Source organism: Phascolarctos cinereus, unplaced genomic scaffold (assembly GCF_003287225.1).
Source record: "Phascolarctos cinereus isolate Bilbo 61053 unplaced genomic scaffold, phaCin_HiC Scaffold_3;HRSCAF=262, whole genome shotgun sequence".
In the NCBI taxonomy this organism is placed as follows: Eukaryota; Metazoa; Chordata; class Mammalia; order Diprotodontia; family Phascolarctidae; genus Phascolarctos; species Phascolarctos cinereus.
The window spans coordinates 161,253,993-161,499,178 of NW_027555736.1; the positions used below are offsets into that span (position 1 = coordinate 161,253,993).

At 36.6% G+C, this 245,186-nt stretch overlaps 2 protein-coding genes across 5 annotated transcripts in view; both read left to right on the forward strand.

Annotated features, from left to right (window-relative positions):
* The window catches only part of ARPP19 (cAMP regulated phosphoprotein 19), a 16,624-nt gene extending 12,556 nt beyond the window's left edge, over nt 1–4,068 (forward strand). Inside the window, exon 3 of the mRNA XM_020981007.2 lies at nt 1–4,068. This exon is cut by the window's left edge and continues 275 nt beyond it. The gene's annotated coding sequence lies outside the window, so the exon portion shown is untranslated.
* An 11,746-nt stretch (nt 4,069–15,814) lies between these two features.
* On the forward strand, nt 15,815–236,414 carry MYO5A (myosin VA). 4 transcript variants are annotated; one of them, XM_020980968.2, is made up of 41 exons: nt 15,815–16,119; nt 81,528–81,638; nt 82,677–82,848; nt 94,603–94,747; nt 108,587–108,743; nt 114,196–114,339; nt 118,695–118,776; nt 124,449–124,556; nt 125,981–126,087; nt 130,450–130,715; nt 132,212–132,293; nt 134,031–134,171; nt 138,763–138,888; nt 140,280–140,363; nt 150,537–150,698; nt 153,529–153,626; nt 154,525–154,611; nt 154,705–154,813; nt 158,016–158,227; nt 159,718–159,874; nt 167,740–167,979; nt 171,385–171,633; nt 177,094–177,187; nt 183,650–183,798; nt 186,999–187,112; nt 190,095–190,238; nt 190,522–190,575; nt 197,313–197,540; nt 200,699–200,799; nt 202,483–202,563; nt 204,406–204,604; nt 206,956–207,030; nt 209,293–209,386; nt 215,115–215,261; nt 216,054–216,208; nt 223,161–223,250; nt 225,349–225,499; nt 231,135–231,417; nt 233,200–233,374; nt 235,332–235,412; nt 235,741–236,414. In XM_020980968.2, exons 1-41 carry the CDS (start codon nt 16,093–16,095, stop codon nt 235,891–235,893), a joined length of 5,634 nt encoding a protein of 1,877 aa, XP_020836627.1. In that variant the 5' UTR covers nt 15,815–16,092; the 3' UTR covers nt 235,894–236,414. The 4 variants fall into 4 exon arrangements, with proteins under 4 accessions (XP_020836627.1, XP_020836645.1, XP_078007379.1 ...); XM_020980986.2 differs by lacking the exon at nt 206,956–207,030; XM_078151253.1 differs by lacking the exon at nt 202,483–202,563.
* The last annotated feature ends 8,772 nt before the right edge of the window (nt 236,415–245,186 follow it).

Sequence of the window (245,186 nt, forward strand, 5' to 3'; positions counted from 1 at the left end):
TGACAGCTTTGCAGGTAGCGGTAGTGTGTGCTGCTATTGTTAAGGGAGTAAACTTTTAAGAATAAACTGTAGTACTTTGGACTAGTTGAACAATGCACTGATGAAAAAAGGACACATGTTAGAGCAATGTAAAGTAATCTACTTGAAAATAAATGTATATATTGCCTATTCCTTAGTGTAGGACTGGTTCCAGCAAATAACAAGCAAGTTTTACAGTTCACTGTTTTGGCTTTCCTTATTCCTCTTAATTACAGCTTTATATGTTTGTGTTATTTAATATAATCTATTGTGTTGCTTTTTTCTGTATTTTTCTGTTTGGTTTTGTAAAACAGGGGTTTAAGACCACAGGTTGTTAGATCATGTATTTAAAATGAAACACACACACACACAAGGTGGGATTCTATATGATTTCTATCTTTGCTCTTAAACTTGAATGGCCTTAAACCTGTTTCAGCTTTAACAATAGAATTTTACTTGGGCAATATTTGCCTATCCTGATGTAACCTTTTGTGAATTTAGTGCTTATTAACAGCTGCCCATTGAAGCTGGGTTTTGTTTGTTTTGGGGTTTTTGGTTTTTTTTTTCAAGTTCTTAGTGTTAGAATACCTTTTCTTTTGAAGATGTGAATGAAGTGTGCATGTGCATAGACTGTTGAATTCACTTTTGTGCCATTTTTGTAAATATAATAGTTTTGCACAACCTCTCGCAAATGTCTGTATTAATTTCACACTTTTAAACTGTTAACAGATCATGTGCCAACCAGAAGCACAAGAGTTCCCACCTCAAACTCTACAGTTAGAACTTTTGTATAGGTAAGAGTAGTTTACAGTCTTGAATTTAGAAAATACCAAACTGAATACTTTACTCATTTCGGTATAGACTTATGTGTTTTCATCTGTTACTAATGCCCATGACATGCAGTGGCCTTGTGTGCATATACAATATGTTGCTTAGGCATAACTTTTGTCCTATGCAGAACATTTCATTGTAACTTACGAAATTACAAGTCATGTAATTTTGTAAGATTTTTAAAAATGGAGAATATTTTTACTTTCACACTCAACTTTCTGAAAGCTCTAGAATAAAAAGCCTTCAGGGCTTAACCCCATTTCTTGCTATTAATTTGACATGTTTTAAGAGCAGGAGTTGAGGCCATTTTGTGCATTTGGAAGTAGAAGCATATGCTTAATTTATAATTGTTCTGCTGAATTCTGTACTTAAGACACACTAGGATGATATTTTCTTATTGTTTAGTAGCTATTAAATCCTGATCCTGTGTAATTAATATTTGACAATTCTAAATGTACAAATAAAAGGGAATTTTGAACAAGTAAATACTTGAAGACCGACATCCCAAAGATATAAGTCAATATGTATGGACCTGTAACATTTTAGTAAATATTTTTAGTGTTAAATTAGAAAGAGGAAACTAAATGAGTTGACCCTTGCTCCAGTTAGACCATCTCATTTAAAGAGGGATGAATGTATCCCAGTTAAACATTTAAGCCTTAGATATTCGGCTTTTATAAATACCATCTTTTTTTTTTTAAGATTTGAAGTGATTTCCATTTAATTTTTTTCCCCTGTAGCACTGTTTCTTTATCTCATTCATAAACAAGAACAAGTTGAGGCAGGCAGTCTTACCAAGAAGTTAAAAATCTTTGTTGTGACTAATTTGCCGATTCTAGTTTTGTACACTTCCCCCAATTTTATGCAATTATACATTATGACAATATTAGCCCGAAATATGCCAGTAGTAATGTTTTTCTGTCTATAAATTCCCTTTTGGTGTGTGTGTGGGGAATGGAGAAAGAAGGGTCAGAGGAGGAAAGGGATCCAGGCTAATTTTAGGCCCTGAACACATGGTAATTGCCATTATTGCATTCCTGTAAACAAAAATATTAGGTGCCCATAAGTAGATTTAATCATCTCTATTGGCATTAACAAAAACTTTTAGCAAGTTACCATTTTAAGAAAAGTTATACAGTTACCTTTCTGCCCTCAAAAACAGAAAAACAAAATGAAAATGATATTAAGTAAAAAAACAAACCATAGATGTGTTTGGAAAAGGATACCAGATTTGTTCAAGTAAAATCTTCACCTGTAAATTAGTTGTTGTAAGAATCACTTCAACATTACAAAAACAACCCAAAATGGAATTTTATGGATTTTTGTCAATTCTCGTTTAATATGTTCATGAAAGACTTAAGTACTACAGCAATGAAATCCCCATTCATCTGAGGGGAGTGATCTAATAAGCACTGCACTGAAAGATTAAGAACACAGTGCTAATCCTGACCATGAAAGAAGAATGTTGCTGTTAGCCTCTGGCAGGTGACTCAAGTGCTGCCTGTTTCAGTTTTTTAACACAGGATGCTAATACTTAATCTACCTCAAAACATGTTGAGGATCTGTGAAATGCTATTTTAAGTGCCCAATTTAAAATAATTGTGGTTGTCTTTAATAAAGATAAAATTTTCCTCATAAAGCCAACCTGCCTTCTACAGAGTCATAGTGCTTCAGATCTCAGGATTTTCCTAAGGAAAGACCTGTTAATGATTTAATGTTCATTGTATATCTCCATTAGTGGTGCTCTCAGAGCTGGTTGCTGTACCCCAAACCTCCCTGTTCATTTATAAAAAGTGAGGTTTTACTAAATGGTGTGTTAGTTTTGAGTTTATGGATTTGAAAATGTTTGCGTTTTAGAAAGTGTGGATAATAGGAAAACTGGCAGAATATTGAAGGAAATTTTCCAATAACTAAATTTGGTGAGCCAATCATAAAAAAAATTAGCATTTAGTTGAAAACATAACTAGCCATTAAAAAAAAATTTTAAATTCAGTGTTGCCCAGGATGCTTAGTTGTTTTGAGGTAAATAAGCATAGTATAACTTGTTAGAATGGAATTCTTGATGTAGAAATTTACCTTAATACTCAATGTTCTAAGCCAGTTAGTATAAAATAGCATTGTAAAAAGCATGTTCATTTCATTCTTTGGTGCTGCTGATTTTTAAATGAGTTATCTTTTTATTAAAGCAGACTCAAAAGGGCTTCTACTTGGGCCTCCTTTTTTAACAATTGGAGTTGACATTATATGTGCTTAAAGTAATAAAGCTACTGAGTATTATGATGGTGACTTTTCACTAAATTAAAAATTAATATTATTTGATTTAGTTTAAATTACAGGTTTTTCTGTAGCTAACTCAGGTATTATCTAATTTAAGGGTAAGTAGCCTGTAGTAAGGGCACTGCTGAGTTTAGCATTCTTATATTCCATAACATATTCATATATTTTATTTTCCCCCTCTTTAATTTTTTCCCTTTTGTCCCTCGCCCTCTTTTTCTTTGCTTTGTATACCTTAAGTCTCAGAATGGCACCAATCACCTTACTTAGCTCTTAATGTTTCTCAGGATTTGATGAGATCAGATATCTCCATCTGTCCCCAAAGTTTGCTGAAAGTATACATTAATTATCTTTAATATTTGGGAAGTCACTAATTTGAACCACTGACCATTTTACACCTCAGCATGCACTGCCAACCAAATTCTACTTGTCATTAAGACCTTTGTTTTTGTATTAGAAAGTTTCTTTTCCCACCTTTGTAAATAGAGGATCAAATTGGAAGTATCTACAGAAACCTCACTAGATTAGATAACCCTAAGGATGTGTGAACACCTCATATATTTCTTTCATAAGTTTTGACATCCCAAATAGGTAGTAATCCTCGATCTTTTTTCCCCTGGAAATTCTTTTATTTTGTGGCTTGTCGGGTAAGCCATGATTAGTCATTAATGTAATATGTTTATATAATGTCACTTATCACCTAGGTAGAAGTTTGAAGTAAAAAGTTAATTCCTCCAGTGCTTTGCCCTCAAATCTTGTTTTGCATCTCTCATTGATGATGCAATAGAACATCTAGCATGTATAAAAGAACCAGACTAATACCTCTTCTGTTTCATGTGAGTTGGGAACTAATGATGAAACTTGTGAATTGCCAATCCCTTCTAAAATTATACTTGTAAGAGATATAGGAAAATAAACTGTTCTACTCAATTTTTATTGTTGGAACTTGCAGTTTTGACTTTTTTTTTAACTCACTTTGTTCTTAGTTTTCAGATTGTGTTGAAGTATATTCATAAAGCATATAATGAATACTCTTTAAATTTTAGCTTCTGTAGGGTGCTGATTATCATTTATGTGATGACCCTCTTTTCGGGTTTTATCTTAAAAACTAAAAGTTTACCATGGTAGGAAAAGATCAACAAGTGGCTAATGCCGATAAAGAATTCATTTTCAGTTTTCTGTATCAGGATAAGAATAATTGCACAGTTGGTCAAAATGTACAGATTAGTTTTTCCTCTGATTGGGGTAAAGAAGATCACAAGAAGCTGAAAAGTCACTCTTAAATAGATTATGTGAAAAGGAACAACAAAATTGTCAATGGAACACTGCCCTCTAGCAGCTGTGATACTTACATTGGTTTCATTACCTACAGTGATAGAACAACTAGTTGACAATTTTAAGGAGACCCAGGAAATTATTAGTTATTTTGGTGCCCTGACACCCTGTGCAAGTTTTCTTGCAAATGATGCTGAGCTGAGCCATAACTGCCAAAGACTGGGTAGCTTGTCAACTGGACGGCAGCCAAAGTGCATGGGTAATTGACAGTATGGATAATTGAGATCTAGCTGCAATCAGCTAAAAATGAATACTGTTTGATGTCTAAATAAGCTAGCACTACAAACTGTTTAATTTTTTTCTTTGTAATTTAGTCTTCCAGTAAGTGTTCATTAAGTATATAGATGTGCCAGGTGTTGGAGGTAAGACAAAAAACACCGTGACTTCAAGAAGTCCATGTCCTCTGGGAGGGAGAAAAGGGGAAAGTGACTTTATGTATTGAGATATAAATATATATGGAGAGTATTTTTTTGGTAAGGGGCAAGGACAGAAGGCACTAGCAATTGGAGGGATGGTGTCTCTTGCAGCCAGACATCATTCTTGGGATATAGGGGATGCGTTCCAGGCATGGAGACAAGACATGGAAGATGGAATGCTAAGGAACAGCAAGTAAGCCAGTTTGGCCACGCTTACTGCGTATTGGACATAGAGGTTGAAATTTTAGCCATGGACCACAGAGCATAGAAAACTATGCCTTCCTTGTTGACGCAATGATTTCTTAACTGCAAAGCCTTCAAACCATTAAAATGAAGACTTTGGAGTATTACAGTAGTATTGTGTATGGAGTTATTAGTCCATATTTCCCCAATAATTGCTGTAACAAAGCAAGTTTCATCTAGCTTCTCTATGCAGGAGCACATATATGATCAGCCCATGTTAATGGCACTTTGGGGGTTACAAACAATGAAATATTCTCGACCACAAAAAACTCAGAATGACAGGAAGGACCAATGATTTGGCAAGTAATAGGCTGCCAAGGGCCTTTGAAAACAGTGGGTAGTGAAGAAATACAGGTAGTGGAGCAAAGACCACTATTTTCAGAAATTGTGATAGGAAGAATGAGAAAGGACAGTACCTTGGAGGAACAGAGTGAGTGAAGGTTTCAAGATGAGTGAGAGCTAAGCACGTGTACACATAGGGAAAGAAGTTAGTGGAATGAGTGAAGAAAGGATAAGGATGGAATCAACAGTACAGAGTTATTCTTGGAAGGAGATGAGTAACTCAGAGACGAGAGGATATAAAAGATGGTGAAGAAAGAAGGAAACATTGGATGTAAAGCAGGGAAGTGAAAGAGCACTGGGGATGCAAAGAAAGGTAAAAACAGTCTTTGCTCTCAAGCAGCTCACAGTCAAATGAAGGAGGGCAGAGCAGTGAAGGTAGAGTTTGAGTAAAATACTTGGGGAATGTGGAAAAGGCTTGAACAGCCAAGAGAAGGTGAAACATCGAGGAGAGAATTAAAATGTAGCCAAGAAGATGTGCGTTATTTGAAGGTTGTACCAGCTGGGTTAATAGTTGAGATTTATCGTCCTGTACAATTAAAATGAAGAAAACGTTAGGTTTATATTGGAGTTGGGTGAAGTGGTGGGTAGCATGCTTATTAGATTTGCAGATTATACGAAGCTAGAAAAGACAGTTACCACTAGTTGACATTCAAAATTCAAAAATATCTCAGCAGGCTAGAACATTGGGCTAAATTTAACAAGATGAAATGTAAGAGAATAAATGTAAAAGTCTTACATATTTAAAAGAATTTTGCAAGCACAAGAAGAGGGATATGTAACTAGATGGCAGTTTTTCTGAAAAAGATCTGGGGGGTGTAGGGGATTGCTAGGTCAATATGAGTCAATAGTGGTATATAGCAGCCAGATTAGCTAATGAAAGCTTTGTTTGCATCAATTTTGCCATGCTCTGCCTAGGTGAGACCACATCTCCTGCGTGTTCCTAGTTCTGTGTACCATATCTTAGGAATGACATTAATAAGCTGGAGGGCATCTAGAAGGGTCTCTAAGAGGGTAAAGACCTTGAGTTTATGCTATGCTAGTAGTTGAAGGAACTGGAAATGTTTTTTGAAGAGACGATTAGGAGGCATAATTGTCTTCAAGTATTTAATGGATTGTCTTATGGAAAAGAGATTATACTTGGGTTCTGACTGGCCCCACAGGGCTGAAGTAAGATTTGTGGTTGGAAATAGGCAGATTTTGGCTTGATATAAGGAAAAATTTTCTAACAATTAGAACTGTCCAAAAGTGGAATGGGCTAGTGGGTTTCCCCTCAACCAATCAGAGGATGAGAAAATAGGTCCCATACCACCCTCTTTGACAGCCAGTCATCTCTAGCACAACCACACCTATCCTTAGTCCCAGTATGTCCTTATTCAGCCCAATTCCTCTGATGAACAAGTTCCCTACCTTTTCTTACAGCAGATGGCTAAATTAACTGCAATCCATAGCACCTGGGTGGATGCCTTTGCGAAAACCCAAATTCTACAGTGTCATCATCATCTTTTGGGGCAATGACCAATGAGTAAGAGCTCTACCTCCCCCTCTGCTAAGCACCAGGGATAAAAAGTAAAACAAACCCAGTTCCTTGCTTGTAAAAAATCTTATATTCTAATGGGGGAAATGGAAATAATTAGGCATGTATCAGATGTATGCAGAGTAGTTAGAAAAAGAATCTGACAAGAGGAAGGCCCTACCAGCTAGGAGTTATGGGGGGCAGGGACCAGGGAAGGTCTTGCAAAATGTAAGACTTGAATTGTCTTAAAGCCAAAGGAACTAAGACATGGAGGTGAGGGGGCAGAACATTCAAGGAACAGATTTGAGGGATGTGTCATATTCAAGGAAGAGCAAGTAAGCCAGTATGAATCTTGTAGGGCGTGTGAGAGAGAATAGTGTAAGAACTGTAGAAGTAGGAAGGGGCCAGGTTATGAAGAGCTTTGAATGTCAGTTATATTTGATCCTGGAGGTAATAGTGAGTCATTGGGGCTCACTGAGGGGAGAAGGGAAAGTGACAATTCCAGAGTACCCATAATAAAGTATACTACACTCACTACCCTCTGGAATTGTGCGGAATGAAATATATTTCTGAACATAGCCAATGTAGAAATTTGTGTTGTTTGACCATGTATATTTGTTATAAGGGTTTTCTTTTTGTTGAATTGGGTATGGAGGAGAGAAGGGAGGAAGATAAAAATAAATGCTTATTAATTGAAAATAACTAAATTTTTTTTTTAAATCTATTTTGATAGTCCAGGTGAGAGTCTGAATCAGGAGAGTGGATATGTATGTGAGTGGAGAAAAGGGGATGTATGTATAAAAGAGATGAAGGTAGAAATAAATGATAAGATTTGTTGAGTGATTGGATATATAGAGTGAGTGATAGCGAGGATTTTTAGGATTAGGGTTAGGGTTACTGAAGAGTTAGGTATGACACTAAATTTGTGAGCTTGGGAAACTGGGAGGCAGTTTCAGTTAAATGATGAGGTTGAAGTCAGATTGGAGAGAGTTTAGAACAGAACTAGAGGAAAGTTAATGTAAACAGTTTTCTCAAGAAGTTTAGTCCTGAAGGAAAAGAGAGATCATAGGATAGACTTTGGAAGAGATCCCAGATATTATTACATTTCTCTTCCCCCAAATCCACTCTTCTTCCAAATGTCCCTATTTCTGTCAAAGGCATCACCATTCTTCCAGTCTCCCAGGTTTGTAACCTTAGCGTCATTCTCAATTCCTTATTTTCCCTCACTATGTATTTAATTAGTCACTAAATCTTGCCTTTTGTATCTGCATATCTCTCATATCCTATCTATTTGCTCATACAGTCGACACCTTATTTCAGGCTCTCATTGTTCAATTAGTCCAATGCCTAGATTATTGTAAGGCCTCCTAACTGGTCTCGCTACCTCAACTTTCTCCTTTCCAAAGCATATAGCTACCAAAGTGATTTTCCTAAAGCACAACTCTGACCGTGTCATTCCCTTACTTGGTAAACTCCAGTGGTTCCCTCTTGAATCTAGGATCAAATATTATTTCATTAAATTTTTTTTGCCAATTAGTAAGCATTTATTTTCTCTTTTTCCTCTTCTCCCCAATCGAACCACAAAAAAGTAAAATAAAACCTTCATAACAAATAAACATTCTAAAATGTATATCTCAACGCAAATTTTAAGTCTATCATCTTGGCATCTTTAGTCCTCTGGAATTATGGTTTGTCATTGCATTGATTAGAGTTCTTTATAAGGTTATTATTGTACAAATTTTTCTACTAGTTCTCCTCACTTTACTCTATCAGTTCATAGTAGTCTTCCTAGTTTCCTCTGAAGCTGTCCATTTTGCCATTTGCACACTAATATTCCATTCCATTCATATGTCATTTAGCCATTCTCCAATAATGCTTTAGTTTCCAGACTTTTTTTGCTTCTATAAAAAAGAGCCACCACAAATGTTTCTGTACATATGGGTCCTTTTCCTCTTTATTTGAGCTCTTTGAGGTATATGTCTAGAAGTAGAGGTATGGATGGGTCAAAGGGTATGCATAGTTTAGTGATTTGGGGGTCATGATTCCAAATTGCTTTCCGTAGTGTCTGGACCAATTCACAGCTCTGAGAACAGTGCATTGGTGTGTCCATTTCCCCAAAGCCCCTCTAACATTTGTCATTTTCCTTGTTTGTTTTCTTTTGTCTGATGGGCATGAGGCGGACTCTCAGGTTTGCTTTTTTTACATTTCTCTAATTATTAGTGAGTTGGGGAATTTTTTTTATCTAGTTGATGGCTTAAATTTCTTTTTTTAAAAAATTTTATATTAATTTATTTTGATTTAGCAACAATCACTTCCAAAAGCTTTTGAGTTTTAAATTTTTCTCTCCTTTCCTTTCCTTCCTCCCCAAGATGGCTCAAAATCTGATATAGGCTATACATATACATTCCTATTAAACATATTTTCCCATTAGTGATGTTGTAAGGAAGAATTAGAACCAATAAGAGGAACCACAAGAAAGAGGAAATAAAACAAAACAGAAGAAAAAAATAGCAAATAGTATGCTTCTATCTGCATTCAAACTCCATAGTTCTTTCTTTGGATGTGGATAGCATTTTCCATCATGTAGCTTAAATTTCTTGCTTTGGAAACTGTTTATATCCTTTGATCATTTATTGAGGAATGGGTATTAGTCTCAAACATTTGAATCAGTTCCTTATATATCATGGATATGAGACTATTTTTTAATTTCTCATCTTTAAAATTTTTTTTTATAAATTCATAATATAGATAATTAATAGAGTAATACATGTAAGTAACTTATAATCAAGTAATTATATACATTGAAGGTGTGAGCTCTTTTTTTTTCTGATAAGAGTGTGTGATTTTGTTTTGTTTGTTTAGTTGTTGGTTTTGGTTTTGTTTTTTGTTTTTTGTGAGGCAATCGGGGTTAAGTGACTTGCCCAGGGAAACATAGCTAGTTAAGTCTCATGTCTGAAGTCGGATTTGAACTCAGGTCCTCCTGGAGCACTATCCACTCCCCAAGAGTGTGTAATTAAAAAAGGCATGGGACTATTGTACCAAGCCATGTTGTTTCTCACCAGGCATTAGTAAATGGCTATCGAATGAATAAAAAGGTGCAGGGCATCCTCCAAACAGAAGGTCCCATGGAACATTTTCATTGCTTCAGTAACTTCGTATTGCCATGGTCCAGAATATAGGGTTTTTTTCCTACAGAAACTGTGGTCTTGGGATCATGGTCTTCCCTCTTTATATCTCCTACACTTCTTCCCTACTATCTCTCTTCAACACAACATAGTCACACTGAAATATAAGATTACTGCAGAGTATGGAATTTGCGGGGTGGGGTGTTTGGGAGGGGATGCAAACTAGAAACAAATTAGATAACTTGGAAGTTCAAAGTCCCTTCTTAAACTGTTCTACTTGACTTAATCCAGTTCATTAAAAAGGCTCCTTAACTATTGCTATAGTTTTATCCTAGGTCAGCTGATACATTCTTGTGGTCCTTATCCTTTTTTTTTCTTGGATCCAAAGTCCATCACTACGTTCTAGGAAAAAAAAATGCACTTTCTAAAGCCAGTCAAGCCTCAATTCAATGATTCTAGTCTTCATCGTATCCTAAAGAAGCAAAGTTATTTCCATTTAGGTTTTTGAGACTTGAATATCTCATTCAGACTAAAATTTAACAGAAGCAGTTGTTTATATCCTAAGTAGTAATACTTTCTTGATCCTCCATTCCTAATGTGACAGTCTGGTGTGGGCTAAGTGTTCCCTTGATGATGATGCAGAATGTACCTAGCTCATTATCCTGCTTTCTGATACCTACATAAAATCAGCAGGGCTTAGGAGTGTAGCATATATTTTGGCTAACACATAGTACTGCTTTTAAGCTACCAGACCAGTAGCTTCATTAGGGGGGTATTTAATGTTTATTTGCTGCCTTTCCTGAAGGCTTCAGGATCTCTATTGCTCACCATAGAGTGCTTTGCCTACTAGCTTAAACTGCTTTCCATCCCACCACTCTGACAACTCATTGAGCTTATGGTGGCTGGGATGCTTGCCCCAGGTTAAAAATAGATTTAGGAGTGTGACATCCATATGCTGTGAAATTACTGAGATAGGAAATCTCTCATCTTTGCTCTAGAGCCCCTAACCAGAATTTGGAAACCAGGCTCTCAACTGACTAGTTTCATTCATATACTCAAACAATTCACTTTTAAATTTAAAAGGCCTCATGATCTGTGAAAATATAGTTAAGTAGCTGAATTAAGAAAGCTAGCACATGGTAAAATGTAGAAAAGTTCACCTTATTATCTTTCCTTCTGATGATTCCAGTGTCTGCTCAGAGCATGAGAAGGAGCAGGAGGAAATAAATGCATGCTTGAGACTTGTTCAGATTGATTCATAAACAATTTTTAAAAAGAGAATAGTGTTTGGGAATGACCTCCCACTTGGTCTAATCATGGCTAGAGATTTTGCAGCAGTAACTGTTAGTTCCGTTCAGTCCATCCAATCTAATCTCAAGATGCTGGTCTGTTTTATGTTCTAAGTGCTTTGGTCCCAGTCTCCACTCTGGTTCTCCACTGGGACCACGATAGTTCTCCAGGACATGTCCCAGATCAACAACAGAGTCCCCAACTTGGGCTGCAACTGTAGCAGCTTATTGGTAGTAGGAGTCAAAATCAGGAAGGAATTTGGGCCATCTGTCCCACCTGCCCCAGTAAGTGTACCCATACTCACAAATCTGTCTGCTCCTGAACATATGGAAAAGAATGGCGTGGTGTGACAGACCAGAAATTTCTTCAAAAGCAAAGAAGAAACTTGAAGATGTTGGCAAAAGTATGACTGATTTCATCTCTTCCTACCTTTCCATTGCCAACTTTATTCTCCCTAGCCAGCTTTCAAGGGGCATTAGAAGTACATTTCTCTAAAACAGCCTTTTCCCTTCTCTATTCTCTCTTATGGAGTCTTTTCTCCTTTCCTGTTGCCATACAATTAGTAAGGTAGACTTGGAACTCATGGGCAAACCAAACATTTAACTTAACAAGAAGAGGGTTGGTGTGTAATCAGGTCTAGGCAAATAGGAGGTGGAGTGGGCTGGGGTGAGGCATAGGTAAAATTCATGAAGTCAGCTAACTCAGGGAAGAGCAATCAAATACTGTGAGTACAGAAAGGAAGAGCACCAAAGCCTAAGGAAGTCAGTTAAAAGGCAGGAAGAAATGGGAAGAAGAGATTCAAAGCCCAAGTAAGTTGAGAGGTGGGAATTAGAAACCCAGGCTAGGAGATTCAGTGGCCTGAGCTACTAAGTATATCCAAAATGCTGCTGATACAAATACAAGCAGATCCAAGAAAGTCTTTGCTCTCAAGGTGTTTACACTCTAATGGGGGAAGACAATACTCAAAAGGGAGCTGAAAAGCTGGGGTTGAGAAGCAAGGCATACAGATGGAAAGAGAGGGGGTGTTTTTAACGGCTAGACACTAGGAATGGGGCCTGGAGGGACATTACCTTGAATCATATCGCCAATCTCACCAATGGATCTTACTGAGGGATTTTCCATTCAAGAAGGCATCTGGGCTGGGTGGACTTTCCAGGGCCAGCTGGCCCTAGGCTCTGAGGGAAGTTCCAGGATGAGATAGCTTTGGAAGTTCCAGAACTTGGAAGTGGGTGGGGAGGGACATTAAATTGAATAATATTGCCATCCCCCTTAGCCTTTCTTTGGTGGGGGAGCTGAGCCTCAAACATGTGAATTGATAATAACTGTTTCACACTAGTTCTGATATGCATAATTGAATGTTGGTCATTTACAACTAATAAGGTATGTAAATATATCTGTCTGAATACCCATGGGTTTCTTTTGGAGGGGAGGGGAAACTGTTCTAGTTATGTTAGTAGCTTTAATTCTGATGTACTACTTGTGAATGAATGCAGTGTTTTCTGCTTTCCTTTTTTTTTTATCTATCCTTCTTCTCTCCTTTTTTCTTCTTCCCATTCCCATGTCCTTCCTCTTACTCAAAACATTTGCTTAGCATTTGGGGGTGTATTTAGGGTTGGTGAGAAAAGATATTGTGCAATTTGTTCCCCACCTTTAAAATATCCCATATATCTGTATAGTATTTGAAACTTTTTCGAGGCAAATTCACATGATTTCATTTGCTCCCCAAGGCAATCCTAGAAGATAGGTATGTTTTGACAGATCAGGAAAATAAGGCACAGAGTAGGTTAAGTTCTTCAAAAGCAAAGAAGAAACTGGAGATGTTAGGTGTAGAGAAAAAAACCACTAGATTTTAAGCCAAAGCACCTGGGTTTCATTTTCAGATCTTCCACCAGCTAGTAGGGTGAATTTGTGCAAGTCAAAACCTTGGTGGGACTTAGTTTCCTCATTTATAAAATGCAGGTGCTGGACTTTTGTTCAGTAGTTTCAGTCATGTCCAACTCTTCCTGACCCCATCTGGAGTTTTCTTGGCAAAGAAACTGGAGTGGTTTGCCATTTCCTTCTCCAGCTCTTTTTACAGATGACCACAACTGAGGCAAACAAGGTTAAGTGAGTTGCTCAAGGTCAGATAGCTAATAAGCATTGGAGGCCAGATTTGAGCCTAGGAAAGTGAGTCTTCCTAACTCCAACACAGGGTTACTCTATCTACCATGCCACTAGCCTTGGTGTTGGAGTAGAGAGCTCTAAAATCACAGAATCTAAAGGATGAAAAGGACTTCATAGGCTCCCACTCTAACTGGAACCAAAACAAGAATCCTTTCTACAACAGTTTCAGCTGAACTAACCTGGTAACTTTAATAATCTATGACTGGCCCATTTCTTGGTCAATTGTAACTCCATGCTAGATTTTTCTCCTCAGCTTTCCTACCCCATGAGGACAGAGAGTGGAAGAACAGAACCAGGATCAAGCTTTTCATGATGAGAAAGGATTGGGAAGCTGTATTGTATAGCGAGGAGAGTACTTATTTGTAGTTTCAAGGACTTGAGTTTAAGCTTCAGATTTATCATTTACTGGATACATGAAGTTGGACACACATTCTCCCTCTGAGTTTTAAACAATGTTGGACAATAGTGGGTCTTGCAGGGCTTTGGAAAACAATAGTCTTTACTGCCACCAGGCTTACGGTTACTCAGTGAACAAAAGTGGAATCATAGAATTTTGGAGTTGAATGGTCTTTGTGAGATCATCCAATCTAAACTTCTCATTTTACAAGTATGGAGAATGAGGCATAGAGAGTTGAAGCCAAGGTTACAATTGCTAATTGGCAGCAGACGCAAGATTATTCTGAGATCTCCTGAGAAACAGGAGCTGGTCTTGAGTTAAGAAAGATGGAGTTCAAATCTCAACTCTGAAACCTACTGCCTGTGAACTTGGGTAAGTCACTTGACCTCTTAGGTAGCTCTCTAAGAAGATAAGAAGTAGAGAAGATGCTGACCTTAACTGAAAGAGGAAGCTTCTCACACTATGCTCCATATATAGTGAAAGGTAAGTTCCTTTCTCTATTCCACACATACACTATTACCTTCTCCCACCCCATTTCTTAAAAATACCAATTGTCCTACTGGCCTAAAGTACAAGCATGGCAGTCTCTGGGCCCCCATTATGAGTCACACTCCTTATTCCTTATCCTCCATACACAAGCTGAGCTTCTGATCTCTGAGTGTTAGCAACGACCCCTACCACACACCTTGGGCAAGTGTTTCACCTTTTGGGGCCTTAGTTTCCTTGTGTGTCAAATAAATGGGGTGGGCTACATGATCTAAATATATGATCCTATGAAAAATAATTACACAAATTTAAAAATAAGTAAAGAAAAGAAAAAAGTAGTAAAAAAATGAGGTTTTAGAAGAAAGGACGGCCATGAATTAGGGAAAAATTTATCCACTATTGGAGTGTATATGAAGAGTGCTGTAGTGTTTGTAGAGAAGTCACACTAATGTGCTCAATATGCAACCATAACAGTTGAGAAGGATAGACATTTTAAGTTGGTTTCCCTTAATTTTTGACCCTTGAAAGTTAAATATAGATAGGGAGGCACTTCAGGAATTCTGCTTGGATTCAAGCAGAAAATAATCATGTGGCCAGGGCTGTGAGGGAGAGTCTTGTTGAAAAGTGCATTTAATTTTTGAAGTTCCCAATAGGTCACCTAGTACCCTGTTATCAGGAACATTTGCCTGATTTGCTCCCTAAAGCTCCTATCTGGAGTATCAAGGCAAAGCCTTATCTCATTTTCAGAATTCTCCTGCTACTAACCCCCTCCTCCTTCCTCATTCATTCATTCATTCATTCAACTAGCATTTATTATGTGCCTATTAGAAGCTGAAGACACAAAACCAAAAAAGGACAGTGTCTGCCCTCAAGAAGCCCCTGTATGATCTCCCTTTTAGATACTTCTTGCTTTCTAAGAAGTTTAAGTAAGATATAACCCTCTACAAGGTGGAAGAGGATGGGAGATTCTTTTATCTTCCCGCGTCCAAGGTGTACCGAGATTGAAAATATCTGCTATTGAAATTCCTGGGAGACTAGGTTCATATTGCATTACCCAAGGCCTGCCACACTGTGGTGGCTTACAAAAAAAAGTGGCCCCAAATGTGCTGGGGGCTCACATAGCTCTCCAGGTGGAGGTAAGAACGGGCGCGCGGGAGCGCGGGAGGGGCTGTGGCCCGGGGAGGGGGGTATGGAGCCGGGCTGCTGGGCCCCCGGCCCCCGCCTTAGCCTCGGGCTGCCTGGCTGGGGAGGATGTTCTGGCCGCACCCGCAGCCGATGGGCGGCAGCGTGAGCCCAGGAGTTACTGGAGCAGCGGCTGAAGCAGCGCTGAAGCGCTGCCTCCTCCCGCTCCCACAATGCACAGGGCGGCGGCGGCGGCGGCGGCGGCGGCGACGGCGGCGGCGGCAGCGGCGGCAGCAGCTGTGGCGGCATCCCGAGGCGTGGGGACAGCTCCCGACCCGCGAGTGATGGCCAAGCGCCTGCGGCCGGCCGCCTAAATCCCCGCCCTGCCCGGCGGCTGCCCGCGCTTCCTCGGCTTCGGGCAGCGGCGGCGGCCCATGCGGGATCCGGCCTCCGCAGAGGCGACAGAGGCACGGGCGGCCGGGGGGGCGTTAGGGGTATCGGCTGGGGGACGAGGCCCGAGCGGGCGGCGCCGGCACCATGGCCGCGTCGGAGCTCTACACAAAGGTAACGGCCCGGCCCGGGGGCAGCATCCTGGGGAGGGGCATGGCTGGGGGGGGGAGACGGGGAGGATGATGGACCCGCCCCGGCCAGCTGATGTCGCCTCCTCCCTCATCCGTCCAGCTGTCAGCGTCTCCTCAGGCAGGAGCGGGATGCCCAGCTGTCTGCCTGTCTGTCTGCCCAAAACTGAAGAACTGTCATGACTTGGGGTGGGGGTGGAGGGGGGATCGGAGAAGCACCACCCTTCCGGTACCCAGGGCCTGGCGTCCTCCTGAGAGGGCCGAGAGCATCCCTTTCGCTGGAGGTCAGGACCTCTGCTCCTCCCTACCTGGCATGAAACCTTCCCCTTTAGCGGTGAAGATTTTCAATTCAATTCAATCAACATTTACTAAGCCTACTATGTGCCAGGCATTGGGGACAAAGAAGAGGCAAAAGACAGCCCCTTCCCTCAAGGAGCTTATAATCTAACTGGGTATACAACATGCAAACAAATATATACACAGCAAGATGATGATGGAGACAGGGGTGCCTATTTCCATGGGGCAGTGCTTTGGCCTCTGCAGTTCCTTTCAGCTTGATTTTCTTTAGGCTTGTGAAGAAGTGCCTTCATATTCACTAAGAGACCTTTCAAAGTCCTGAAAAAAATCCGGAATAGGAGTTAATCAGATGACCTTATAATGAATGATGGTGTACATTTTATCCTTGGAGAGGGCAGGAGAGGGGCACCTGCTTAAAATAATTCTTTTTGTTTTTTGTTTTTTTATTTCCTCTGCCACTTCTTTTTTAACTCAGGTATTTCTTTTCTTTTCTTTTCTTTTCTTTTTTTTTGTTTGTTCTTCTAAGACACTTGGGATCAAATGTTTGCCAAACTTTTCACCTTTTGGCTTACCAGTAGCAGACTGGGCTAGATTTGGGCATTAAATTTTAGTTTCTGCTCAATCCATGTACTAGGATGATCACTTGTCAGGGCTATTTGCAGATTCCTGCATTGGGTTGAACTATATAACCTTTAAGGATTTTCCTAGCTCTTAAGATTCTATGATTCCAAGATTCCTGACTGAGATAATTGTTTCTCCTATTTTTATTAAAGGGTCTCTTTTGCTACTGAAGTTTGCAACCTTGTTATGTATTCCCTGAACTCCTATATGTCTATTTTCATGACCATTCACTGGGGGCCATTCCTTTTGAGCTTACTAAATGTGTGAATATTCATTCTTTTTCTCTGTGACAGACTTTTCGGTTTTGTAACCTTTGGTTTTTCAGAATAATACATTACTTTCTTGAAGACTCTTCTAAAAGTGAGTGCTTTATTTGTTGTCATTCTTGATTGAATGTGGTTGCTGCTTTTCCAGTTGTATTTTGCTGGCTACTAGTTATAATACAAAGGATCCCATTTCTTTTTAAGTTTGTTTACAACAAAATCTTTGATGACAGCCCAAACAAATTTGTAGATGTAGAGATGTGAGGCCAGCATCTAGAAAGGTGAGGTGGAAAGCATTCTCTAACCTATGTTGTTGTCCTGCCACTACTATCATTTATCTCTATAACCTTGGGATAGTCAATAGAATTCAATGATTTTATTACTCTAAGTTTATATCTTTCTTCTCTACTTCAGTAAATACTTCCAGGTTCTGTGATTTCATTGGTATGAGTATATCCCCTAACCAAAGAAGATCACAAATGTTCTTTCTTCTTCATGTGTTGTTCTGGTTGAAATAAATGGATCACTGTGGCCAAACTTCTGGTGATGAGCCTTTCCTCACTTAGCTAGGCAGGTCCTTAGACATCAGACATTCAGTCTGTTGACTCCACCCTGACAAAAAGCTTTCCAGCTTGGGTCAGACCCCCATTTATTACTGGCCCACCCTCTAAGAGTTCACTGTCACTTTTCTGCTATGAGAGAACATTGGTGTAGAGCTTTAGTGAAGGATATTTCACAAAACTGACATTATCTTCACCCATCTGTATGAATTCAGATTTTAAAAGTTCTAGGACTCATTTCAGAATAGCTCTGACATAAATAAATTCCATTTATAAGTTTGTCTTGGTTACTCAGTGCATGTCCTACAACTGTTCATTACAATTGAAATGGAATTCTCCAACAAGAAATCAACTGTGTAAGTAAGGCATGTCATAGAGACTCTGGTTGTGTCAATTTCTCTGATCTACCGCAGTAATTTGTGTGAGAGAAAATCTTACTGGTATCATTGAAATTTTGAATGTTCCTAGTTCTTACATCCATTCTCATGATTTTCAAGTTTAGATTGTGAATTCAAAAGCCTTCTAATATGTGCATTATCATAATTCTAGATTTGAGCACCAGCTTTTAGCCTACATAAACTTCATTTGAAACTCAAAATCCTCATTGACTACCTTCTCCTAAATACCTTTGTGTTAAAATAAATTTAACTATTTGGCTATATTTTTGGGATTGGGCCTTAGCTGGTGATTTAACTTTATGGCTGGTATTCACTTCTGTTATGCTTTTGACCCTCTTTGAGTCTCTAGTGTTATAAATAGACCACTGTGTCTTCAACTGCAGGCAGACAGTTGGAAAAGAAGTGTATTAGTGATAGTGTGTAACTGTGGAAATATTAGGGATATTTCCAGAAATAAAGGCTTAATGAGTAGCAATTTTTTGGGGGGGCACAGGAATTCAGCAGAAATAGGAAATATTAGAGAAATAGGAAATGATAGGGATAGGCCCAAAGAAAAGGATAGGGATTACAGGACAGGAAGCAATACACTATTACAAGAAATTGAGGGAAAAAAAAAGAAATTGAGATGATGGTAATATGTCATTTTTGGCATTGTACTATTTAAGTTATTTTTTTAAAAATCTCTTTAGATTTATGTAGGACTTAGTAGAGAGAAACCTTTCCTTGATAGATGGAAACCATCAAATGCAGAAAGGGTAGTTTTTATTTTCTAGGATTTGCGATTTATGCATGGGTCAAGTCATAATACAGTAGAACACTATCCAGTTTCTCCTGGTGAACCAGGATGCTGTTTGACTAAAATAGTCAAAACAAACATTTTCTGTTTTTGGAAACCTTTTCTCCTGCAAAGAAAATTACTGGTGAAATAAATATTTGGGTTGGTAGTATGCACACAACTCAAACTTATGTCAAAACATTTTATTTGGAAAAAAATGTTTTCCAGTGTAAACTGTCAAGTTGGAGAATTTCTCACCTTTTTTCAAGTGCCAATCCCCTCTACTTATGCATTTCATTTCAACCCTTTCAATTTTATGATGGATTTTTCTTGATAGTTTACAAAAAAAACTTTCATATATATTATCACATTTGGTTCTTACGACAACTCCTTGAGTTAGAAATAGGATGAGTATTACTATTCCCATTTTACGGATGAAGAAGTTGAGACCCAGTGATTAAATGACTTGTATGGCTTAGGTCAATGTGCTTTTGACTGTACCTTCATCCTCTTCTGTAATCTCTCCCTCACCAACAGGTTCCTTTGCTTTTGTTTTTTAAACATGAACAGGTATCAACAATATTGAAAGAATCTATTCAAGTACCCTATCATTTTTTTTTTCAGTTGCCATCTGATTTTTCTTTTAGTCTTCTATGGCTGAACTTCTGAATGGGTAGCTAATCTCTCTTTCCAATTGCTCACCCCTCCTCTCTAACCCCCTGTGGTTTCTATTGAAACTACTCTTTGAAGTCATCAGTGGCTTCCTCTAGCCCAATTTGATACAGGTTGACATTCCTGTTTAAGTGTCTAAATCGTTCAAAGCAATGGGGATACAAAGTCAAAAGTTAAACAGTCCAAGCTTGCCCTTAAGGAACTGACATTCTGTTAGGAAAGAAGATATGTGTGTGTATGTATCTATATATATATGTGTATATATGTGTATACTTTAGAAAGATAGGGTCATGTTGTGGGGGTGGGGAAGGCACAAACAGCTGGGGGGAATCAAGAAAGACTCTATGTAGGAAGTGGCAGTTGAGCTAAAAACTATTGATTCTGAGAGGTGGAGGTGAGGAGGTAGTACATTCTAGGCCTGAGAGACAGGCAATGCTAAGGCATAGAAATGAGGGAAGGAGAATCATCAAGTAGAGTGAGGAACAAGAACACCATAGAGTGAATAAAGGATTTGTTGTTCAATTGCGGCCAGCTCTTCATGGTGCTTTTTGGGGGGGGTTTCTTGGCAGAGATATTAGAGTAGTTTGCCATTTCCTTCTCCAGTTCATTTTACAGATGAGGAACTGAGGCAGATAGGGTTAAGTGACTTGCCCAGGGTCACCCAGCTATTAAGTATGCACTTACTGGGGCCAGATTTGAACTCATGAAGATAAATCTTCCTGATTCCAAGTCCAGTGCTCTATCTACTGCATAATATAATATACCACCTAGCTGCCCTGCATAAAAGAGAGTAATGCATAATAAAGCTGTGAGGGTAGGTTAGAGCTGGGTTGTGAAGGGCTTTAAATATTGAAACAGTGCAGTTTGTATTTGGTCCTAGAAGTAATAGGAAACCTCAGAAGTTTGAGCAGAGCAGTGATATGATAAGATCTAAATTTTAGGAAATTCTCTTTGGAAAATCTCTATATGGAAGTTATGTTGGAGAGGGGAGAGACTTGAAACAAGGAGATCCGTTGGGAGACTATTGAAATAGTCCCAGTGAGAGGGGATGAAGGCCTGAACTAGGGTGGTGACTGTGTGAGTGGAGAGAAAAAGACATATAGTCTTTTAATCATATAGAATTTATAAAATTTGGCAACTGGTTGGGTATGGTGTTTCCTAGCTTATGAGACAAGGTAATTGGAAGGATGATGGTGCTCTTGACAGAAACAGGGAAGTTTGGAAAAGGCATGGACTGGGGAGAGATCATGAGTTCTGTTTTGGGACATGTTGAGCCTTAGATGCTTAGGAGGCATCCAGTTTGGAAACTGCCAATAAGAAGTTGGTAATGCAAGATGGGATTGAAAGAGAGACTAGGGTGGGATATATAGATATGGGGGTCATCTATATAGACGATAATAACTAAACCCATGTTGGAGCTGAAGTCACCAAGGGAGAGAACATGAAAGAGAAGAGATGTTCCAGGCCAGAACCTTGGATTGTACCCACTGTTAGGGGATAGGATATGGCCAATGAATCAACAAAGAGACTGAGAAGAACTAAGATTAATTATGAGTTCCTGAATAGTTTTACCCATTGAATATTTTTAAACATTATTTTGTATTGACTTTCATTATAATTTTGTATGTGTTCTGGCTCATATACATAAAGTTATATTTAGGAATCTTAGCCAAAGAACATTCCAATCTTACCTTGTATATGCACTTAATTCTCCAGCATAACTTTCAAAAGCTTAGTCAAGTTAATTCATTGAGCAACCACCAACTGTAAGCAATGCAGTATACTAGAAAGATACAAAGATTAATAAAATATGGTCCCTAAGCTCATGGAGCTCAAGTGAGATGGGACATCTATACAGATATAAAAGCAATTAGACCAAAACTAGAGCAAAAGGGGAATACAATGTGCTGTGAACTCAGATGAGTGAGTCATTTTAGTCTAGGCTGATCAGGATGAACTTCCTAGAGGTAGTAGCATTTGAAATGATCCTTGAAGTAGAATCAGCAGGAACTGGAGAGGCCATTTCAGGCATAGGAAACTGCATGAACAAAGACAAAGGTGGTGGGATGTGTTTTTGTACAGCAAGTATTCCACTTTGACTTCAGCACAAGGATAGTATATTGTGGGAGTAGTATGATATGTCTGGAATGGTAGGTTCAAATTGGATTGTAGAGGGTCATAACTACCATGTTAAGGAGTTTGTACTTAGGCAGTGGGAACTGCTGATGGTCATCTTCCTTCCTTCCTTCCTTCCTTCCTTCCTTCCTTCCTTCCTTCCTTCCTTCCTTCCTTCCTTCCTTCCTTCTTTTCTTTCTTCCTTTCTGTAATTCAATCTATGGTTTAAAAGACTAATCTGGCAGCAATATATAAAATGGAGTGGGAAGAGAATAGACACAATAATGCTCATTAAAATACTACTGCAGAATTTTAAGGCAAGAGTTAATGAGGCTTTGAACTAGGGTACTGGCATAGATTACTGTGGTAATGATAATTACAAGAACAAAAGAGAGATGTTGCTGATCCTAACTCCAACCTCACTTTTACACAATACCACTCCTCTCCATTAAAAACCAAGAGAAAGAAGGATAGAAACCTTGTAGCAAATGGGTGTAGTCAAGCAAAAGTAAATGCACAGTGGCCATGTCCAAAAGTGTCTGTCTCTTACTGCACCATGTCTCCATCACCTTTGTCAGACATAAGAACTTTGATCACTGCAATGACCAACCAAGTTTCCAGCAGACAGATGAAAAATGTAAACATTCTCTTCTAATCTACTTTTACTCCTTCAGATTCTTTCCTCAAAAGCTTTTAGTTCTTTTTTTTTTAATCTCTTGAATTATTTCTTATAGGAATTCATGCCCTCGTAGGGGGAAAAACCATCTTTTTCTTTGAGCCTTTGTTTGCATTTGTTACAGAGTTATTCCTTTTGGGGGAATCTCTAGATTTGCAATGATTTTTTCTTTATCCTAGTCGCTGTTTTATTTACTCGTATTTCCAGCTTTAGTTCTTGAATTGAGGCTTTGTGCCAAGACCAGATGCTTTTGAGTGGGATAGTGACTTTATTTGGCCTTGCCCTAGGTCCCCTGGGTTCATGGGACTGACCTCTACCTCCTGGAGGTAGGTTCCTCTAAATCTTTGAAGCTCAGAGTGCTGGATATTTAGGGCCCTCTCAGGTGTCTCAAGACAGAGTAATAGGAACTTCAGCGCCTTTTTGCACCTGGGGTGTCACAATTTGAGCACCGTAGTACCACTTTAATTGCTTTCTACTGTTGTTCTTAGGCACTTTCAAGGTCCCAACTCTAAGGCTTTCTGACTATCTTACTGCTTTCTCAGAAGAGGTCTCCTCTCATGTTTCCTCTGGACAAAGATCATAGACCTTTGCAAGCTATGCTTTTGTCTGGTTTGTCTCTGTTCAGGCTAGGAGGCCTTCTACTATTGATGCTGCTTCTTCTGGAGGGCCCCTTTTCCTATTGTCCATGAGCTTCTTCTGGCTGACATTTTGTTCATTTATAGGATGGAAGAAATTGTTTACTACTGGACTCCTTATTATTTGATCTGGTGTGAACTTCAGGATTTTTCTGGAGTAGTTAGGTACTTGAGCTGACAGGTCTGCCTCTGTTCATGCAGCCATATTGGCCAGAAGTTCCCAGGTGTGTTGTAGGGGGAATTTATGTTCAGGTATAGGTTGTGCATGCCCTGTGAGGTCCCTTCACATGAAAATTTTGTGATTCAGTACATTGTGGTACTGACTATGAATGCAAAAGAAATTTAGAAAAGTGAGAGATCAATGTGGTCTAAAATAATATAAAGGATATGTGGAAAACAATGAGTCTCTTAAAAGAAGGTAACTGCCTGGCTAAAGTTATATGACAGGGAAATAAAATTGTGTGTAATGTAGACAGGGAAGAGCTTGACCTGCCTGAACAGTTGTATGTTCAGAAGTAGTGGGAAATGAGGCTTCACTAAGCAGAATGAAGTCATATATGAAGGGTCATGAAAGAAGAGTTTGAGACTGTGGGAGTCAGTGAAGAGTCAACATAGAACCTTGTGTATTAGAATGCTATGAAGAAAATAATGTTTGAGGAAGATTGACTTTGCAACCTAGAGCAGGAAAGGTTGGAGAAAAGATTTCTGAGAGTGAGGCTATTGCATTTATACAGGTGTGAGGTCAGTCAGGAAGGGCTGGTCTAATATGATAACAGTAGCAATGGAGAAGAAGAGACCAAGTATTCTCGGATAACTCCAGGGTTTCTGATATGGGAAACTGGAATTTAAGTCCTCTTTCATTGGGAGCATATTCACTGGGAGCAGGCTTGGAAATTTAAACAGCTATGCTGATTATGCCATTGCTTTGTGAATTTTGAAGCTGGAAGAGAAACATCAAAATAGTCTTTCAGATTGCTTTTCAGACTGCTTAAACAAGCAGAAGGTACTTTGTATTCTGAATGCTATTCCTGTCTCCTTTCAGTGTGATAGTTCGGTTTATTCACCTAATGACTAATTTATAGAGGTTCTAATTGATTGTTAGGGTCAGCTTTTTATCCCAGGTAAACTTTGAAACACTCTCTGAATTTTGTGATTGAGTGTTATTGGAAAGGAGAAAGAGAGAAGAGACTTTGTCTTTTATTTTATTGATCTTAAAGTTTCTTTTTCTAATCTCTATTATGCCATTTTGGGGACACATGACCCTATTAGAGAAATCTTGGATTTACATGTCTTTTTTCCAGCCAGTTCCAGATATAAGTATTAAATAAGTAATTCATATTTATGTGATTATAAAATGCTTTACATATATTATCTTATTTGATCCTTAATCTTGTGTTACCCTCATTTTATGGATAAAGCAACTGATGCTCAATAAAGTTTGATGTTTGCCCAAGACCTAGGAGAGTTGGACTGAAACCAAGGCCTTTGATTTTAGCCCAGTATGCTTTCCATTATATTATTAGCACAATAGGTATTATTATTAATATAAACACAAACAAAAACAAGGAAGTGGGTGGAACAGGAATAAAAAATTTTTGCTGCTTCGGGTAACACCACTCTTCCTGTAGCCATTATTGTTAGAGAAATTTACCCCTATTTATGCTCCATATTGCTTATCCCTCATCCAAGAACTTGTCTTCTGACTTGATACTCCACCTGGCCTCTTCCAGGTCAGTCCAAAAACTTAATGCCCTGGTAAGTGGCTACTTGTAGTAACAAATGGATACAGGTAAAAGAACTGCCTCTTTGAAAATGTGTTTGAATGTTGAATTTTGTCCCACTAATGTAATGGTTTCTTATGGCTGCTAGTAGGGTTAGCCTTGGGGATGAGCATGAAGTCTCTTATTAAAATTTAATTCACCTTTCTTTGGGGAATGTTGAGCTATGGGACTATCTGGGCTGCTAAAGGACTAATCCTTTGAGTGGGTAAAATAAAAATATCTGGATAGTTATTGTTATTTTACCCATTTCCTTCTTGATGTCCTTGGTAGATGATCACAAAGCTTATGAATTTTATTTCCTTAGATTCTTGGAGAGCTAAAGCTGCTCTATGATCCATTTTACCATTTACTATTCCCTTCCCCCAATCTGCATTGTGTGTGATGTCAGCCTCTTAGCTGCTGAGAGCCCTGCCTTGGTTTGTGCTGAGACAGGTTAAACTTTGCAGAAACTCATCCCTGGTGTTTCTGTGCCCCTGGCAATCTTTACTCTCTATTCCAAACTCTTCCCCTTGTAATTCTTAAGTAGCAACCATTAGCATTAAACTTCTCCTCATAAATTAAGCACTCTTCAGTCATGCTAAACTGGCCTTCCTTCTGTTCCTCACACATGTGGTTCCATCTCCCATCTCTTTGCCTTTGCCCTGGCTCCCCCTTCACCCTTTCATCTTGCAAGGAACCATCTCCTTACCTTTGGCTCTAGAATTTCTGGTTTCCTTCAAAGCTCAATTCAAGTATCACCATCTTCTTGGGAGCTTTCCTGATTCTCCTCCCCACCTACTAATGCCCCCCCCATTACCTTGTATGTGTTATGTATATACTTATATGTGTATATGTCGTCTCTCCCTATGGAGTGTAAACTCCTTGAGGGTAGGGACTATTTGATTTTTTAGCTTTATAACCCTAGTGCCTACCATAAAGTGCTTAAGCATAAAGGCACTTAATAAATGCTTGTGGATCAGTCTCTAAAAGTCATGCTTCCACCCCCACGCCTACTTTTTGGCAATTGGAAAGAACTGCAATTAGAGGAGCTGGGTTCAACTCCAACCTCTGACACCACCTATGTAACCTTGGGCAAGTCACTTAAGCTCCTTGGCCTCCTTTGTAAAATGAGAAGAGGTCAGGCTAGATGGCCTTCTAGATCCCTTCTAGCTCTAGATTTATTATTCTGTAATTGTAGGTGATGTAATTTTGTTTTGCTTTTCAAACAGTGGTCACAAACCATACTTCTTATATCATATCTTCTGAGGGAAATAAGAATGTAACACATACCCAAACTTGCTTGAGTACCATGGACTTTAAAGGGTGTTACAAAAGTCCAATATGTTGCTCTGGTCGTTAAGATCGACAAATATGCTTTTACTAGACATGGTATACAGTTCCTATTAGAAACTGAAGGCAATGGAGAATCCAGAGAACTGTACTTTCTTCAGTTGTTACTTTTTTCACAATAATTACACAAAAGATTCCCTTGCTTAGAGAAATTCTCTAACCATATAAGTGACTTTCCCATATATCTGCTTGGAGACCCAAAGAAGGTGTCAGAATTGTAACAAGTTCTTGGTTTTTGAAGGCTGCTATTTTAAAAAAAAATTATGTTATGAGAGGTCAGTTTGTCTTTGATCCATTTTGGACATATTATCTGTGATTTGTCCAACTCTTCTTTGTCCCCAGCCTTTACTATCTTGAATCACTACTAGAATAGTTTATTCATCTTCAGAGAATTTTTTGATTCAGTTTTAGTGAATTAAATAGCTATGTACCTCATTACTGTCTATGAGCTATCCCTTCCCTTCACTTTCCCTAGCTTTCTATGGTTTTCTCCTCATTTACACCCCTCCCCTCGCATCCTCTACTCATATACTTATATACTCATACTTACACATAAATACACACACAATTATATAAAATAATACTGACTCTCTTCTCATCTGACCTCCTTTCCTCATCTATTCCATATATTTCACCTTTTACCTATCTATATACTCCATTTTGCTGTATCCACCCTTATTTTCTTTCCTTTACCTGCCCATTCTGTCCACATTCAACTCCCAAGTCCCATTTTTCCTTGTACCCTTCTATTCTTGATTCATTGCTATTTGTTCTGGTGTGCCTCTCTATAACCAAACATAAACTACTGGAGAAATTTAAAAAAACACCTCTGAAATTAAATAGTAACAAATACATAAGTATTACAGTCAAGAAAATGCACTAATAGAGTAGTTTTTTTAACTAAAGAAATTTTAGGGTAAAGACAGTACAAAATAGATATGGGGAAAGGATATTCTTTCAAATTGAATTTAGCATTGTCATATCTCCAAGATAGCTTGGAGATATCTACTAATATGTGAACTCATTTAATAAGCTGATTTACTTGAGAGTAGGGACAATTCATTTCCCAATATCCATGCATTGTTGCTTTAGCTGCTTGTATTCAACCACTCCCTGGATCTGACAGTCATAGCAGGAAGAAACATTGCATGATATAGCATTACTCAGGATTTGGTCAAGCAGTCAGACTGAAGCTGAAAAATTGTGTCATCACAAAATGTCAGATGGCCAGTCCTTCCTTTTTTAGCTGCTGTTTTCCGTTTTGTCCCAATAGCCCAAGTGTTCTTGAGAGTAAATAGTCTTCCCTTGGCTTAGGGTATATTTGTACTTTATTTGGCTAAAACACCTCTTAGGGTTGGAGCAGAACTTTCTTAAGTAGGCCTACAAGATCAGAAATTCTGTCTCAAAGACTTTGGTGCAAATTTGGATATAATTTTCTCGGCATGAATTGCATCTCTCTTCTTATACTGCCTTTAAAAATAGAGCCCACTGGATTTTATATCACAGTTTTTACTTACTTATAAGCTTTTCTCCTGTCTTGTGTGTGTGTGTGTCTGTGTGTGTGTGTGTGTGTGTGTGTGTGTATAGAAGGGGAATTAGAAAGACTTTTTAAAAAGTATTGGATAAGTGAGCTATAAGTTTCATTGTTGTTGTAGTCCCTTTTTATTCAGAAAATCCCTTGTCAGTTTTGGTATTTATGTGTGCTGAAGAGTGTTGGCATTTATTCTGTTCTTTAAAAAAAAATCATACTCTATATGGACTCTATCAGCACGAATATGACCAGATGTTCTACTTTTCTGAGATTGTGTCTACTGCTCAGTGCTTTTTCTGATGTTTTAAGAAATCCTCCACCAGCGTGCTCCAATATGATCACCTTTCATACTCTGAAAATGTGAAGCATTTACTAGTTCCTTTAGGACAGTATTTTCCAGTGGTGGTCATTGCTTTCCACCTTCCACCCTCACTTAGATGTGAGAGAATCTGTGCCAATCATAATGAATGAATGATGAGGAATAAAAAGATAAAATAATTCTTAAAACTACTTTCTTGAATCTAGATAATATAATTTTAGTTGAAAATTTCCTGAAAATAAATTATTTCTAAATAAATAACAATTATATACAAATATTCTTATAGTTAGAATTAGGTGCTATTTATTCAGAATGCTTAGGGAATGTAGGTCCTGTCCTGCCCAAGTAAGTATTCTGAGAGTTATCATCTAGGAATTTTCTTTTCTCAGGCTGAGTTTTTATAGTATGTAGCATGCTTCTCTTTACTGTCTGTCTGTTCCTTTTTTTGCTGGATCATCATGCATGCCCTATTCTCTATACTGTATGATTACCTCAGAGGTCTGTTCTGGGCTCCCTCCCTTTTATTTTCCCTTTCTTTTATTTGAATTGTCTTTCTTAATGATCTCAATTCTCATGAGTTCAATTATCATCTCTGTGCAGATGGCTTTTCAAATATGGAAGCACAATAATACTTAGCACAGTGCCTGGCACATAGTAGGTGTTTAATAAATACTTGTTCCCCTTATGATTTTGAAAGTTACTTTATTTTTTCTCCTTGTAAGAACTCAGACTATATAAATGTGTGACTCCCTGAGCATTATGTCATGAATGCATTTCTGTAATTTAGTTATTACCTTATACGGCTAAAACATTTCCCCTAAATTATTTATGTCTATTTTTTGAAAATAACCTTTATCTTTTTTATCAGTTTTTTTGGTAGTTTTTTACTTGTCATCATTCAAAACACTTTTCTATAATATAGACTCTTTTTGGGGGCAACATTCACCCACTCTTATTAGTTTACTTTTATTATGTTTATTTGATATGAAAAAATATATGTCTTTGTGTATATATGTGCTCAGGAAATTAGAATACTCTATCTAGAACCCTGAGTATTTGGGGGATGCCATAAAATCCATAGATTTATGATATTTGAGCAAGGGTGGCGGATGAATCACAGAATCATAGTATTTGAGATTTGAAAGAGACCTCACTGGACATATAATTCAACCCATAAATGAAAGAAATGCCTACTATAACATATTCTACAATAAATTTGACTTTAATGAATAAAATTGACTTTAGGAATGAGAAAGAGGAATATATGTTAATGTCATGGGAAAGTTAGTGCACATGTGGTGAGCATTAAATTATTTGGTATGAGAAAGTCATGAGAAGAGCACTTGATGAGAAGAGATTCCAAGAAGAGGAGGCTGTGTGGGATGGAACAGTGCCATGTTTTCTTGACCTCAGGTCTTTCCTTCTTGGATAGTTATCGTGATGTCTGTATGGGAAGTGTTCTTTACATTATTGGTGTAAGTCTGGGTTGTGAGTCTATACATATGTAGACTATAACAGTATAGGAGTAAATAATTATTATACTATACTGATAATAGTTCATATTTATATAGTGCCTTAAGGTTGTCAAAGTGCTTTATAAATATGCTCCTTTGATCCTCACATCACTCTTTAAGAGTTAGGTGATATTCTTTCTATTTTTCAGATGAAGAAATTAAAGGCCTAAAAGATTAGGTACCTTGCCGGGGTCAGATAGCCAGTAAATGCCTGAGATGGGATTGTTAGGGTGAGATTATTGTTGCTTGTTGAATTATAGCATTTTAACTTGTTTCTGTTTATTATCCTTGGAAACTGGTGTGGTGTGGGAGTGAGGATGGGGTTGTATGACTTTACACTTATTCTTATTTATTTTAAAGATCCATAATTTCATTGATGTGTGCTTTCCTTCTGTTCATATGAATTATCACCCTGTTGCATGCACCCTTAGATGTGAGGGAATGTGTGCTAATCATAATGAGTGAATGATGAGGAATAAAAAGATGAAATGATTCTTGAAACTACTTTCTTGAATATAGATAATAAAATTTTAATTGAAAATTTCCTGAAAATAACATATTTCTAAATAAATAACAATTATATACAAATATTCTTACAGCCATCTAGTTAGAATTAGATGCTATTTATCCAGAATGATTAGGGAATCTAGATGTCTAAGGCCAGGAGGACCTTAATAGATGTGGCTTAATGAATTACTATGACTAGAAAAGTTGATCGCTTGGTGGTTTATCTGACAAGCCTTTCCAAATTTAGCTAGGTCAGAGTCTGGACAGCTATAGTCATTTCCAAACCCCACCTGTGACTCTTTTTCAGCTTGTTAAAGCCTGCAGAACTTTTGCTCCACTGATATAGCCTTTGAGAAACTAGGATCATCTCCATGCTGTGATAGAGATATATGCCTATGGATATAATCTCTCCTTTACATGCTTATTTTTAGAGAGAGGCATGTAAGACATGCAGGAAATGCACAATTAGAAAGGGAAGTGGGCAAGGCATGTAGTGAGAGAACCCACAGAATGTTAAAAGACCTATAGAATGCCTCCAGAATATTGACTTGTTTTTTTATGGAGAATGGAGATTTAGAATTGTATAAGATGAGAAACTTTGGATGGATTCATCCCATTCTGCTATGTCAGAAGGACAGAGATCATCTGTCACTGATCACTGATTTACTGAAGTATGTATAAATACGTATCTCTCCTTAATCTTATTAAGTCCTAGGAGAATTAGAATATTTGGAAATGACAAAATTCACTCAAGAATAAGTTCTCTAGATCTAATGACTCTAGATCAGGGGTGGGGAACCTGCAGCCTTGAGGCCCTTTGACTGAATCCAAACTTCACAGAGCAAATCCCCTTAATAAAGGATTTATTCTGTAAAACTTGGACTCAGTCAAAAGGCAGCACCCAAGGACCTAGAAGGCCACATGTGTCCTCAAGGCTGCAGGTTCCCCACCCCTGATCTAGAGCCATTAGATCTAGATATATAGAGAGTTCTTAAATCAATTTGTTCTCAGACAGGTTAAGCATCCTTTTATTCCCTTCCTGTCCCTCCTTGTTCATGCTATTAGTCTGCTTAATCTTTTTTGTTTGTTAAAAGTAGGAGAGGTGAACTTCAATGTTGGCAATATTAAAACGTTATAGATTTGCGATGAGTGAAGTTCAAATTAATGAGTTTTCACTGTATTTACAGTAGATGTATTGGCATTAGAGGTCATTCTGTAGGATGCACTCCAGTTTAAAACTTGCTTCAATTTGAAGTTTTAAGTTTCTATTTAGTTCCATCCTTTAATTGATTTGTAAGTTTGAAACTACATTTTGAACTTGTTTAGAATGTAAGGTATCTATATTAATATAATCTGATGTCCCAGGGCCAGCATGACGAATGGATGTTTTCCCCTTTTAGCTAGTTTATTTCCTTAAGTTGCCAGTTGTCTTTTTGTTTTCCTTCTTTGCTATATCAAAATGACATTAGCTGCAGCTGGAGCTTGAAGTAAAAGTGCCATGTCAATTAATTCCAGTGAAACAAAAGCTGCCTCAAATAATTAATGGAATAATTGTCTTTCTAAGAGATTTTAGGGTTTTTTTTTAAAAGAAACCAGAGAAAGAAAATGGCACAGACTGTTCAGTTGAGATCCTCTGAGTTATTTATCTATCTTACTGTCCTGTTCAGATGGTCCCGTTTGCAGAATGAATCACTCAGCAGATGTGATTTCTTTCCTTCATCTTGAAGCTATCCATTTGTCTACTGTGGAATAGTCTGACAGCAATCAATGTATGACATGGTTTCATACAGTTTGACCTACAACACTCCTTGTTTTTTTGTTTTAGTTTTAGTTCAGGTAGGATTCCAGATAATTTTGTTTGGTTCACAATATGGAGAGCTGAAACTTAACATTTTCCTTAGAAGTAGCTTGGTGAATTGGGTTAGAACATCTGGATTCAAATTCTGGCTCTACCAGCTATTAAGTTATATGACCTTGTGCATATGTGACCATAGCTTCTCTGGGCCTGTTTCTGATTTGTTAGATGAAGGCATGACCTAAATGACCTTTGAAGGTTTTTTCTATTCCTTAGTCTATGTTCTTGTGTCCAAAACCTGTCCCTGATTATTAAGCCTATTCCCTACCATTAAGAGAGGAGACAGAGGAGTTTAATGTTAACACTCATAGTTATTTGTTTAACATTTTATTTCTTTAGAACTTATAAGTCATTTGAAGGCAGGGAAGACTTGTCTTGTAGACACTTTATTAATGTGAGGTGAATTGATTATTTGTATTTCTCTTGACCTCACCCAGTGCTTTAGGCTGTAGTAAGGAGCTATACATTTTGAAAAATTGGATAAACTTGCCTGAATGACTAGAGTTGGGCCTTGAAAGTAGGTTTTCTGAGCCCTAGTTCATGCCATACAGTTGTAAGCCCCAATGCAGGCCCTTGTACTTACTTATATATTAGTATGTTTATATGTCGTATAGCATCTTAAACATAATCCAATCCACTTAAGTTTTCAAATAAGACAGTTTAAACACAATTTTGGTTTTTTAACAGTTGTACACTGCTTTCTTCATGAAAAGGGGAAGCAGAGAATATGGGAGTAATTACTGTAACAGACCACAAGGCACACAGCTTGGATTCTACTCATTTTTTTTTAACTTCGTATTTCTGCAAGTGTTTTACAGTTTGCCTCAGCACTGCTTTCTAACTTCCCTTGGCTTCTTTTCTAATCTTTCTCTTGGCTCTTCCAGGTCCTTGCTATTATTGATCCTAGAAGCCCAAGTAAGCATTGTAATGGTTTCAATAGTCAGGAGTACTAGAAAATTAGGCGTTAGGAAGTTAGGAAACAGAGTGGAAGAGTGAGAGACGGCAATTTTTTTTTTAAAGGCATACATAAAGGTCAAATCTTCTAGCCATAGCTGTGTCTGAGTAGGTTTGAATTTCTCACAGGAATATATCTCAAACCTTACATGTAGCTATCCTAGTTGGGGCAGGAAGAAGGGAGGAGGAAGGTGATGCATTTAAAAATAAGTAATTGAGCGTTTAAAATAATTACTGGCAAAATTTTTAAAAACCTCCAACCTCAGGCCTAATTTTCTAATTTCATCTTTTACCTTTTAATTTAATCTATTATCTTGGCCACACTTTTTGTACATACCTGCTTATGATGGCCAGTCTTTGAGATTATTGGTACCTGAATGTTTAGTAAATTTGCCCATAAAATGTCCTGTTGGGGAGACAAGGATAGAGGGAGGTGGGCATTCACAAGCACCTTTTGAAAAAAAGGAATGAAAGATATTTTTATAAATCACAAGTTTAACAAGACAGTTATATTTCATACTGAGGCATTATTCTTATTTGAAATCTATCATTTGATGAGAATCATAAGGCATTATTACATCTTGCCTTTTTTTAAAATGTTTTAAAAAACACTAAAACTCTTTGTGTGAATGAAGAAATTAAATAGTAGTTGTCAGATGACACCATGAGAGAACTGAGAGCTTTAGGGGAGACTGTCACATGTAAATCTCTATAAATGTTCTCATACTATTCGTTTTGACTAAGAAGGTGACCCTCTCACTCTTCTCCCTGAGTGACTGGAAGTGGCTTTTAATATTACATAGATATTTTTGTAAATGAAGCATTTCTAGTATTTAAATGATGCCTGGAAGAAGTTATCATGGTGAGAGAGATTTAGCACGTCTGTAATGTCTGTAAAAGAAACTAGGATCTTTCCAGGCTCAATGCTACTAGAAGATGGAGAACATTTAGGTACTTACTTCATGTATATTCTGTTTCTTTCCCAGCTATTGTTGCTTACTATTAGATACTGAGGTAATTTGAATGATACAGATTTTTTTTCTTTTTTTAGCTAATTTCTTTTTGAAAAGTTTAGTTTTAGCTTATTTCCCAATAATTGATGTAGATATTCTCCTAGTACTATTAAAAAGTTAATTCAAAATGAAGCTTTTATGTCATCCCCCCCCCCAAGTCTCTGACCTTTTAATTTATGTATGTGTATGGAGTTGGGACCATGGACACATTGGAATAAATATCATTAAGGATCCCTGCTCAAAAATATCCCATGAAAAATATCTACAAGTAGAAATTATTTGGGTTAACAAGCTGTTCTTTTAAATTTGAACTCCCTGTGAGAAGGTTGACCTATTTATTAGTTGTTCACACTTCAGTGTGAATAACTTCAATGCTATTGCTTCCCCCCAGCTTCTGTCTGAAACCAGCTTCAGTGAAGGAATGGAAATTTTTATTTCAGGACGGAGAGGTAATTTTAGAGTTTAGTACTCTATGAAGAGCAGATCTAGGTGAGGTACCACAGGGGACTTTTAGACAGGCAAAGGGGTAATATCAGGCTCTAGACTGACCAGAGAAGTTTCCAGAAGGTGGGTATGGGGCACATAAAAGAAAGTAGGAAAATACCAAAGAGAAGTTTGAGTATTTTGTTATTTTGCATAAGGCTTCTGTGACAAATACTGCTGCTATTGAAAATCATCTTATAGCTGCTCCCTTATTAGTACATGTGGATTGTTAATGGTGAACACATAATGAACTGTTTTAGAAACATAGTAGAGAAAATGTAGGGAGAACATTAGAAAAATTTTAAATTTTCTGGTTTTAAAATGATATTGAATTGTTGAATCTTTGTCAAAGAGAAACAAAGCAATGTCCTTTGTAATGTAATTTTAGTATAATTCATTGCTATTAAGATAATTTCTGGTAATATTGTATAGTTTTTGCAAAGAAAAAAATTAACCATTTAGTCAATGTGAAATTTGCTACATTATGTATTTTGTTGAATCTGGAATTTCATCTTCATTACCTCTCAAGTGGAATGGATCACAACCTATGCATGCTTTTTGCTTCCTGTGCAGCCCTTGTCTGTGTCCTCATAGTTATCCACAGGAGAAATATCAAATATGGTTGTGATAATAAATCTCATTGACTTTCTGTGTTAAAGTATATGTTACTTGATTCATTCAACAGACATTCATTAAGGAATTCACAATGTGCAAGGCACTGTTAGAAGGTGGGGATACAGAGATAAAAATGAAACTGTTTTTACTGTAAAGGAATTTGTATTCTATTGGGGAAAACAAAATATATATATACACATAGTAAAGACAGTAAATAAAAATAATTGAGAGGGGGGACTTTGAAACAATTTGAGAATTCTTTAGAAGTAGGTGTAAGGAGGAAGTAAGTTATAGGCATGGGAGGGAAGGCTGTGTAAAATCAAGGAGGTGGGAGAAAGAATACTGTGTGTGGGAAATAGCAAATATTCTAGTTTGGCCAGACAACAAAGTGCAAGAAGGAGAATAATATATTAATAAACCTGGAGCCAGATTGTGAAAGGTTCTAATTGCCTAGCATAGGAATTTGTGTAAGGAACTCCTGAAACTTCTTGAGCAGTAGAGTAATAATATCATCAGACTTTAGGAATATCAATTTGGCTGCTGTGTAGAGGATGGATAGGGGAGGAGAGAAAGTAGAAGCAGAGAGGCCAATTGGGGAGGCTATTAAAGTAGTTCAGGCGACAAGTGATAAGGAACTGCATAATGGTGGTATACAAGTGAATGGAGAAAAGAAATTGGATCATGAAAAGCAGGTGATTGGAAGGATTGTGGTGTTACCAACAGAAATAACATTTGGAAGAAGGGTGGGTTGTAGGGTTGGCACAAAAATATTAATTTAGATATTTCTACTGGGTATTCAGGTTGAAATGTCCAATAAACAGTTGATAATATGGAACTGGCACTCCTTGTCTCCATATGGAAACATGTCTGCTCAGTAGGACAGGGTACAGTGACTCATGTGGTTTTCAGAAATCACCGAGTTGGAGGGAACCTGACTCCATGTGAATGGGTTTTTATGCCATTAGGTGCCTGAGAAAGCTGCTTCAGGGGAGGCAGGGATCCATCAAGTCCCAGTGACAGCTTTGTTGCCTTTTGGGGAAAACTAATTTATTGCAGGAAAATGTGAACCCTGGTCCTATCACATGTTCTATGGGAGAGCCCCTATTTTATTTGTTTAGTGGTTACTTAGGTAGGTGATATCACTGTTCAGTCTAAGTGACCCCAATTACCTTTGCCTTCAGTACTATTCTACTACAGAAAGGAGGAAATGCTGAGAATGGTCTGCACAGTCAGGTGCAGTTGCACTAAGGGAGGGGTGGCTTGTGTCTTGGGTGTGTACCCAATAGCACTTAAGACCTCTCAAACAGTACACAGCAGGGGACCGGGCAGTGGGAAAAGGTATGGTGACAGTAAGCTCATTCAACACAAAGTTGCAGCTAGATTATGTCAGACACAGCTCATGGTGTCACAGTCAGCTGTACAAAACTGAATGACTAAAATAACAAGCCCAGGCAAGTGAATGGGTGTGGCAATTGCACAAATAGAGGGAGCTACAAGATGGCTTGATGGAGGATAACCAGGCCTGCCGCAAGAAGGGATGAAGTCCCCTAGATGTTGGTTGCTCACTTAACTTATCACTTGTTTCTATTTACTGAAGGGGGATAAGTTCTGTCAGTACCTTGGGAGCAAAGCCTTGGTTACTATGCTTTTGTTCTAAGTTCTCTACTGTATCTTTTGTGGATTAGATAACTTCTAAGGTTCCTTTTAACTCTAATACTTCCGAGACACTATTTGGCCAGAATTTTGCTGTGAGGTAATTGATTCCCTGACTAAAGAGTTTTAAGTATTTTATAACCTACAACTAAATAAATACCTGTAATTTTTTATGAGAAATGGGTTGATAATCTAGAATCTCTGGCTCATTATCTTTGTGGGTCAGAGTACAGTAATGAGGAGGTCAAAATCATAGGTCTGATTCCACTGTAAACCAGTTTTACACAGACTACATCGCTGGCTCTTAGTCACTGTGAACAAAGGGTAAGAATTTGTTTGTGGATCAGTGAATCTATTCTCACTGTTGCAAAAAGAATTCAAAGCTCATGATATATTGATGATGAGTAAATAATGCCCTATTTTGTGAACAGAGTTATTTTTTTCAAGATGCTGCTAGTGACCTGGTTCTCTGTGTACCAACAGTACCAGTCATGAATAAAATGCTATACAGTGGCATGATGGGACCAGATGCAGGATCACTTATTGTGCTGACTTTTGTTGATCTCTTATATAATACAATGAAGCTAGATTTCATCATATTTGTATTTCAGATAATTTATTATTAAATTTAACTTGCTTAGAAGGATCAGGAAAAAAAAGTTTCAATCCATATTTTTATTTTCCTTTTGTATGTATTTATAACCGAATAGCGTATATAGGAAGACACAGCATGAAACCTGAATTACTGAATCACTCAGACCTTTCAGTTTGTTAGTGTTTGGGCTTTGTTCAAGGTTGTAAGCACTCTAGTCCATCAGTACATATATCTTAGACAAATTCTGCCAAAGGACTTGAATAAATATAGCAGGTTAGATTGCCTTTGAGCTTTTAATGAGTGAATGAAAAAGTATTAAGTTCCCACTATGTGCCAATTGAAGTGTTAAGCACTAGAGATACAAATACAAAAACAAAGACAGTTCTTGCTCTCAAGGAACTTGTTCTAATTGGGAGAGAAAATACATGTTGCAGAATTGTGGCCAGAGAAGCAAATTGTGGTCTCGAAAAGTTACAGGCATGGGGTGAATGGGGCCACTGAAGGACTGGTTAACAATTCCTTTCTAGAAGCAATGGGAGAGTTGATCTAAATACGGTTCTAGGGCTAGAGAGTAGTGATAGAAAGGATGCTGTAAGATTATAGAAGGTGTGTGCTTCCTGGTAAGGCAGTTCATCAGTATAACTGAAGCATGGCTGGGGCCTACCTGAAAGAGTGGGACAGGTGGGACAGTCACCACTTAAGACAGTGAGGCCCCAGACCAGAAGTTTCAGAGATGAAAGGATTAAAACCAACAAAGAATGGTCTCTGGTCTGTGGGCTAGGCAGTTGATGAGATGAGTAGGCATCGAGGTAATGCAGTAGATAGTATGCTGGACTTGGAGGCAGGAAGAATGTAAGAAAGATTTTAGGGGGCTAGGCTTCCACAGCAGGATAAGAAATTCCGAGATCTTGTGGATAGTCCCTCAGCCAATCAGAAAGTGCTCCACACTTTGCTATAAACAACTAGTTCTTAAGAAAACCCTAGAAGCCAAACCGGGTGCATTCAGCCGGGTTCAAGGACAGTGCTTCTACCTGGCAAAGGCTTTTCTCCACCATGCTTCTAACACACCCCAAGGGGGGAGATAGCTGCCATTTTTGAACATGGGACCCATGGAGTGGGCGGAGTTAATAGAACAAGGACGAACATGTGATAGGCTGTCCAGGAAGAGTGTAACTCAGATGAACTAGATCCATAGGAACCCTGATGGGGTAGAGTATGGATCTTACCAACGGTTTAAAAGTTGATTCTATCACTGAACTAGTGCCCACGTGCTACTAAGGTGCCTTGTGCCCGCTTCTCTCTTAAGAAGTGTAATAAAGATTCTTCACTCACTCCCAGCTTAGTTTCGTTTTTTTTTTTTTTTACTAGAAGGCTTTATTTCTCTTAGGCCTTATTTCTACAAAGACCTTACCTCAACTCTGGCCTCAGGCACTTACTAGCTCTTTGACCCTGGGCAAGTAACTTAACTTTTGTCAGCCTCAGTTTCTTCATCTATAAAAAGAGGATGATAATAGCACTTCTGTTACATTTGAAAATTCATATAAGCTGAGGTACAGTGGTCCAAGCATCATCAGTTTATTAGTTAGGCTAGCCATAACCAATAAATAGGGTCAATGTCCTCTCTAAAAGACCAAAGACCCTCAGTGAGGGTTGACAAGGTCTTTTAAACCTAGATATGTCTTCCTTTTGATTGGCCTGACAGTATATCATTTGGACCTCCTCTTACAAAAGTAAAACAATCCTGATTGGTAGACATTTTAATGAGGAGATAAATTAAGAGTCACCTCAGCTCCTCTCCCTTACTTCCTTGGGATATGGGAGTAATCCTCAGGTGATAGGATTAGTCTGCAGATTTAGGCGTAATCTGCTTCTACTTTGAAGGAATCAACTTGAATTTGAGTTAAGTGGATGGTGGGTGAGGTTACAAAGGTGTACAATACCTGTGTGGAGATACCAATTGAAATAATAGAATTGAGACTCAAAGGACTGGAGGCTACCTGAGTAAAGGGTAAAGGTAATTACAAGACAAAAGCTTGACCTTTAGGCAATTTTCTCTAGAATGTAAGTGAAGCGTGAATTTAAAAGTGTGAGGATTTAGAGTTACACCCACAAGGAGAGTATTAAATCTGTGCCAGTTTAATTAAGTCTTTAAAATCAGTTTTCAATTTTACACTTTCCAGGGTTGTCATGATAACAAAATGAGATATTGTTTGCAAACCTTAAAGTGCTATATAAATTTAGCTGCTGCTGTTGTTAATATTATTATTGTTATTATTATATGGGTGAGGATTAGTGAGTAACCAACTTTTAATGGCTCTCACCTTCTCCCTGAAATGAGGTCCATCTTTTTAAACAAACAAAAAAATTTGTCAGTGATGCCAATTATTATGAATCTCTGAATATCACAATTTTTGAAGAATTAAATGATGGCTCACCCAAAGTGCAATGGAAAGACTCATGGTGGCATGAGTAAATTATAACACATTAAGAACAACCAGTTGTGTAGTGTTAAAGCAGTGCAAAAGATGTCATCAGTAGATGTTTTGAAAAGGTAGCAGGCTGATTATATATGCAGTGACAACTTGTGTCCTTCATTGGTATCCATGAAACATCAGGAGATCTAGCAGAAAATCCCAAGCACATTGAATGGGTCTCCTTTGGAGGAGTTACAGGAATATCAGTACAAAGATTTCACAGATGAGAAGGTATGGATGAGTTTTTATCTACAGTGTTAGAAAGAATATCCACAGATATGCAGATGTTGTCACTTTAGGGCTATGTTATTTTTCAGGAAACAAAAGATTTATGTGGACAGTATTTGGTCATACTTCTTTTTTTTAATCTAAAGAAATTTGGTCCATTCCCTGTTAACATGATGTAATCTGTGGAGATGAAGTTGCTAAATGTTTTTTGTATCTCAGCACTTATTGCCTCAGAAGATAACAAATCAATTTTGTGAAATACTACACAGGTAGTTAAAGAGCATTTGCTAGTCATTTAATCCGTTGTTATAATCAAATACTTTTAAACTTTAAACTTCTGCAAGGCATAATTTTCTTGTTCTATAGGCTTATATAGTTTCTACCTTCTGTTTCCCAGTTCTATTACAGCCCTATTCTCATTGCCTTAACTGGCTGGGAATGAGAATGAGTGATGGGAATTAAAACAAACAAACAAAAACAAAAATGCATTCCTGTATGGCTCCAGGCAACATGTTGCTTAAACTGGGCCTTCACAGCTGTCCCTTACTAAGCCAGGAACTTTGGCTTGCATAGCTCTACTATCCTACAGTACAATTAACATAAGCACTAATTATTTTCCCCATTGTATCACTACAAGTCAGCCTTTAAGAATATAAAAACCCATCTCACATGATGAAGCTGTATTCTGATTTTTATGTGGTCAGTGTTTACAGAACACTTTGAGATGTTTGAATGAAAAGTGCTCTAGAAGCATGAAATATTCTTGTTTTCACTACCATGAAATTGAATATTCTGACTCAAGCATGCTTTAGGTAGCCCAATCAAAGCATAAAGCTTAGTTTTTATTACCTGTCTTTCAGTCATGGTAGCACTGACAAAGCTCCACAGGCTAAAATTAGCTTATAATTAACTGGTTGTGACCAGGTTTACTAACTATAAACTGTAAGATAAAATTTAGTGTATCATTCTATTTCCTTTGAAAAGTAATTCAATAGAAGACATCTTATCAAACTCCTTCTGTAAGATAAATATGATCCCAAACTAGGGAAGAAGAAAGCAGAGAAAGAAAAGAAAGCAAGAGAAAGCAGAGGAATTATAAAAAACTCTTCAGTAAAATTCTAAAATACTTGGTAAAGAATTATTAGAGGTTACAGTAATATGTTCACAAGTACTAGGTTGGATTTATATCAGGAAAGTGGGGTGGGCTAAGAATATTAGGAAAACTGTAAACAAAATAGATGATATTTATATAAAAATAAAATTATAACAACAGACTCAGAAACCGTATTTGACAAAATGTACCACTTATTTATGTTGAAAACATTAAAAAAGTTTAGGAATAAATACACATTTCCTTAATATAAATGCTATATACATAGAACTAAGAGACAGGATTATTTAAAATATGGAAACATGAGGGGCCTTTCCAATAAGATCAGAGGTAAAGCAAGGATGTTCATTGTCATTGATATTTTTATATAGTTCCAAAAATGTTTGTTATAGGAAAACAAGAAAAAAAATGGAGGGAATAAACATAGGTAAATCAGAAATGAAGTTATCTCTTTGTAAATGATATGGTGGTTTGCTTAGATCAGGAATTCTTAATCAAGTGGTCACGGACCACTTTGGCAGTCTGGTGAAACCTATGAATCCCTTCTTAGAATGTTTTAAAATACATAACAACAATAACAACTAGCATTTATATAACACTTCAGAGTTTGCAAGGTGCTTTACGTGTTAGCTGATTTGGTCCCCATAAGGTAGATGCTATTATTATACCCATTTTTCATATAAGGAAACTGAGGCAGACAAAGGTTAAGTCACTTGTCCAGAATCACACAGCTGGTAAATGTCTGATGTAGTATATGAACTCAGTTCTTTCTAATTCTAAGTCCCATGGTCTGTCTACTATACCACCTAACTGTCTACAGGTATGAAGTATGCGTGGAATATACTAAACAGGATTACAAAAGAAACTAGTTATATTTAAATATAGTGTGTATATATATATGTGTGTGTGTGTGTGTGTGTGTGTATGTATGTGTATACACACATATACATATATTATATATTAAAACGTTCATGCATACCAAGTTAAGAACCCTGACGGAGAACTGTAGATATTCAATGAAAAAATTAAAACAATGACTTAACAGTAAAAGTAGCATAATAAATACATATAAATCATCAGCTTTTCTTGATGTTACTTTTAAAAAAAGCATGAGGAGACAAAAAGTAAATTACATTAAGAATAAGTATAAAATTTATAAAATGCTTGGAGTCAGTTTACCAAGAAATATTTAGGAATTATATGACTATAAATCCAAAGTATTCTTTACAGAAATATAGGAAGGAAATTGATTGAAACACTAGCTTCAGTAAAGAAGCAAGATACCAAGTAAACCACAAAAATCTTCAGTCATTTCTATTAGTAATAATAAAATATAGATAAAAATAAATTAAAAAAAATAATAAAAACTAGGAGGGAATAATAGAGAAATCCCAAATGCAAAAAAAAAATCTCTTAGTCATTACCAAGACATACCCATGACTTATAAGCATAATTGTGAATACAATTATAAAACACTCCTTAAAGAAATAAAGAATAACAAATAATTAGACGGATATTTATTGCTCATGGTTGGGCCATACTAATAAAATAAAAATGAAAATATTACCTAAATAAATTAAAAGATTCTGTTGTGCCAAACTACCAAAGGGGTACTTTATAGTCCTAGACAAAATAATAACACATTTCATTTGGAGGAACAAAAGTTTATAATGTAGAGGGGGGGGAAAGTAGCAATGAAGAGGGAATACTACTTCTAGATATCAAACTATATTATAAAGTAGTGATTATCAAAACTATTTGGTTCTGATTAAAAGAATAAAAAGTGAGATCAGACTAAATAAGGAAGAATCAGAAACAATTAAACTAAGAAAACTCAGTGTTCAAACAACTCAAGAACATAAATTACTTGGAGATGAATCCCCTACATATTCCTTAAGAATTCCTTGTATAAAAAAAAATCCTGGGAAAACTGGAAAATAGTTGGTAAAAGAAAAGCCTATCTAGACAAGCATCTTACACTATATACCACAGTAAATATTCCTAATGGATATCCCAAAGGTGATCAGAAGCAAAAAGAAAGGTCCTATATGTACCCAAATACTGATAGAAACATTTTTTTTATAATAGCAAAGAACTAGAAACAAAGTAGGTGCTATTAATTGGTGAGTAGCTAAAATTGTGATATATGAATGTAATGAAATATTGTTGCACTGTATAAAATGATGAATAATGAGAAATTCAGAGAAACTTGGAAAGACTTATGTGAACTAATGCATAGTGAAGTAAGCAGATAATATATACAATAACTACAACTATGTAAGTAAATGAAATGGAATAGTCTGTAATTATGTTGACCAAGTTTGAATCTAAAGTAGAGAAAAAATAAGCCTATCTCCTCTTTGTGAAGAGTTAAAATACTGTGAGTATGAAATATTTATGTGTTTTGAGGCACACTTGATATGTTGGTTGATTTTGCTGAATTCTATTTTCTTTTATTTTTGTTACAAGGGAAAGCTCCCTGGGTAGTGATATGGGGGTAAATTCAGAAGTGAATGTGATATAAAAACAAAAGGCATCAGTTCAACTTTTTTAAAAAATAAAAGGAGGTAGATAATTGGAAAGGAATTCCTTATGCATGGTTGGGCTGCACCAATGTAATCACAATGTACAATTTTAATTTACAAATTTATTGCTATACCAATCAAACTACCAAGGGATAGTCTATAGAACTTTATGGAACTAGATAAAATAATAATGGAATTTATTTGGAAGGATACAATTTTTAGACTCGTAAGGAAAATAATGAAAAAAAAATAAGAATGAAGGACCTAGCATGACCAGATTATAAACTACATGATAATGCATTAGTCATCAAAAACTAGGTGGCGTAGTGGATAGAGTACCGGCCCTGGATTCAGAAGCACCTGAGTTCAAATCTGGCCTCAGACACATAACACTTAGTAGCTGTGTGACCCTGGGCAAGTCACTTAACCCCATTGCCTAACCAAAAAAAACACAAAAAACTGTTTGGTATTGGTTAAAAAATAGAAAATTGATCAGTGGACCAGACTAAGTAAATAAAACCTAAAGGCAGTAGAAAATCTTGGTCTAGTGTTTGATAAACCCAAGCACACCAACCACTGAGGTAAAGACTCCATATTTGGGGGGGGGTGGGAAATAAGCTGACAAAACTGGAAAGCAGTATGGTAGAAATTAGGTTTAGGCCAATACCTTACACCATATAATGCAATAAGCTCCGAATGGTTATACAACCAAAATACAAAAAAAAAATTGCGTCATAAAAAATTTAGAAGAAAATGAAAGGAGGTATCTTACATGTGGCTAGGGGAGTAATTCTTATCTAAAAAGAGAAGAAATCATAAAATATAAATATATAATTTTGGTTGTATAAACACAACATAGCTAGAATAGAGATAATTGGGAAAAATTTTGATGTAAATATATCTCTGATAAATGTCTGATATTCAAGAGATAATTAAATACACACGTGTGTGTGTGTGTGTGTGTGTATGGACTTGATATGAATAAGAGCATTCCCCAACAGATTAGTCATCAAAAATTATGAAAAGGCTGTTTTTAAAAGAAAATATACTATCAGTAACTGCATGAAGGAATACAAAAACCACTAACGATGAACATAAAACAATTCTGATAGAAATTAGATAGACACACATAACAAAAAACAAAAAATGGTAAATATTGGAGGAATTATGGCACAGTAATATAGTTTGTGGATACATTAATTGGTTCAATTGTTGTGGAAGTACATAAGTACTTCCCTTCCCCCCCCATTATATTTGCATTAGTTTTGCCTGGGCAAAAAGATTAGTAAGGAAATCAGATGGGGGAAAGGTCCCATATGAGACAACAGTACTTATAGTGACAATTTTTGTCGTTATAAGAACTAGAGAGGAAGTGAGTGCCCATCAATTGGAGAGTGGCTGAACAAGTTATGCTATATTAATGTAATAAAATGTTACTGCATCTTAAAAATGATGAATATTAAAAAGTCAGAGAAACTTGAGAAGACTTATGAATTGATGTAGAATGAATGAAGCAGAATCAAAAGAACGATTTACACAGTGACCACAATAATGTAAAGTCATATTAACTACCATTTATTAAGTGCCTACTTGTGTGCCAGATAGTCCTAAGCACTAGGGATATAGAGGGCAAAAAACAGTGCCTGCTCTCAGGAGCTGTGTCACAGTTTAAAGGGAGAGATAATATGCAAACAACTATGTGCAAACAAGATAGGATAAATTGGGGATAGTTTCAGAGGGAAGGCACTAAGATTGAGGACTAGGAAAGGCTTCTTGTATAAGGTGAAACCTTAGCTGAGAACTAATGGAAACCAGGAGACAGAGTTGAGTAAGGAGAGCTTTCCAAATTTGGGGTAGCAATGAAAATGTAGGAGATAGTGCTGTGTCCATGGAATAGCAAGGAAGCCAGTGCCACTGGATCAAAGATTATGTAGAGGAGAGGACTGAAAAGGTAGGAAGGGGCGAGATTATGAACTCTGACCAAGACAGTGATCAGTTATGACATCAGAGGAATGATGTGTGAAACATGCCTCTTGGCAGAGAGATGGTGGATTGTATGTGTGGAATGAGGCATATGCTTTCAGACATGACCAGTGTGATGATTTATTTAGGTTGATTGTATTTATTTGTGTAAAGAGAAGGTTCTTTTGAAGTGAGAGGAAACATTAGGATTAGTGATATAGAAGACAACATCAATAAAACATCTAAAAAGAAATCTAATGCAATCAGTTCTACTCTAATGCTTGTTTTCAAAACACAAATTTCTTCCAACACAATTGATATATAAAGGAAAAATTTGAGCATAAGTTGAATTTCAAATTTGCTTATGCACCATTTCCTCTTTGAGAAACAGCAAGAATGCAGAAAATTGCACTACTTCACAATAACTCACAAGTTGCAACCCTTCTAATGCCCATTTCTACAAGCAAACTTCAGATCTTTGTTAAGGTAAAGTGCCATATTTATTGTATACCTTCTGGTATGGTAAGTGCTATAGGAAGAAGAAGTTTGGAGCTCAGCCATGAACTTCATCCTTCCCCCATCCGCTAACTTTCAGCTGTCTCACTTTTCTAACTTGGGTAGTTACGGATATCTGTAAACTTTGCCAGTCTAGGCCCAGTAGAAGCTAGATCCTGGGTAAAGCAGCATAAAGCCTCAAATGCAACCACTATTAATTATAGTATTTATGTATTTTTTTAAAAAAAAACACTTAACATATATAAAACTGAGCCACCATTTTTAAGGTTCCTATCTTTTTTAAAATGTGTTACTGATGAAGTTTTTGAGGTGTTCCCTTCACTCCATTTTTCCTCTAAGACCTCACGGGTTTTTTAGTGTGTGCAATTTTGTATAGTGCTGTGATTTTTAGTAATGTGTATTAAGTTATAGTAGAAATGACTTACTTGAAATGGAAAGTACTGGAATTCTACTTTAACGTCCTTAGGGAGCCATTCTTTGAATTGCTTTATAACATAATCCATTTGGTACTTTAGATTTTAATTCCTTTGAGATGCATTCCCAAGAAGACCATTTTTGAGGGACCAACAGAACAAGACCTTATAGCTGTCCAAATACATTGGGACTCCTGTTTTTCAGGTCTTCACATCTTGTATTTACACATCATCCTTCAGGCAGCATATATTATATAAAGCATCATTTCCCAGCAGCCTTTTAACCAAGAATCATAGAACATTATTTGCTAAAATTGGACAAATCATTTTTGTTAATAATCCCATAGTAAATACTAAATGGTTTTTGATTGATTAAGCCTTTCAAAAGTTATCCATAACTTTTTAAGGATTGTTTTCCACAAATAATAATTATCTATTTTATGTGCCTGAATGGGACAAGGACTACTTTTTGGTTTTTATATCAAAAGTCCCTAGCACAATGTCTAGCATTTAATGGATGCTTCAATGCCTTTTGGATTGGGGATGAAGGTTGCTCCTCCAAAGTGTACCAACAAATGGGAAGGAAAGTGCTGTGAGGAAATTCTGTTATATAGGTTGACAACTGGGGTACGCTGTGAATTTGAATCAGAAGTTTAAAAATTATAATTAATTATAACTTTCAGCACTTTATTATTATTATTATTAATTATTCATATTCAGTTTTTGTGAATTGTCACTTATACAATGCAAAATTGTTATACTGTGAAATATTTCTAAGGTTGAAAATAATTATGAGATAGGTAAACATTGAGATTGGAAAGGATTGGAAAAAATCTTTTGAATCTATATGAGGGGCAGCTGGTATGATGGAAAGATTCCTGGGTTTGTAGTCAGAGATCCTAGGTTCAAATTCCGGCTCCGTCACTGACAACCCTTTGTGATCTTGGACATTTAATCTCTCTGGAACTTAGTTTCCTTATCTGGAATATGGGATTAGATGAAGTATTCTCTAAGGTAGTCCCTTCCAGTTCCAAATCTATGACCCTATGATAAATATGTCCAGGCTTCAGCTGGTTTCTCACTAATAATGAGAAACAATCAATTGAAAAATTCTAATTTGTGAAACTATGTTTTTATCACCTGACCCATAGTGTTCTTGTAAGAAAAGCCCTTTGTAAACTGAAGCATTATATAATTTGATATATTATCAATAAAAATAATGATAATTGCTATTAAAAATATAGAATGACATTTTCTGACAGTTAATTCCATAAGCTTTTATTAAGCACTTTACTATGTGTTGGGTATAAGCTTACCAGTGACTATTTTCCTAGTGATATGTAGGAAAAAAAGCAATAAAGGAAACTATAGTATTAAGTACAAGAAACAAAATCTCTATTTGCTAACTGGATAAGAAAAATACTATTTCAGTTACTTTAGTGATAGGCCAGAAGTGGTTAAGCCCGGTGAATCATTCATAGATGATGAATACATAAAAACAATGAATATGTTTTAAGTGATTTAAAAAAAGAAATAGCTTTTAAAAATGCAGTCACATGTGAATCATTAAAATGTGCACGTCTAGAACTAGTTAGAATATTTTTTATCAAATCACAAATATTAATTCACCTGATGAGTTATGTGGATGGTACCATATAGTTTTGACTCTCTGGGCGATTTTTTTTTTTTGTCCTTCGTACTTAAAGAGGACCAAAGACATCACAGTGTTGGAGTCAAGGAACAGTGTGTTTGTGGCAGATCAATCCAATATGAACTCAGAAGGTTCTACCACAGATCAGGCTCAAATAGTCCATTTTAATATTTGGAGTGGGGATGTCTCTAGATTTGCCTTGCTGGGTGGTCCTGTGCCAGTGTCTTCCATGTCTCACAATTGATACTACAGTTCTTCAGAGATACGTTGAGAGGGTCCTTGTACGTTTCTTCTGACCTTCATGTGAACACTTACCTTGTGTGAGTACTCTGTAAAATAGTCTTTTAGGTTAAAGCACATGGACATTCAGGCTATGTGGTGAGCTCATCAGAGTTGTACTCTCTGCAGTAGAGTTTCAATGCTTAGCAGTTCAGCTTGAGAGAGGATCTCAGTGTTGGGTACCTTATCTTGCCAAGTAATCTTCAAAATGGAAGTGGTTCAATTTTCTGGAATGATGCCGATAGACTGTCCAGGTTTCATAGGCATACAACAATGAAATCAGCGCTGCATACCACACTAAACTGATGTTATGTTATATTAATTTTAAAGCCCTTACGAAGAATAAACAGCAATCAGGCTAAATGTGTGGAGAAATTATTTTGTATTATTGCAGAATTCTTGGAACAAAAATAAATTGACATTAAAAAGCTAATTTTTGTTGGTACCTCAGGGCTATGAAGTGAATAAATAAAGGTTTTGACTCTATTTTAAAAAAATTTTGGAGCATGCAATCTTTTTGCTTCACTGCATAATCTACCAAGAGGTACTATATGTACCAGTACTGCCTGAGGAGATAGAGAAAATAATGAATTTTTTTCTGGAAGATTGTCAACAAAATAATGATAAAAGCTCTCAGTTATTGACAACTTTGCAAATTTCTTTGGGAAGTTTTGTCTTGCATGGTGAAACAATTTTCTTCTAATCTTAAAGAAGTCAAAGTATTCCTGGTAGAAGAATACTTTGTACAGAACTGACAGATTATCAATAGTTAAGAAATTCCTTTTCATGTTGAATGCAGCCTCTCACTTAAGCTTGGTAAATTGGAAACTACAAAGAAAGGAAAATGCAGCAATTTTGCTTTTGGAAGAAGTGTTTTCATTTGAACAAAAGCCTTCTCACTTTGTAAGAAATCTTGAGAAAGGAACACTGGTGCATTTTCAGACCTTGAGGCAAATTAACAATTAAATAACTATGCCATCACTTTCTGATTCCTTGTAATAGCATTTTGATACAAGATGCATTTGTGGAAACATTCAGTTCAGAAAGGAAAAAATATAACTTTAACATTTTTTTATTAAATCCCTTAATGCAGACATTTAGGAATTATGTATGTGTGTGTATGTGCTCAAGTTGAACTTGAGTTATAGTATTTAAAAGGAAAAAAGTATTTAAAAGGAAAAGATTTGTGGAATTGAACATTTCAATATATTTACTTCATTTGAGAATCTGGAAAGGAAGAAATGCGTACTGCAAGATAAGTAGTCTAAAATTTACAGTCTGAGAGACAAGACCAGAGTAGATGGTAGGAAATATCTATCAGAAACCCATAGTCAATTAAAGATTATGCAACTTGATTTCCTAATTTTTGGCTCAAACAAGAATTTTTTAATATGGATTTTATAAAGAGCAGATTGAAAAGCCAATGTACAGGTGAAGGTCTTAAGTCATATTTGAAAATCCAAATTAGTGTGTTCACTTAACATTGAGTGTCTTGTAAAAAAAAAGCATGGACAGGAATAGCATGTAGAGTTAGGTTTAATCAGTACACATTTATTAAATGCCTACTGTATGCCAGGCACTGTGCTAAGCTCTGGGCTTAAGGCAAAAGACAGTCCTTGCTCTCAAGAACTTCACAATCTGATGGGGAGTGGGGAGAGACATCAAGCAAACATGTGTACAAACAAGCTATATACAGGTTAAAAAAGAAATAATTAATAGAAGGAAGACATTTGAATTGAAAGGGATTTGGGAAGGCTTCCTATAGCAGATGAGATTTTAGAAGCCATTTGAAGGAAACCAGGGAAGCCAGGAGGTGGAGATGAGAAGGGAGAGCATTCCAGGCATGGGGAATAACCAGAAAAAAAATTGCCACAGATGAAACTAATTCGTGGAATCTTGTTGGAGAGTCAAGATGGAATCTTATTCATGGATTAGCCAGGAAGCTAATGACACTGATGGAAGAATGAATCACAAACCATAGTGGTCCTGCTTGGATTGAGTTTGGAGAAGCATAGCAGAGGGGGAAGACAAGATTGGAGTTTCCTTTACTTGATAAGTTCTGGCTATGAATAGAGAAAATGGATTAAAAAAAGAGGCAAATGTGATGAGATTCTGATCACATCACTAATTTTTTTTTAAGATGAGTCTTCTCTTTAATGGATCTTGGATGTGGGGTTCCCAGAAAGTGAACTTTGTTTCCTGTTATTTTGTGTGCTTTGGGAATAGTCTATGTTTAACAGATCTTTTTAACTGAGAGTGCCAGGTAATTCAGCAATGACTTCCAGATGCCATAGCTTCTTCCCTGTGCACTGGCTCAGCACAGACTTGTCCTTCCTACCAGAAAAACAAGTTGTTTCAATAATGTCACCTTCCATACTCTGCCACCTGCCCCCATCATTTAGTTATCACTTAGTAACAACTATATATAATGGATTTAGATTTGGAAGGAGCCCTAGAGATCATCTAATCCAACTGACTCATTTTGATTATGACGAGACTGAGGCCCAAAGTCACACAAGGACTAAGTGGAAAAGTTAGGAATTGAATCCAGGTCTTCTGACTTCAAGTCCATTACTTTTCCTGCTATACCATGTTATTCCAATGGGTCTGTAAGTTTTCTTCATACTTAATTTTGGTTGAGAAACCAAATTTCAGAAGTCTTTTTTCCCCCCTAGCAAGATACCGAAACTAGTTGTTTCTGTCTTGAATTCATTATATTAGACCATGTTCCTTTCCCTAAACTACTAGTGCCCCACCTCCCTTTCTCCTTCATTCATAGTGTTTCTCTTAGAGATGAAGTAGGCTTTCTTTTTTTGCATAATCAGAAATCTCTTAGAAAAGTAGAAATAGACTGATATGAGTTCCTTTTCCTCTGTTCACTCTGTTGTAGATGTCTTTAGAGTTCTATTTACTTCTCCTTTTCACTAGAAATAGAATTTAATTAAAACAACGTGAAATTCTGTTTCCATGATTACTATTTTGGATAATGTTATTGGAGTATTTAACATGAATAAGAATTATAAAACACTGAATTTTTGAAAGCTAAGAAATGACTTTCCATTTTTCAAAGACAATGTTGTCCTGATAATTTAGAATTATATCAAGCCTGACAAGTTTTAAAATTGGACTTCGTTTATCTTTCTCTAAATAGTGGCAATCTTAGATGATAGTCCTATGTACCTACTTTAAAACAATATCAACAACAAACTTGTATTCCCAATAGCAAATGGCTTTTGGAAGATCTGATCATTCTAACATTATGCCTCACATATTTTCTAGTAATGTGACCTTTGGTATGTCATGGCACTTAACTGAATCTCAGTTTTCTCACCTGTAAAATGAGGGTAATAGTACTTGCATTCTCTTTTTCAAAGGTTATTGTAAGGGAGGGGCTACGTAGATCTTAAAGCACTTTAGAATTGTGAACTCTTATTAGTAAATTGCTAGAGGGACATCAGTCCATTAATATTTAAATTATGAAATATTTTCATCCTTGTAATTTGTTTGAAAATATTCCACCCTTCTCCATTTTCTTCTGTTTTGTACATAAACAAATCACAGTACTACAAAGTTTTTCTACAATGATTGTGGGATTGTTTCTGTAATGAAATGTTTTATAAAATCCTACATGATTTGCCTAAATTCTATTACTCCTCAGATATGTGTTGTCAAAAATTATATAGTGATAGTAATAATATATATGGAAGTTGTACTAATGTATGAAAGTATGGAAAAGGTACTGAAGTCCATAAAAACTATGAAATCAAGATCATATTGGATTTAAAAAGAAAAAATAAACTCCTTTCAGTAATCCTCAGTACCACTTGGGGTAAGAATTTATAAACAGAAACCTTATTAGTCTTTTAGAATCTAGTATCTTATGATCTAATTAGCAGTCACATGTAATGATCAGCAGACCTCTTTTCTACATAAACTACTTAGCTCATATGATAGAAATCTTTAGTAGCTCTTTTAGTTTCCAGCTGCCAACTATCTCATTAAGCTAAGTAATGTTTAGTTGTGGTCTCTTTTAAGAAAATCCAGTATATAGAAATTCAAATTACAGAACATGTACATTTGGAGTGATAACTCATATTGTAAAAAAATATATATTTTGCAAAGGATTCTTTTCAAATAGTACACTCCTCCAACCTATTTCTTCAAATAGAAAGTTCCTCTTGTTTATTATTTTAAATATCAATTCTCTTTGAGAAGAAATGTAGCATAGTAGATAGCTGGTTTCAGAGTCAGGAAGACCTGGTTTCAGTCCCATACCTCCCTATTGTCTGGAATAGCTGGGCAGACCACTTCTCCATTTAGTACATCCAGCAATCACTGAAATGCTGATTCTCTTGGTAGAAATTCCTCCCTAAGAACTCCCCATACCAACAAAATCACCACAGAAGTCAGAAAAAAAAATGAAGCCCCTTTAAGTGACAAATCAGTAGCTCTTTCATCCTCCATTGAAATCCTCCCATCACAGGGAAGAAGTAGCCTCTATTCTCAAAGGTTATACTGGCAGAAGGGAAACTCTGGCAGACCTACCAAACTGAAAAAAGCCTACAGTGAATTGTATCTTTCTGAGGATTAGCCTAGCTAAATTCAGAAAGGTTCATCACCAGGAGATGATTTTTTTTTTTTAGGCCACAGAAACTCCTGAATACAGTTATCTCATTCTCAGTCATGGAAAAAGGAACTGGAAGGAGCACCTAAAATCAATGAAACATCTAATCCCTGAAGCATTGGAATATAATAATTAATTGACAAAAATAGAGAAGAAAAATTTCACACTAAAGCTTTAAAAGCTAAGCTTTATTGAAGATCAAGTGGGAAAACATGATTGATTTTAAGAATTGATATCATAGAGATAAAGTTTCTATAAATATTAAAGTTATGAAAAACCTTACCTTTGAAGGTTTACAGAGCACTTTTCTCACCTGCAATACTGTTCCTATTACCCTTTATACAACTATTCAGGAGTAGATATTGTGTTTAGTTTTCTACTCCTCATAACTGACAGTCTTAAAATTCTGTTTGCTTTCCCTGGGTAGTTATTTTAGTGAATAGCCCTATTCACTTTTTAATATTACTTACTAACTGAAAGGTTTATTTTCCCCACTGCATACTTTATCTTTTCATCTAAAGAGTTTTTCAGATTTTCCCAGCAGCTTTACAGTTTTTAACTCTAGCATAGATGCTGGAAAACATGGTGTACTTTGCCCCAACATTGACCTCTGACATCCTACCAAAGAGTTTGGATGATTCCAATTTGGGTGGACACAGCTGCCAACAGTACTAGAAAGAAGCTAATGTTGCTAAAGAGAAGTCATGCAGAATATACTAATTTTTTTCTTATGTTACTTTACCAATGGTATTGATTTCCCAAGCTACATGCAATATATATTTATAGTTGCCGAGACAAAAAGGTTTTTGCTAATGAAAGACAAGTTAGTCAATACAGAATTTCATAGTTTCTTTTGTCTTTAACGTTTGAAAGATGGCCAGAAGGAAGCACCTAAGGGAATGAAGAGGTGGTTGTGGCAGCAAGTGAAGGTAGTAAGGTATTCTGCAGTTCCCCTCTCCCATCACATACACATACATATGCCAGGTGTGACACTTCCAAAGCATTACTGGGGAAGATAAGGGATATAATCAAAGATGAGAAACAGAGATAGTGCTAGTAAGTGGCTCTCAGGCACTATGATTGTCTTCAGGCCATGACAGGAGAAGGAAATCTATGACCAAGATCTTGCTAAGATTCCTGGGGTTCAGGCCAGTTATTTGTTTATAGGGAGGGGGAAGGGTCCTGTTTAAGCTTGTCTGATTGGTTTCTTACTCCTGATATTACAAACTAGAATTCTAACTTGAACGTTTTCAGGCATCAAAGATTCTAGATAAAAAGTGACAGGGCAGGAGGAAGGGGCTACCAATCGGGGAGGGGCATTGTTAGTTCAGAGACAGCTTGTTAAACAGCCTGTTGAGACTAGGTCTGAAAAACCCTAGAATATCTTTTGTCAGTGGTGTATTCCAGATTTTCTGGGATGTTCTTAATTTCAAGGAAAAGATTGTATGTTTAATGTAGCTTTGCACAAAGAATATCTCAGCACCTAGGACAGTGCTTTTTTCAGAGTAGACACTGAAATGTTTGTTGAATCGAATTTTTTTTTTTTGCTAAACTTTGTGTTTCAAATTTTGGTTCAGAAAATGTGGCTACTATATTAATTGATTTAAAATTTCAAGAGCTGTAACTCAGATTATCTTGAGGTATGATATAGTAGTGATGGGACTTTAGCTTTCCAGACATTTACTGGAGCTTTCTTTTTGCTGAGAAATTATTGACTTAATCTTAATGGAGAGTTTATTCTTCAAAAAGTAAAGAAAGTAATAAGGGGAACTATTATTCAGGATCTGGTTCCCATCATTAGTAAGGAGTTGGTTGCCTTCCAATTCTAGGAAGGAATTGATAGGAGGCTTGTAGAGAAGTGACTGCTTCATCTCAGAATTTATGATAAAGAAGAGAGAAGTGGAACATAGTCTGACATGCACACTAGATTTTGAGTCTGTGGATTTCAAGAGGTTCAGTGAAAGGTTAGGTAGGATCTCACAGACTAAACTTTTGTAGAGGATGTTGGCAGGGACTGCTTTTGTATTTTGCCTTTCTTTCTATCCCCAGTATTTAGTACAATGGCTAGGCATACAGTAGGTGCTTACTATATGCTTGTTGGAATTGAGTTGATTGTGGACAGTGGGGAACTCATCAACCAACTCTTTCTAAATAGACATATTTAGAAGAAGGAAGAAAAGATGTAGCACTATCTCCTATGAATGGTGTCTAGAGCAGTAAAGCTAAGAGACTGGCTAAGTACAACAAAAAATCCTAGGATGAAGGCAAGGGCTAAGTAATAAAAACGAGTGGTGGAGAGAGTGGGAGAAGGACTATGTTTAGGGAATAGATGAATGAGGAATATCTAGGTGTGGTCCTGGCCACAAGATGTCCCCTCCTTATACTTTAAAAAAAGTATAAATTATTTCTATTGCCTACTTTTTCACTGCTTCTAAAATCAGTGCCACTTCAATCCTTACACTTTTGAGGATTTGTAGGATAATGAATTTCAACAAACAAGCACTTATTACACTACACTTCCTTCTAGTCCTCTATGGCTAAACTTCTCAAATGAGTAGCTTGTGTCTGTTAAACTGATTTTTTATTACTCCTTACCTCCCCCACACTGCAATCTAGCTTCTGTTTTTTTCATTCCATAGAAACTACTTTCTGATGTCTCCAGTGGCTTCTAGCTAAATATGATACAAGTTGACATTATATTATTGATCAAGAGGCATTTATTAAGCATTTACAATTGCCAAGCACTTTGCTAAATGCTGGGGAATTGCATTCACCTGTCAAAAGGACTAGACCTCTAAGAGCTTGTCCAGCTCATAAAATTTTGGGGTCTTAAATTTCAGAATACTGATACTGGGGACATGAAAAGGATACATTCTGTCGCATTCTTTTTTCTTCTGACTTTGGGTATGTTGTAAAGTCTTTGGGATTTTTAGATTAGTAGTTTTAAAAATCATCTCATTAGCTACCTCTGTATTCCTACTACCTTGCCAAGGCCTCTCAATGTTGATTGCTTTTTTCTTTTAACTATGCAGATAATTTTTAAAAACTAAAATATTAATCTCTATTATTATCTCTCATTCCTAATTGACTTATGCCCTTTCCCCCCTCATGCTTATTGGTCTCTGTTATTTAGTTTAGCACTGCACATGTAGGACTATGACTCATAAACTATGAAGGCAGCTTTTAGTGATTTGAGGTAGAAAAAATGAAAAGAACATTGGTTACTACAGAAACAAAGGAAAATCTCTAAGAGCTTTCAGATATAATCTATAATATAGCAATTCCAACAAGGAAGCTATCAAGCTATGGAAGAAAAGTGACAATTCAGCTAGCAACATCTGCTGAACCCCTGCAATAACAGTACTGGAAAATCTTGAAACCTTTTAGATACACTCAAGATTCTAAAAAATAAATGTTAAATTTTTAAAAATGCAGTTGGGAAATGTTTAATAAAATAAATAAAAATAAAAAACCTTAAAGTACTTTAAAAATGTGAGTTATGATTAATAAGTATTCATGGTGTAATGGCACACAGAAAATATTATAGAAACAATGTTATTTTGCTAAATTAATTGATCTTTTATGTAATATATGCTGATGGATACACCAGCTTTAGGTAGTTTCTTGATGTGCTCAAATGCTGACTGGTTGTTGTCTACTACTGCTACCACCACCACCACCACCACCACCACTATTAATCCTTCTTCTGGGTAGCTAGTATTTCTATAAGGCTATTTAAGGTTTACAAAGTGCTTTACAAATATTATCTCATTATATCCTCACAACAACCCTAGGAGGATAGGGACTGTTATAATCCCCATTTTACAGATGAGGAAATCTAGCTAATGGAGGTTTAGCCCAGGGTTAAACAAAAGACTTTCTCAGGGCCACCATTAATTACTGAAGCTAGGGAATAAAGATTAAAGGAAATGAAAGTCCTTGCCAGGAATTGCCAGATCATCAGAAGTCCCAGACACCCTGCTACACTTTCCCTGGTCTGCCTCACCAACACTTCAGCTGCCTTGCCATCATGAGGACAACTTCACCCTTGAGTTGATTAGATGATTGCTTAATCCTTTTCTGGAAATATCACATCATCAGAAGTTCCCACCATTATGCTTACTCTGCCCTCTCCTTCCTCTTTTAAATTTCCCCTTTTATGTGTTGTCTTCCACCATCAAAATGAAAGCTTCTTAGGAGGAGGGGGACTGTCTTTTTGTTTGTTTGTTTATCTTGTTATCTCTAGCATTTTGCATAGTGCCTGACACATAATAAATGCACTTTCTGTGTATCTCTCTCAATCTTAGGCTTGGTTGAAGGAGGATGATTTCTAAAGTCTTTTCCAATTCTAAAATTTCATGATTCCCTGATATTTAGTCATCGATAATATCCAAAAGTTAGAATTTTTCTTAATTTCACTAATGTTTTATGAGTGAAATTTAAAAATATAAACAGATCAAATTGTAGATGCGATCGCTGAAACTGAGTTTTAGCCAAAGACTACCGGATGATATCCAGGTTTCCATAGTGATTAGAATTCGATTTTCATGTGTGAAGGAAGGAATATGAGAATTTAACTAGAAATGACACAGAATATTAAAGGTAACATTTTCTTATCTTTTCAGAATCACTGCTCATTTTTGACAACAGCTCTGTGATTGATATAGAAATGCCGAATAATATTTATTCAATACATTTTAAAGTCAGTATAGTTTATTGTAGAATTTGACATTTATATTTGTATGCATGTATGTATGCTACATATTGCTGTGGCAAAATGCTAGAGGCAGAATCAAGCAAAAGGATCAATAAATGCTTGTTAAATTAAAGGATCCTAGAGTTCACAACTAGTCATTTTTCAAATTAAAAAATTTGATTGACCACAAAGAGTCTTCTCTCCTTTAAATTTTGGTCATCGAATTCAAACCTTGCTTCCCTATTCCTATTCAGTGCACTTTCTCTTAGTGAGTAATCTGCGTTGATCTTATCTATTTACAGTGAAAGAACCACTTGATTATGGTGTGAGGAATTTGTCCCCTTATATGAACTATTTGTGGGTAGACAAATTATAAACACATAGCTTAGTTAATGAAACTTTATTTGCATTTAAATCTTGTCTGAATCCTTATTCTATTCAATTTCATCCATAGCTGACTCTTTCTGGCAGGTATTGGGTATAAACCTTAGATACTGTCCAAAATTATCCTGAGGACATCCCTAACTGATTGTTCTGTCCTCTAACCATACTCTTTGCTTCATAGGCCTAAAATCTTTGATTCACTTTCCTTTCCTAGGCATTGATACAAAATTAACTCCGCAAGCTACTGCACTCTGTCCCTCTTAATTCTAGTACATATTTTCTTCACTTCTTTTTTTTTTCTTCCAGTTTTTGGGAAGCCACCTTTGCGTTTAAGCAAAAATCAAATATTATACCTCAGTTTCTTCCTTCCTCACCTTGGAACAACTTCTTACCCAAAATAAATTTTATGTTTATAGGGCAACTCTATTTACTTAAGATAGAGCCTACTAAAAAAAAAATTTAATGTATTCATACACTTTTAGACATAATAGGCACTGTCCAACAACACCAAACAATACTCTCTACAAAGTATTTTTATCCAAAACAGGCAAAATCACCTGGCATTTTCTACTTTAGTAGCTTACTGATTTCTTTACAGAAAGGATGTTATTTTAACTTCATTATTATTGTACCAACATTGCCTATAATGTATGACCTGAGATTTCTGGCCTGAGTGCTGTTTCTGTTTGTATTGTTGTAGCCTATGTATACACATACAACATACGTTGTTTTGGGCACTGCTTTCTTTACTTTGATTTTTTTTTTTTTAGTTTTGCTAGGCAGTGGGGTTAAGTGACTTGCTCAGGGTCACACAGCTAGTAAGCGTCAAGTGTATGAGGCCAGATTTGAAATCACATCCTCCTAATTGCAGGGCCAGTGCTCTGTCCACTATGCCACCTAGTTGACCCATTTTGTATCACTTCATGTAAGTCTTACCATGTTTCATTTCTTAAGGTATAATCTTCCATTATATGAACATGGCCTAGTTTATACAACCATTTCCCCTATCATTTCACGTGTATTTTATTTCTAGAATTCTGTTATCACAAATAATGCCACTAAGATTTTTTTTTTAACATATGTCTTTTCTTGTGGTCAGCAACATCCTTGGTCCAGCAACATTCCAGTTGTGGAATCTCTGGGTCGAATGATATTCAGCTTACTTTTTTCATATAAATCCAATTTTGTTTCCCAGTAAAAGAACTAGTCCAACATTAAGAAAGTTCTAGGGAGATATGTTGTTGAAATATGATTCATAGAAGTACAATAAAGTTTCAAAGAGGGATTGCTAATTGTGATATACATACAGACTCCAATGAATTGAACTGTTTATCACTACCAAATTGTTCTTAAAGTAAATGGGAACTCAGTTGGAAAGATCAGTGTATAGTTTCAGTGAGAACCATTTCATCAGTGTTTTGTTGGTGTGTTATAAAAATTTTTTCCTCTGGCAGGTGATGTTATCAGTGCCTTAAGTTATGTTTAACACAAATGATTGAGTTGAGAAATTCTGTACCATAAGAATTCATATGTCCTCTTGACCTACTAGTTTTCTGCTTGCGGTCTCCATGGATAACATGGTTTATAAAACTCATCATTTATAGAAAAAAACCTAAAATTTTAATGACTTCTTTTTATGAAAAAGCAAGGTGTTTTGTAATCTTTGTATTTAGCTTAAAGAAAACATTTGCTCTTTGGTTCAGACTAATGAGTTAACCTAGCAATTAGTTGCTATGTTTTAGGTCCAATCATTCAATCAGTCATAAATACACCTATTGCATTGTCTAGCCAGAACCTCTTTACTTATAGAGCAAGAAAGACCCCTTAGGCGGGGAAAAATGGAATGTTTCCAAGTCTCTTCCTAAATTGCTCTAGATTGTCATTCCCTTTTTTAAAGTATCCTATTATAACCCATAGCCAAGCAATCCATGCTTACATAAATTGAGCTCAGTCTTGGTGGAAACCTCAAATTCCATACAAATGCATGACATTAGGTTCAAGATAACCTTTATCCAACCCTACAGAAAATACAGGAAACAAATATGACTCACAGTAGCCCATAAACAAGCAATCCAGTTCTCTCTGCCTCCAGTGAAACACACTTTGGGCTATTAGACATCTACTTAGTTTTTGTAGTGTGGATAGGCTATTTTAATGCAATAAAAGTCGAAGAGGAATAGAAGAGACATTATATGAGAAAAACATTACTCTTGGTCTTAATCATGGGAAGAATGACATATTGATGATATAGTTTAATGCAAATATATTTGCTAATTTTTCCCCTCAATTATTCTGTCACTACAGTCCATTAGATTCTAAGTTCTTTGAGGGCAAGGACTATCTTTTGCCTCAGTGTCTGACACATAGCAGGTATTTAACAAATGTTTATTGATTGACTGATTGATTGTAATACTTCCTCTTGACAGACATGTGGAAGTTTTGAATATTACAGCTTATCTTGTGTTTGTTTCCTTTTACATGAATACCTTCCTTTCACAGAATACTAGGTCTGTGATTCAGGAAGGGCTCTCATGGAACTAACAGTATATTAAGCAGCTAAGAAACACATAGGTAGTATATAATGATATCTCAGTGAATTAGAGAAGTGCAAAGCTAAAGTAGTATGTATAAACTGAGCAAGGAAGGTCATTATTGACAAGGAGAATCTGAAAAGGCTTCATGGAGATATTAGAATTTTAGTTGAGGAGAGATAAGAATTCAGCAGGCAAAGGAGCTATCTGGGCTAGCTATCTGGGACCAAGAAGAGTGGAGGCGGAAAATTATTGTTGCTGGAGCACATTGTATATGGTAAAGGGTTGGAAAGGTTCAGTGAGGCTGCCAGATAATGAAGAACTTCAGATGTGAGGAATCTGAACTTGATTTGGTAGGTGATAGGGAGCCATTGAAGGGTTTTGAATGGAAGAGTGACCTGACCAGATTTTTGAATAAGGTAGATTAGTCTGGTAGTAGTATAAAGACTAGATTGGAACAGGGAGAGAGTGGAACATATTAGAAAGACTCATTATGAAGCTATTCTGATAGTTTAGACGGGTAATAAGGAAGGTCTTACTTAGAGCTGGCAGTGGGAAAAAAGTAAAAAGGATGGTTAGAAGAGTTATTCAGAAGGTAGAGTCAAAAGGACTTGGCATAAGTTATTGTATATGATAGATGACAGGAAGATGAAAGAGTCAAAGAGAGTACTGGATTTGTTATCACGGGACTTGGAATGAAACCCTGAATTTACTATTTACTGCCTTGTCTGTTGAACAAATTACTTGTCCTCTTTGGGCCCCAGTATCCTCAAATATTATATAGGGTGGGCTCAGGAGGAACCTAATGAGGCCCTCTGGAATCTCCTTTCTTTGTCCTTAACCTTGTCAAAAAAATCTCACACCCAATCAATAAGGTATGAACTTGCCTTGTCCTGGGTACTTATTGACTCAGTGATGTTGCTCACAGCATAGCATCATATAGATATACTCTGCCCTTGGACTTGGTCTTTAAAAGAAGTAATAGAGAACTAGACAAAGAGATTCAAAAAGGAGAGGAACTACACAGATTTAGACTTGTGGAGGATGCGCAGATGTACATCTATGAGAACTCTCCTTAGGGAGTCACATGGTCCCAGATACAGCACTCAATGGAGGCTATGGTAGAGTGGGAAAGACTTTTTGGACCAAAACAGGCCAAACCAGCAGCAGTGGCAGGGTGATGGGAGAGTTCTTAGGCCAAAGGGAGCTGGAGAAGGGACAAGATCCATAATGTGAAGCAGCAAACCTACATTTTGTCCTTTACAATATTGTTGGTTCTATGGACTCTGTAGGTCTGGAAAACATTTTTGTCAGTGACTTAAATAAAAACATAGATGTCATGTGTATAAAATTTTCAGATAACACCAAGTTGGGAAGGACAGCTAATATGCTAGATGATATTATTCAAAGATCTTGACAGACTAGACCAGTAAGCTAAATTTAATAAGATGATACTCAGGGATAAAGTCTTATGCTTGGGTGTGAAAATCACCTTTTCAAGTACAGAATTAGAGATTTGGTTAGATAGGAGTTTGTCTGAAAAAGAGGTGAAGGTTTTGGTAGGCTGCAATTTCAATTTGTTTTAATAATGTTGGTATGGCAACTAAGAGTTAGCAGGGTCTTAAGCTGCATTAAGAGGACCAGACTGTCCAGGTCTAGGGAAATGATAGTCGCAAGGTACTTTCTCCTACTTAGACCACAGGTAGAATATTGTATTTTGTTATGAGCATAACATTTTTCAAAATATGTTTTACTAATGCATCTTGTTTTTATAACATAGTTATTTCTTAGAGGGAGAGGCTATCTCCTCTACTCTCCCCCTCCAGAATGAACCCTCCCTAGTGTGATGAATTTGTACAGAAGAATATTTGTAAAGCAATTAACACAGTGCCTAGCACATAGTAGGTGCTTAATAAATGTTTATTCCCTTTCCATCCTTTCCTTCCTTTTTTTTTTTTTTTAGCTAGGCAGTAGGGTTAAGTGACTTGCCCAGGGTCCATACAGCTAGTAAGTGTTATGTGTCTGAGGCTGGATTTGAATTCAGGTCCTCCTGACTCCAGGGCCTGTGCTCTATCCACTGTGCCATCTAGTTGTCCTCTTTCCCTTACCTTTTGGAGAGAACAACAATTAAGCAAAAACATGTGTTATAGTGACCAACCACATATGAGCACAATATTTTAGGAAAAGTATTGATATGCTAGAATGTCCAGAGGAGGGCAACCAGGATGGTAGAGGTCTTCGAATTTTTGCCACATAAAGATGAATTGAAGGGAAAGAAGATTTAATAGCTATGTTTAAATTGGGTAATTTGTAAGAAGTCTAGAAGTATTCTGCTTTGTCCTGGAGGACAGGACTATGTGCAATGGACAGAAGGTGCAAAGAGACCAATTTAGGCTAAATATTAGGAAAATTTCCTGACAAGGCTATCTAAAAGTGGAATGAATTTCTTGGGAAGAAAGGAAGTTTGATTTCCTCTCACTGCAGGTCTTGTAGTAAAGGCTAGATAACGGCTTTTCAGCACCTTTGGTGTCCACCTTTCACCCAGCTCTTACCTGTGGCTCCAAGAAGCTGTAGCATGTGCAGTGGCCACATCACAGTAAAACTGTCTCTGGAGAGAGGTTGAGAGTAACCAACAGGCCTCAAACCTGTCAATGAACTAAGGGGATGTCTGTTCCAAATATGTGAAGACTTCTTTCAGCAGAGTGGATGGAGGAGAAAAATTTTTCCAGTAGCCATGAAGGTTGCTGCAGCAGGTGCCAAGGTCATCCACTGAATCCCAGGCCATTGCTGGTTGTCTTGATTTTTGTCCTGCCACTAGACTTCAGTAACACTGGAAGAGAGAGTGAGGCTGGCAATTTTGTGTAATTCTGCCTCACTTAAATACAATTCATGCACAAGTCAAGACATTAGGACAAATGACAGAGGGAATTCTTATTTAAGTATGAATTAGACTAATGGCTTCTGAGTCCCTTCCACCTCTGTGATTCTATGATTTTGTCAACATCACAGGAGCCATCAAGTCCAAATTCCTCATTTTATAGATGAGGAAACTGAGTCTCAGAGGTGAAGTGACTTTCCCAGAGTCATACAGGAAGTTAATTGGCAGAAACAGAATTTGATGCTTTTTTCTTTAAATTCGGAGTACTTTTCACTATACTGTGTTTCCTCTAAGTAGATGACAAGCTTACTAGAGAAAATTGAAGTATCTGCCTTCCGCTTTTTGAAAATTGAGGTAAGATTGCCAACTGCTTTACATCTTTCTGATTTTCAAGATTCTTCAAATGTTATTGACAAGTTGTTCAAGAATCTTAACCACAGATTTTCATTTCAGATCCTGAAGTGTAGTTCATTGGACCAGATGACTTGAACTCATTGAGAGTAGTTAGGTGCTCTCTTGACATCATTTCACTTATTTTGGGTTTCAATTTCCTGTGGATTACTTTCATTCCGTCTTGCCTAGTGTGAAGTTAATTTTCCTTGATAGAAAACCAAAAGTAAAATAGGAACCTTTGCTCATGTGGTCATTTAGGCATTTCATTCAACCCAAGAAGAAGCCTTGTTCTTTCCTTGCTCTTGTTCTGGCTGCCGACATGGCCAGAAACAAAAAGCTTTTCTCTTGTCCTTAGGATTTATTGCGAATCTTAGTTCACACTGAACATTAGCTTTGTGGACACTATCATCCATTATAGGCTATTAGCAACACAGGATATTAGAAGCGTTATATAAAGAAAAATTATAAATTCTCTTTATTCTAGTCATCCAACAGAAATTTCTGAAGGGGAAGATTATTTTAGCTACTTTAATGCCAGCTTTGGCAGCAGTTCTGAAGACATCTGCAAAGGTGTTAAGCACTTATTAACACCTTGTCAGTGGCACTAGATAAAAAAAGTTATTCACTTCTATCTGGGCATGTAGGCATTTAATCTATAGGAAAATTTCCTTTTCAGAACAAATTTCAAGGTGGTCATTATAAGGAATTACTGAGACATAAATAAAATTGTAATTTAATTTTAAATTGAAAATTTTAATTTAGTTTTGAGTAATGAACATTTATAAGAACTGAGCATATAAACAACTTGGGATATATAATATACTTGGGTATGAAAGATAAAAGTTGTAGGAAAATGTAAATTTTAGTAAGAATTTGGTTGGATAGTCAAACCCTGAGTTACGTAGGGCTTAGTTTTTCTGAAAAACAAGCTGCAATGCGAAACTATGCAACTGGAGGCATTTACATATATGGTGTTTGGAACATTGGATTTGGAATCAGAAGCATTAAATTTAGATCACAGCTCTGCTAATTATGAATGTGTGATTTTGGGCAGCTCACTGAACCTCTCTGGACCTTTGTTTCTTCATCTGTAAAATGAAGGGCTAAGCTTGGATGACCTCTAAGTCTTCTTCAAGCTCTAAATCTATGGTCCTTCAATCCTCTTCTAGAATTAAAACCACATAATGTTATGTGCCCTCCATGACATAAAGTCTTCCTAGTAAGGACCTGGGCAGTAAAGCATACATATAATCAGCACCTTTAGCAAACATGTGTCCATTCTAGCAAGTGCTTTGTCATTTGTGCGTCTAAGAATAAGACAGAGGATGAGGACCGTTAGCCCCCAAATTCCTTCCATGTCCTGAATGAATGCAACTTACTTTGTGTATACTTGTCTGTATATGTGTTATTTTCCCTCAATAGACTGAAAGCATCTTGAAGGTAAGGACCATTTTTTTGTTTTTGTACCTCTAATCCCAGACCTAGCACAGTATCTGGCACCTAGTAAATGCTTAGTAAATGTTGGATGAATTGGTTTGAACCTTAGTATCTTATCTTGTCAGAAAAGGTATCAATCCCCAGCTGCTTTTTCAGCCATAGTTAGGAAATGTTTTAAAAGAACTTTCAGTGGAAGTAGGCCTTTTTACCCATGTTCAGGTTGAAGCTTTGTGCCTATTGAATGAGACCTAGTTCCAAAAATAGTCTTTATAGGAATATTAAGGAACCACAGTGTCTAAAAATAAGCTCTGCTGCCTCACATAAAGCTCTTGAAAAAGAAATAGTTATTGCTACTTTATGGTGATATAACACTTCCATCAGTTAATTTGTAGGCTGTTTTCTCCATAAGTTAAAAATAACTGCAGTATCAGATTGAAGATTTGAACTCTGTTTACTTTTAAACCTATTCAGCGCACAGTATATGCAAGCATTATTTGGGTTCCTAAAAACTTATCCTTTAAATTTTTTTCCTCTGTCTCTGGGCAAATTTCCTATTACTAGGGCATAGAAGGGGCTTATCATTTTTCATGTTATGTGAAAGGCTTTTTCATCTTTAAAGCCTTTTTGAAGCAGATCCTCATTCTGAAATTAGAACAACTTGCTATGTTGAAGGACTAGCACAGAGCCTGGCACATAGCAGGTGCTTAATAATGCTTATTGATTGATTGATTGATTGATTGCCTAAGAACATGATGCACATAACCAGGTGAGACATAATTGAGTTTCTCCAGAATAGATGCATTTAGGCTCTTAAATGATTTCTTATTGATATCTGCTTCATTTTTCAGCAGTGCCTTGATAAATGAATCCTCTCAGAATAAATCTTCATGAAAAAATTGTATGTTTTTTTCATAAATTATGTGAAACAATATTGGCCTGAATTTTAGGATTCAATGGCATTGTTCTTATTAAGATGAATGTAAGTGCAAGACAAAATTATCTCTGCTTTCACTGGTTCTCACAGAAAAGAAGTGAAGTGGCTGAAATTTGCTCTTCAAATTTTTATCCTTTGTGTCTTTTATGCCTTTTTTCTTAATTTGTTGCCCTTCCCAATTCTCCAAGTGCTGTTACCTCCTGTCCCATACCTCTCACCCCAATTAAAACATGAAATTATGTAATATGACTACATACTTTATATTTACTGATTGATTGTTGAATGAGTTTTGTTACTAAATGGTCCCAGGTTATGTGATTCTACGCTATTTCAGCCAGAGGGATTCGCCAAAATTTAACTGTTTTACATTCAAGATGTTCCATGAATAATTCTATGTGTAAGAGTCTTTAGGAATTTGAGAATGAATGTCTAGAAGACCCTCAGTGACCCTACCTAACAGTTCTGTGACTCCAGAAACAGTGCTTCAATCACTAACCATATCTCAAAGTTACCTAGGTTTAACATACTAATCTCAGTACAAACATATCTCAGAGCTTTCTGACTATTTTCTGGAGTTAGCTATCTTGTTCTCTTGGAAGCAGGCGTGGAGAATCAGTATGAAGCTAATTTTTATGAAAACAAACAAAAGGATAATAAGCATTAATTGTTACTATACAATGCTAACATTTTATGGTAGATTTTCTTTAGCAGTTTGTAAAATCAAAGCCCACAAGTACTTCAGAAGATCATGTGGTCCAGGTTTTCAGCCAGGTTAATGGCCCAACCACTTAGGCCATATAGTTGGTTATTGTTTTCCTGAAAATATCCAAGGAATGGAGACTCTTCAACCTTCCCTGATAACTAATTGTATTTTTGTTGTTGTTAAGTTTTCCCTTCTAAGTACAAATAAGGATTCCCTTCATTTCAAGTACATTTCTTTAAAATAAAACACCTTGATGTATGCCTTTTCATAGCACATTTATTTTTTAATATACTTCTCCTTCCTTTAACTGCCCAGGGAGACTTACCTTGGAAAAAATATTTTAAAAGCAAGCCACACTTCCATAAACCAGTATGTTGATGATGTTTACAGTATTCCACACTCAATAGCCCTCCCTCCCCATGCCCTCCCCCTCCTCCATTTCCTGTGAAAGGAGGGAGATGCATTTTCTCATCTTTTCTCTGGGGCCCAGCTTGGTCATTATAATCATACAAAATTTAATTTTGTTTTATTGGTTTTTCCATTTACATTGTTGTAATCATTATGTATATTGTTTTTCTGGCTGCTTACTTCATCCTACATGAGTTCATAACTTTTCTCATGTTTCTCTCAATTATTTGTGGTTTCTTATAGCACAGTAATATTCCATTACAGTCATGTACAACAATTTGTTTAGCCATTCCCCAATTAATGCAAATCTATTTCTTGTTTAGTTTTCTATGGACAAAATGAACAACTGTTTATCTTCTTCATAAAATTTTTTTTCACACACTTGAAGATAGTATTTGTTGTTGTTCAGTTATGTTCGACTCTATGTGACCCCATGGACTTTGTTTTTTGTTGTTGTTGTTTTGGTGAGGCAATTGAGGTTAAGTGACTTGCCATGGGTCACATAGCTAATGAGTGTTATGTGTATGAGGCTGGATTTGAACTCAAGTCCTTCTGACTTGAGGCCTGGTGCTCTATCTACTGCATCACCTAGCTGCCCTGAAGATAGCATTACTGCCTGTATAACCTTCAGCAAGTTACTTAAATTTTCTTCTCATCATTTCTAAAATGAGTGCTGTGAAATCAAATTAGAATAGATGATCACTAACGTTTCTTTTACCTCTCAATCCTATGATCCAAGCCCTCCAGTCCCTTAATGTAGAAGCTGCTAAATGTTGTCTTATTCTGATTGTTTCTTACTGGCTGCTTGCAATATTTTCTCCTTGATCTGGGAACTCTGGAATTTGGCCATAATATTCCTAAGAGTTTTCCTTTTGGGATCTCTTTCAGGGGGTGATCAGTGGATTCTTTCAATTTCTCTTTTAACCTTTGGTTCTAGAAGGCAGTTTTTCTTGATAATTTCTTGAAAGATGATGGCTACGCTCTCTTTTTGATCATGGCTTTCAGGGAGTCCAATAATTTTTTAATTCTCTCTCCTGGATCTATTTTCCAGGTCAGTTGTTTTTCCAATGAGATATTTCATGTTGTCTTCTATTTTATCATTCTTTTGGTTTTGTTTTATATTTTTTTTATTTCTCATGGTGTCATTAGCTTCCATTTGCTCTATTCTAATTTTTAAGGAATTATTTTCTTCAGTGAGCTTTTGGACCTCCTTTTCCATTTGGCCAATTCTGCTTTTTAAGGCATTCTTCTTCTCATTGGCTTTTTGGACTTCTTTTGCCATTTGGTCTAGTCTATTTTTAAGGTGTTATTTTCTTCAGTATTTTTTGGGGGGGTCTCTTTTTTCAAGCTGTTGACTCATTTTTCATGATTTTCTTGTATCACTCTCATTTCTTTTCCTAGCTTTTCTTCTGCTTCTCTTACTTGCTTTTCAAAATCCTTTTTGAGCTCTTCCTTGGCTTGAGACCAGTTCATGTTTTTCTTGGAGGCTTTAGATGTAGGACCTTTGACTTTGTTGTTTTATGATTGTATGTTTAGATCTTTCTTGTCACCAAAATATGATTCTATATGAGTTTTTTCCACTGTTTTTCCCATGTTCCCAGCCAATTACTTGACTTTTTAACTCTTTGTTAAGGTAGGGCTGTGCTTCCAGTGTGGAGGGCGAACTGTCCCAAGCTTCAGGGGTTTTCAGAGATACTTCTAGAGACCTGTAAATTTTCAGTTCCTGGCTTGTGCTTTGGTCTAGGAGTGACCACAAGCACTGTTTTCTGTCCTGGGACTGTGAGGAGGGTTCCCTGTCCGCTGCTGCCACAAGCTCTGCTATGCCAGTGCCCCTTCTTGCCCCAGACCTACCACCTAGGACTGTGACCTAGATCCAGGTACAGGCAAAGCAACAGAATCCTGTCTCAGTGCCAGCAAAGGGATCCCTGTAATCTCCTTCTGATCAGTTGTTCCATCCCCTTACCGTCTGTGGGCTGAGAGCACTGGAAGCAGCCATTGCCTCCATTGCTGTTGCCATCGCCACGCTGCTGCCTACAGCCACCACCACCGCCACCACCCTACAGCTGCGCTGGATTTGGGGCTGGACTGAGTTCCTCTCTTCCCCAAGTTTGGCAGACCTTTCAAGTTGTCTTTGGCATTTGTGGGTTGAGAAGTCTGGAAATCACCACAGTTGCCAGTGATTCAGTCCCCTGAGTCCTGCTCTGCTGGTGGGGCCCAGTCTGTGCCAGTGAGGCCTGCTCCGGACTGTGCTCCTCTCCCAGCCTGGTGCAATAGGCCTTTTCTGTTGGCCATCCAGATTGTCTTGGGCTGAAAATTTGTTTCACTCTGTCCTCTTGTGGAGGACAGAGGTTGGGGAAAGGGCTTCTCATATCTCTTCTTTGAGGCCAATCTCCATCATCATAATTTTGATTTTTTCTTGTTGTTCCTTTAGTTTACATCGTCATATATAATAAGCATATTAGCTTCTCATTTCTGCTTATTTCATTCCAATCAGTTCATATAAGTCTTCTCATGTTTCTCTGTATTCATCATATTCATTGTTTCTTTCCGCACAATAATATTCCGTTATATTCTTGTGCCACATTTTTTTTAGCCATTCCCTTTTGGAGGGCTGTCTCATTTATTTACACTTCTTTGGTTCCACAAAAGTGCTAGAATAAATAGTTTGGTATGTTTGTATTCTATCTGTCTTTGACCTCCTTGGGGTTTATGCCTAGCAATGGGATCTCTAGGTCAGTGACTATGGACATTTTAGTCACTTTCTTATAATTATTTCAAATTATTTTTCTGAGTGCTTGAACCAATTCATTGCTGTGCCAACAGTATTATTATGTTTGTCTTTTGCTAGCCTCTTCAAATTCCCCTAATTTATCATTTTTCCCCCCAATTTCCTGGGTATGAGGTGAAACCTCAGAGTTATTTTGATTTGCATTTCTCTTATTTTTGTGATCTGAGTAAATATTTATATATTTGTCGATTGTTCGCCATTCTTTTGAGAACTTTTGGTTCACAAGATCATAGTCTGAAGTTGGAAAACCAATAATATTAGTTTTAATTGGCTAAGTACCTATCCTGGGGCCCCTGGCAAAATTGTAAATTAGAGAATCTTTGTCTCTTCAGCAACTATTTTTTAAAATCCTCTTTTCATTTATTTTCTCCTGTTGCCCTGTGGATGTCAAAAATCAATCTGTGTTGCTTACTTCTTACTTTCTTCCCTCTTCCTACCATCCAGTAAGAACTACCATTCAGATCTGAGTTCTTCCTGCCTTAGCTAGGTGTTGATTTGATTTTCTTATTAATATTATTCACACTTAGGTGTGAATGAGGTTTAACATCCCCAGAAGAATGTGGAAGAGGAGTCTTCAACCCCACAAAATATCTGATTGGTGGAATATATTGTGGAAGATATTTTGGGTTGGAGGCTTTCTCTGTAATTCTTACCTATTCTGCACCTTGTCTCTCTTCTCAATGACTCCTACAGGGCTCAGAAAATGAAAGATTTTGACTATCTGGAAATATTTTAAACCCAAATATAAGTCTTAGGATATAGGGGGATCTCCTGAGGGTTGACATTGAAGTAAGATAAACTGATAGGTTCTCTCTACTGTGTAGCTCCAACAACTCAATCCAATGTATCAGACATTTAAGTATCTGCTGTGTGTGTAGATATATTGTGTATTAGGGATACATGGATAAAATGAAATTGTCCCTACTCTCAAGGCGCTTGCATTCTCTTTGAGGTGGAGGAACAGATGAAAAGTCATACATAAACAAGTAAGCATGAGGTAATGTGAGAATAGCAAAGGCATTTATAACTGGAACCTTATAAAAGGCAACTTATAACTTATAAGGGAGATCTCAAAAGTTTAACAAAGGAGGTGTGAGGTGAACCGAACCTTAAAGAAAGAGAAAGTAGGTGTTGAAGGAATTTATTTGAAGCTTAGGATTTTGTGAGATGATGGCTTGATTTAATGCTTGGGGGTGGGGGTGGAGCTAGAATGTTGAATTTGAAGGATGGCAGGAATAGAATATGTGAAAGGTAATATTGTGAAAGTTTGTGAAAAGGCAGGAAAAATGAATTGGAGTCAGATTATGGTGGGTCTTAATGCTAGGCAGAGAAATTTGCATTTCACACCTAGAGGCAATAGGGACTCAATGAAGGTTTTTGAGGTGAGGAACTACATGTTCATACCTATGACTTAACAATATTATTTTGGCAGCTGTGTTGAAACTGGATTGGGGAAGAGGGAGATTGAAAACAGGGAAATCAAGTATTCCAGGAAAAAAGTGATGAAAGACTTAGGGTAGTGGCCATGTGAATGGAGAGAAGAGAACATGCAGGAGAGAAGAGATATTGTGGAAATAGAATCGATAGGACTTTTAGCAACTGATTAGGTATGAGGGTTCAAGGAGAGGGAAGAGTCAAAGATGGCTCTTAGGTTACAAATGTGGGAGACTAGAAGGATAATGGTGTGCTGAATCAAAATTAGCCAAGCTTTGAGGAAAAGAAGATTTAAGGAGAATGATTACTTCTGTCTTGAATATATTGAATTTAGGATTCTAATAGGACACTCAGATGGAAATGTCCAGCAGATGATGTGGGGCTTGATTTAAAGAATCAGGGCCATATGTGTAGATTTGTAAATCATTGATGAGATCATGAAGGGAAAAACTATAAAGAGAGAAGGGAGCTTGGGATAGAGTATTTGAAAGCAGACTTGGGGTCAACAAAATAATGTTTCTTAAACCTAGGGAGGAGGAGGGATTGGCCAAATAGTGTCATAATCAGCACAGAGGTCCACCAGGTTGAGGATTGTGAAAACATTATTGGATTTAGTTGTTAACCTACTTACAGTTACTTTCTGTGCAGGAACAGCTACTGTAGTCTGCTGAGCTAAACAATTGTAAGCCAAGCTAGATGGAGAATGCCTGAATGCTTACCAAGATGGTCTGTCTGCTCTACTTCCTGGTCATAGTCCTAGAGCAGTATGAAAACAAAGGGCTTAGAACAGTTGCTTTTTAATCCATTTTCTCTATTCAAATATTTATGTTTTTTTTTAGATTTCCACTCTAATTGTCCATTCACCAAGAGACGTAATTGATTATAACAATGCTAGAACATAGACTTTTTACACAGGTTGATACTAGATTGTATTGGGTCTTAGGAATCATTTATTCAGCTCTTCCCACCCACCCACCCCCAATGTGGCCACATTAACACTATTTATTTGCATTTTGCCATAGCCACTGTGAATGACTAGCAGAGGCCTTACTGGGAATTAGTGCAAATTGAAAAGGCTGTACCAATCTCCTTTGCCCTTGCTCACACATCATGCCTTGTGCTATTGTCCGGAATTAGAACCAAACCATGCAGCGATGAACTCTTTGCCTTCTTAAAGATAGACTAAAAATCACCAAAGCTGTATAATACAGTGGAAAGAACACTGATTCAAAAGGGCAAAGGACAAGGGTCTAAATCCTACTTTTGTCACTCACCGTCTCTATGACTGTGGACAAAGCACTTACCTTCCCTGGAGCTCAATCTTCTCATCTATAAAACGAAGGTGTTGGATTATTGACTTGGGTAGTTCCCTTGCAGCTCTAGAGCTATGGTTTTATCTTTCCAGCTGTCAAATGTACTAATCAACTTGTAGGACTCCATCTTTCTGTTGCAATACCAGAGAAATAGGAGGCAACTGAGAGGCTCAGTAGATAGAGCACTCAGCCTAGAATCAGGAAGACCTGAGTTCAAATCCAGCCTCAGACACTAGCTGTGTGAACCTGAGCAAGTCAGTTAACCTCTGTTTGCCTTAATCCTCTGGAGGAGGAAATGGCAAACCACTCTAATATCTGTGCCAACAAAACCCCATGGAGTGTATGGTCCATGGGGTTATGAAGAGTCAGACATAATTGAACAACTTATTTGTATGTGTCAGTCTCAGTTTATTATATTTTGTGAGGAATACCCACACAATACTGCTAGAACTACTAAATTAAACTACTATTCAGGGGCAGATGATTTATTTCATTTGCAAGATAATTTGTATTTATACTAGCATTATTTCCAGATTATGAATTTTAGCATTTAGCATGGCAAATCACTTTATTCTCATCCTTCAATTTTATATACTTTTCTAATCAGGTGAGTCCTTTGCACTGTCGAAGTTTGTGTGTGTGTGTGTGTGTGTGTGTGTGTGTGTGTTAATCTGTTTATATTTTACTCTTTAATTTTTTAAAAGTCTTTATAGATAATTTGTATATTTTTTATATATTTGGTCTTTATAATTTTTATAATTGTCGTCTTTTGTAACTTATGGTCTTTTCTTTTTTCCAGTCATAGTATCCTCAAACCTTATTTTTATTCTCTTTTAAAATTATACTGTGTTATTCTTCCTTATCAATTACTTGCACCTTCACTTTCTGAGGCCCTGTGTCCTCTTTTCCCTTCTTCCTCACCAGCATCATTTTGTTTTAAGAGCCCTCGTAGACTCCTAGGTGAAATCCTGGCCTGTGCCAGCATTTATTACAATGTCCCAAGGAAAGTAAAGCTATTCCTTGTATTGTACCATTCCCATTCCTTCTCATCTTTCTTCTTCCTTATTTCTATTGTAAATCAAGTGAAAAATATTTATTCAGTGATGACTATGTTTCAGGCATTATATTTAAGGAAAGATTAATGTAAAATATTTTAACATAATTTATTTATATATAACTATCTTTTGTCTTTGTCTTACTTAAGAAGCTCCAAAGGCTCTCTTGCTTATAAGGTAAAATACAAACTCCTCCGTCTGCCATTTAAAGCCTTTCACAGTCTGGCTTCAGCCTACATTTCAAGGCTGATTATATATTATTCCCCTTCCCACATTCTAAACTCCAGCCAAACTGGTCTGCTTGCCATTCCCCATGAGTGGCATTACATCTCTTACCTCTGTACTTTAGTACAAGCTGTTTTCCATGCTATGCTATGAATGTTCTTCCTCCTCATCTCTGCCTCTTAGAATTCATAACCCCCTTAAAGGCTTAGCTCAAGTGCTACCTTCTTTGTAAGACTCTTTTTAAATTCTCTCAGTTGTTAGTTTTTCTCCCCCCAGTCACCTCATATTTATTATGTTCTTTATTCAGTAGTCTGTGAACATATTGTATCCCCCAGGTAGAATGGAAACTTCTTAAGGTAAGGACTGTCTTATTTTTGTTTTTGTATCCCTAGTCCTTAGCAAATAGTAGAGACCTAAGGCATTCTTGTCACTTGATTGATATATTTTATAAGTCCAACTCCTATGTCTCATCTTGTCATGGAGGCAATCTAGGATTCTTGAGCACTTTCCAGTGGAGCACAAGTCCTGCCAGGTCCTAGCAAACGAGAAGGATCTCAGATGGGGACCTGCTGATGAACTGCATGTGAGTTGTCTGAGGACCACCTTAACTAAATTCAGAGAATCTCATTACTGGGTTGACCTAAGATTTACAAATTTTTTGACCACAGAAACTCTTTCCTGATTATCTACTAAAATTTGTAGGAATTACAACCTCCATTCATTGAGAGAATACCTGCAATAATGAAATCATTGATCCTTGAAGTGTATGTATGATAATCACAGAATTTAGAGTTGGATAGGATTTGAGTGGCCATATAGTTGCAGCCCAGACCCAAAAGAAATCTTAACTATAACATATCCGCTAAGTGGTCATCTAGCCTTTGCTTGAAGTTGGTAGTTAGAGAGAACACCCCTTGTAGGTAAGGGAACCAAGGCACCCTATTCTAATTTTGGACAGCTCTAATTGGTAGGAAATTTTTCTTGCCACCAAACCTAAATTTCCCACTTCATAAATTTTACCTAATGTTGTTAGTTTTGCCCTCTGATAATAGCAGAAAAAGCCTAATCCCTCTTCCACATGGTGGACTTTCTTCTCCACTTTTTTGAAGAAACCTAACATGTCTCCACTGAATATTATCTTATTCAGGCTAAACATTCCCACTTCTTAAAACTGATCTCCATATGGCATGAACCCAAGGCTTTGTCCTTCCAAGTTGTCCTCCTATGGACAGCTCATCAATATCAACCAAAGGACCTGGAAATGAACACATTACTCCAAATGTGGCCCTGACTAATGCATGAGTACTATTCTGACGCTCGATCATGAAATGGAGGTAACCTTGGGTTCTTAAAGGCCATATCAGCAGAATAAATAAATGCAAGCTGACTTATGCACTTGTTTCCTCCAAAACTAGAAAGGCTTCAGGTATGGGCCAGTGTCAGATGTAGGCTTATCACCTGGCAACTTAACCAAGTTTAAAGAGGATTTGTCACTGGCTTGGTCAAAAGGTGATTTTTTAAAAAATGGTAATTCATAAAGACAGTGCACTAAGATAAGGAGGTTTGTGATCTGCACTCACTGAGACAGTGCTTACACCTATGAAGTCATCAATACTTGAAGCATTATAATAATGAGGCATACTTTTAAAGCACATTAAGTTTTATGAAGCACTTTTTTCTTTAAAAAATTGTTTTTTCATTAAATATTTCCCAGTTACATGCAAAAAAATTAACAATCATCATTTAACAATTTTGAGCTCCAAATTCTCTCCTCCCTTCCATCTCTTCCCTCTCCTTAAGAAGGCAAGCACTTGACTTTGGTTATATATGTGAGGTCATGCCAAAGATATTATTTTGTTGCAAAACAAAACAAAAATAAAGAAAGTAAAAAATATGCTTTAATCTGCAATTATAGTTCATCAGTTCCCTCTCTGGAAATGTACAGCATTTTTCATCATGAGTTCTTTGGAATTATCTTGTATCATTGTCTTGATCAGGCTAGCTAAGTCTTTCACAGTTGATCATCCTTACAATATTGCTATTACTGTGTATAATGTCTTCCTGGTTCTGCTTACTTTGTATCAGTTTGTACATGTCTTCCCAGGTTTCTCTGAAATCATCCTGCTTGTCATTTCTTATAGTACAATATTATTCCGTCACAATCATATACTACAACTTGTTTAGCCATCCCTCAATTGATAGGCGTCTCCTTAATCTCTTTGCTACCACAAAAAGAGCTGCTACAAATATTTTTGTAAAAATAGGTCCTTTTCTTTTTAAAAACAATCTCTTTGTGATACAAATCTAGTTGTGCTATTGCTGAATCAAAGGGTATTATGCACAGTTTTATAGTCTTGTGGGAGTAGTTTCAAATTGTTCTCCAGTACTTGGACTAGTCCACAACTCTTCAAACAGTGTGTTAGTGTCCCAATTTTTCACATCACCTCCAGCATTTTCATTTTCCTTTTGTGTCATATTACCCAAAATGACTGGGATGAGGTGTTATCTCAAAGTTGTTTTAATTTGCATTTCTCTAATCAGTAGTGATTTAGAGCATTTTTTCCAAGTGACAATTGATAGCTTTGATTTCTTCTTCTGAAAACTGCCTGTTCATATTCTTTGACCATTTATCAATTGGGGAATGACTTGTATTCTTATAAATTTGATTTAGTTCTCTATGTATTTGAGAAATGAGTCCTTTATCAGAGAAGGTTGCTGCAAATTCCCCCTACCCCTCACTTTCCTGTTTTTCTTCTAATTTTGGCTGTATTAATTTTGTTTGTGAAAAAGGTATTAAATTTCATGGAGTCAAAATTATCTATTTTACTTCCCATGATCTCCTTTATCTCTTCTTTGGTCATGAACTCTTCCATTATCCATAGAGTTGACAGGTATATTTTCCTATGCTCTCCTAGTTTACTTATGATATCACCCTGTATGTCTAAATCATATATCCATTTTGACCTTATATTGGTATAGAGTGTGAATTGTTGGTCTGTGTCTAGTTTCTGCCAAACTGCTTTCTAGTTTTCCTAGCAATTTTTGTCAGATGTTGAGTTATTATCCCAAAGGCTTGGATCTTTGGGTTTGTCAAACACTAGATTGCTATGATCATTTGCTACTATGTATTGTGTACATAATCTAATCTATTCCAGTGATTTACCACTATATTTCTTAGACAGTACTGGATTGTTTTGATGATTACCACTTTGTATTGTAGTTTGAAATGTGGAACTGCTAGTCTGCTTTCCTTAACATTTTTTTTCATTGATTCCTTTGATAGTGTTGACCTTTTGTTTTCCCAGATGAATTTTGCTACTATATTTTCTAGCTTTATAAAATGATTCTTTGGTAGTTTGATTGGCATGGCACTGAATACGTAAATTAGCCTTGGTATAATTGTCCTTTTTATTATATTGGCTCGGTCTACTTATGAACAATTAATATTTCTCCAATTGTTTAGATCCGTCCTTATTTGTGTGAAGTGTTTCATAATTGTATTCCTATAACCCCTGGGTTTGTCTTGGTAGGTAGTCTCCCAAGTGTTTTGTATTGTCTACAGTTATTTAAATGGGATTTCTCTATCTCTTCCTGGTGGGTTTTGTTGGTGGTATATAAAAATTCTGATGACTTATATAGGCTTATTTTATATCCTGCAACTTTGCTAAAGTTGTTGTTTCAATTAGTTTTTTAGTTGATTCCCTAAGGTTCTCTAAGAATACCGTCATATCATGTGCAAAGAGTGATAGTTTTGTTTCCTTATTGCTTGTTTTTATTCCTTCAATTTCTTTTTCTTGTCTTATTACTATAGCTAGCATTCCTAGTATATTATTGAATAATAGTGGTGATAATGGGCATGCTTTCTTCATTCCTGATCTTATTGGGAAGGCTTCTAGCTTGTCCCCATTACAGATAATGCTTGCTGGTGGTTTTAGATTGATACTACTTATGATTGTAAGAAAGATTCCATTGATTCTTATGCTTTCTAGAGTTTTTAATAGGAAAGGATATTGTGTTTCCCCAAAGGTTTTCCTTCCTTCCTTCCTTCCTTCCTTCCTTCCTTCCTTCCTTCCTTCCTTCCTTCCTTCCTTCCTTCCTTCCTTCCTTTCTTTCTTTCTTCCCAAGAATTTTTTATTGTTTTTATTTTACAGCCTTTTATGCCATGAATTCATAGGGGATTGGTTCCAACAGCTCAGGTTCCTTGCCATTGGTTCTCGCAAAGTGTACTTCTCTGGGTGGAGCAGGCTGGTGTTTCAGTTGAACTCAAGTGCCTTTTTCTTTGGCTTCCTTCTTGTTCTGATCATTTTCCTGAAGCTCTTAGGATGCTTAATATGCTCAATACGCATATTAATTCTCTTGGCTAGAATCTTGCCCTTAACTTGTTTGTTTACAACAGTGCCTACAGCATGTTGAGAAATATTATAGACCTGTCCAGTCTTGCCATGGTAACATTTGTGGGGCATTCCTTGCTGAACCGTGCCCATACCTTGGTATCTACAATATCACCTTTCTTGTATGTTTGCATATACATATCCAGAAGGACAACACCGTGCTTTCCAAAGGGCCTAGAAAACATGTATGGTATCCCTCTCCTTTTTCCTTTTGTGTTCATCATTTTGGCAACTCACTGGAAAATGGTGGAGCCGGTGGGAAAGCTCCCAAAAGTTTTCCTGCATTTATTGCTATAATCATTTGATTTTTGTTGTTATTATTATTGATGTGGTCAATTATGCTGATAGTTTTCCTAATATTGAACCAGCCTTCAATTTCTGGTATTAATCCCATCTGATCATAGTGTATGATCTTTGTGATATATTGCTGTAATCTCCTTGTTGTATTTTATTTAACATTTTTATGTTGACATTCATTAAGGAAATTGGTCTGTAGTTTTCTTTCTCTGTGTTTGCTCTCCCTGGTTTATGTATCAAAACTCTATTTGTGTCATAAAAGAAATTTGTTAGGACTTCTTCTTTACCTGTTTTTTCAGATAGTTCATATAGTGTTGGGATTAATTGTCCCTTAAATATGTGGTAGAATTCACTTGTGATTCCATCTGGTCTTTGGGATTTTTTCTTAGGGAGCTCATTGACATAAAAAAAAAAACCCATGAAATGTTTTTTTTTTTTCTAAGATAGGGTTATTTATAGGGTAGATTGTTGATTTTACTAGCACATAACTGGGCAAAATAATAACTCCTAATAATTGATGAGGCACTTTTTTTTTGCAGCATCACTTTGAGGTAGACAGTGAAAATATTATTGTCCCTATTTTACTGCTAAGGAAATAAGCTCAGAAAGGTTGTTTGCCTAGGGTTACACAGCTAGTAAGTGTTGAAACTGGAACTCTGATTCCAAATCTAGTGTTATTCCAACAGAATTTTGTCATAATTAAATTTTTGCTTATTTGTACCTGTGTTGCTAAAAAAATAACCCCAAAAAACATTATTACAACATGCTAAGAAGACAGTATAAGGAGGAAAGGGCAAAAGGGGAGTGGTGATGCTTTGTCACTTTACTTGGATAATCCCACCCCAGCAGAGTTCTACAAGATATTTTTGACACTAAGCAGAATTTTAAAATTCTACCTTTCTTCCCTCTCCCTTCACAATTTGGAGGGTTTCTGCCTATGAGAGGCTTTGAGACTTTATTGTAACACATGCAGTTTGATTTAGTATAAGATAAATACCAAAGTGAAATGAAAAGCAAAATATGTGGCCAATAAAAATTCACTAATGCAAAGGAATTGTAAAAGTACCTTCACATCACAGCATTGAGTGTTTCATTCAGAGTGGCTTCATACCTTGTCAATGCTTAATCTCATCTCTACAACATAGCCATCCATATTCTTTTCCATTTCTGTACCTAGAAATGTATTGTATAGAATTTTTGTCCAGTCCTCCTAACTGCTACTGTCTTTGGCTTGGGCCAATTTTACTGGTTATATGGTCTCCACTTGCCAGGTAGATCTGGCATGCTATGAATGCCCCTGAATTTGCACAATGGGCCACGTGTCATATTTACTTACCTTATCCTGCCAACTTCCATCCTCATGAATAAAACTCTGTCTCGATTCTGTTTGGCTTTTACTGCCAACTCTCACTTCTGCTATTAGCATCTTCTTATCTTGGATAATTATTTTAATGATTTCTTTCACACAGTCCTACTGGTAGACATAAGTGGAAGAGAGAAATTCTATCCTTCAGGGTTGTCTTGGTATGGTAGCAGGGGTGGGGAACCTGTAACCTTGAGGCAACATGTAGCTTCTATGTCTTTGGGTGCAGCCTTTTGATTGAGTCCAAGTTTCACAGAACAAATCCTTTTTTAAAGTTGATTTGTTCTGTGAAGTTTGGATTCAGGCTAATAAGACAGTTGAAGGCAGGTATATTTGTATTACAGGGTTGGGTTAGCAGGGTAATATGAGATGGATACTATATGTAATGTTCTTTGCAAACCTTAAAACAGTATGTATAATGATCCATTTTAGTCTTTGTAATTTTAGTTTTGGTGGTGGGGTTTGTGAACTTTTTTAAAAAAATATTTTGATAACTATTTCAATCAAATTGGCTTCCTTTGTAATTCCATGTATTTGATTTTATGCATTTAAAACATTTTGAGAAGGGGTCCACAGGCTGCACTTGACTGGTAAAAGGGTCCATGATACAAAAAAGGTTAAGAACCTATTCCTAGAATGGAATAAAAAATGTTATATATTATTATTCAGAGGACTTTTAAAATCAATTTTTGTTAAATTTTAAGTCATAGGTATTTTTTATTTTATATAAACATTTTATGGTTCTCAAATTTATGTAATTACATATCACTTATTTTAAGAACTTGTAGTTTCAAACTTAAATATTTAGATTTATTTTTATTGTGAGGCATCCATTAATAAAGTACAGAACATTTTGGCATAACTAGCTAGATTAGACATTGTAAATACCCAGACAATATGATTTAATGTGCCAATTTTTATTTTACATGCAATATTTTAGTAATACATGTAATGGATGAAATAAAGTCAAACTATTTAATCTTAGAGTTGACAAATCTAACGGATAAAGTAAGATCAAACTAATTTTAAATGTTACTATTATGTGAAAGCACCATTTTAATAACATTTGTGAAGGATGGTACCACCATTAGAGGTAAAAATTTAATTCCAGCACTTGAAAAATTAAAGTTGATATTGACTGGATCTCAAATATTAGTTGTAAATTATATTCTAGTTATATTACCTTTTTTAAAAATTAGCTTAATTATTTTTTCTTATAGTTTGCCAGGGTTTGGATACCTGATCCTGAGGAAGTCTGGAAATCAGCAGAGTTGCTCAAAGACTATAAACCAGGAGATAAAGTGCTTCAGCTACGCCTTGAGGGAGGCAAGGTAACGTTTTCTGTCTTCACTAGTTTGCAGGCTTTGGGTGCTCTGATGTTTACTACTTGTGTTACATTGTACAAGTCATTTTCTCTGCATCATTCTTCTTCCTCACCTGTGAAATGAGTGGGTTGGACTACTACAGATGATCTTAAAAGACCCTTTTAGTTATAAATTCCAAGATACATTGAAGAAGAGAAATATCAAAAACTAAAGGTTGCCATTAAGCTTGGCGAGACTATAGTGTGCTTAGCTTAGGTTTGGAGTTTCACTTTTTGTTCCAATGTTATTTTTTTTTCCTTCTAGGTTGATACATAGTTAGCAAATTATCCATGCAAATAAAGTACACATGTAGTATGAATAACCCCTTGTGTTATTTTCACCATCTCCCATCCCAAATTTGTCTATTTGATTTTTGTTTAAGCTAATGTTAAAATTAATATATAGTATACACTACCTAAAGCTGAATGACTGGAGGAAACCAGCCCAGAATTGGATATTTATGTCAAAAAACCTACAAATATTTATTGAGGATTTGCTATGTGAAAGGCATTGTAGAAAATAACAAACCATTTAATGTCATGATTCCTGCATTCAAAGAACATGTAGTCTTGGGGAAATAAAACACTGGAAAAAATAACTAATGGTACAAGAGATTTAAAAAAGCAGAAGTATATGGTTAATTGCCCATTGAACTTTATAAAGCTAATTAGCACTATGGAAATTCATGGGGAGGAAAAAGCTGTGGACATAAGTGGTCTGAAAAGGTCTGAGTCTTAGATAAAGAGGGCAATGTTCTTGGCAGATAGAATGATTTGAATAAAAACATGGAAGGCAGGAAACCACAAGATGCATTTGGCTTCATGGCTTACCAGTTCTACCAACTTTCTTTCATGTCAGAAGGTGCCAGGAATTGTCAATTTCATGTTAGAAGTAAATAAAAATTTGAAACAGGAGGTGAAATCCATCAATAGTAATGAGTTAGAAATAACATATTTTGTTTTGTTTTATTAAATAATTCATACAAGTATTTTTTTCATTTTTTAGGATTTGGAATATTGCTTAGATCCAAAGACAAAGGAGCTGCCTCACTTACGAAACCCTGATATCCTTGTGGGTGAAAATGACCTCACAGCTCTTAGCTATCTTCATGAACCTGCTGTGCTCCATAATCTCAGAGTCCGTTTTATTGATTCCAAACTTATTTATACCTATTGTGGTGAGTGTATATCCTAGATTGTCTCACAGTGAAATACCTCCTTTGTTGTCATAAAACCATGGAACATGTTAGGCATAAGAAGATAGGTTAGAGATTATTTGTAGGGAGGGAAATAAAATGACATACAGCATTAGCAGGCAGTCTTAATGGTTTTCTTTAGTCACGTTGCATCTTAGGTGAATGGCTTCTTGATCATTTGTACAGAATAATACAAGGTTTCCCAAAGGTCTTAGTGCAGTTTTAAGCTTTAGTAGTTTAAATCAACTATTGCTAGATGGGGGGTGGAGCGGGGCAGGAATGGCATTATGAAATAGCTTAAATAAAGTAAGAAAATGGAAAGTTTAAATTAAGCTTTAATAGCTAAAACTGCACTAAGACTTTTGGGACAACCTGTACAGAAGTGGGGAAATATGACATTGTCTTCAAAGAAGTCGTAGGCCAACTAAATGCCAACCCTCTGCTGTAAGAAGCATCTCTTGCATTAGACAACATAACCTATATATGTACTAAAGGTTCTAGTGCCTAACCTTTGAGATTCATAGGTGCTGGTAGTGTTCTTTTTCTCAATGGTTTTTAACCATAACTGAAACAACTGTAGGGCTAAATGTTTTCCTTGTTCCTTAATTTGTTCAGTTCCTTATTATTGCTGTGACTCTTTCCATTCTCTTCCTTTACTGTGAACATGAATACCTACTTGCTCCTTTGTCATTCTGATCTATAATATCTAACCCTGATTATCTCTTTTGCATCTCTCTTCAGGTACTATGTATGTATTATTTTTGTCTGTTGCTAGTTTTTTGTCTACTACCTTCTTATGGCCTCTCCCCTATTACTCTTCATAGACCCTTAAAATACAGTTGTAGAATCTCCATTCGCTTCTTTCTGTATCCACTGCCTTAGTGTACTTTTTTCAGCATTCATCCTTAAGAAAGGAGATTAATAATCTCCCTGTACCATCTGGTACTTTGAGCCACCCAGAGCTTTAGCTAGACATGTTCATGCCAGGTAAAGGCAGAAATGAAACATGTCCACAAACGAGTTTTTTTTTTTTTTGCTTTTAGGCAATTGGGGTTAAGTGACTTGCCCAGGGTCACACAGCTAGGAAGTGTCAAGTGTTTGGTCTGAGGCCGGATTTGAACTCAGGTCCTCCTGACTTCAGGGCCGGTGCTCTATCCACTGTGCCACCTAGCTGCCCCCACAAATGAACTTTTTGCGATGCATTCTGTGAAAGTAATACAAGGAGTAATTAAGATAAATTCAGTTGTACAGAAGAGGGAATTAGTTATTGTAGTGGATGGGGATTAATAATATACTCTATCTAGTTTCTTCCTATTTTAAATAATTATTCCTGCTAATCAGGTGCTACCCTTGGTTGTTTCTGGTGGTTGGAGTGGTGCAGGATGCATTTTGATGGTCAGGGTCCAAAACCTAGTCATCCCATCCTAGTTATGACTCTGGGCTACCCTTTCTTCCTCATTTTCTTTACACCCTTGGATTTCATGATGCCATTTCCCCCCCGTTTATCAACCACTAAAAGTATGGGAATGAAGGCCTATATTGAGATGGTCACAATGGAAATAGAGAAGAGGTGTTGAATTTAGGGTATTGAGGTAGAATTGACTTACCTGATTGTTGATTAGATATGAGAAGACAGAGAAGAGGAAGAATCAAAGATGGAATGATATTGTATAAACCATACCTGAGCAAGAATAGATCTTGTCTACAATGTTCCTGTTATACAGTCATCAGGGTCTATATGAAGACCTCCAATGAAGGGAAACTCACTGACTAATACTCAAGCAATTGAAGAACAACATTTTATTATGTGACTGTCATGTGCCAAGTACCGTCCTTGAAGATAGGAATACAAATATAAAATTAAGACAGGCCCTGCCCACAAGGAGCTTACATTCTATTAGGTAGATAGGACACATTCACACAGGCAAGATACAAAATATATCGGTTGATGAGTGACAGGTTGAGGGAAGGGAGATATGGGAGGAGTAACAACTCACAGAAATCAGTAAAATGCCTTTGATTGTAGGTAAAATTGTTGAGCCTTCATGGGAGCTTTGAAGAGAACTTGGAGTTTCAAGAGTCAGAGGCAATGAAGGAGAATGCATTCTATGCCTCTGCAAAGGCCTAGAGGCAATCAATAGAATGTCACATATGGGAAACTTTGAGTAGGTCAGTTTGGCTGGAATGTAGAATGAATGAAGAAGAGTAATATGTAATCACTTTGAAAAGATGGGCTGGGGTTAGATTGTGAAGGGCTTTAAATGCCAAACAGAGGAGGAAATGAGGAGTCACTGGAGCTTCTTAAGCAGAGCAGTTACATGGTCAGACTTGCACTGTAGAAATGTCAGTTTAGTAGCTTTGTAAAAGACAGATTGGTGACAGAAAAGTCTGTCTGGATGGAGACCAATTAAGGAACTACTGCAATAGTCCAGATCAGACACATGGTGAGTGCATAAACCAGGGGGGTTAGGTGTGAAGAGAGAAAAGGCGGTATATTTGAGGGGTGTTCAGGAGGTGGAATATTCAACAGGATTTCACAACAGATTGGACATAAGATATGAGTGAAAGAGAGGTGTCAAGCCTGGCTGCTAGAATGGTGATATCCTTGATAGAAATAAGGAAGTTAGGAGGAAGAGTGGCTGCCCATTTTACCTTTGGATAGTGCTCATTATTAGGAAATTTGCCTTCTATCACAACAAACTTTACTTCTCTCCTTTTTCTACCCATTACTCCTAGTTTTGCCTTTTGGTAACAAGCAGATTGTCTAATTCTCATCTGTATCGTAGGCCTTCAAGTACTGAAAGATAGCTAGCTTGTCTCCCCATTAAGTCTTCTCTTTTCCTAGATAAACATCTCTATTCCTTCAAGCAATTTACATATGACATATTTTTCAGTCTTCTATCCTTTTCTGCACATAACTTGTCAGTAGACATAATAAATACATATGGTTCTCAAAACTGGACAAAATACTCCATCTGTGTTCTGATCAGGGAATTTTACAGCGGGACTGTAATCTTCTTTGGTTTTTACATGGCTTCTATAAATACAACTTTAGGTCGCATAATTTTTTGGCTGTCATGTCACATGATTGACACATACTGAGTATGTAGAACATTCGGTACCCCAGGTTTTTTTTTTTAATGTGAAGTTTTATCTGCCAGGTCTCTCTCTGTCATAATGTACCAATACTCTGTATTTGGGCAATTCATATTCTTTATTCTTTTGAGCTTACTCTCTGTATCACACAATCAGCACTCTGTTATATCAGCATATAATACTATCTTAATCTTTAATTTTTTTCATATGTGTATGCCTTATTTTGTCACCGTGGTGTATTATAAATTCCCTGGGGCCAAGGATAGTATTTTATCCTTTTTTTTTTTAAAGGAGGAAGCTGTGTGGTATAGTAGAAAGGGTGCTGAGGTTGGGATAAGGAGTAACCCAAGTTTGAATCCTATCTCTGACTCTTACTAGTTATATGACTGTAGACAAGTCCCATAACCTCTGTGGGCTTCAATTTTCTCATCTTTAAAATTGAATTAATAATACCTGTAGTACTTAACTCATAAGTTGTTGAAAGGATCAGATGAGGTGATGTGTGTGTGTGTGTGTGTGTGTGTGTGTGTGTGTAGTGCTTTTCAAACCTTAAAATGCTTATGTCAGATACTGTTATTATTATAATGACCCCTTTAGCCTAGGACAGGTCTCTGGGCACATAGTAGTGGTCACCATAAACTTGTTGGTTAATTACTATCCCTTTATCTTCTATGTAGTAAGAAAAACTTGGTATAAGAATATGTTGTGGAGAAATAGTGAGTGGGAGGAAGAACTCCTGGAAATTATTTTCATCCCAGGTGTCTGTAATATCCTAGTATCTAAGAGAGGGAAGGAAGTTACTTAGGGAATCTCAGAGTAACTGTAGCCCCAATACTGCCAACCCCTAAGAACCCTGATCAAACTAGTGCAGGGGTGAGGAACCTGTGGCCTTGAGGCCACGTGTGGCCCTCTAGGTCTTCAAGTACGGCCCTTTGACTGAATCCAAACTCCACAGAACAAGTCTCCTTCTGTGGAGTTTGGATTCAGTCAAAGGGCCACACTTGAGGACCTAGAGGGCCACATGTGACCTCGAGGCCACAGGTTCCCTTTCCCTGCAGTGGATACTTTCTCTTAACTCTGTTGTCTGTGCATCAGTGACTCAATCAACAAGCATTTATTACGTTCTTACTATGTATTAGGTACTGTGCTAAGCACTAGGAATAGAAATACAAAGAATAAAACGATTACTACTCGTATCCTGGAGAGGCTACAAGTACATACATACATACATACATACATACATATATACACACACAATAAATATAAAGAGAACAAAAACAAATTAATAGAAAGTAATTAAAGTAGTTTTGGAAAAGGCCCTGATCAGTAGGGGAGATCAGAAATGACTTTGTGTGAAAGGTTGTGCTTGAGCTGAATCTTGGAGTAAGAGAGATTCTCTAAGGCAGAAGTGAGGAGAGAATACACTCCAGACATTGAGTGACATACATGACAGACAATGTAAAGACACAGTGACAGAAGGTTGAGTGTTGTGTGTGAGGAACATACAGAAGGCCAGTTTGGATAAATCAGAACACAGGAGGAGAGTAATGTATGACATAGCAGGAAAGGAAGGTTGGGGCTAGGGTTATAACTGGGGATACAAAGAAAGGTAAACTATGATCCTTGCCCTCACGGAGTTTACATTCTAACGGGTGAGACAACATGCAAATAACTTTGTACTTACAGTGTGTATGTGTGTGTGTATATACATATACATATATATGCATATACATATATACACACACCATATATACATACATATGCTGTATACACACTCAGACTATATACATTGTAAATGAAAGTCAATATCAGAGGGAAGGCACTGGGGTGTGTGTGTGTGTGTGTGTGTGTAACAGGAACAGCTTCTTATAGAAGATAGGTTTTGAGCTGAATCTTGAAGGATATTAGGGGAAGCCAGAAGGTGGAGGTGAAAAAGAAAATTATAGTTATGGGGGAAACGTCCAGTAAAAGTGCAGAGTTGGGAGAAAAAGTATTATGTGAGCAACAGAAAGCAGGTCAATATAGACAGATTGTAGAATATGTGGGTGTAAGGTATAATAAAGACTGGAAAGGTAGGGAAGGACCAGGTTGTGAAGGGCTTTAAATGACAAACAGAAGATTTTATATTGATTCTAGAGGTAATAGGGAACTATTGGGATTGACTGAATAAGGGAGAGTGGGAGTGGTGTGATATAGTGACACAGTCAGACCTGCACTTTGGCAGCTAAGTAGAGGGTGTATTATAGTGGGTAGACTTGAGGCAGAGAAACAACCAAATAGCTATTGCAATAATCTAGGGGAGATGTGATGACCCACACTGAGGTGGTGGCTATATGCATAGACAGAAGGGGAAGTTTGTGAGACTTGTTGTGAAGGTAGAAATGTCAAGAGTTGACAATAGATTGGATATATAGAGTCAATGTAAGTGAAGAATTAAGATAGATAACACTAAATTTGTGAGTTTGGGTGATTGGGAATATGATGCTGCCTATAACAGAAATAGGAAAGTTGGGGAGAGGAGAGGGTTTGGGTAGGGCAAAGATATAGCAAGTTCTGTGTTGGACATGTTGACTTGCTTTTGGGACGCCTAGTTTGAGATGTCCAAAAGGCAGTTGGTGATATGGAGCTGGGGGTTAGGAGAGAGAGATGGTATAGAAGGAAATGAGAAGAAGGCCCAGTATAAATTCTTGGGGAAAACCAATAGTTAGTAGACATGCCCCAGATAAAGATCTAGCAAAAAAGGACAAGTAGGAGGAGACAGATGAGGGAGAACCAGGAGAGAACATTATCAAGAAAACCTAGAGAGGAGAGACTATTTAGAAGGATAGGGTGATTGATAGTGCCCCATGCTTTAGATAGGAGAAGAATTATGAGGACTGAGAAAAGGTTACTGTATTTTGGTAATTAAGAGATCAATGTTAACTTTGGAGAGAACATTTTCACTTGAATGATGAGATCAGAAATCAGATTACAAAAGTTTAGAAGTGAGAACAGAGTGTTAGGCACCTTTCTTAATGAGTTTAACTGAGAAGGGGAAGAGATATAGGATGGTATCTAGTAGGGATGGCCAGATCAAATGATGGTTTTTTTAAAGATAGGGCAGCAGGCAATGAACCACTTAAGGGAGATAATGAAGATTAGAGAGAAATTAGAGATGGTAGTGGGGGGCAATCTGCTGGAGAATACATGAGGGGATGGAATCAAGGGTGCATGTTTAGGGATTTGCCTTGGCAAGGAGAAGGGCTACCTCTTAGTGTGAGACAGAATAAAGGAGGAGAGAGTGAAGGAAGATGTCTGAGTGATATGAGATGAAGAGGAGGGAAGAAGAAAGAGCCTCAGCAAATGTCCTCAATTTTTTTCTCTGGAATATGAAGTAAGGTTCTCAGCTGAGAGGATGGGAAATGAGGAGTGGCATGGAGGGCAGCACTAGAGATTTTAATGTTAGAGATAGCTACTGTGGTGAAGGGCTTTAAAAGCTAAAGAGAGGAATTGATATTTTGTTTTCCCTGGAGGCAATAGGGAATCACTGGAGTTTGAATGAAGATGAATGAATGAATTTATTGAATGAGGAGTGACGTTGTTAATCTGGGCTTAAATGCAATCACTTTGGCAGTTATGTGTAGGATAGACTAGAGTGGTGTTATATAGAACCAGTTTCTATCAGGGTGCAAGATTGTGCAGCTAGTTCTGTGGGGTGAGGGAGAATGAGGAGTCAAGGATGACACCAAGGTTATGAACTTGGAAGACCGAAGAATGGTGGTTGGTATCTTCAATAGAAATAGAGAAATTTGGAAGAGGGATCAGGTTTTTTTTTTTGAGGGTGGGAGGGAAGAGGATGAATTTTGTTTTAGTATTAAACATGCTGAATTTGAGATGTCTATAGGATACCCAGTTGGAAATGTACAATAAATAGTTTATGATGCAGGACTCAGGAGAGTCAGTAGAACTGGATATATAGCAAAAAAATCATCTGCATAGTGATAATTAAACACATAGGAGCTAATAAGCTCACCAAAGGAGAGAATATAATGGAAGAATGAAAGAAGCCCCAGGCCAGAGCTTTGAGGGGTGCACTCACAGTTAGGGGTCATGATTTTACTGATGAACTAGCAGAAGAGACTCAGAACATTTGGATAGATTATCGGATAATGAGAAGAGTATAGTATCAGGAAAAACCAGGAAAAAGAGAATATTTAGGAGGAGAGGAGAATTAACAGTTTCAAATGTAACTAAGAGATTTAGGATGAGAAGAGACCATCAGATTTGGCAGTTAAGAGATTACAGGTAACTTTGGAAAGAGCATTCTCGAGGGAGGAGCCAAGATGGCAGAGTGAAAGCAGTGACTTCCTTAAGCTCTCCCTGAAACCCCTCCAAATACCTGTAAAAAATGGCTCTAAACAAATTCTAAAGCAGCAGGACCCACAAAAAGACAGAGGGAAGCAAATTTCCAGCCCAAGACAACCTGGATGGTTGATCAGAAAGGTATATTGCGCTTGGCTTGTAGAGGAGCGCAGTGTGGCGTGGGGGGCATAGGCCACAGTGAACCTGGAGTAGACCTCAGAGGACTGAATCGCAGGCAGTTGTCGTGGTTTCCAGAAATCTCAACCCATGAACGCCAAAGACAACTGAGAAGGTCAGTGGGAAAAGTCCGTTTCTGCGGTGCTGAGAGAGAAGCGAGGTCAGAGCCAGTTCCAGAGTACAGAGCGCAGGCTCCGGGGCAGTGGCTGCATCCTGTGCTTCTGGCCCACAGATTGAGGGGGAATTGGTGGCTGATCAAAGGGGGATTTCAGGGACCTCTTTGCCAGTGCTGAGGCAGGAATCTCTTGCTTTGCCGGTGCTTGGATCTGGGTCATGGTTCTGGGTGGCAGTCCTGGGGCAAGGAGGAGCGCTGGTATGGTGGACCTTGTAGTGGCTGTGGAGAGGAAACCTTCCTCACAGTTCCAGGACAGAAAGGAGTGCTTGTGGTAGACCAGAGCACAGGCCAGGAAAGGAGTAAACACCTCGCCCCTTATCATTCCACCTTGCAAGAATTGAAAATTTACAGGTCCCTACAAGTATCTCTGAAAACAGCTGTATAAACCCCTGAAGCTTGGGACAGTACATTCTCCACATTAGAAGCAGACCCTTACCTTAACAAAGAGTTTAAAACTCAAGTAATTGGCCAGGATCATGAGCAAGCAGTGCAAAAAGAGTCAGACTATATTATCTTACTTTGGTGACAAAGAAGATCAAAAATATACAACCAGAAGAAGACAACAAAGTCAAAGCTCCCACATCCAAAGCCTCCAAGAAAAATATGAATCAGTCCCAGGCCTTGGAAGAGCTCAAAAGGGATTTTGAGAAGTAAGTAAGAGAAGTAGAGGAAAAACTGAGAAGAGAAATGAGAGTGATGCAAGAAAATCATGAAAAACAAGTCAACAGCCTGCTAAAGGAGACCCAAAAAATACTGAAGAAAATAACACCTTAAAAAATAGCCTAACCAAATGGAAAAGAGGAAGCCAATGAAGAGAATGCCTAAAAAAAAATTGGCCAAATGGAAAGGAAGTCCAAAGATTACTGAAGAAAATACTTCCTTAAAAATTAGAATAGAGCAATTAGAAGCTAGTGACTTTATGAGAAATCAAGGTACTGTAAAACAAATCCAAAAGAATGAAAAATTAGAAAACAATGTGAAATATCTCATTGGAAAAACAACTGACCTGGAAAATAGATCCAGGAGAGAGAATTTAAAAATTATTGGACTATCTGAAAGCCATGATCAAAAAAAGAGCCTAGACATCATCTTTCAAGAAATTATCAAGGAAAACTGCCCTGATATTTAGAACCGGAGGGCCAAATAGAAATTGAAAGAATCCACCGATCTCTTCCTGAAAGAGATCCCCAAAAGAAAACCCCTAGGAATATTGTAGCCAAATTCCAGAGTTCCCAGGTCAAGGAGAAAATATTATAAGCTGCCAGAAAGAAACAATTCAAGTACTGTGGAAACACAATCAGGATAACACAAGATTTAGCAGCTTCTACATTAAAGGACTGCAGGGCATGGAATATAATATTCCAGAGGGCAAAGGAGATAGGATTACAACCAAGAATCACCTACCCAGCAAAACTGAGTATAATCCTTCAGGGGAAAAGATGGTCATTCAGTGAAATAGAGGAATTTCAAGCATTCTTGATGAAAAGACCAGAGCTGAATAGAAAATTTGACTTTCAAATACAGGACTCAAGTGGAACATGAAGAGGTAAACGGGAAAGAAAAGTCATAAGAGACTTATTAAGGTTCAACTGTTTACATTCCTGCATGGAAAGATGATATTTATAACTCATGAGAGTTATTTGTCATTATTATGGTAGTTGGAGGGGAAAAATTATATGTATGTAGATAGATAGATAGATAGAGGGCACAGGGTGAGTTGAAGATTAAGGGGTCATATCTGGAGAATAAAATTAAGGGGTGAGAAAGGAGTATACTAGGAGAAGAAGAAAGGGAGAGGTAGAATGGGGTAAATTATCTCACAAAAAAACAGAAAAGAAAAGGCTCTTACAGTGGAGGGGAAATGGGGGAAGGTGAGAGGGAATGAGTAATTCTTATTCTCATAGGATTTGGCTTAAGGAGGGAATAACATACACATTCAGTTGGGTATGGAAATCTGTCTTATCCTACAGGAAAATAGGGGGGAAAGGGGACAAGAGAGCAGGGGGATGATAGAGAGGAGGGCAGATTGGGAAAGGGGGTAATCAGAAGCAAATACTTCTGAGGAGGGACAGGGTCAAAAGAAAGAATAGAATAAATGGGGGGGCAGGATAGGATTAAGGCAAATAGAGTTAGTTTTTCACAACATGTCTATTATGGAAGTGTTTTGCATAACTGCACATGTATAACTTATATTGAGTTGCTTGCCTCTTCAGTGAGGGTGGGTGGAGAGGAGGAAGTAAGAAAATTTGGAACCCAAATTTTAAAAAATACATGTTTAAAAAAAATGTTTTCACCTGCAACTGGGAAATAAGAAATATGGGAAATGGGGTACAGAAGTCTATCCTGCCCTACAGGAAATAGAAGGGGAAGGGGATAAGAGAAAGGGGGAGAGATAGAAGAGAGGGCAGACTAGGGGAAGGGGTATTCAGAATTCATGCCACCTTGGGGTGGGGGGAGGGGTGAGATGGGGTGAAAATTTGAAACTCAAAATCTTGTGGAAGTAAATGTTGAAAACTAAAAATAAATGAATTTATATTTTAAAAAAAGAGCATTCTCAATTGAGTCAGATGTCATATTGCACTTCCATTCAACAGCCAATGAGTAGGAAATGAAAAGGAGAATTAATTAATAGTTGGAATAATCCAGAGCTGAGGTTCGGAAAAAGGTGGATGGTATTAGTGAAGAGGACAAAGGATTCAAGAGTAGAGGATGATGTAGAATTGAATTGGCTGACTAAAGGATTGGGAAAGAAAGAAAGTGAAGTTAGAGCAAGGTTTATGGTCTGAGAAGGTATTAGAAACTGACTGGAAGGCTCAGAGCTAAGAATAGATTTAACAAGAGTGAGACATAAAGAGAAGTGAATGATAGGAGTTTGTGATCTAGCCATTTCAGAGTTTTTCTTCAGGGAAGTAGAATACTTGGAGGAATGATGAGGTTCAGATTGTGGCCATCCTTATGTATGGCTGAGTTATGTATGGCTGAAGTGGAGTGAAGGAATAGGTCATGGCATTTAAGGAAATTGAGGAATTGAGAAATTAAGGAATTTGAGAGAGCATCAATATAGCTGCTGAAGTGCTCTAATATCAAGGCAGAATTTGGGGAATAAAGGAAGACAGTAAACCATGTACTGAACTTCTTGAGCAAGGAGGAGTAGACCTGGGAGTTATCATGATCTAGATTGGGTGGAAAATTTTAATTGATTAAACTTCAAAGGAGGAAAGGTTGCTGAGTGGTGATGGTAAAGGAGAATTTGAAAGGCAGTACAGAGCAAGGAGTATTTACATGAATATAGAGTTTTGTTATAAACTGTATGATTTAAGGAGTCATTCAGGAGTCAAAAAGTCCCCAAATACTGGGCTTTCTCTAGAGTTCCTTCTTTCTCTTTTTAGGTTTTAAATGTTTATTTTCCATCTCTTTCCAAGTTATTTTTATGACTCAGTTTTTCTATCTATTGCTCTATTTCTGCATTTAATTTTCTCATTTTGTTTCTGTGACCATGAATTTGTCAGGATATGTTTGATCCTTGTAGGGAGTGCAGTAAGCTAGGAAAGGCATGAAACAGACCCATTTATAAATGGCAGAAATGTGGATTGCTTCAGACCATTTAGTAATAAGGCTAGCTGTCAGGGCAGAAGACCTAGTTTTGTACTTGGCCTTTTAGTTTTTAAGACCAGTAATGGTTGAATTTAAAATAAGACTTGGATTATTTATGATTCTCACTATATTTCTCAGTTGCATGACTGATCATATTTAAAAAATTACATTCAGCCTTGGAAGGCTCATTCAGATACTTTTTGCTGCAAAGCATCATGAGATTAAATTGTAATCTTTGTACAAATAGTACAGATCAGGAAGGAATCAATGTTACTGTTGAATTTTCTTCTACCAGCCTTCCTCAGTATTCTACCAGTGTTATCCTGTGCTATATGCTTTATTTTCTTTTGCAGGTATTGTTTTAGTAGCTATAAATCCTTATGAACAGCTGCCTATCTATGGCGAAGATATCATTAATGCGTATAGTGGCCAGAACATGGGAGATATGGATCCTCACATCTTTGCTGTGGCAGAAGAGGCTTATAAGCAGATGGCCAGGTGAGGGAAAGATGAATTTGTCCTTGTTTCATTTATTGTAATAATTTCCTCATTCTCAGAAGGCAATGCAGTGTAAAGGAAAGATCACCAGACCGGGAGTCAGAAGATCTAGGGAGGTGTTTGAAAATGTCTGTACTTAATCAGAGAGTTTTAAGTTAAGAAAGTACTTCAGAGGTTGCTGAGCCCAAACCCCTCATTTAACAAATGAAGAATTGAGGTTTGAAAAAATGAAGGGACTTTCCTCATATGCAAAATGAGGGAAGTAGTCTAAGTGAACCCTGACATTCCATTTAGCTCTAATATTCTCTGGTTAGGTCAGACATTTTCAAATTATCTCCTAGATTTTTAAAAAATCTTGATGCTTCGGTTCAGGGGATAGAAACCACAACATGTCACTCAGTCTATACTGTGTATGAGTTTTAACCCAAGAATTAGTACCTAGTTGCTAGAATATATGAACAGTGGCCATGTTATCATAGATCTGTAAAAGCACTAAGCCCTGAATGGAATTTTCACATTCAAAAAATATTTCTTTATCAAGTGACTATTATATGTCAGACACTAGACCTTGGATACTAGAGATAAAAAGACAAATCCAAAATCAATTCTTAGCCATTTTTAAGTAGCTTCTATTTTTCATGTTTATATATGCTTTAATAAACATTTATTCCTCAATATCAACTCTCTGTGTCTACCTTGGATTGTCCTAAAACCCCTCTGGTACACTTTGAATTGGAAGTCCATTGGTAGAGCAAATCTTAAGGATTGAGTTAGTCTTTTTAGCTATGAAAGAAATTACTTCATTATCTAAAAGTTTAGAGATTGTCTTTTAATATATCTGTGCCAAATGAGCACCTGAATGAATGAAAAAAGTGTTTATTAAATTCCAACTATGTGATAGGTACCAGGATGGAATCAACCATATAAACTGAGTACATACGAGGTCACAGGCCAGGTACTGGATGAAGAGGTATAAAGCTATACACAAGTACAAATTTTAGTAATGATACTGTGCTTCTTTTAGCTATCAATGCATAAGCCCATAATATCTTTTAAAAAAGATTAAACAGAGGTATTTATAAAAATTGTGGGGAAATAAAAAGGGTGGGGTGGAGAGAAAACTATTTGTGAGACCAGATTATGCTCTTAAAAAAGGGATATAATAATGAATGATCAAAAAAAGAACAGAGTAGTATAGTGGTAGACTGACAAGTTTGGACTCAGGAAGTCCTACCTTCAAATTCTGCCTCTGACACATATCTACAATAGGACCATGGGCAAATTATTTCCATTTCTCAGTGCCTCAGCAAACTCTGTAAGACTACAAGTTACGAATGAGTGGCTGATTTGCATTGATGGGGGGGGGGGAGTTTCCACACCATGATTTCCCTGAACCAAAGAAATCATAAATTCAGATCATCTCCCACTTCTTCCTCCAAGAATGATCAATTTATGCATGTGCAACTCTGTTCTACAGCCCACAAGTCCAAGCCTGCAAGTGGGTTAGAGAATTTCCATCCATTTATAGAGGTTTTTTGGTTCTTCAAGCCAAGGTAGCAAGTACCTTGCACACCAAGGAGGCAGAAGAGTACTGGTTTATTAGAGCATTGTAGTTTGCAAAGAGGAATTTGGAGCAATTGACTCCTCCAAAAAAGAGTTTTGAAAAATGTTTACTTGAAGGCTTCTTTGAATATGTAGGTGTTTTAAGTTGGAGTTTTATCCTTAGCGTCATTATTACTGGTGGTCTATTGATATCATATTTCTCAATTTTCTTTGCTTTTACCCTTAGATGTTTATTTTTGGTTTTACATTCAGTAACTTATTTTATACAGCACCTCTGAGACTCCATCTTAGCCTTATGTATTGTATATTTCCTTCATTTTTTCAATTTGTTTTTAAAAACAGGCTTCTTTTGTTTTTCAGTCAGTTATTTCTTGTAGAAACCCCTGCCTATAACATAGGCAGAAATTTAAAAAATTCATGCATGCTTAGTTAAGCTTAGAACATCCAGATGATGTTGGTAGGTCATTACTTACATATTTTTCTCTTTTTTTCTGTTTATAAATGTTCTTTCTTTTTAAAAATTTAAAAAATTCATTTTGAACTTGAATACAAGAAGACAAAAAAGGATAACATTTCTATATAACAGCACAACGTAAAAAAAGGATTCAATATAAAACCATGAGTTTCCATTTCATACTGTTGAATTTTTTAAAAAAACTATGTATTAAATACTACATATAATTTTCAAAGCTACTTTGCTTTTCTGTGCTTCCTTCTAAGTTTTCTTTTATTCTCTGCTGTGCACTTTTAATTTTTTTTCCTCCCTCCTTCCCCACCCTGCCTTAGAGAAGGCTACCATTAGATATGTGTGTGTGTGTGTGTGTGTGTGTGTGTACATACATGCGTATGTAAAAAGATGCTATACATACTTCTATTTGTCAGTTCTTTCTCTGGAGGTGGATAGCATATTCCTTCATAGGTCCTTTGTAGTTGATTTGAGTATTTATAATACTCAAAACGAGTTGATTGTTCCAAGTTGTTCTTAGAACAATATCATGTTTACTGTGTACAACATTCTCATTTCTGCTCTTCATGATTTCATGCAAGTCCTTCCATACTTTTAAAATCAAGTAGCTCATCATTTCTTATAGCAGAGTAATATTTCATCACGGTCACATACCACTTATATTCGGATAAATTTGACAAAGTTCTTTATACATTTGAGAGATAAGACCTTTATCTGAGAAATTGTCTATAAAATTTTTCTCCCAATTTTCTGTTTTCTTCCTAATCTTGACTACTTTTGTACAAAATCTTTTTAATTCAATGTAATCAAAATCATCCATTTGACATATTTAAGATATGGTACTGCTAAACCTACTTCCTTTACATTTTTTATTGCATATTTTTCTTGCTCGGTGTTAAGGTAACATACTTTTCTGATATAAGTAAAATTATCTTTCGTTATTCACAGTTAGGGACTGTTTGAAAGTTCCTGCTACTACAGAATTAGGTTCAGGGAAGACTCAGCTTCATATCTTGCAGTAAGGATGATACCAATGATTTCTATAGGTAGATATAAGCCCAGTGGTTGTAGCAGTCAAGGTAATTGTAAGAGAGTGTGTGTTTTAATGGGAAAAGCCCTAGATTAGTAGTCTAGGCCTCTCTCTCTACTGCTGATAGCTGTGTGCCCTTGAACAGTGTACTTATCTTAATCAGTTTTCCTTATTACCTTCTTGTGCAGGTATAGTGCATTATAACTCTAAATGTGAGTATGTAACTCATATTTCAAAAGCATTTTAAAGTTTCCAGAGAGTTTTCTTTACATCAACTTGGCAAAGTAATGTAACTACAATTATTCTTATTTAATAAGAGAGGAAACTAAGTCTCAGAGAAGTTCATTTGCTTGTCCCTAGATACAAAGAAAGTGTCAGAACCAGGACTCAAATTCAGATCTTCTAACTACTACTACTATTACTAATTATAGTATTGATAGCTATTATTTATATAGCACCTTAAGCAAATCTGCATACATTTAGATATGCATTTGAATGATGTATGTGTGGAATGGCTGTTTAACTTGAATAAATACCCCATGTTCTGATCTCTTGTAACTGTAACTTGCAGATTGGCAGAAGATTGATACTAGTTTTTGGAATATATGTGTTTCCTTACTAGATCATGGAAACAAGTGAATGAGCATTTTCTAATCTAGTAAGAGATGGGGCAGTCTAGTGAGAAAAGCCCTGGGGACAACTAGGTAGTGCAGTGGATAGAGAACCAGCCCTGGAGTCAGGAGGACCTGAATTCAAATCTGGCCTTAGACACTTACACTTACTAGCTGTGTGACCCTGGGCAAGTCACTTAACCCTGACTGCCTCACCAAAAAGCAAAGGAAAAAAAAAGCCCCGGAGTAGGTGGCTAGTCCCAGATCTGCTACTGAAGAGCTCTTCAACTTAACCTCTTTGTCACAATTTTTTCATTTGTGAAACAGGATAAAGACAACTGTCTTCCCTACCTCACAAGACTGTTGTGAGGATCAAATGAGATTATAGAAATGAGAGCATATTGAAAAGCGTGAAGTGGCGTGTAGTGTTATTGTTGAATCTCCTTCCTAATTGTTTTTGTTCCATTGTTGTTTTTCATTTAACTTAATTGCTATTGACTTTTATTTATTTATGGGACTGGTTTGTAGAGATGTGCCATATTTTGTTTTGTTATATAGTTCCTCTGTATGTTCTCATATACTTATACTTGGTTGTTTGTGTTAATGCTGTTAATTACACATTGTAACCCTTTGTGGTTTTTATCCTGTGTGATTAAAAAAAAAATCCATTGCCATTTTTATACAAGTAGGCACTTAATTATAAATACAAGATAACAGTGAGAATGTGTTTGTCACTAGAAACTATGTGGCATATGCCAAATCTTCAGACTCTGAAAAGGTTCATTGGAAATTAGTATTCAAATTCAGATGTTGATCTTTCAGCTATGTAGTGAGTTTTCCTTTGCTTAACTCAGTGACCTAATCTTTAATCTCTAGAGAATTTTTGTTTCCATTTACTGACTATTCTTTATGGCTCTCTAGAGCACCATCTGTCACAATTTATAGCCTGTACCAACTGTGATATTTTCTCTTTATATTGTATATTTATTTGTCCTCCACAAAAAGACCACCCAACAAATGTGGTATATATGATTTTTGTCTAGTGTAATTTTGAGGGTTCATTTTGTTTTCTGGACTTGATTGAGCATTTTAGCCAACCTAACTGCAGGGAAAGCCTAAGTCCCTCCAACAGGAGGGGAGAATGAGGTTGAGAACAACAAAACTCATCCCCAAAAAGCACCCAATATTAATGCAGTACCACTGGAAGTTGTCATCACTCAGTCACAGTTTTCGAAGAAGGGCACACCAAAATCAAATTTCCTCAACACTACAAGAAACTTATTTGAATCAAAATTATTGTATATTAAGATCATAGACATATAACCTACTAAAACATTGAGATGTATAAGCAAGGCGCACTCTTTAGATGCTCTTCAATAGTGACATTTCTCTACATTTAACATAGTGATGATCTTCTGTATGTTGCCTAGGTTCAACTTTCCAGCACATTAATTCTGGCTTGGAAGATAATAAAAATAAATAATAATAACACTTAACAATTTGCACTTATTATGGACCAGGCAGTGTGCTAAGAATGTTACAATTATTATCTCCTTTGGTCTTCACAGCAAACCTGGGAGTTAGGTGGTAGTGTTATACCCATTTTACAGATGAAGAAACTGAGACAAGCAGGTTAAGTGACTTAACCCAGAGTCACGCAGCTAGTTAAGTGTTTGAGGCTGAATTTGAACTCGGGTGCTTCTGACTCCAGACCCAGTGCTGTCTCTAGTGTGCCACCTAGCTGCCTATTAGTTAACTTTTGCCAAACCAGGTACTGATGGAAAGATGCTAATTAACTAGAAAGTGTTTGAGTACAGAACAGTGTATTAAGTATGCAAAAGGTAGAAAACATAGTCCCCACCCTTTAGGAATCTTCTAGTACTAATCAAACGAGTATAATCATCCAAAGAGAATAAATAATGGACACAGTGTCTGGCACATAGGCACTTCTATGAATGTTGGGTAATAACATGACTTTTGAAGACATATTTGTATGTTGCTTTAATGAAAATTTCATCCTTCAAGAAGTAGAAGGGGAAATACTATTCTGTACCTGATTCTCACCAGGAAGGAGAATTGATTGCTAAGGTAGAAATGACAGGAATCTTGGAGACAAGTCATTACTTCATTAGCATGTTCAAAAGAGAAAATGAAAACTGGCTGTGGTCTAAATTATACAGATATGACATGGCAGACTTTTTAGGTAATTCCACTAGATTTTAGGATATCAGATTTTAAAATGCCCCCCAAAATTATAGAGAGATCCAGTGATATGATATTTTGCAGGGAGAAAGGCCCAAGAGGGATGGTAAATACTTTAGAATGAAATTCTGAAGACTTGAGCAGAACTGATTCCAGTGAGAAGGAAGAAAGGGGCCTGCCTAAAGAGTCCAATATAGATGCACAGGGAACTCATTGATAAATGCAGATTTTTGTATAATAGTTGGAAACCAGGGCAAGTAACTGAGGATAAATACAGAAGAGAAGTACAATCCTCTCAGAATTGTCAGGAGCATTGAAACCCTGATGTTGGCAATGCATGCTAATGATGACCAAAAGTGTGTTTTTAGTTAAATAAATGGACAGCATGAGAAGGATTCAAAAAGGGGGTTAAAAGCCCTGCTCAGGGTATATAGAATGATGAAATGGCTGGTGGTGAGAAGGCTGTACTTCTCAACTCTTATTTCACTAATATTTCCTCTTCCAAGAAGAATAAACTTTGGGCAGAGAAGGTTTGAACAGAAATGATTAGCAAGGAGCGGAAAGACAAGATAGGGGAGAATTTAGGCACCATCTACCTATTCTTAAAAAGTTCGAGTGACCTGACAAAATTATCCTAGGAGTGAACTGACATATGTGATCATTGTATCAGAATTGATGACTATAAGTATACATTTATGTATACATGTGTATATAAAGACATATACACAGATGTATATGTAGACATTTACTTATGTGTGTATATATCACATATTATATGTGAATATGATCCACAGTTTCTTCCTTGAGCATCAATTCCATTTACTTCAACATGTCTTAAAGTGGATTTATTATCTTTTTTAACCCAAACCCTCCCTTTTATAAACTTCCCCTATTTCTGTTGAAGAAATTCAACAGAATTCTTACTTCTTAACTTACTTCTTACTTCATCACTCTTCTAGTATCCTTGGTTTTTAACCATGATATTATTTTAGCCTTCTTATTCTCCTTTACCCCATATATCCAGTAAGGTACCAAATCCTGAAGTGCCTTCCTAATTGGTCTTTTTAATTCAAATTTCTTCCCACTCCACTACATCCTGTACATTGCTGCCAAAGTAGTTTTACTTCTGCACACAGATCTGACTTTGCAACTTCCCTGCTAAACCAACTTCAGTGGTTGTCAGTTGTCTTTAGGACAAAATAGATAAACTTCTCTGCTTGGCTTTTAAAGCCCTCCACAGTGTGATCCTAGCCTATCTCCCTAGACTCATCGTACAGTACTCCCTGCTCCTATATTCTGTGATCCAACCAAACTGACCTTCTTTTGGTTCTTCACATGACTGTCTTATCTCTTCTCTCTGTGCCTTTGCACTGGCTGTGTTACATGCCTGGAATGCACTCCTTCCTTATCTCTACCTCATAGAATCCCTTCTTTTAGGACGAAGTGTAAATGCCTTCTGCTGAATAAAGCCTTTCTTAATACCACCTAACTACTAGTGCTCTCCTTCCCGAATTACTTTGTATTTATTTCTAATTCTCTTTGTTATTTATTCTTTATTTACTCATATATGTACTTGTCTCCATCTGTAGAATGTAAGCTCAAGAGTAAAAATCATTTCATTCTTTGTTCTTTTATCCTCAGAGTCTAGCACAGCACCTGGCACATAGTATGGACTTAATACACACTGATATTTATAAAGCTCTAATAGTGCCACGCACATAGTAGGTGCTTAATAAATGCTTATTTTTGTCCCATCCCCAAATTTGAGGTGTGTGTCATTTATGTCTTCTTGTGAAAGGAAAGAGTGTAGAACTTGGAGTCACAGCCCTTGAGTTTATATCTGCTGTTTAATACCTTTATGATCATGGGCAAGTGTCTTAACCTCTCTTGGCCTCAGTATCCTTATCTGTAAAATGCGGGAATTGGATTAGACCCCTACTTCTAAGGTACCTACTAGCTCCAAATATATGCTACAGTGAGGTAGCTTTACTTATGTTGCAGAGAGTGCCACCAAGGAGAGATCCTTGAAACATTCCATTTGAGACCTTTCAAGGTGACACTGAACCATTATTAACTACTATTTCAGTCTGGTCATTCAACCAGTTCAGAATCTGCCTAACCCTACCATCATCTAACATAAGGACAGCCTGAAAGACTTTTTCAAATATTTTCCTGATCTCTCAGTATATTCTGTCTATAGTACTCTGCTGACCTTCCCAGGCTAGTTTTCCTTCCTAAAAAGGAAATGAGGTTAGTGTGATATGACCAGCACTTAAAAATTTCTTTTTCTTATATTTTTTATTGACCTTTTTATACATCACCAAAATTTCTTCCGTTATTCCTCCCCTTTTGCCAGAGAGCCATCCCATGGAACAATATTTTTAAGGGAAAAAAAGCCAAATCAATTGAAAAAGTCTGAAAACTTATGCAGTATGTCATACCCATGGACTCCCCACCTCTGCAAAGGAGTGGGGTAGATGTGTCTTCTCATATCTCTTCTTTGAGGCTGTGCTTATTCTTTGGAATTTTGCAACATTCACTTTTGTTTGTTTTGTGGTTGTTCTTTCCATTTATATTGTTGTAGGCATTATCTATGTTATTTTCTTGGCTCTGTATTAGATTGTGTATATTTTTCCATGTTTTGCTGTACTCATCATATTTGGCATGTCTTACAGCATAGTAATTTTTCCATTCATGCATCACAGTTTGTTAAACAATTCCCCAATTGATGAGCATCTGCTTTGTTTCCAGTTTTTTGCTACGCATATTTTGGTATTATATGGTGACTTTCTTTTTATCCAAGGCTTCATTGGGATATAAGCCTTATGTTGGAATCTTTGGGTAAAAAGATATGGACATCATAGTCACTTCACCTGCACAATTCCAAATTGCTTTCCAAAATACTGGCACAGTTTCATAATTCCACCAAGAATGCGCTACTGTGCCTATCTTCCCATAACACCTTCAATGTTGACTATCCCTTTGTATTGTCATTTTTGCCAATTTTCAGGATGTGAAGTGAAACCTCAGGATTGTTTTGATGTTCATTTCTTTTATTTTTAATTTGGAGCATTCTTTCATATGTCTGTTGTTAACATATGACCTATACTTGATGCAACCATGTTGGCTTTTAGTGATTACTACTTTATTTTTTAAGCATTCACAATACTTCCATTTAAGAATGGAATGTGGTCTAAATATCTCTCCAGAAATAGTAAACTCATGTTTTCCTACCTGGTAAAATGAGAATAAGAGTAATAGTAATGGACATTTATATAGTGTTTTTTAAGGTTTAAAAGTACCTTTGTATACATGATCTTATTTGATTCTTAGAACAACTCTGTAGGATAGATTCTACAGGTACTATTATTTCCATCTTATAGGTGAGGCAATTGAAGCTGAGAGGCTAAGTGTCCTGTTCATGGTCACATTGTTAGGATGGCATATTTAAGTCTATCACTCTTTCAGGCACCATGTAGCATGGCAAGAATATGAATACTTTCACTTCACACTTAATAGGACTCAATGAAATACTATATATAAAGAACTTCATAGCCATAAGATTTTCAATATTTGGATATATTGAGATATTTCCAATGTTTAGAAATACATAGAGAGGATCGATGATTTTATCTGTTATGAGGACTCCTTCTGTCCACATGGATGGCAGTCTTCAGGACTTGCTTTGGCTTAAAAATTCAACACTCTGTGGCCAGACTGTTGATGAGTTTTTACAGCTTAGTTGGTTCTAGCATTGTTGGGGTAGAATATGCCATCTGTCAAGTTCTTTACTTGAAACATTTGTAGATTGGTTGGACCTGCCAGAGCTTGTACTTGGCTTAGTCTTGGAGAGCCCAGGTTCATTGACCTTTAGGATAAAGAGGTTTTATAACTTCATAGGGTGAAATAGAAAGGCAAGTTATTCTCAGAAAAAAAAAATTCAGAGGAATCAAGATAGAGAGAGATGGGGAGATGAAAATGTGAGGAAGAAGAGGGGCATGATGTGCATCCTTCTGGTATATAACCTGACCTTTGGATCAGACTAAATTATTACCTATTTTTGCTACTCTTTGAAATGTTCATAGCAATTTAAAATAATTCTGTCTGCCCTGGGAAGAAGCTTTTATTTTCAAATTTTAACGCTTATTTTTGAAATAGATTTCTTTTCCCATGGAATCCTAAAGATTTTGTGCATGTCAGAATCAATACTTTGGTTTTAGAAATTTACTTTCAGACCTCAAGGATGTTGGCCTATCTATTGCCTATGTTTGAATTTCCCTGTGAAACAAACAGAAACACAAACACATTGCTAGATCTTTGTTCTTTTTGAATTCAGAGCTATCTCTTTTCTACACAACCAGAAAGTTACAATCTGAAACTGTTGAGGCAGTATGGTGTGGTGGAAAGAGCCCTGGGTAGAACACCAGATTGCCTGGATCGTAGCATCAGCTTTGTCATTAAACTAGAAGTAACATATTGCCTTGTGCAATCGGTCAACAAGCATTTTTTTTTTGGTTGCCAAATGGTGAAATGACTATATTTTATTTCTACCCACTACATTTCCATTTTAATTTTATGAATATTGCGAATTATAACACTCACATTAAAAACTCTAAAGGGGCTAATTTGTAAAAGCAATGTCTATCAATTATAAATTTTCTATGACATTAATAAAAGGGCAAGAACTAATTATGATGACTTCAGAAATGAAGATGCTTTGGACAAATCATTAATATGTTAAAATTATATTTTTTAAAATATGGCAGGTTCTAATTATGACTGAAATGAGATAATGAAAATGATCATAGTAAGGACATTAACCTGATGAGCTTCATGGTTTCAGAGTACAAGGTATATGGAGATTTTGCCTCCAATGGGTCCTGCTCCATTGCTTTGCGACAAGCATTTATTAAGTGATTACTGTTTGGCAGTCACTGGGTTAAGTCCTAGTGATACAAAGAAAAAGCAAAAATAGTCCCTGCCTTCAAGGAGTTTATACTCTAATGGGCAAGACAACATGTGCTTGAGTATAGAGAAGAGAAAATGGCAGATAGTTTTAGAGGGGAAGGCCATCTATAGGAGAAAGCCTTAGAATCGAGTGTTAAAGAAAGCCAGGAATTCTAAGAGTTGAAAGTTAGGAGGGAGAGCATGCCAGGCATGGAGAAGACAGTCCGCGCAAAAGCATGGAGACGGACAATAGAATGCTGGGGGTGAGGTCAAGCAAGCAGGCCAAGAAGACTGGACATGGGTTCAAGTATTGTATCTGATATATACTGTCTGTTTGACCCTATCAGGTCACATTAATCTCTCAATTCCCCAGACAACTAAGACTATACATTTTAGAACAGATGCTGATTTGCATAGAAAAAAGGAGCTTTGTCATCTGGGAGTTATACCTATGAAAATCACAAGTCTGGTCCCCCTTCTCCCCTCCACCCCCCCAAAAAAAATCCTTCGGCACATATCTTTTGGTTATCAGTTGATATTCCTAAAGCTCAGGAGGCATGGCCATGTCATTTCCTTGCTCAAAGAGCTCTTGCTTCTGATTGCTTCTAGGACAAAATAACAAATTGCTTTAGTATTTAAATCCTGTTATGTCTGTCCCAACCTCATTTTCCCACCTTATTATACATTGCTCTCCTTCACTCCCCTCTGCATTTTAGCCAAACGGACCTTCTAGCTGTTCTTCATGCACAAAACTCCTTATCCTTTTTCCGTGTCTTTGCACTGACTGTCTCCCAGGCCTGGAATCCCTTCCTTCCTCACATCCCCATGGTAGAATCCCTAGATTCCTTCAAAGCTCTGCTTACGTGCTTGTTCCTCCTGCCTCTTTTCCTGATCACCCCTAGTTGCAAGTACTTTCTCTCTAACTTATTTTGCATTTATTTTGTATACATTTTGTTTATTTATTATGTGAGTGTTACTTCCCTTCAATAAAATGTCAGTTCTTTAGGGCAAAGACTTTTTGTTTTTGCCTCTATTTGTACCTAGCCAAAGTGCCCACCACAGAGCAGGGGCTTAATAAATGCTTGTTGAAGGAATGAATTCATGCATGAATCACTGACCGCTTTGTAGAGCCACTGATTTGTTTTGGAGTGTTTGTCTTCTCTCTACAGCCATGTGGTAAGCCACTCTGAAGGCAGGAACTATGACTCACATGTCTTTGTATACTCCTAGTACCTAGTACCTAGCGCTGCAGCATCCAAAGGCAACTAGCTGGTCAGTAGATGGTTGTTGATTGATCTTTGTAGCTAGAACTCTGAGACAAAAGGGGGGGAAAGAAAACTCTCATTACTCAGGAAAGTTTTGAAAGGTATGTTTAGCTATGAACGTTCAAAGTAATTAAACATCATGAATATACTCTCTCTTACAATCCAGAGTGTTCCAGTAATATGTGGCAAGGCAAGAAAAAGCAACGCCCTCAGACCCTTTCCTGCAATTTAATTTTGAGATATCAAAAAAAAACCCAACTCCACAGAATTTACCCCAAATAAGTATCATTTAGCTTTTAAATAATTATACTTCATGTTTATGGGCACATGCAACTAAATCATTGTGCCTTGAATTATGAAAATATATCTGTGATGCCCAATATCTAATATCCAATATCTAATAGCCAATAATGATGATGATGATGATGATAGCTAGCATATATATAGTGCTTACTATGTGCCAGGCATTATGCTAAATGCTTTGCAATTATTATCTCATTTGAGCCTCACAACAACACTGGGAAGTAGGTACTATTATTATCCCCATTTTATAGATGAGGAAACCAACAAACAGGGGCTAACAGTGACACACAGCTTGTAAGTGTCTGAGGCCAGATTTGAATTCAGGTCATCCTCACTGTCTATTGAACCATCTAACTGCCCCTGATATAAGTAATCTACTAAGATTCTAAAGATATAATGAATTTACTAATATTTCCTTATTGGGGGTAGGAGGGTGGAGTTAAACCTCTATTATACATTTTAAGAAAAATAAGTCAGCAAGACTAGAATTTTTTATAAAATGTGCTTCAGTTACAATCTAAATTTTTTTTAGGCAAAGATTTTGAAATCCTCTCATTTCCCTTTCCTGGCACAGAAAACCCCAAATTTACTAATCTGGAAATTAGGAAATACTGCATCTCATTTTTTTTAAAAGGGTCATCCATGTCCGTGGAAAACATCTCCAACTTTTGGCCTTTTAGAGTATTGCCATTAAAGACTTTTTTTCAAAGGCAAATTGCATTTTTGCAAATATAGGTATAAATGATGCCATTTCTTGGTACCCTATGGTCTCGGTGGAAATTTGCCTCTCTTTTCTGGGCATCCATCACGGTCAGAAAGGGGAATCCTCTATGCACCAGGAATGTTCATTGAAATAAGTTATGAATTAAGTCATTGTATGAATGAATGGAAGGTAGGAGAGTAACTGCACTGTGATTAATACTGTGTTAATGGCATATAAAATATTCTATTTTTTTTAACCAATCTAGCCAGTATCTGAACCATTTTCTTCCCTGCTTGTATTAAGAAAGTCAAGAGAGTTTGAAATGTAGACTCATTCTTCGGCAGCTACCAGTATACAAGTAAATGACTCAAAATTTTTTAGTAATACAGACTTTTCCTATCAATTTCTCTGCTAAGGTACCAGAGAAACAACTCCTACCTTTTTTTTAGATTGGTGGCCATATTATTTGTTTGGCACAGAATAGTACGCACATACTTTGAAGCATGTGTGCAACCATTCAAAGAGCCTTTGTCTAGACCCATTCACTCATGGGAGGCCATGGCAGATGTTTATTCATTTCAGCACAGTGCTGGTGGTTGTTATTAAGGAATAGACTGGCCTCATTCATTCTTATGTATCTCAACATGAATAAACTTGTAGAAGTGTGGTATTTTCATTTGGCCAGAAAATAATACTGTCTACAATCAGGCTTGAGAAGCAGCTGGAGATTAACAGTCTTTGTATTTCAGGGATGAACGGAACCAGTCCATCATTGTAAGTGGAGAGTCTGGTGCAGGAAAGACAGTCTCTGCTAAGTATGCCATGAGATACTTTGCAACTGTGAGTGGTTCTGCCAGTGAGGCCAATGTTGAAGAGAAAGTCCTGGCCTCTAATCCCATTATGGAGGTAAGGTAGCAGCATCCTCAGCCTTTACTGCTGAATGTGGTATTGCTCTTGTTAACTATGCCTGAGATAAATGTGAAGTATATAAATAATATCGCACTTCAGGATAAAATAAGTAATAAAATCTGGGGTCTGTTTTTTATTATTTGGAAAATGAAATTATGAACATAGAGAGGGATATAGGAAATTAGTGAAAATTCTTATAGTCAGACATTTTCAGTAAGGCTAATGTCGCCACAATGAGCTTAAGAAATGTTCATATATGCTTAGTTTAAGTTAAAGATGTCAAAATTTTTCACTAGTAGGCCACAACATTAGAAATTAATATGTGTTTGGACCACATGCATTTAATTATAAAATTAGTTGCATTCAGCTGTAATGACAATTAATATTTGATCTAAGTGTATTAGTGTGACACCTAATGGCAGTCACTTACATGGTAATAGAATTAGGCACATGGTTATACCTTACTGGCCCATTTGTTTATATCTACTAGTTAAATCTGTTAAAACATTTTTATTTTGCTGAAAATCTTAGGTAAGTTGTACCTGAGGTTATATTAGAAACGTATGCCTTATACTATATGCCCCATGAATTTCACCCCAAGTTCACTCATTTCCTATAAGTAGAAAGGAGTGATGACTCATCTTGTTAAAGCTTTTATTTTTCCAGACAAATACATTGTCACATCTAGTTTACGATATTCTGGGAGCCTAAGTCTTTGGATTCACTGAAGTTCTCCTCAGCCTAGGTTAAATGAATGAAATATGACTTGTGATATTTGGTGGTGTTATCTATTCTTATTTATACTTTTGCAAATATACTGGATTCATTACTACTGCTTATAAATTAATGAGTTACAGGAGGGTCTTGCTTTTATTGTCTGCTTCTGCAGTATCTAGTTAGACTGATTCCTGCCTTTCTCCCCCTGAAAATGTTATTTCTTATAATAAATGCTGAACTCAGGTTTCACTGTCATGACTATATTACAGTAATTAAAATTTTTTCCTCCCCTTTTTTTTAATACCTTAGCTAATGTTGTTATTTTCTTGTCTAATATCATGATTTTAGCTCAGAGAAGGAGATAAAACAATACTATTCTTTTTAAAATGTTTGAATTATAAGATTAGTAACAATATGAGATTTGTTGGAGGAAGAATTTTATAAAAGAGCATATTTTAAATAGAAATACTTATAAGTAGTAGAAATGTATGGGCCAGAGAAAATGGTACTTATGTTGTAGGTGAGAGAATTTAAACATTTCAATAATAGTATTTCCAGGATTATTAATTTAGTTATGTGTTTAAAAGGAAAATGGCTATTTTGGAAGAAGCACAGTTAAATGAATAAACAATAGTACTCATTTGGATTCAGAGAAGTGAATGCTTCCAATTAGAATTTCATACCAATATTTTTTATCCCTTCTTTCTTCTTCGTCAAGCCTTTCTTGTCACCCAAAGCACAGATGAAGTTAAAACTGATCTAACACAACTGGGGCACAAGGGGTTTTTGCAGTAGTCTTTCCCAAGGTAATTGTGTCTGGTTTGCAGTGCTGTGTGGAGTTTGAAAATGATGACATATCCTAGTCATCCTTAGGATTGTCCCTTGGCTCATCCTGATTGCCACTTTTGTTGCGATGTAAAGGCATAGATCTGTGGGGAGAGTTGAGCAGTTTCCTGTGAGAAATGGAAATGTGGTTGAAAATAGCATGCAAATGGAAGAAAGCAAAAAAAATGCCTATTTTGAAAGAGAATGATCAAGAATTTTAGATATCTTCACGTTTTTGAAGCAGATGTTCTTATTCATTTTCTCAGAGGGTCCATTTCAAATTCTGAACAAGTGATGGTGGATTCCACCTTTACTACCATTGGTGAAATAGTGACTTGTAGAACTAACTAGTTGTTGGTTTGGATTAAGAAAAAACCAAAGCTATATTTTGCTTCCTCTCATTGTCATGCCTATTTCTAGCTTAATTTTAAAAATGTCATCTCAGCACCTTGAATGGCTTGCCATGACTGGGTTTGTATATCATTCAGGTTGCTGGTCCTAATATGAGAAACCTCATCTATAACCTACACCAAGAAACATTGTCCAGTCTACTTGTATACCAATCAGATTTCTTGTGGTATGCTGAGTGGGAGCTAGCCCCTGTCAGGGCCTTCTGACATTTGAGTGGACCCCGTGAAGGATACAGGGGCTAGACTATACAACAGATCAGAATGATTTGTTCTGAAATGTCTGGAAGCTCCCTTCAGAAACCATGTTCATTTTCCTTTCATTTCAATTGTTCTCCTGTTGCTAGGGATGATATAAAGCTTTGGGTTGACCATAGGGATTGCAGAGAGAGGGGAAGGAGGAAAAGAATGAAAAGGTGGAAGGATTAGGTAACTGGATTTAACTGAATGCTGAACCTGCAAAAGGAACATGGATTAGGAATAAGGGTGAAGAGAAGTATTTTTTATTGTTAAATAACAGATCTGGGACCTTTCTGTTTGAAATTTGAAAAAGGAATATGCAGCCAAAGAATGCAGAAAAAGGGGTTACAGGGAGAAAGGTTGTATTGTGCTTCAAAATTTCATGTCTGTGTACCAGGTCTGTCTAACTATGTTATGAACAATGTCAGGCATAGAACTTCAGTCCTTTAGTTGGGATAATAAATATTCAACAGATAAGTTCCTGAAGGAATTTATCCTGTTGCTTGTAATTATAGGGATTGTAGATTTAAAGCCTTAGAGATCACCTAATTAAACGTCTTCATTTTATAGATGAGGAAAGAGGCTGAAAATGACTTGCCAGGTCACACAACTATTAAGTATCTGAGGCAGGATTTAAACTCAGGTCTTCCTTTTTTTTCTCCCCTTTTTTAAAAAAAATTTATTAATTTATTTTGATTTATCAACAATCACTTCCATATGCTTTTGAGATGAAAATTTTTCTCCCCCTTCCTCCCCAAGACAGCGTACAATCTGATATAGGCTTTATATTTACATTCCTATTAAACATATTTTCACATTAGTGAAGTTGTAAGTAAAAATTAAAACCAATAGGAGGAACCATCAGAAAGATGAAACAAAACTCAACAGAAGGTAAAAATAAGTGATAGTGATTCAACTTCCATAGTTCTTTCTTTGGATGTGGAGAGCGTTTTCCATCCCGAGGCCTCTAGAGATGTCTTAGATCCTTGTAATGCTGAGAAGGGCTCAGTTTAACAATATTAGTCGTCGTGTAACATGGCTGTTACTGTGTACAAAGTCCTCTTGGCTCTGCTCACTTCACTCAGCATCAGACCATATAAGTCTTTCCAGGTTTTTCTGAAGTCAGCCTGTTCATCATTTCTTATAGCACAATAGTATTCCATTACATTCATATACCACAACTTGCTCAGCCATTCCCCAATTGATGGCATCCTCTCAATTTCCAATTTTTTGCCACCACAAAAAGAGCTGCTATGAATATTTTTGTACATGTGGGTCCTTTTCCCATTTGTTTGATCTCTTTGGGATATAGCTGTAGAAGTGCTATTGCTGGATCAAAGGGTATGCACATTCTTGTAGCCCTTTGGGCATAGAAACTCAGGTGTTCCTGACTCCAAACCCAGCACTTAATCTATTATGACCTTGGTTCTTACTGTACACTATTTATTTAGACAATAATGAACAAAGATGTATCTGATGACTCTGTTTTTTCACATTATTTTTTCCTTTCCCTAACTTTAACCCCTGATTTTTTCCATTCAGAAATGGATGTGGTAGAAAATCATGGTAGTGTTTGAACTCTAGTTCCCCATAATTTCAGCAGCCTTGTTTAATCTGAGAGATTAATTGTAGAGATTTTTATCTTCATTTACTTTAGAATGTAGGCTTATGGAGGTTGAGGACTATTTATACATTTTCTTTGTATCCCCAAGTCTGAGTACAGTGCCTGGCACTTAATAAGCTCTTAATAAATGTTTCCTTATAAATTGATGTATAACATTGACTCATTCAGAGGCTCCTCAAAATCAGTTGCAGATTTAATCAAAGTCTAGAACTCCTAAAATTTTTCTTCTTTTAGCAGTTTTTTGTTGGTTGGAATAAACAACTACTTCAGAAGACTGGTGTCAGAATTTTAAAAACGATTGATTGAAAGGTGATGTCTACATTTGCAATTTCCTTTTAATCAAAATGTTCAGGTTTGAGGTTTAAAATCATGGAATCCTATAGCTTGAAAAGATCTTAAAGATCATTGATTTCAGATTCCCTATTTTTAAAATGAGGAAACAGAAACACAAAAAGCTGTGGATTGCTAGAAGTAGGCTTGCTGGAGATCTTATTGCCAGATTCTAGTTAGAGCTAGAATCCCAATTTGGAGCTCCTTACTTCCATTTATTTTCCTTGGCCCTACATCAACCTAAATTCTGAAAGTGCCTTCATCCAGGGGGAAAAAAGACCAGGCACATGCTAAAGCCTGTGATCACATATGTTTCCCACAAGGTTAGATGCAAGTTTCAAGGGCTTGCAAACCTTATTCCAATGCAGAGGACTGTGACAAAAATAGATCACTAAGCTTTGTTGAATTTGTAGATTTTAATCCATGAAATTTCCTGAGTAAAAACATTTATAAGGTGGCCAAATTACTTTGTATTGTTTCTTCACTATTTTTACTTTGTTTTAAAAGAAAAAAATATAGATTTATATTTTCTAAAATTATATTGTAATTTGGAAGATATGATATTCTTTGTAACTTTCTAGTAGAAATAAGATGATGCTTTTCATTATAGATATAAATTATCATACTTATAGACAGACTTTTTTTCCCCCTTTTTTTGGTGAGGCAATCAGGGTTAAGTGACTTGCCCAGGGTTACACAGCCAGTAATTGTCAAGTGTCTGATAGACTTTTAAGCCAAGTTTTATATAAACTTTGTTTAACAGTGAGTGATTATTTGCAAATAATTACGTGAGTCTGTGAGCTCTTGGGGATTAGTAATGATAGTTTACAAGAAAACTTGTATTCCAATAAAATATGCTTTTATTTAAAATAAAATATTTGGATGAGCTAGGTTAGGTTCTTCAATGTAGGCAGCAGAGAGGAACCTGCTTTATGGGCCAAGAAGATTGAAACCCAATAGCCAAGATGCTTTGGTGACTTCTGTTTTGCCCTCTCCCAACCTGCTTTTATGTAGAAAAGCTTTCTGGTTTTTATAGACATTATGGTTAAATGCTTTTTGACAGTTACTCAATTGTTAGCCACAAGTTTTTCCTCAGAGAAGTAACTTGTTAGATATAGCCTTATATAGTGAGTGAAATTGGGAAACCATGGGCAATGATTATCTAGAATTACAAAAATGGTGCCCGTCTAAAGGTGAAGGTGCCTTTCCAAAAGCTGGGCCCTGTTGTCTTCCAGAATCCTCTTATAAATGTTAAAAATTCTTGATATATTTAAACCATTAAGTTCTTCTTTCTTTTATCTCCTAGTCAATTGGAAATGCTAAAACCACGAGGAATGATAACAGCAGCCGTTTTGGGAAATACATCGAGATTGGTTTTGATAAGAGATATCGAATTATTGGTGCCAACATGAGAACTTATCTTTTAGAGAAATCCAGAGTGGTGTTCCAGGTAAGATGGGTTGTATGGCTGATATTAGTTTAATATGTGGGAACAGAAAATTAATTCATTTTTATGTGCTATTAGCATATTATGAGAGCCTATGTGCTGTAATGGGTAGAGTTTGTCTTAGAGTCAAGAAAACCAGCGTTCAAGTCCCATCTCTGACACATAAAGGCTATATGACCTTGCATAAGTCATTTAACTTTTAATTGTCTAGGCAGCTCTCTAAGGCCATAAGTTACAGATGATGGTAAGGGGAGTTTCCTCAGTGGAAGTTCCCTATATCAATGAAATCAAAAGTTTCTCTCCTTAACTCCCCAAAAGCATACATACACACACACACACACACACACACACACACACACACACACACAGATATGTATGCATATATATATGCATGTATTTGTGAGTTTATATAAAAATAATAGATAACATTTATGTAACACTTTAATGTTTGAGTATACTATATGATATTATCTCACTGCATTATCCCAAGAACTTATGAATTAGATGTTGTTAAGATCCCCATTTTATAGACGAACAAACTGAAGCTAAGAAAGGTTAAAGTACCTGCCCAAGGTCATACAACTGATTTTTCTCATATATCTAAACATATGCACGTGAATGCATCTATACATGTACATATATACACGTGCATGAAACCATGTATGTATGTATGTATACATGTATATACTTACTGACTTGGAGCATTTTGGGGGGAAATTTTTACATATTTTTTTCTAATTACATGTAAAAGCAATTTTTAACATTAAAAAAAGAAGTTTGAGTTCCGAATTCTCTCCTTTCCTCTCCTCCCCCCTGCTTGAGAAGGCAAGCAATTTTTATATATATTATACATGTGCAGTCATGCAAAACATATTTCCATATTGTGAAAGAAAACAGACCAAAAAGAAACCAAGAAAAAAATAAAGTAAAAAAAAGTATGCTTCAATCTGCATTCAGACTCCATCAATTCTTTCTCTAAAGTCAGCAACATTTTTCATCATAACCCCTTCACAATTGTCTTGAATCATTGTATTGCTGAGAGTAGCTAAGTCATTCACAGTTGATCATCACACGGTATTGCTATTACTATGTACAATATTCTCCTGGTTCTGTTCCATTCATTTTGCATCAGTTTATGTAAGTCTTTCCAGGTTTTTCAGAAAACATTCTAATCATCACTTCTTATAGCACAATGATACAATGATATTCCATCACAATCATATCCCACAACTTCTTTGGCCATTCACCAATTGATGGCCATACCCTCAATTTCCAATACTTTGCCACTACAGAGAACTGCTATAAATATTTCTGTACATATAGATCCTTTTCTGTTTTCTTTCTTCTCTTTGGGATATAGATCTGGTAGCGGTATTGCTGAGTTGAGGGGTATGCACAGTTTTGTAACCTTTTGTGCATAGTTCCAAATTGCTCTTCAGAATGGTTGGATCAGTTCACAATTCCGCTAACAGTGCATTAGTGTCTCAGTTTTTCATAACTCCTTGGAGCATTCTTTCATGTGGTTGTGAATACTTTGCAGTTCTTCTTTTGAGATCCATTTGTTCATATCCTTTGACAACTTATTTATTGGGGAATGGCAGTTAGTCTTATACATATTTATTAATTGTTTAAATACCTTGGACACCAAAACATTATCAGAGATATATGAGAAAAAGGTATTTTCCCATTTGACTCCTTTCCTTCTTATCCTATGTGAATTATTTGATTTTGTATAATTATCTCTCTTTCTTGTTTGGTTAAGAATACATGTCCTACCTATACCTGTGAGAGGTATATAACCTGCCTCCCTCCATTTTTTTCAGTAGGTTTTTTAACTGTAAGGTCATGTATCAATTTAGATGTGTGACCTCATACTATTCTAGAATATGGCATAAGATGTTGGCCTAAGCTTAATTCACTTCATTCTTAATCAGCTCTAGAATATATTTTGCAAACTTTTTCTCCTCCGCAATTCCATTTCCCCCACACTTCAAGCAGATGACCTAGTCTTACTTTCCTGAAAAAATGGAAGCTGTCCAATATAAATTTCCTTAACCTTCTTTCATTCAAAACTTCTGAATATTATTGTTAATTGTCTCCTCGTTGATAATAGAAGAGATGTCCCTATTCATCCCTATGGTTAATTCCTGTACCTTTGATCTCATTCCTTCCCATCTCCTCCAGGACTTTTCTCTAACACTCATGCTATCTCTCGCATGTATCTTTGATTTGTCCTTTACCTCTTACCATTTGTCTACAAACACTTATGTTTGCATAACCTTAAAAAAAGACTTATTTTCACCCTTCTATCCTATCTAACCTATCATCTCATCTCTCTCCTCATCTTTACTGCTAAACCTCTTGGAAAAAAAATGTCAGTAATCTACTCCCTCAAAAATAATCAGTACCCCAAATGCAGTTAACTTTTTCAGGCCTCAGCCTCCTTGATTTCTCTCCTGATTTTCACATAGTTGACCACTCCATGCTACTGGATATTCTTTCAATTTTAATTTCAGAAACACTCTATGATCCTTATTATTCTATTGTTTCTCCAACCACCATTTCTTTGTCTACTTCATAGTGCTTTATCTTTTTCCTGGTCCTTTGGGTGTTCATATGTTTAATCTTTGCCCTCCTGTTTCTTTTTCTATATTCTTTGCCTCAGTAATCTCATTCAATTAACATGATTATGCAAATGACCCCTAAAGCCAAATATCCAATCTCTACCTTTTTTCTAAGCTCTAGATCCACATCTCCAGCTGCCTTCAATTATCTTATTCTTCGTGTCCCACCAGGACCTCAAGCTCATCATGTCCAAAATCAAACTTATTATCTCCCTCCCCCAGACCTGTTTCCATTGTGTTTCAATATTGATATTTGTCACACAGGGATTCGTCCATTCTCCTGTATTTGAAATCTTGGGTTCTCTTTGATTTTTCCTTCTCCCAAATCCATTGTATCCAGTTTAAATAGGTCCTGTTATTTCTACCTCCACAAAATCCTTTGCAATTTTCCCCTTTCCCCATCTTAGTCTATGACCTCATTAGTAATTACTTGTACTATTGTAATACCCTTTCCAGTCAGTCAGTCAGTCAGTTGGTAAACATTTACTCAGCTCCTATTATGTGCCAGGCACTGTGCTAAGCTCTAGGGATACAATGAGAGGCAAAAGACAGTCCCTGCCCTCAGGGAGCTCCCAATCTAATGGGGGAGAAAACAAGCAAACAAATATGCACAAACAGGCAATATAAAGATAAATTGGAATAAGAGGGGGAAAGGTGCTAGAAATAAAAATTTTAACCATAACATAGTCCCCCTTCCAATTCATCCTTTATCCTACCACTACTAGAATAATTTAGAATGTACGCTCCTTGAGAGCAGGGACTAGTTTCATTTTTGTCTTTGTATTCTGAGTACCTGGCACATAGTAGGTATTTGATAAGTATATATATATATGGATTTATTGAATCTTATGCACAAATACAGTCATGTCATTCTTTTGTTCAAACGTCTTCAATATCTTCCTAAAGCATCCTAAGTGATGTTCAGACTTCTTTCCCTGGATTTCAAAGCCCTTTATCACCTGGTGCTACTCTGCTTTTTCAGCATTATCTCATATTATTATCCTCCATGCACTCTTCCACTTCAGCTAAGCTGAACTAGTTGGTTAGTCCCCTAAATGTATCATGTGATCTTATAGCCTGTCTTTGCTCACATTGTTCCTTATTCCTTGAATGCCTTCCCTTCTCTATCTTTGCCTGCTTAGTTCCTACCCATCCTTTTAAGTTTAGTTAAATGCCAGCTCCTCCATAAAGTCCTCTTTGATACTAAGTTCCCTGACCTTCTCTCAGTTGCTAATGGACATCCATCTCAAATCACATATGGAATTTTATAACTCTCTAATATAGTGTCTTGTAATTTTCACTTGTATATGTTTGTGTCTTATCTTACCATAAACTCTGAGGGCAAGAATCATGTCTTGTCTAAATTTTGTGTCTCCTCTTGTACTTGGTCACTTATAGAATTCTATACCAGTAAACATCGATCTTGAATGAATAAGAGCTGTAACTTTAAGCTAAAACATAGTCATTGCCTTTTTTAAATTGCATATCATGTATTAAGCTTTTTTCTAATCAGCACAAACAAAATATCTCAGTCAAAAGTATAGTATTTGTACATGAAGGGTCATGATACTTATATTCAAAATGGAGACATTGAAATTTTATGATGTAAATGAAATTGAGAGGTTAGGAATGGACTATGTTCATTTCACCAAATCGTGAAATTAGAAAATATTTCATCATTCAGTTTTCTGAGTTTGATTACTGTAATTGAAAAATCTTTTCTTTTTTTCAAAGGCAGAAGAGGAGAGAAACTATCATATCTTTTACCAGCTGTGTGCCTCAGCAAAGTTACCTGAATTTAAAATGCTACGATTAGGTACGAAAATGACATTTGGGGATCTGATATTATTTTCCACTTATATCTGGGTTAATTAATTGACTTCTTAAATAGGAAGCTGTTTCTGTGATAGCCACTGGGAGGAAGCAAAGTTTTTTTAAGTAGAAGAAATGCATTTTTGAAGCAGTACTTGAAGAAAATTATCCTAGCACCTAATTATGAGACAGATTAAAGTGAAGAGTGAATAGAGGCAGGGAAATTAACCAGGAAACTGTTGTAAAAATCCAGGTAGGAGGTGATAAGAAAGGAGCATACTAGTGTAGTGGCTGTGGGGATGGAAAGAAAGGGCAGATCTAAGAGATGTCAGGGAACAAGAATTATCAGGGCTTAAGGATGACCTAGAGCCCATAAATATTCCTCTAGAATCTATATAAGGACCGAGACATTGACCTAAAGCATATAGTAGCATTTTAAAAACTAAAAACAGCATATAGCCACCATTGGTTGCTGCTCAGAAATGACTTTTATAGAAGAGCCATCTTCCCTAGTGGTGAGGTTTTCTTTTAAAAAGAAAGAAAAAGTTCTTCAACACTCTACCAGTTAGTTAATGTTCCTTTATTAGTAAAGAGCTATATCAAGTAAATTAACAAATAAATGTTTGGTAGGCTAAAAAAAAACCGAGTTTTTAAACTGATTGTCTTAAACATTTAAATAATCCAGTACAATGCTGGGAACTACTTAAAACTCAGTGGCTTTCATTAAATATTAGAAATCTGCAGTGATGTTCAAGAATAATGATGGCTTCCCAAGATGCTCAGAGTAATTCCTGACCTTCAGCATGGGATTGGGATTGCTCACTATACTCAACAACAAGCTGGTAGTCCCCTAGGCAGCATTGAGCTAGGAATCAGAAGAACTTGATCCTAGTTTCATTTTTGCCACAAGCTACACATATTGTCCAAGGGTGTCCCAGTTTTCGAGTCTGGCAACTATAAGCTAACAAATTTAACTTGGATTCCTGGAAAATTCTTAGAATATTAAAAAGATGTTTAACAAAATCTAGAAAAGGAAGCAATGATCATGAAGAACGAGCATGACATGGCATGTTTAGCTACTCTTATCAAGAGAGCTATCCAAGACAATTCCAAAAAACCCATGATGAAAAATGCTTTACACTTCCAGAGAGAGAACTGATGAACTCTGAGTGCAGATGGAAGGATACTTTTTTCACTTTCGTTATATTTCTTGCTTTTTGGAGGCTTTGTTATGTTTTTGCAACATGGCTGATATGAAAATGTGTTTTGCATGGCTTCCCATGTACAATTGATGTATTGCTTGCCTTCTCAATGAGTGGGGGAGGGGCAGGAGGGAGAGAATCTGGAACTCAAAATGTTTTAAAGTGAATGTTAAAAAAAGAAGGTAAAGGGCACAATTTAAAAAAACAACTCAGAACATGTCATGGTAAACAGACCTTATCTCCTTTTTTTTTTTGACAGAAGAGTGTTATAGATATAATTTACCTAGATTTAAATAATGTATTTGGTAAATTTCTCATGTTGTTCTCATGGAGAGATGTGTCTAGAGACTAGACAATAGTGAAGTTAGGTGGATTCATGAGTTGGTTGTACCTAAAGAATAGTCATTAATGATTTGATGTCACCTTGAAAAATCTGCAGTGAAATTCCTCAAGGATCTGGGCTTGGCCCTGTGCTGGCTAACATTATTGTCAATGACTTAGATAAGGCATGCATGATATGCTTATAAAATTTTCAGGTGATACAAAACTGGGAAGGGTTAGTGAACACACTGGATAAAAGATAGGATCCAAATGATCTTAGAAGGTTAGTATTGGGCTAAATCTATTAAGTTAAATTGGGATAAATGTAAAATCCTACATTTGGGTTCAAAAAGTCTACTTCACAGGTGTAAAATGTGGACATGAGAGAGAGATATTATTAGACAGTTCTTCTGAAAATGATTTGGGAGTTTTAGTGGACTACAAACCCAATATGAATTAACAATGTGATATAGAACCTGAGAAAACCAATAGAATCTTAGGCTGCATTAAGAGATGCATCATGTCCAATACTCTTGAAGGGCTATGATGGGAAAGAAAGATTAGATTTATTCTGCATGGTCCCAGAAGTCAGATGTAGGAATAATGAGTAGAAGTTGCAAAGAAATATTTAAAGCTTGATGTGAGAGGGGAAAAAACTTCCTAACCTTGAGAACTATTTGAGAAAAATGGACTTCCTTAAGAGGTAGTGGCAGTGAGTGCCTTCTCAGAAAGAAGGGAGAGAAAAGTCTTCAGAGAAAGGAAGGAGCATGTTGTAATGGGAATTCTTATTCAGGTATTCATTGCGCTAGATGGCCTCTGTCTGAGGTCACTTCTGACTCTGAAGTTCTGTGATTCCAATTCATTCTGTGTTTCACTGACTCTAGGGGGACTAACCCATTTTATCTATACTCCTGCCTAGGACTAGTGAGTTCCATAAGTCATATCTTGACATCCTTCAGGTAGAGCATAGAGTAGCCTGAACTAAGGAAAGTATCATAAGATAGACTGTTTATATGTTGTAGGGGGCAAGGTTGAGGGATAGAATTTGGGGGACTCAGGATTTAGGGTAACTCTTTAACATTATTAAAATAATTTAGAAAATTGTACTAGATAATTCATTAGTATTTTTTCCAGTATTTAAATTGTGGGCTTAAAAACAAACCAGATAGAGGGATAGTCAATCAGTTACCATTTATTGAGCATCTACGATGTGTCAGGTGCTATTCTAAGTACCACAAAGAAAGGAAAAAGAGTCAGACCCTTTCTCAAAGAGCTTACTTACATTTTGATGAGTAATACAACATGCAAACAAATATGTACAACTAAGATATTTAAAGGATAAATTGGACAGAGGGAAGACACTAAAATTAAGGGGGAGAAGGAAAAGGTTTCTTACAGTAGGTAGGACTTTAGCTGAGACTTGATGGAAGCCAGGGAAACTACGAGATGAGGAGGGAGAGAGTTCCAGGCACAGGAGACAGCTAGTGATGATACTCTAAACTAAGAGACCGAGTATACAATGTGAGGAACAGTAAGATAGCTAGTGTTGCTGGATTGCAGGGTATATGGGAGGGGAGGGGATATGAGGGATGAGAAGACTGGGATTGGGTGAGGGAGGAGGGGAAGGATAGGGAGAGCTTTATAAGCCAGAGGACTATATAGTTGATCTGGAAAACAGTGCATAGTCCAATGCCAGTGGAGATTACATAGTAAGAGAAATGGTTCTCTCTCTTATATTAATAATCAATTGTTGAATTAGGGCCAAGATTTTTTCAGACTCCTGTAGGCTGTTCAGTCTTTGAAGGACGTTGTTGATCCCAAATCCCTGAGGTACATGCCTCCCAAATTAATTAAAAATCAAAGGTATAATGAATCCAAGGTGTTTCTGGCAGCACTTGCCCATATTGCATCACACAACTTCACTGCAGCCTTGGTTCTGAACACAAAGCATACACAGTGTGCTGCCAAAACAGAAAAAAGGGTCTTGAGTGGAAAAAGTTTAAGAAGCCCTCATCTAAATTGCCCTGAGGCTGGGAGTGATCTGGGAGTGAGAGTGATCAGAGTCATGTCCCCTAGCCCCTCATTTGAACACATCCACCGTTCATTATGATAATCATTCTTCTCATTAATTGTTAACCAATCAAAGTTGATTGCTACCCTCAGGAACACCCACTCTTGTAAGGGCATATAAACATTGAGTGGGTTCCATGAAGAGTCTTTGGCATTTGAGAGTGCTGCTGACCCCTTATCTGTTAACATAATTAATAAAATGATTAATTACTCAGAAACTATGTTTCTTGAACTTTTTATATGTCACAATGGCTAGTTAGAATTATACAGTGCATTGATTAGATTTTTACTTTTGTTTAAAACAAAACATTGATGTTACTTTACTTGGATTTATATTTCACTTGGAGCCTATTATGGTTAATGGTGAGTAGGACAGAAATCAATTCCATAAATTTTTATTGAGAAACTTTCTGGTTCTCATGCTAAGGACTGAAAAAAGGGCTAGGGAGGGACAAAATAGTTAGACAGAACCATCAGGATATCTCTAGCTTGAGGAGACTTCATATAAGTAATTGCCAAATGAATGGCACAGAGAAGTGATTTATGAGAATGAGGTCACTTTACCCTTGGGCCAATCTCAGGGTAGACTCTGGAACAGGTGAGATCAGAGCTGAACCTCAGAGGACAAGTAGGATTTGAACTAGTAGAGAAGAGGTGTCTGGACAAGGTATGAGCAAAAACACTGAAGTCCCCAGAAACACAAAATAGGAGTAATCTGGTTTGCCAGGTAAGTGGAAGATAAGTATGTTAGCCCCGGATTGTAGAAGGCCTGGAACTATATTTGATCCTGTAGGCCACAAGTCCCTAACTAGTACACTGGGATCTACTGATTGTTTTTGAAGCCCTACCTGATTGGTACTGCCAGAATCTTCCACACTGTAGTTTTTTAGGATTTCCATGAGGAGAAGATCATACTTAGCAACAGTAAAGTCTTAACTCCTGTCCCCTGCTTTACTTAAAAACTTTGCTGTCATTGCTCATGTCTCTGTCCTTCATGAGTGTGAGGCTGCAGTGAAAAGAATTAAATTTAATTCAGCAGATAATTACTTACTGTGTTCAAAGCACTGTGATAAGAACTGAGGGAAATATGAAATTCTGATAAGACACAGTCCCCTATGAGGCTTAGAGTCATGTAGGAAGATATGACACCTATAAAAACAGTTCTAATATACAGTATTAAGTTATGATAGATTCTTTCTTACAAAAAAATGACTGGAGGTCAAGTCAAGTCAATAAGCATTTATTAAGCTCTTATTACGTCCAGACTGTGGTTAAGTATGGCTTACTGTGCTAAGTTGTTCAAATGCCAGAAGAAGTAGAGATAGTTTCTGCTCTCAAAGAACTGAAATAATAATGAGGGAAGACCTCAAAAGACTTTTCAGAAAGCTGAAAAAAGGCTTGGGGGGAAAGGGAAGAAATTGAAAGTACCAGGACATGGTAGACAAAGTCCAGTGGAGATGAGTCAACAGCACAGCCTGAAGAGGAATAAAGACAGAGTCGATCTGTGTTTCCTCCTTCAAAGTGAAGTTTTGGGAGCAATTAGTTAATCAAAGGGAGAGGCTGCAGGGGTATAGATATTCCCAATGTGAGAGAGGGCCCAGGGTGAAGTGAGCTTCCAGGGTGAAGAGGTTTCTATGGCATGATAGAGGAAGTCCTGTGGAGATGAGTCAGCAGAACCACCTGCAAGGCAGGGTACCCCCAGACAAAGAGTTAAAGCAGTAGTATACTACTGTGGCTATTACAATTATATGGATATGGAAAAATAAAGGCCTGACCCCGGGAAAAGGAAAAGAAAGGACAAATTCAAAAGTAGTGATTCGTTTGGGAGCCCAAGAAGAGAGAAGAGTAGTCAAAGGTGATTAGAAAGTTTTGAGCCCTGGAGAATAAAGAAGTCAGGAAGAGGAGTTAGTAATTAATTCCATGGCTGGCATAAAGGAGCTGCTTTTGACAGAAATTTTTTTTCATAACACTCACTTGGTTTTGGAAGGGGATTGTAGATAAAGAATTTTGGGAATGCAGTCATTCAAGAAACATTTTTCTTAGCACTTATAAAATGAAAAATTCTTTTTTACTTCAATTTCAGGAAATGCTGACTACTTTCACTACACAAAACAAGGAGGCAGCCCTGTAATTGATGGAGTTGATGATGCCAAGGAAATGGTGCATACAAGGCAGGCCTGTACTTTGCTAGGTAATTTTACTTTGGTCTTGAGACTCTATGATCCACAATTTACGTATGCAGAACATGACTCATGTAGCTCTCATCTAGAATGTTAGCTTGGTTTATGTTAGCTGGTGAGTAACATTGATAGTCATAGTCCCTTAGAAGAACAGCTCTTTTTTCTTTGCCTCACTGCAGCTATTTCAGGATTTGTAAAAATTCAAGTGAGTGCAGAACCTAAATCAAATGAACAGTTTCAGATTTAATTTCTGATGTTTTGAGGAACAAATATGATATCGCTGCTATACTGACAATCTTTTCCCTAAGTCTTACTGAAATTGCAGTCATGCTATTTAACTTTGTTGTTTGCAAATAGTGTTAGGTTTAGAGGTTAATAGTGTAGTTCTCTACTTTAAAAAATGCACAGCTTTTAGAAATGAACTATTTTAGTGCATCAGAATATTATTAACTTATAAATACTATAGTACCCTGAAAAGTAACCCCAGTTTAATTTACTTTCTAAGTGAGTTTCCTCTTTGAGAGGAATTTCATTGCAAATTAATAGATTGTGAATTTGAAATATTTAATGTAAGACTAGGTAAAAACAAAAAAATGGACAAATTCATAACATCTAAGAGATAGAAATATTTACTTTAGATTTAACTCTTAATTAGCCACATTAAGGGGACGATTCTGCTGGAGACATGGATTATGTAATTAAAAATACTTTATGTTTAGCTATAATGCATTTTGATATTTTCATTCAAATGTAGTTATGCCTAATGTTCTGGTAAGTCATGATTAGAATTAGAAAAAGCTGAAAAGCTGTCTTCAGCTTGCCTCCTTCCATAGCTCCGTTAGGAATGGACAGCGTCATCTGTTGGATTGATATACAACATTAACTTGGCCAAAACTTTCTTCATTTTCTAATCTTGTACTCTATGATTTATACCATCCTTAGGGCTTACAGGGAAAAAAAATTGACTCCTTTTGGGCTTCAGGCCACAGTCTGAGTAAGAATAAACAGAGACATTGCTAATGTCTGCAAAGGGCTTGTGCTCAATATGTTATTATTATTATAATTAATTATGTATATATTATTATATATAATGAATTATATTATTATTACTATAATTATAGAAAATGAAAGGTCTAATATGTAGAGAAGTTAGGGGTTTTGTTCCTGAAAGTTTGTGTGTGTGTGTGTGTGTGTGTGTGTGTGTGTGTGTGTGTGTGTGTGTTTTAACCCTTTACCCTTCTGTGTCTTTATAAGTCTCTGTGTATGTCTCTCTGAAATTATGTATGTTATGATAATGTTAACAGAGTTGAAAGTCTGATTTACTGTGTTACCATGTATATAATCTGTATTGATAATCAGGATTTGCCTGTGTGCCTAAAAGTCCCTTTTGTGAAATTTGCTGCTTATTTAGTATACTGTTCTAATATTATTTTAGGAATTAATGAGTCCTATCAGATGGGAATTTTCCAAATACTTGCTGGCATCCTTCACCTAGGCAATGTTGGGTTTACTTCCCGGGACTCAGACAGCTGCTCAATACCTGTAAGTCTAAAACATTTTAAAAGTGATTGTGGTTGCATTTTGGGATTAATAATGCTTTTTGTCTGGTTTGGTTTTTTAAATGAAAACAAACATACTTAACATCTCTTTAAGAACATATTAGAGAAACAGCTCCATGCAATGACTTGAGTACTGACCTAGAAATAAAGAGACTTGAGTTCCAGTCCTAATGCTCTTGTTTTGTGACCTCATGAAAGCCTTTTAATCTCTGGAATAATAGTGGAAAACCTTCAGTCTACAAGCAGATTGTCCTTTAACTTAATCGTTTTTGGTTGATGGGGCAGAGTACCATCTGGTCTAAGTATCATTAGCAAGAAATAATATCTCAATTTATGCCTACAGTTTTGACAATACAATATAGACTTTAAAGTCACTAGTGACCTCCTTTTTAGAATGCCCACAAAAGGCCATAGGACCTTAGAGACAATCTCTCACAGTGGTTCTTAACCTTTTTTGTGTCATAGAGCCCGTGGACTGTCTGGTAAAGCCTATAGACCTCTTTTTGGAATGATATTTTTTAATTCACGAAATAAAAGATCTGGGACAAAGGAATACAATTATGTTGAAGAGCAGTAATCAAAATATTTTTTTAAAAAGCAAGTTCAATGGGCCTCAGGTTAAGAACCTGTGGTCTCGTGTTGTCTCTTAGTTTCTAAAGTGCTTAATGCAGTGCCTGGTACATAGTAAGCACTACATAAATGTTTCCCATTATTATTATTATAATTATAGAAGATGAAAGGTCTGATATGTAGAGAGGTTAGAGGTTTTCTTCCTGAAAGTTTCTCCTTGTGTGTATGTGTGTGTGTGTGTGTGTGTGTGTGTGTGTGTGTTTTAACCTTTTATTCTTCTGTGTCTTTATGGGTCTCTGGTATGTCTCTCTGAAATTATGCATGTTATGAGACCTTTTCTTTGGGTGTCTTGCTTTAATCTCTTTTTCTTTGTAGATATCTCTCTCTGTTTGCCTCTGACTCTCTGTGTTTCTGTTTTCCTTTAGTATTATAGGATCAAAGATTTAGAGTTGTCTAGTTCAACCTCATTTTACAGAAAAGGAAAACTGAAAACGAGAGAATAAGTGACATGCCATGGGACATGTAGGAAATGTGAGAGCCAAGATTTGAACCCAGGTCTTCCGACTCTAAAACCATTGCTCTTTCCACTGCACTAGAGAATAATAGGTTGTGACATTTTGGGGCTTTCTTGCCCTTGTTCTTTCTCTGTGTCATACTCTCTATCTTTTTCATTATCATCAAAAAAAGGTAGCCCACCAGTAGCCACGAACACTAAATCCCATAATTACTTTGCCTAAGCTCAAGGAATGTAGAACTCCTATAGATTACAAAACGAGTGAAACAGAGCAGCTCTGCTTAGGCTAGGCAGTGTAGCTCTTCATTTTTCTTATTCCTCTCTGTATTAATCCTTTAATTGATCATAGAACTAAGATTTTAAAAAAATTTATTTTGTATTCTGAATAGAAATTTGTTCTCTGATCCTGATTTTTAAAAGCTTGTGAGTGTAACCCTTTTTTCCCCTTCTGTCACAAAAAACAGTGGCAAACATGAAATGAATTTTTAAAGTGTTTTTCATTTAACTTGCTCTTGATCAATAAGAATGCAAATTTTTATTCTTTTCTGAACTTTTCAAGAAGATAAAGAAATATGACATGTGAAGTTACTTTGGTATTTGAGGAGGAAATCTCATAAATCATTTAGATAGTAAAATTATATTGGACAGTTTGATTTGTGGCGAAAGGTTTGACCCACATGGAAGGAATTTTTTTTCTTTCATTCTATGATCATATATTTATAGTGACCTTAGGCAAGCCACTAACCTCTGGGTCTCAGTTTCTTAATCCATAAAACAATGAGTGGTATTAAATGATCTCTCTAATCCCTTCCAGCTCTGAAGCTATGTCCCTATTACCCCTTCTTTATGGTCTTTGGTCCAACACAGTTCTAGTCACTAAATTCTCTTTGTACCCATGCTTATATTTCCTGACCTCATATGATAATTTTGCAAAAGATGGTAGGGTTGAGACTGTATGAATTTCATCTGATTTAGGCCTTGATTTCTTCTAAAGAAATCTTATAGACCACATTTTTTTTTCAGGTGAACTCATTGATACCCATATGACTAACTTTGCCTTCACACTGAATTTTCCCAAATGTTTGTAATTTTAAAAATCAAGACTATTAATACAAATTTAAAAAACATGTGACATCACTCTAAGTCTTTTTTTTAAAGCATTAGTATACTTCCCTTGACCTTAAGATATGGAGAAAAGATTGTTCTGAGAGTAGACCAGTTATGCATTTGATTTGAAGCATTTCCCAGGAGTCATTCTCATCTTCATCCCTCTCTACTCCTTTGAATTTCCGTCTTTCTTTTTTAGCCAGAACTTTGTTGATTTGGCAGTGATTAGAACTGGTACAAAAGCTATGTAGAAGCTTCATAGCCTTTGTAGGAGATAAATGAGTGAGATGAGTTGATATTTAAGAAATATAGTCCTGCCATGTTCATGTTCCAGTCATTCTAAGAATGTGTATAATCAACCTAAAGTATTTATGCCTTAAAACAAAATGGTTACCAATTTAGTTTGTAAGTATTCTCTAAATCTAAGTTATGTAGATAAATACACACATATACCAGTTTAACTTGTCTGACAGAGGTTAATGACCTGTATTGCTTGATTGTACTACATATTTTTTCTAATGATGGAAGTGTTTTCTAGCCTCATGTTTACAAAATCTCCCCCCCCCCCCAACAAGGGAACAAATCAGCCAACTCTGTGGCTCAGATTCCTTAAATACTGGGCAAGATAACTTGGGTAGCTTGGGTATCCTTATCAGAGTTTCTAGTTCTTACCATATTAGTGTTTTCATATTTTGCTTGCTTTGTTGATGGATTTTTCTGATCTATTAAAAGTTCTTTTGGGAATTTTAGTCTTCTGTGTTTGGGGTTGCTGTGATTTTGATGATGCTGATCCAGGATTTAGTTGAATGATTTAACCCTGCTGGCACTATAAATGTACATTGCCATAACGAAAACAGATGACAGAAACATAGAATCAGGACTCAAAAGCTAATTTAGCCTTCACTTATAGAAACCTCTGTCCAAATTGTGTCCGTGCCTGCCAGTTCTAAATTGACTTTATTATCCATTTCACTGCACTAACTAAATCATAGAAAAATCATGTGAGTTTTTGCTGATCATCATTGTCACCATCATCAGATGTCTTATTTTAAAATTTTCTTAAAATGACATTTCTGCTTCCTTCTTCTCTTCCTTTTTTCTTCTATGGTTATAATAGAAAAAATATTGAAGATATATTATCAGAGAGCATCCTTCATTTATTTATCCTTATTATTCTTGATATTGGCAAATTTTCTTAGAAATTTAATTCATGTGATATTGATATATATAACTAGAATATTTGGACTTTATTTTAATCCATTTGGGATGGAATAGTTTCTATTCCTTGTTTTATGATAATATTGGTTGTTAGGTCTCAAATGTGCTTTTACTTAATATAGGTAAATGTTCCCACGCTGTTTAAAATAAATAGTTTCTACATAGCAAAGCAGGGAATTTTAGCTCAGGAAGTGATGACTCCATTCGAGAAAATAAGTATAGAATGTACTGACCTACTTTCAAATGATGTAGTATTCATGTACGTATATTTAAGATGCTTATTTTAGGGAATAGTGCCATGATTTCAGTAATGCTGTTTGCTAATAAATGCTTAATATATTTGTATTTACAATGAATTGGTAGCTAGGCAAAAAAGAAGGAAAAATGAAGAATAGTGCAGTGATGAAAGCAGAAGACCTAGATTATAGCCCTAGCTCTGTCATTAATCAGCTGTATGACCTTGATCTTGGTCATTGACCAGTTCTTTCTGCGTTAGTTTCCTCATTTATGAAGTAGGGATAGTAATGCTGTCTTTATGAACTTGATGAAGAATCAAATTAGACTGTGTAATCTTTTTTATCGTTCTGTTATATATATGGAAATCTTAATCTTATTTAGTGTTTAAATTCAGAATAAAAATAAACTAATTTTAAAGAATTAAATGAGACAATTTGTGTAAAATGCTTTGGGAAAACATGAAGCACTATACAAATTTGAGTTATCTATAGAAAATAAATAAATAATAATTAGCAGTAGTTTTTATGCATTAATTTGCATTATTAGCATTACTACTATAGTAATTATCATCTGATGATCTTGGTGAATTCTTTTTTTTATGTCAGAGAATTTCCTGTTTTGTACTTTTTACCTTCACAAATATGTTCTGGAAAATTCTTATTATATGACTTATTTAAATGAGCCATTTTATTTTGGCAGCCAAAACATGAGCCTCTTATCGTTTTCTGTGATCTTATGGGAGTTGAATATGAAGAAATGTGTCATTGGCTTTGCCATAGGAAGCTGGCTACTGCAACTGAGACCTATATCAAACCAATTCCCAAATTGCAGGCCACTAATGCTCGGGATGCCTTGGCCAAACATATCTATGCTAAACTCTTTAACTGGATTGTAGATCATGTCAATCAAGCTCTTCATTCTGCTGTGAAGCAGCACTCTTTTATTGGAGTGTTGGATATTTACGGGTAAGTGTATTATGTTAGTTAATTTTTAGTTGTGTTTCATAAAACTTATAACAGATTAATTTGAGTGCTGGAAAATTTACTTCTAAAGAGAAATAACCAAATAACTTCAAGGTGTTATTAGATACTCTAGCTTTTGCCCTTTGGATTAAAGGATTTCTTCGTGATAGTAATGTAATTATCCTACATTATGTAAAAATTAAACTGGGATCCAATCTAGCTTACTCACTCTAGTAAAAACATTTTTGCTTTCACTCTCTCTTGTGGTAAAGTATCATTAAACTCTTCCATCTCTATACCTTTAAACATGGTGTCCCCCATGCCTGGAATGGATTCTCCTGATATCTCTTTGTGTTGAAACTATCTTCTTTCTGCCAGGCCCAAATCAAAAGCTCAAATAGTCAGTACACATTTATTAAACACCCACTATGTATCTGGCACTGTGCTAACCACTGCGAATACAAAGACAAAAAAAAGACAAGACATCCCCACCCTCAAGGAGTTCACGTTCCAGTGGGAGAAGATAACACACAAAAATCTAAAAAGGAAGGTACTTAATGTGGGTGGCATGGTGAAGAAATCAGAAAAGTCTCAGGGTTGTCCCATACCTCCTATATGATGTTTTTTTAAAATTATTTTTTTTGTTTTTCCTTCCTAGAGCTAGAAGTTATCCTTTCTTCCTCAAATCTAACATGTTTCCTTCTTTAGACTTCTCTTATGTTCCCATTAGATTCTGACTTGTATTATATTTGTTTGTGTATATGTCTTCTTTACCTACTGTATTATAAACTCTTTAAGGGCTAGCTCTATGTCTTAGTTTTATCTTCGGTGTCTTCAGCACCCAGCATAGTACCTTGGACACAGTAGGCACTTAATAAATGTGTATTACATTGAATTGAATTGAATTATAAATCTAATTCGACTCTAACTCTTCCCTTCAATATATTCCACTTTTTACTGTTAAATTCCTTATTGTATACTTGTGTTTAATGTAATAGTTTTTATTTATGAACTATGCTTTTAAAAAAATAGACAAAATAGACAAACACACACAAAACTCTGCTTAATTTTTTGTTCCTGTGCCATTTGTACCAAGTTCTCTTGGTATTCTCATTGGAATAATGGTGATTTTGTAAATTGACCATTGAGAAAGTACTATAATGACCTCAAACACTGTACTATATGCATTTATTAGTGTTATATTAGTACTTGAATAGTGCCATAATGTCTTTATTGATGACTTTAAATATCTTCCACTTTGGGGTGAGATTTCCAAAGCTTATTGTCTTGTTAGTACAATATGTTTATGCTTTTCTGTTATCTTTCTGGAGTCTGGTGGACTTTCAGGTTCATTGGAACCTTCTTCCAAGAAAGTAGTCAAACTTCATTGCTTTGGAGAGAGAATTTCAAATAATTTAGGGCTTTCCTTAGTGTTTCTGTTGTGCAGAGTTTTGTGTGTGTTTGTTTATTTGTGCAGCCAATTATCTTTGGTTTTACAGGTTTGAAACATTTGAGATAAATAGCTTTGAACAATTTTGCATCAACTATGCCAATGAGAAACTACAGCAACAATTCAACATGGTAAGAATTTTCTTTATTACATTCCCCTCTGCTAAAAAGTGATTCCTTTGAAAAGTCCGAGTTGTATTTGAAATCTGATTCTTGAAATGAATTCCCAAATTATACTTATTTTCTCGTGTTTCAAATAGTTTAGGAAATGATGCTGAATAATTAAGATAATATCTAGAGTATGTCATGGTCTGTGTAGACTCCAAATGTACCCTGCCCCTAGAATGCTCAGTGGAGCTACACTGAGAATCTTGTGCCCCCAAATGAAGTTCTTAGAGTAGCATGATAGAAAGTGGTTTGGAAAATATAGACACTGACTTTTGTAGTGTATTTGAGGTGATTTTATGTAATGCTAAGATTGTACCTTAACTCTTATTTGCACTGTTACGTGATTAGAATAGAAATTAAATCTCCCCATGTTAGACTCACGATTTTATGGTGTGAAATACCACCTTCCTCCCCAAAAGAACTCGTTTTCTTGAATAATGGTTGCTCAGTGAGCCAATGGGAAAGTTTCTTTAGCCTTGTTTTTTACCCTCCTATATAGCAGGTATATAAAATATCCCACTGAATTATTATGGTGTTTGGAGATGCTTGAATTAAAGAGGATATTTATATAGGAAAAAGGATTCAGTTATACAGTAAATCAAACTCCTTAGCACAAATGTTAAAATAAGATTGCATTGCCTTTAAGGTCAAAAACATAATATAGTTTCTAGTGTGAATAAAAATATAAATCCTGTCAAACTCCCACCAGAATCCAAATAGCAGTTTTTCCTTATGCCAGTGTCAAGAACTAAAATCTGTTAAAACAACAACTTGTCATTCACCAGCTCATTTGAGCTATATATAATTTAGCATGATGTTTATATAGTTACTTAATTCTTAGTGTCATATCTCTCAGTTTTCATTCAGTAAATTTTGGGGTTTGGATAACTATGCTGGGCTTACAGATTTGAGCTTGAGGGGTTTTAGGCACTATTTTATAAATCTAGAATAATTTGAGATACTGTATTCTATATCCACATTTACCTTCAAATGTTTTGACAATTTAGCAGTGTTTCTGGGGCCCAAAGATTCAGTTTAGCTTTGACATTTGAGAGGAAAGCTGAATAATTATGGTCCCAGTCAAATGCTTCTGTTGTCTTAAATGGAGACTACTTATCATTAACAAAATGAAAAAAGACAGAGACCATTGTATTCAGAGACAGTGGTAACCATCCTTCATAAGTGTGCTGCTGACACAGCACTCAGCTGTTGCATTGGAATTGAGGGCAGTAGGAATTTGCTTTCCATTGGAATTTCATGTACATGGAATTTCCATGGAATTCATGTACTATTACTAAAATGAAGGTAAGCCTTTCATCTCTATGCTTCCACATCATCTATATCGACATCTACAGACACATTCGTTGCATAGTACAGCAGTTTAATAAGTCAGGGAAATGTATTATAGAAAGATTTCTGGGAGGAAAGAAAGTTAGCATTTAAACCCTCCGCTCTCTAGACTAACCACATCCAAAATTACTCATATCCTGAGGTGATGAATAGCTAATGTTTGTTAAGTTTTCTTATACAGTGTCAGATGTCCTCATTCTATTTCCCTGACTAGATTGCAATATCTGGAAACCAGCAGGAGTTTTATAACGTTCTTAATAACACAGATCCTCAATAAATGTGGTTAATAGACTTAATCCCTGTATTTTGATGCTGATGGTTACAAAGATGACTTTCCCCCCCTCCCTATAGCATGTCTTTAAGCTAGAACAAGAAGAGTATATGAAGGAGCAAATTCCATGGACACTCATAGATTTTTATGACAATCAACCTTGTATTAACCTTATTGAAGCAAAACTGGGCATTCTGGATTTGTTGGATGAAGAGTGCAAGGTAGGTAGAATATTTCCAGCTGAGTACTTAAGGTCTATTGTAAGAGGTGCAATAAGCTTAGAAGGGTTAGATTTTGTTAAGTAGTGATTCATAAGCCAAATATGGCTTATTTTAGAGGGCCTTTCTTACCCCCTTGGTAGTGAATATCATAGCTCAACAATTGTTTTTTCTCACTTGTATGTACCAGTTCCCATACAACTATAGTTGTGGGAGGTTGCTAACTCCCATAAGTTCCATTTTGCTAATGCTGGATAAGGAACATGGCATTTTTTGTTCGTTTGTTTTTAAATCTCATTCTAAACTATGAGAGAGAATATTTTCAGTTTCTTCTCTGGAAATTTTGGTCATGTATTAGTCCTATCAGTGTGTGTATAATTCCTTTTTGTTCAATAGCAGGAGATGTTTAAGGAAATTATTGACTCCCTTTTTAAGCTGTATTTTTTTTAAACATCAGTACTAAATTATCTTTGAAAGAAATTTTAAGTAATTCACACCCACACTGAATATAAATCACATTATAATGCAGATTGTGTTTTCCCATAAAAAGCTGTTTTTTCAACCCACTCTCAATTACTCTGAGGCTGATTACCCATGTGGTAGATTTTCCATATATTCCATTTCTCTTTTCTTTTGATATCTCTGTTTTTTGGAATTTCATTAATTATTAGCATCTCACTCAAAGAAGGTGGGAGAAAAATGGCTCAAAAAATAGTTCGAGATCATCTATCGATTTCTTTGTCCCTGCTACTACTACTGTCCTTCGTTGTCAAAGACAATCAATCAAATTTGGTTTCATGTGTATCATGACTATAGTTTAACAACTGAGCAGTATCCATAGCAGGAAAGAGTAGCTAGTAAATCACAAATTAAGATTTATAGTAAAATGACTTCAATTGTCAAAGCTGATTATTTGTTTTGAGTAATGAATTCTATTTTGGTAAAGGCCATTAGCCATATAAGTTTTGAAAGTACGATTAAAACTTTACTATTTCAAACAAATCAGGGAGAGAAGGAGAAGGGAACAAGCATTTATAAAGCATTTATTAATTTATTATTAATTATAACTATGTGCTAGGTACTGCTAAGAGCTTTACAAATATTACCTCATTTTATCTTCACAATAGCCCTGTGAAGTAGGTGCTATTATTATCCCCATTTTACAGTTGAGGACACTAAGTTAAGTGACTTGCCCAGGATCATCCAGCTAGTAAATGTATGAGACCAAATTTGAACTTAGGTCTTCCTGATTCCAGGCCAATCATTTTATCCACTGTATCACCTGCCAACCTCAGAAAAACTAGGAAAAAAGCTAGTTTGAATTAGTAAACACTTGGAAAAGAATTTCGGTTTTGTTACTTTCTTCATCTTTAAAATCAAGAAGATAGGCTAGATTATTTGCAAGGTTACTTCCTGTTCTAATATTCTTTGAATCTAAGTGTTCCATAGTAGATGTCTGCAGGAAACCTACTTTGATGGGAAGATTATATTCTTTGTAATTAGCATAACAGTTGTTTGTAAGCAAGTGGCTACTTGAAGGTACTTACTAACAGTTTTCATAATAGTTTCATAACAGTAGCTTAAACATCCACTCTGTAGTTGTGTTTACAACAGTTGATTAGCAAACCCTTTTTTTTCAAATAAACTTCAGCTTGATTACCCACAAAAAATATCACCAATTTGAATTTTACAAGTCTTACAGTTGACTTTAGAAATCCAAGTTTAGCATTTCATTTTTATACTATTATACTCATAATGAAGCCATAAGGTATTATTTAAATTAACCAATGATCACCCTTGTCATTAGAGGAATAAACAAAAGCTTAATGAGTTAATTGGCTTATTTTCTTCTCTCGTACAGGTATAGATAAATGAGAGATCTTTAACATTTGAATAAGTAGCATTCTTTAGTCATTGGTGACAGCTATGGGATCTAAGGCAAATCATTGATATTATCTGGAATTAACTTTCCTCATGTGTAATAGATCATTTCTAAGGTCCCTAACATTTTTGGCTCTAAAGCTGGAAAGGACCTTAGAAGTCTGAGAGTATGCCTCTCTCATTTGGCAGATTAGGAAACTGAGGCCCAGAGAAGTCATAGGAAGTAGCTGAGCTATCCACTATACCATGCTGCCTTGACATTATTTGCCTATAATATATATTGGCTACTACTTTCCCTTAGTATAATGTCTAAAGACATAATACTTCAAGTTTCTGTAATGTAACATTGGTAACATTTTGTTTGTTTCTAAGATGAAAATGTTTTCAAGATATACTTACATTTACAACTTAGTTATTGACTTGAAGTCATAGGTCTAGAGTTGGAACAGAATTCAAAGACCAGCTAACCAACCTCCTTTTTCTGTTGATGAGGTAATTTGGGCCCAGGGGGGTGGTAACTTTTTCACAAGTGAAAAAATTAAAGGCAGAATTTGACCTATATGATTCCAGAGATAGCATTCTTTTTATTGTGCCACCTGTATAAATTTAAGTTAGAGTTGCTTTAGTTTTGTGGGCAGTTAGGCAGCCCCGTGGATAGAGTGCTCAGCCTGGAGTCGGGAAAACCTGAGTTCAAATCCAGTCTCAGACACTTACTAGCTGTGTAATCTTGGGCAAATCACTTAACTCTGATTTGCCTCAGTTTCCTCATCTGTAAAATGAGCTAGAGAAGGAAATGGCAAACCATTTCTTGACAAAGATATTCAGTATCTTTGCCAAGAAAATCCCAAATGGGTTCACGGAGAGTTGGATACAACTAAAATGACTAAATGACAACAAAAATTTAGTTTTTAAAATATGGTGTTCCTATCCTCAAGAAACACATAGAGACCATAATGTTTTAAATACATTGGTGAGTGATATCTTTGCTAACTGATAATTTAAAATATAACTATATATCATGGAATCACAGAGTTGGAAGGGACCTTGGAGGCCATCTTGTCCAACCAACCTGTTCATACTTGAACAGAAATCCTCTGTATCATCTAGCCTTTCCTTGAGAACTCCTAATGGACAGGAACCCACTACCTCTCAAGGCAGCCAGTGCAATGCTGGGTAATTCTAATTATTAGAAACTTTTTACTTACATTAAACTTAAATCTTATTCTCTGTAGCTTCTACCCATTATTGCTAGTTCTTCACTCTGGGGCTAAGCAGCACAAGACTAATCTCTCCTTCCATATGATCCTCCTTCATTGACTAGAAGAGGGCTGCCATGTTTTGTCAAGTCTTTTCTCTTGCTTAAATATTCCCATGTCCTTCAACTGAGTTTCAAATGGTATAATCTCAAAGATTCTTCAACATCTTCTACTCTTTCAGACTTCATTTTAGTCAGTTATTCAATGATAGATGGGACAGCCTGGAGTAGTGGATATACGTCAGGCCTTTGAGTCAAAAAGACATAGGTCCACACTTCTGACACGTGCTATCTGTAACCATGGGCAAATCATTTAACCCCTTAGTGATATATGCAGTCCTCCAACACTATACACCACTTACCAGTCTGCATTGATGGGATACACTGGGAATTCCCTACACTCATGAAATCTCAACTCTGACCAAAAACATTTGGATAATAGACGTAAATTTCCCTATTGTCCAAAATTTCAAGATTTTTTTTTTCAGGCTTAAGGTCTACCTATAGAATTTTAGCTACTTTGCTGTATGCTTTTGACTTTAGTTGTGCACAGATACGAAGCGTGGTTATATAGGGGAGAACACTAGATCTGAAGTCAGAGGACGTGGGTCCAAATCCCTACTTCTTTTACAACCTGTATAATCTTAGGCAAATCATTCTAACCTTTCTGGTCTTAGGTTTTCTTATGCAAAGAAAGGTAGTTGGCCTAGTTGGACTCTAAGCTCCTTTCTATTTCTAAATCTATGATCTAGGTTGCTTAACTTTAGATATTTCTCCAGTTTACCAGTGTCCTTAAGAGATGTCACCTAGAACTGAACAGTTTTCCAGATATCATCCAAAAAGAGTAGAATATAGTGGGTATAATATAACCTTTCTCATTTTGGACTCTCTTTATAGATAAAAATCTGTTAGATTTTTTGACTGCCCTATCACATTATTGGTTTATATTGAGCTTGTACCACTAAAATCCTCTGATCTTTTTTAAATGCTAGCTAGCCATAACTTTCCCATCTGGTATTTGATAAAAAAAAAATTTGTCTCTTTCTGAATGTGTTCAATATATATGATAAATATCATCTTCCCATAAGCTTGTCCTGATTTCTTAACATGTCAAGAATACATATAGCTATAAGATTTTCTTTTTCATTAGCTTGCCTTTTAGTATAAAAGTCCATTTAATTATTCACTTGCAACTTTTGAAATATGTTAAATAAAAAAATAGAAAAGAATGCTTTAAGTCATCCTTAGAAAGATATTCAATTATACTATTTAATAATAATTGGTTTGTGGTCTGCAGACCATCAAAGTGAGTCTACAGACACATAAGGAAGATAGAAGAGTTCTTTAAGTAAATGTAAAAGTATTATGTAGTTGACAAAAAGTGTAGCTTGTCATCTTAAATGCTTCAGATGAGCATCACAGCTATATTCTAACTGTTGTCTTCTTTTTCTTTTCTAGATGCCTAAAGGTTCAGATGACACATGGGCCCAGAAGTTGTACAACACACATTTGAACAAATGCGCACTCTTTGAAAAGCCCCGTCTGTCAAACAGAGCTTTTATCATTCAGCATTTTGCTGACAAAGTAAGGATGTTTTGCTCTGGGCTGTTTTATTTATTTATTTATTTTAAATTTTAGAAGACTCAAGTTTAAAAAAGGGGGAAAAAAACCAATAGCAGGTAACTCTTTCCTTCTTTGCTAAAGGTTGCATTCTGTATGGCCTTAGGGACAGGAATAGGGATTGGACCTGTGATTTCATTGGTATAGGGAACTCCCTAGTGAAGAAAATCCCTTCAATACAAGCCTGTACCTTCTCTACAAGCTATAGTTTTGGAGCGTTGCCTAGGGCATTGAAAAGGTAAGCCCAGAATCTCACTGCCAGTGTGTGTCAAAGAAAAGACTTGAACTTAAGTCTTCCTGGCTTTGAGGACAGATTTCTATCTACTATGCAGGATTCTTTCTCAGTTTATAGCTTTGTGGGATGATTAACCTGCATTGTTTGTTTTTGTTTTTTTTCTTCAATCCTATTTGAATTTTGATGTCAAATAATTCAGAGTTAACAATAATTGTTATTCTGTGGATAACTGGATTTCATCACTGGATTTCACACATATTAGAAAGTCATATAAAGTATCTTCAGATTGCAGGGGAGTGGGGAGTGGAGGTAGAGACATAAGTGGGCCTGGGTTACTTACCTGTCTTTGCACAGGTTACCTGTAGGGCCTGTCTTCTTTCCAGGTTTGCCATAATCTTGACTGGAGACCATAAAAGCTCCAAAGTGATCTTTCAATTTGGGGAGTAGGCCGATGGGAATTATAATCTTTGGAGGAGGGACCATTACCCCTGTGAAGTTTACCCCTATGAAATGACATCTTGGAATTTTCCACATTACTTGTTTCTTCAGTCTCTACCTCTAACCTTTGTTAGCTCTTCTACTTTCTCTCTACCAACCAACCATTTATTCTCACTCTTTTTCACTAGCAACCTTTTTCCCAAAGGGGAAATTCATTTCTGCCAAATGGTTTGTACTGAGCCACAAGTATAGATGACTATAACGTGGGAGGAAGGGGAGGAAGCATTCTGTAGTGGGACAGATGATAAGCTTCAGGCACTATGATAAGTCTTCTTGTGGAGGGGATAGGGGGCTGGCAGAGAAGCCACCCTTTTTGGTCCATTCGTATGTTCATTAAGAGTGTTGAGTGTAACAAGTAGATCAGAGATCCCACTGATTCATAAATTATTGGTCCTCATAAAAACATCTGGTGAGTTTTTCTATAGTTTTAATATGCTTACATCTTATAATTTCACTTTTATAACAGAAATTGTTTTGATTAACAGAAACATTCCTAACATAGTGCCCTGCACAAAGCAGGCACTGAAGATATGTTCCTTATAATTGATAACTAGCTCAAAAGGTTTTTTTGTTAATATTGAAGAGTTTGGTTAAATATTAAAATTTTTCCATATGTTTGCAGGTTGAATACCAGTGTGAAGGCTTTTTGGAGAAGAATAAGGACACAGTTTTTGAAGAACAAATTAAAGTTCTTAAATCAAGCAAGGTAACCGTGGATAATATTTTCCTTTGGTCATAAAATAGTCATTATAGCCAAATTATTTTGTGCTAGGTGCTATGCTAAGTATTTGTGACACAAATATGAGAAAGAAAGCCACTACCTGTTCTAGAGGAGATTATAATCTAATGCCAGAAGACAACATGACAAAAGAAAGCTGAAAAGGGCTAAGGGTGGAAGAAGGAAAGGTACCTAGTGTGGGGGATATGATGGAAAAATCCAAAACAGTGCAGCCAGGTAGTAAATGAAAGATGACTGGCCTCAGAACCTTTCTTAAATAGATCTGCCATTCAGTCAGAGGTTCTGGGAGCAGAGGGTACTGATTAGGTGTGAGTACTCAGGCTGATGTGATTTTATAGGATGATGAGGTTACAGGTGGCGTGATAGAGAAATCCAAAGGAGCACAGCCAAGTGGGAATCTCAAATGTGTAAAAATTATTTGGTTGGATACTTTGTAGACAGCCGGTTGTTAAGTGGCAATCTTCACTGTAAGCCTGCCTGCCATATTCCATTATCTATCATTTTCTTATTCTAGGATTACCATTTAGGAAATTGGCTTCCATAAAATGTCATATACACATTTAGATATTGCTCTTGGAGCAAAAACTTTTGTTTTCAATAGCTTTGAAAATATTGATTCTTATTTTAAGGCTGGCTCATTTAAGTACAAAATGCCAAATTCAACACTCAGTCACAGTAAAAGTGAAATTGTGATTCTAAGAGAATTTTGTGGGAGAAATCAAACCTCCTTTTTCCTATCCTTATGGTACCCAGGCATCATAGTTTATAAGCTTATTTTTTTAAAAAAAAGGAAATATGCAGAATTTGTTTTTAATTTCCTGTTATTTAGGTTTAAAATTGTAAATGACTATTGTTTTAGGATTAGTGGTGAAACTACAAGTTTACAATAGTGTTGTTGCTTGTTTAATAAAATGTTGATGCAAATGATATTTTTAAAGGTAATTTAACTTAGGTAGAACATTTCTAAGCTCATTATTCCCTGGAGCACAGATGATTGTCTTCTAAGTTTCCTGATGAGCTTATTCATCAGAAGGTAATCATGAATGATTAGTCATCTCTTCCATCAGTCAATCTAAGAAAGAATTTTACATTTCAAATTGTATTTTGCTTCTATGGAAGGTTTACTTCATACAAAGCCTTTAAGGCCTGCTATGTTTTAAGAGTCTTTATAAAACTGTCCAAGGGTGTGAATGCTTATTCTGTAGCACATGACAGATAGGCAGGATATATGTGCTACTTTTATTGATATCTTTTATTTTTATATCACCTTAATTTCCAAATATAACTCCCTGTCTCCTCAGGGAGCTATCCCTTGTAACAAAGAATTTTTAAAAAAAAGAAAAAATATTTATAGTAAAACTAACACATCAACCTAGTATTCCATTTTGCAAAGAAGGGATGTAAGTGCGTTTTCTGTTATCTTCTTAAGGGCTGGGCTTGGTCATTACAATTACACTGGGTTCAGTTTTGGAGTTTGGGGGACTTTTCATTTACAGTGTTGTAGTAATTGTATATATTGTTTTCTTGATTCTGCTTACTTTGCTTTGCATTGGTTCAGATGTCTTCTCATGCTGCTCTGAATTCTTCATCTTCATTATTTCTTACAGTATAGTAATAATATTCTAATACATTGATATACCATATTTAAAAAAATATTCCTCAGTTGATGAGGCCAACTATATTGTTTCCTTTTCTTAACAACTACAGAAAGTACTGTTGTAAATATTTTGGTATAAAGGATTCCTCTTTCAATCTTTGACCTCCTTGGTGTATATGCCTAGCACTGGATTCTCCAAGTTAAAGAATATTGACATTTTAGCTACTTTTAAAAAAAATTTATTTACTTCGATTTATCAATAATCACTTCCCTAAGCTTTTGAGTTTTAAATTTTTCTCCTCTCTTTTCTCACCTCCCTTCCCAAAATGGTGCACAATCTGATATATTCCTGTTAAACTTTTTTTCACATTAGTCATGTTGTAAGGAGGAATTAGAACTAATAGGAGGAACCACAAGAAAGAGGAAACAAAACAAAATAGAAGAAAAAAATAGCAAATAGTATGCTTCAATCTGCTTTCAAACTCCATCATTCTTTCTTTGGATGGGGATAGCATTTTCCATCATGAGACCTTTGGAGATGTCTTATATCCTTGCATTGCTGAGAAAGGCTAAGTCTATCAAAGTTAGTCATCGCACAATGTGGCTGTCACTGTGTACAATGTTTTCTTGGTTCTGCTCACTTTGCTGAGCATCACTCCATACAAGTCTTTCCAGGTTTTCCTGAAATCCACCTACTCATCATTTCTTATAGCACAATAGTTTTCCATTACATTTATATACCACAACTTGTTCAGCCATACCCCAATTTATGGGCATCCCCTCAATTTCCAATTCTTTGCCACCATAGAAAGAGCTGCTATAAATATTTTTGTACACATGGGTCCTTTTCCCATTTTTATGGTCTCTTTGGGATATAGCCCTAGAAGTGGTATTGCTGGGTCAAAGAGTATGCACATTTTTATAGCTCTTTGGGCATATTTCCAAATTGCTCTCCAAATGGTTGTATCATTCCACAACTCCACCAACAATGCATTAGTGTTCCAATGTTCCCACATCTTCTCCAACATTTATCATTTTCCTGTTTTGTCATGTTGGCCAATTAGATAGGTGTGATGTGGTGCCTCAGAGTTATTTTGATTTTTGCATTTCTCTAATCAATAGTGATTTAGAGCATTTTTTAATATGACTATAGATGGCTTAAATTTCTTCATCTGAGAACTGCCTGTTCATATCCTTCGACCATTTATTAATTGGGGAATGACTAATATTTTTATAAATTTGACTTAGTTCTCTATATATTTTAGAAATGAGTCCCTTATCAGAGATACTGGTTATAAAAATTCTTTCCCAGTTTTCTGCTTCCCTCCTAATCTTAGTTGCATTGGCTTTGTTTAAGCAAAAACTTTTCAATTTAATGTAATCAAAATTATCCATTTTGTGTTTCATAATGTTTTCTATCTCTTGTTCAGTCATAAATTCTTCTGTTCTCCATAAATCTGACAGGTAAACTATTCTTTGCTCTCCCAGTTTGCTGATAGTATCAGCCTTTATATCTAAATCACGCACCCATTTTGACTTTATTTTGGCATGTGGTGTGAGATTTTGATCCATGTCTAGTTTCTGCCATATTCTTTTCTAGTTTTCCCAGCAGATTTGTCAAATAATGAGTTCTTATCCCAGTAGCTGGGGTTTTTGGGTTTGTCAAATAGTAGATCACTATAGTCATTGACTACTGTGTCTTGCATACCTAACCTATTCCACTGATCCACCACTCTGTTTCTCAGCCAGTACCAAGTAGTTTTGATGATTGCTGCTTTATAATACAATTTAAGAGCTGGAGCATTAGCCACTTTTTAAAAAGCTTTATTCTAAATTGCTTTCCAGAATGGCTGGAATAATTCATAGCTCCATCTGCAATGTTTTAGTGTGCCTCTCAGCAGCTCCCCGTTTTTTTTTACGTTCTTGTTCTTTTTAAAAAATTTTTTAAATTAATTAATTTATTTTTAGTTTTCAACACTTAAACAAGATTTTGAATACTAAATTTTCTCTCCTTCTTTCCCCTCCCCCCACATGTGCATTCTGAATACCCCTTCCCCTGATCTGTTCTCCCTTCTATCACCCTCCCCCCCTTCTCTTATCCACCTCCCCTTCTGTTTTCCTGTAGGACAGGATAGATTTCTATACCTCATTGCCTGTATATCTTATTTCCCAGTTGCATGTAAAAACAATTTTTAACATTTGTTTTTAAAACTGTGGGTTCCAAATTCTCTCCCTTCCTTCCTGCCCACCCACCCTCACTGAGAAGGCAAGCAACTCGATACAGATTATACCTGTATAGTCATGCAAAACACTTCTATAATAACCATGTTGTGAAAAACTATGTTTCCCTTCATCCTGTCCCACTCCCCATTTATTCTATTCTCTCCTTTGACCATGTCCCTCCCTAAAAGTGTTTGCTTCTGATTACCTCCTCCCCGAATCTGCCCTCCCTTCTATCATCCCCACTCTCTTATCCCCTTACCCCCATTTTCCCGTAGGGTAGGATAGATTTCCATACCCAATTGAGAGGGTATGCTATTCCCTCCTTAAGTCAAATCCAGTGAGAGTAAGGTTCACTTATTCCCTCTCACTTCCCCCTTCTTCCCCTCCATGGTTAAAGCTTTTTCTTCCCCCATGTGAGATAATTTACTCCCTTCTACTTCTGGAGGTCAAAGGAGCTAGGATTAAAACCAAGAATTATCTACCCAGCAAAACTGGGTGTAATCAGTGAGGAGGAAAAATTGATGTTCAATGACATGGAGGAGTATAATTCATTCTTGAGAAGTCAGAGCTAAATAGAAAATTTGACTTTCAAATGGTTGTAAAAATTCTTTCCCAATTTTCTACTTTCCTTCTAATCTTAGTTGCATTGGCTTTGTGCGAAAACTTCTTAATTTAATGCAACCAAAGTTATCCATTTTGCATTTCATAATGTTCTCTATCTCCTGTTTGGTCATGAATTCTTCTGTTCTCCATAAATCTGCTAGGTAAACTATTCCTTGCTCTCCCAGTTTGCTTACAGTATCAGCCTTTATATCTAAATCATGCACCCATTTTGACTTTATTTTGGGATATGGTGTGAGATTTTGCTCTATGCCTAGTTTTTGCCATACTAGTCCAATAATTTTTAAATGATCTCTCCTGGATCTATCTTCCAGGTCAGTTGTTTTTTCCAATGAGATATTTCACACTGTCTTCTGTTTTTCTATTCTTTTGGTTTTGTTTTATAATTGCTTGATTTCTCATAGAGTCATTAGCTTCCATTTGCTCCATTCTAATTTTTAAGGAATTATTTTCTTCAATAAGCTTTTGGACTTCTTTTTCCATTTGGCTAATTCTGCTTCTTAAGGCATTCTTCTCCTCATTGACTTTTTGGACCTCTTTTGCCATTTGGGTTAGTCTATTTTTTAAGGTGTTATTTTCTTCAGTATTCTTTTGGGGTCTCCTTTAGCAAGCCATTGACTTGTTCTTCATGATTTTCTTGCATCACTCTCATTTCTCTTTCCCATTTTTCCTCTACTTGTCTTACTTGCTTCTCAAAATCTTTTTGAACTCTTCCATGGCCTGAGACTGATTCATATTTTTCTTGGAGGCTTTGCACATCGGAGCTTTGACTTGGTTGTCTTCTTCTGGTTGTATGTTTTGATCTTCTTTGTCAGCAAAGTAAGAATCTACAGTCTTTTTTTTTGTGCTGTTTGCTCATGTTCTCAGCCAGTTACTTGACTATTAACCTCTTTGTTAAGGTAGGGCTCTGCTTCCAATGTGGAGAATGTACTGTCCCAAGCTTCACTGGTTTTGTGCAACTGTTTTTAGAGATATTTCTAGGGACCTGTAAATTTTCAGTTCTTCCAAGGTGGTACAATCAAGGGCGAGGTGTTTACTCCTTTCCTGGCCTGTGCTCTGGTCTGTGAGTGACCACAAGCAGTCTTTTCTGCCTTGGAACTGTGAGGACAATTCCCTCTTGACCTGGCTATGAGCTCTACCATGCCAGTGCTCTTCCTCACCCCAAGACTGCCACCCAGGACTGCCATTCAGATCCAAGCATGAGCAAAGCAAGACAATCCTGCCTCAGCACTAGCAAAGATATCCCTGCTTTCCCCCTCTGATCAGCCACTCAATCCCCCTCCATCTATGGGCTGAGAGCTCTGGAAGCAGCCACTGCCCCAGGGCTGGGACTGGGGCCAGACTGAGCTCCTCTCTCACTGAGGTCCAATAGACCTTTCCTACTGACCTTCTAAGTTGTGTTCAGCATTTGTGGGTTGAGAAGTCTGGAAACCACCACAGCTCCCCTTGATTCAGTCCCCTGAAGCCTGTTCCAGGTTTGCTGAGTCCCGTCTTTGCCTGCATGGCCCATGCTGAACTGTGCTCCTCTCTCAGCCAGGCACAACAGATGTTTCCAACCAACCATCCAGGTTGTCTTGGGCCAGAAATTTGTCTTTTTGTGGGTTCTGCTGCTCTAGTATTTGTTTAGAGCCATTTTTTAGAGGTATTGGGGGGGGGCTTGGGGAAGAGCTCAAGCAAGTCACTGCTTTTACTCCGCCATCTTGGTTCCATCCCCTCTGCAGCCCTTTTGATAGTGTTCCCATCTTCTATAATTTTTGCTATATGTAATGTGTGTAAAGAACAGAGACTCTTTTATTCTTTCGTTTTTTTCTGTTTCAAATTCTCTTCTGTAGATAGCATTTCTAGTAAATATTATATAGTGATGGTGATAATGGATGCCCTTACTTCACCCCTGGTCTTATTGGAAAGGATTCTAGGTTATTCTGATAGATAATGTTTGCCCTTGTGTTGAGATAGATACTATTTATCGTTTTAAGGAGAGTTCCATTGATTCCTGTGTTTTCTAGTGTGTGTGTGTGTTTTTTTTTAGTATGGTCAATAATGCTTATAGTTTTCCTAGTATTGAACCAGTCCTGCTTTCCTAGTATAAATCTATCTTGATCATAGTGTATATGATCTTTGTGATATATAACTGAAATCTCCTTAGTAGAATTTTATTTAAAATTTTTACATTGATGTTCATTAGGGAAATTGGTCTACAGTTTTTCCCCTCTGTTTTGACTCTTGCAGGTTTAAATTTTGAGAATATATTTGTGCCTTAGAAGGATTTAATAGGACTCCTTCTTTACCTAATTTTTCAAATAGTTTATATGGTTTTGGAATTAATTATTCTTTAAATGTTTGGTAAAATTTGCCTGTAAATTCATCCAGTCTGTTCTTTTTTTTTTCCTTAGGGAGCTCATTTATGACTTAATTTTGTTTTCTTAGATAAAATTATTTAAATATTCTATTTTTTGTTCTCAATCCAGGCAATTTATATTTTTGTAAGTATTCACCCATTTCATTTATTGTCAGTTTTATTGTCATATAAGAAAAATAGATCATAATTTTTGCTTTTATTCTTCATTTTGTGTGAATTCACCTTTTTAACTTTTGATATCAGTCATTTGATTTTCTTCTTTCCTTTTTTTAATCATATGAGTTCAATGATTTAGTCTATTTAAAAAAACCTAGCTCCTAATTTTATTTATTAGTTCAATTATTTTTTTCCCTTTCAGTTTTGTTCATCTCTTCTTCGGTTTTCAGGATTTTTATTTTGGTATTTAATTGGGGTTTTTTAATTTGCTATTTTTCTAGATTTTTTTTATTTGCAAGCCCAATTCCTCAATATGCTCTTTCTTCTTTTCTTCTTCTTTTTTTTTTAAAATTATGTAAGCTTTTAGAGATATAAAAATTCTAACTACTGACTTGGCTGCATCCTTACAAATTTTGGTCTGTTGTCTCCTTCTTATAATTATATTTCATGATATTATTGACTCTGTGATTTGTTCTTTGACCCATTCATTCTTTATTATTAGATTATTTAGTTTCAAATGAATTTTGAATGTGTGCTTCAAAGGCCTTTTATTGAATGTAATTTTTATTGCATTATGGTCAGGAAAAAAAGTACTTAATACATTTTCTGCTTTTCTGCATTGTGAGGATTTTATGCCCTAATACATGGGCCAATTTTTGTGAAGGTACAATATACAGCTGAAAAATAGGTGTATTTCTTTTTATTCCCATTCACTATTCTCCAGAGGTCTATCTCATCTAACTTTTCTAAAATTCTATTCATCTTCTTAACTTCTTTCTTATTTATTTTATGGTTAGATTTATCTAAGTCTGAGAAGGGTGAATTGAGGCCTTCTACTAATGATAATTTTACTATTTCCTCTAGTTACCCATTTACCCTTTCCTTTAAGAATTTGGATGTTATGCTATTTGGTGTGTGTATGTTCATTATTGATATTAATTTATTACCTATAGTGTCTTTTAGTAAAATGTAGTTTCCCTGTTTTTCTCTTTTAATTAGATCTGTTTTTGCTTTTGGGCAGCTAGGTGGCACAGTGGATAGAGTGCCAGGCCTGGAGTCAGGAAGACTCATCTTCCTGAGTTAAAATCTGGCCTCAGACATTTACTAGCTGTGTGACCTTGGGCAAGTCACTTAATCCTGCTTGCCTTAGCTCCTCTTTTGTAAAATAAGCTAGAGAAGGAAATAGCAAACCACTTCAGTGTATTTGCCAAGAAAACCCCAAATGGAGTCACAAAGAATTGTACACAACTGAAACGACTGAACAACAACAACACCAAAAAGAACAACATCTGAGATCAAGATAATCACTTTGGCCCTTTTTACTTCAGCTGAAGCGTAATAAATTCTGTTCTAGTCCCTTATTTTTAGCTCGTTGTGTATCTTTATGTTTCAAGTATATTTCTTATAAGCAACATGTTGTTGGATTCTGGTTTCTAATCCATTCTAATCCATTTTATGAGTGAGTTCATCCTATTCACATTCTTAGGTATGATTGCTGTGTGTATTCCATCTTATTTTCTTATATGTATCTTTTTCTTTTTTACCCTATCTCCTCCTCACGAGTCTGTTTTGCTTTTTTACTATTTCTTCTCTTCTCTCTCTTATTCATTCCCACCTGTTTCTTAACTTCTTTCCCTTCTACTTCCCTGTTGGGTACAATGAATTTCTGTACCTAAATATGTGTGTATGTTTATTCTTCCCTCCTTGAACTAGTTCAGATGAGAGTAAAGCTCAAGTTTTGCCTGCTCCTCACCCCCCGCAACAAAAGGTGACCAAGAGAACAGTAGTGATGACTGAACTATGTAGTTGACGCCTATTCCCACAACCTGCACACAGTGCCCTAGTATAGGCCTGGGAACTCTTCTTGGCCCTGTGCCTCACCTATCCCTATGGAATGTTTTTTACGGCCTGATTTCTTGGCCAAATTCCAATGTCCATAGAACTCTCTGTGTCTCTATGCCAATCTGGGCTGGAAAAATAACTCACTATTATATTTTATTGAATTTCCCCATCAAGATTCAGTCTATTGCACTTTCTAGGTCTGTTTTGGAGGAGTTTTTTTGAGGGAGTGGAGGAGAGCTTTGCTTTGGCTGTTTCCTGATGTTCTGCCGTCTTGTCTTCACTTCTTAACCTGAGCCTTGAAGAATAAAAGGGCTGTAGCACTTACCTCACTGGATTATTTTGGAAATCACATGAGATTATGAACGTAAAGGACTTTACAAGCCTCAAAGGACTATATAAATGGATGTTATTTATGTATTTGGCTCTATGATGCATATATCTACTGCCTGTCATATTCGTGAAGGCACTGATATTATGCTTTATCTAAACTTCATATTCCCTCTAATACTTGGCATGTACTGGACATTAATAAAAGTTTACTGTTAAATTGAATTGAGCTTGAGCTCCTATGAAAATGTTTTCTTCATGATGGAAACAAATTGTCATGTTAAACTGCAGTATTAAGATGAAATCTTATTTTTATAATGAAACACTAGAGCAGCAATAATATTTTCACATTTAAAATTTCTTATGGGAAGTTCTACATGAACTGGTTCAAAAATGAATTAAGCAGAAGCAGGAAATAAGTATTCCTCATGACACCAATGTAAATAGAAAGAACACATAATCAAATCTTAACACTATAACTGTAATGACCAAGAATCTTTGTCCTGGAGAAGAGTTGATAAAATGCACCTCTCTCCCTTCTTTGCAGAGATGATGTTAGAAATGTGGATGCAGAATATCATATACAAGGTCACTCAGTTAATGTATTGGTTCTGCTTAATTGTTTGTTTTGCTTTCTTTTTTCTTTATTAGAAGGACTGGTTCACTATGTAGTGTATGAAGAAGGGGTATATTCAGAAATAATGGTGATGTAAAGACAAAAGATATCAATGAAAATGAAAAGGAAAAAAAGCATTTTTATGAATTCATTTATCAAATCTGTGTTGTAGAACAACACAACTTTTCTTCCATCTATATTGTTTTAGCATCTAACTTTAAATCCTCTACTGTTTCTTTGCCATTGAATCATATAATGTTCATGGAGTATGAGTCTGAAAGCATTTTTCTAGAGTTACTTGAAGTAATCCACTATAGTTGGAGAATATCACATTGTTTTTTTCACTAGGTTTATATTTTTATTCTAGTTTTAATATTTTTTTTTCTGTTTGTCACATAGTTTAAGATGCTCCCAGAATTATTTCAAGATGATGAAAAAGCCATTAGCCCCTCTTCAGCCACTCCTTCTGGGCGTACCCCACTCTACAGGACTCCTATAAAGCCAACTAAGGTTAGACCAGGCCAGTCAACAAAAGAGCACAAGAAAACTGTGGGACACCAGGTAAGTGGTACATTGCTAATCTTCTTCCTTTCCTAACATCAGTTAAGACGCAAACTTTCCTTGCCCTTTCTCAATGAACCCTGATGTTTAATGCTTCTTATCCAATAAGAAGTTACTGGGACTTTAACCCATTAGAATGTAAGCTCATTAAGGACATGAACAAATTTCTTTTTGTTTTTAGTCCCTGGCTACCATACTGTCTGACACATAATAAATGATTAAGAAATGTTTGCATAATTGAATATGATTTAGTATCCATTTCTTCCTCCCCCAACACACATTCTACCAATCCTAATCCTACACATTCTTCAGAGCTCACCTCTAGCTGCACCCTCATCTTTTTTATGAATCCTTTTCTGATTCAGCTCAACCAACAAAGATTTTATCGGTTTCTCAATTCCACCAGGCCTTTGAGTTTGTATTAGAATAATCTTTATCTTTTTCTCTTTCATATACACACTTCTTATATAGAGTCTAAGCTACTGAAGGTCAAAAACTATGCCTTCTATTTCTCTTAGCTTCCTACCCTCTAGGGGATGCAGCACACATTAAATAAGTAGTTGTTGAATGAATGAATATATGAGGCAGACTTCCAGTTCCTAACCCTAAGGATCTCAGAGAAAACAAAGCATTGCTTGTCTTTGCTTCGTTTTGACTTGGATTGTGCTAGGACCTCAAAGCCAAGCTTTAGCTAGCTGCTGCTTCTAGTCATGGATGCTGAATTTCAAGCTTGGTGGTTGGTAGGTACAAAATAGGCACTTCTGACCTTTATCCAAGGTGTGAAAACACCTGTGTAGTCATGGCCTTTTACCCGATAGCCAGTAGGATAAGTTTCTAGGAGTATAACAGTTTCAGGTTAGTCCTTAAGGTAGGCCCTTCTCAACCCCACCTAAGAAGAATTAAGGGGGTAGAGGTATTTTTGCATAGAAATTTTTTCCCTTTACAATCATTTTGCTCAGGGCCTGAAGAATAAGCTAACAACACTATTTAAAAAACAGTATTCACAAATATCACTATCGATAAGTAGCATCTTCTTTTTAGGAAAAGGAGAAACTTAGGATGTTCCTTTGCCTCTTCCAGGAATGTCTAGTTTAATAATAAATTAACATCTGGTCCTCTGCTTTTAAGCTTGGTAAACTGGGTTTCTGCCAGATCAGGATGATGGACAAAGAGTTCCACAAGTGAGATAATACTATGCTTTCTATTTCATGCCACTGGAATTTGAATAATGTTAGCATTCATGAGAAGCCTCAGTTCCTCATCTAAAACTGAGGTGTCTGGCCTAGATGGTATCTAAGGTCTTTTCCAGCTCTAAATCTTTGAGAGAGAGAGAGAGAGAATATATGTGTGTGTGTGTGTGTGTGTGTGTGTGTGTGTGTGTAGAAACGGAAACAGTTGATAAAGGGTCAGCCTTGGAGTTAGGAAGACCTGGGTTCAAGTCATCCTGCTTCTGACACATACCAGTATTGTGATCATAGACCCCCAAACCTCTCCATGTCATAGGCAACTGTCTCAGATTATAAATTACAGACAAGTCATCAGTCCATCTATTTGTAGAGAGTAGAGGGAATTTCTGCACCTGGAGTTTTCCACAGGGAAGAAATCAGTTCCAGGCTGTTCTCCTGCCCCCCCTCCCATACACATACACACACACACACACACACACACACACACACACACACCCTGTGTGCTAATTTCATAGGATTACAGATTCGGATTTGGAAGGAAGCTCAATGGCTGTCTAGTCCAACCCCTTTATTTTACACACAAGGAAACTGATTCCTAGGGGTGTCTTGTCTAAGCTCACACATAATATGAATCAGAGACAGCATTTAAACCCATTCCTCTGACTCAAGTCATTTCTCCTTCTACTGTACCACACTGCCCCTAGGTTGTTGTTTGGTCATATCTGACTTTTCGTGACCCCACGGACTTTGTCTATGGAGTTTTCTTGGCAAAGATACTAAAGTGGTTTGCCATTGTCTTCTCCAGTATGTCCCCATTTTACAGATGAGGAGTTAAAGCACACAATTAGTAAGTGTCTAAGGCTGGATTTGATCTCAGATCTTCCTGACTCCAGCCCCATCCTCTATCCACTGAACCTAGCTGCCTCCTAGGTAGTAACTATGTTTTTCAACACTTTTTAGCAAAAAAAAAATTGATTTTGAGGTAAACCTCAAAATTGAGTGAGAATTTTGTGTCCATAATACTTAAGTATCACTCTGAATAAAATTATGTGAATTGAAGATGGGAGAGGAATGATTTGTGTTTTTCAAATTAAATCTACAATGCTCAAACTTAAATTGCTGCTGCTTTTAGTTCTAGCAATCCTTTAGCAATTACCTTTCTGTATTTCAGGAGACAGGATGATGAGTGCCAGTGTGTTTTGCACTAATGACATAGGAATACCATTTAAAAGAGGCACTTTGGTGGGTAGAAAGTTCCAGACTTGAAATCAGAATATTTGGGTTTGAATCCTAGCTAGTGTGACTTTGGACATATCCCTTAAACCTTCTAAGCTTCGGTTTTCATGGCTATAAATGCCATTTTAATGGTTGTTCTGCCTGTCTCACAGGTTTGTTAACTTCATGAATTCTAAAGCTCTAACCAGTGTCCACCACTATGAAATCATTCCTGCTGTAATGGAAAGGATACATTTTGAAAATGAGATACTCTATTGATATCTTCTTTTTCACTGGTTTCATTCCTATTTCATTCACTGATCATTTTTTATGTAGTATTAAAAAAACCTATGAACAAGATGATATGATCTTAAAGCTAATCCAACTCTTATATCTTTGACTCCTCTTTTCTCTTATTTTTCACGTAGTTCAGAAACTCCCTTCATCTGCTGATGGAGACTCTCAATGCTACAACTCCCCATTATGTGCGCTGTATTAAACCAAATGACTTCAAGTTTCCATTTACGTAAGTATATTTTTTAACTTCTCAATTGAAAAAAGTATATTTAACGACCCTGGGAAAGAAGTCACTGAGTAATAAATCACTTGGAAAAAACTATCTTGAGGCAGCTAGGTGGCACAGTGGGTAGAGCTCTGGGCTTGGAGTCAGGAACACCTGAGTTCAAATTTAGCCCCAGACACTTATTAACTATGGACCCTGGTCAAGTCAGTTAGTCTCTGTCAGCCTCAGTTTCCTCATCTGTAAAATGGAGATCATAACAGTCCTTACTTCCCAAGGTTGTTGTGAGAATCACCAAATGAAATAACATGAAGTGTTTTGTAAATCTTAAAGCACTATAAAAATACTAGCTACTACTATTATTATCATTACTATTTCTATTATTGTTATTAAAAGAGATGTAAGTAAACTGAAGGAGAGAATGAGAAGACAATGGCATAAAGTAACCTAAAGAAAACTGAAAGTTTCAAGTTGAACCAAGTCAAGGGTGCGGTTATTGTGGCCATAACTGAGATTGAGTGCAGAGGTCTTTGGGAGTATTAAAACATTTGAAAGGATGGTCTTTTAAGCCTACATTAAGTACTATAGGAACTAGACACTTAGAGATATGATCCTGACTCATGGTCAGGTGTACTTTGGCACAAACCTGACTATAGCCCTTGTATGTTCATATTCTCACTGTTGGTCACTGTTCTGCCTTCACAACTTTTTCTTTTTCTTCACACTACTACTTCTATATCTTTAGAACCATCAGTTTCTTTCTTTCCGTTTCATAGTTTCATGTTTTTATCAGCTAATTCTTATAGAGCAAAATGATGGGAAGCAAATTGTAGCTGTAGTCACACTTATGCTTGGCTACACTAATGCTTCTTGTAGTTTAACAATTTTGCATTTTCACTTGTAGGTTTGATGAAAAGCGGGCAGTACAGCAGTTGAGGGCATGTGGTGTCTTGGAAACCATCCGAATTAGTGCAGCAGGTTTTCCCTCCAGGTAGGCCAGGTATTTCTTAAGTCAGACTTTTTTTTTTTTAGTGGGAGACATTCCCAAATATTTAACTAAGCTTTTGTTGATTTCTTTTGGCAGGTGGACATATCAAGAATTTTTTAGTCGCTATCGTGTCTTGATGAAGCAAAAAGATGTACTTAGTGACAGGAAGCAGACGTGCAAAAATGTATTAGAGAAGTTGATACTGGTAGGAGACCTTTTTATTAAACTTTTGGTTGGCAGATTTTTGCCTTAAGAATCTATTTTATTTTGATTGCTTAGGGACATTAGGAGCTTCCATATAAAACTTTTGGTGGGGAAAAGAAGACTAGGCTGAATTAATATAAAATTGGAATTAAAGAATGACAGCATACCGAAGCAGTTGCTTGAGGATCTAGGCAAAGCAGAGTTTTTTAGGGGTTCAGTGATGGTAGGAAGGATCAGGTTGAGTTCTGAGGCAGTGTTATGTGATCCGGGACTGGAACAGAAGCTGTTTCCAGATAGGCAGTACTTTTTGGCTAAATGATTTTCATCTTTTCCTTTTTTGGGAAACCAACAGTAATAAATGTCTAATTGGTTTCTTGTGCAAGATACCATGCTTCGCATCATGGGAGATATAAGGAATTAAAAGTAGTGTGTCTTTCACTTAGTGGGGCTTAAGCCCCTTATAGAGGCTTACAAGCTAGGTAAGGTAACAGTACGTATACCTATGGGAGAAATAACAATATAAGACCATCTTCTTGTTGAAATTATCAGAGAAGGCTTCAGATAAGAGGGAAACCTTAAAGTGTGGACAGAATTTAGACAAAAAAGAAAAAGAGGGCATAGATTATAAGATCTGGGTTGTAGGAGCAGGAGTGAAGGAAGTTATGCCCAAATGGAAAGTATGCTCAAATGTTGAAGTAAGGAAGCTGCCGAAAGCATGTTCTTGGTTCAGTGAGTAGTCCAGTTTGGCTGAAATGGAGAGTTTATATAGAGGAGAGAAAAGATCAGCCAAGGCCTTGAAATCCAGAATTAAGAGTTTGTCTTACAGCTGCTAAGGAAGTAATAAAGGCTTGCATGCATTCTATGTCCCAGCCACTCTTCTATCTGCTGTTGTTTCCTTGTAAGCGACGCTCCTTTTCTTTGCTCTATATCTTTGTGCAAATGACCTTCCAAGCTTGGAATGTTTCCCCTCCTCACCTCTGCTGTCTATCGTCCCCAGCTCCCTTTAAAGAAGACCTGCACAACCCTCGGGCTGCTTGTGGTGCGCCAAAGGATTTCAGTGGCCTGCAGAAAAAAATTTGGGGTGCCACAAATGGCCCACGGAGTGTGCACACCTGCTTTAAAGCATGGCTCAGGGGCCACTTCCTGAACAAGTCTCTTCATTATTCCCCTGATTGTTAGTTCTTCCCCCTTCCACCCTCCAAATAACAGTAATGACTTCAGTAAAATCTAAGCTCCTGGAGAGCAGGCAATTGTTTCCTTTTTGTCTTTATATCCCAGCGACTAGCACTGTGCCTAGTACATAGTAAGCACTTAATAAATACTTGTTGCATTTGATTGAAAGTTTTGGAACAGGGGAGGGTCATAGTGAAAGCAGCTTTTTATGAAGGATGAATCTAGAAGCAGTGTAGTTAAGCATTTTTCATTAGAATTTCATTTCTTTTTAGCTCATTTTGATTTGCCCAACACTTGTTTGGAACATGTTAATGCAGCTAGTGCCAGAGGCAGGATTTGAATGTAGGTTTTCCTTATTCCGAATTCATTCCTCTATCCATGATGCCATGTTTCCTCTCAGAATTTATACGTAGGGCTTTGCTGAGAAAGGTGGCAGACATCTTGAGTTGTAGTTTGATTCTAATGCGGGAACTTCTGAGAGAAGAAAGAAGGCAGGGCTTGGTCTAAAGCAGTGGTCAGAGAGAGGAGAGGAGAGAAAATGAGAATCATTCTAATTTCTTTTCTGCTTGTTTTAATCCAGCATGTGTTTATTGAACACCTACTTAACATGTACCAGGTACTGTACTAGATACTAGAGATGCAAAGACAAACCAAAAAACATGTCACCTTCTTTTTTTGTATTCCACCCCAAGCCCTGGGAGTCAGTTCTGTATAGTCTTTATGTATTTTTGTAGAAAGTAAAATCTGCAAGTATTCATTAAGCACCTACTACATTCCGGGCACTATGCAACATGCTGGTATTGCCAAGACAAGAATAAAACAGTCCCTGCCCTCAAGGAGCTTACATTTTACCCTGCGGAAACCATATTAATGTAAAAATACTTACAAAGTAAATGCAAAGTAATTTGGGGAGGGAAGGTGAATAGGACTAACAAAAAGAGAATCCAGAAGGTCCTGATTAAGGTGAAGCTTTCTGATTTTTTTCTTCTGTAAGCTTGTCCAGTGAATATGGTGGTTGTCTTTTCTGTATGTCCCCTGAGAATTTTGAATCATGTGGATTCCTTTCAGACTGCTTTTTTGGTGAATGGTTCACCTGATACACACTTCACTCCAAGGCCTACCACAGAGTGTCTGTGTACCCAGAAGTATCTGCTACATCGTGCCTATTGTAGAAGAGGTCACGTGGTCCAATGGAAAGAGCAGTGGGCTTGGAACCCAAAAACCTGGATTCAAGTCCTTCCTCCTCTATGTCCTACCTGTGTGGCCTTGGGCAAGCTGTAGTCACTCAGGGTCCTTAGGTCCTTATCTCTGAATTTAGGAATGTTGACTAGGTGACCACTCAGATCTCTTTTAGCTCTAAAGATCTAGGTGCTATATTGACCTTCATTTTCTGAAAATGGCTTTGAACTTGTTAGAAGGCCTTCAGCTTCCCCTATATTTTAACATGTATTTAAGATTTTTTAAAAAAGTCTCAATAACACTATAGCTGAAACAAATAGTAATGACTTTAGAGGAAAGCTAATTCAATATAAATATACCAATCTTAATTTTCTCTAATTTTGTGTGTTTTAGACTTATCTCATTCTTGGTGTTTTTGTCCCCTCAGCTTTCACCTGGAATACAGACATTTACAGCATGAATCAATCAAAGAGAATATCAACATCCCCATTTCCTTGAGATGCTTAAAATACAAACAAGCTAACAAAAAACTACCCCAAATCCCACCACCAAGTTTTGGCCTCAAATAATATTCCCAGGTAGAAGAACTCTGGAAAGTAGTTGTCATTATAGCCTTCCTTAAAATCCCTTCCACTTCCTCAACCTCACTAATCATAGAAATTTTGTACAGAAGAGCCTAGGATCAAAATCTGGCTCCCTTAGTTAATTGCTGATTTAGCAAAAATGTTAGCTGTAGTTTCACCTCTTCACTGATTCTGCTTTTAGATAATCTTTGTTTCCTTTCTGTTCTAACCTTTTACTTATATGACCATTAATCTTGCTTCTGAATATAAATTTTTCTCTGAAAATAGGATAAAGATAAATACCAGTTTGGTAAGACCAAGATATTTTTCCGAGCGGGGCAAGTAGCTTATTTGGAAAAAATAAGGGCAGACAAGTTAAGGGCTGCCTGTATCCGCATCCAGAAGACAATTCGGGGCTGGTTGCTGCGAAAGAAATACCTGCGTATGAAGAAGGCAGCTATTACTATTCAGAGATATGTTCGAGGCTACCAGGCGCGATGGTGAGCAGAACTATGCCATCTGATTTTAGAATCTCCTAAACAGGACATTCACAGAAGGCTGCCAGCCTCTTTGTCCTTCTTTGCTGCATGCTAGGCTATTTGTTTTCAGGAGATTAAGTAGAATATCATGGCCTTTGTGCATAGCAGCTCGTCTCTCTCAAAATGAAATTCTCTTCATGGTCTTACTGCTGAAAAGCAGTATAAGCCAATGAATAAAGCTGAAAGTATGAAAATTTAATCATATATGTAATTCCACCATCTGTTTGGTTTTCATGTCTTAAAAAACATACCATAACATACACTTTGCATTATGCAGATACATAGTCTATGTTTGTTGGACGTACACTCTGTATTTTAAAAGTAAACTAATAATCACTCTCATTCTTGTTAGCATTAAATTCAGCAATAGCCTCAAACTTAATGTTCATCTGCTTTCAGAATGGACTTTTGCTTTGTAAAAGTGAAATATAGATAGCACCCACAGTATATCCTTTTGAACTTGAATATATTGAAACGATGCATTCAACATTTTGTTTCCACATGAGCAGATTATGAAGAATAGCCATCATGCCATGTAATATTTTCATACAAGAGTGTGAAAATTATTTAGTTCCAAGTAAATTGAGAATGCAAGCTTCTTTCTAAAACTGTAAGGCCATCTCACACAGGTGCTGTGTGGATTTTCATTCCCTGGACTGGAATGCCTTAGAATTGCTTATCCACTATCTCTTCTTAAGGGTTTAAAGAAAGCAAGGAAACCAAGTGTGGGTGAAAAAAGTTGCATATTATCATGGTCAAGTTAGTAGTGATTCCATTGAAGTGTCTTCTGGAGAAGTGAGGTGAAGAGAACCTGAAAAAAAGAACTATATAGGTCGATCAGATTCCAGATGAGACATTCCTTAGGGAGGAATTTATGCAGCAATAGCTGATTAGTGAGCTTTTTTTCTGAGACCGTATATGGTGCTAAACAAGCTTAATAAAATAGAATTGTATATCAATGTATATTAATGACTGAATAAATTATGTCCAGAATTTATGCAGCAACAGCTGATTAATGAATATTTTTGAGACCATATATGGTGCTACATAAGCTTCATAAAATAGAATAGTATATCAATGCATGTTAATGACTGAATAGATTACATCCATTTAATTTGCATATTATTTGTGGTACAGAGGAAAGAGCAAGGAATTTGGACTTACAGAACCCTAATTTAAAAATAAAAAAAATATTACTTACTCTGTTAGGCAAGATACTTCTCTGGGTCTCAGTTTTCTCATCTCTAAAACAAGACGGTTGGACTAGGTGGCAAGCTGCCTTTCCACTATGAATCCCTGATCCTGTGATTCCAGAATTTTATTTACACGCACACACACACACGCATGTCAGTAATATCCCATAGAAAACCTTACCTTTCTGAGAGTCCACATGACATGAATGTCTGAATATTTTAAATTATTGACAGTCTATCATTGCTTACTTTGAACAGCTATGCCAAGTTTCTGCGCAGAACCAATGCAGCCACCATCATTCAGAAGTACTGGCGAATGTATGTGGTCCAAAAGAAGTACCAAATCAAGCGAGCAGCCACTATCATTCTTCAGTCTTACTTACGAGGCTACATGGCTAGAAATAGATATCATAAGGTAAGCAAATCTGTTCAATCTCCTTGATCATTCCTGTAATTAATAATTATTGGATGTCCACAGAATTATATGCATCATACAAAATACCAGAGGGTATATTGTAGACGTTATCTCTACCCATAGAAGGCACACATTTAGAGATGTACACCAGTTTAAAAATTTAGGTATCCAATCTTATGTAAATTTAACATATGTATAGAAAAAGTAGATAGGAAAAATTTGATATCTCTCTTCTCTAGTTTAGAAAGTAAGCCCAGAAGTACCTTTTGCATGAGAGGTATATAGTCTGGCAGAGGAGTATTTCTATACCTTAAATGATACTAATTGAATAATTTAATATCAAGTGAGAATAGATATAAATAAAGTAGAATAAAATAAATCTTACTTAATCTCAGTCTCTGCCAGAAGTATGAATCTGGTTATCAGAAGGGAAGTGATAAATAGTCACTCTCTGAATTTAGTAAGGCTTTTGAATCTCTTCTATTAGGCATATTCGTAATAAATTGGAAAACTACTATATAAAATAGCATGACTATTTAAAGAGTCATTCATAGAGATTTTTGGGGTGTGGAAACTGGCTTTCATCTTAAGTAGCATCATCATCAATTATAATGATAGAATGAAACTATATCATTAAGTTGTACAGGCTGGGAGAGGAAAAATACAGTTTAAATGGCCTTGGTAAGAGCCAACAGAATGAAATTCAGCCTAGATAAGTACAGATTTTACTTACTTAATAAGGGGGAAAAATCACAAATATAGACTAGGAAATAACTTGCTATATGTGGCTGAAATGTATGTAAGGGTGATAATGGGCCATTACTTAATTTTAAGAACACAAATGTGGTTCTGAAATCCAATGCAAAAGTATCAAAAAATAATACTCTAGTTATAAGTACTAACTTATTGATTATGCCCAGAGTATCTTCTGGGTTTACCTTAAGGCCTGAGGTGGGGAGGGAGATGGCGGGGACAGGAGGAGAACATGGAGAGATTAGAGGAGATTCAAAGAAGTTGGAATGTTTAACCTGAGAATAATGGCAAAGCTAAGTGTAGCTATCTCCCTCATTTTTCCTTTACCCAAATTTATGCATGTCATCTGTATCTTCAGAGATGATTTCTGAGACAATTGTATGTTCCATAGCCACCCCCTAAGAGGTTTCCCTGATACTGTGACTGTGATAAAGATCTGGAATGCCCTCCATCCACTGTTTTTAGATTTCCTAGGAAGTCAAGCCCCTTTACTTTCTAAGGTTTATAGGAACATGTATTATATCTGTGTTTAAAGTAACTTAATGAGAGTCATTCTTAGGTTATTTTCCCTTTCCTCCTAAAGTTGCTTTGGTTACTTTGGAACTCTTTCCATGTGCCATTAGGCTTGCCTTGGAAAGCTACTTAGACATACTTTTGCCTTTAAAAAACAAACAAACCCTCTTTGAGGAAATGATGCTTTGGAACCAGCTCAAGCTAATTCCTTTTCTTTCTTGTCTTGGGTTGCCAGCTTCTCCCCAGCAGCATCTGAAAGGGAGCACCACCTTTAGTTTGAAAGTTATTTCTGAGTTGAATTGCTCAGCTACAGTGTTATATAGGGACAAATTAAGTTAGAAATATAATGTTAGTAGAAGATGATGAATCAGAAAGTCCCTATCTGTGTGTTCTGTGTTGTCATAAGATTATTATTTTTACCCAGCTATGTTTCAGATTATGTTTTTTCCAAGGTGGTTTCTTGAGATTTGAGGGGGAAACAAATGGCCTTCAACCTCACTGACTCAATAGTGAAAATGAAATGCAGATTGCAGTGTTTATTTTCAACCAAAATTACTGAAGTGAAGATAAGCATTTCAAGTTAAAAGAGAGTCAGAAATGGGGAAAGGAAATGAGACTAGGAAAATGGGCATTAATTGCTTTCCAATTCTTTGAGGTTTAAAGCTTGAAAAACTTTAATTTTTTTATTGTTGCCTCATATTTGTTTATTGGTCAGATAAGTGCAGTTCATCCGTTAAGATTATATTTACTAGGAGGCTTATAATGCCTCATGTAATAACAGTGTTAAATCTCAGTGAATGCATATAATTGAAAACAGACACCAAAAAACCATAAGACTGAATTTGCTTTTAAAACAGGTTAATTTTTGCCATGATCTTTCTATGTATAAGCATTTAGGGTAATTTTGCATTTGCATTTTATTTTTTTATTTTTAAAATTTATTATTTATTTTTAACATTCTTTTCTTTTTAAATTTTGAGTTCCAAATTCTTTTCCTTCCTCTCCCCAAAGGCAAACAAAATGTTATTATTATACCTGTGAAATCATGCAAAAAATATTTTCATATTAGCCATATTTAAAAAATTGAGAAAAATACAGTGAAAAAGTTATACTTCAATTTGCATTCAGAATTCACTACTTCTCTCTCTGAAGTTGAATAGCATTTTTTCATCATGAGTCCTTTGGAATTGCCTTGGATCATTGTATTGATCAGAATAGCCAAGTCTTTCACAATTAATCATCATTACAACCTTGTTGTTATTGTGCATATCCTAGTTCTTTCTTCCCTTTGCATGAGTTCATATAGATCTTGCTATGTTTTCTTCTGAAGCTACCCCTTTTGTCATTTCTTATTGCAAAATAGTACTCCATCACAATCACATACCACTTGTTCAGCCATTCCCCAGCTGATGAGCATTCCCTCAATTTCCAATTCTTTGCCAGCACAAAGGGAGCTGTTATAAATATTTTTGTATGTATAGGTCCTTTTCCTTTTTCCTTTGATCTCTTTGGAATACAGACCTAGTAGTAATATTATTTGCTGGATCAAAGGGCATGCAAAATTTAAAGCCCCTTGGGCATGGTTCCAAATTGTTCTCCAGAATGATTGAACCAGTTTACAACTCCACCAACAGTTTATTAATGTACCTATTTTCCCTCATTCCCTCCAGAATTTATCATTTTTGCTGGGGGTGAGGTGGCACTTAAGAGTTATTTCAATTTGCATTTCTCTAATCAATAGTGATTTAGAGCATTTTTTCATAGCTTTGATTTATTCTTCTGAAAACTGCCTGTTCATATCCTTTGTTTATCAATTGGGGAATGGCTCTTATTTTTATAAATTTGACACAATTCCCTATATATTTGAGAAATGAGGCCTTTATCAGAGAAATTTGCCTTTAAATTTTTTTTAACATTACTTTATTGTCTATGGTACCTTTTAGCAAAATATAGTTTCACTGACAATCTCTTTTAATTAGGTCTGTTTCTACTTTTGCTTTGTCTGAATTATGATTGCTCCCCTTGCCTTTTTTGCTTCATCTGAAGCATGATAGATTCAGTTCTAGCCCTTTATTTTAACTCTATGTGTGTCCTTTTTTTTCAAGCGCATCTGTTATTAACAACATGTTGTTGGCTTCTGGTTTCTGATCTATTCTGCTATCCACTTCTCTTTTATGGGTGAGCTCATGCCATTCACATTCACAGTTATGATTACTAACTGTATTTCCTCTCCATTCTATTTTCTTCTGTTTATCTTTCTTTCTTTTTATTCTGTCCCTCCTCAAAAGTCTGTTTTGCTTCTGACCACTGCCTCCCTTAATCTGCCCTTCCCTTTGTCATTTTCACCTTGCCCCCCATATCTCTTATCCCTTTCCCCTCCTGTTTTCCTATTGGGTAAGATAGATTTCTATACCTGAGTATGTGTATGTGTATTTTTTTCTTCCCTCTTTGAACTAATTTCAATGAGAATCAGGTTCAAGCATTGCCCCCCCATTTCCCCCTCTACTTTCTTCCTTGTGTGCCTCTTTTTTATGTGAGAAATTTCCCCATTCTACCTCTTCCTTCTCTCCTCTCCCACTACATTCCTCTTTCTCACCCTTTCACTTTATTTTTTAAAAAGATCATCCAAACGTGATCAGCTCATACCCATTCCCTCTTTGTAGACTGCTTCTAACAGCTCTATTTATCTTAAAGTTCTTGGGAGTTACATGTATCATTTTCCCACATAGGAATGTAAACAGTTTAACTTTATTGAATCTCATGATTATTCTTTCATATTTTACTTTTTATGCTTCTCTTGAATATTGCATTTGAAAGTCAGATTTTCTATTCAGCTGCAGTCTTTTCATCAGGAATGTTCAAAAGCTTTGTACTTCATTAAATTTCCATTTTTTCCCTGAAAAAAATTTTTACACTTGGTTTTGCTGGGTAGGTTAGTCCTTACTGTAATCCTAGCTTCTTTGCCTTCCAGAATATATTCCAAATCCTCCACTCCTTTAACATGGAAGCTGCTAAACCTGTGTGATTCTGAGTGTAGCTCCATGATATTTGAATTGTTACTTTTTGGCTTCTTGAAGTATTTTCTCCTTGACCTGGAAGCTCTGTAATAGTTCTGGGAGGTTTTGTTTTTGGGATCTCTTTCAGGAGGAGATTGGGTGAATTCTCTTAGTTCTTTCCTAATCTAATATATCAGAATAGTTTTCCTTAATTATAATTTCTTAAAATGCGATGTCTAGGCTCTTTCTTTGATCATGGCTGTCAGAGTAGAACAATAGTTCTTAAATTATCTGTCTTGGATCTGTTTTCTAGGTCAGTCGTTTTTCTGATGAGGTTATTTCACATGTTCTTCTATTTTCTCATTCTTTAGACTTTATTTTTTTCTTGGTATCTCATGGAATCATTAGTTTCCATTTGCCCAATTCTAATTTTAAGGAATTGTTTTCTTCAGTGAGCTATTATACCTTTTTTCCCATTTGCACACTTCTGCTTTTCAAGGATTTTTTTTTTGGGGTGAGGCAATTAGGGTTAAGTGACTTGCCCAGGGTCACACAACTGGTAAGTGTCATATGTCAGGTCTGAGGCCAGATTTGAACTCAGGTCCTCCTGATTCCAGGCCCAGTGCTCTATCCACTGCACCATTTAGTTGCCCCTTAAGGATCTTTTCTTCAGTGAATTTTGTGCCTCCTTTTCCATTTGACCTACTATGCTTTTAAAGGAATTCTTTTTGTCAATGAATTTTTGAGTCTCTTTTACCATTTAGGCCAATCCCTTTTTTTTTCCTTGGTGAGGCGATTGGGGTTAAGTGACTTGCCCAAGGTCATACAGCTAGTAAGTGTTAAGTGTCTGAGGCTGAATTTGAACTCAGGTCCTCCTGACTCCAAGGCCAGAGCTCTATTCACTGCACTACCTAGCTGCCCTCAATCCCATTTTTTTAAGGCATTATTTTCTTCAGTACTTTTATGTGCCTCTGTTACCAAAATGTTAATTTTATTTTCATAATTTTCTTACATCACTCTCATTTATTTTCTCATTTTTTTCTTTACGACTCTTAATTTCTTTAACTTTCCAGGAATTCTTATTCTGTTTGAGTTCAATTAGCATTTTCCTTTGAGGTTTTGCTTGTGGCTGTTTTCACATTGTATTCTCTTATGTCTTGGTCTTTCCTGTCATCACAGTAGCTTTTTTTTTTTTTGGCAAGGCAATTGGGATTAAGTGACTTGCCCAAGGTCACATAGCTAGTAAGTGTCAAGTATCTGGTCTGAGACCACATTTGAACTCAGGTCCTCCTGACTCCACGGGTAGTGCACTATCCATTGTGCTACCTAACTGCCCCCATAGTAGCTTTTTATGGTCAAGTTCTTTTGTTATTGTTTTTGTTTACTCATTTTTCCAGCCTATTTCTTGATTTTGAAATTTATGTTAAAGTTAGAGTCTGTTAATGTGGGGGTGGTGAGGCACTGTCTCAAGCTTCAGGCTTTTGGTGGTGCTGTTTTCAGAACTAGTTCTGGGGGTCTACAACTTTTTGGTGCTTCCAAGATGGTGAGAAATGGGGAGAGTTATGTGGTCACTGCACCCTGGTGTTTACCTAGGAAAGGCCCCTGCTCTTCTGCAGCTGCAAGTTCCAGTGCTCCTCTTGGCCCTGGAACTATGTTCAGGTCCTCTGTTCTCCTGTGGTTGCAAATGCTCATTCTCCTCAGCACTCTGAACCTGCGACCAGAACCCCTGATGGCTGGTGAGCAATCGCAAGCACTCCTTTCTACCCTGGAACTGTGACCCAGAACTGCTTTTGGGCAGTAGAGTTGCCAGTTAGTGTCAGCTTTACCCAATGGCAGCAGACTGTCCCCTGTATTCTCTTTATGACCAGCTTTCTGACCCCCTTCCTGGCTCTGAGCTGAGAGCTCCTGAAATTGCTGCTACTGCCACTGCCACTGTCATTGCTGCCTCCAAGGCTCGCCACTGCTGCTCTCTCTACATGTGCTCCTGGCTGGCTCCCACTGTTCAGTCACAGATTTTTCTTGCCATACTTCTAAGTTGTCTTAGGCTGGAAAGATGTCTCAGTCTCACCTTTGTTGGCTCTGCTGCTTCAAAATTTTATTTGAGGAGTTATTTTAAAGTTTTTTGGAAGAGAATGGTGGGAGAGTTCAACTGAGTCACTGCCTGTAACTCTGTCATCTTGTCTCCACCCCCCTGAATTTTAAATATTGGCTAATTCTTTCCAACAGAACCAAAGTGTTATATTATTTTTTTCATTGTGTTTAGTTTCTCATGTACAAATCTAAACACAGGAATATATTGCTTTCTTTAGATTGCTAAACTGCTATATTTGAATTGCTTCTTTAAGAAGCTTTGAATATTTTGACATTCGCACATGGCAGGTGTCTGGTGATAACAATATTTATTAACCAACCACAGAATTTTCTCAACTCTGAACAGTAGAAGGAAAATTATTGTTATTCTTAAGGTCAAATGATCAAAAATTCATTTAGAAAAGAGTTTATATACTGAGAAAGTAATTTCATATAATCTTAGATTTTGTAGGGACCTTAGATAACATCTAGATTAACCTTTAACATAATATATACACCCTTTCTACAATGACCTTGACAGAGTGTCATTCAGATTTTGCTTGAATTTCTCTAGTAATGGGAAATTTGGTTATTGGACAGCTTTAATTGCTGGAAAGTTCACTTGAACATTATGATGAATTTTTAAAAATATAAGGTGACATAAAAAATAGTTTGTGTTGTAAGCGTCAAAGATATAATTTTGCTCCTAGTTTTCTGTTAATTTGTCTGGTTTTTGATAGACAGTGTTTTATAAAATTTCTTTGTGTCTTTGTTCCTCCTTCTTTTGGATGCCACAAACTGAATTCAACTCCATTTGATACAGTGATTGTAAAACCCTATTTAGGGAGATTTTCTAGAGGATGATCAATATGAGTGCCTGTTGTATACCTTAAAAAAAAGCCCCCCAGTAGACCTTAAAAATCAGCCCATTAGTATCCAGTCCTTATTTACATAATGGGGATAAGAATAAAACCTATCTCCCATGGTTGTCTTGAGGATGAAATTAGATAATATTTATAAAGTACTTTGTAAACCTTAAAGTACCATAAAAATACTAGCTATTATTATAAAGCATTGTCAAGTAATGATAATAAATGGTGGGAAAATATGTACCTATAATAGCAGGTAATTCTTTGGATGCCAAGTTTTGTTAATTTGAGTGTTAGCCAATGACAGGAGACTAAAAGGAATCATCCAACAATGAGGCAGATGCCACGATTGAGTTGTTCCTTTCTATTTTAGCTTTCCTTCCCTGATCATACTATCCCATGCTTTTATTTTTAAAGACACCATATAAATGTCATTGCTTTGTCTGTATGCATAGATCTTATTTACAGAAATAGAATGCATATCCTTATTTAAACTCTCAGCCTGTCTTTTAAAAATGTTCTCATGTCTGCATATGCTATCAGCATATAATAATTCATGTTTCATGTGTCTCCTGCTTCTCTAGTTCATCAAATGAATGCATTATTGCTATGAACCAGGTGGACTTGGGGTATGGTGTTGCTTCACATTTATCTTCTTTTGCAGATCCTCTGTGAACATAAGGCCATCATCATCCAGAAGCAGGTGCGTGGCTGGCTGGCTCGGCTGCACTATAAAAGGTGCCTAAAGGCCATCGTTTACCTGCAATGCTGTTTCCGACGAATGATGGCCAAACGAGAACTGAAGAAGTTGAAGATTGAGGCCCGCTCTGTTGAGCGCTACAAAAAGCTGCACATTGGTATGGAAAACAAGATTATGCAGTTGCAGCGTAAAGTTGATGAACAGGTAGGTACAGGTCACTTCCACTTGACCTTGATGTGAAGAAAAAGATACAGGGAGTTACCATGTTTAGGCAAGTAGCTAAGGTTAAAAATATCCCTGTCTACTGAAATTTTAATGCCATCATTTTATTTTATCACTTTATTCTACCAACTAGAAGCTAAAAATCATGAGAAGGTAATGGATGAAAACATTGTTTAATGTAATGAAGCAGGAAATTATTTCCAGGAGGCTTACTAGAAGATAGGAAGCGCATTAAAGAGTGACCAAATTTGTTGGCACTCTCAACTTTGAATGACCCTTCAGGTGTTGGTAGACCTGGCTTTTGTATCTCCTTTAAACAGATGGAAGCTGTTGTCAAACATCTGTGAAGTAGGTAAGCCTAGTATTATCTTCATTTTCCAGATGAGAAAATTGAGAGACAAAGGGACCTTTGGCTTGCCAAAGATCACACAGCTAATTAGTAACAGTGACAGGAAATTGAATTGAATTTGGCTTGTCAAAGTTTGAACACTGTAGAGTATCATTGAGAGAGTAGTAGGCCCTGAGGAAAATCTAAGCAAATGTAGTCCCTCTTCTTCCTGACATCCTATGCTGGGGGGAACCTGGATGAAGGAGAGCCCCAAACAAGGCTTCCTTCACACTGGGGAGGCCATTGCTGTTACCACTAGTGCTAAATCCTGATAAAGCTTCAGATTCTAGTTTCCTAATCTTGTGCAGAAGGGAGAATTTTGGATTTCTTGTCAGAGGAAATAGTTTTGAATCTCAGCTCTGCTGCCTAGGTGACCTTGAGCAAGTCATTTGACTCTAAGAGTCAGCTTCTTCATCTATAAACTGAGTTGAGTTTTACTACATAGCTTCTAAGGTCACTTCTTGCTGTATTTCTGTGGTTAGGTTTCCAAATTCTGAGTCCATGACACCAGTGCTATCATCATATACAGTCTTTACCTTTGTGTGTTTTCTTTTGTTGTCTCTTACCCACCTAGCACCATACCTGTTACTGCTGAAACTCTCATTTCTCCAAATTGATGATGCTACTTACCAGTGATTTTCTATAGTTGATAAAATTGGAGAATACAGAAAGAAGGGTAGGACTGAGTATCACTGAGTCAGAATGTGTCTAGAAATGCTGAGAGAGCTCTAGGACTAGATCTTCCTGCAGGTTTCACTGTTAGAACTAAAACTTATTCTTAGGATTGTGCTACTGCTACTACATTGGGTGGGAATGTTCAGCAACCGAAAATCATTGGAAGGGCAAAAAAAAACCCTACTTTAGGTTTTTTCTTTTAATGTTCCTACTACTGTTGTCCCTTTAATACTACTTGATCTGCTATTTATTTACTTGTTCCCCTTCTTTAATAGGGTCTTTTTCACAGAAATACAGATCATGAATATAGCAGGGTCCAGAGTAATTTCTCACTCTTTCTCTCAAAGAGTAATTTTTCATTCTTTTTCTCAAGATTTTTTTTTGTTTCGTGTTTTGTTTTGCTGTTGTTTTTTGATATTTTTTCACAGGAAGCATTTAGTCAAAGGTTTTCCTCCCCACCTCTCTGTCTCTGTCTCTCCCCCTTCCCTTTCTCTCTTTGCCAGGAAACAGTAAAAGTCACTGTGCTATTAAGGTTTTTGCTTCCCTCACAGACAAACCAGAAACCAGAAGTTAACTAGGCCCTTCTGGCTTTCCTCAGCATACTGGGCATGCCTCATGGGAGGAAAGTTTCTATGTTTCCCTTGAGTGTTAGATTTGGAAACCTGAGAGATGGTTGCATTCAAAGAAAGGAAGATTCGACTCTCTTTTTTTTCCCTTGGTCTATGCTACAGCGACCACTTTCTTTGCCATTCTCCCTGTTCATTCCCCTCCCCAGGACCCTCTCATTACTTGCCAATGATACCACTGGACAGTGTTAACAGTCAGGGCAGGGGCAGCCCAGGACTAGCAGCAGGAACATTAATCCTTTGCTGTGCCAAGAGCTCCAGCAATCCCCAGGAGGCCTTTTTGGTCCTGAGTGCCACTAGATGGGAACAGCAGTGCTCCTGGGTATCCCAGCAGGACTGAGGCATAGGACTGAAACAAGAGGATGAAAGGGAGAATGAAAATACAGAACATAGGAAGGGAAAGGAGAGAGAGCATGGAAGAGAAAAATGAGAAGTGCCAGTGGTGGGAGCAGATTGAGTGACAGCCAGTAATCAATGCAAGTGCCACTCAGTAACACCCATTCCATAGGTTGCTGGTTGCTGTGGTAACTGACTAGTTACCATAAACAATTTGCTGTATCAGTCAAGCACATTTTGTGTTCCTTCCTCTTTTTAGACTTGTGTCAAAGAAGGCAGAGAAAAATACATGAATTTATTATAACCACATTTAGACATTTTAATTGGGCTTTACCTTTTAAAAGACCAGGTGGACGATTTATGTTTCCTCATCTCTTGGTTCATGCTGCACACTTTTTGGTTATACTGTAGCAATAGTTTCTTTTTCACATTCTTCTTTAAAATTAATTTGTGTACATTTTCTCATTTATTCATCTAACCACCAAATGTTTATAGGGGTCCCAAGGGCTCTGTACTTAGTTGTCTACATGGGTGGGAGAAGAAAATCTATTTTCCTTACATGAAGAAATAGGGTTAAACTATATTTAAAGGCTAATATTGCATTGTTTTTAATCTTCCTTCTTAAATTTCTTAAATGGAAAGATGCATACCTATTCCATTAGGAAAGTATCAAAATTATTACTATTGAAATTCTTTAAATTAGAATATTTTAATTGCAAAAATATTAATGAAGCCTTGAGTCTCTACCTGTACTAGTATAATGTTTTTTTAAAAATGAAATTGAAAGTTCCTTTGTATTTGGTTAGCATAATTTTAAAGTTCCAACATGTTTCACAAAAGAGATGGATTTATCTTCCCAAGGAGATTTTTTTATTTACATTTAAAATATTACCTAGAAAATGTAAACAAAAGAATCAGTGAATTACTATATGGTATCTACTCTGTTCTAACCACTTTATCTGTTATTGTGGGAGAATACATAAGAAAAATCAGAGAGATAATCCCTTTTGAGGAACCTAGGTTTAATTGATAGGAAACTATTTCAAACTACTTGAGAACAATTACAGAGTAAACTATTATTAGCAGGTGTAAAGCTCGATTTTATTAATGGAATATATAAATGCTTAGAGAAGCAAAGTAAAGCAATGATCAGAAAGTAGTTGCTTTAATTGACATTCCTTTGGTGATGTTGAGTTGGGGGAAACCTACTAGCTACTTCCTTGGATAATTGTGAGCACTGGCTTTCTGACAAATAATTGATGTGATGTTTTATTTTCTTTCTCCTTCCTACTCTCCCTCTTTCGTTTTTCCCTGTCCATCTATCTGTTTTTTACTTTTATTTTTGCTGCTACTAATGCAAAGAACAAAGAGTATAAATGCCTACTTGAGAAGCTGACCACCCTGGAGGGGACATATACCTCAGAAACTGAGAAACTACGCAGTGATCTGGGTCGCCTCCAGCTTAGTGAGGAGGAGGCAAAGATTGCCACTAGTCGAGTCCTCAGTCTTCAAGAAGAAATTGCCAAGCTACGGAAAGACTTGGAACGAACTCAGTCAGAGAAAAAAACAATTGAGGAGTGGGCAGACAAGTACAAAAAAGAAACAGAGCAGGTAAGTACTAACTTCCTATCTACTACTACTCCCTAGAAAGGGCATTTGTTGATTTGTTCTTCTGTAACCATTGCTGTCCAAGTACAAATAAAAATCTTTTTGGTTAAGTACCCTTTATTAGTACTCCCAGGGCATTTCTCACATTATGAAAACTTCAGACATTTTAGTAGAGCTTTTTGAATAATGACAGCAGAGACAGGTGCAGGTATCTTTAGAAGAAAATTATTAACTTAGTACTATAATAATGTTCTAGTAGGAATGCAATTCAGTATAACTGACCTTGTCCCTCCATTTAGATTGTGGTGCTTAAGAAACTACTTTCAGCAAAACAGGCTGAAATGTGTTGTCAATACCTGGCAAGTGCTCATGACCCATACTAATATAGGAATACTAATAGAATCCTGCACTGAGAGCTGCAGATCAAGTTAAAAACTAGGCATGACCAATGCTAAGAGTCCAAAGCTAAGCATAGAAAAGTCAATGAAGATTGTAAAGCCAAGAAATACTGTCCATCACTGAGGAGTATTTGTAGACTCAGCATTACTTCTGTTGTGCAACTAAGGGGTTAAATGGGGGGTGGGGATGGGAAAAAAAGCTGAAAGAGAGGAAATTACTCTTATCCTACATGAAGAAGGAATCTGACTGGGGTAACAGAACAGTTGTCTACTCTCATTGAGAACAAAGCTCTATGAAACTAGAAAAACCTACCCAGGCATGGCTTTTGGTTCAACTTTTGAAGATGCACCTGTTGCTGTTGTAAACATGATGAATTATAAAACCCTAGAAATGCATAGTATATCTTATGGGATTTTCAAGTAAGGTGTGGGAAGTAGTGTTTAAATGTCTATAAAGGCTCTTCTTTTTAATGCATGGAAAACTAAGTAAATGGCATGATATTTCAGATGCCAAACTAGTTTTACTACTTCAAAGTAAAAAAGGGAGAGTCAACATGGACAATTGTCATGATATCTTCCTGATCACTATTGCTGGCAGAATCTTAACTAGAGTCCTCTTGTACTGGCTATTGAACATCATCAATTATATGCACTCAGAATCACAGCAGTTTAGAATGCAACACAGCACAAATATCTGCTTTATAGTAAATACAGGAAAAGTTAAGCAAATAAAATCAAGACTTCTGTGTCATTCATGGATCTGACTAAAGTATTTGTTAGGCCTGGGGTATGGAAGCTACAAAGCAAATTTTGTCAACATAATAGGTGAAATTAATCAGCATTATAGGTGAAAGTAAGGTTTTACCTTCATCAGAGTGGATGTACCCTGTCTGACTTATGCCCTATTGCAAAGGTAGAGAAATCCATTATTGCTAAATTTATGCTCAGGTATGCCACAAAGGACCTAGGAAATCATATGTAAGACAATGCTTTAAAAAAAAAAACTCTTGCAGCATAACAGTCTACAAACACTATAAGCAATAAGTCAGAAACAAGACATTTACATTCTCTAATTAAAAGTCCAATCAGTATATCAGACATGACCTTCAAGGGTGGGTATACAGAATACAGAACCAACACAGTGTTACATTCCAGACCAAACCAAAGTAATATATTCTGAGCTCTTAAATGACTCAGAAAAGTGGTTGTGCTTTCACCTATAATGCTGATACCAGCAGCTAGAACAGTTTGGTTGTCATCTGTTGATCCTAATCTGACAGAATAACTGATAGTGAGCTCCTGAAACATTCACATTCTCTATAATTGAAGTAATGTTTATCGAGGTATCTGTATGTAGAGAGAATGACAGTAGATTCTCCAAGAAGATTCTGTATGGACAGATGAAATGGGATAGCTTTAGGCAGAGAGAGCAGATGAACTATTTTGAGGATATACTGAAATAGTGTGGCATAGCTATCCATGGGCAGCTAGATACATCAACCTGGCATTTTGTAGTAAAGAATAGTATATATCTTTGCTTAAGACTTCAGTGGGATTACTTGTACGAAATTTCAAATATGGAAAGACTTTACAAACCGTAGTTTAAAGACATATACTGGAGAACCCTCTTCATATCTGCATTATGGAAAAGATCACACACACATACTAGTCTTTTTTGCCTATGTCTATTGAAAATAAGCACCATCAGCTAATGTCTGTCAACCAATTCATTAAGTGGGAATATATTTAGAATTTTACTTTGAAGGATAATCATATATTAACATATGTAAGTTCATCTCCTTCCTGAATGCCATTCTTTAAAATATGTATTTATGTTTCCTGTATCTTACACAATTCAGTCATTCAACTTGTAGCCTCTTATAGACATGTGATATCTATTTTACTTGATAGATATGTAAAAAACATCCTAAATAATCAATTTAAGAAATTATCAGCAAAAGTCTTTATAAAAGAAATGGAAGATTTTGTAGCGTAAGGAACTTATGTTTTGCTAGGGGGATATAATACGTTCACACATAAATAAATGAGAAATAAATGTGAGTATTATAATAAGTATAAAATAAGTATGGGTTACATCTATGTATACACACTCAAAATTATTTGGGGAGAAGATACTCCAGCAACTAGTGGAATCAGGAAAGACTTCTTGAAAAAGGTGACCTTGAGCCTTGAAGCGATCTAGGGGTTCTAAGAGGCAGAAGTCAGGAGAGAGTGCATTTCAGGCATGGGGGACAGCTTGTGCCAAGGCATTGAAGGGGGAGACGGAATATTATGTCATGAGAAGTCTGATTGGCACACATATGTTATGAATATGAAAAAGGCTTGAGATAGTGGGAGGTTTTGAAGGCCAAACACAAGAGTTTGTGTTTTGTCCTAGATATGGTCGAGAGCCACTGAAACTTCTGGAGCAGAAGTGTGACCTGGTTGCACCAGTGCTATAGAAATATCAATTTGGTGTCTTTGGAGGATGAATTGGAGAAGTGAGAGACAAAGATGAAAGGAGACCAATTAGGATGCTGTTGTATTTGTCCAGATGAGAGGTAATACTGAGGAGGTTTAGGTCTAAGTGGAGAGAAAGGGACTGATTTAAGACACGTTGGAGAGGTAGAATCAAAAAGCCTTGGCAACTGGGTGTGCAAACTAGGTAAGAATGGTGTGCCCTGGACAGCTATAGAGAGAATAGAAGGAGAGGTGAGTACAGGGGAAAAGATGAGTTTGTATTGCACCTGCTGTGTTTGAGAATGCAGAGGTAGAGCTCTCCAGAAGATAATTGGAGATGAGGGATTATAGCTCAAAAGAAAGGTGAGGGCTTGATATGTATAGTTAAGAGTCATCTGCATAGAAATGATGATTGAATCCATGGGAACTGATCGAATCATCAAAAGATGATGCAGAAGAATAGAGACAAAGATAGAGCACTAGAACACACTAACACTTAGGGGCAAGATAAGGATGATGAATCTGCAAAGGAAGCAGAAGGATCAGTCAGATCAGTCAGGTAGAAAGAGATGCACAATTGAGCATTGTCACAAGAAACCCAGAAAGGTGAAGGTATCCAGAAGTGAGTGAGCAACAATGCCAGAGGGGTCAAGAAGGATGAGGACTGAGAAAAGGCCATTAGATTTAGCATTAAGGAAATCATTGGTTACCTTGGAAGAGCAGTCTCAGTCTAACAGTGGGAATAGAAGCCAGATTACAAGGGGTTGGGAAATGATTGGGAGGTGAGAAAGTAGAGACAGTATGGAATTTTTACCCCTAAGAATTTGGATGTGAAAGGGAAGAAAATTATAGAATGATACCTTAAAGGGATGGTAGGGTCAAGTGGAAGCTTTTTTTTTTTTAAGATTTTTAAGTTTTTAAGGGAGATACGGGTAATTTTTAAGCAGCAGGGAAAGGGACTAGTAGATAAGAAGAGGTTAAAATAAGGGAGAGTGAGGACAATCAAAGTGGTGAGCTTCTATAGGAGGGTTTAGGACTGAGGGCACAAGTAGAGGGATTGCTATCATCAATATCATCAATAATAACAGTCACTTTATCCTTTAATACTGGAGCAAATGAATAGGTCAGTGGGGAATGATGTTGAGGTAAAGATGGATTAGATTAAGGAGAGACTTGAGGCAAGGAGAGCTGTTAGAAGGCTATTACAGTGGTCCAGGTGATGGGTCCTGAATTAGGTGGCTGTGTGAGGGGAGAAAAAGGTATGTATACAAGAAATGTTGTAAAGGTAAAAATGACAAGAGTTGGCAAACTATTGGATATATGGAGTAAGCTAGAGAAAGAGAGGAGTTGAGAATGACACTGAAGTTATGAATCTGGGTTATCTTCATGAATCTGGTGGTATCTTAAACAGTAATAGGAAATTTGGGGAGAGGGGATGGTTTATGGAGGATAATGAGTTCTGTTTTAGACAGAGTGGGCTTTAGATGCCTGCAGGATACTCAGTTTGAGATGTCCAAAAGGCAGTTGGGTATGAGATGGGACAGGAATTCAGGAGAATAGGGCTCAATATATAGATCTGATGAGATCACCAAGATAACACAGAGGGAGAAGAGAAGAGGGCATAGGACGGAGCCTTGAGATACACCAACACCTAGTGGACATGACCTGGGTAAAAATACAGCAAAGAAACTGAGACAGGTAGGAGAGAGGAACCAAGAGAAAACAGTCATGTAAACTCAGAGAAAAGAGAATAAGGAAGTGATCAGCTGTGTCAAATGCTATAGAGAGTTCAAGAAGAGTGAGATGAGAAGAAGCCATTAGAACTGGAAATTTGGAGATCATTGTTGACTTAGCAGAAGGCTGCTTCAGCTGAGCAGTGTTGACAGAAACAAGGTTGCAGATCATTTAAAAAAGAGTAAGAGGAGAGGAAGTGGAGGCTCGGTTAGGAGTTGACTTTCTAGAATGATAATGAGTGGGGATTATAGGCTCTGTGAGTTCCTTTGTTTTTGTTTTAAGAATAGGGAGCCTTTTGCATCTTTGTGAAAAGTAGGGAAGGAGCACTGTAAACTATCAGAAAGAATTTCTATTTGTTTCCAAACAGAAGTTTCCAAAAGAAACTTCTTTTGGATATGCTTGTAGATTTTGATATGGCACAAGTATTGTTTCAAAATGTCAACTTTCCAGATCATGAGGGGTCTTTAGTAACATAGACAATTATCCTTGATCTCTTCCTACTTTGCTGAGTTGTATGAGACAAAAATCTCTGTTTTGTTTTTTAAGTTTTATTAAACAATTAACATTGAACACCAACTGCCAACTAAACTTGGTAAATATATCGAAATTGATTTCAGTGTATATAAAGTATAACAGTTTATAGTCACTCCCTCTAAGACCTTATCAGTATTCTCTGTCCATTCATTAAAAACATGACTCTTCATAACTAAAGTTTATACTCTGGGAATTCTTGACTTTGAGGAAAGGATTAAGATGAAGAGTCCACTTTACTTCAAGGATAAACTTGTTGAATTTTGATTCCAGTATATTTGTATTTGTCATGATGATATAGACATTTTAAACAGTTAACATTAATAATTTTATTTTACAGCTGGTATCAAATCTGAAGGAAGAAAACACATTGCTGAAAAAGGAAAAAGAGACACTCAACCATCTCATTTCTGAGCAGGCCAAAGAGATAACAGGTTAGTTGATTTTGAAGTTTGTAATTCTCTTTAAAATAAAGATGTCTCAACCTTGCTCACTCCTAACCTGCCAGGTGCCATATCAAACTTTGCTTATTTTTTTAATCAACTTTGTTTATATTACTGTAAAAATAAGTCATATAAAAGTTGTCTGCGTTTTATTTTTCTGACGTGGTTATTTATGCATCAACCAACACTTTTTTTCTCAGAGATTATTACCAATGCCATGATTGTTGTATTTCTCTTGCACTCTCAAAATTGCCAGAAGAGAGAAGTCAACATAAGCTATCAAAAATAAAAATCTTCAGTGGTTTCCAACTAAGAAGAAAAAGGTTAAATAATTTGGTGCTTGGCTGATTCTAGGGGATCTTCACATTGTGCATGTCACATAGAAGTTTCTCAATATGAGTTTAGCAAATGAACGAAATATTCACTTCAATAAACACTTAATAAGTACCTACTTTATACAAAGTCATTGTGCTATGCTCTGAGTTCAAGCCTCAAGTAAGCTTACTTCCTCCCTTATATAGAATCAATACAAAAGAACTCTATAATAACTCTAGCAGGAAAGGGAGAAGGGCTTAAGGGTGTCTTGTACAACCTAATGAGCATCCTACCAAACAAGTGTATATTTAGTAGAATGTAAGATCCTTGAGGCTTGAACTCAGAGCATAGCACAATGGCTTTGTATAAAGTAGGTACTTGATAAGTGTTTATTGAAGTGAATATTTCGTTCATTTGCTAAACTCATATTGAGAAACTTCTATGTGACATGCACAATGTGAAGATCCCCTAGAATCAGCCAAGCACCAAATTATTTAACCTTTTTCTTCTTAGTTGGAAGCCACTGTAGATTTTTGAGTAGGGCTTTAACTTAATAAGGAAGATAATTCTAGTAGCTACTTATGGGATAGATTAGAATAGGGGAAAAATTGGAGGCAAAGTAAACCATTGAAATGTTGCAATGATTGGTAACAGGGCTACTCTTTTAAAAATCTATGCCAGCATTCTCTACCAGAACTGTTAGTGATGCTTTTTTCATGGAAATATTTCTTTGACACATTTCACAAGAGTCTTTTAGCTTGGGCACTCGTGCATTTTGGCAGACATTAATGAACAACTTAGATTCTCAGAGGTCTTTCTTTGAAAGTAGAAGTGTAAACAGCAACAATCGTCATCAACAAAAGTGTCCATTTATTAAGGGTGGGGATTGGAACTGTGATTTTAATGATATAGGAACTCCCCAGTAAGGAAATTTGTGCTACCAATGCAAGGCATCACCTTCTCTGCAACTTAAGAGTGTTAGAGAATTGTCTAGATCACTAAGAGGTTAATTGACTTAGCCAGGATCCAGGCAGTACTTGATTCTTGGTCTTCTGACTCTGAGGCCAACTTTCAATCTACTGTGCCTTGCTGCTTCCCTGAAAATTTGCTGGTTCTAGTGAAACAATAGCTTCTTTTGCACAAGTGAATCCCTCTGTCTGGAATATGCTTCCCTTTTCACCTCTGGTCAATAGAATTTCTATCTTCCTCTTTATCTACTGTGCAATGCTGCCTCATCTGTTAAGCATAAAAAAATGAAAATATTCATTGATTAGTTTGGGGAAAATTTTTAGCTCAATAATAGCAATAACATTTATTAAGTGCCTAGGATGTACAAGGTACTGTGCTGAGTAGCAAAGATACAAAGACAGAAAAAAAAAGGATCTATGATTTCAGGAAATCTTGTCTACTGGGGAGAGGAAGAGAACGTGAATAGCCAGGGGAATCAGGAGGGCTTCCTCTAAGAGTGGGCACTTGACCTGAACCTTGAAAGAAGCTAAGGAATCTTAGAGGCTGAGGTGACAAAGGGATATATTCCTGTCATGTAGGACAAAGAGAAATGCAAATATGTAACTCGTTGTCCATCAGAATGGTAATTCATTCAATAATTTAAGTATCTTCCATGAGGAACTTAATTTTAATAGCCTCTCACATTTTTACATATCATATCCAGGTAGATATAACACTTAGAAAAAGGGAGGTGAACAAGGAGAATATTAGAGGAGGAAGGGCATGAATTCTACATTTCTGCCTCCCCCCCATTTTCTCTTTGAGTGCTTGCAAAAGAAACTGACAGGGTAGGTGGAAACTCTTCAAGGCCTTTGGAAAGGAAAAGGAGAGAGAGAGAGAGAGAGAGAGAGATAGAGAGAGAGAATATGAGAATGAGAGAATGCCTCCTCTAGGATAAACTGTATGCACCTCCAGTAGAGAGAGAATGAGCATTTATCCTTTGAGTTCTTTTCCAAATCAGAAAAAAAATCTATCTACTTTCATTCACTTTACTTTCTCCCCCCACAAATTACCAGTTACAACTCTTTGATATTCCATACTTTCCCATGATAGGGGATATATTAAAAATTCTTTTTTCTAGTATATCTGTCTCTGCTTGGCCTTGTAAACATTTATTTCTTTTTCATATAAGTAAGTTATGTAGCTGTGCAAAAGTCATTATGTAGCAGTTAAATATCATTTTAGATAACCAGAAAGTCTTACTGTAGAAGGGAGGGAGAGACATTCTGTGGAGGATGCTCTGTGGATTGTGTTCTGCCAGATTATAGCCTGAGAATTACAGACTGACCTTGTATAGTTTGGCAGGGCATAGTTTCTTTTTATTGTACTTCGATTTGATTAGAATTTAGTCCCTGAAGTGTCGATTCATGCCGTGTGACTTCATGTTCCTTGCCCTTGGGGGGGTTTATTCCTCAGGGCTATGATCTGCTAAGTAGGATTTTCCCTCCTTGAGGAGGAAAACAGTGGGGTCTTCAGAGACATTTAACTACCTCCTTTAGAAGATCATTTCTGCTATCCTTCCCACCTGCTCCCATACACCCATTTGGAATCAATTCAGTCTCCATATAAGCCCCATAAGACCATTATTATAGCTTCTATATGCCTTTCATGAGTATTGCCATAAGAAGCATGTCAACATAATGTAGATAGGAAGAGATGCAAGCCTTTGCAATAAGGTAGCAATTATAGAAGTGGAAGAGATATAGAGAAAATCAGTGAACCTTAATAATTCATTAGATTTGGTGGGTGGAAGAGAGAAGGGAATAAAAAATGTATGTAAAATTTTGAGTTCAAACATCAAAAAAATAATAGTTCCATTAATGATAGGGGAATTGAGAAAATGTATCTATTTTCAGGAAAGATAAGACAAATTTTCAATATGTTAACTTTCAAACATTAAAGAGGATAGGTATTTAAGTGTAGTGTAGTTGACAAGTGAAAGGGTAAGAAATTAAGGCTGAAGATGTAGGCTTGAAGGTTGTCAGAATTCAGGTTGTGGAGTGATATATAACTGCCACTTCCTAATGGGGTTTAAGAGAAAGCAGCTCAGCCTGAACCTTGGACTAAGAAGAGGAGCAGAAAAAAGTGAGAGGTGGGGGAAATAGATGTCTGAAAAAATAAAGTCAAGAGAGAAGAGTTTTAAAAAGAACTGGTAAAGTGCATAATATGTAATGAAAATATCAAGACAGGTAAAGACAGAGATTGCATTCAGTACCTTACCCTTAGAAGAGTGTTAGTGGAGTGATGAGAAAGGAAACCTAATTTTATTGGGTTAAGGAGAAAGTAGGTGCAATGAGTGGAAACTGTCTGTTGAGGAATTTAGCCATGAAAGACAGAAATGAAATAGAACCTATGTTCTAACCACCTATTTGGGAGAGTCGCTATGGTCAGGGATTGGCTGGTTGGACCATTTGAATAGTCTACTCTATTCAGATGGTCCAACCAGCCAATCCCTGACCATAGTGGAGGCAGTTTAGGGAAGAAATTAAATATACTAGAAAAAGTGGGGATGAATATAAAAGCAAAATTCTTTATGAACCATTTGAGGATAAGATGCAGAGCACAAGTTAAAGGGCTACAAAAGGAGGAATGTCTCTAGAATTATTGGGGAAAAAAAGGGGGAAAGGATAACTGCAGACAGGTGTGAAATCAGAATAAGAGTTGGGGAAATGTATGCCTGATGTTTTATATACTTAGCACATGAAGTATGACACAAAGTTGTTGGGTTTTAATGAATGAATGAAAAAGCATTTATTAGGGCTTATTATGTGTCAGCACTGTGCTAAGCCCTGGGAGTACAAATACAAAAGAAAAGTCAATCTTTGTCTTCAAGGAGTCCGCATTCTAAATGGAGAGCCAGTCTGTGTTGGGGAGTGATGGCCAGGGTTGATTTGATCTTGGTTCCAGAACTGGGGAAGTGAGGATGGAGGTAGCGTAGGGAGTAGGAGAAGGTACGTGCACGGTGGCAAGAGAAGACCTGCACAACTTGGCATTAGGTAGTGGCCAAAATTAAAATAGGTTGAACTTCTTCGGGCCACAGATGATAGATTTTTAATGGCTCACTTTCCAAGTAAAGGCATAATTAATGATTAAACTATTTTGCAAGTAAATCATATTTAAAAGAGGAAAATTTCAATTAATATCAATTAATTGCACTTATTACTTAAGATTTTTATTTATCATGAAATCACTTCTGTCAAACTAGAGACAGACCGACAATGGTTGGTTGCCACCGATCATGTGGCAAACAGGAGGGAGTGAATAGTGGTAACCCACCTGCCAAGTTACATGACAGGCACAATAGTGACTAGTGCAAGGCGGGTTAAGCCATGCATGGACAAAAGCACTCGTTACATCTATACTTTCTTTTATGTCCTCTACATTTTTTGTGGACTGCCCAAAATCCTTTGGTGGGTTACAAGCAGCTCACAGGCCATATAATGTGCAGACCTGCTATAGAGATTGCCAAAGACTAGGGAGTAAAGTGAAGCATGCTGAGGCCTGCATACAAGTTGTGGCCCAGGTGAAGCAGTCACCAAACCGGAAATGTGTCCCTCAAGTGTTATACATAAAAGGTGTGGCCCTTGCTCTGGGTGGGCTGACAAAGCTGTCAAAAAGTGATCTGGGAGAGAAAATCATGGCCCAGGAGTTGAGAGAAAATAGAAGTTTAGAGAGATGAAAGTATCAAATGGCTAATTTGAGGTATGAACAAAGGAATTGATATCTTTTCCTCTACTCCAGCCAGAACTTGTTGGTTCTGCAATTTTCTCCCATACATTCAGCAATTCAAGAAAAGGAGTTTAAGAAGTGAAGAGTAAGGGGTTATCCAGAGGTCAGGAATGGGAAAATAATAGGAAGGTAAGAGTACGGGAGAGCTACTGTCAGAGGTGAAGACTATTAAATTGAGGTTAAATCAACTCTACTGAGTATTAGTGACATAAAAAGACTTCAAGAAAGATCTAAGAAACATTCCCCCTTTTTAAGAGTATTTTAACCAGCATTAGAATAGATTTTTAGAAAGACAAATGCCATAATGAGATTATTACTCTTTAGGCATTACATAAAAACAGTAAGAAAAAGACTTTATCAGGAATTTTATATTTATCATACTTCACACTGGAGTGTGAAGTTATTGATATCTTTTCATTCATGAAATGAAATTATTTTGTTTCTCTTTTATCATACTGATATTTTTTTTACTCTATGTTTGTTAGAGTATTCAAAGATGTTAGAGTATCAAAGATGCCTTTATCTTTTAGATTTAATAAGTATCTTTAATAATGGAATTGCTTTTCTCTTTTAGAAAAGAAGAAATAGGTATCTGTACGTATATACACCTCCCAGTCACTGAGACTTATCCATTTTACTTCTACAATATTTCTTGCATCTATCTCCTTCCTTCTATTCATCCCATAACCACCTACTTCAGATTTTCATCATCACCGCAGCTTCCTAATTAATTCTTGTTTCTAGTCTTCCTCCTCCCTAATTTATCCTTTACACAGCTGCCAAGATAATTTTCCTAAAACGCAAGTCTGATCATGTCATTCTCCTGTTCAAGAACCTTCAGTGGTTCCCTATTCTCTCCAGCCTCCTTGGCTTAGGATTTAAAGCCCATCACAATCAGAATCCAAGGCTGCTTTTCCAGGATTACCTCATTTAACTTCCACTTCAGAGAAACTGGTCTACCTGCTTTTTCCCTAAATTCAACACTATAGCTCCCATCAATATGCGTTAGCATGTGACTGCCATTCCCCATTTCTTACCTGTTAAGAAGCCAAGCCCTAGCTTCCTTCAAGGCTAAGCTCAGTGTTCCATCTTCAGTAGGAAGCCTTTGAGTTGTTAGTGGTCTCTTCATGCTCTTCCTAGATATCATACAATCAAGGGTGATTTGGGGAACAGAATGTGTACACACACACACACATTCACCTATTTGTCTGCATGTGACATTCTTTTCACCCACCTCCAAGTAGAATGTAAGTTCCTGGAGGACAGGAGTTATTTTTTGTTGTGTTATTGAAGCCCCAGAGCCTAACTTAATAAATAAATGCTTTTTGGATTAAGTTGGATTCTTTGGTATATGCTAACGATCTATCTTTTCTAAGCTTTTCCTTGTATTTTACTTGTCAGAGACCATGGAGAAGAAGTTAATAGAGGAAACAAAACAGTTAGAACTTGATCTAAATGATGAAAGGTTGAGGTACCAGAACCTTCTGAATGAATTCAGTCGTCTAGAGGAGCGGTACGATGATCTCAAGGAAGAGATGACCATAATGGTGGTAAGTTACTTGGAGAAGCTGCGATATTGATATTCAGTTGAATAGAATTGAATACAGATTGACTTTGTTTCATGGATTCACTTCCATCCTTGCTGGGCACATTTTATAAATTTAATTGTTCAAATCAACCTCTACAAGAAAACCTGACCACGTTTTTAGTTGCAGAAATGGCTCTCTTCACATGATTTTTACATATATATTATTCACACACTTGTATTAAAGTATACTTTGTAGTTAATGCCTGTGGCCTCAAGTTCTTACTGAGTCTATGGGATTGGTTATTTAAACAGCCCTATTAATGATCCTAAGCTAGAATATAATAGGGAAGAAGAAATTGGGAATATATCATATCCTGACCTCTGTCCACCATCAGAGAGAACAGAGTGTCCTAGCTCTCCTGCTGTCTGAAGGGACAGGATTTATATTCATATACAAATGAAGATAGAATTGCCTATAGTGCCTCCTACACTGGGGAGGAAGATAGATGCTTAACATTTTCCTAACCAAAGTCCTTAAAATATGAGGGAGAGATGAAGGGTCACACTGTGGTGAAAATGAAAAAGAGAGGCAGAACAGCTTCTCACATGGGTCCAGGAAGCATTCTCCGTACACAGCTGCTCACTGAGCACATGCTTCAAAGAAGGTGCTGGTAAGGTAATGACTCTGATGGAAATCAGGTTGACAATCAGTAATTGCCATTCAAGGAGCTCATGAATAACTGTATGTGCCTTACCTACTGATAAGGATCATTCTATTTTCTGCTCTGCTTGGACTAGTGTTATTAAAAAAGGAAATAGGCAGCGGAGTCTGTACAGCATCATATGAGCTTGACCTCCTTCCTAGACTATAATATGCACACACCTAGCCTAGAGCAGTGGACAGTGGAAGAAGCAAACTGCCCATTTCCTTATAAATATCACTTCCTTCTACAAAGAACACTTTTTTGAAGAGAGTTGCTATCTTATCATTTGTTGCTGTTAAGATATTAATAGCAATTCCTTCTTTTATTAATAATAATAGATAACAATAAAGCACTTTGAGATTTGCAAAGTTGAGATTAATATGATCTCACTTGGTCTACATTTTAATGCTCCAAGTAGTCCATCCTTCTTAACAGGCTCTGTAAGTGGTATGCATAACTAATATCTCACACTGTTCCTTCTTTGTGCAATTTCCATGCACTCATTTCAATTCAGTCAGCTGCTAATGGCTTACCGTTGTATAATGCACGATATTCATCAACAGGGATACAAAAATGAAAAGTGACAATAAAAAGTCTTCAAAGAGCTTAAGAAATCTGATAGGGTGGGAGGAATATGACATATACAACAAATATGTATGATACAAGGTTAAGTATGATAGGAGCAAAGGAATGATCTAGACAAAGCACTCTTAGAGGAGGGTAGTGATCACTTTCTGCTGAAGGAATAAGGGGGAGGCATCATGGAGGAGATGGTCCCTGAGCTAGGCCTTGAAGGAACAGCTACTGTGGAGAATATAGTAGGGAATTAATCAGAAAGAGCCCTGTATAATGGGTGGGGACCTGGGTAAGGTTGATCGTATAACTTTGTGGTGATCCCAGTCAGCATAGTTTTGTGACTTTCTTGAGCAGTGTTCAGGACTAGGAGCAGAAAAGGCAGGTAGTTGGAGTGAACCAGAGCTGGAGATTTCAGGACAGAAGCAGCAAAAAGATAGCAAACAAGGTATTCAAAAGTAGAGGACAGTACATTGATGAAGATGACCAAATGGTCAGGATTGTAAAGGGGGGGAGAGTGAAGTCAGAATAGTAATGGTGAACTGAAGGAACAGGGAGTGGTTAAGAGACTGGAGATCACGATGCAGGCTAAGAAGGAATTCAGGAGGAGTGAGAGATTGGGGAAGGGTGGGAGGATGAAATGATAAGAAGAGAAGAGAAGCTCAAGTTCAGAAGTCATAAGACTGCAGAAACATCACCATGTTCAAACTCTACTTTGCAGGTCAAATCAAGACCTGGAGAGGTGAGGTAACTTGATTAAGATGACATTGTACTTAGTGTCAGGGGCAAGACTAGCAAAGAATCCCGATTCCCAGTCAAGTGTTCTTTCTAACACAACACGTTGCCATCCTTCTTTTTTGTCTCATTCTTTCCCTCAGCCCAGTCTCTCTTGTTCCCACCTGGACCCCTCCTGAAGGAGGAAGAAATATTTTCCCCTTACCAGTTTCTTGAATATGTGGGCCATGGGTGCTCCCTCTTGGAAAAGTGGGGAGGGAGGTCTAGCCAGATTAGGCTCTTTGGGGATACTTCATCCAGTGCCTAGTTCATAGTAGGCATTTAACAGATGTCTATTGATTGATTGTGGTATAGATCCAAGCCTAACCTTCAGAGGAACCTCAGAGCAGCAGCTTCTCTCCTTCTTTCCTCTGGCTGACACCAGACATTCTTAGTTGTAATTACAAGTTAAATTCATTTATGTGAACCACTTACCATTCATGTCCAGTCCATTATACAATGAAGTAACAATCATGCATATAATTAAATGTGTCAGATTTACTTTGTGTAAATCTCATTTGATTGCAACACCAAACATCTATATTCAGACTTTATGCTATATTACTCATCCAACATGGTCATCCACTAACTACTTTTTATAAGTTTGGACAACGTAGCTAGTAAGTACAAGCATTTTTCACTAGGGTATTCTGTTCCTGGCTTGCCATTCTGGTTTTGCTTGTTTATTTTTTGAGGAGCTTTCACTACAGTAGAAGGAAAGGTATTTTCACCTTGAGGAGTTTGGAGAACATGTAAGTCTGAAAAAAATGAATCTTGTAGCAAATCAGTTGAGAATAATAATAATAATAATAATAATAGTAAATAGCTGATATCTGTATAGTACCTATTTTGTGCCAGGCACAGTACTAAGCACTTTACAAATATTATCATTTAATCCTTACAACAAACCTGGGAGGTGGTTGCTATTATTATCCCCAATTTAAGGTAAGGAAATTGAGCAAACAGAGATTGGGTGACTTGTCCAGGATCACACAGCTAGTAAGCGTGTAAGGCCAAATATGAACTCGGACTGACTCCAGGCCCAATGCTCTTACCATTGTACTACCTAGCTACTCCAGCACTAGTCTAGAAGGAAGTCTGGGTGGGATTATCATCAAATAAACATGGAAGGAGTTTCTATCATTCATTTCTTATTGACATTGCATTTCAGCACGTACCTAAGCCTGAACACAGAAGAACTGACTCTACCCACAGCAGCAATGAATCTGAATATACATTTAGCTCTGAAATTACAGAGAATGAAGACATTCCATTGAGGTTGGAGGTGAGTTTTATAGCATTGCTCCTACTTTTCCAGTGAAGAGTAACATGTGACTGCTCTTTTTGCTCACATGACAATTTTTATTGCTGAACTAAGATTCCTTGCATAATTATTGCATCACTTAATGAATTAGTGTATTGATGATACTTCAATAATAGTACTGCACACTAATGGAAATTGTATTACAAGGTTTACAAATTACTTCCTTGTGAGGTAGGTAGTACAAATAATATTCTCCTCATTTTGCAAAAGATGAAACTGAGACCCAGAAAGCTAAAGGATTTATAAATATATCAGTTAGACTTGAACTTGGGTCTTCTGATCACAAGTTCAGTACTCTTTCTACTATACCAAAAGTAATACATATTTTGATTCTTGTTTGTACATAATTTAAAAGAAAAATCCTTTCTCCCTATTAGACAATGAACTCTTAGGGAGCAGAGACTATCTTTTACCTTTCTTTGTATCTCAGCACTTGCCCCGGTGCCTGGCACATTGTAGGCACTCAGCAAATGCTTGTTTATTAAGTTTATTGATGCTTGACTGCCTTATTTATAACTCCCCATTCATGTTCAGATTTTGTATCTGAAAAAAAATTTAGCCTGTCAGGGGTCTGTACCAAGCACAGATAAATTATATACCATTTGCAAATGGAATTGCAAATCTTGAAATCACTTCCTTAATACAGAGGGTTGAGCTGCTTGTGCTTAAGTACTGCTCTAGTTACTTGGCTAATAAAAAAAAAATTAGGCTAACAAAAACCATTGAGCTTGATTGATACTACTTGTTAAAAATATAAGTTTGTTCTATAGTAATGCGTAGAAAAATATTTGGAAATTTTTGCTTTCATTTTTGTGTTTTGCATCATGAGAAATGAAACCAAGAGAACCTTTTGCAGTAACCCTAGAACTTCATTAAATTCTGTATTGGACTGTTCCAATATCAGCCCTGCCCCTTTTTAGATAAACTATTAGAAAAGATAATTTCAGTTCAGTTCTTCTATTTTTATATTTGATTCAGAGAAACTTCAGTCAGAAAGAGATTAGTTCCAGAAATACTTTCAAAAAGAGCTGAACAGCTTTTTCCTTTCTTCTGTTAGTTTTACCTAGAAGCAAAATGTTCCTATTATGTCATTTTGTTCAAAATAGAGAAAAAAGTCTCTTTAAAACAAATAATTTTTTTCTGTAAAATGGGCCTTCAGAAGTGGTTAATTCCTTGGCCTAGAATGGATGATGGCAGTCCTTGTAAATAAGCATAATGCTAAGCTTGTGTCATGTCCATGAAGTTGTGTCATTCCCCATAAAGACTGTAAAGAGTAAGTTATGTTACGGGGGGTGGGGGGGAAGAGAGGGGGAAACATCAAGGGCTCTCTGGAGTTTATAGTTGAACAGACTCATTATTGTGGATGGATAGAAAGAAAACCTAGGATGGTAAATGATGACCCAAACTCATGAAACAGTTGAATCAGAATTAATTATTTTTATCCCAAAAGAATTATCTGTATTATAAAAAGGCTTTTTAAGATTAACTGACATCAGGGATTTGTGTATAATTCTAGCTTCCATGACCCCAAACCCTGCCTCTCTTACTTGTCCAGTTTGGACTGAGCAAGAAGGACTTAGGAAAAGCTAGAGGCATGGTTACTTGTGAGTAAATGACACCTTGTCTGAAAATGCCCTGTGCTTGACTCAAGACTTTCCTGTCCAGAGCTCTTTATGTGGATTTCAGTGGAGCACATGGACTGTCAACATCCAATTGCCACTCAGTTGGTCCACTTTCTTTTCTGGTCAGGCATTTCTCTGATTACTTTTCTTTCTTTCTTTCTGGTTTTTTTTTTTTGCCATATTGCTAAAGCAGCTAGGTGGAACAGTAGATAGATTTCTGGAAGGAAGACCCAAGTTCATTTCCTCCCTTGGACACTTACTAGCCACGATACTCTGGGCAAGTCTCCTAACCTTTGTCTACCTCATTTTCCTCATATGTAAAATGGGGATAGTAATGGCACCTACCTTCCAGAGTCACTGTGAGATGAAATGAGACAAAGTTTGTAGAGTGCATTGCAAATCTTAAAGTCCTATATAAAGTTTAGCTAAGAATAAAAATTCTTAATTGATAGCATGTTGCAACCTACTCACATCCACTGTATACCCCTCCATTGCTCTTTGGGGGACCCTTAACTTTAATTCTTCAGATTGTGGTTTTCCATGACTTATACCTAGATACCCAAAGAGTAGAGTTGTTAAAAAGCTGGGGCTTACTGGATCACTTTGGTCATTTGATCTAAATAGTTACCTTTAGTGTTTCTTGTTTTGTTTTTAGTAGGAAAGTAAATTTATATAAAATATTTAAAGAAAATTTTACTTTTATATATACATATTTTATATATATGTATATACATATATATATGTATATACTACATATATATATACATATATAGATATATATAGATATATATATCTCCCCTCTCCACACCCCATTAAATCATTTCCCTTCTACATTAAGGGAAAAGATCTTAAAAACCAAAAACAACAAAAAACAAGAATAAGGAAAGAAAATATTTGATGGCCCCAAGATACATTGTTCCTTGTTAGCTTTTTCCTTCTCTTATCTTAGTTGTACTCATACTTTAGAGCGCACCTCAAAGGCCGCTCCCCCCGTGAAGTTTTCCCTGACCTGTATTGTTCTTTTATTCCTTCAGTAGACTATAAACTCCTGGAGGGGCAGAAACTCTCTTATCTAAACTGTTTCTTTACCACTGTGCTAGCCCAGTGCTTTGTAAATAGTAAGCACTTAAGAAATGCTGCTGAATTGTACACCTTTATTATTCCATTGATTTCTGTTATGTATACCTGAGTTTAGGAAGCAGTTTCTCTTGGGCATATTGAAAGATATGTTTTAGCTGGCTGATACAGTTTCTATTTTCCTTTTTCCTTTCAACAACTTTTCTCTTGATCCTCACTGATGATGACATGTTTTGTGGTATAGGAACCAAGTGAGAAGAAGGCACCTCTGGATATGTCCTTGTTCCTCAAGCTCCAGAAGAGGGTAACTGAATTGGAGCTGGAAAAGCAAGCCATGCAAGATGAACTGGACCGAAAGGAGGAGCAAGTGCTCCGAAGCAAGGCTAAGGTACTCACCGTTGGTTGACCAATGTCAACATTGCCCATCCAAACAAGCAGAGTAAACTCAATACGTTTGGATGCTTACCTGGATGTCTGTCATCTCCTTTTAGAGAAAGGTTTAAAAGGAATACAGTTACCCCCTCCCCCCAAATTAGTCACCAAACACCAGTCATAGAGATTGGTATAGAATTCTTGATAAATACCGAACTATGCCCTTCAGGATAAGTAAACATACCAAGAATTATGATTAAAGAGCAAAGAAAAGATTGTTTTATTTCATTTTCTCCTAGGAAGAAGAAAGACCTCAAATTAGGGGTGCTGAACTGGAATATGAATCACTCAAGGTAATTTTGACAGCTTTGAAAGCAAGAGGGAACTATTGCTAGATGAATAACAAAACTTTCTAGCTAGTTAACTAGCATTTATTAAATGCTTTCCATGAACCCAGGGCTGTGCTAAGTGGTAGAGGCACAAAGAAAGGTGAAGACATTCCATGGTTGTAAAGGAGCTTGCATTCTAATAAATAAATGGATACATACAAGATACAAGCAGAGAAAAAGAAAAGTGACCTTAGAGGGGCGGGAAAGGCCTCCTACAGAAGATGGCATTTGACTGAAGTTTTGAAGTTAGTGATTTTAAGAGGTGGAGGGGAGGAGGCAGAGTATTCAAGGCATGGAGAGCATTTAGTGTGAAGATTCTGTGACAGGAGGGGGAGTATTTGTGTTAGGATCAGAAAGAAGACTGATGGAGTTCAATCATAAAGTGTGTGGAGAGGAGTAAAACATAAGAAGATGGGAAAAGAAGAAAGGAGACAGATTATGAAAAGCTTTAAATGCTATGCAAAGGACTTTGTATTTGATGCTGGAGGCAATAGTGAACCAGGCAAGTTGTTTTGAGTAGGGGAATGACATGGTCACACTTGCACTTTAGGAAAATCGCTTGGGTAACTAAGTGAGGGATGAATGAGAATGGGCAGAGATTTAAGTCATGCGAATTAACTAAAAGGTTATTGTAATAGTCTGTGTGAAAAGTGATAAGGGCCTGATCTAACATAATCGCTGTGTAGAAGGAGACATATATGAGAGATGTTATGGAGGTAGAAACAACAAAACTTAGCAGTGGATTAGATTTGTGGTGTAAGAGTGAAGAGTCACGGATAACACCAAGGTTGTGAACCTAAGGATCCATTTGCATAGGGATGATGTGATAATTGAATCTATGGGAATTACTAAGATCACCAAAGAACATAATATAGAAGGAAAATAAGGCCTAGTACAGAGGTTTAGGGAGCATCTATGATTAGTGGGCATACTCTGGATGAAGATCCACCAAAAAAGACTGAGAAGGATTGGTAGGACAGGTAGGAGAAGAAGCAAAACCTAGTGAGGAGAGCATATCCAGAAGCGAGTGTCAGTTCACTGATACACATGTCAGGTGCTGAAGAAAGGTCAAGAAGAGTGAAGACTGAGAAAAGGTCATTAAATTTGGCAATTAAGAGGTCATCAGCAACTTTGGAGAGAACCACTTCAGTTGAATGAGATCAGAAGACAGATTAAAATGAGTTTAGAAATGAGATGGGAGAAGTGGAGGTACCTAGTATGGATAGATTTCTCACAGAGTTAGGAAGGGAGAAAAGATATAGAATGACAATAGCTATGGGTGGATCAAACAACAGGGTTTTTTTCTTTTTTCATGGAAAAGGGAGTCATGGGAGGGGTTGTAGGTGGTAGGGAAGGAGAAATGGGGAGAGATTCACAATTATAGATAGAGTAGGGATAATAGTGCAGGCAGTCTTACTGAAGGCAAGAAGGATTAGGATCAAGATTGTGTGGAATTGCCCTTGGCAATAAAGGCCAACTGTTAGCCTCTCCATTTGACTAGAGTGAAGGAGGAGATAGTTGGAGAAGATATCTGAGTGATATGAGATGAGAAGGGAAGAAGACACAACTCTTAGGAAATGGCTTTTTTTTTTTTTGGTGAGATACAAGGTCACATCCTTAACTGAGGGTAGAGGGAAAGAGCTACTCTGGAATGCTTAAAGAGAATGAGAATGTTTAGAAGAGTTTCTGTGGAAAGTGGAATAGAGTCAATTATGGAGAAATAAAAAGATTGCCTTGCTCTGATAAAGGGCCTAGCTGAGACTGAATAACACACATCTGTAATGGACCCATTCAATGCAGTTTTATGACTTCCTCCAAGTCTGTACATGTGAATAGGAACAAAGGAGATAGGTAGCATAATCAGGGGTTTGTTGAGGTGTGGTTAGCTATAGGCTGTGGGGCAAAGGATTTGAGAGTAGAGGGTTATGTAGAGTTGAACTGATCCACCCATGAGAAATTAGATGGGAAGGGAAGAGGGTGAAACCAGTTGTAGGGATGATTGAGAAAAAAGCAAAGGTAAAGAGGGGTTGGAGGTCATGGGGAGGATGAAAAACAGAAGGGTGAGGGGTCATAAGACACAGGGAAAGATGGAATGATAAGATTTTGATCAGATAAAGGAATTTTAAGTTTATGAATGTGAAAATGGAACATTTGTGGTAATAGCAAGATCAAGGGCACATCCATCTCTCTGGATAGTTGAAGTTCTGTGGAGAAATAGGTCATGAGAACTTAGTAGACTGAAGAAGTGGGAAGCTGGAGTATTTAAGGGAATATAATGGGTAGGTTGAAGTCCCTTAGTCTGAACGCAAGAGTTGGGGTGGAAGACAAAGACTGTGAGCTAGGCACTGAAATCTTTGAGAAAATGTTCTGGGGTTTTGCATTAGGGGATTAATTTGGATTGCACGAATCTCAAAGAAGTAGAGTTGGCTGAGTAATGGTGATAGAGTCTGGAAGTGACAATGGGGAGCAAGGTATATTCCCACCAAGATCAATGAGCCTGGGTCTATGAGAGAAAGTGTAGCCAGTACTAGAAAGGGTGGCTACAAAAGCTGTGTTGTCAGGGGAGCCAGGTCTCCATGAGTTCCTGAAAATGGATGGGTTAACAAAGGAAGACATTTAAGATAAGAAGTTTGTTAGTTATGAAATAGACATTCCAGAAGACATATCAGAAGGGATGGGTTAACATAGAATCAGACATTGGCAGGGTAAGGTTGAGATGGATGATTTATAGAGAAATCCCTTGTAAATATCCCTTTGCTCAATTCCTGAAACACCCAAGTGAGAGGAGCAACCCATATAAATGGAATCATATAAATTGCATAGGGAATAAAGCATTATATATGATTTGTTTGATATATTTACCATTTTAGTTCTTGAAATTTTATGTCCTTCAGTAAAATTACAGCAAAATCCATTTAAATTTAACCCTGGATAAAAAAAATTAAATTAGTTTTCTGTATTCCCTGTGGTTTCATTTAAATTGTATTCTCCACCTTACCTCATAAGGCTTTCAGCATTTAGTCTCCAAACTTTGCAGTTGCTATTCTTATGAGCCTGAATATCAAGGATATACTTAATTACGTATTCCTGCACATATGGATTAACTTTATTCTCCGTTCATGCAACTATTTGCCCCAATTTCTATGGAATCTGCTGTATCTATTGGTAATATGCACTTGCTACATATGATGCTACAGATCTGTCACTGCATGGACCCACTTGCCACAGGATATTGTGGTCTTATCACAAAGAGCTGCCACAGCATCATCCTCCCAGTCTATCTCATCTGAAATTCCTATCACTGGAGCCATCCCTTTAAGTTAGAAAAAAGTAGGGGTATCATTTAAAGAAGGCCACTGTTAGGATATACTTATTATCTCTTTCCTGATGGGATAGAGAGCTTAGTGGATATTCTTTTTGACCTTCTTTCATTAGTGTGTTTGTTAATGTATTAGATTAGGCAATTATTATTTTGGAATGTGTAGAAAGTCTGATTCTAAGGGGATGTCATTCAAGTCCCGACAAGTTTTTGGGAGGCATGAAACCCTGGGCTGTCCTGAGAGTTATGTAAGGCTATAGAATAGGCAGGAACCTGCAATGAAAACCAACAAGACAAATTTCATTGACCTCATAGTTTTACCTAGAACCACCCATCCCTTAATATGCATAGGAAAACAAATACTCCCAAGCATGTATACTGAATTATCACCCCTAAAAGTCATTTTGGGTGGATAAGCCAAAGTGCATGCCTAGTTTGTTCATAAGTTACAGTACATAGGAGTTTGGTAAGATGGGCTTGAATAGGCCAGGAGAACAGAGAATAGCAGATCTATATTATTCTAGCCCTAAGTGTCCTCTACATGTTTGATACGCACATGTATGTGTGTCAGACATGCATATGTACATATACATATATATATACACATACATATATGTGGTATATAAAGAAATTCTTTACAGCAGCCTAAAATGCAAAGCCTTTGTTAGTGTATTTGAACTTGAAACCCAGTGACATATGTTCCAGATTCTCTGTGAGAGTATAAAAATAACTTAAAATTCACTCACGTAACTCCATTGTTATGACTAACAAATGGGAAAAAAAAGTGGAGAGGTTATATTTTCTTAAAATAAGAAGTAGTCTTAATATAATGTATTAAATGTTTGTGATAGGAAGATCTAATCTCAGGATGGCTTCTCAAGCTTTAAGTATTTAAACTTTATGAAGAAATCTTATTTATGACACATGCTAAATGAAACACTATAAAGCTAGTACATCTTTAGATGCTTGTCTACCTCAGTGTTTCCAAACACCCTGTGGTTTGTGTATTGTAATCATAAAGATCTTTTTGATGTCACATTGTGCTGAATTTCCTCATTCTTCTGCCAATCTTTGAGTGGGAAAATTATGGCAAAGGGAAAGTTAGTAGTAACTATGCTGGGGTGAAGATAGATGTGTGTGTGTGTGTGTGTGAATATGTTTAAAATATAGTGAGGGAAGGAGATGAGGGATGAGAACGTTTAATTCATGAATGACTGATGAAGCAGTGCCTCCTTCCCTTCCACCTCCCCAACATGTCATGTTGTACCCCAACAACTTCACAGATTTACATGTGGTATGTTGCTGTAACACCACAGATAAATAGTTTGAGAGAAAACTGGTCTTTTGGTTGCTAACAGATACTCTGTGAAGGGTTCATGTAATTTTAAAGTTAAAGGGACATGACAACCTCTAATCCATCCTACACATAATGAAAGGAGTCCATACTATAATACATCTAATAAGGGGTCATTCATCCTTTACTTGAAAACCTCTAGTGAAAAGAAAACCATCACCTCCCAGCGTAGCACATTTTATTTTCACAGCATCTGAGATATTAAGTTTTTCCAGATGTTGAGCTTTAATTTACTTTTTTGCATCGTATCCTAATTTTTCCCAGTTTTCTCCTTTGAGGCCAAACTGAATGATTCTAAACTTCCACATGACAGATGTTTGAACATTGCTGTCATGTCTCTTCTCTAGACTAAGCATTCACAGATCCTTCACCATACAGGCTGCTCTTCTCTGGTTGTTCTTCATTTTATCAATGTCCTTCTTAAACTATTACACCAGAAATGAATATGATAGGTCAAGGTACAGTGGTACTATTACCTTCTTATTCTGTGAAGCTTAATCACATTAGCACTTTGGGCTCCCATGTTACACTGCTAACTCACATTGAGTTTGCCATCCACTAAAAACCCCAGAGCATCTTTAGACAAATGGATGCCTGTCTCCTTCACATTTTCCTTATAGAGATTTTTTTTAACCCAAGTGTAAGACTTAACATTTATCCCTGTTCAGTTTCATCATATTGGATTAAGCCTACAGAGCTGTGTTCTAGTCTATAGTAGTCTTTTTTAATTCTGTCATCCAGTGTGTAAGCTAACCCTTCTAGCTTTGTATCCTCTGCAAATTTGATAAGCATGCCACCTTTGCCTTATCAGAGGCATTGGTAATAATATTAAACAGCACCAAGCCATGCATAGATTCCTGTGGTGCTCCATTGGAGACCTTCTACCAAATTAACGTTGAACCATTAATGACTACTCTTTGAGTCCAGTCATTCAACCAGGTCAGTGGGTTCAAAAATTTCTCCTCTCCAAAGCACCTTATTAAAACTTTTACAGCCTTTCATCATCTCTTAACAACTTGAGGGCTATAACCAACTTCCTTTCCTTTCTGTCAATTAAAACTTGACCAGCCATACCTTTTTCTCCTCTAACTTCTTTTTGGACTTACTAGTTGTTTTATTTACCTTGCTTTACAGCTTCCTTTTCCTTTTTCTTCTGAATTCTTCTTCAGGCCTATATTTCTTAATGCTTTTTTTTCTTTCAGATTTTGCCCTTTTGAGTGATCTATCTCTCTTCTCCTTTAGTTCAAATTGCTCTCCAGTGTATTATTAAATGATCCCAAATTTCTCCTACTCAGATTCAATTCTCTGACCTTCTGCACAAATTTAGATCCCTCAAAATGACCTTCACAATTTTTCTCTTCATCTAGATCAATTCTTTATTTCTTCTTCTATAACCTTCTGTTACAGAAGCCAGAAGTTTTTGTCAGTTTCATGGAAGATATTTTTTGCTAGGCATTAAGTATAGATAGAGCCTAAACTTTTAAGTGTGTTGTTTTTCCACATCATTTTTTACCAAAGAGAACATGGGTAAATATTTCAAGGAGCTAACCATTTTGAATTTGTTAACTGGAAATAGCTTATTCAGCTTTATTTTTGGACTTTGGATAGAACCAAGAACCAGTCAATCTCTCTAGGGTTCCTCAGAGTGGGAACAATCCAGGGCTAGATTGAACACCCAAAGGTCACTATAGAACAGAGCAGGCTTTTCAGGTCTGTGCTCCAACCACACCCTGGGCAGGCAGGCCTGGAACATAGTTTCCAGTGGAATTTGGGTTATAGGCTATGAAGCAAACTGTTGTTCTCTTTACTCAGTGTACGACACCTTTAATTCCACCATATAGAGTTCCAGATAGACTAGAGAGAGGCACTTCCTCTTTAGAGTTCCAGATAGACTAGAGGGAGGCATTTCCTCTTTAGTCATTTGAGTATTACCATGGTGTTCTTTCACAACATAATTCTAATGTGCCAGCTTGAAGGCAGTATACAAACAATATGTGAATCTGAATGGCATGACTTTGTTTTATATAGCGTCAAGAACTGGAATCAGAAAATAAGAAATTAAAGAATGAGCTGAATGAGTTACGTAAAGCCCTCAGTGAAAAGGGTGCTCCGGAAGTGACTGCTCCAGGTGCTCCTGCCTACAGAGTCCTCATGGAGCAGCTGACTTCAATCAGTGAAGAACTGGATGTTAGAAAAGAGGAAGTCCTCATCCTGAGGTCTCAGCTGGTGAGCCAGAAAGAGGCTATTCAACCTAAGGTAAGTGTTAGTGGATAAGTATATTAGTCCTGGTCAACTTTTCCACCAAATCACAAAGAAAAAGAAATTGTCATGCCAATTCCCCTTCTTCCTATCTTTTGGAAGATGTATCTGAATATATTTGCTCATGGTTAGATCTTCTGTAGCCAAAACAGAGCAGGTGAAAAAAAAAGACATCTTTTGTTTTAATCTTAAGCTGGTCAGGGAACATATGAAATCCTAAATCCTATGGAAAGTTTCATAGAGCACACTTACAAGAAAAATCCTTTTAAAGTGGAGCCTTCTTTAGCTTTCTTACTTGAGGAAATTTTCATGTTAAAAATGTTGACATCAGTAGAATGACTCATAACCTTCTGTGGGAGGTATTAAAAATGAATTTTAAAATCTGTCACTTGGATATGATAATGGAATTCTCCATAGATCTTTTTATTGTTTTGCTTTTAAAGGTAATATTTGAAAATGAACAAGGGTTGAAACAGGAAGTCCCATTAGCAGTGTATTGCATAAATCTATATGAGAAGTGATTGTAAGCTCCTTGCAGGCAAGAACTATGGTGTCTGTAGGAAGTGTTTGATAAACGTGTGTTGAATGAAGAAAATAAAATGAATCAGTGTATGTGCCTTAACAAGTATATTAATCTAATATTCTAACTGGAAACTATGGCAGAAGAATCATTATCCAAAGCATTTAAGAAGCCTTTCTGCATATTTTACTGAAGCATCATATAAAGTAAAGTAAGCATAGTTCCTGACCCTAGGAGATCCTACTTAAGATGTAAAATGACTTGTGTGCTTAGGCATTATTGCTAGGAATTTTGATAGAGGTAATATTCTATCATGTGTTTGTAATACCTATAAGAATACATGATATTCTTTCTTGTGAATGGTATCTAGCACCAGTAATCAGCTTTGGTCCAGGAAATAACCTGTTCTAAAAATCAGAATTCTGACTATACAATTTTGAAAAAAAAATCCAAAAGATAAAGAAAGTAAACTCAGATTAAAAACAAAAACAAAACTTGTTTCTCAGACTTAGATTAAAAGGGTATAAAATATCTGTCTATGGGTTTTATTCTGTACAACTTCATTCAGTTCCTAGGAGAAATGTAATCATGGTCATTTTGCTTTTACTTTTGTCTGTTCTGAGAGTCATTGGTGGTATTTATTTGTAGAAGTAAGAGTTCATTTTCTTCTTTTATGCTTGCCAATTTGTGATTTCCAGGAGGACAAGGTAAAGGGTTTAAAATTTTTTTTTTAATATCTCTCTTTAATTCTCATTTTAGTTCACAAATACTTTTTATCATTTGAAATACATGTTCACTGGTTCAATTTATCAAAAGAGAAGATCTTCATAAGTCAAAAACTAATTTCTGATCAGCTCCCATTCCATAGTGAGAGTTTATGGAGAACTATGGGTAACAGAGTATTCCAGTTTACCACATAGATTATTTCCTCCACCACAGCACTGTGGACTTTTTTCTATCACTTGTAAATGCATGGTACTTAGTAGTCAATAAATGTTTCAGTAAACTGAATGCAAGTAGGAAACCCGCAGGACTGGGTATAGATTCTTAATCTGAGATATGTTCTATGAAAAATATATGCTCTTCTAACTTTTCAATTCCACCAGCTCTGCATTGGTTAGAAGCACAGCCTGGCCTGCCAGGCTTAAGTATTTCTCCAATACTGACATTGCCTTTCTGCTCACCCTCATGGCTATCACTACAGAAGCTCTTTCTGATGGAGATTATACAGTCATGGCTATTCAAATGTTAGTTGGATTCTACTTAGAACAACTTTTCCTGTTGTGTTCTGCTTTTTAAAAGTAAAAAATGTAGGCCAACTTTGATATCACAGTCTGCCAAGTAGGAGCTTCTAGAATAATATGAAATGGGTAATGTGCTTTCATTTAAGATTGAACATTTCTGTAGGCTTTTAAAAATTCATTCAAAGTGGTTGAAACATAATAGAAAGAAAAAAAACAATAATGGAGCCTTTTATTTTGTAGATTCAGTTAAATTGTTAATTCCTGTTTGTGCCAGGTCACTTTTCAGAATACACTCTTGATTTAAAGTGCATATGTATTCTGTAGAGGCAAGTCAATGATTCTCCATATAGGGATCATGACTGCTCTAATATATGTTAGGTGTTTGGGACTTCATTTCACTATCATTATTGGACTTAGAATAGCAATGGTAGAGGCCAAACAAGACAGGTGACCAATAAAATGTTGGTCATGGATAAAAGGACAAAGTCTAGACAGGTGGGTGTGATATCAAGGGAGTTTGGCAGCAGGTAACAGGCAACTATGTAGGCAGGCAGATTGGCATTAGGGATGTCCTAAGGTAGACAGATGATAGCTGACCCTGCTGATTAGAAAACGAATGACAAAGAGGGGATAGAAGTCTGATGGAGACAGGCAATAAGGCTTTGGTATCAGAGGGGTCTGGCAATAATAGGTGGTGGGGTTCAGGAACAAGTCTCTGGTTTTGCAGAAGATGATGAGAACAAGACAGAACCATAGCCCCACAGGAACTGTGAGTCCAACCAGTGTGCCAAGGTAGGACAAAGTTACTGGATTGGTGCATGAGACAGTCTTGGTCACAGGAGCAAAGCAAGAGTCTAGTTACTGCACTCAAGAATACAGGGTCAGAGTGGAACCGGTAGCAAGACTGACTTGCTATTGAGCTGTCTGATACATATAGATCCCTATATCTCAGTTTTGGGTGTCTGATGATAGATAGAGATAGCTATAGATATAAACATGTTCCTTGTCTAGGTGTTGGATTGGTTCTAGAGCAAGGGTTCTTAGCATGGGGTCCATAAGTTTATTTAAAAATATTTAATAACTATTATAATATAATTTCCTTTGTAATCCTATGTATTTTAACTTTATATGTTTACAAATGTTATTGTGAGAAGGGGTCCATAGGCTATACCAGACTGCCATAGAGGTTCATGACACACGAAAGATGGAAAAACCCCTAGCCTCAAGCCCAAAGCAGAGCACTGACACCAGAAAGATTGGCAGCAGAGATTTTGGAGGTTGCAGATTAGGAGCCAGTCCCTCAGTGTAGTCCTCTAAAAATAAAAAATTCCCCTACTTGAGAACCTCAAATTTTTTATTTCTCATGATGGAAATACTTTTCTCTGCTTCAGAATACAATGACAGATTCCACAATCCTCTTAGAAGATGTACAGAAAATGAAAGACAAAGGAGAAATAGCACAGGCATACATTGGACTGAAGGAAACAAACAGGTTAGTTTGGTTCTTTTATTTTGGCTTATTGAATCACTGTTTCACATTGTTTATATAGCAAATAATTTTTTGTCTATTATCTATTTATTTTGGACTAGATCCAACCTTTCTAAGTTATTCCCATTTAAAATTGAATCTGAAACATGTAGCAGCAGCATCAATCAATCAACAGGCATTTATTAAGTATATACTATGTGACAGGTACTGTGCTAGCTGCTGAGAATACAAATTCAAATAATTACCAACAAGGGCTCTTAGGAAAATCTTTGCCTGAAGGGGAGCATAGATTCTTAAATAATATTTGTATTTGAAATCACAGTAGCAGGTTGTTAATTGTTATGTTTCCATTGTTAAGTATTTGTTATTTTTAAAGATTTTGAGGAGTAGCTAAAGTTGTAAGTAGCTTCAAGTCATTACCAAAATTTAGAACATGTTGATTGGAAGGGGTAAAGGCCTTGTTCTACATCCATTCTTGACTCATGTTTCATTAGTGGCCTTACCTGACTGCTTAGAGTAAGTCAGTCATGACCAAGGTCAAGGACTTTTTTCTCCCTCTACTGGTCTAAGCAAGGCTGAGAAAATCCTGACTCCAATTTTATCTTTGGAAGCCTACACGGAGGGTGTGTGTGTGTGTGTGTGTGTGTGTGTGTGTGTGTGTGTGTGTGTGTGTGGACAGTGGTAGAGGAAACTCTGCCACCAAGAAGTTAATAATACCTTGCTCACTTTCGTTAGGCTCTCTGTAGCTCATAAAATCACAAGAAAAAGGGCCAATGCTAGGATTCCTTCACAACCTCATAAAACTTGAAATAAAGGACCATGAACTTAGCCATATGCCAAAACTTTCCACAGCTACAAGGTTCCCTCAGTTACACCATGAACCATCTTGAAAGGACAGGCAGCACTATAACTATGTTACAAATTTATGCTTCCAGAATGTTGTAGTGTGGCACTTTTAGAATTCCCGGTAGGCTATACAGGATATCAGGAGATACATAGGTATGCATATCAAAGACTGGAAGAATGCTGCTATGCATAAGTACCATTGTACCTTTATACATTCTTTCAACCTCATAATTTGATTATAGTGACTAAAATTTGTAGTTAATCCATGTGTATGCTTGCATGTACAAACCACATGCTTTCCCCATCCCATTCCTGCACAAATTTTGAGGCAGTTCTTCATGATTACAGTTCCCATTGAGGAAATGAAAGCAGTTCATTCATCCCAGGAATTCATGCTACAGTCACAGGCTACCACTCCTGCTGAAGCTCTCTTTCTTTGCAGCCAATCTCTCTAATATTGTGTGCCGCATATAATTTCTCTTGTACTCAGAAACTCAGAGTCTACCTTTTTCTTATATTCTGCTGTTTCTTATTCATATCATGATTATCTCATAAAGAAGAAAAGCAGAAAGGACTGTTTTTATGTAATATCTTTATAATTTTCCCTATTTTGCATATGATGTATTTTCCCCTGTTTTGCATATGATTTGTCTGTTTTTAAAACCAGTTTAAATAACCAAGCTAATATGTGTAGTAACTTTGTCATCTGTGGTCAATACAATATGCCAATCCCAATAATGAATGTTAGATAATATTTGCTATTCTTGTGCTTCATATGCCATCATCTCATTACCATCATGTATCCCTTTTGTGTTTTCCATTTTTCATTTGGCTTGGAAGACCATTCCCTATGGATTGCCATGAGCTGAATGAGGATGAAGAGCTGTGGCTGGTTTATGAAGGGTTAAAACAAGCCAACAGGTTATGTGTGTTGCCTCACAGTGGAATGTTCATCACTTCCTGTTTTCTTACTAACAAACAGTGGCCTCTTTAACCGCTGGCTCTTTCATGCACTAACTATGTTCATAGGCAAAGCATAACACAGTATCAGACATGTACATAGCACTTCTCATGTGGTGCTGTTAAAAGAAGAGACTGAGACACTTGTGAATATAGATGTCATTTCCTATCCCTGGGAATGAGACCAAATTACCTCATTGCTGATTGAATCAATAAAAAAAACAAACAGTAAGGTGTTGGCAAGATAGGTCTAAGTTACTATGCCTACAGTACTTATCTTCTAACTACCTGTAACATGGAAGCTGTTTAGTATTTGCAACTACAAATTATGAAATTATGAATTATAATCATGAAATCTAAAATGCTCACCACATAGAATTAACCCTTCAAATATGACACACCGAGCCCATGTATATTTGAGGAGAAAACAATTAACATTCAAAAAAGCAGGTTTTCAAAACAAATACAAATTTTATCTTGGTAGTGATAGTTATAAGAGGAAATTTGTAAAAAAATACTCTATCTTAAGAAAATATATATATTCTATATATTTTTTTTAATGCTGCTGCTCAAATGCTATTTTGTTTTATTCTAATTATGAAACTGTAAATAACTATAGAATGTGATGGTTTAAAATTCTCATTCAATTTTTGTAGTCTCCAAAAGTATCAAATATTTTAATATGCTATTATTAATCAGACTATAGTAACCTTAATAACTACTGTGACTATAGGGGATGCTTTTAACCTAATAATACCTTTCCTTTCATTTGTTAATTAATTCCTAACCATAGTCTTGTTTCTTATATTTGCAAAAATATAGAAATGTAATAATTGGGGATGGGGGAATAATAAAAGCAATGTGCTATCCCTTCTTCTGTCTTAATGCTCTAACTATAGGAGTTTAAACAAAGATGACGGTTTGTTTGACTGTACAAGTGTCTATTTGTTTGCTCTATGACACATTAGCTCCTTTATTGATATTTCTAATATTTATACCTTCACGTTGTCTCTAGTAAGGGGTAGGAAATGTGATTGACATGTGTGGCTCTCTCTGCATCTGGTGAACAAATCTAAAAATGAGGACATATTTCAGAAGTACCTACTTTGATTTGTGTTTCTTGAGATTGACGGGTTCCTGTTCCTGAAGTCACTGTCCTTTGGAAATGAGAGATAATTTAGGGAAACAAAAAAGTAAAATGGGACACCAAATCCAAGTTTCATTTTGAGTGATCATTTATCAAACACTTAAATGCATATTTAATCATCCAGATACCACCCCCCCCACTAGTATTTAGGAGTTTGTAGATTTTTTTCTCTATTGAGGCAATGTTGGGCTTTGAAAAAAAATTATTTTTTCCCAAAAGTCCTTATTTTATTAATACAGATGCCAAGATTTATGTCTCCCAAAATTTAAAAAAATAAAGAAAAAGATTTATGCCCCATAAGCCAATTTGTTTTATTGACTTTTCACAGTTCTTAGTACTCTTTGTCTAATATGCTAATGCCTTTAAAAAGAACTAGAATGTGTAAGTTTTTCAGACTTTTCTACAACGTATTTGCAGTATTGAAAAACATTCACTATTTTAGTTTGATAATATCTATCAAAGCATCGGTCTCCTTTCTGGTCACTGTTTTAGGTTTCTTGAGTTTGATCTAGTCAGAAGGCACACTGAATCACTTAGAGTCTTTGCTTTTTCCTCCCCTTTCACAAATCAATAATTGAATATTATCCCGAGCATGAACTAAGCAATAAACAAATGAATAAGAAGAATAAGCTTCTTTTCCCTTATTGACTATATAGACTCTTGGAATCACAACTCCAGTCCCAGAAAAAGAGCCATGACAATGAAACAGAGGCATTGAGGGGTGAGATCCAGAGTCTAAAGGAGGAGAATAATCGCCAGCAGCAGCTGTTGGCCCAGAACCTGCAGTTACCGCCTGAGGCCCGCATTGAAGCCAGCCTGCAGCATGAGATTACCCGGCTGACCAATGAGAATTTGGTAAGGCACCCACTTTGGTCTGTACCAGTAGTCTGGGGCTACTTCAGTTCTTCAAATCAGACAATGCTTTATCTTGCTGTGAATATTTTGTGGGCACAAACTCTTACTATTTCACTTTAGAAGTCATGTAGTATGTATGATGGTAAAATATTACTAAATTGGAGCATTAGGAATGAAAAATGCTTGCTCAGTGGTTCTATGTGTCCTGTAACTCACTGATACTTGAAGTGATTATTTATGGTTTTGAGAGGCAGGAAATTGGCCACACCTGACAAAGCACTCTAGACTTAATTTATTATATGCATTCAATTTCTGCTGTATTCTCTAACTGAAAGGCGCATGAGCAAAATGGATTTAGAGCTGGAAGGGACTTATTGGTTGTCCTATCAAAGGAGATTCTGTACCATGTTGTATGACTGCTGTCATCTGACAGTATGACAAGCTTTTAATTCCCTTTGCCCTTGGAGTAGCCACCTGTCAACACCACTAGTGATAAGATGAAGTAAGGATTAAGATCCAAGCTGAGCTAAGAAATTGAGAATATTCATTTTTCATTCAGCTAGAGAGTGGAAATCTCCATCATGGTCCACAGTGCAAAGCACTTAAGTCAGATATTCTTAACATGGGGTCAGTGAATTTATTTTATTTAATATTTTGATAACTGTATTTCAAAATAATTGGTTTCATTTGTGATCCCATGTATTTTATACATTTAACAGCATTATTCTGAGAAGGGGTTTATAAGCCCAGACTGTAAAAGGAGCCCATAAAACACAAAAAAGTCAATTATAACTGAGTAAATCTCTTTAAGAAATATATTTTTTAAAAAAATTATAATTAAATAAATCTCTTTAAGAAATATTAATATTCATGAATTTATCACATTCTTGAGGAAAATTTTTTTTTTTTTGGCAAGGCAACTGGGGTTAAGTGACTTGCCCAGAGTCATATAGCTGGTAAGTGTTGTATGTCTGAGACTGAATTTGAACTCACATTATGTTAACTCCAGGGCTGGTGCTCTATCCACTGCACTACCTAGCTGCCCCAAAAAATGTTTTAAAGCGATGTTTCAGTGAAGTGAACCCCCCTTGCCTGGTTCTGAGCAATAAAATGGAACCTAAATTCTTGCCTTTTAAATAGTTGTCGGGGCGGCTAGGTGGCGCAGTGGATAGAGCACCGGCCCTGAAGTCAGGAGTACCTGAGTTCAAATCCGACCTCAGACCAAACACTTGACACTTACTAGCTGTGTGACCCTGGGCAAGTCACTTAACCCCAATTGCCTTAAAAAAAAGTTAAAAAAAATAGTTGTCCTTTTCAGTGTCACCATAACATTTGTAAAATGTTTATCTTTTTTAAAAGTATATTACCATAAAGTAATGAAGTAATATGTGGCTTATGGATAAATATCATTATATTATAAATAACTTTGTTTATTCACTTGTTGCTCAAACACTTCTTTGATTAATAGCAAGCTACTTTTTCAGAGGGAAAGCTTACTTGCTTTCAGAGGGATTAACCTAAATCACAGATCTAAATTATTAAGGCTTTACTTTTTGGCACGAGGGCTCAGTGTCTAGGTCAACTGTGTTCTTCTCTTTATGTAACTTATTAGATAACAGAAATCAGAATATAAACAAATTAGAATGCTCAAAATTATTATTCTCCATGCCAGAGCAGTACTGAGACACTGGTGGTTCCTGAGCTTGTTTATGCCTCCCAAGGGCTCCCTCCATGAACTGCCTGGGCCTTCGGCTTTGATGAACAGAGCCCTCAAGTCACTCCCACATTACTTAACTCTTTCCCAGAAGAGAACTGTGAGGGAGAACATTGCCACTGCTCCTTGCCACCTTGTCTAACCTGGTCCAGAAGAGGCATCATTGCAGTTATCTTTCATCCCCAGTAGGTGAAGGCTGTGCCCAGGCCTGCTGCTACTGTGGACGGGAGAGGGAAGACAGGTGACTTACTGGTCCCTGCTACCCATTGGAAAAACATGATCCTAGCCCTAGCCTGTTTTTAATCCTTCAGTATTTACCACTCCCCATCCATTTATATATATGTGTGTGTGTGAGTGTGTGTGTGTGTGTATGTGTGTGTGTGTGCGTGTGTGTGTGTGTAAATGTACACACACATATAAGTTAATATATTTAGTACATTTGATGAATCTTACTACTGCTAATCAGAATAACTATAGTTGTTAAGAGGACCATTGGCTTATAGCAAATAGCAAATATTGTCTTTTGAGAATGTGAGGTTTCAGTACTTTCGTTTTAAAATAATTTTAAGTTGCTTTTGGTTAGATATTAAGGTCCCCCAAAGATAAAAGCAAACATCAATTGTGCCTATTTTTTCAGTATTTTGAGGAATTATATGCAGATGACCCTAAGGACTATCAATCATATCGGATTTCACTTTACAAACGGATGATTGTATGTAAATCCCACAGATTGTGTTTTTCTGTTGTCTTGTTGCTACTTCTGGATTGCTAACAGAACAGCAGGCTTGCTGCCCACCCCCAAGGAAATCCTCTTCAGACAGTCTCACAAACCTATTTTCCCCCACAGCTTTCTCTTAGCAAGTGGCATCACGTCTATCTGTTATATGTCATTTTTAGTGTTTGCTTTGTTATTAACCCTAGTCTTTACAATGTGATGGAAGCAAAGTTTGACTTGAAAAAGAAAATAAAATCTGAAATGTACATCTGAACTCCTTCAAATTTTAGAAAATACTTATTTTGAGAAATGAATCTGATGTCTAAATTCACTTTTGGCCAAAAAGTTACTCTTCCTACAGCTTTCTCAATAACTCCATACATCCTTGACTCCCCTTCTTTTGGCTTTTCCCAGAAGTTCTTCCTTTACATTTTCTTCTTAACTAAGTGAAAAATAACATCTCCATTGATTCTTATGTGTAAATTAGTTATAATTAGAATCAAGGGGCAGCTAGGTGGCGCAGTGGATAGAGCACCGGCCCTGAAGTCAGGCGGACCTGAGTTCAAATCCGGTCTCAGACACATAACACTCAGTAGTTGTGTGACTCTGGGCAAGTCACTTAACCCCAATTGCCCTCACAAAAAAAAAAAAGAATCAAGGCCTTTGGTTCTTTGTCTATTATTTTTTAATCTTTTTTTCTCTTTCATATGACACTGGTTTTCTTTCCTTGCATGTAGTCCATCTTTTAGAACGCTTCCTGAAGAGTTTGACATGTGTTCTCCAAGCTCCACAGGGTTTTCAACTTTACTGAAAGTAAATTACCCAGAGAACTTTTTTTTCCTTATTTTTGGACCCTAACCTTGAAGGGTTTGTGGATAGGAAAAAGCCAAACAAGGGAGAGACACAGAGAAACAAGCAGGGAATAGAATGGGTAACGGTGAGAAAATCTCCCTCTGTCCTTGGGAAAGCATGGGGTTGAGGATGGGGTGGAATCACTGCAAGACAGCCTCGCAGACGGCTCTGTTCCTACATCTGGGATGGCCACTGGCCATCTCTGAGATTCTATCCCTGGCTCCTTAGTGTTTGCCTTTCTCTGAGACGTGCTAATACCTGAAGGCCCTCAGCTCAACCCACAATGGCAGAACTCAGCATAGAAAGCCCAGCTATGATGCTGCTCCAATTCTGACTTATCTTCCAAGGCACAGTCTTTTGTCCTCTGCCTGCTTTTCTATTTCTCATTTGCTTGGCTTTTCCTTATCATGAGTCCCCTTAAGGTCAAGGTATAAGGGGGAAAAAAAAAGGACTCTTGGTAGTTTGTCCTTTTGTAAAGTCTGAAACCCACTAGAGCTTAGCAATACCCAGAAAAAGGGCTTATCTTAAGCCCACAGTTAGCTCTGCCTCCATTTCCTTTTGCTCTATGTCCAAGCCTTTTTGGAGGAATTTCAAAAGGTGGGCTGCATATGAAATATTATGAGTTATGTCTGTTTTATTTATTGCAAAATGAGTTTATATTACAGTAAATGTTATGGCTGTGATAAGATAGAACTGGACTGATGATTTCACTGGCATAAGAAACTCTCTTTACCAGTGCAGTTCAGTACCATCTCTGCCACTGAGAGTAGCAGAGATTTGCCCAGGGTCACCCAGCCCATCCGGCTGTGACACCCTTTCTTTAACCTACACTTTGCCACTTTGAACACTTCTGAACTCAATCAGAAGAGTTCTTCACCATTTTTTTAATTATGCTTATTTCTTTCTCTTAAGTTTTAGCTCTCAAATAATTTCTGACATTTCCCGAGGGTGGTTCCTACCTTCTTTCATGTGTTGAATGAAAAGAGAACACATCTAAGAAGCTCCATCTTTCTTTAAAACTTCCCCATAGACTCTTACTTGTACTTTTAGAGAAACTGATTTTCATTCTTCTCTTTGGAACATGGTCAAATGTGATAACAGTACATCTTTTTGTTATCATGCTACTACTGTTGTATCTGCACCTACTTAAAATGCTATCATTTCAGGCCTTGTTTTCATCATGCTGCCTAAGGTTTGAATGCCCAAAGTGTTTATGAAGTTTGGCTTTTATTGTCTTAAGAATTTTACAGGCTTGCCAGCGTTAGCCAGGTGGGGAGCGCCACCATCCAACCTTTCAGGAGCCTCCCCTCATTTTTTGTATAACTAACAATTGCTATTTCTGTGACTTATTGTACCTTCTCCCTTCATGTATATTCCTCATCCCTTGTCTTTCATTTTGATCATTAGGATTTGATGGAACAACTTGAAAAACAGGACAAGACTGTCCGGAAATTGAAGAAACAGCTGAAAGTATTTGCTAAAAAAATTGGAGAACTGGAAGGTATTACTTTTATGAATATTTGCTCCAAAGCAAAATACTTGCTTTTATGAATATTGCTAATCTCTGGGTTGTTTTTTTCCCCCTTCAGTTTATGGTAAGATACAGAATGTCATATGCTTAACATAGCAACAAAACAATCTACAGGAGGCAGTTAGTGAATGAATAGGAACTACTCCTCAAAAAGTTACATCTTGTCCTATCGTAATTTACAGAGGGTGCTAATTAGTTGCTGGGTCAGCTAGGTGGCATGGTGAATAGAGCACTGGGCTTGGAATCAGGAAGACATCATCATGAGTTCAAGTACAGTGATCCAGGGCAAGTCCCTTAACTCCGTTTGCCTTGGTTCCTCATCTATAAAATGAGTTGGAGAAGGAAATGGCAAACCACTCTAGTATCTCTGTCAAGAAAACTCCAAATGGGGTCACAGATAATTGAACACAACTGAAAAACCACTTAACAACAATCACTTGCCAAAATACTAACATTACTAAAAATAACTCTTATTTGTGTAATATTTTAATGTTTATAAAACACTTTTCTGAGAAAACCCTATTAGACTAATAGCACAAATATTATTTCCGTGTTTCCAATATGGAAATTAAGGCGCAGAGTTAAATGACTTGCCTACACTCACAAAACTTAAATATGTAAGACCTGGAATTTAAACCTTGGACTCCTAACTACAAGTCCAGATTCATGAAGTGAAACTAGAAGTGATGATTTAGATGGTTTATACCACCCAAGTGACTGTTGGCCTCAGAATGGTTATGTTGGGTGGCCATGACTTCTAATGATTGAAACTTGAATTAGGATTTCTTGGAGTTATCTTCAGGAGTGCCTTCAAACCACACAAGAAAAGCAATCACATTAATTGAGTTGTTTTTCTTTTCTTTTAGAAACAAATGTGAAATGAGTCTTGTTCATCCACCTTATTCACTAGCTATAGTTCTGGATGACTTTTGGCTATTTGCAAAAATTATTTTTACCTTCAAAGAAAAAGTCTTACCATCATTTAGGATATTTTAAAAAATCACTTGTATGTTTATGTATCCCTAACACATGAAATCTCCAAGATATAATCATTCTTTGTGTAATCTTGTGAAAATAGTCTGTTTCACACAATGTACATCATTCTTCAAAAACACAAGACCTCTAAGCAAGTTAGGAAATGGACTCTATCTGCTTCTGACAAATCAAGTTAGACTTTTAGTGACCACTAATGATATACTTAAACATGCCTGTAGAAATCTATAAAACTAAGAAGTCAATAATAGCATCCAAAAGCCTACCTACTTACAATGTCAATTTGGTGTCTTTTTTCAGAATTGAAGAGACAGGTGAGAATAGGATTTCTAAATCTTATGAGATGCTAATCATTTTTGAGTACTGTTAAGTATGAGTCATCAGTTTGATTTCCCGCCCTGTACATAGGTATACATACACATGGCACTCAAATAGGCAGTGCATAGATTAGAAATAAAATGAGGCATTTATAACTACTGTTAAGGAATGCATCAGATGACATTTTTATGCAGGGTAAAATAAAGAGGAGAGATTTGTTATTAGAGGCCATCTTTGGTGAGAGCCTATGGTGAGCTGCCAAGAGGGCTGTACTTAGAAGAATCATAGAACTTGGGTTCTAATCCCAGCTTTGACATTTACCAGCTGAGTAACCATTACTGTCGCAGTCTTTCTGAGCCTCAGTTTCTTTAACGGTAAAACAGAGGTAATATTTGTATTACATCCTTCACAGAGGTATTGTGAGGCATACATTTTTTAAACATTAAAGCGTGGTTTGAAATATGAATCATTATTTTGATCATTATTTAAGGAGATTTGGACACGTATTTATAAGTTGCTTTTTCAGAAAAGGAGAGAGTGAATCAAACATGGCAAAAAAAAAACCAAGTTGTCTCTGCCACCTCTTTACTTTTGCTAAAAAAAAAATAAGAAATTTAGAAAATTCCCCAAAATAAAGAATTTTTAGAGTTTCAATGGGATCTTTTAGAACCCAGAACCTTGGAGTTATGAGAATTTTCCCTTTTTTAGTTCATTTAAGTGACAGTGATGTAAAATAGACACTATTTTGCAATTAAAATATTAAAGAAGACTATATTGTATTTAACACCAGTAAACTTGTGTGCATTTGGTCTTATATTAGATTCAGAGTTTGAAGGGATCTTGGAAATTATCTAATCCAACTCCCTTTATTTTTTGCCCCCAATTATGTGTTCATTGAGCATGGGGAGAAAAGAAAGTCTTGCAGTGATTCTATCAATGGCTCTTAGAGTAAAAATTTTTTAAACTTTTTTTTTTGTCAAATAGCTTGGCTTGAAAACAAAACCTACTTTCTGCAAATACATGGCAGAAATATGTTTAGTAGGGGGAGCAACATAGTAGCTTATTTCTGTACTTCCTTCAGCAGTCTCATGTGCAACGTTGTTTAACTGCTGTTGCAACACAGGAGATAGAACTCCTGCTCTCATTTCCATAGGTCTTGTAAAAATAGTAACAAGAAAAAAGTTGCATTTTTTTTCCTATCCCACCATTACATTTTTACTGATGCATTTTGGTCTTGCATTGTAAACATTTACAGATTAGTCCCTCTTCATGAGAAGTTTCTTGTAACAATGTAAAACAATTAAGTATAACTAATAATACAGTGACATCACTTGAAAGTACATACAACATTTCACATTCTGGAAAACAATTTGGAATTTTACACAAACTGTCTCTAAGCAGTATGTGCCCTTTGATCCACCTATACTACTGCTTGGCCTATACCCCAAAGAGACCTAAGAAAGAGGAAAAAGGCCTTTCTGCACAAAAAATATTTATTGTTGCTCTTTGCGGTGGCAAAAAATGAAATGCTAATGGGATGTTTGTCAATGGAGGAATGGCCAATTCTCTTCATCATGTAGTTAAAGATACTGAGATCCAAAGAGGGGTACCAACTTGTTCAACATCACACAGGTAGTAAGTGGCAGGGAGGATTTTAATCCTGTCTTCTTTCTACTGCACCTTAAACACACACACACACGCACACACGCACATACACGCACACACACACACACACACAGCATAGTTGTAGATATTTCAAATTTTTATCTCATTTTTAAATCTGGAAATGGGTTTGTGATTTTAAAAAATATTTTCTGTATCATAATGTAAATAAAATCATAGCATTTTAGAGCTGGAATGGACATTAGTGAATATCTAATCAAGAACCAGACAAGGAATATGAAGTGAAGTTACTTGTCCAACACCATATGGATTATTAGTGGCCATGTTTGTGTAAAATCTAGGTCTTCTAACTTCTGATTTGATTTTTTTTAACACTACAATGATTTAGTATCTTTCCATTATAAGGAGTTCTTCTGCATGACAGCAGTTTCAGTTCAACCTCAAGTTCACCCTTTCATTGCTTGAAGTGTGTGGGAGTGGCAGGGGCAAAGACGGAAAAGTGGAAAGGGTTATGTAGGTCTTTAATTAGAGAAATGAGGGAGTGGAATATTTTTCCACTTCATGTTTTTCTGTAGTTATTTTAAACAGAATTTCTCTCTCTTCCTGCTGTGTTTTGTTGGTAATATACAGAAATGCTGGTAATCTTTGTGGGTTTATCTCCTTTATATTTTGTTTCATTAATTTTATGATAAAAAATATACTTAAATATACAGCTACTAATATCAGGGACTTAAATTTGTTCTGATCTTTATGAATATACTCTTATGTGTATAAATAGAATTTTTTTTCAGTTATACTCTTGTGTATATAGTATGCTTGATCTTTTTTTCCTTTTACATTTTTACAATAAATATACCTTTCCATTGTTCCATATGCTGTTTACTCCAGCTAACATTTATGTAAGGTAATAGGTGCTGAGGATATAACTATTTGTATTTGTCATTTTATGTGGTGAAATACTGCTCCATTGTATTGCTACACTATGATCTTTTTATACATTTTCTAAACATTGGGTAGTTAGATGATTTCCTGAGTTTTGGTATTATATATAACAAAGCCATGAACACCTTTGTACAAATAGTTACTTTTTCCTTCTTAATCACTTATTTGAAATACAGTCCTATTAATGGGATTAGTGAGACATGGCTAATTTTATGAGGGAATAGTTTATCCACAGGCATAAATGGTTCATTATCAGGAAGAAGGATTGCTTTCATTTTCCTAAACACAAGTGGAATGTTGTACTTCTTTAACTCTACTTGAAACCCTGTACCTTCCTAAAGACAATTGATATTCTATTTCACTTATTTGAGAGGGTTATATAAATCAATGACACTATTGACCTAACTTCTTCCATATTTTATCTGTGTGTGAATGTCATTCTTAAGATATGAAAAGATAATGCCTTCTGAATTGTTTTTTAATAAAAGAAAAAAAATGTTTCTAGAGATTTTTTTTTTGGGTGAGGCAATCAGAGTTAAATAACTTGCCCAGAGTCACATAGCTAGTAAGTATTATGTGTCTGAGGCTAATTTGAACTCGGGTCCTCCTGACTCCAGGGCTAGTGCTCTACCTACTGTTCCACCTAGCTGATCCTTAGAGATTTGACTAAATGAAAATGAAATTGCTTTTTAGAACATAAGTTCCCATCATCATGGTGTGGTGGAAAACATACTCCATTTGGAATTAAGGGCCCTAGGTTCAAATTTTGACTCTGCTAGCTACCTTTTGTGACCCTGGGCAAGTCACTTAATCTCTCTGAATCTGGGTTTCCTTATCTATAAAATGAGCGAGTTGGAATAGATGGACTTAAAATGTTTTTCTGGCTCTAAATCAGTGATGATATATTCTTGGGTAATCAAAAAGAATCGTTCTTAATGATTTTCCTTTGATTCCTCTGCCTGATCTATTTCCTCTTCAAAATGAAGTAAATGGTGATTTCTTTCAGTAAAAGTAATGGGCAGAAAAGAGGGATTTGTTTTTTTAGTCTTAGTACCAAGTACTGTCCCCTCTAAAAATGTAGCCATATTTTCCTCTTCACTTACCTTAAAGTACATTATAAGCTCTTTCAAGGCTCTTATGTCTGGTATCTGAATAAAAATCAGGAATAACTCATAAAGGACTCAACTAATGGGGTTTCCTCTTATAAGAGGGATTCTTAATATGGACCCCTTTCATATGGACCTCTCAGAATAATGATTTTAAATGCATAAAATGAAATACATAGGATTATGAAGGAAACCAATTTTGTTGAAGTATAGCTATCAAAATATTTTTTAAAAACAAATTCATACTGAAGCATACTATTTTCACTTTCATTTTAAAAATCTAATCTTCTTGTACAAAATGACTAATATGGAAATGTTTTACATGATGTATAACCTGTATCACATGTAGAACCTATTATCAGATTGCTTACTGTCTCAGGGTGGGAAAAGGCAGGGAGGGAGGGAGGGATAGAATTTGGAACTCAAAACTTAAAAAAAAAACCCAAATGTTAAGAATAATTTTTTAACATGTAATTGGGGAAAAATAAATTTTTTTACAGATGACATGGTTGTTGGCTTTTATAGAAAACATTTAGAATTAAAATTGGTTTCTAGAGGTCACAATTTTTTTTTAATGACTTGATTATGATTCTCTAGTTTTATGAGAAAAGGATGAGATAAGTACTGTTTTGAGCTGTTGAGTATAGACGTCTTTTATTTCTGTTTCATGGTTCTACGTTGGATATATATGCATTTTTCTTGTTTTACTCCTGAAGTGGGGCAGATGGAGAACATATCTCCTGGGCAGATCATTGATGAACCTATCCGTCCAGTGAACATACCCAGGAAGGAAAAGGATTTCCAGGGAATGTTGGAATATAAGAAGGATGATGAGCAAAAACTTGTCAAGAATCTCATCCTGGGCAAGTATATTTTACATGAAACAACAGCTTACTTGATCAACCTGGATTAATACCCCTGTACCTTTGAGACTGCTATCTAGCTTCAAGGAAGGGCCAACCTCCTTTGAAAATGTCCTCCTTAGGTCCGAACACCTACAGGTTGAGGTTATTACATGATGATTAGGATTGAACACAAGATTTCACTTTTTGCTGCTTATCAGTAGCATTGGTTCGTTTTTCTTTTGACTACCACGTGTGATTAGAGTCATGTTATAAGAGAGAAAACTCCACAATGACAGGAAAACAATGGAGTAAACAAGATGTTAACAGAAGAAATGTTTTCACAGAAGTAAAAGGTGGGTGGGGAATAGGAGAGTCTCAAAGGACATTCAGCATGGGGCTATGAAGAATATGAGATCCTTAGAAGAAGAATGAAGGGTCATACATAGAGCCATGAGCTTGTGAAGTGAAAGAATTAAGACTATGTTTCAATGTCATACCCTAACCCCAACTCTGTATTAACTTTTCATTTGGCCTTCCTTTTAAGTTCTAGTATTTCAGCAAAGTGGTCACCATCAACAGGAGACATGTATTACAGACTGACATGATTCATGGCATTGTACTAATTACTTCAATAACAGCACTATTTTGGAAGTTGCAACTTCATACCTTACAAGATCCTTTCTACTGATATCTTTTGCCCTAAAAAATACTTGTGTTTATGTGATGACTAACCATGTAGGCCATACCACAAAGCCTTCCTTGTGTGGTTTTGAGCATTAGTTGAAATTTTTTTAATTGTTTTTCTTCTAGACTTGAAACCACGTGGGGTAGCTGTCAATTTGATCCCCGGGTTACCAGCCTACATTTTATTTATGTGTGTCCGACATGCTGACTACCTGAACGATGATCAGAAAGTGAGGTCATTGCTGACATCAACAATTAACAGCATTAAAAAAGTACTGAAGGTCAGTCAGATTTATGAAAACTACTTTAGAATGAGTGGTAGAGATGATAAAATCTACATTGCTGTTCTTTTCTGTTTTTTAAATGAATCCTCCTTCAGTGTGAGAAATGAGTCACCCATTAGTGAAACTTTTTTAGTCATAACTGGTAGATAATAATTTTTACTATGGCAAAGATTTCTTCCTTGAAGTTTATCCATCTGTTTATTTTAAAAACAAGGTATGAATTGAACAGTAAGATTGGTTGGATACTTCATGTTTTTAGCTTTACAATAATATGCTTAAGGGGTATAATAGAAAAATAACTGGTCTGGGAGTTAGGAGACCTGGATTTGAATCTGGGCTTTGGTGTTAGCTCTGTGACCAGGGGCAAACAGCTTAATCTCTGTGCCTCAGTTTCCTCATCTTAATATGAGGGATAGTAATCATTACACTACATTTCTCATAGGCTTCTTATATTATAAGGAGAGCACTTGGAACACCTTAAAGCATTATATAAATGAGAGTTATCTGTGCTTCTAGATCCTATATGGAATGCAAATGAAAGTTATTTAATGTAATAAATCTATAGAGAATAACATGCTCAATTAAAATAAGAGACTTTAAGTGACTAATAAGGAATTTCTGGATGATTATTTTTCTTTCCTTTTATCCTCTTTCACCAAAATTTCCCCTAGGATATGAAATACCTACTTAGGAGAAACACTTTATAGTACATATAAACAATATGGGAAGAGACGTTGAAGCATCAAAATCACCTGTTTTAGAATTTCCAGTTACAATGATGATATAAAAGGTTGTAGAGGAATCCTGCATATAGGTCAGCAAAGGGCAGTGCATTAAATGATGATCAACAAATCCAAACATGTCTTTGTCGGAGGGAGAATCAATGAGTGCCTTCACTTAGTGCAGTACTTCACAAAAACAAACATCTGGAAGCCTGCAGGCATTATTGGCAGCAGCATAGGTAAATAGACCCAAAGCTTGCCAGCACTTTGGCTGGGTATCCTTCAGGGTCCTGATTCCTGCATTGCTCTGATGGGGAATCTGCTTGGGGATTGGAAACTGGCAGCATTCTGGCAAGGAAGCTGCAGGGGGAGCAAAAGCCTGCAACATTCTGATGTAAGATGCTTTGAGGGGCTTGAATGCCACATGCTCTGACTATGGACACCCTACAGGGCCCTGAAGACTCTAGTGTTCTCACCCCATATAATTTGGGGTTGGGAGGGGCTGAAAACCTGATAGTGCTGTGATTACACACATACCAGAGGAGCTGGAGCTGGAGGTAGGAGCCCAAACAGGGCCCAACTACGCCATCCAGGAGTGTTGCAGGGGGTAGAGCCTGTCCATGGCATAAATTCCCATAACCAGGAACTGAATATGGAGGTATGAATAAACAAGAAGAAACCCAACAGTGAAGACATACCGTGGACCAGGAGATGCCCAAGAGATAAACTCGTAAGAAGACAGTCTTCCCACAATGAGTACAATCAGAGGAAAGGGGGAAAATACTGAACCACAAGGACAATAAGAATGACTGGAAGAAATTAAGCAAGAGGTTAAAAATAAAATTATATGTAAATAAAAGTTTTTGAGGAAAGGGTTGTAAGGGGGATAAGTAGCTTAGAACAGAACGTTGAAACTCTTACTCAAATTGCTGATTTTCTTAAAATTAGAGTGGAACAAACAAAAGTTAATGACTCTAGGAGACAGTAATATGTATTAGAAGCAAATCAAGAGATTTAAAAAAAATAGAAGATATTGTTAGGTTTCTAATGTCAAAAACAATGGATCTGGAAAACATGTCAAGAAAGGACCAATTGAGAATCATCAGACTCCCTGAAAACTGTGACCAAGCAAAAAAAGAAACCCTTAAGATACTATATGTCAAGAAATCATAAGTGAAAATTGCCATGATATATTAGGGGCAGCTTAGGTGGCACCATGGATAGAACACCAGGCCTGGAGTCAGGAGGACCTTAGTTCAAATCCAGCCTCGGAAACTTATTAGCTGTGTGACCCCAGGGAAGTCACTTATCCCTGTTGGCCTCAGTAAAATGAGGTGGAGATGGGAATGGCAAATCACTCCAACATGTTTGCCAAGAAAACCACAAATGGGGTCATGAAGAGTCGCACATGACTGAACAACAACAACTAATCTATTAGAAACAAAGGGCAAAATGAAAATAGGAAAAATTCACTGGTCATTTCCTAAAAACAAAAGCCCATAAATGAAAAATGCCCAAGAATGTCATGGTCAAAATCCAAAGCTTCCAGGTTAAAGAAAAATACAAATAGCCAGAAGAAATTTTAAAGTACAAAGAACTATGGTCAGAAGAAAATCTGAGCTTGATATTCCAAAGAGCAGAAAATAAAAGCTTACAATCAAGAATATAAGGCTGAGTTTAGTACTAGAGGGGAAGAATGGACCTCTAATGGAAAATGTCTTCCAAGCATGCCTGGTAAGACCAGAGCTAAGTAGATACTTTAAAAAGCAAAGACAGGAGGGGCAGCTAGGTGGTGCAATGGATAGAGCACTGGCCCTGGAGTCAGGAGGACCCGAGTTCAAATATGGTGTCAGACAAAACACTTGACACTTAGTAGCTCTGTGACCCTGGGCAAGTCACTTAATCCCAGCTGCCTAAAAGCTTAAAAAAAGCAAAGACAGGAGTCAGTAGAAATATAGGGAAGAAGCTTAAGTTTGATGACAGGCTTATGTTTTAAGAAGTGAAGAGATAGTGTCCCTTCAGAATCCTGATACCTTCAAAGAGGACATTAAACAAGGCAAATAAGGAGATTGTGGATTTTTTTTATAATCCTGAGAGAGGAAAGAAAAGGGAGGGATAAAGGAATATGCTAGGAAAGAAATGAGGAAGAAAGAAGAGTAACTTACTATTTCTCATAATTCGAGTACAGTATAAAAAGAGGATTGAGCCCACATGCATTCACACACAGAGATTTTGGTATAGAATTACATTAAGGTCATTAGGAAAATGGGTATGGACAGAGAAAAGGGTTGGGGGAGAAAAGAATTTGAAAGAAATGGTCATAAGCAAAATGAACTTCCTCTTTAAAGGATGGATTGTGAAGGGGGTATTAAAAGGAAAGAAAGAAAACATAAGCAATGAAAGAGGTAAAGAGAAGGGCAATTGAGTGGAAGATGATCATTTTAGTTATAGTTAGTGTTAATCAAATTCTGTTTCTTTCACTACTTTCTTTGTAAGTATGAGATGGACAAAAAGGGGGAAAACATATGGAAGAATATGATGGAGGGAAATACACAACAATCATATCCCTTGAATGTCAAAGGAATGAACTGGCCCATAAAATGAAAGGAGATAGCGGAATGGAGTAGAAAGCAAGACTCAATAAAGTAAAGTACACTTGAAACATAAAGATTCATACAATATAATATGTGGGTAAATAACAGACTGGAACACAATTATATGTTGAAATCACAGAAGCATGGGTGGCAATTGTGATCTCAGATAAAGGAATAGGGAAAATAATAAAAAGAAAAATGGAAACTTTATTATGCTCAAAGACAGCATAGACAATGTATCACTACCAAAAAATCAGAATTTGGGGACACCTTGTATATACACTTGGTGACATAGCATCTAAGTACTTAAAGGGAATGTTAATCAAATAACATAGAAAAATAGACAAAAAACTATAACTGTGACCCTTTGAAGAAAATTAAACAAGAAAGAAATTAGGGACCTGAATAGAATTTTAGAATGCTGTGTTATACATGCCTCGTGATTATGGAATTAAAAGTTGTTTTTTGGCACCATTACAAAAATTGACCATAAACAAAAAACCTCATAAACAAATGCAGAATGTTAAATACATCCTTAATGACCATAATGCAGTGAAAGTACTAATCAATATCAGGGCCTTTAAAGACAGAAATTAAGCTTAATGGATACTAAATAATTTAATCCTTAAGAATTACTAGGTCATAGAATAAATCAGAATCAATAAATAATTTCATCAAAGAGAAAAATAATGACAAAATGAAACCACATAGCAAAACTTTTGGTGAGTAGTCAAAGTAGCCCCTAGGGAAAAATTTATGTCTCTAAGTACTTTCATCAACAGAGAGAAAGATCAGATCAATTAATTGAGTATGCAAAGAAGGAGGAAGGAACAAAAAGAAAGGCTATAAATCAGAAAACCCCAACTAAACACAAAATAGAAATTCTGAAAAGTCAAAGAAGGTAACAAAGCAATAAAAAATTGATAAATCTAGAAGCTGTTTAAAAATTAATAAGCTATTAGGGAAATTGATATTAGGGAATGAGAAGAAAAACAAATTGGCAGTACCAAAAAAGAAAAAGAATTCCTATCTAATGAAGAGGAAATAGAGGAATTCATTGGAAGCCATTTTGCCAATTATATGCCAACAAAATTGATAAGTGGAATGAATGATTTACAAAAAATATAACATACTTGGATTAATAGAAGAAATGTAGAATCTAAATTAATCTCAGAAAAACATTGAAAATCCATTAATCAACTCTCAAAGGAATTAACCTCAAGACTAGATGGATTTACAAGTGAATTCTATCAAACATTCAAAGGACAATTAGGTCCAATAATTGACAAATTGTAAAATAGGAAAATAAGGCATCCTACTATGTATCTTCTATAGGCCAAATATAGTCTTGATACCTAAACCGGAGAGAGTCAAATCAGAGAAAGAAAACTATAGGCCAATATTCCTAGTGAATATTGACACAAAAATATCGAAGAAAATATTTTCAAAAAAGCTACAGCAAAATGTTTAAAAGATTATACATGATAATCAGGGTGGATATATCATATTAGTTACAAAAACAATAACAATCACATGATTATAACCATAGGTACAGAAAAAGCTTTTGACAAACTGTAACACCCATATTTCTTTATTTTTTTTAAATTTTTCAAGGATTAGGGATGAATGAACCTTTCCTTAATATAGTCAATAGTGTCTAAGATCCAGAGTTCAACATTATGTGTAATGAAGAAGTCCTTTTCCATAAGATCAGGAGTAAAACAAGGATGTTTATTATTCTCACTATTATTTGATCTAACTACTTAGCAATAGCAAGAAACAGAGATGAAGGGAATAAGTATGGGCAAAGAACAAATGAAAGGATCACCCTTTGTAGATGACACGATGATCTACTTAGAGAATCCTAGAGATTCAACTAAAAAAGTTAGTTGAAACAATAACAAGATAAGTATCAGTGTATAAAATAAAAACACATAACTTAACAGACTTCATATATATTACCATCAAAACTCAATAGGAAGAGATGGAAAGAGAAATTCCATTCCTATTAACTACAGAATATTTAAAATATTTAGAAGTCCACAAACCAAGACTCACAGAGGAATTAAATGAATACAATGACAAAATGGTCTTTGCAGAAGTATAGCCCTAATGGTTAGATTGTGCCAATATAATAGAAATGACAGTAGACTAAGGGTCCTTAACTTGAAATCCATAAACTTGTTTTTTCAAATAGTTTTGATAACTATTTCAAAATAATTGGTTTTCTTTGTAATCCTATGCATTTTATTTTATGAATTTAAAAACATTCCAAGAGTGGTGTTCGAAGGCTTCACCAGACTGCCAAAAAGGGTTAAAAACCCCTGACCTAGACAAATTTACTTAGTACTATACCAAACTACAAAAAGGTTACCCCATAGAACTTGGAAAAATAATAAAAAATTCATCTAAGGGGGGGGAAGGTCAAGAATCTTAAGGGAAATAAACAAATTAGAGGAATATGGAAAACTAATTGTCAGAGCTATGGATAAGTGAAGGGTTCACGACTAAACAAGATAGAGAGGTCCACAGGAGGTAAGATTGACAATTTTGATTACATAAAATTTTTAAAATTTCTTCAAGGAAAATCAACAAAGCTATGATTATAGGAGAAGCAGGTGAATGGAGGAAAGTCTAAAGTCTTTGCAGCAAGTTTTTCTTATTTCTAAAATATATAGGAAGAAAGTCTTCAACATGCTCCAAAAAGAGGAATGTGATACTTCCATTACATATCATCAAGCCTTTCTAGAAGTAGGCTCTTCCAAGTGGGGATTGCTACTTTTACACATTCATTCACTCATTCTTTCATTCATTCTGCCTTCTTTTTCTTTATTCTATCAGGTCCTGTAGGGAAAGTGTTAATGGGGTACTTGGTTCCCCAAAGCTTGAAGTTTCATTTGTATTTAGAGACAAATCAGATTCAGGTTAACTTGGCCATTTAGGCATAGGAGCTGGGACAGAATATGGGGACTTTTAGTGGAAACATAGAATGGGACCCATGAGAGATGTAGGGGTATCGAAACAGACTAGAGACTAAGGATACTACCAAAATGAAATGAATTCTGAGATTGTAGAGAGCAGCACTGTTGTAAGGGAAGGGACAAGTGACAGTTCTAGATTTCCCTCCTTTCCTATCTATCATCTTCCCTTCCATCTTGTCAGTGGTAGGTCCCTAGGGAGGGAACTTTTAGTTGTGGAAAGGGTCTGGCTACCTGGTTATTGTATATGTAAGGGATGTAAGTAAGGGATTGCCTTTTTTTTATTTTAACAATTTTTTTCCTGATTAAAAAAAAAGCTAAATTTCAGCCACTTGAGTGTTAAGGGGAGCTTGCCTAATGAGGGGAAAAAATGGAGACCAAGATAAATAACAATCTCCCTATGAAACTTGCAAAGAAATCTGTTATTGGAAGCTATTGATATAGCTACTGATATAGCAATATAGATGTTGATATATTGATATAGCAAAAGACCAACATATATTTCCACCTGCAAAAGGAATACTATATATACTATGTAAGTCACCTGTATAGTGACTTACAGAAAGTAAGTTCTAGGATCTCTTTCAGTTCTTTCAAATTGCCACTTTCCCAAGGAAAAACCAGACTTAGAATTATTTTTTTTTCTCTATTTCAGAAAAGAGGTGACGATTTTGAAACTGTTTCCTTCTGGCTATCAAATACATGCCGATTTTTGCACTGTTTGAAGCAATACAGTGGAGAAGAGGTGAGAATACCTTTCCCTGATGTTTATTAAAAAAAAAGTGTTTTACCTGTTCACTTTTAGAAGGCCAGAATCAACATGGTTTGGAGCATCAGAGAATATTGTTCAATATTCATTGTACATGTACAGCAAGCCCTTGTATAACTTCTTCACTCCCATAGTTTATATTCAGAGGCAGCATAGGAGCAGCTAGGTGGTGCAGTGGATAGAGTACTGTCCCTGGAGTCAGGAAGACCTGAGTTCAAATCTGGCCTCAGACACATAACACTTACTAGCTATGTGACCCTGGGCAAGTCATTTAACCCCACTGCCTAGCGAAAACAAAACAAAAAAACAAACAAGCAGAGACAGCATAGGAGATGAAATGAACTTCCCATCACACAGCTGAAATCTGAACAAAGACAATGGAACAATCTTTAGGATGACCAAAGATAAGAACACCATTTTGGCTATTGATTTGATGCAGTATTTGTATTGGACCTATTTGTGGTTAGGTGTGTTCACACTTTTTTGGTTTTTCTCAAGAGAATTCAATTCAACAAATATTAATGCCTACTATTTCCAAGATACTGGAAACACAAAAATTGTCTCAGCCTTCAGGGAAGTGTAAGGCAGACTTTCTAAAGCTTGGAACTTGCCCCCTTATAAGGGCAAGTGGATTCAGAATATTGTATGTATGTACTAGAATCTGTAGGAGAGCCCAAATCAGAGAATACTCAAATTCAGCCGTTGTTTCTTAGGAGCCTATGGTGGTATCACCTTGTACTAGTCAGTTAGCAAAGATTCAAAGTTTAGATGTGATAGTCCTTTTTTTGGGGTGGGAGGAGCATGGCTAAAATCTGGTAGACTCATCCTGCTCTTGACAAAGCTCATAGGCTTCTGGAGAAGTTTGGTCCAAAGTCTACAAAAGCAAATGTGACAGATGAACAAGGGCTCTGTGATTTTAAATACAATGTATTCCTGGAGAATTGCCACAAAGGGAATTATGGTAAAGCAAAATCCAGACTGCAAATATGTTGTTTCTTCATCTATTTGGACATCTCATTGAAATCGTTGAGTGAATAGTTAAAGGTGAGAAGAAATGAAATATAAATCACCAATGGAATGAAGTGAACAGAGAAGCAAAATATGAAGTAGAAAAAAGTGGGCCCTGCCCAGGGTTTGCTTAAGCCAGTTTTTCAGTGTGAGCATCTACACCTCGGAAATTTGCAAATGTGACACATTTTTATTATTTGTGACAAAAGTTTATTATTATTAAGTGATGAAGAAAATGTTAATATTGCAGATTAAGCCTAAAAACATTTCTTGCATACATTTTCCCCTGGAGAGCCTATTGTTAAACATTTACCAGCACGCTTCTGCCTCTCTGTGTCTAGAATCCCATTTAAACAAATACTGTTGAAACACCTATTTTTGTTAAGGAGGCTTTTTCTGTGTCACAGCCACATGCATATCAATTTGCCCACTATGGACGTAATTATGTCTGATAAAAGAAAAAACCTTAATAACGGATCATGATCAATCTCATCTCAGTTTGTCTGACAATGGTAGTGTCCTCTTGGTCCTGTTACTTTTACTTTGTAGAGATTAGTGCTCAGGGCCTTTGATATTCTAGTGTAGAGTAGTGAAGCTGACATTTTAATTAAAAAGCCCAAGTGTATGCTAAGTCTGGGGATTTTCCACACATCCCTACACTACTCCTCAATTTTTAATTTTTAATTATGTATTTATTTTGCTAAATGGGAAAAGGTGACAAAGAACCCTGGCTGACAGGCCAACAAATTTAGATTTAAGCCAGTAGGCAGTAAGAAGCAGCAAAGGAACATGCTGAAGACAGTTTTTGAGAGAGATGATTCTAACCACCACAAGCAAGAGAGATTGAAGCAGGAATGGTCCCAGTGCAGGGAGACTAGCTAAAATGCAGTTGTAGTCATCCGGGTGTGCATGGGAAGGCCTTGGACCATGGTGGCAGCCACAGAAATGGAAGAGGGAAGAATGAATTCTTTTCAGCAGGGAAAGGGGAGTTGGAGAATTACGCTAAAATTAGGAAGAGAAAAGTTGCATTATGTTTCTTGAAAGTCAATCTTGCCTTAAAATTTAGGGATTTATGAAGCACAATACACCTCGCCAGAATGAACACTGCCTCACCAACTTTGACCTGGCTGAGTACCGGCAGGTGCTGAGTGACTTGGCAATTCAGATCTACCAGCAGCTTGTTCGAGTATTAGAGAACATCCTTCAGCCAATGATTGGTAAGACTAAAAGGGCAATGAAACATTATTATGACTAAGAATATCATTAGCATGATACTGTTTTGTGAGGATGCTGTGTTGAAAGCAGGCTTCATCTGTTGTAGCACTCAACACTAAATAAGTAGTGCAGAATGACCCCACCCCACCCCCCACCCCAGATATATTTATGTAACAGTAGATCACCTCCTAAGACAATAGCCTCTTCCTGTCATTAAAATAAAATGTGTCAGCTCTTGGCAACCTGAGTATTCACCCAAAGACTCTGCAAAAGATGATGTCTCTAGAAATTTAGTTATTAGACTATACATGGATTAGGTAAGGATTTTCGTAATTGAATTTCACTCCAGTTGTTATCACCAGCAAGCATTTCTGGCCATGAATTCAATCAGAAAATTATTGGTTTACTAAATCATTGGTGTCAAACTTAAATAGAAATGGATCCTTGCAACTGTACATGGACTTAGAAAACTGCAAATTAACATTATCTATGTTACATTATATTAAATACAGAGTAGATTGAGAGAGGGAGCTTTAGCAGCTAGGGGAGTCAGGAAAAGTTTCCTATGTAGTGTAGTGCTTGAGTTGCATCTTGAAGGAAGAGTGAGATTTTTATTGGAGAGGCAGCACATTCCAGGCACATGGCACAGGCAAAATTACTGAGATGAGTGATGGACTGCTGTCTGTGAGGGCCAGAGAGCAGGCCAGTGTAATTAGGTTTCAGATTGTAGGAGGGAGAAGAACATAGCATGTGGCTGGAAAAAGAGGTTGAAAGCAGGTTATGAAGAGTTTTTAAAGCTAAACAGAGGGGGCAGCTAGGTGTTGCACAGAATAGAGCTCTGGGCCTGAAGTTAGGCAGATTCTTCTTCCCGAGTTCAAATCTAGCTCCAGACACTTACTAGTTATGTGACCCTAGGCAGGTCAGTTAACCCTTTTACAACTTAAAAAAAAAAAGCTCAACAGAGGAGTTTAAATTCGATCCTAGAGATAATAAGGAAATATTAGGTAGCCGCTGAAATTGGAATAGGGTAGTGGAATGGTCAAATCGTGCTGGACTTGGAATCAGGAAGTTCCAGGTTCAAATCCTGCCTATTATTTAGTAGCAGTTTGACTCTGGTCAAGTCACTTGATTTCGCTGAGTTTTAGTTTCCTTACTTAAAAGATAAAGGAGTTGGACTTGTTGGCCTCTTTAGAGGCCCTTTCTACTCTAAATCTAGGATCTTATAATCTTCTGCATTTATAGAAAGTCCCATAGGCAGCACTGTAGAGGTTGGACTAAAATGAGGCTGGCAGGCCTGCCAGCATCATGAGTAGGCTGTTAACAGTAGTGTAGGCACCAGCAGCAGGTGGCAGTGTGAGAAGAGAGAAGGGGGCCTATGCGAGAGATGTGATGAGTGCAGAGATGATAGGATGTGTCAACAGTTTGTATGTGGATGGTGAGAGAGAGTGAGGAGACGGGGATGACAGCTGTGTCCAGCCTTGATGACCTTCCACAAGTTTAGAACACCAGGAGACAACACTCCTTTACTTTGCCCTCGTGATGGCTAAGAGCTACAGGATTTAAAATAATATCCTTGAAACAGGATTTATTAGGCTGAGATCTGATATTAGAGCAACATATCTTCCTCACTTGCCTGAGCCACTGGCAGCACCACTTTAAACACAGGAGACCCTTTGAAATGCTTGAGGGTCTGTTCGACTTATAACAGTTTTATAAGGAGCCTGAGCAGTGTGAGTATGATGGCTGAGCAATCTTCTTGCTGTTGCTGCCTGCAAGGATTCCCATCTGCAGAGCAAGACAGGGTGTTTGTGTATGTGTATGCATGTATATCCACATACTACACATGCCTCTGTGTGTGTGAATATGTGATTCTTGACATTCCCACCTGACTGTGTGTGTTCCTGTTCAATGTATTCATTTATCTCTACATGTGTATCTTGATATCCTTTTACATGTGGACGGACATGTATGTGCCTTTGGATAGGTGAAGGTGTGTGGTAAGTACCTGAGGGAAAGTGGAAACCAAGTAGAAGCATCAGGCAGTAAAAACTGTGAACTACCAAAAATAATGTACAACTCTACTCTAATGTGAAGTCGGAAAGACTCATCTTCCTGAATTCAAATCTGGTCTCAGACGCTTAGTAGCTGTGTGGCCCTGGGCAAGTTACTTAACCCTATTTGCTGCAGTTCCTCATCTGTAAAATGAGCTGGAGAAGGAAATGGCAAACCACTTCAGGATATTTGGCAAGAAAACCCCACACAGGGTCATCAAGAGTCAGATATGACTGAAACAACCAAACAACAACAGAACATAGGCGTGTCCTCGGCGTCCTGTAGATGCTGTTCCTAGTCTCCATGTTGACCTTCCCTGTATTACTTGAGCAAGGTTTCCACACTACTTTCCTCATTTTCTTTCTTCAGTCTTAATTCTGTTTGCCACCCCCATTTTCCAGAATAGCCCAGCGATTAACCTACTGTTGGCATAAAGACTTATGGGGAGCATAAAAGTCCTCCCAAAGGACCTCTCTGAACTTTGAAAAGGCAGAACCTAGACCAAGGTAGAGGCAAGAGAAAGTTTAGCTCAGCCAGCTTTTCTCTTTTCCATTTATACAAAAATGGCTTTATTACCAATCAAAAAGTTTGCTTTTGACCTCAAAACAATTCCCAGTTTTGACTGCAGGTGCAAGCTAAGGAGTTGGAAAGAATCCAATTAGTGGGTAGGTATTAAAGGCAGAAGGGAAAAGATTTTAAATTAGTTATACCCAGCAAACCCTTCATCAAGACTGCTCCCTAGTTCCCTGCTTCTTTTTTTATTTGACCATTTGTCCTTCTCATTCTGACATCGCCATAGCATGTAAAAAGACTCACCACTACAGTATTTTCTTTTATGTGCATTTGTTTTCCTTCATTAGAGTGGTTGGGAATTATAAAACAATGTCCAATTAGAGCCTTTGCAATTTTCTTAAGTGTGGATGAAATTTTTGAAAAGACAAGTCATGCACAAATAATGTAACAAGCATTAAATTTTATTTGCATCATTGACATTTTCCCGAAGTTAAATTAGGCTTTCAGCTGTGTAATAAGGAAAAATTTAAAGAAGGCTGTTGCTTTGAAGTTTCTGTTCACATTTCATGAGTCTCTTTTAATCTTTAAAGTTTTAACTTCCCCTCAAAACCAAAGGCTGCACAGCTTTTCACTGAAATTCTTTAACTCGATCAACATTTATGTTTGAGGGTAGGTAAGAAGTTTATCTTTTGTTTTGAATATAAAAGCAAGTATACAGTGGTAATAACATGTACAGTCTTTTTTTTTTTACTAAGAATTTACCATCTCACCTGCTCAAGATAAATTGGCACCATTATTTGCAAAGTTAAGCTTTCATCAAAGATTCCAGAGAACTTCCTCCCTGAAATATAATCCAGTAGGGCCCCCATTGCCAGAAATTGTTAGATTTAACACAAAAATATTATTAATAATAATGTTCATTTGGCACTTTCTTGCTTAAAAACCACTTTTCTCACAAGAACTCTATGAAATAGTGTAAGCAGTATCAGTGGATAGAGCACTGGGCCTGGAGACCTGAGCTGGAGTTCAAATCCAGCTCAGACACTTACTATTGTGTGACTCTGGGCAAGTCACTTAACCTCTCTTTGCCTTAATCCATTGGAGAAGGAAATGGCAAAGCAGTGCCTTATCTTTGCCGAGAAAATCCCCTATGGGGTGATGAAGAGGTGGACATTACTGAACAACTTAACAACAACAAAGTATCATCATCTCCACTTTTCATATGGCAGCGGTGAGTGTCAGAGACGTTGGGTTAGCAAGTGTCTGAAGTCAGATTTCAGTCTAGACCTCACCTGATTCCAAGTCTAATATTCTTTCCACCTTCCATACTGGCTCTTCATTAATAACTGAAATGGAAGTGTTTATAGAGAGATGGCTAGAAAGTTAAGAAAGTGGTATGGGTAAGGAAAATAGCAGCAAATACTCACTGTAGTAGACAGTCTTCTATCCTTTCAAGGTAGTTTGAAATCATTCCCCCTTAAGACTTCATACTAAGACTAAGAAACACTTTATAGAAATGATACTTTGTCAAGTTGTCACAGGCACTTAAATTTCTGAAAGGCCACATTTAGGCTAGACATCCTAGAAGGGGACCTACAAGTCTGAGATTCTGTGAATAGAGAGTAAATTGTTTTTAATAAACTGTCTTCTTTCATACCCACCAGAAGAGCCATGGGAAATGAGGCTGAAGTTGGCCTAAAGCCTTTATGCTTATGTAATTAAGATAAATTTGTTTGCTTTTATGAAACAGATAAAATTAACTTTTTTAGAATAATAGTACACCAATTATTCACTTAGCTAACCCTTTCCAAAAAAAAGTTTCTTAGACTAAACCATCAAGATTTTCAGACTTCAAGAGAATTTTTGCACTGAAAGAAGTAACAGTAACAAAACTCTTCTCTTTTAAAATTCTGTGCCTCTACTTCTCTTATTTGTGTTTTGAGATTATAATAATTATAATAGCATTCTATAGCACTTAACTGTGCACAAAGTACTATGCCAAGTGATTTGGTCCATATAACATCCCTGGCAGTTACATTGTCTTGAAATTTGGATCTTTTAACTTTGGCAGTAAAATGTCCCAGCAGATTATACTCAACAGCTCCTGTTCTCATAGGCCATTCTTTGAAAACAGGAGTGTAAATTTACCACTTACATTGCATTAAAATATACATTGTACCACGTGGGGAAAATTTTAGGTCAGATTCTATTTGTAATCATTTATGAAGTGCCTACTATGTGCTACTAGAGATGCAAAGATAAAAATGAAAACAGGCCTTGTCTTCAAAACTCCTACTATGAGGAAACAAGCAAAACACAGAAAAAAATATTTCCGAAGTAAAGACAAAGTAGTCAGAAAAGCAGACAAATCATTTTCCACCAAAACGTCAACTTGTATCAACCAGATAATTGCTTTCTAAAAGAATTTAGCATTGATGAATTCCTAAGAGTAATTTGCAGACAGCAGAGTTAACTGAAGGGAAAATGAACAGGACTAAGATTCAGGAGAGGGAAAGATCCACATATTATACAAATGGATAGAAAATTGGAAAAAGAAGCAAAGATTGCAACTTGCAGAGAAAATTCATTAGAAAAATTAGAATAGCAGTAGAATTAGATAATCCTAGAGCTGGAATGTACCTTAGGGGTCATCTTCCTAAGGTGCAGCGGATAGAGTGTTCGACATTTAGTTAGAAAAGATCTTTCCTGACATTTACTAGCTGTGTGACCCTAGGCAACCTCTGTCTGCCTCAGTTTCCTCATTTGTAGAATTAGGATGATAATAATAGCACCCCCCCCAGGGTTGTTGTGAGGATCAAATGAAATAATATTTGTAGAGCACTTCCCAGACTAACGTGCTACATAACTACTAGTTACTACAATGATGATGATTCTTATTGTTACTACTTTATTTAGTGTTCCAATCTAGAAGCCCCAGTGTGTAGAATACTTTTTCCTACATGTAACACTTTACATGTAACATCTTAATTAGATTTTTTTTTTTGCATAGCATAAGCAAGTTTCTTTACGTACCTTTCCAGCTGTTGTGACTCTATTCTTATCCCAAACCAGTTTCTGGCATGCTGGAGCATGAAACCATCCAAGGAGTGTCAGGAGTGAAGCCCACTGGGCTACGGAAGAGGACCTCCAGTATTGCGGACGAAGGCACCTATACATTGGACTCTATCCTTCGGCAACTTAACTCATTCCATTCAGTCATGTGTCAGCATGGAATGGATCCAGAATTGATCAAGCAAGTGGTCAAGCAGATGTTTTACATTGTAGGTGCCATTACTTTGAATAACCTTCTGCTACGAAAGGATATGTGCTCTTGGAGCAAAGGCATGCAGATCAGGTAAGCAAATGCCAAGGCTGTCTCCCCTGAAATCCAACACCCAGAAAACTGGGGGGTACATTCTCTTGGACATTTCACTGACCTACCTTGATCAGTAGATAACTACTAACATATTCAGAACTTCAAACTAATATTTTATAATATTTCAGAAGAAAACCTTAAATTCAGTGCAAAGAGGCCAGAAAGCAAGGAAGGAATGGAGATTAAGACTTTTTACATTCCTAGTCACCTAACCTGTATTTTTTTTTACCCATTCTTTGATTTCACAAAATCTCATTGATTATAAGCATTCAACTGTACTTTGCTAGTCTCCTTGGTAGAAAGATCTGCTCCATTAGGAAATGAGCACACTTTGTGGGAGTAGGAAGTGTTAAAAGACGGGAGCATGGCTTTTTTTTTTAAAATCAGGTACGATATTGAAAGTTCTGTTGCCAAATTTCAACATTATATATTTTCAAGAATAAAAATGTGGGCTAGTCAATGGTGAGAGCACAAAATAACCAAGTGATAGCCCACATATTTTCTTTGCAATGGCAGGTGAAGACAAGGAAGACTCCCAACACCTTAAATGAACCCTCTGTGGCAGAGTATGGGAGGATTTGGGCAAGTCATTCAGGATGGGCAGTCATGATTGGGCTACTGTCTGTATCATTGTAGGGAGTTTCTATACCAGTATGGAGCATCGGAGTATGATATTGAAGACTTCTAGATTTAGACTAATATGGTATTAAATATTTACTGGGAGAAAGTTCATGTTCTTTTACACACGAATACTTACATAATACCCCTCCAAATCACATCACTAATATGTGCAGCACCATCTCAATTCAGATTATTTATCTAACAATTTATTTTTCTATGTGTGTGGTATCATATTAAATGTTATACAGAGAGGCCTCTTCAGTGCCAGAACAAAGGCTTCATCTTCTAGCCTTGACCAAGTGCCTTCTGAGCATACCTTCTATTATGTAAATGATTTAAATCAAAATTATAATGCCAATTATGTGGGTAATCACAAAATTCAAATTACATGTTCATTCTTAATATTAATCCTGAATGTTAACTTCATTGGCTTCCTCCTGATACCCTGAGGGGCTTGGCTAGCTCTGCTTCTTTATGCAGCTTCTGACTCTTTCCTGTTGTGCTTTCATTAGGTGTGGTGTCCTATATCCCACATTCTTCCTGAACACAGCTCCAAGGGCAGGACAGTGAGAGGGAAAGCTCAGGTCCAAGGTGTCTGCTTTGGATACATCAGTGCCCACAAGAGATATTTTACCTCAAAACTCCTTTTACTCCTCCCCACTTCAAACCTTATTCTATGCTGTTATACAATAAAGAAACATGTCTCTGAAACTGCAATGGGAAACTACAAAAAAAGTTCTGGTAGGAGTATGGAAATTATTCACTTTATAGAAATTTAGTTTATAATTAGCTTTTCAGAATGCCTTTATTCCTTAAAGCAAGGAGTCACATGTAGACTTTATGTTTCCATTTGGTTTTTATACTGTTCCATTCCACTTATTTTCTGATGGAATGGCTCAATCTCCATCTTCAATTAAATATATTAAGATCTTCTAATCATTTAATTTTTTATGATCACAATCAAGAGTGCACAAACTATGATGATTTTATTTTCAGATTCAGGTGATTATAAAAGAAAATGGAACAGAAATACTGCCTGTCGTATTCTGTTTGAAAGTTCTGACAAGGTTGCTGAAAGTTTGATCAGCAGCTATTCATGACAGCCGTAAGATATGCCTTCTCAAACTTCTCTCCACACAGGTACAATGTCAGTCAACTGGAAGAATGGCTCCGTGACAAGAATCTGATGAATAGTGGGGCCAAAGAAACTTTAGAGCCCCTAATTCAGGCTGCCCAGCTCTTACAGGTGAAGAAGAAAACGGACGAAGATGCTGAAGCCATTTGTTCCATGTGTAATGCTTTAACTACTGCACAGGTAAAACAGCTTTCTTTTTTTTAGTGAAAATGTTATTAAGCATTTTACAGTATCCTGTGACCCTGAGCAGGTATCATGGGATTGGAAGAAACCTAAAAAGGTCAACCAGTTAATCCTTCTGTCTATAGCAGGAGTTCCTCTGTGTGTGTGTGTGTCTGTCTGTCTGTCTCTCTCTCTCCCTCTCTCTGTCTATGAGATGGACTGTTCTGGCAGTCAGGTGGAACCTATGGATGCCTTCTCAGAATAAAATCTTCAAATGCATAAAATAAAATACATAGACTAGCAAAGGAAACTAATTATATTAAAATGCAGCTATTAAAATATTTTTAAAACAGATATACAGACCTCTGGGGGTCCTTTATCAAATGATAGTAAAAACTTTTATATAGCATTTATAGGTACACAGTGTATACTTAATGATTATGAAGCACTTTCACATGTCGTCTCTCACTTGATTCTCACAAAAACTCTGTGAGGTAGGTAGAGTGCTAGTTATTATTATCCTCAGGATGCTAAGTTCCTGCTTATAATAACCTCTTTTTTTTTTCTTGCCTTGAAGCCTGTGGGAAAATCTTATTGAATTTGTAGAAATGTGTTTATGGCTATCTTCTTAATGAATATATCAGTTCTGTGGTGGCTAGAGGGCTGACTCGAGAAAAGCATCTGCTCGAGTCTTGCACCTGGCCCTGGCTAGCTCTGTGACCATGTACAATCTGTCAGAGACAATGAGAGACAAGCGAGTTTCTAGTTTGCATTGGTAAGTAATTTCCAGAATGGAAACTCCCTGCTTGAATGAAATAGAGGTCTGGATAGCATCCCCCCCCACCTAAAAAAATTATGTTAATCAAGGCATTATTTATTTATTTATTTTGCTTCCTAAGGCTATAAGATTTCACTTGTCACTTACAACTTTCACTTGGACCAGCTTGGTTAGATTATTATGTTTTTCAAATTCTAACTCCTTTTGGCTTGGTGTCATCCAGGCAGCTAGTTATTACAGTGGATAGAGCACTGGGCCAAGAGTCAGGAAAAGCTGAGTTCAAACCCAGCCTCAGACACTGAATAGCTGTGTGACCTCGGGCAGTTTATGTAACCTCTTTTTGCCTCAGTTTTTTTCAGCTGAAAATGGGGATAATAATAGCACCAACCTCACAGAGTTGTTGTAAGGGTCAACGGAGGTAATATTTGTAAAGTGCTTAGCACAGCGCATGGCACATAGTAGGTGCTTCATAAATGCTTGTTCCCTTTTCCTTGTCATGCTCAAACAGACATCAAGCCCACAAACCTATAATATGCCATTTGTCCTTTACTTCCAAACAGCACCTTTTAAACATAAATTTGTCCATTCATCATCTTCATAATTTCAATAGGTAGATAGATGGATGGCACTTTACATTTTCAAAGTGCTTTCACAGAAAAGATTATTGAAAAAAATGAAATGAAAATGTTGGGTAGATAGTAGCCCATTTTACAGATGAGGACACTAATTTGCCAAAGATCGCTCTATGGCAAAAGTAGGAATTCAAAGCTAGGTCTTCTAAGTCCAGTGTTCTTTGTACTAAACCACGCTGCCTCATACAGATCAAATCATTCTGTGAAATTTTTTCTATAATTTCCATAGGAAAAACCACAAGCCTCTTTTCTAGTGAAGACAATTTAATATAATTTTAAACTTCCCATACCTATCATTTTCTTTTCTTTATTTTTGGTCTCTCTAATTAATTATTAGAAGTATGTAATTTCTATTAATTCCTCTGTAACACATTGCAATTATTCACATTCATCATCTACCATGACTATTTTATTTTAAATCTGTGACTGAAGAAGAGACACATCAATAGGAAGAAACATTTGTTGGTCTATGTGTATTTTTTATTGGACCAAATACTGTGTTTTAGCTAGAGTATAGATACATTATTATTTGTTTAATAATAAGCTGAAAATATTTTTCTTCTAGATTGTAAAAGTTTTGAATTTATATACTCCAGTTAATGAATTTGAAGAAAGAGTCTCCGTGTCATTTATACGTACTATACAGGTAAGGTGCTGGGTTTCATTTCCTCCATTGTTTGGTTGGCTTACTGATTTATTCTTTTAAATGGTTTTTGAATGAATATTTAACATTTTAATTGAAAAGAATTTCATTTCCCTCTATTCTCTTTGTTTTGATTTTCATTGAATTTTGCATATCACCATTTGTTGCTGATTTTTTAAAAATTTGCAGATATCTAGAGAAATGAACTGATTTTTAAAACTTGAAGACAATAAGATAAAAATTGGTACTTTTGCAAGTCATTTTGTTAATCTTTTAATCAAATAAGCCTTTGTAGCTCCATGACCTGTTTCTTATCTTTTCATTTTTCTAGATGCGTTTACGAGACAGGAAGGACTCTCCTCAGCTGCTCATGGATGCAAAACATATCTTCCCTGTTACTTTCCCTTTTAACCCATCCTCCCTTGCACTAGAAACCATTCAGATCCCAACCAGCCTGGGGCTGGGCTTCATTGCAAGAGTCTGAACCAGAATACGTTCACAGGCAGATGCTGCTGACAATAGTTTCTTGCTTGAAATAAGAACCTATTATTTCCAGTGAGCTATTGAAAACACATTTTTTTAAAAAGAAAAAATCCTGCATATTTCCCAAACTACAGGTGGATAACTGGAAATCTCTTTAGAATACCTGGACTTCCCTGGATAGAAAAGCATGTTCTAATACGACCCATCGCTTTCAGAGAGACATTTCCATATCTGACCTTTTAGGCATCCAGAGCTGGAATACAGGTGGAGGGTGAAAAAGAAACAAAGAGTTGCCAGCTGCCGGAATCCATTTTCAATCCTCAGCACCTCATTTAAATAGCATAAACTAACATGTATTCCTAGGTGAGTTGTTGATAGGGAGCAAAGAGGACCACCTTCAGGCTACATGGAAGACTTGAAAGAAAAAGAAACCATAGTTAAAGACGTAGTAATTTAGGCATCAGTTATGTTTATAACTTGTCAAACTGGAATGGAGAAATAAACTGGCGATCTATAAAGTAATTTTTCAGATAACTTCCTTATTTGTGATCATGTCACTAGAATATGAAGTGTGAGGTGTCAAGAGATTTCTTTGCTTTACTGTATAGCACAGGTATTCATTGGTTTGTACCGTAGTTTACCAGGCATTTTAAACTGTTGCTGCTTATGGTGTTCTTTTAAATGTAAACAGTATTCTTCTTAGGCACTACAGTAATAATGTTCTCTTTTATCAACTTTGTTTACAATCCAATACAGTCCATTATTGTAACTGGATCATATGCAACTGTCAACAAACATCAGCTCACAAAAATATGGTAACCAAGCACAAGTAGCACACTGGAAGTAACGGAATAATTTTTGTTTAATTTAAGGAGTCTTCTTAAAATATTTGATGTGTAGAGGGTAGGATTAACAAAATGATTTATTTATTCAGAATTTTGTGTGTGTGTGTATGTGTGTACATATATATATATATATAATATATTGTACACACACACACGTGTACTTATGTGTATAAATATATATAATGTTTTTGCTGGATTGATACCGCTTAAGTCTTCTGTAAAGTGTCTGGTTTTAGGTGTTGAATGAGATAGTTACAGTGCATGTTTTTAACATTAGATTGAGTTTCTTTGGTTCATTTCTCCAACATGTAATCTCAGTCAGATATATAGAAAAGAAAGTTGGAATGTAATCATGATCTAGATTTGCATGATTGTCTTGAGACAGTTTACAAATAAGAAAATGGACAATAAATATTTAATTACTCTCAACCCTTTGCAACTACAGCATCTGCTCTTAGGTATCCCTGGATACTTGAGGAGGCATCATGCTTGGAAATTGGATGTTATTAAGTTTTGCAAAGAATTTTATTCACAAGTACCAAAATCTATAAGGAAAAGTTTAATGCTGTAATTCTAATTGGGATCCTCTCCAGGATTTTTTTTTCTCAGATCACTTAGTAAAATTAAATTCTCATTTTGAGATGTACAAAACCAAATCTTTAGGATTTCACTACAAGCTTTAGTCTCAAGTAATGTTTTGTGATCAGATGTCATTACTATTAGATTCTCTTGTAAGATTACCTATATTGTTGAAGTATAATGTGAAATATTATGATTAGAAAATGAACATTTTCAATTTAATGACAAAGTTTATCATGAAAAGAAAAATATTGTATTGTAGTTATGTAATCTTCCAGGCCTTAGCCTCCTTATCTATAAACTGAGGGGGTTGGTCTAGAGCAAGGGCCTTGATATTTGTCTGTATGATGAGAAACCCACAAGTGTATCAGCCATGTGAAGTCCTTATAGTTAAAATTACTAGTTGACCCCATCGTTCTGGCATGATACATGGCTGCCATCAGTTATAAAAGGGTAGAAACAGACAGGTAATTCAGCCCTACCCACTCTTTTTATAAATTAAAAAATAATGTGGGACTGAAAATCTCAGCTGGGTTCCCGGAATGGGCTCAGGTAGGCCACTAGTTGGATGTCTCGTCTCTAGATGATGTTTAAGGTCTCGTCTAGATTTAAAAAAAATTCTCTGACGTTTTTATAATGGAAGTTTGAAATTTAACTTATGAAGTCAGTTTGCCATCTGCTGGACAAACCAGTCTGCATCAATTTTTAAATGAGTTTTGAAATTGAGGCTACAGTCTTCATCAGGAATTAGAACAGAGAGACTGTAAAGAAGCTGACTTGATGTCAACAAGAATTTAGATAAACACTTGCTTGAAGACATGCTATGGTGTAGAGAGAATCTTCTTAAAGACAATCCCCAAAGCCATTTACATAAAGACATATGTAAGTCCCAAGACCATATGATTCCATGACCCAAGGCTTCAGGGTGGCTAGCAATACATCTATACAACTATCAATACCCTTTGAAGAGACACATTTTTCCCCCAGCACTTAATCTGACTGTGTCTTGGCTAACTTAATTTGGGTACTTTATAGAAATATATCACTTGTCTTCAATTTGGGTGGTTGTAAGTGAAAAACAAATTTAAAACACTACTTCAGTTAGATTATCATTATGACTCCTTGATTGTTAATTTTATCTTTGAAAACTATATGACATATCTTCAAGCAAATCTTCTCCCGTGTATTATCACTTAATTAAATCCTTTGATACTGTTCCTCTCTTATTTTCACTCCACTATGAAGCCTGTTAGTTCAACAGTAACTATAAGAGAAGACCTTTTGAACTAAAAAAAATTCACTATCTCCCCCGTCTCAAGTATGATGTGTGTTATAAAGCTGGAAAATTATAGAAAAAGTACATGCAGCTCTGCTTTAAGCTAATCTTTCCTATCAGTCTGAGAGGTGATGCTACCCATTACCCAGCACACAGTGGGAAATATGGGGCTATGATGGGAAAGCTTACTAATTTTCCCAACTCTTCTTAGATAAAGTCTTACAGTTATTTATTATTTTTTTTAAAATTCTAAAAACACTAAAATACCCACATTCAAAGTTAAAGGTACAGACCTAAGTGTAAATGGTTCACAAATGATTTGCCATTTGCTGATTCATTATTTTACTTCATTATGGTGAGTATTTGAGAGTTGGCTATAGGTCAGATCATTTTACAGCAAACTCTGGGGAATGGGGCATAAAAATGCTTTGTTGTCCTGGAATTTTGTTGTAATCATTATAGCTAGATATCTCATTCCCAGTGCCCAGGACCACCAGCTTCTCATTGCCACAGGGATCAACAAAAAGGAATTTTCTTATAAATTAATGTAACTTTCCTCTCCCAGGCTCTCAGACCTCTAGCCCAAAGAAATTGAGAGAAGTCCTTCTCAGATGTCCCAGTGATGACATGTTCACTTTTCCTCTCATTGCCTGCCTATCGGCTGATGATGCTTAGGGTGGCTTAAACTGTCATGGAGGAAAGCAGGAGACAAATTCAGACTTATTAAAGAGTGATTCCTCTAAAAATACCCCTGGTGAGAGAAATAGAAAAATAAGATACGTATTTGTAAAATGCTTTATAGTTTTCAAAAAATTTTTTCACATGAAATTTAGTCCTCACCATGATGCTGTCAATGAGCTGAAGAAAGGCAGTGGAGTGATTTACTACTTAAGGTCACACACAGTTGAGTACAGAATCAGGATTAAGAACCCGGGTCTTTAGATTCCTAGTCCAGTTTGTTTTACACTAAACCATAAGTAAGCAGTGGGGGAAGAGGAAAATTAGGAAATCTATTCACTGGGGATTTTGAATAGGTTTCTATTATGATCTCTCAATTCAGTAAGCATTTATTAAGTGCCCACTATGAGCTAGGAACTATGCTAAGTGCTGGGGATAAAAGGCAAAAATGATGGCATCCCTGTTCTCAAGGAGCTTACATTTTACCCAATTATAAAATATTTACTCAGATGCAGATAAGTAAACACAAGGTAATTGGTAGGGGAATGGGGACCAATAATAACTGCGGATGGGGAGAAAATCAAGAAAGGCCTTCTGTAGGAGACAGCATTTGAGCTAGGCCTTTGAAGACTGCTAGAATTTCAAGACAGGTGAGGAGAGAGCATTTTAGGCAATGGGGTGGCGATAGGGAAGGAAACTCCCTGTACCAAGGCTAATTGTGTCACACAATCAGCTATTAGATATTTTTTCCCTATTATGGTAATGAAAACTGGAAGAAAGAAAGCATGTGTTAAATGCTTTATGTGAATGATATATGAATGATTTGTTAGAATGAGCTCAAAGTTCTTCTTGGCTAGTTGTATTTTTGTTAGAGTAGCTGCTATTATAGGGATAGATATTGTAATAGAATTTGATTTGTGTGATAATTTAATGCTCCATGTAAACACTCAACTTCATCTTGTACAAAACAATCATGTATGAAGCAGTAATTACCTGCAGAGAGAACCAGCATCAAAAATGTCCCTTGATTGAAGGCTGGTTAGAGGGAAAGCAGTCCATTTCTCAAATGCCAATTCGAAGCCTTCCAATACACATTTGCAGTGGTCTTAGAATAATGCTGGATCTTGGCTAATAGGGTCCAGTAAGGCTCCTACAATAGCTGTCATCAGTCGTAGCTTTGGGGCTCAGAGGAAAGTGGTAGACCACAGAGGCAGCATCAGGAGGATAGCCAATGGTGGGAGTATGAATATGCATCTCATTAGAGGTACTAGCACCAGTGAGTCAATGCTGCATTTCTTTGGGTAGTAGCTTCTTATGGGGGTGAAAGTATGTCTAAACATGAATGTGCATAAGAGAACTCCAAATATCTATCTGGCTACATATTTATGTAGGGTAGGGTTGTGGATGTGCATAATTTATTAGGCTGGGCTATGGAGCCCACATCTGCTATTTTCCCTTGCAGAGCTTCCTTAAATTCTCCACTACTGTTTCTCTATAAGGATGGCCCTGTCAAGGGAAGTTATTGAGGCCTTTTTCTCATTTGTATATGTATGTATGTATGTATGTGTGTATGTTTTCTTTGTTTGAGGAAGCCAGTGTGGCTCCTTAATATCCCGGCAGTTTTCCCTTCCTTCCTTTCTCCTTTTCTCCTTTCCCCCTGCCTCCATCCTTACTGACATCTGTAGACTATGGCCAACAGCATCAATCATGGTAGAGAAGCAATCTGAGCCAATGAAGTATCAGCTCAAAGGTGGTACCTGAACTAGTCGACGAACACATTAGAGAAGTACAGAGAGAGGACAAAGACTCTTGACTATAGTTAAAATTTTCATCTACCAATAAGCATCACATCATGAAGGTTAAGTATAAAATGATTTTAAACCCTCAATGTGTATTGTTATTTTTTTTTTCTTTTAAACCCTCATCTGTCAGTTGACTAAAAGCAGGTAATAGTGCTGGAAAGGATATTTTTCACCCATTATTATGATATCGAAATTTTTTAACTTAAAATTACATTATCCCTCGTAGGTCAAGAACTGAGAAATGCTGAATGAAAATATCTGCCGAAATATATTTTTGTGATTTCTAAATGTTTGTTGTGTAATTTTCACATATATGAAAATTGTGGTTTAACTTTGTAGGTGTCATTGTTGAACTCCAAGATTAACTGTCATTTCTTTTATATCACACTGTATTGCTTGGTATATTTTGAAGAACAATGTTTTTAAGTTTAAATTTGTGTATTTTATAATTTATATAATGCTTGGCAGGTCAGTATTTTTACATGCATTTTTCAGAGGCAAGAATTTCTAAAAATGAATTAGAAATTACCACATATGTAACTTTAGCACTAAATTTCAGCTCTGTTTAATGTGAACTTTCAAATATTTACTTATTTTCTTGAAAGATAAATGTTCTCACATGACGTAGGCATATAACAGATGTCATAACACATGGCTATTGGTAAAGTTGTTTTTGTTAGAATACTTAGAAAATATTTAATTGTAGATTTCCCCCTTAAATTTTATAATGGCTCAAAATGTGTTGCACAAAAAATTAGTTGATTGAATTTAACTTATGTTCCAGTGGCTTAGAATTGTGCATCTTTTAACAACTGTTTTACAGACATTGTTCTGTTTCATCAAAGATTCTACCCTATTGAATTTAAAGGGGGCATCCTAATATGTGTTGTATGTGAGATGTGATAGAGTTCATCTTTGAAGCATTCATACCATTAAAGAGAAAACAGTAGTGCCAAGAAGCTGATGGTCATTGTCATTTAATTCCAATTTGAAACTGAAGACATTTCAGTATATTACATAAGAATTGATTTTTTTATTCAAAAAAAGGAAAGTTGATAATTCACCTCATCTCAACCAAGGGCCTTTGAAAAATGGGTTTTCACTGGATAACACTCTAGTACTTAGATGAAAACCAAAACAATATCTAAATGACATATATTCTCTAAGCTATTGTAGTTGTCTGGTGTTGTACTTAGTGTGTGCATCATAAAACACTGTATTCCTAGTTACCATAGAAAAAAATTGTTCAAATAAAGATACATATATGTTTGTTTGTCTTCTATGAATATACCAACAGGACACTTGAAAATTTTGCCTTAGAGGAGATCTAGCCAATTACAGATGACACTCTTATTCATGGGAAGTGTTCAAATGAGACTCTACTAGTGAATTTCACCACAATGTGAGGGGTCGTAGCCAAATAATTCGTCATCGAGAGTCCAGCCTATCAGTGATAAGCTTTTCCTTGCTAAGCTAGGCTGATATTCAGAAAATAGTCTATTTCTAGGACTATGCTTGAAGCTTTGCCTTGGTGGTAGGATATGTCAGCTTATACTCCCTTAAAATGTACTTTAGAGCCCAAGATCACTTCTATGCCATAGTCAGTGGAGAAGGACTTCGTGGAGGAATGTATAGGTGTGTTGTGAATAAAGGATAAGATAACCAAATATTCTGACACAAATATCCTATGAGGGGAAGAGCAACATAGTTTCTGCCAGGGAAATCAAACCTGTTCATTTTATCGGTGTTCTTTGAATGATATACATGTAAATAAGGGAACTGATAGACATCTATTTAGACTTTCAAGAAACCTCTGTTAAAGTCCTTTAGCAAAGGCAAGGAAAAAATTTTAAGGGTGAGGAGGGGAGGGGAGGGATACTTTCTTTTCTCACCATGAGACAACTGACAAATAAGAATCTAAGCACGTGGGGAGATGGGTATTTTTCTGGAATTGACAGTGCGCATTCTCGGAGCTGATTACTAGGGCATTTAATAAATGATTGACTCTTGTTTGTATAAATTTGACTCAGTTCCCTATATATCTGAGAAATGAGGCCTTTATCCAAGAAATTTGCTATAAATTCCTCCCCTCCCCCCCCCCGCCAGTTTCCTGCTTGCTTTCTAATGTTGGCTGCATTGGTTTTGTTTGTGCATTAACTTTGTAGTCAAGATGAGAAGGAAAGTAGGAAACTGGGAAACGATTTTTACCACAAGTTTCTCTGATAAAGGTCTCATTTCTCAAATATATAGAGAACTGAATCAAATTTATAAAAATAAAACCCATTCCCCAGTTAATAAATGCTCAAAGGATATTAATAGGCAGTTTTCAGATGGAGAAATCAAAGTTATCTATAGTCATATGAAAAATGCTCTAAATCACTATTGAATAGAGAAATACAAATTAAAACAACTCTGAGGTATCCTTTCACACCTATCAAACTGGCTAACATTACAGAAAAGGAAAATGACGAATGTTGGAGAGGATGTGGAGAAATTGGGACATTAATGCACTGTTGGTGGAGTTGTGAACTGGTCCAATCATTCTGGAAATTAATTTGGAACCATCCCCAAAGGGATATAGACCTACATATGCCCTTTGACCCAGCAATACCACTACTAGATCTGCATCCCAAAGGGATCCCGGAAAAAGGACCTATATGTACAGAAATATTTGTAGCAGCTCTTTTTGTGGTGGCAAAAAATTGGAAATTGAGAGGATGCTCATCAATTGGGGAATGGCTGAACAAGTCGTGGCACATGAATGTGATGGAATAGTAGTGGGCTATAAGAAATGACAAAGAATGCTTTCAGAAAAACCTAAGAAAGTTTACATGATCTGATACAGATTGAGGTGAGCAGAATATTGTACATAGTTACAGCAGTTTTGTACAATGATCAACTGTGAGTGACTTGGCTATTCTGAATAGTACAGTGATCCAAGACAATTCCAAAAGACTTATGATGAAAAATGCTATCCATCTCTAGAGAGAGAACTGATAGAGTCTGAGACTGGAGCATAATTTTTTCATTTTATTTTTCTTGCTTTACCCTCCACCCCCCACTGCAACATGGCTAATATGGAAATGCTTTCCATGATTTCACATGTATAATTGATATCACATTTCTTGCCTTCTCAGTGGGTGGGGGAGGTGCAGGAGGGAGGGAGAGATTCAGAAATCAAAAAATTTTTAAATGAATGTTAAAAATAAATTTATTTTTTTTAAATTAAAAAGTTTTTTTTAAAAATAAGTGATTGAGAAGAGAGTTAATAGGGGAAAACTATCAGTCTGGAAAAAAGCTGAACCAATGCTAATAGAGTACATTATGAAGTCACTAGTTTGAATAGACAAAATGTGGCTGGTGATAGGTATAGATCTCCATCCCCCAGGTTTACTGTGAAATGTTTCCATATAATCATAAATATGCAAATATAAGCACCTACTAGTAATTATCAATAGATAAGGACCCAAGCCTAATTAATTAATCCTAAGCTTAATTGGGGTCAAATAACAAAAAATAAAAGGGGGAAGGGGTGGAATCCTCTCATAAAGCAAAGGATTACAGTCTTCTAGTTTCCCACCATGCTAGCTGGGACTTCTCTCACAACTATCTTGTAGCAAATTTTGCTGCTCCTCTACCTTAAAGGTTATATTTCCACTCTCTGCCCTTAAGTTTCCCCTCTTAGCTGAGTTGGTAACTACCATTTGTGGTGAGTTTCTTCTTTACTGAGCTGCTGCTGCTAGAAATATGCACCACCTGGGAATCTTCTATGACTTTAGCTCCTGCAATTCAGTCAGCTAAAGAAGTCTTTAAACATTTCTCTCAAGAAGTGGTTTTTTTTTTAAAATAGTGCTTCTGTAGGTCTCTTAGTCTAAACTCTTATATGAATAATGGCTTGAAATTATTTTTAATTCCCCCATTGTAGCCTGTCTGGGTCCCTTTGAAACTATCTGGGGGACTGTTTAGAAAAAACAAATAGTGGATTGAGTTGGAATAAGAAGATTCTTCATCCATCATAATGCCTCTTATCCAGTAGCAATACTGAGAAGAGGTAGGTGGAATGGGAGAAGCTGAGCTGTCCCCAAATGCCCCAGCATTTCATTCTACTGCCATC

Excerpts from the sequence above, each read along its gene's own strand:
- MYO5A (XM_020980968.2), top strand. The coding sequence starts at position 16,093 with ATGGCCGCGTCGGAGCTCTACACAAAG. Across the intron at positions 225,500-231,134 it reads CATCCTTCAGCCAATGATTG|TTTCTGGCATGCTGGAGCAT; the intron begins GTAAGACTAAAA and ends ATCCCAAACCAG. Across the intron at positions 231,418-233,199 it reads AGCAAAGGCATGCAGATCAG|GTACAATGTCAGTCAACTGG; the intron begins GTAAGCAAATGC and ends CTCTCCACACAG.